The 287,753-nt window shown below is 41.7% G+C and overlaps 9 protein-coding genes and 3 non-coding genes across 15 annotated transcripts; 2 read left to right on the forward strand and 10 right to left on the reverse strand.

Annotated features, from left to right (window-relative positions):
• Positions 1–4,716: 4,716 nt before the first annotated feature.
• Positions 4,717–20,528, reverse strand: LAMP3 (lysosomal associated membrane protein 3). Its single transcript, XM_066325796.1, has 6 exons — positions 20,416–20,528; positions 15,042–15,760; positions 13,823–13,945; positions 10,980–11,037; positions 10,278–10,445; positions 4,717–7,017 (listed from the first exon to the last, which is right to left on the reverse strand). Exons 1-6 carry the CDS (start codon positions 20,459–20,461, stop codon positions 6,878–6,880), a joined length of 1,254 nt encoding a protein of 417 aa, XP_066181893.1. The 5' UTR covers positions 20,462–20,528; the 3' UTR covers positions 4,717–6,877.
• A 2,728-nt stretch (positions 20,529–23,256) lies between these two features.
• On the reverse strand, positions 23,257–177,542 carry MCF2L2 (MCF.2 cell line derived transforming sequence-like 2). 2 transcript variants are annotated; one of them, XM_066325798.1, is made up of 34 exons: positions 177,436–177,542; positions 142,471–142,554; positions 132,932–133,046; positions 128,851–128,941; positions 127,518–127,637; positions 122,288–122,404; positions 118,951–119,100; positions 117,833–117,957; positions 116,185–116,299; positions 115,408–115,527; positions 114,705–114,896; positions 114,167–114,358; positions 113,581–113,758; positions 105,088–105,191; positions 103,628–103,716; positions 64,459–64,525; positions 63,203–63,318; positions 61,833–61,902; positions 56,913–57,005; positions 56,318–56,410; positions 53,916–54,041; positions 49,650–49,871; positions 48,291–48,383; positions 47,819–47,897; positions 44,689–44,761; positions 41,539–41,648; positions 37,594–37,689; positions 34,940–35,029; positions 32,760–32,831; positions 30,996–31,082; positions 28,831–28,949; positions 28,177–28,289; positions 27,431–27,534; positions 23,257–26,300 (listed from the first exon to the last, which is right to left on the reverse strand). In XM_066325798.1, the coding sequence occupies exons 1-34, from the start codon at positions 177,536–177,538 to the stop codon at positions 26,200–26,202; spliced, it is 3,819 nt and encodes a 1,272-aa protein (XP_066181895.1). In that variant the 5' UTR covers positions 177,539–177,542; the 3' UTR covers positions 23,257–26,199. The 2 variants fall into 2 exon arrangements, with proteins under 2 accessions (XP_066181895.1, XP_066181894.1); XM_066325797.1 differs by lacking the exons at positions 30,996–31,082; positions 32,760–32,831; positions 34,940–35,029; positions 37,594–37,689.
• B3GNT5 (UDP-GlcNAc:betaGal beta-1,3-N-acetylglucosaminyltransferase 5) lies at positions 81,759–102,851 on the forward strand. Its single transcript, XM_066325799.1, has 2 exons — positions 81,759–81,847; positions 98,311–102,851. The coding sequence occupies exon 2, from the start codon at positions 98,651–98,653 to the stop codon at positions 99,785–99,787; it is 1,137 nt and encodes a 378-aa protein (XP_066181896.1). The 5' UTR covers positions 81,759–81,847; positions 98,311–98,650; the 3' UTR covers positions 99,788–102,851.
• Positions 177,543–185,100: 7,558 nt separating the features above from the next.
• RFC4 (replication factor C subunit 4) lies at positions 185,101–197,178 on the forward strand. Its single transcript, XM_066325800.1, has 10 exons — positions 185,101–185,259; positions 185,835–185,913; positions 190,313–190,392; positions 191,528–191,647; positions 192,498–192,641; positions 192,926–193,046; positions 193,490–193,615; positions 195,160–195,240; positions 196,146–196,262; positions 196,967–197,178. Exons 1-10 carry the CDS (start codon positions 185,135–185,137, stop codon positions 197,060–197,062), a joined length of 1,089 nt encoding a protein of 362 aa, XP_066181897.1. The 5' UTR covers positions 185,101–185,134; the 3' UTR covers positions 197,063–197,178.
• Positions 197,179–198,022: 844 nt separating this feature from the next.
• Positions 198,023–205,014, reverse strand: EIF4A2 (eukaryotic translation initiation factor 4A2). Its single transcript, XM_066325801.1, has 11 exons — positions 204,859–205,014; positions 203,981–204,026; positions 203,756–203,888; positions 203,360–203,499; positions 202,087–202,255; positions 201,790–201,899; positions 201,529–201,672; positions 201,000–201,137; positions 200,615–200,704; positions 200,299–200,378; positions 198,023–198,835 (listed from the first exon to the last, which is right to left on the reverse strand). Exons 1-11 carry the CDS (start codon positions 204,885–204,887, stop codon positions 198,691–198,693), a joined length of 1,224 nt encoding a protein of 407 aa, XP_066181898.1. The 5' UTR covers positions 204,888–205,014; the 3' UTR covers positions 198,023–198,690.
• LOC136365822 (small nucleolar RNA SNORA63) lies at positions 200,792–200,919 on the reverse strand. The gene has a single exon (XR_010744422.1). It is a non-coding gene; the product is annotated as a small nucleolar RNA SNORA63 (small nucleolar RNA).
• On the reverse strand, positions 201,300–201,480 carry LOC136365825 (small nucleolar RNA SNORA81). Its single transcript, XR_010744425.1, has one exon. It is a non-coding gene; the product is annotated as a small nucleolar RNA SNORA81 (small nucleolar RNA).
• LOC136365827 (small nucleolar RNA SNORD2) lies at positions 203,576–203,646 on the reverse strand. The gene has a single exon (XR_010744427.1). It is a non-coding gene; the product is annotated as a small nucleolar RNA SNORD2 (small nucleolar RNA).
• Positions 205,015–220,025: 15,011 nt separating the features above from the next.
• On the reverse strand, positions 220,026–236,510 carry KNG1 (kininogen 1). Of its 3 annotated transcripts, none has more exons than XM_066325811.1 (11): positions 236,203–236,508; positions 233,200–233,310; positions 232,194–232,278; positions 229,803–229,975; positions 228,030–228,137; positions 225,842–225,923; positions 225,166–225,332; positions 223,650–223,757; positions 222,586–222,675; positions 221,420–221,573; positions 220,026–221,065 (listed from the first exon to the last, which is right to left on the reverse strand). In XM_066325811.1, exons 1-11 carry the CDS (start codon positions 236,395–236,397, stop codon positions 220,878–220,880), a joined length of 1,461 nt encoding a protein of 486 aa, XP_066181908.1. In that variant the 5' UTR covers positions 236,398–236,508; the 3' UTR covers positions 220,026–220,877. The 3 variants fall into 3 exon arrangements, with proteins under 3 accessions (XP_066181908.1, XP_066181907.1, XP_066181906.1); XM_066325810.1 differs by having other exon boundaries at positions 221,414–221,573; XM_066325809.1 differs by having other exon boundaries at positions 220,026–221,573; positions 236,203–236,510.
• A 2,489-nt stretch (positions 236,511–238,999) lies between these two features.
• Positions 239,000–248,989, reverse strand: HRG (histidine rich glycoprotein). The gene is made up of 7 exons (XM_066325812.1): positions 248,731–248,989; positions 246,133–246,240; positions 245,079–245,166; positions 244,414–244,580; positions 242,641–242,757; positions 241,056–241,142; positions 239,000–240,437 (listed from the first exon to the last, which is right to left on the reverse strand). The coding sequence occupies exons 1-7, from the start codon at positions 248,914–248,916 to the stop codon at positions 239,466–239,468; spliced, it is 1,725 nt and encodes a 574-aa protein (XP_066181909.1). The 5' UTR covers positions 248,917–248,989; the 3' UTR covers positions 239,000–239,465.
• Positions 248,990–256,685: 7,696 nt separating this feature from the next.
• On the reverse strand, positions 256,686–266,500 carry FETUB (fetuin B). Its single transcript, XM_066325824.1, has 7 exons — positions 266,186–266,500; positions 261,767–261,877; positions 260,312–260,399; positions 259,615–259,781; positions 258,675–258,788; positions 257,696–257,779; positions 256,686–257,214 (listed from the first exon to the last, which is right to left on the reverse strand). Exons 1-7 carry the CDS (start codon positions 266,405–266,407, stop codon positions 256,759–256,761), a joined length of 1,242 nt encoding a protein of 413 aa, XP_066181921.1. The 5' UTR covers positions 266,408–266,500; the 3' UTR covers positions 256,686–256,758.
• Positions 266,501–270,130: 3,630 nt separating this feature from the next.
• On the reverse strand, positions 270,131–276,813 carry AHSG (alpha 2-HS glycoprotein). Its single transcript, XM_066325825.1, has 7 exons — positions 276,523–276,813; positions 275,096–275,206; positions 273,849–273,933; positions 272,845–273,008; positions 272,447–272,560; positions 271,585–271,665; positions 270,131–270,744 (listed from the first exon to the last, which is right to left on the reverse strand). Exons 1-7 carry the CDS (start codon positions 276,724–276,726, stop codon positions 270,469–270,471), a joined length of 1,035 nt encoding a protein of 344 aa, XP_066181922.1. The 5' UTR covers positions 276,727–276,813; the 3' UTR covers positions 270,131–270,468.
• Between the last annotated feature and the right edge of the window lie 10,940 nt (positions 276,814–287,753).

The raw sequence follows: 287,753 nt of genomic DNA on the forward strand, positions 1-287,753 counted from the left end.
AGGGTTGTTGGGAAGGGATTGGGCATCCTCTGTTAGCACAGCGTCCCCAGATAATACAGCGTCTCCAGATAACACAGGATCGCCAGATATCACAGCGTCCCGGGATCCTGCATCAAAACGGCCTCGAGAGGCGGGCAGGCCGCAGGGCGGTGGGATCAGAAAGCCGTCAGGATCCATTCCGCTCCCTCGGGCCTTGGAGCTTTGTAAATCACAGAGCCACAGACGATTTGGGTTGGAAGAGAGCTTCAAGCTCACGGCATCACGTCACTCTCCCTTGATCGGGGACGCCTTCCAGTAGCCCAGGCTGCTGCCAGCCCATCCAGCCTATCCTTGGCTATTTCCAGGGATGGGCCATGCTCTGGGCAGCCTGTGCCAGGGCCTCGCCACCCTCACAGGGAAGAATTTCTTCCCGGTATCTATCAGTTTAAGGCCCAGCCCACCTCAGCGCAGGGTCTTGCTAAACCTGTCCAGCCCCAGCAGTGAAAGTTAAGTATTTCCAGTTGTTGTTTACAAATAGCAAAGCAGCCGTGCTATTTCACAACGGGAATACACAAGCTGTCAATTGCGATAGTGGCAGTGTTTATTGTCGTACGTGTTCTCCATACTCTGAAGCATTACCGGTTTCCTAGATGAAGAGCATCTTTGGTATGTGGACAATCTGTGCTCGCTCCAGCGCTGCTCTTTTGCCGTGGTGACCCCTCACACCAGTGACTGGACGGTTCAAGGAGCTTAAACAGACACCGGATCAGCTCAGGGAACTCGTCCCTTGGACCTCACTGCAAGAGGGATCAGCATTTGCTCTAAGGATGGGATTTTAAAAACTAAATTATTAAGTGATGCTTCCGCTTTTCCATAATCCATTCATTCCAATCTTCTTCAACATAAGATGCTGACAGTGTAGAGCCTACTTTCACCTTTCATAGTCCAGATTTTTAAAATGTCGTATTTAATTTGCTTCTAAACACAAGATGGCAGCATTTTATGTAGTTTTAACTGTTGGACAATGGGGAGAGCTACAGAGTAGTATTTTTAAGTACAGAAATCAGAGGTGTCAGAGGAACTGATGCTTTTAGCAACAGAACTAATGGAAGTGGCAAACTCATTTATATAGCTGATCTGCTCTTGGTGGAGGCATCCTGCCAGCAGGGCTTTTAGGGCTTGCAAAGTCAAGCAGGATCACCAGACTGTACACACAGATGTTTGAAAGTGCAGAATAATAAACCTTCAATGCAGAAATAATAACTTCGTCAGTGACACCAGTAATATGTTCGATGTGCACATCCATAGTCAGAAGCACTCAGGTGAAATTACTGATATAGTGTATTGGTTGGGTCAGCAACATTTTTTTTTTAATTTTATTGTGGAAGCTGAGCATATTTTGAAAGCTGCTTTGATTAATAGTTTGAGTAGTTTGCTTATAATTTTTTTTTCCATGACCAGGTTGTGAAAAATGTGATTTGAAATATGGATTCCTCTTCCTTGACCTAATGACAAAAAAGTCATTCCGTGGTAAAATGACAAAAAGAAATATTGGCTGGGCTCGTGACTCATAGTCTTCAAACATTTTTTCTGATATAGGAAAGCCTCAGTAAAACTGAGGTTCAAAACCAAGATCTGTGTCCCTAACACACATATCCTGACTTAGATTGTACACCTTCCTTTTTCCCAACAGCCATTTATTTTGTTTCTGCATGTTGGAAATGCAACCCGCTCCTATCTAGAATTGTGAAGAAGGAGCTAAGCAAGAAACTGAGTCTGTTTATAATTTAATAAAATACTCGGGACCTCCCAATTCCATAGGCAATATGACTCACAGAAAAAGAGAAATGCATGTTTTGTGACATTTTGTGGCCAGCTGGGGAAGCCCAGATGCTGATGAAAGCCCCGCAGTGTTATGTTGCTGTGGCAGATAAACTTCAGACCCACATTGCCCTGCTTTGTTGGCACGCAATGGCCACAGCCCTGGGCGCGAGGAAAAAAGTGTAGTGTCCAAGTCTTGTCACCTCAGTCACAAAGGGTTAGATCCATAGAAATCTTTCTCTTCTCACACTAGTTATTTTGCTCAAACTGATGCTTAAAAATACACCTCCTCTTATCTTCTAAATATTCTGATGCAAAGGCTTCTTTGATGAATTCCAAACCTTTGTGCCTCTGGGACAGTCCAGGGTGTGACTCATAGATGGGGACTTTTTGCATTTAAGTAAAATAATGAACTGTTCCTCCATCTGGTATTAAACCTTGTCAAGAAAGAGAATTTTGCAACACCAGCAGCCTTTGAGGGCCTACTTCATATAAACAGGTGTGTATTTACCAGCCCAGCTTCTAAAACACGAACAAGTAAGGAACCTTGCCCATTAAATGGGTGCAAAACTAGCACCAAGTTGAACACTGTACCATGCCAAGCAAGTGCCAAAGGGCAGAGCAAACTGCCCCTGCTCTCCAGGCAGCCCAGCTTTTCTTCTGAAGGACAAATCAAGGGGCTTGCAAAGTTTTCACCTTGTGACATTAAATTATCCATCATGTAGGGATGTGCACTAACACCAGAAATGAAATGAAGCATAATTCTGGTATTCTGTCCCTGAAGGAGGTTGTGGTCTCTTTGCTGCCCTGACTGGCACTTCTCCATCAGCCAAGTTCCTCAATCAGCTGCTGGCAGCAGAGGCATTGTTTTTTCTCCCTCATCTTTACCACATCTCCTGCTTTTCTGCTTCATGAAAAGCACATATGAGACTCACTCTGCCATTTCAAAGATAAAATCATTGCACAGTAATGCACACTATAATGATTAAATACAACCTTTATTATGGAAACACCAAAAATAGAAAAATAAAGAGCATATCTTACTTTTCATAGCAAGTTATTTTTAGCAACCATACATTATAGCAAGCTAGAAGTGCTAAGCCAAGCCTTGTCTAGATACTTGAGATGCCAGTCTAATCTCCCTTCCTCTTTCAACTGAATTAACAGCTCTTTCTTAATTTGCAGTTCTCCATCAGAGAACAAAAAGGACTGAAAGAAATTAGACCTTGCTTTTTAAACTCCTCAGTGACTTGTCTGAGTGTGACATCATTGTTTCTGGGATGCCCTCATTCTGTCTTGGATGTGTGAGAGACCACAGAGGATGGGCATGGGAGGTGCAGCAGAGCACCAGGGAGCCATAGGGATGTGGGGACACGGGGATGTAGGGATGTGCTGACCTCCCAGACCCTGTGATGGCCCCACAGCCTCCTGACCAGCACATGCTTGCACAGGAGTTAAACTTTGCCTCTCTGGTGGATGCATCACATCAGTGCACCACATCACCCTGATGAGCACCTTCTGGTCCAGGGCTTGGTTGGTCGGAGTGGGCAGCTGGAGGAAGAAGTGGGCTGGGGCTGCTGAGTCACTGTAGGACCCAGCTGCAGCCTTGTCTGCTCCCACAGCAGACAAAACCGCCCTGTTGCCCATGGTATAGCCATTATGACCCACCTAGTGTGCCAGCAGTTTACCAAATATCCTGCTTTTGTATGGTGTTCTTTTAGGCACTTTTTGCTCAAGTTGTTTCCTCAGACAAGATGTTTAAAAGAGCAAGTCTGGCAACACCAAGGCTAATTACCCCTATAGAGTTTTCAAAGTGGGAGGGAAACCCCAAAGTCACTCCATTAGATAAAAACGTACCAGCTAAATATATTCCTAAATTCTGGTAGAAAATAAACACAGGCATTCAGCTTTTAGAGCTGTATATGGCAGCTCAGGGAGCAGCTGCCCCATCTGATTCTAATTCAGCATTAAATTTGGAGAGGCAACACTCCCTGCTATGCTGACACACATCCCTGCTGCAGACTGGTTGGGTTTTGGAATCAGGGATGGAGGTGATGGGATACAGGATGGGCCACAGCTGAGAGAAAGGTTGCATTTCAAGGCTGGGATGTCCTAATGCAGTAAGGATTTCTCCAATGGATACTCTACTGCTGTAAAGCCCTATCTCCATTGGATTAATTTTGCTGCATGTTGGCAGCATTTCCTGGGAGCATCCAGTTGTTTCATTGGTTTGCACCACGTGCACTTCATCTGTGCCAGTTAGAGCAAGCCCAGAGAATCATTTGTGTACAAATGGCAGAATGCAGCTTCATAAAATTAGCAAACAAATAATAGCAAGAAAAAGCAAAAGAACAAATCAGGTAAATCTGAATCCAAACACTGATCAATGTCAACAGATTGATTCACTGTAGAAAGAAAAAACCTATGGAGAAAAACATTATTCATGCATCACTAGTAAAAATGCCAGGAGTCACAATATTAACCACAGAATTAGCAGTCATTAGTAACTCTTTTCTGTCCTCATACTGATATCAGACTTCTTTAAAAGACTGAATATTAACATAAAGCAATTTTTTTTCAGAACAGAACAAGCAAATGTAATATCCATGTCAGTAGAAGTAATACAGATCACACAATCCAACAATCCAAAGAACATGTGAAATGGGACTCAGCTTTGACAAAGGAAAGGTATCTATTGTTCCCTCGGCAAAACAGCTTAGGGCCAGACCATGTGCTGATCTTTTTAGGCAGCTTTTGTTGTTAAAATGTCCACATGTAGCAGACTGGGACAGCAACATCCCTACTGCAGGTACAGGATCATTTTCAAATGGAATTTCTTCATCCATTTACTTTTCCTGCCAGACATCTCACTTTTATTTAAAAAAAAAAAAAAAAAAAAAAAAAAAAAGAGCTTTAACTGAGTATAAAAATCTGCTTTCTAAGCAACAGATTCATACTATTAAGTAACCCTGAGAATTAGAAGCCCAAGGTCTGAGTCCCATGGCTGCTTGTCTGCTAAGAGGGGAAGGAGGAAGGGAAAATGAGCTCAATAAAGCTCAATAAGCATTATGAACCGTGCTGGAGCCCTTTTCAAAAGAATAATTGAAATACTTATATTTCAATTTGAGTATTCAGCTGAATACAGTCCAAATCACTGTGTCTGTATTCAAGGCTTGAAAGTTTGGTATCCTATTTCTTGTGCTATTTTACCTTATAAATGTATTCAGCTGTTCCTGTGCTCACAGCTGGTTCTGATGTTTCTCCTCATGTAAAAGTGCTTCAAAATTGTCTTCATCTTTCTTATTTACTGCTTCATTCAGACTCAAAGGGAACATTTCTAGAGAATGTTAATTACTTCCACAGCTACATATTATACTGATTATAGAGCAGTTATGGCCATGTTTCCTCCTTCACACGGACCAACATCTCTAATTAATTCATAGAATGGAAGAATTTCTTTTCTTTCTTCATTTAAATAATTAAACTTGCAATGGTGAAATACTAGAAAAATATCAAAACTATTTTTAAAAGACTTAAGGGAACATCTGACAAGACATAACCATCAATTTTATCCAGTGAAAATCCAGTGAGGTTCCATTGCCATTAATAACTGGGCAGGATTTGGGCCATTATTCATAGAAATTAAATTGGCTCCTAGTATTTCCATTTCGTTTCAATACAGATTAAGCCGTCAAGACATTTTTGCATATGACTTCAATCTTTCTTTTGTTTAATGAGTGCCATTCCACAGTCCTTTTCCAGGCCAAACTTATTATTAAATTTTCAGCCATTAGCCTAACTCCTTGGAGGAAGTGTGCTCTTATTGATTATAATTTTCTCTTTTGCAAATGTTTTTGTACATAATTTCTTATCATCTTGATGTAATTTGCTTCAGAGAGTAGACTGTGTGTATGTGCACATATGTATGTGTGTATGTGCACATTTCTGCACATGTAAATCTTTTGTGACAAGGAGCTTTTACTTGTTACAACAAGGAACATGAGCTGAACTTAAATCTCAAAAGCAATTACCATTCTCATGCCTTCATCATGGGTTTAGCAGGAAATAGACTACAGAGTGTATTAGTGTGCTTCAAAGAAACTCCAAATTATTTCCATATGAAAATCCAGCTGCTCACCTGTGAGCACACTGGAGAACACTGACTATTGGGCAGAGTTTGTCCAAAACCTGTGCAAGCTTTTATTTTCCACAGAAGCCTTGGGCATATATCATCAGTGGATTTCCATTTCTCGTGGACCTCGTGCAAGTGCCCCAGTGGTGGTCACTTAATCCCAAGAGTTTCCAGTGAGTGTGGCATCGTTCTGGATTAAGAGACCACCCTGTTGCCCCAGCAGAGGACATTTCCTGGGCTCAGTGTGGTTACTGTGACAGGTCCATGTCTGAACAGCACGTGGGGGATTCCTGAGCTCTCACAAGACCAGGAGCATATTAAACTCCAGGGTAAGAGTCACAATTACCACTGTGTCTTTGCAAAGGGCTTAGTGGGAGAACCCCAGGCACTTAGGAAGTGTAACTGTGTAGTAAGACTGGTGAGAACTTGCCAGTGGAGTCACACTGGACACTTCCCCTGAGATTTTGGCACACACCGTGTTCCAAAAAAGCTTTCAGTGAGCTCTCACTTAGGAGAGTTTTCTGTAGCTGTGAGCCTCTGCTTTATTCACCTGAAGGCCCAGCTTACATCTTTTGATAGATCTAAACACCATCATTAACAAATCTGATGGATTTTCTGGGAGATAGTGATACTGCTTGCTTTAAGCTATTTTTAGGAATCTGGCTTAGGTGATCTGAATGACCTCCTTTGTTGATAACAGAGAGAATTTAGGCTCCTCACTTTGGACTATATCTAAATTAGATGCTAAGAATTGCCTAAAGTAGAAGGTGAGAATTCTCTCCTCCCCACCTTAAAGGAACTCCTTCCAGAAACATTCATTAGCTGTAAACACATGGTGTCATCTCATGTAAAAATGTGGCTTCAGGGCAAGGAAATTGCCAGGCAGAAGAAAAAACTCCTGTGACTTCTCTGCTTGCTGCACACATTTGGAAGCACAAGGGCACCTCAGATGCGCTCATATCCTCTATGTGGCTTCCTCCTGGAGATCAGGAAGGTGGCAAACACAATGACAAACAATCCCAGGATAGTCAGGCACACTGCAATGGGAGCTACTTTGCTGTTTCTATCAGCAGAGCATTCTTCTTCTGAAAGGAAAAGATCAGAGAATGTTATAGCAGAACACCATACTCCTAAACTGTACATCTGTATTCCAGAAAAGGCAGCAAATACAAGCCAGTAGTTCTCAAAACCTTGCTTTCTTTTGTTTTTCCTTTCTTTTTCCTGAACTATACTTACTGCACTTTTTATCTGTGGTGAGCCTTATCTCAAGAAAACCATCCTTGCCCCTTCTGCAGTAGCTCTGTGCCGCCCTAGAGAGTGGCTCTTCTCCCTCATAATTGCAGGAATTGTTTCACCACTCAGCACACACACAGCAAGAGCTTTCTTCCCAAAAGCAGATGGAGAGCATAACACCACAAAGTGCCAGTCTGAAAATAAAGAGCAAGATACATTCTGCATGGTCAAAAGCTGCTCCTGTGTGACATCTGATTACTTCTTCCCAGTGAAGAGGATCAGGCCAGAGACAAAAGCCCATAGTCCGGCACATCATTAGTGCAGTAGGGATCTTTTAAGTCAACGTTTTCTAAGAAAAATCAAATTCTAATTGTTCTCTCTGTTTAATTCAGAATATTTGTGGATAATGGTGGCTAACTCAGAGCACTGAGAGATTAGGAAGGCAGAAGCCTTGGACATAGTCCATGGAGTTGCTTTAGCAGTACCTTTGCAATTCTGTTGTACATGTGATGGTATCAGACACATATCTTTGAAGGACCATCCAAAGATATCACTCTAAACATACATCTTAGCTACAGAAAGTGCAAATTCTGCCTTCCTTAGCCAGTTCCTACCCAAATGAATATTCAAATCATCCTCTGATTAAACAGAAACTTATTACATTGAAGTGAACTTCTAGGATGAGGTAAATTGATGGCTTTCCTATGGAGAGAGTGCAGCACTGAGAGAAATGGAAAATTAACCCAGTAACAATGGCAGGATCAGCCTCAAATTCAAAATACAAGTGTAGTCCTGGGAGTGAAGGCAAAGTCTGGGAATGACCACTAGTGCGTTACCCCAGAACTGGATCAGACCGACATCTTCCATCAGATCTACAGGAATGGTCTTTCCTCAGGCTCCGGGGAAAGACTGACCTGTGTCCTGCTGCTGTGAGTGGCACCTGCAGAGCAAACTGTTCTCTGAGCAGGGCAGTGTGGTCAGCTAAACCCCACAGTAAATCCCAGCTCAGCAGAAAACCCAGTTTATGGCCAGGATAGGAGGGAGATCCGACACCCTGTGCCCCTCTCACTCCCTGTGACTGTTCCGAGGCAGGTCTCGACAGCGCTCTGAGATAAAACCTCAGTTGTTATTCCATGACTGTGCTGGCACAGGTGTAGCTTGGCTTGGGCTTTTCCCCCATGGGAATTTTACACTGTCAGTGGGCAATGAGCCCAGGGAACATGTCAAGTCCATGACATCATGTCACAGCTCCAGAGCCTCCACATGGTTCTTCCCAAGTCTGATCCTCTTCTGCTCTAATCCAGATGGTGATGCAATGCCATAAAGACAAAGGCATAAGAATTCTATTAGAGGCTGCCTTTTAAAAGCTCTGTCTGGTTAATGTAACCTGCTGTTAAATGAGCTGAAAAGTATTTGCATCTAAGTTTTGTAAAAGCCAGAGATGTTTGAATTGGCCATTTTGCTTTGATGAAACATTGGGAATGAAGAATGAACTCTATGAACTCTAGGAATTGTTCCTGATACACTGAAGTATAGAAGGCCCTTTTACAGATTTTCAGACTCAAACAGATCAAGCCATTGACATAACACTGTAATCTATACAAAATTATAAGGAACTTGAAACCAGTGACCATTAATGTTTTCTTTTTCTTCCCCATTTAAAGATAAGCAAATCAGGAGCAAGAGAAGTGAAACCATTAGTCTGGAGACACACAAGGGGAGGAGGCTGGTGATGTGTTTAGTCATTCCTTCACTGGGGATTTTCTCTTTCAGAATCTGCATATGCAGCCAAGACACAACAGTTTCATGACTCTTTTATAGCCACAGGGAAATTATTTCAGAGGTGGGAGCTGCTGCTTTCTCAGCTCTCTGATTAAGAGCAAAATTAACTTAAATTTGGATATGGTATTGACTAGCAGAGATTAGTCTGACTTGGAGGGAGATAGGGAGAAACAGAGACCATCTTTCTCAGATGAGTCTCTTCTAGAGGTGAGGCTATATCTAATCCCATAATTAAGGTCATTCATTGTACACATTTGAATGGGAATGTGGGGACCAGATGGGATCCCATGAGTTATTCCAGCTCAGTGTTATCCCATGAAAATACTTCATGAGAATGAGAGCATAGATAGGATTCTCAGTGTGGAGAAGGACCATGTCTTTAAAAAGCCCCAAATGTTTTTTCCTATTATATTCCTTTTGCAATGGAAAAGGTAACCAAAATGGTGACCTAACAGAAGAAGAATTGGTCAAACAGAGCCAAACTGAGTCAAAAGATAGATCTAAAGTAAAAAGAAGAATACAGGGGCATTATTTTGTAAGCATGCAGAAAGACAAGTGGCAAAAGAGAGAATGTTTTATTGCTGCCATCTAAAGGGCTGGAGAGCTGGTCAGCCCCTCTGTGCATCTGAGTTCTTGTATAGAAATGCTCTAAGAGGAAGCCACAGAAATGAGAAGATGGACAACTTGAAAGAGACCACAAGGTTCCACTGAGTCCCCCTCTCTGGTCTTTGCCTTTTACTGATATACTAAATTGCCTCTTTGTGGCACTTCTCCAAGGAAAGACAAACTGAAGAGATGAGCATCCTGTTTAACTCTGAAACTGGGAGTGGGTCAGTTGTGCTCCTCCTCAGGAGCAAATTTCATCATGTCTAGACACAGCTGCTCTGAAAGTATGATCCAGCATTCACAAATATCACTTATTAGCTGGCAGTTTTGCTACTACTGCCGTGGGACAACATGAATATCAGAAGCCTTTAAAAATAGCTAAAATCTGACTATATTGGGACAGTGAGTTTTGTACATTGGGGTTTGGGCAGTGCACTGGTGGTGAACACACCTCTGCTTGTTCCAGGAGAAAATGGACGAAGAAGAAAATTGTGTCTGTAGAGTTGAACATTTTTAATGAGAAGGTGAAACAGAAGGTACTGAATGCAGGGGGGAAATATTTTTCCATCCTCTACATGTATAAGCACTGTGTTGGAAATGACTCAGGAAAGGCTGAGAAAACAGCAGTGGGATGTGTATGGGTACAGTTTAGAAGATTACATCCATCAGGCCACCACAGTGCTGACATGTAGATCTGGGAAGGGTGGAAAAGTATCCTACTCACCTTTTCCAAACTGGTTACCCACAATGTCAAATGCCTGCAGCTGCATGTTGACAAAGAGGATCTGGAAGTCTGTCTCCAAGAGGAAGGTTTGCCTGCTGGCACACTTAAAGGAATTCCCCAGCTTTGTTGTGAACAGCTTCTCATTTAAGGCTGCATAAAAAAGCATACCTGGAGGCCAGAGAGAGACAGATGAGAATCCACACTCACTCCACTGGAACCAACATATTTCTGAGATAAAATGGTCCCAGAGGTGACTAAAGCATGGACATTTTCTCCACTAACTATCACTTATTCTTCTTACATGTTTAAATGAGAGCTTTAACTATCAATGGGCAACTCAGCTGAGCTTAGGTCTGAAAAAGTGGCTAAAACTTCAGATGCTTCTTCAAATCACATTTTAACAAATTGCATCTGCAAGAGGGGGTTAGAATTCCACAGGAGTAGGCAAGGTTTGAAGTAATCTCTATTCTGAAAGAGTGGGGCAGGGAAAGCTGCTGAGATCAAAAAGAAAATGTAATAATAGTGACATAGCTGCAGCCAGGTACACTCTCTTCCATTTTTATACCATAAGATTTAGGTGAATGACACATTGAAAGCTTGATAAAACACATATTTGCAAAATCCAGTGTTTTAAACATCTGAAAATATATCCCACACCCAGAACAGATTGATATGAAATTAAGACAGAGTAAAATCACTGACCTTCAGAAGATAACAGTATTCTGCTCTCAATTCTAGTGACAGAGTAACTTGGAGCTTGCTGCAAAAGAAGATGTATCTTTATTCATAATACAGACTCATATTTGCAGGGGAAAGAAACTCAGCTTACCTCAGCAAAATGGTCATAAAGAATTTCCCAAAGAAATACTTTGTAAAGCATCACCTTTGAGACCCAAGAATCAACTCTCTTGGATGTATTTTTCTTTTCCAAATCTCAGCTGCATCATCAATTCTGCTCAGTTCAGTGAAACCATGCAGGTGTCATTTTACACAAACTGCTCAGGCTGGGCACTCATGAGATACTTGTGATAACCAAAAGTAGAAAGACTGCTGACATGGAAAGCACCTGGTACTACAGGACAGAACAAGATTTCCAGCCAGGTTGCTTGTGCCCTGAAACCCTGGTGCAAGCTGGACACTGTCCTCCCCTGGAGTGTCAAAGGTTGAGAGCCAGCCCTGCGAACTTCTCCCTGGTATCAGTGTTGGAGAAAAGGTGATGCCTCATGCAGCAGCCCTGACACCCAGTTTAATTCCTGCTGTGAGCACACAGGGACTGCTGAGTGCAGCTGGTGGATAAATGGCAGTAAACATGAATGTGTCCTGAGTTCCCAGTTAAACACTGGGAGGATGGAGAGGGAAAATTTAAGAAAGAAATACACCAGAGATGAGGTTCTCAGCATTATTCCAACTGAAAGACATAATTAGGTGAAACATTACCATTTTTGGGTGGCAGTGCTTTTTACTGTTTGGCCACAGTTGAAAACTTTGCCTGGGGAAAACACCTGCTCCCACTTCACATCTTGTGGGTTGGTTACACAACTTCCTTTTTTCAAGCCCTTTGCACAGGCTGCCAGGGTGGTGAGCACTGAACCAGCCCCTCTGCTCTGCAACCCCAGCCCTGGGGCAGGAGCCAGCTCCTCTCCCACCAGGGACAGCCACGAGTGCCACTGCTGGAGCACTCCAGCTTCAAAGCACCAAGAGAGGCTGTGGGGACCAAACACAAAAAGGCAGCAGGGAAATGTTTTCTTATTAACTTGAATTTCAAAGCAGTCCAAGCTGAGCCCTGCTATGCTCTTGAGGCTTATCCTTAAGTGGAGGATAGATTGTCTAATGCTGTGCCAAAACCAACCTTTTTCAGGGCAAGACAGATCAAGCACCTCCTAAAGGTTCACATCACTCTCCTTAGCACTGCTGCAACCTGGGGCTTTCATGGGTACTTGAATCCCCAGCCTTTTTCTAAGGATTCTTGTAACACAAAAAATGCTCCTCTTGTTGCAGGAAGCACACATTTACAGCAAACACTCAGAGTCTGAACTGATCCTTTGTTTTGAAAGAGCTCCTTCATTTTTCACCTTACAAAATTTTCCTCTGTAGCTCTTAAAAAACTTTTTGCCATCAGCTAAAATAAAGATGACTACTAATGGAAGTATTTTCTCTGTTCAAAAATTAATTACACATGTGGGGTATAATTTGCTGTTCTGTCTTGGACTTTCTATGCAAATGACTGATTAGCCATTTGTACTTTTCTTAATTGTCTCTAATTTGAGCTTGGAACCAGGCTGCAAGACTGACACTTTAGCTTGATTAATTGAAGGACACAGATCAGCAGATGGCCAGATGCAGCTCTCAGCTGCTGTGGAGCTCCAGGACATGGCCTTGATGTTCATCACACCTGCCAGAGTTTGATGGGATCCAACCCGTGCTGTGTTCCTGCCCAATCCTCCCTGCCCATTAACGACTTTATACACAGTGTTGGTTCTGTTTTACCTCTGCTGGCATCATCACCCAGCCCTTACAGCTTTTAGGTAAATAGTGTTGCCTCCCAAAATGTGCAAGTGTCTGAGTTAGCAAGATGATGGCTGCATTCAGGGATTTTCTCCTGTGCTTATAAAAGCTGCAGCACTCTTGGTAGCTTGTGTTAAAGCTACACCAACCTGCATTGATGTGGCCCCAGTGAGGAACATGGAATTAATAGATACAATGTCAAAAACAAAGCTCAGTTTCCCACTGTGTTAGCAGGAGCTCTCATCTTGCCCAAGTTTCTGTGTGTGTTTATAGATCTCCCTGGTGTGGTGCATTTTAAGGCCACTTATCTACAATTTTGTTGTTGCGGTACCCTTGTTTGGAATTTTCCACTCCGAAATTAGATGAAATTAGACTCCCTCAGCTGTGGATGTGTCATGGCTCCTGGGCACTTAAAACTGCACAGGCTGTCCTTTGAATTTGACAACCCCAGCTGGATTTTAGGGAAAGCAAATGGCTGGGAGCAACTTGACAGTGTGAGTCAGAGCTCCCAGCACACCTTGTTCCTGCACAGGGATTCCAATCCCAAATCCTTTCGCTCTGCACCACTCCAATGCAAACAGCAGGTCTGACCTTCCCTCCCATGAGACTTCAACCTATGTAAAAAAGAGACTCAGATGTTGCTTGGCTATTCCTAGACTTTGTGTTGCTTGATGGGCAGCTTTAACACTGCTCTCTGGCCCTTTCTGTCAGAGGATGGCAGAGCACTGTGCTTACCCTTCACTTCCAAACTGGAAGTCCAAACAGACCTCACTTAACACTGGAGTCAGTTGTAGGGCGAGCACGACATTGCACCAGGCAGCCTCCAGAGGTATTTTCCAACCTGAATTAATTAAACCATGGTTCTATGGTTCTAGCCCGTTGGGAAGAACAGGAGTAACCATGCAGTTATTATATACAGATGGAAAACAAGCACAGACATAGATAAAATGCCTTTTCCCACAGCTCAAGCTGGATCAAAGGCAGCCAAAGTTCTTGCTTCCCAATCCTCAACACTCCTTCTCTCTAAAAGCAACAATTACCTTTGCAAAGATGATGTTTACAAATCCTCCACTAAAAGTTAAGTTCAGCTGAGACTGCACCATCCCACAGCTCCCAGATATCTTTGTCGCATTAGGGTTGACAGTCACATATTCCATCTTCCCCTGTAGAGAGAAGAGACATTGCAGGGCTGCTGATGAAAAGGAGGTGGGAACTTAAAAGCACATATGCAGAGATTTGGTAACTTTACGCAGAGATTTGCCCTTTTTTTGTCCCCAGGCTCTGTGTGACTGAATGAACCACAGCCAGTGGTGGTGGCAGCCGAGGTGCCTGCCAGGGTCATTCCCCATTCATAAACCAGCACTGGTGGTTGTCTGACACATCACTGAGCTGTTCCAGTGCATTAAGCTGGCAGAAAATATTTGGTTTCTGTTCATTCAGTGAACTGATATGATTCAGGCAGGGTCAGATGAGTACGGGTGGTAATTTATAAAGAGGGAGCACCTTATGTTATTATAAACATCCCACTATGGTCTGGTGAGGGTGGGAATCCTACTCCCTGCCTGGCTGCTGCCAGGATAAGGGATGAAAATTCCCTTTACCAACATTAGACACTCATCCAGTGTTAGAAATATTCAGACATCAAACACAAATATTTACATTCATAACAGGGATGGCTCAAGCATAACAACTCCAGAGCCTAAGGATATAGCTCCATATGTTCTATTAATGGAGGCTACAAAACCTTAAGCCTGAGGGACACAATTGCCATTTCAGGTTGTATGACATCTTTTTCTGAATCATTCTCAGTGGGTCACTTCTAGGAGAGGACCAGCTCTTCAGGACCTGGCAGTTCCCATGATCCTAAAATGTCCATACATCAGCACCAGGACAACCCACCTCTACATCGAAGTTTGTGAACTGGCAGTTTCTTCCTTTCATTGCAACTCACAAGGTCAAATTCTTACCTGAGGTCAGTTCAGATTATAACTGATCTCCTATCCTAGGAAGCACAAATAACCCTGGAGGCAGATCTCCTGCCCCAGCATTGCTCCCACAAAAATATCACTGAAGTAAGAAAGCACCTTTACATCCCCTTGGCATCATCATCACACGGGCCAAAGTACAGCAGCCGGGATGGTGTGGCACATGGGGGCTGCAGACTGATCACAGAAGCTCATTCTGAAAATGGCTTGGAAAGAGGAAGAATAAACTCCAGCTAATGAATAAAGTCACTACAAAGCTGAGCTTCCACCTCACCTGTTCTATATTTTGAGCCATCAGCTGCAGGCCCACGACAGCCTTGACACAGGTCTTATTCCCATCGGAAAGGGTGTAGGTGCCTGTGGGGATGCCAGTGGGCCGTGGGGTGGGACGGGGTCTCACAGTGCTGGCAGGGGATGTGGGGGACGTTTGTGTCCCTGCATGGCTGGTGGTTGTGCTGTTCACAGCCGTGGCTGTTGGGGTGCCCGTGGCTGTTGTTTGTCTCCGTGACCGTGTGCTGCGCCCGGCCCTGTGTGAGCCGGTGATGGCAGCTGTCCCCTGGGTATTTGCTGTCTCGTGCTTCAGGGAGGAGTTGGTGGCCGCTGCCATAGTTCCTGTGGTCACGTGTGGTCCCCTCCCATGGCTGGTGGAGGGCACAGAGGGAGTGGTTGTGTTCTTCACTGCAGTTGTAACCGAGGCCGTGCCGGGGCTGTCTGTGGGTGCTGTGGATGTGGTGTCTCCTCCTGCCTGGGCTGCCCTGTGCTGGCCTGGGGCTGATGTTGCCTGGAGCTGCTCCCTTGTCTGCTCCGTTGTTCTGTGGCTCACGGGTGTTGTTTGAAGAAGGCCTGTGCTGTTAAAATGAACTGTGGTGCTTTGATGGGGTGAAGAACGATAAAAGAAAAGTGGCTGAGCAGAAGTAGCCACTTGGTGGAAGGATGTGGTTTCTGGAGACAGTTCGACCCCCAGGGCCACTTCAGCAAAGCAGGAGGAAAATGCTGCAAAGAAACTAAAGTCAGTGGTCTAGAAACCTTCACTTTTATGTTGATAACCACAATATACCTGCACTGGTTTTGTTATCAAATGGGTGATACTGATGCCTTAAGTTTTAGCTTTCATGTTTTTCAGATTCTGTCCTGCCTAGGGGTGTAGTTCTGAGCCTCAAAATAAGTGTTAATAAGCTCTCTTCACAGAGCAGGTAGACAAAATAAATCCTTTCCTGCTGAGAACCAAGGATAATGGTTAAAGTTTTCAGAGCCAAAAGCTTAAACTCCAATACACAAATGAACCAAAACTCATAAAAGTGTAAGACCTCGTGACTGGTCATCCATTTTGTGACCATTTTAAGTCCACCCTAGGTGTAGCCCTGGCCAGGCTCTTGTTCTGCCCAAGGCGTACCCTCAAAGGCCTTTTAATAAATATCTACTTTATTGTCTAGCTCTATCCAATCTCTGTTCCAGGTCAGCCTTCCCAAGGCATCAGTACAATTTCACTCTTCCTTTGGGTCCAGTCATGATAGGAGAGTGTAATGAAAGCAGACACCCTGGAAGACTATCCACAGCTAGGCAGCACTCCCTCGAGTTTCGCACCTCTGAGTATTCCCACTCCCAGCTCTCCAGACACTGAGGAACCAGACCTTGCACAATCCCCAGGGAGCACAAGAATTCCCTGCAGGCAGGAGTTCAGTAGGATTTGCTGGAAGCAAATTGTCGAGTTCTAAGGAAGATGAAGTGGGTGCAGCAGCCAAAGGGATTATTGGTTTCTTACCAGCAAAGTGTAGGGAAAGGGGATGTGTCTGTGGGTGTGAGGTGGGTGTGAAAGGAAGTGAGGCAGTGCAGTGGTCTTACAGTGATTCACAACACTTGGGGAAACCAGTCTGGGAACAGGAAAATTCCAGGTATTTATTTATGGTTTTCTTGCAGCCATGTCAGCTTGAACCCTGGAGTTCTTCTTCCTGGAAGAACCCAAAGAAAAGCCATCCCTCTTAGTGATGGGCTTTCAGAAATGAGAAAAAAAAAATCAGGGTGCAGCATCCAGGAGCATTTTTGAGCACATCAGAAAATAGTTTCAGCACCAAAATTATGCTTCCACCTAATGACATTTACAGAAAAGTGTCCCTTGTAGAAGTGAAAAAAAAAAAAATCTGGCTCCTAAATGTAAATACAGAAATAAATAAAAAATGGGAAGGTACAGCATAGAATATTTGAATGTCAACTCTTCTGCCTGAGTCTTTGTGAGTATGCAACAGGACTCTGGAAAGACAAGGTTGATTTAAAGAAATAAATCACTGATGTTTGTGAATTCTTTGATGTACATGAAGATATAAATGTAGTTAAATGCTTTACAGCCTAAATTAGTGGGAGGACAGTGAAAAATTATCCAGTTTGGAAACAGAAGGGACCCAAAAATCCAAGATAGCTCATATTCCCAGCAGTACAGTTCCACAGAGAATGCCTCAACATGTCAGAGTTCACTGTACACTGGTTCTTTCAAAGAAATTTCTCATGAATCAGTGTCAAAGTTGATGGCAGGCAGGCTGCTGAGATTAGGATTTTAGGATAGATTAATGCCAGAGGCACATTTAGAGTGAAAATGGCTGAAATCTCACAAGTTCTTCCATTTATTCATTTATTTATTGTCACCCATCACAAACAGAGATCTTCTGTTCATGATAATAGCTGAATTTACAAAATCTAACCATTTTCTAATACATATAAACTAAGTAAGAATAATAAAACTTCCTGGGTTTTGAATCAAATTCAATATAAAAATCAAAGAAACAAGAGCAGATGCACAGATCTTAACCCTTACCACAATTTTCCCTTAAAAATGGCTATGCTGGAGAAGAGCAGAAATGTAGATGTAAATACTCCATACTCCTACAATTGCCTGGGTTTCACTCTGAGCTGTACAGAGCACACCTGACTGCCACTTTAGGTGTTACCATCAAAGTGCAACTTGAGACAGTTGAAAAACCTCAAAAAATATTACGATTTTTCTCAAAATTAACCAAAAATGCATAATTAATATACTACTTTAGTTGGTTTTCTCTCTTTCCCCTATGCTTTACACAGCTGCTGCAGAGCTGTAATCAGATGACTGATCTCCTCCTGGGGCCAGGGGAAAGCCAGAGCAGTTGCCATGCACCAGTTATGGGTAGCTGCATCTGAGTGTATCAGCGTGATAGGAGCAAGAAAAAAGAAGTTTCAATTTCCACTGTTTCTTCCCCTCTAAGACTGAAACAATCCATATTTAAATTTATACAAGTCCTAAATTGTCTGTAGGTCTTAGTTTTCAGTTCACAGATTGGTTTTGATTACTGATCAGGTAAGACAGATGTAGAAGGAAATATTATTGAAGTGGTATTAGAATGCCACCCATAGCTTTTAAATAAAACTCCTCAAAAGGTCATTTCAACCCAATTATTTTCATCATTCAGCCAGACAGGGTCACCTGAGGGGTAAAGCCAGAAATGTCTTTGGAATGACCCATGGCTCTTGCTCACTGGCTGACTACCAGACTGTTCCTCCAAGCATTTTGGGGCTTCTGCCAGTGCATGGCCACACTGCTAAATCCACTGGCTTGGACTGTCTTCCCAAAAGGCATTTGGCCACATCAGCTCCCAGGGATAGGTAGGGATCACTGTCCAGCTGCACCCACTGGCACTGGCTGTGTTTGGGTGGCTGCTGGAGGTGGTTTGGTGACTCTGCTGTGCCCATGGGGTCCCTGACCTACTCTCCAGCTGAGGCTGGGAAGGTTTCTGTGGCTCCATAGCGTGGCCACATTCCTCTCTGGGAGCCTGGCACCTCTCAGAAAGCAGCTGTGAGCACGACTCCCTCAGCACAGCCTTTCTGTGGCTCTGCCAGCAGGACAGGCCACAGAAACATGAGGAATGGCAGCTCTGCACCCCCCCCCCCCCAGTAGTTTCCTTTTGTTTTCTTCCCATAAATTCAGTTCCAATTCAGAACTTCACACAAGCAACATTTTGCTTGAGGGGCTTGAGCAATGCCCTTGGGGTGTATCCTCTTGTAGCCAGCAGCTGCAATCCCCTTGTCTCACTTTATTGTGTGTAACAGATGCTGAGGGCTGTGTGAGGGCCCTGACAGCCTCCTTGCAATGCTCTAGAACAAAACTCTCAGAGATAGACCAGCACAATTCTCAGAAATTCCCTGTTCTGGCCCTGGAAATCTCTTTTTCATGCTTTGGCGACAAGTTTTGGTCACAAGGAATATCACTGCTCTGCTCTGGGGTGGGAAGCTGAGTGCTCAGTGCCATAATCTGGCTGTGCCATTTCTCAGCCTGTACTGGGGTGTGTGACAGAAACTCTTACTGAGGAGTTTTTCCCCTTTTCATCTAACCACACTCATCTGTTCAGCTGCCCAGCAGCTTTGTTCTCCTTTCTGCTGCCAGGAGAAGTGCTCCTGTTTAGTTGACTGATTCTGAGTAGACGCAAAACCTGACCCAGCTCCTGTAATCAGTGAAAATGATTCCACCAGTCTTGGCTACTTTGGTTTGCTGGAGGAATTGGAAAAGCACCAACATTTTCTGAGAAGTTTCAGTTCTGTCATAGCTTCCCTCCAACCCATATGACCTTTATCCCTTCACCACTAATTCTGTTTCATTCCCTGTCTGCATAGGAAAGACTTGACTTTGTGACTTTAGTAAAACATCACAACAAATTATTAAAGGAAATATCAAAAACACGTAATGAACCGAGGAAACAAGTTCTTTCTGGTGAAAAGTGATTGTTGACCACTAAATTATTAGTGTGGCTTCTCAGTCTCATCTTGCTCTCCCTTTCATTTGTATGTCTTGGGGGTACTTTGTCTATAAAGCAGGCCTGGGAAAGCAGAGAGAGACAGCAGGAACTGCTCGTGGTCGCGCCCCTGGGCACTTTCCCTGCTCATGGACAGGGATGGGGACAGGGGTTGTTCTTTTTGTGATCTCCATGTGCCAGTGGCAGAACTCACCCAACAGTGAGCTCAAATCCTTGGCCATTCCACAGATTAAATCGCATTTTGTCCCTCTTCACCAGGAAGATTTGGTGCTGCCGCAGGTGTTGAGCAGTGACTTCAAAGCACTGGGAGATTTCCTTCATGTGTATGGCTCCCCAGATTTTCACGGAGCAGCATTAATGATCAAAGGGTGACTCTGATGGACTTTGTCATTGAAAGAAGCCCCAGCCTGTCTTCTTCAAGCCCCTGCCTCACTCCTGCTTTCCTGATCCTGCTCTGCATCTTTCAGTGCAGATAAATTAATGACTCAATCAACGCTTCATTACTTTTTTCTTTCCTGCTTGTCTCACTCGGGATTTCCAGTTAGTTCTGCCGGACTGCAAATTATTTTTAATTAAGAAAAGCAAAGCCAAGAAAGTCTCTTCTAACATGGCTTTGAACCGACTCCTTCACACAGAGTTTATGCCACCACAGCGTTCAAGGGAAAAGACAGAGCAAAACATCAAACTAAGTCTATACCAGCCGCAATTAACAGCAGTTATGGTTATTTCTTAGCAGTGGGACTTCACTGAAAGCACCCTCAGTGTTAGCAACAAAACTGTTCAAAGTTTTGAGTCTGCTGGGCGCTGTCCTGACTGCAAGGAAACAAAACTGGCACAGCGTCGCGTATTTCAGGTAGAAATGGTGCTGTTACTCACCGCAGGCGAGGGTCAGCGAGATGAGCTGCCGTGCGCTCCTCCCCATGGCCAGCGGGCTGCGGGAGCGAAGGCGCTGCCTCTCCCCGGGGAGCGGGCGCGCACGAAACCCGGCTGCCCTGGAAAGTTTCACTTGGTGCCGGAGTGCTCAGTCACATGGCTGGGAAGGAGGTGGAGAGAGAGAGAGGGGGAGACCGGTCTGCAAACTCACGCAGAAGGAAATAAATGATGGTTAGGAAAGAAAGTGAAAAGAGAAATGACTGCTAGGGTGACGGGGACTTGAGACCCTGCGAGACCAGGGAAAGCTTCGTGCATGTCCCTCCCTCTGTGAGAACCTGGTGAGAAGTGCCCCAGCAGAGGGTTGCGTCTCTGTAACCCTAGAGGGTTACCCTAGAGGGTTACCAGTGTCTCCCCTGTGTTCTTTCGAAAATACTTTATTTGAGGCCAAATTCCATCTTTTACTTTAAAGCACAGAAGGGGAGAGGTATGACCATCTCCACAGAGCACCTGCTACAAGCAAGACAGGGCTGAGCGGAGCCCCAGACGGGCTCTTGCCCCAGGTGAGGACCACCCTCCGCTTCCAGGCCTGCTCCTGTCCTGGGTGAATGGGGTGGTCTCTGTTAGTGCTGCATCCAAACACCGCTGTCACACAAAGGGCTCCTCACGGCTCCTGCACAGCTCCTGCACGGTTCCTGCACGGTTCCTGCACGGCTCTGCACAGCTCCTGCACGGCCCCTCACGGCTCCTCACATCCCCTCACGGCTCCTCACAGCCCCTCACGGCCGCAGGAGCTCCGCGGGCAGCGCCAGGATGTGCAGCGGGAGCGCATCGCTCCCTCCTGCCCTGGGCATTCCCTGCCCTGGGCATTCCCCAGGGCCTGCTTGGGGCAGCGAACAAAGCCACCCCTACCCTGGCATCTGGCGTGCTCCTGATTCTTCTTTTCCTCGTACAACACTCGCTGCAGGAACGTGCTGACACCAAGGACTTGAAAAGCCAGGTGAGGTTAAGTTTGCCCCCAGACATCTGGATACTGCATGAAATCAGTTCCAGTTTATCTTGTTCCATTTGCACTGTGTTTCTACATTCTCATTTTTACCTGCTTGTCTTTCTACGTGATCCACAGCTTGTGTATCAATTAGCACTCCCTAATGGACACTGGTAGTTGAAGGCATGCAGATATCTCAGGAGTAACTATATTATAAAGTCATCTACAACTTCCTCTGAGCTGTGTGAACCTTTGCACACTCCTAAGAGTCCCAGCAATTCAGACCATCACTAAGGGAGATGGGTAAAGGAACAAAAACCCTACTTTGCCTTTTGACATGTGTGTTGGACAAATTACACTTATATTGGGCAAATGTGTGGATTTTTTCAGCTCTGGTAATGTGCCTTTACTGATAATTCATTTATTTCATAAAGAAAGAAAAATTCTCATTTTACTTATTGCTTCATATAGAGACATCAGCCACAGGGTTTTTTGTACTAGTTATAATTTTTATAAATTTCAAACAAAGTGTGATTCTACACAGGTCAGAATGGCCTAATTACAGGAAGTTCATTTGCACACTTTTTTTCTTGTAATAAATTCATACATTCTGTCTTGACTGGAAAAAAGGACAGGTAATTCTGTGCTCTTTCCCTGTCTGATTATCTCTCATCAGTCACAATATACAAATACATCGTTATCAACACCATGGAAATCATGTAAGAAAAACAAACTGTACCAATTCTCAGCTGGGGAGAGGAAATCTTAGCAGCTATTTCAGTCCAGCTGCAAGAAGAAATACACATTTTGGATCTTTTTTCTTATTATTCTTATATATTTCTAATCATATATATATATATATGAAGTCTTTGAGTATTTTTGGAAAGGAAGCACATGGCCTTTCTCATACCAAATCCTGTTTGAAATATCAATACTCTAAGAAAATCATTGATAATAAAATGGCTTCTCATCACACACACGACCAGAACATAAGACACACACAGAGCTTTGCTGTCACTGGCGAGAGAAGCCAGAGCTCAGATGTGGTTTGGCTGCAGCTGTTTGTGTTCAAGACAGACCACTGGTCTGGTTCTCCACCTGGGGGGTTTGAGGTGAGAGGATCAGGCCTGATTCTATTTTAGCCTGGTTTACTAAAAGCAAGACTTGTGTGTCGTGCAACTGCCCATCTCTGTTTGCCATTGGTGCCAGTAAGGAAGGACTCTGCAGCCCACCCCCACCTGAGTGAGCAGTTTTGAGGGCACTTCTGAGGATGTGAAGATTCTGAAGTTTTGCGGAAGAGCAGCAGAGCATAGGGAGGAGAGCAAACCCTCAGCCTGGAGGGCAGGTGTGACCTGTGAGCCCAGGCCCAGGGAGCACAGGGGCCAGCAGCAAGGGCTGCTGCAGCACGGATTTACCTGGGATCTGGTATCTCCTACAGCCAAAACTTAGTCACAACCATGACTTTTAAATGACTTCTAAATGGTCACTATATCATCTCCAAACAACACTGAAATGAAATCCTGATTTGAGAACTATGATTTTTAGGTCCATCTATCTGAAAAGGATGGTGTCAAAGACCTACAGACAGAATAAGCATACCCTAACACACACATTAGCCTTGCTGGACTTTACCAAGTCATCTTCTAGACTGTACATGGCGAGTCATTCCCTTAATTATCACCTTGCTTGACAGAAATATGCTAATTAAAAGACTATCCTGCATACTATTTAGAAAACTCAAAAAGTCATCAAACCCCATTTTGTCTCATCAGCAAAGCCAGAAGGTTACTCATTGTGGGCTGCTCCAGGACTTGTCAGCAGCCTGGTGTGTCACTGAACTCATTCTTTCCCAAAGCTGGCCCTGCAGTGGCCCTGTCTCTCTGACTCTAGAGCCAAAGGGCCCTGTCACTGCCCAGGAGACCCTGCCAGGGCTGCCCTGTGCCCTGGGTTGGGAATGTGGAAGCAGAAACAGGCACCTGGCACTGCAGGAAGGTTAAAGACACAGTTAATGGTTGTGAGCTCCCTGCTCAGGCTCAGAGTCACCTCCCAAAGACCAGAGTGCTCTGCCACTGCTGCACAGCCATGGGACAGAGGGACCTGTCATCCCCAGGGCATCCATGGAGCAGGACACACTCAACCTTTGGTCCAGCAGGATAAAACATGAGATTTTGGGGGGAAAAAATAAAAAAGAAAAAGTTTTCAAAAGCGAAGTAGGGAGGAGAATGCAATAATCCAGTCCCTACCTTTGCAGTTGCCAGGACAGATGGTCTGGAGCTGGAAGAGGACCCTTTTCCTCAGTAACAACATTCCCTGCTCCAGCTCTACACTGCTCCACAGGATGCCACCAGTGGCACTCTTGGAGGGCACATTGGGACATATGGGGTTGAATGCTTTGCTTCTCCCTGGAGGGTCCCTAGTTTTTGTATACATGGTAAAATTTAGCATTTAGAGGGAAATTCAATAGCTCCCATTTTACAGGAAGATTTTTGGGCACCAGGGGATGTAGGACCAGCACACTGCCACTCTGCTCATGCAGAGGTAGGAAATGGACTAACAGTACCTGACTTCTCATCTTCAGTTCAGAAACTTCCCGCTGCCATTTCACAATCAGAATGAGATTCCTCAAAAATAAAACTCCAAAGTGCAGGTTTTTGTCTTTCCATCCATCAGCAATGTCACAAATCTTCATTTTGGCAGTTTCATACACTCGGGGTAACCCTTCCCCATCTCTCTCTCCCTCACACAAAAGGTTACTATACTCACTAATGTGCAATCAAAGTTCCCTGACCCTTCCCTCTCCTATGCTTAGGGCAGGGATAGACAGCAGCACTGTTCCTGTGCAAAAATTACTGAAAGTAATAGAGAAACCAGAGTGAACTCATTTTAGAGAGAGGATAAAGTAATTGCACTATAAGAAAATGTATTTCCTTAGGGGACTGAGAGGAATCAATTCTTCTTGAAAGATGCTGATAGATCACAGTAGACCAAGAGGATTCATGTTCCTGAGAGCCTACATGTCATTTTTTGAGGTAAATGACCAACAAAAACAGGCAAGCTCCTACCTCTGTAGGACAAAAATAGCTTCCAGAAAGGTACAGAACTCTCAGGTCCTTTAGTCATGAACAGAACATGTCAAAAATCACAGAGTTTAGATATGGAAGGTTAGAAGAGCCATGGGAATCAATCAACACAGTGCAACTTATAATCAAGCAATAAATTTTCACAGGAAAAAAAAAATCTGGCTAAGCCTTTACCTGCTCCAAGGCTTTTTCTCAAACAGGACTATCTGCCTGCTCCACAGCTATCCTGACTCACACACTAAGGTACTTGCAACGCCAGCCTCCACTGAGACACAAAGGAAAACATTCGAGTCCCTGCGAAGGGGAGAGCAGAAATGATACACACACCTACTGCTTTGCTCAGAGGCTCAATTAGTAAAGAGTGGGTTTTGGTTTTGCTTCAGCTCCATTTCTAGTGCTTTTAGTGCCCTTTGTTATTTACATAAAGCACCACTACTCTGAGAGTTAAACAAAACATCACCAAGAGTGAAAGCCACTCGCTCACTCTTGAGCTTCTTCTGGGCTCGTTTTTACCAGACTGATCTTTGCCTGTTTGCAACCCTCAGTCAATATTTATCTTTACTAAAATACTAGCAGCTTTTGTGGGACCTAAGACCCAATTACCATCAAAATGCCTTCATGACTTAACAGCTGCTCTAAATGAGCTAATGGCTTGTGTAGGAATCATACCATCTGTAATCACTTTATATTATACATTACATCCTTATGTGGCAGAGATTTGGTACAGTCCTTTCATCAAACATCCTGGAAAGAAGTATTTAACAACAACACTTTATCCACTCATTGGAGCATCTAATGCTCACTGCCTATTTGCAATGCTTAAGTATATTCCAAATGGGGGGTGAAATGTGATCTACTCATAGCCCAGCACACAAGGAAAGCATGCAGTCTACTCAAACGTGTGACAGTAAATGGCATTCAACTGAATTCTCGGCACCAAATGCAAAGGGTTGTGATCCAGCAACCAGAGACTGTAGAGGGGGCAGAGGAATGACTTGGACTGTAAAAAGAGTTCAAAGTGTTTGTCACAGTAGCTGTTACACGTCTTGACTTCCCTGCTGAGCCCTGCACCTCCCAGCCAGGAGCTGCCACCGGCGCGGCTCCAGGTGTGGAATGCTGTGTGCAGCAGGGCCTGGGAGTCACCTCACTGCTGCACGGAGCCTCCCTGATGCTCCCAGCCAGGAGTCTCCTTTCCACAGCCACCCTCAACGGGGGTTTTTGGTGTTGACCGACAGCAAAAAGGGCACGTTTGTGATGATGCATCAGCTGGAATTAAGTAGGACAGGGAAGGCACAGCCAGAGGCAAGCAAATGGAAAAACCTCCAGGTGACCCCAGGGTGGAGCAAGGACTCCACCACGTGCCCCTCTGCAGTGATGTGGTGCTCAAGCAAAGTTGCCAAAAGGTGCGTGCATAGAAACTCTTCAGCTCTGCTCTCGACCTAATTTAGGCCACATCTTCTGAAACAGTTTGATAATTAATGCAAGAAGCATTTTTCTCCTCTAATACTGAAGGTAGGTTTGATGTTTTCTGGAAGTTTAATGCTCCTTTCAAGTTCGTTTTTCCCAGCTTGCCAGGTGGACAGCACAGTTCTCATCTGTTCACATTGGTAAAAATTTTAGTGAATTATGAACCTCAGAGCTTGTGAGAAAGGCAGCTTTGATCCGGTGCCCACCCAAGATAAAGACAGGTGGACGGGTCCTGAGGAAGGCTGGTCCTGCTGTTCAGCTGCCAGCCCTCTGTTCTGCTGGGAAGCTTTTGGCCACCTCACTTTCCTTCGTGTCTGACTCTACTGAGGCTGTGCTGCAGGAGTCGTTGTACGTGTCTGAAAAGGAGGACATGGGCATTGTCATTACAATATGTCTACAGATTTTCCATCTACAGTCTTGGGGTTCTTTGTTAAAAGCCTGGAATAAAATAAAACATAAAAGTACAATTCTACTGCTCTCCTAATTCCCTCGCAAAAGGCAAGGGAGGCTCTTTTGGTGTGTAACTGTAATGTGTGCCTGGCTTTGTTTTTCTTTTGAAGCGCTGGACATGCCAGTGAAATGAGAGCCACCATTTGGGCTGGTGAGGAGAGAACTGACTTGCTGTGGAGGTGAAGGAGCAGCAATTATCAAACTCCCTTTACACCACAGCAAAGAATCCTAAGGTTCTAAAATGATTCCTCCACTTGAACAAACTGACCAAAAACATCAAAAGAGATCAGTAACTCAGAATAAAGTGCTGGTAACTCTCCATTGCAGATCCCCACACTGTGCCAATTTTTGCTTTCTTTTGCTACCAGAATTAAAGCAGGACACATTTTGGTAAATTATATTTAAGGATGGACAAATATTAGTCTAGAATTGTAAACCTTTGATCTGCAGAGTTGCTCAGATTCAGCTTTTCCAGTGCAACCTGTTTGGGTCTTAGGTCAGAACCAAAGCTGAGAATGGATGACTTTTAGTGCTGATTTGGCTGAAATCTTGCCAGAGCAGCCCTTCCTTTTGGAGCCAGCTGTGAAATATGATGAAGGCAGTAATGGTTCATGAAATTTTAATGTGTTCAAACCTAGGCCAGAAGCACAGCCCTGATGCTGGTCTACATCCAAAGTCTATCCATGCCAGGATCAAAGCTGCTCTGCAGGCACACCCTGTGTAAGAGACACTGGGGCTCACTGTAAAGAGGCCAGTACTGATAGCCATAAAAGTTAGATGGGAGATTCAAGTTCTGCTCAGACAGGGGAAAACAATTAATCCAGGCCAAGGAAAGCTGCTGTGCCTGAATATGTTTGACACACAGGCACCAAATTTCAGGTTAGTTTAGCCATGTTACCAGGGACTGCAGCACAGACATGCACTCAGGTAAGTACTTTAATGCAGAAAGTATTAATTTTATTTTTTTTTTTACTATTGCATCCTTTTTCAGTATAGAGAAAAACCCACCAAACCAGTAACACATTTTCTCTATTACCTGCATTGCTGCTCTTAATTATGTTGTTACTGTCCCCCTCTGCTGGCTGCAATATACTGGAGGGAACCCAGTCGCTTTTCTCAGAGACCAGTTTCTTCACTAACCTGAAACTCAGAAAACAGTCAGTGAATTTTCCTGGGTTGTGCTTCTTAGAGGTGCATGTTGGGCTATTATCTCCTAAACTAAGGAAGAAGGGAGAGGACCCAGGGCAGTCCTACAGGTATCCATACAGAATCACAGAATCAGTAGGTTGGAAGAGACCTTCAAGATCATCAATATACAATCACTGTGGATGAAAGAACACTGTGCAAGAGATTTTAGTGAAATACTGAACTAGGCATTTCAAGCTGGCAGAGATTTCTTCTGTAGGCAATTGTGTTTTATCATGTCCAGATTAAATATTAATCAAAATTTGGATAGACTTGTTCTCTGAATTTAGACTTTAGGCTTAACCCACCAGCCATTATTCTGATTTTAAAAAATAGTGTTTGTGACACCAGGTGAAGTTATCTGGAAAAGTCTGAAATTACCTTTTTAAAGACTCAGAGTTTTCCCTCGGCACACAGGGACAGTGTGTTCCTGTGCCCTTAAGATCTCTGTTTGGAAGCACCCCCACCATTCCTAGACTCTTTTGTTTTTAAGGGCTGCTTTTGAAGAGACTTTGACATTATTCTGAATATTTTCCATCTTTTCCAGGAGGTTATGGCTGTCCTACCTGTCCAGTTCTGTTTCTCTGCCATACTCACCATTGACCATTCTCTCCTTCCTGCACAAACTGCACTAAATCTCCATCCTCAAGAGTAAGAGAATCTGGGAAACAGCTGTCAAAACTGCCTTCGACCCGGAAGAGATTGTTCCCCTAAAATGAATGAAACAAGGCACAATACAATCACCGTGGATGAAAGAACACTGTGCTAGAGATTTTAGTTAAATACTGAATTAGGCATTTCAAGCTGGCAGAGATTTCTTCTGTAGGCTATTGTGGTTTATCATGTCCAGGTTAAATATTAATCAAAATTTGGATAGATCTGTTCTCTGAATTTAAACTTTAGGCTTAACCCACCAGCCATTATTCTGATTAAAAAATTGTGTTTCTGACACTAGGTGAAGTTATCTGGAAAAGTCTGAAATTACTTTTTAAAGACTCAGAGTTTTCTCTCACTTTTGTAGCAGGCAAAGTGACAGCCTACAAGTATAGGTGACTTTTTATGATCCTCATCCTGATCAACAAAATTTTGTAATAATCTTCCAACACCTCGGATCAAATTTCCATTTTCTGTATTTCCACACATCCATGGATTTAAGGCTGGTATGAACCCAAATTTGCAGGTTACATTGTGATCCTTAGAGAGGAGAAAGTTGTGCTGGGAAAGGGCAGTGTAATTTTAAAAAGCAATTACATTGTTTGGGTTGGTCTCTTCCTCCAAATCAGAAGAGTTGGAGAGTTCATCCATGCTGGAAGGGATAGCTTCGAAATCTTCAAATGTGTCTAGAGAAGGCATTTGTCTGCTGGGCCAACCTTTTGGAAAGAGATAAACCAGAAAGAGTTAGCTACCAGACATTAGCCTCTTTGAGAATCAGTCTTAGTAAAATAAATATCGCAGGTTCACTTCCCACTCTTCCACTTACCAAATTGCTGGTACTTCTTTATAGCTTATTCCATGGTTTTGCCATAAAAATTATGCCACAGCCATTATTCTTTCTCTAAAAGCCTGTACCACTCCCTGTCCCTGGTGTGAGAGCAGCGTGTGTGGCTGCAGTGTTCATACCCATGGATACTTCCAGTGCTCAGCATTGCTCAATCCCTTCAGCTCAGGAGGTACCAAAAACAAGGACCAGGAATCTTCCTGCAGAGCAAATGATAACTTGTGCTGACATGACTTTTGGAAGGCCATGATCATTCAGTTTCCAGTTTACCTCCACATGTAAGGAAAAAGCCATGGAATTTTGGTTGACTTCTTATCTCCATCTCACCACAAGGTGATATTACCACCTGAGCAATTTACAAGACTATACCATGGAGCAGGCTGCAGTGCAGGGAAGGGAGAGAGTAAACAGCAAGGCACAAAGACAGTCAGGGGAGTGAGGAGAGATCTCAGTCATCTTTGTGCTGTTACCTGTCTTAGTGCATGATTTTGACCAGAACCACCCCAACCCACTGGAATGGACTCAGTGGGAGATTTCCAGCCCAAGCTCAACAGCCAGTCTCTCTTTACCTAAAAGACATATACACAGGATGTTTCCTGAGGGACGCTGAGGCTGAGCCTTGTAAGACCTGTCCGCCTGAGGCTCCCATGGTGCAAAGGTAGCTCAGGCTTTTTTGTGCAGATGGAAACCATCATCTGCACTTTCCTGCACTTGATGCCTGCCCCTTTTCTGATGGGGATGGGGGTGACTACAGTCCAGCTCAGAGGAAACAGACTTTGCATCTGCAAAATGGTTCTGCAGCCCTGACAGATACAAGCTGAATGGAGTCAGTCAACTTACCATGTGCCTTCCTAATTAATGTACCTGCTGGGCATTAGCTGATTCACAGGGTCTTGGGCTGAGCAGATGCTGAACCAAGTTCTTTACATCCTTTGGGCTATTGCTCCCAACAAGGCAAAGTTCTGACCACAAGGCATGGAAACAGATGCTCACACAGTGGGAATGTGAACATCCCAGCACTCTCAACCCACACCAAAACCTGGCCTGAGACAATACAAAACCCAAGCCAGGCAGTTCAGGCAGTAAACAGAAAAGTGACCTGACCTGGGAGAAACAGGTTTATTAATTGGTTTATTTAATCCTGCCCCATGCACATCCTCCCTGCTACAAGCACTGGTTGGTGTAACACATGGCCATGCACCCTTCTGCCACCCAGGGACTGTCTGCTTCAGCAACTGCAACCCAGTTACATGGACACAGGGACCTTCTTCCAGCAGAACTGCAGCCCCAGCTGTCACCCCACAGGTATGGTCTGGTCATCTGTACTTTTGAAGGTGTAAAGCAGCCACTGAAGGGATACTGTCCTGTACCAGTTTATTCACACCAGCAATACTAACAAAGGTCTAAACATATAAGAATATGCTGGTTCTAATTAACTTCCAATTGCTACTGATATTTTAGTTCAAATTCACACTCTGGACTACAAACACCAAGAGAAAAAGATATCCCTCTACCCCATTCAACAGAGCTTCCACAGTCTTTTGCCACTGTCATTTAGAAACCTCACCAGCAAGAATTCCTTACAAATACATGCATGAGCCTCCCTCTTCCATACAATTCACTATTCTAATTTCAGAGACTAAGAAACAGCTTGTTTCTCATGTTTAATTCTTATAAAATAAGACAGATCAAATTCTGAGCTCTCTGCTTTCAATTAAAAGAATTATTTTATCCTGACCTCAGAAAACCAGAATCTGGGGCATTGTTTCTAAGCTAGTGATCCAGGCTTGTTCTTTCATTGTTTTGATGGGAAATTATATTCACCAAAAGAGAAAACTCTCCTTATAATAAAGAGAGTAAATATTACCATAAATTTAGTTTGCACTCTCAAATTGAGTTTACAGATAATTTTGTTTACCTGTCTGTGAAGCAGATCTAGGTACGGATCTCGTGGTGGAATCAGCATTACATTTAGTCTGGGCCAAAATGGTGTTCTCAAAAGCATCTGTGACAGGAAGTACAATTTGTGTCTTCAAGGTGAAATAGTGACCAGACAACCAGTACAAAGTGAATTCCTGCATCACCTCTGCAACTGACAGTCTCTTTAACAAACAGGTGGACTGGGGTCCAATAGTTATAAAAGAGGAGACACATGACCAGCACAAATGAGTGAAAGGACAGCAGCATTCCACAGAAAAACTGTAGGTCTGAGAAGGACAGAGAACAGTGAAATGAATCAAACAGAAGTATTGATGTTAATTAAGGAAGATAATTGCTGAGTGAACAGTGCAGTGTTCTATTTCATTACAGCATCCTTACCCATTTTTAACATATTTTCCTTGCAGCATTTCAAATAATTTTGTAGGTGATAATTTATGGTTTTGATCCTAATCCATACAGCAGCTAAATAGGGACCAGGGAGACCAGATATTAATGATTTCACTCTTGACGAATGCAATAGAATTTGGGAGGGATCACTTGTGTTATGACCCCAATCAGAGCCCTGGCAATAGCTGCAATATCTTCTGGTAAAGGGGTGATAATGTTCATTGTTTCCTACTTAAAGATATTCAGTCTGCTGAGGGATGCTGTGCAGCAGTACCTTGCTTTTAACCTGTGAGCAGCAAGTCAGTTCTGTGCTGCAGATAATTCTTGCACCTTGAAATCTCCCCTGCCTCTGCAACACAGGGGATGCTGACATTGGGCATCTGTCAGGGAGGACAGCAAGGCATAAACCCCACACTTTGGGAAACTCTGGTGCTGGGTGCCAGGATGGTTCTAAACATAGTGCCAGGGGTCACTGGCAAAAGAAAATAATTCTGCAAACAGCAAAACTACTTCTGGTGCCTCTGAATTGTTTCTTTCAGCCTCTCTGTTCAAGTCTCTTCTTCTGCTGGTAGTGCCATGGGAGATAGCTCTGATATTTCACCAATTCCATCACTGACCTGTTCATCAGCTCTTCCCAGCAAGTTTTTGTGCAGAGCAACACAATGCTATGAAGGGATTCCTCAGCCCACATCTCTCCTGCCTGTCCTGCAGCAGAGGTACCTGGCTCCTTGTGTCACCCTAAGGCAAATTGGTCAGGTAAAGAGGAAAGCTGACAGTGGAAGCTGGTGAACTTCCAGTGGCTGAGGAACAGCATCCCAATTTAACACTTTGATATTGTTTGTTAAACAGTAATTTATGAATCTGCTGCAACAAACTGGTGGAAATTCTGCTTGTCTGAAATGAAACACTGCACCTGAAATGGCTATTAATGCACAGTCTAGCCTCCCCTGTAGTCTTCATGCACATGGCTCCTACTTCTCTCATTAGGAGCAGAAACTAACAAGGGAAGAGGGATGCAAGTGGCCAGACTGCAGGTGATGGTGAAAAGTAGCCCCTTGGCTCCCTGCTGGCTGCTCCCTATCGAGGGAGGCAGAGCCAGGCAAAAAATCCAGATCCAGCTGACAGTCTAGAGCTTTACTTCCAAAACAGGCAGAGAACTGGGGGTTTAATTTATGCCCATGCCTAGGTAAGTATGAGTGCAGGGGACAGGACAAAGCTGTCTTTATGCCAATTATGCAGATAAACTGACCCCAACCCCCTAATGGACTCCAGTGTCATCCACCAGCTGTGATGAGATGTGAATTCAGTGAATAATATCAAACGAGGTTTTCATGCAGGATGGAAATACTCCTACCTTCAAACCCCAGGGGAGTTGGGTCACTCTTTATTTCGTGTCTCTTGACTTTAACTGCAGGAACAAGGGGACCTGTGTGAAGTTTACAGAGTCACAAGGCTGTAAATATTGTTAAAGGAGAAACTTGCTTTCCTGTCATCTGAAAACACTAACAACTACACAACACTTCTAATTTCACCCAGAAGAATGAGCAATTCCTAGGTTCTGGGTGGTGAAGATACACACTTCTGCAAAGTGCATAGGAAACAGACCCCTTTTGTCAAAAGACATTGAGAGATCACAGCAAAAGAATCTGCTTCCCTTCAGGTCTCACAGATGTTCCTCTCACTCTTGCCCAGGAGATGGCACTAAGGCAGCCAGACCCGCAGCCTCAGCCTTCACCCTGGCAGCCCACAGAGCCAACCCTTCTGACCCACAGACGTGGGGGACACCGGCCACAGGCCCATGTGCAGCGCCTCTCCTGTGCCCTGACTGCACATGTGGGGGGAGCCGAACTGTCAGGAGTGAGGATCAGACACAGCAGCTGCTGCAGCCTCAGAAGTGATGACCACAACACCCTGGCTGGATCTGCATCTGGGCTGAGGCTGGGACAACACTCAGGCTTCAGTTCTTTTGTCCTATCAGATATTTTCTTAAAGCAGATGCTGTAAATAAAACATTTAATTGAAAAGCACTGATTCTGTTTTCTGAAAAGCATTGAAGAAGTAGCCTTCTCAGTATCTCAAGAGATTGCCAACAGTCTTTTGGCAGACAGGATTCTAGGACAGGACTTTCTGGTATGAAACTGTAACAAATTCTAACTTTCATTGCAATTCATACATGCTCTTTTTGATAAACCACACTAAAGAGCAACCCTTGGTTGCCCATTTCCTTTGTACATATGCGCAACTTCTTTCTGTTCCCCAGCTTTGAAAATAATTATTAGGAAATAAGTCAGTCTTCCCATAATTTAGCAAGTGATCATGTATTTCTGAGTTGTTGCTGAGGGCAAAAAGCTGTAATAACCTTTTCTCCTGTGCTATGCTCATGACTTCCATGTGAGGATGTTCCAATGCTGTGGTCTAAAGGTGCTGTCAAAGAAACATTTAAAGGTAGTGAGACTATCACATCCTTCCTCTGCCCATCAAACCCACTGTGCCCTCATTCCCTGACAACCTCATTGCAGCCAAGGATGTGGCTCATATCCTTCACAGCTGTTGAGACGGCAACAGATAGTGAGCAACTTTCTTCCTGACAAGTATAGAATAAAGATTTTTATACAAATTAATTCTGCCATTTTTCCTTTTATTTTGATTTGTGAATTGCCCTGAAAATCTTAACCTTGCACATCAGTTCCTCCAGTCTGTTCCAGGAACTGCCAAAAGGCAGTATATTCACAATTCCATGTAAGACCACGTGTTCTGTTGTCAAAATTGTCCCTGACACATAGGCATATGTGCCCACAATCCTACTGATTTTCAACACAATCAACTTGCCTAAATGCATGGGTTGCTTTTGAGTTTAAATCTAGGCACTAATACAGTAACTTATATTTTGTAAAAGTGCCTTTTCTAAAGCTAAATAAAGCACATAAATAAAGCTTCCTTAAGCTCCCACACAAACTGGATGGAGTTCATTGCATTCTGCACCCAGGTCCCTTACACATACAAAAATCTGTCTGCAAACTTAGTTTCTAATCATAACAGTGATATTGCTAAACATGATTAAAACTGGCATCTATTGCTCCTGTGGTTGTGGGTTGATTTCAGGCTTTCTTGATATCTGACATCTGCTATGCAAGGAGATTCTCTACTTCTTGAAAGCAAAAATCCTAAAGAGCTTTAAGGAAACAGAGAAATAATTTCAACTGAACATCAGTTAATCCAAACCAGGGAGAAGTAAGAAACCTAACCCCACATCAGCCAAAAATTAATCCAGTTTCCATTGGACACCAGCAGTACTTTTTGAAGCCTACAACAGAGAAACTGGGAAGAGTCATTCTGTGTGTTGGCAGCGTGGCTCAGCACATGTTCAAAATGTCCTGGGCTGCCTCCCTGCAGGTGTTACACTGGTTCTGACTCTTCTTCTACTGGAAGAGTACAAACTGAGCCTGAGGTACTCACCCTGTGAGCAGCATTTGGCAGTGAATGTGTTGGGCAGCAGGCAGGGAGAGGGGGGCTAAGCAAGCAGCATGACAGTACCTTTGGTCACAGCAGAAGCATTAACTGTGGTGCTGATGGAGGAGGCTAGGGAAAAGCGACGGGTAACTTCTCTGTCCTTAGACTCTGGATCTGGGAGAACAGACAGATGCAATGCAGGGCAGGGTTAGAGGTTAATAAGCACTGAGGGTAAAAGGTGTTCAAAGCAAAGCAGCAGCTGGAAAAGGGTAAAGAAAAGAAAGGTTGCTCCTCTAAAACAGACAGGAAAAATACCTTCAACAAGGTGAGAAGCACAGAAAGTGTTATTATGAACATATTTTCAAAGCAATTGCAATTGCACCAATTTTAATACTTCAGAAAAGAGACTTATGCAAATTATTATTTTAGCAGCCAACTAGTGTCCAAGTACAGCTACAAAACACAGAGAAATGAGCATGGAATGGGGTGTGTGTCTACAGATGAGGTTTGGATCATTTTAGACACTGAACTTCTTGTTCTATGATGACTGACCAAAATACACTGAAAAACAAGCATGAATGGTTTGGAGTTCACATTTGTCATTTCTAAAATTTAACTGTGTGAATGCCTGAAAACATTCTCCTTGCTTTCATCTTTAACAGTGCAAACCAGCTTGGAGAAAATGAAGGCTACACAGTGTTCTTTTGTTTCCTTATTTAGCATCCTGCCTTTTCTCTAAGTCTGCTCAGGAGTAAAGACACAGCGTCCCCACATTGCACTGTGAGATGTGCTGAAGTCGTGCCCACCCCAAGGAATATGAACTTGGCTCTGCAAGCCAGGATGGCTAATGCTGACCCAAGAGTGGGGAGATGAAGGATGCTTTGAGTGTGGACTTGGATGCACTTTGGTGCCAGCTCTGGGAGGCTGCCCCAGGGATGTCTGCACTGATGGAGTGCAGGATGCTGAAGTTTCTTCTCCAGACATCAGAGCCTTTTTTTGACTAAAACACCAAAAGTATTATATACAACATTTTCCAGCCTGTCGTATCCAGCCTAGGCAGTTCAGCATTTCTCTGAGCATCCACGCTCCACTGCCAGTTGATACCCAATCTTGTTTGCACCCTAGTTAGCTGGGGTATTACGTTGTTTAGACCTTCCTTTTTATGTGCTCTGGAAAGGAACAGACACTGATTTGGTTCAGCAGGTCTGATCCAAAGTACACTTAGATCAGTACCATCCTTCCCCATGGCCAGTAACGAAAACCTTTAGACAAAGTGTTCAGGAGCAGGACAAGCTGATTGCAGACACTTCCCTGTTTGCTTCTCCCAGCTTCCAATCTGCCTCAGCAGCCAGCCCGTGCAGTGCTGACAGCTTTGCCTGGGGAATGACCACACTCTGCTGGCCACCCAGCTGTCTGCCAGCAGCTCCCTCTGGCCAGGAGCAGGTCAGCAGCAGATCAGCACCAGAGTGAAATGGGACATTATGTGAGAGCTGTTCCACAGGAATTTCAAGCACCCAGACCCAGCAAGGCTTTGAACTCAGAGCACCTACAGCTGAGGGGGTATGAGTTCTCCTGAGTTGTGCTTTGCTGCCTGGAACACTGAACACAAGGCAAGACATTTCATATGACAAGAAAAACTCAGATAAAGAAAAGGCCCCATACAAAATTGTAGATCTAAACTTGCAAAAATTGCAGCATTATTTCTGAAATCTGTGTTTTCTCACTGATTTTCCTGAGTCACAAGATCTAAACCCACTTATTTTTATATTCAGACATTGAACTTTGTTTGTCCACCTTGGATCTCACTACCACATGCAACCTTAATCTTGTAGCTGGAATCTTACAGCAGTGCTGATTCTTGGTGCATTCTGGTTTACTTTATCGCATTATAATTTAATGTTTCTGTATTTCTGCTTTTCTGCTTTCATCTTGGTTCTTCCTCCTTTGATGCTCACCCTCTCCATCACTGCATACTAACCCTTTGTCTCACAGAGGAAATACTATTTATCAGAACAGGAGAAAAGCCACACAAAAACAACAAAGGGAGTAACTAGAGTATCTTTTCATAAAGTGATTGTAAGTAGTCATTCAATTTAATTTCTAGTCACATTTTTTTCTTTCCTCTAAAGTCTCTTCCTTGTACAGCCATCACAGGAACTCACAATGTTCTCTCTTCATGGATATCTACTAAACATTTATGCACAAATACTCAAAACACAGCATTTTACGGTGTCATATAAAATAATTAAGTGGAATAAAACCCCAGATCTCCAGAACTCTGGTTCCCAACTAGGCCACAGCTGAACAATATTTGAAAAAACAAAGATGTCCAACCAATGAATAATTTCACACATGAAAATCTCATGTAGCACAACAGATATGATACTCTTTTTCTTCAAGCCTGTAAGCTGCTGAAAGAAGTTCAGTTGATCATTTAAAACCAGTTCACACTTTGATCCTTGAGAGAAACTGGAAACAAATGTTATTGGCACTGTGCACCAGTAAAAGACCCAACCAGCCAACGCAGAGGTTGCCTTGGCAGCGCTGCTGCAGGAGCAATTTTTGGTGACGGTGTCTTTGAGCAGAGGAGCCACTTGTGTGCACCACAAAGGAGCATTTGGGTGAGATGTGGCAGCACTTTAGGAAACGGTGATGGATGGCACCATGGGATGGAGAGAACACTGTGGGAGTGCAGGAGACAGATGGCCTGAGACCAAATGCTGCATGGGTGATTTTACCTTTGGGTGGAGCTCTGCGGTTGGAAAGACCTTGCAATGTGAATCGCTTTCTAGCAAGCGCTGTGCGCTCAAGGTTAAGGCTGCTGGAAGCATCAACTAGGAGAGAGAGGGAGAGGGAAGAGAAATAAGGAAGGAAGGATCAGCTGTTCAGCTCATGGGAAAGGAAAGGTTAGCACTGGGTGACAACTAAAAAGAAATAAATAAAGTTTGATTCAGTTCAAGCCTGAGCAAGAGCTAATCAATAAGAAAGGTGACATGAGGTCAGGGTGAGTAAACCAGCTGAACCAAACAGAGCCTGTGGGTTGAGTTTGGCTCACTGAGTTTTAATGGAGAACAACAACAGAAACAAAACCAAAGAATAACAGGTGAAGGGAGGTAGCTTTCATCAAAGGAAAATACAATTTAGCAGCAAGCTAGTGTCTTCTATTATGGAAACATATCATTGGTTGGAACAGCGACTTGTAGGGAGAAATAAGAGAAGAAGCCTTGTAGTGCAGGACATGCAGGTGTTGAGAGCAGTTCCACCCCTGCAATCCAGCACTGGCACTGAAGGGTCTGCCCTTACCAGCCCTGTGGCTGGTGTACCTTCAGCCTTACCTGCTGAAGCCTTTCTAAAGCCTCTGAAGCCAGCAGAGAGTCATGCAATTAATCTCCTGATTTGCTGGGATGTAAGGATGCCATGCCAGCAAAGCTCACATGCCAGACTCCTGCATGAATAATGAGCCATGCTGTCTGACAGCTGCCTCTGCCGAGATCACTCACAGATGGATCGAGGTCCTGAGGCTCTGGGCTTGAAAGATACTCAGTTACTCACATTGCAGGACACAGGTGGACCTAGATCAAACCCCCAGATCCAGGCATTCCTGCCATATCCTCCATCTGCTCTTTTCATGGTGTGGGCAGATAACAGCCAGAAGGTTTATGGCAAAGGAGCAGGAAAAAACCCATGGGTTGGGTACCTGGTTCTGAGCCTTGGGATTTAACCAACAGATTTTCCTCCTCTTTATTTCATACACTGTCACATGAAAATCTTTAGAGGGACAAATGAAGACCAAAAGTACAAAGGGAACACAAAGAGGCAGTGAATCCACACTGACAGACAAGTAAGAGACAGACAAGCCGTGCTTCCAAAGGAAAGTGCATCCCATCACTTCCTGATTTGCAGCCAAGATAATCCAGGATTTGAGGTGCCTTCATGCATAGGTGGGTGGGAGATGAACAGATTTGAACAACACAGAAGAATTATGTCACTGTGGTTCAGCTCCTTGTACCCAGTGCCCAGTGCCAGCTCTGGGCCAGGCAGGTGCATCTGGTGAGGAGCTGCTCCCAAGCAGTGGCTTTGGCTGTGGGGCTGCCTTTGGCTTTCAGACAGTCAGTGTTGGCCATTCCCTGCCATGGCTGCTCCCACTGCCAGCAAATCTTTGTACAGATACTGTTGCTTATGAAGAATTAAAAAACTGGTGTATAAAATATATTTACTTTCTGTTTTCTTAGGGCAAGAATATCCATAGCATTTAATTATCAGAGTCCCACAGGGAGTAGAGCAGTGCATGTGCAGAGGGGTGGGTTCTTGTGTTAGTTCTTCAGCTCTGCAATTGAATCATTTCACTGAGGGACCTCTTTGCATTTCACAAGTCCCCACAGCCTCTCAGCACCAGCAAAGCATTAGACACTGGTCTCTAAAGTCATGTTGTCTCCACCTGAGTTATTTCAAACCTTTTCCTTCATTCTGCAGATACACCAAAAAACCCTGGAAACGATTTCCAAACATAATGAGAACCAGGTCCTGATGGGTAACAGGTTGAACGCGAGCCTGCAATGCATACTTGTGGCAAAGAAAGCCAACAGCACCCTGGGCTGCATCAGGCAGAGCTGTCCCAGCAGCTCCAGGGAGGTGATGATTCCCCTCATCTCAGCACAAGAGTGACACTCCTGCAGTGCTGCCCTGGGCTCCTCAGGACATGGGCGTACTCGAGTAAATCCACTGAAAGGCCACGAAGATCATTAAAGGTCTGTGATAACTGACATGAGGAGAGAGTGAAAGAGCTGTGATTGCACAGCCAGTAGAAGAAAAGGCTCAGGAGGATCTTATAAAACAAAGAAGATGGAGCCAGATATTTCTCAGTGGAGCCAGTGAAAGTATGAGAGGGGCAATGGGCACAAATTGAAATATGGGAAATTCCATTTAAAAATGAGAAAAACCCTTTTTACTGTGAAAGGGGTTAAACCTAGGACAGTGTCCTCGTGAAAATTATGGAGTCACAGTCCTTGGAGCTGTTCAGAACCCAAGTGGACATGGCTGTGAGCAACTTGCTGCAGCTGACCCTGCTTTGAGCAGGGCAGTCAGACAGGATTTGCTCCCATTTTATTTCAAGGCAGTGACTCCACCAGTCAGGTCAACAGAAAACACTGGTTTCCATGTAGAAAATTCTGCCACAGGCACTTATCAGTAAGAATACTGAAACTGAAATAACTTGTCAATAGTACCCTCCCCTTCTGTACTGCAGAAACTCCCCAATATTTGAAAATAATCTGTGCTCACATTAACAACACCGATACTGGAAGCATTTACACGCAGTAGGTGGCACAAAAGAGACAGTTTTGGCAGAGCCCCAGGCTCTGTGCTGGGTGTTGGGACGTTTTTGAGTTCAGCCGCCCGCAGAGCCCCAGCCTTAGGTGCCTCACAGGGACACAAACTCGAGTTTTGGTGGGATATCTAGAGCTGGAGAGCATTTTGCTGGCTCTGCAGAGCGAGGTTTGCCACTCAGGATGCACAGGACACTCGAATCTCCAAACAAGAATGGACTCACTGCCCAGCCCTGCAGGAAGCGCCACCCACCAGAGGAGGAGGATGAGGATGCTCTGGGCTGAGCCAGTGGGATCTCAGCCAGAGCCCTGAGGAGCTGCTCATGGGAAAGCAGAAGACACAAGAATGACAATTAGCACGGAATGTGATCCCAGTTCCCACACTCTTGAGTTAGCTGGACAGTTAGAAAACATCAGTCATCTTCCTGGATTTTTCTAAAGGGTTTATAAATTGAAAAGGAAAAGCTAGTTTTCCACTTTTTTTAATTTAAAAAACCCCAAAATTTTACTGAAATAAAGTTTTAAGATTGGGGTTTTTAATGAAGACTCCACAACTATTTTTCCCAGCATGAAAACCTAATGCAATGAAAAATCTTTTGGAGAATAGCCAATTTTTCCAAGAGAGATATTCCATTTTCTTCTTTACTATCTTTATTTATAAAGGGACTGTTACGTTATGCCTCATTTGGGCATTAATCTCTTAAGACATCACAATTTTCTTTTTTCATATTACTAGAAAATTCTTTGTCCAAAATTAAGAAACACTGCCTGAAAAAGAAACTTCTGTCAAAAGATTTTTTTGTTCCTGCTAGTGTCAGATGAGATTCAGTTTCTTTATAGTGTTTATTTTAACCTCTCTTGTATAGAAGATCTATTGTACTTCTGGCCTCAAATAATGGAGGGACTTTCTGTGACTGCCTGTGGGTTTATTTACTGTACACCTGAGGAGAACTGATATACACACAAGAGGCAAAAACCTCTCCTTGACTTAAAGCAAAGAAATCAGTTAATAAAGTGTGAAGGAAAAAAAAATAAATTAAATATGCCTAGAAATCAATTTCACCAGGATGCAGAAGGTTAAAAGACATATGCTACTGTCCCCTAAGTTCTATTTTTAAACAACAAAAGTTGTATAAAGAGCACTATAAAGCATCAAAACTCAGACTTAACACCCCTGAATGGGTAATGCCTTTTGGTGCTCACAAATTTTCATGGTACAGTCATCCAGCTTTGTAGCATTGGTTTTTTGATGTTGGGTTAAAACAACGTAGATTTAAAGTATCTTCATCAAACTCCAGAAATACATGCAAATATAAAACTATTACCCTTAGGAAGCAAAGTCTCTGTCAGAACCCCTACCTCTCTTTTGTCTGGCGCTGGGACTGGAATTCCTGTTTTTATTGTTAGATGCATCCACATTTGATGTCTCAGATTTGTTTTCATATATACTTGATGACTTCCTGCTATACCTTGGGACAAAAGAAATACAAAAATAGTAACATCCCTGGTTAGCATCTAATAAAGCACTGAGCACTAAGCATTCTTTTTTACCCTCAGACATGGAAGCCTAACGAACAAAGGGTTGGTTTTAAAATGCTGTGTGCTAAAACAGTCTGCATCTGTGCAGGCATGTATGGTGGAAAAAACCCATCCTGCCTCCTCTCCACACCACAGTGAGGGATGTGACTCATCAGAGTAGAGAAGGGGAAAATGTAGAAACAAGCTGGTTGTCTGCACAAGTTCTTTTTTGCAAGTACAACAGATTTGAAAGGTTGGAGCAAGAAGCCAGCTAAGGAAAGATAATCCAGATTTTCCATCTTTTGCAGCATAAATATACCTGTCTCCAGGAGAGAAATGGATACTGGATGGCCATGTAGAGGTCATGACATGCATAGAGCAACATATAAATTTATTGGCTTTCCCAAGTTCTGTTTCTTCTGCTTTTTGGAACATGAATCCCAGTGGAACATCAATCTGCAGCTGAATCACAAAGGGGAGGATCCACTTGACAAACCTGCCCAGGTACTGGCCTTGGGTCTGTAATGGGACCAATGCCCCTGTCCCAGGTTTGTAGAACATTCATGCTGCAAGGTTTTATTGTGGTTCTTACCCTCCTTGTTTTGCAAATGTCTGGTGGTTTAATTTGAGTGTTTGACTGTTATCTTTGGCAGACTGCACCACACAAATCATTGTATCTACACATTTGAAATACACTTTGCTAAAGTGCTTGTTATTGACATATGTCAGCAATTAAACTGCTGCTAACAATTAACACGTGAACTGCTACACTTAACATTCACAGGGCTTGTTCTGATGTAAGGGAAGGTCCAAAATTATCATTAAAAACTAAAAAATATTTTAAACACTAGAGATCTGTTAATACCTTTTCTATATATAAGGCAGTCCAGGACTCATTGTTTTGCATTTGAACTTCTGACCTGTTTCTGATGGAAACTTAGCAAGGTCTCTGTTACCTCCTGTACTAAATCAAAATGTGATTTTGCAGCCTAATGTCAGGTACAAAATGGGGCTCAGAATAAACATAGGAACAAATCCAAAGCACACTCACATTTCCTTATTCTTTTTCCTCTCTTTCTTCCTAGCTAGGCTGGGATAACTGTGAAACATGCAGCTGACAGAGTTAAAGATTTACAGCTGTGAGAAAGACACCAAGAAAACACACCAGCTTTTCTGAAACAGCATCTGCAGCCAAATTCCAAGAGTTTGTGTTTATCCATGTTCACAGGATATTTTTACATGGATGTATGACTGCAGCAGTCACTTCCAACAAAGCAGATAGTTGAGCAGTTAGAACAATAGACTATTTAAGTTTCATATATTTAAATAGATTAGAAAACAATACAAAGGGGTCATTTCGTTATCCATGAAATGCAGCAGCCATCCCTTGAGAGAGATACAGCAGCAATAGATATCACAGGGCATCTCATTTTAGGATTAAACAGTGAACTTTGTGGAAGAATTTGGAGAGAGAAAATTGAAATAGATTGAACAGAATTTAGGGACTCTCAGTAATTGCCTGTATTAAGCACTCTGTCTCTAAGTGTCCCTTTTCCCAACACCTCAGCTCCAATCCCAAGTCAGGCCTTATCTCATGGAATGGCAGTCCCAAGTGATGTTGGTGGCATGTAAACAGCGAAGGGGACAGTCTTTGTTATGGAACAGATACACCCTGGGGAGGGGAAAGCATCCTGCAGATTTCCCCACAGTCCCAGCAGAGGTTTGACATTCCCAACAAACAGTGAGTCACTGTCACACACGGGCAACCCAGGAGTAGGTGTCTCTTGGGTAGATAACATGTCAGTGATTAATTAGCCTCTGTCTGCTGGCAGAGCACTGATCTTCAGCAAATGCTGTCTCCAGTGGCCTCCAGCACCTCTCACAACTGGGGCTGCTGGTCATGTCAGCCATGGGCACAGACTGTGCCACAGGGTGGCTATGGCAGCCCAGCCTCTTCTTCCCCTCCTTGTCTCCAGCCCAGAACAGGCTGCAGAAAGGGCTCCCCAGCCTGAGGAACTCGGGATCCACCATTTCACATCAACCACTGCAAAGCCAGCTTGGTGCTCCAATTCCACTGCCCCTGCTCCTCTGGGGGACACATTACACATAATGGGACACCCTGACCTTTGGGCCATTCATCACAGCCCAGAGCACTGTTCTTTCATGAAGACTCACTGTATTCTTCCTGTTCCTATAAAAACTCAGCATTTGGAGCAGGAGCAGCTGACCTCTCCTTTTCTGGCACAATAGGCAGAGTGAGGACAACAAACACTTCATTTTTCCTTTGGTTAATCTACTGTAGGACAAATAGCTGATCACATGGCCTTTCTTCTGGAGTTAATTTTCTGTTGACATATTTTGTCTGTAATTCTGGTCTGGAAAATCTCACTTTAAGAGCCGTATAAGAAGGACACACATCTGGATTCTTCTGAAACATTTTTGTGATTGCACTTCATATCTTACTGGAACATTTTTCTCCTACCCCCAAGGTGGTTCTGCTGAAAGATTTCCACTCTTGAACCCTAAACAAAGCAATTTAACCAAGCTTGGATAAAATATGGTGCAGGATTAATAGCACTACATCTGTTCAATATTTCTTGCATTGAGTTGTACAACTCTCAAAGGCTGGCTGTTACCTGGGATCTCCTGGTGCCAAAATTTTATGGTGATATCCCAGGCCAAGTTACATTAAACTTGCCCAGCAACTGGGTCATTACAAAACTTTGCTGACAGGTCCATTTAAGATCCTGGAAATGTTCCAATACTTTTTGTCTAAACTTGAGGTAATCTTTGAAATTAATTCTGCATTGTGATACTACTTCTCTCTTCAGCAAATCTTTATCTGTATTTATATATCTTTAAAGACTTCAAAGGCAAATGAGTAAATTCATACCCAGGAAGCTAAACACAAAAATCTAAGAATTTATGTACTGCAAAAGCACAAATGCAAGACAAAACATGGCCCTGATATGTCAAGGCAGCTGTGGTTACCTGCTTGCATTGGAGGAGTCCATTGGTGCATGATACACGCTCTCAGTAATTCTTTGGTGCAGTTGACTGGCTTCTGTTAAAGAGAAAGTAAAAAGAAGTTGTCCCAAAATGTGTAAGTTGTTTCTGTGTTTATGTAGAAGGTGAGAGAGAGAAACAGGAGAGATTTTGACTGCCACTGCAATCAAAATGGAATGCTTGTACTTGAAGAGAAAGGCATATGAAGGTCTTAATGAAACCTTTTGGCTCACCAAACAACTCTTCTACTCACATTTTTTCACTGCACAAGAGATTTCTTTCTCTACTCCCTTCGCTTTCCTCAGTACCTCTTCCCAGCTAACTGCATGATATGGATCTAGAGAATGGACATAATGGCCTTTTTCGCAGAATACAAGTTTTGTGGCTCACAGCTTTTTCTGGATTTAGCAACACATGTCCATCAGTCCTTTTGCATACTCAGCTGCATAGCAGAAACCCCATCTCTCTGCAGAATGCTTTTGCTCGCACCCTGGACAAACAGTAATCAGAAAATGTTATTCATATCCCACTTGTTCACTCTTTTTGCAGGGCTGCAAGGTAGCAACAGACTTGTACTTTGTCCAGTAAATGCTGAGTGAAGAAAAATTATAAGACAGTTGCTCAGGGCCTGGATTTCAGGGCCAGGAGAGTCAGACACTGACAAGTGAGGAAGCAGTGGAAGGAGCTGCTTTCAAACTCTCACACTGCTGAGATCCCTGGCCTGTTTCACTCTGAAAAAAGATGAACCTCCTATCAGTGAAAGAGAAGTGACAAGGGGATGGGGCAGCACTGAAAGAGTAAAGTCAAGTGCTTTGTTGATAGGGTAGAAGTGCCCATGCTGGGTGGGGAGTTGGAATTAGCTCCATTCCTGGGTTTGGCAACTGCTTCATGGCCTTACATAAACCCCTTAAGTTGTATCAGTAATTCCTCTGCCTGCAAGAGACAGTTCTGTCCTTTGGAGTTGATGGCTCAAGGTGTTGCCCAAAGCCTTCCACACTCACTGCAATATCTGCCAGGACTGGGCACACACAGAGCATTTGGACATGAGTGACCCATATTTTAAACTATTTATCACATCCTGTGGCCACCTTCTGTGCCCCTCACTCATTCACCTCAGCTGGTTCCTTCCAACATTCCAACCCCCCGTGCGAGTCCTAACAACTGTCATTAAAAACAGCCAAACAAAAAATATATCCTATCCCTCTTCCTTCTCCCATTGCAATGCTCAGTTGTAAAAATATCCAGTCTTGGATTAAGGCCTCTTGTGAGTCATTAGAAATAGAAACTTTAAAAGCACAGGACAAAGCATGTGCTTCCTGACACCACTGACACCAGTTATTGTAGTAAGGGGTTTGATTCACCTGATCATTTGGGAAAAGGCAAAGGGAAGAGTTGCAATAGCATATGAGATACAATTTATACCCTCTGACTGCTGTTCTGCTGGATTCACAATAAAGGAAAGCTTGACTATACTCATAGAGTAGGATGAAAGTCACCCTTGGGTGGCCTCGAGACCAGACTGAATAAAGCCTTGAGTAACCTTGTTTGACCAATAACTGACTGCTCTGAGCAGGACCTTGGACTGTGATGTCCTGAGGTCCCTTGAAACCTGAAATATTCTAGAATTGTATGATCTTAGGGCAAAACAAAACAAACTTCAAATTAAAAAATGCTTCAGTTGGCCTTGATTCCTGTATATTTTTCTCTGGAAAATGCAAAGTAACTCTGGCTGATAGGTCTTGTACGCTATAGAGATTTCACAAGTGCTCATCTGGATAACATACAAGCGTAATTTCCTTTGCCTAGAAACACAAATGGAGGACTAGCACTCTATACTATTAAATATGTACATTTTCTCCATTAGCAACTCTTCCGTGGTAGCCTAAGTAACACCAGCTTTTATAGTTCAGAAGTAAATATTACAAACCATATCAGAAAGCCTCTAGACCCAGTCCTGAAACTGCACTAACAAAAATCTTAAGGTCTTTCCTCAGCAGTTCCTTATGAACTAATCACAGTAAAATTCAGAATAAAAAGGAGAAAGGATGAAGACAAGATCAGAAACAGAAGACCAGAGTAGTAAACATTGTAAATAAGTGTATTGTTATGGGTTGGATTCAAGTGCTGAGGCTAATGTGCATAACTGTTTCCTTCTACCTAAGGAGGTTGTAAGAACTCATTGTCTTTGTGAAACAGACAATTCAAACAGAGGTGACCTCTAAAGTTAAAGCACAGGTTTCCACCTTGGACAAAGCCTGACTGGAATTTGAAGGATGTGGGTGGAGAGGCTTTGCTGACCTTACTTTAAAGAGAGATGAGTGTGTGACAGAAGCAGAAAATGACAGACCAAGGTGAGAAGCAATGCCAAGATCCAGGAAAAGTCTCAGGGGTTTTCTGTCGTAAGACAATAAATAGAATAGCATCCATGATAGCTATCATCACTATGTTCTTTACTATCTGAAATAACCTGATGGAATTTTGTCTGTCTGGGATTCAGTATCTTAAAGAGAGAAGGGTGCCATTATCTTAGGTACTTCAATCATTCACAGTGTTGAACACATCTCAAACCACCTTCATAGTGACACCTCTTGTGAGAGAGGGAAATGTCATCAACCATGTTTTACAGGGAGGTCACTAAGATGGAAAGGTGGGACAACTGACATAGAGGTGGGTGACTAAATTTAAAACAAAAACCCTCAAAGCCCAAACAAAACAAAGCAAACACTAGGACAGAGGAGCAGTTGCTGTGTCCAGTCATGGATATGGAAGGAGACCTTTTGATCCAGGTGTTGTGAGCAGACACAGAGTGCAGACCTCATCATCTCACATGCTGAGGTAAAAGGATGCTTCTGGAGTTGGCTTGAGAGGGACAACAGAGGAAAACCACATTCCTTGGACTAACTGTGAATCAAATAGTTATCCATGTCATTTATAAAAGTCCAAGAAATTTTCTTTGATTAGGGCATTGCTTCAAATCCCAGCAATGCTGTAACTGCCCAGCTGGTCTTCGCTGGCTTCACTGATGGCGGGCACTGTAACCTGTCCCAGCCCCATACTGTCACACACAGCCACAGAGGGAAGGACACAGTCCCAGCTGCTGCTCTGTGAGCCTTACCTCTGCATGCTTCCAGCTGTCCTGTCAGGACTTTGCGGATCTCTGAAATCCAGGTGTTCTTCAGCTCAACAGAAGATGCCTGAGAATGAAAGAGGACAAAGCAAAGCAGATCCAGTTAAAAACATGCTGCCAATCACTGGGCTGCCCTGACCTGCACTGGCTCTCAGTTTTGCTGAGGATTGGAACACTGTGGCCAGCTTTGAGCAAAGCAGATGCCCCTCAAGATGGAAAAGTTACCATGAATCTAAGGTCCTGTCCTTGCTTTTCTGCCCAGCATTCTAAGAAATTCCCCATTACTTTATTTCTTCTTTTAGCCAAAATCATGACTGTTTTCACAATAAATTGGCCATTTCAGTGTCTACACAACAATGAAGCTTTCAATGGCTATTGTTTCTGGAGTGTACCAGACAGTGAACATTCTTAAAAACAAAAAGGAAGTTTAGCTCTTGGAAACAAAAAGGATTGTCATTACCTGAATGATATAGACTTCTTCTCTGCCATTATACCAGATCTCAAACTTCTTGTTATCCCCTTTTACATTTTCTGTAATGCCCACAGTGCTCATCTATTTCAAAATAGAAAAGAAGAAGATGGAATGTGGAAAATATCAATAGTCTTTAAACTTGATCCTCTGAGAAGCATTTTTAAAAGGCTGCGTTTGCTTCTGGCACCTTAGGGAGTCATTAAAAGTAAAATTCAGAGCATGTTATTTCTCAATATCTAATTTGTCATCCATCTTTTTGATTGCTAGAGGGGAAAAGAATGTTCAAAATTAACCCAAGCTAATGTATGATTATGAATTTATCCTCTTTTTTTTTTTTTATTGCTTGATCAGTGGATCAGTTTTCAACCCCATCCTGGCTCTTGTTCACCTTGAAAAATTTTCAGTTTTAGGAAAAATTTTTTCACTTGCCATAATTGACCTTTTGAGGTGGGAGAGGAAGAGGGATGGAATAGGGCTTTGTGAGATTTAATGACCAATCTACAAATCCAGATGACCCAACAAACCTGAAGAGAATAATTCTAGATTTCCTAAATGAAAAATTCTTAATCATAATTTTGAAGTTCAGCTGCTCCTAACCAGCTTCTCATTTTCTTCCTGTATTTGTTCTTGCCTCTTGTTTGCATTCACATCAGCATTAATTTAAAGATTTAGACGGTGTTATGCCACCATTCCGTCTATCTCTACAGGAAGAAACTTGAAATGTTTGTATGGATTGGCTGAAGCCTTGAATCGGGTTCTGTTACAATTCCTGTCTGAGAACTCTGTAATAAGTTTGGAACATCACACTTGATGATCTGTGTTAGCTGGTAAAGTCACAAGTGTCACACCAATGTGCTTAGAGGGAAAATGTGGCCTGCTTGTGATTCCCACCTTAAAATGTCCTGACTCCTATCTGGAAATTTCCCCCTTGCAAATAAAAGGGCATTTCTACTGCACCGATTCACCTGTAGCTGTTACTGTCACAGAATATATCAGTATGTATATAACAGTATCTATCTGCTCAACTGTGTCAATGGTAAAACTTGCAATAGAGCTGCACTTGGAGGATGCCCACAGGCAGAACAGTGACAGATGCAGGTCCACTCAGTCTGGCTTCTCTTTATGGGATGTTGGGCAAGAACATACCAGGTGCAAAGAACAAGGTTCACATTTGCAGTCGCAGGACAGACAGCTCCGTCTGTCTCCAGCCCAAAACTAAATGGGAGCTGTCATTTACTCAGGGCTGCAAGACAGCTCCAGGTATGTGCACCTTCTTCCAATACCCTCATGGAAACATCTTTGTCTTGTGGGCTTATTTCCCTTTCCCACCATTACTGCATTTCTTACCTTTAATGAATTTTTAAAGCTGTATGAAGCTGTCTTCTCATGGCCATCGGTGTTCTCCTCCCGTTTCTTGCAGAAAAGCAGCATCTTTGTATAGAGGAAGAGGTGTCTCTGCATTGGTTTGAATCTGGCCAAGTCCTTCACCTTGTTGTGCCCCTTCTTGTGGTCAGTCCATACATTGAAGGAACCCTGCATCAACAGCTTGCCAAGCTCACCAACATCTCCCTAGCAAGCAAGGAAAAGAGAATCACATTCAAACCAGGGCAGTCCCAGGCCAAATTCTTTCCTCTGGTGGTGTTTGAGGTTCCAGGTAGAGGCATCCCTTGTGTTGGAGAGTGCGCATGTCCCCTTGCTAAGCCTGTGTGGTTTCTTCCTATAACCATAAACTCACTCGTTTCCATGTCCATAATTCCCAGTCTGTCTCCCCACTCATAGTTAGCATTTAAACTCCATCTCAGGATCTCTTTGGATGTGATGCACAGGCTGGCCCCTCTGGTGACCTCAGAGGAAGCTTCTCCTGACAAAAACTGGGGTTTAGTCCCAATACAAGGCTCCTGGCTCCAAGGCAGTAGGAAGGCCCAGTGCAGTCCAGTATCCAAACAAAGGCTTTGACTCTGGAAGATCTAGTTTCAGTTTCCACTCTTGTACAAGTTTCCTCCATCCCTGGGCAGAACCTTGAAAGAGCTTAGATGCCTGAAGTCATGGATCAATGCCTAGAGCTATGTAGGTATGCAATTCCCTCCTGTTTCAAAATAGTCTTTACAAGCTTTGTCAATAGCTCCTTGGTTCACCATCTGCAAATCATGCAAGGCTGCACAGCCCAGGGCAAAGAGGGAGTCAATGCACCAAGGAGCCATAAAAGCACCTGAGGGAGAGTGAAACTAGGCAGGAACTAGACCTTTCTAAATTAAAGGTCTTGTCTGAAGACCACTGATGGATAAATACTTCAATCAATACAAATATTTAGCTCAGATGCCACCAGAACAGTTCCATGTTAAAAGTTGCTTAACATGTGCTAAGACGTGGCAACATCTATATGGTAATGGGATTCAACAAATAATGATAATCATAATTATCTTAACAGCAAGTTTTCCTAGGAGTGCTTTGTATAATAAGTAGAGGGAATAAGCCCAGTGCATTATTAAAGTACTTCTTTTCAAGATTTGCATGTTCTGTTGATTATAAGGTGAAGACGTTGGCTCCAAGTGGGAATGTCTAATTTCTTATACTAAGAATTGCAACCTGTTCTCCTTTTCATTCCCCCTCCACTACCCTACATTAAACAGCAAAACCAGAGCTTTATTAGGTACTTTTACACTCTATATCAGGGTATTATTAGACTCTCCAAATCACTTAGAAAACCTCAGCAATTTAGATAAATCTGTCATCTCTAATATAGAGTTGGATCTTTGCACATACAGGACTGTGGGTGTATTTATATGTGCATGTAGCTATAAACTGCAAGTCTGTGAAAAGCACATTGATATGCAAAGCTAAATTAAAAAAAAAAGAAAACAAAAAAAACATGTTTTCTACATGTCTCTAACAATGGTGAGAGGCTCCTATCACTCCAGGCACTGTTCAATACAGCACTGAGATCCAGAAGCTCAGTTCAACCCTTTGCGACTGGCCTGTCTCTCCAACCCTGAATCTGAGATTGGATTAACCATGAGTGAAGTGGGAGGCTGCCACTGCAGAGAGAGAGAAGGAGACAGAGAGGGATGGCAATCTGCAGCAATCCTACAGGAGACTTTGAATATTAGCCCACAAGCAGTGCACTCTCTTCAGTGTAGGCAGCAAATAGGACACTGTTTCTGGTACTTTTTGCTAGTGGACACCTATATTTTATCATAAAGGAAGTTTATTTAAAGTGGAGGATTTGATCACTATCTCAAATATTATTCTCTTAGAGCAAAGCATGGTATCCCATGTTTATGGAAGATGAGTTACATATATGATAATTTACAAGAATCTCTCATCATAATTCATGGACAAACTACCCAGGCCAGACTGTGGACAAATATTAGGACGATAGTAGGAATCACATCTAAAACTTCTGCTCGCCAAACTTTATTCTACTTTTTTTTGTAGTTTTGTCTAAAAAATAAAAGACATACACCAAACCTACCCCAGACTTACATGTTATCAATTTCTTGTGTAAGAGTTCAGCTCCTCAAATCTGCATGTGCCCAAGTCCAAGAAACAGAATTTCCTGTGTAAGTGGGAGCATTCATCAAGTGCCACAAAACCTGCTTTCCTGTTGGCATAATACCCCCCTCTGAAAGGTTTTCCAGACAAGTATTTCTATCAGGCTGTGTGGGAAAGACTTCACAAGATGGGGTGTGGTTTCATTGTCTGTAGGAGGTGTTTATTTGGCACCACAGCTGAGCATCTGGGACAGGTGGAACAGGGAGAAAAAATTATTGGGTGCATCCTCTTTCACACTTTCACCCCATTTAATAATCATGTAACAAACCATCTCAGGAATGCTGTCAGCATTGGGCTAAATAGTGGCCATGTCCCACCGTGCCATGTTTTGTTGTTGAGCTAAAAGCAGAAGCTAAAATCTAGTCCTTGGATTAGAGACTCTAGTCTAGTTCCTCATTATCTGGCATTTCACGAAAGGCTGTAAAATTCAAAAGGAAAAGTTGAAAAGGAACAGGAATGTTCTGTTGAATTCCTGAGTACAAAACTACACACTTTAAAGCAAGGAATAGACAAAAGGATGATCTCAACATTTATATGCACAGGAATCTGAATAAATCCTCCCTGTTCAGGATAATATGTTACCTTTCTTGGAGAAGCTCTTCTTCCTTTCCATTTACAGAACTGTTTCAAAACAAATTTTTTGCTAAATTTCTGTAAGTGCATACATATAAACTAAGAAACACAGGAGGAAAGCTACACAACAGGAAATTCTCTTTGGGATTTAATAAGAAAGAGTGGAAACTGGGGAGGTAAAAGGTGCGCTGTATCCAAGAGCTTCCCATGCCCATGTTGACTGGTTCAAGTCTGCAATAATAATATACAGGCTCTAAAGAGTTCTTCTAAAATGAATCTCTGAGACATTCAGACTCAGCCACGACCAGAATGGATTAAATATGTGCTGGTTTATTTAAGCTGGTGGGGTTTGGGAGATCTAAGAACCTATTTATGACCTGTGGTGTTCCTCTGATCCACAATCACCACACGTATTCAGTGTTTGCCAGTACAGTGACATGGCCACTGCTTCACCTTCAGCCCAGTACAGCTGCTACAGACAGAACTCACATTCTCATCCCAAATGTAATGCACTCTCCACAGGAGCATCTCCAGCTGTGTGCAGCAATGGATCTCTGACACACAGTTAAACTAGCAAGCAGTTGGATTTATTTATAAAATCTTGTTGGCAGCAGGCATGGGTCCCTCAGCTACCAGATGCTGATGCACTTGCACAAAACAAAACTATAGAAATCAAAACTCCTGAGGCCAATCCCATCCTGAAAATCAGAATAACTCCTCCCACCCAGACACTGTCTGTATAGACCCCAGCACCTTCTCAGGAAGTCAGATTTCGCAGAAAACAGTTTTTCTGGATTAAAGCCTGTTACTGTGATGTAACAATTCTTTGAACAATACTCAGTATATCGTTACTTTGTTGACATTTTCACCCTGCAGCTATTTCAAAATGGGCAACCACATGATTCTCAAGGCCTCATTTTGCTGGGGTGTTTCTCCTTTATATGTCAATCACTTCCACTTCTCACTTAAGGGCTCATTTTATGTAGTCAGCTAGTTCTTGAAAGTCATATGACTTCAATGGAGCTTCTGCAGAGATGTGTATTTGTGCCCTTTGATTTGTACCATGGTTGTTATTTCACATTTCAGATAACATGCTTGCCAATCATTGGCATGGATTCCATTACCCACTTTAAATGAAAGCCAAATTTTTCTCCCTAAGTGCAAAATATTTGAAAACACTTGAGTTGCACAGGACTCACAGAGTTTCAGCAAATTTCTGAAGTTAATTCTGCCACACTTGTACCTCTCACCTACAAATGAGTTTTGGGTGCAATCAGTCAAATGTCCTGCATTTGGTCCACTATGTCCCCACACCTCAGCTCCATATGACAGATGTGCTGAGATGTATTTTTGGTCATCACAGTGACCACTGAGTGACATCCTTCAGGAATGTGGCACAGGCTCCATAAAGCACAGTACCAGCTATGGGCACAGCATGATCACTGAAGACAGGAGCATGGGATGGCTCAGAGTAGGAGCAGAAGTTACCTCATATCCTGTGATTGCTATCTGGTGCATGGAATCATTTACTGATTTGATGATATCAAGCACTGTGGCCAGGGCTTCTTCCAATTCAGCAGTACCTTCGGAATTCTTGCTACACTTCAGCATTTCCTGATTGAAAAAAATATATGGGCAATACTTGAGAACTTCTGATACCACAAGACAGTGTAAAACAATCCTCCCTGGAACCTGTGTTGCATAAACAAAGTAGCAGAACTAAAGGAAAACAAAAGAGGAACAGAAACCTCCAGAAAACCCCAAATACGACATTCACTATGGTGGTCATTGAGGACACACATTTTCATCTTTTGAACATTTTCAAGTTTAAAGGGTTCATTCAAGATGAGACAGGACCATTTGGGCGTATTTACAATCAACTCATTGCATGTCATAGAATTACATTCAGAGTTTGTTTTTTTTTTTCTTCACATGTTCTAGAAAACAAACTCAATATAATTATTTCAGGTATTAGGCAATTCTCCATTTTCTTTTGCAATTTGTTCCACAAGGTATATACAACTGCTGTTAAAAATCAGAATTAATTTCTACTCTGAATTTGGCAGGTTAGACATTCTACATTTTCAGTTTGGAAATATTTTTATCCAAGAGGTGAGGCACTTGTGTTCCTGTAAAATAAGAATGCCAAAAGATAGTTCCTGCAAACCTCAAACAGCAGCAGTCTCTCCTCAAGTGCTTGGGTAACCAGGGATTAGAAGGTAAAAGCAGGATGCATTCCTACAGTACCTGCTGCACACTTTCTAGGATGAAGATGGATCTCTGTACAGTGAGTATGCTGCTTTTATCAGCATGAGCATATTAGCTAAACTGATTGAAATCAGAGGGTTGCAATAATTGACCCAAAATTCTGACCCAAAATTCAAATTCAGTCTGCCCACCACTCAAGGCACACAGCTTCTTAAGCATTTGTTTGTTACCAGGTTTTCACTAGCTTCCATTTTTTTACACTACACTTTTAAATGCTCCTCCAGCCAGGGAAGGAGTACACCATCTTCCCAGATCTCATAAACCCTGGCAAAGTAAATGCCAGTGCCAATGTGTTGTTGCAAAGTATGAAACTGGTCTGACCAGCTTCAAACCCCAATGGCTGAGAACTGTTTTGCTTGAGAATATTACTCCTCGATCTAATCTTGGGTTTATTTACAGTCATATTTCAAATTAAAAGTAACATCTGGTTTACTCTTGCTTTCCTGGAGACCTTGACATTTTTTCCCTTCTCACAGAATAGTTTCAAGAAATAGAGTTCAAATTTATTTCTGGACTATGTTGATGTAACATCACTGGAATCAGTGAAGTTGCATCCTTGTCAATATCCATGTTCAATATGTGGATTCTATAGTTTTACATGAAGTCAGTAAGTAGTTCACAGAAATACTGTACAGGAAAGGCCAACCAGGTCCTCCCATGGTTTATACTGGCACATTTTGAGCAGTGCCATAGTAGCTATTAGCAAGTCAAATGGCAACCTAAAATCTTCATTGCAAATTTTAATGCTAAATTTCATGACAGAACATAACACTGCTTTAAGCCCAGGGGCTTGAGAACAGTATGTAATTCACCTTCATGACCTTCCCATAGGGAAAGTCAGTAAATATTATTTTTAAGAACTGAGTAGATGGAGACAGAAATTTAAGCCAGATCCTTGAAAAGAAAAAAAAAATCCTTATTTTGAGTGTATATATTTTCTATTGCCCAGTTCAGAGCAGAATTTCAAGCATGGACCACTCATGGTTCCAGCCAAATCAAGAGGGAAGTTCACATATTCACTCTGTGGAAAAACTACAGATAATTTGTTCCTAGCTGTGTCTTTTTAAAAGAAGTAGCAAAAGGGAGTGGCTCCCTCTGAAAAGTTTGAGTCACAACCATGGGAAAATATCAGTTCAGAGAGCTGAAAGAGTTTTGTTAAACAGGGACAGATGTTAAAAACAGGATTTAAAGCTTCGGTTCCTGTTTCCAAATTGTAAGACCATATACTGATCCAATAAGGCCAAGCTCAATTTCTGTTTAAAGATAAATAAAACAATAAATAAGACAATAAAATACTTACTATCTTACAAAGTAAGTAAAATATCTTACTTTATGTAGAGAGAGCTATACATATTACTTATTACTTATTAATTGCATATTACTAATTATACTAAATAATACTGCTATTACTTAGTATAAGTACTGCTAATTAATAGCAGCTCCCAATCTAAAATACAAGTCCAATACAAGAGTGTTTTCTACCATTTTACAACTAATAAATGCTTAATGTTTTTTGAAGAACTGAGTGAGGATTTATTTCCCAGTAGTCCTGACTGATATGGAATTCTGGAAGTAAAACCAGCCATACATTGGAATGCTTTGCACTGTCATGGAGAACTTACCTTTAGCAGCAGCTGGTATTTGGTGATTCTCTGAACTGGCTTTAAGAGATAAGCATCAAGTGAGAGCTTATGATCCAACTTACGCTGACATTCCTGTGGGAGACAACATGGAAGACAAATAAAATTGTTTCTTGAAACACAGGCAAGTCACCAAGATCATTATCATTTGACAATCTGAAGATTATATGCCTGTGAATTAATTGAGATAGAAATTTGTTCCATCTGCATAGGAATTTCCGGGTTACTTATGCCACAGTGAAAATATATCTGAACAAGAGCTAATGTTTAGGTTCAACTTGGTGTCGAAATCTGGAATTCCCTGCTGATGAGATTGCAATCAGCTGGGATTTGCAAAGAAGCCAGCACTTGTTTGGTGTGGGTATAGCCTGCAGAGTCAGGCTCCTGTGCAGGAAATCTACCTACTGCTCTACCAGTCTCCTGCAGAGAACACCTTGACACACACTGGGCACCTGCCATCAGTATAAGAAGCATGCAGAAAAGTCTGTGTATTACTCTAGGTTTTCTAAAGAATGGAGATACGCAAGGAAAACAAGATTTGAGGGTCTTGCACTGCTAGTCTGCAATGAAATTCCACCTGAAAAAAGATGCTGTCTCCACACTGTCTCCAGAGAGCTTCAGACCTTGGTTTGTTCTGACAGTACTTTTCATATATTTGGAGGTCCTCCTTCTGCAAGAAAAGAAGAGTTTAGGTAAGGGAAGGAGAAAGAAGCCAGAGTGTCTTTCTTGAATCACACTTTGTCTTACCTTCCATCCTAGGACATGAAGTAATTATTACATGGGAATAACTCAGCATGTAAAAACATACTGAAACCACCAAACCTGCTTATTACTTCTGATTAAGTTGAATACACCTGAAAGTGAGATTTTTTTTTTCCTCAATTTTCACACAAAACAAGGAGACTGCGGACTGGAAGATACATAATCTAACAGGTATCCTTTTCAGGGAGGTAAATGGATGGTTTTGGAAAAAAAAAAAAAAAAAAACCAAACAAAAAACCAGAACAAACAAACAACAAAAAACAGGAAAATAAAAAAGAAACATTAGAAATTTAAACTTTATTAACAATACTGGTACAGACTGTAATTGTTAAAGATGACTAAGGTTTACCAGTTCTACACACTTTGAAAATAGTGTTGGCTCTCAATAGTACAAGAACAAATTAAAAAGGAGGAAGTTTGCCTTGTTGATGTCCCAGGCCAGGCAGGGAGATGCACTTAAACCCTGTCCTCTCCAAATTAGAAGTGGGTGGATTCACTTTATTTAGCTTTGACTACACTCCAAGTGCTCTCACTGAGGTCCATGGCAAATATCTCAGTGACTTCACAGAAGCAATCTGTACCAAAGCCCAGAGAGGGGCGTTTGAGCTCCCGGGGCTGTGTGAGTGGATGCAGAGATGGGTGTTCCTCTGCCAGGTGCTGGGCTGGCTGACTGTGCACCCGGGGCAGTGCCGTGGGGCACTGAGCAGGGCTGGCTGTGCCCCACCAGCCAGGACCTTCCCACCTTCATCTGCACCTACCCTGCTGGATGTGAACTCAGGGAAAATCCAAAAAATCAAAGAAAACCCAAAAAATCAAAGAAAACACACACAAAAAAATCAAAGAAAACACCAAAAAAATAAATCAAAGAAAACACAAAAAAATAAATCTCAGCAATTCCTGGATCTTCCCTCTGTGCTTTCAGCCCACCAGGCAGTTCCCACACTCTCCTGCTGCGGGAAATCATTTCACTTCTGTACAGTTACTGGAAGAAATCAGTGTTGCTGCTGTCTTCCTCTACAGACCCATCCTGACATCACCCTGAGGAACCAGCTGAGCCATCAGAGCTGTGCCACGTAACACCACACTGTGTCAAGGATCATGCAATACAAAAACCTCTTCTGTTGCAACTCAATAGAGTATTAATGGTGCTGTTTCAAAATAGGTGCAGCGTTTTCCTCACAAAAATAGAATTGTTTGTACATGTTGCCGTAAGGGGAGGTTAGCAGGGGGCAAACCCCACAGAACTAAAAATAGCAACAAAGCATAATCAACCATTACAATCTCATCCTGGCCCACAGAAACCTAACTGGACTGGGTAAGAAGAAGAGAGAGAGCAACAGACAAGACAATTGTTAGGAATAAGAGAAAAGAACCGATTTAAACTTAAAGAAAAGGTAAAATAACCAGCAGTTTACCAGTTATTTGCTATAGTGGAACCACCCTATGCCAGTGCAATCTACTGCTGCCTAAATTAGTGACACATGCTCAGGCAGATACTTACATATTTAACTACAGCATTAAGTTTTGCAATAGTGTTAGGAATAGAATTAGGCTCAGACTTTAAAATGACAAGAAATAATTGATTGTTTAATTATTCAAATCCCAGTCTTAAATGTTCCACACATCTCTATCTGCACATGCAAAGGTTCTGACTTCTTGCTGGTACTTTTATACCATGCTCCTCTCTCCTAAAAAGGTTTTCCTTTCCACACTGATTTGGACCCTGAGAGCTCTGTAAGCTCCAATGCACATGGCACAGATACACAGTTCCAATTAGCTTTTTGCTGATTTATGAATAATTTTTGCATTAGTCTAGACTTTAGACCTTTGAATCCAGCTCACAGGTTTCTGGTCAGCTGCTACTGTCCTTTCATAGGTAGATTCCTTTTCTAAATGCTTCTTTCTCTCTGAATGACCAAACGCCCCAACTGCTGGCTCTTACTAAACTATTCCCTTTTATAAGGTTAGCAGTATGAATAAATGAACAGCAGTAATCCACAGTGAATCACTCCTGCCAGACACATCACCTGGCACATTTTGGTAAGCAGTCTGACACACCTTTGGTTCCATCCTGGGCATTCCTGCCTCTGTTTGGTAAGCTTTCCTTCTTCACAGCCCTTTGTACAGCACAGATCAGCCCAGTGTGTCCCTCCTGTGGCTGATAAAGCACCAGAAGACCCATTCTACAAGGTATTCAGTGCACATCCCTCCTGTCTTTGAAAGCTGGGTAGTCCTTGACCACACCGAGCTGCAAGTAAGGTCAAGCATCTTGGTGATGGCAAAATAGCTGCCTTGTGGGTGAAGTTGAGCTGGCTCACCTGTAATTTAGCTCATATGAAGATCATGCCCTGAACGAGGTCAGGCAAAGTGGGAGGGAGAACAAGAAAGGCATTTCTGGCTCATCTTTTACCAAATTCTGCTACCATGTTCCAGGAGACCAAGCCAGAGAGAAGCCAGAGAGAGACTCCACAGCCTGTTTCTCCCATCAGCTGAGATGAAGTGTTCTCATTCATGGTGACAGCTGACCAGATGGCGTTGGTGGAGGTGGAAGAGTGTGTGGGGACATGGCAGAGGATGGAGTGACTCTGGCACCAGAGTGTCTCACTGCAGCTCTCAGGATACTTTCAAGCAGCTCTGGAATCAGGGCTGAAAAGGCCCAGTGTGATCAGAAAGAGTAAAACTCTTCAAAGTATGAATCTAAAAAACCCTGTCTATTTTTAATTATAGGCCCAGCCTGTTGCTGTGGCAGGATGGTGACACACATACAAAGAAGGAGAACCTGCAACAATGTGAGTTTCCTCCTGGAAATCGGCATCACTTTGGAACAGCAGCTGCTTCTGTTTCCCCCTGTCACAGCAAGCACGGCCATAACTCACGGGGCAGCCAGAAGCCATTGCTCAGCAGGAAGGCATAAAAAGCTGCCAAATCATGGGGAACACAAACACACAACCAGACTTTTGTTTGTGCCTCCTAAAGGCAGTCCAACAGAAACAACACATTTCTGGACTTTATGTGGCTTCTTCTAAAAACAGAACATAAGGGCAAGTTCTCAAATCAAAGGTGCTACTGTGTGAGCAGAGACATCTCAAGAGAGAAGCTTGTGCTTTCTTAGTGTGAAATTTGAAATAGGGAGAAAGCAAATGCATGATTTAACCTCTTATTTGATAGATTTAGTGTGGTTTGACCAGACCATAGAAACTGATGAGCTAAGGCGATGGAGGGACTGGTTTTCTTTCACTTCATACCTGAACCCCAGCTTTGGTGCTGTTTTCATATTGGTAGAATAGTGAGGGGAATTGGACTTAACAACTGCTTTTACAGAGAGACATAAGCTACAACATTTAAATATGGAATTTGTACCTTCTGCAGAATCATAGGAACAATTCTATAGCAAGAATTTTTATTTAGCTGCATTCTTTAGGGATATATGCAATACATGGACTATTTTACATTTCTTGGGTTTCAAAGGTCTGCATTCTTCAAAGACTGCTTATCCTCTTTTGCATAATGATTTCACCACAGAATTTTCCTGCCCAGCATCTGAATCCTAGGATAGCAACATATGCCTTAGTAGTGTCATTTACTCAAGCTCTAAATGCTTCGTTGTTAAGCAGAAAATAATCCAATGGACATATAATCACATTTGCACTTGTATGGTTGTCTCCAGCCTGACTTGTTTGTAAATTGGAAGCATACCCTTTGCAAGTATCACATGCTCACTATTCCCATTAAATGTCAGTAATGTGGCAGTGCTCAGCACCCCTGACTGGTTCATCTAAATGTGTCTGCATTTAATGTGTGCTCTGGAAAAGCAGCAAATGCTACCTGCAGTATACAGTAGAAGCAGGAGGTACCTTTGACTACAGTGGACAGACTTTCCCATTTCTCATGCCACTTCCATTTCCTGTGCAAAACAGAGCCTTATTCACACAGTTTTGTCAAACTCTGAAAGCAGCAGCAAACCACCAAAACAGATATTTTTTTCATTAGCAGGGCCCCTGAAGGAGTGCTGTATAAACAAGCACCTTTGGTTGTGTTGCAGGAAAGAACTAATGGTCAGGCTGAGTGGGGGTGGAGGAGGGACATCTCTGGGAGCTCTCGGAGAGAGCTGCAGCACTTGGGCACTGAGAGTCACCTCACAGCACAGGGGAGAACCCCACTGCTTGAGTTGCGTGAAGAAATAAAGGGAATCGACCTCACAGAGCCTTATGGAGCTGGTGGGGTCCAGCAAGGACAGCAGCAGATTCTATTGGGACAGTTCTAGGGGACCAAACGTCCTGAATGGAGCAGAGAAGAGATAAGATAAAGCAGGAACAGGATGTGTTGTCTGCACTCAGAGCAACCTGCTGTGACACCAATATCGTTCTCTGCTTCTTTACTGCAGGGTGGTGTCTGGGTTACATCAGACTCCTGCTGTAGATGTGTCTGATATGAAAGCACGTCAAACATTTGGATCACTGATATTTGTTCGGTTTTTTTTTTTTTCATTTAAATGGGACTTAAAATACCTGTAAAACACTGGTAATGGATCTCTTCCTGTCAGTCGACCAGGTAAAGGGTCAGATATCAGAATACATGCTTGGTAACTGTGGTTTAATTTGGGAATATCTGCTTAGAGGAGTTCCCCTCGTTCACAAAAGCAAATACAGTGAAAAGATGGGAGTGCATCTGTAAGTGCTGTAGGATAAGACTATAGAGATTCATAGAGATCAAACCTGAAAAAGGATATACTTACTCTTTTCAAAAAGCATCGGGCAAGAAGCTCAGGGTTTTCAATGCAATGTTCTATCTCCTTAAGGAAAATCCTGAGAGGGAGAAAAAAAGAGCAAAGACTAATGTAAAATCCCACTCACACTGTGTGTTAGCTTCTGTGTAATTCCAGCTTAAAGCCTTTATTTTTGTAATATGAGGATTCAGTGGGGAAGGTAACAGTGCTGACACACCAAGAAATATATATTTTAGAAAAATGGGGTGTGGCTGTCACCTGTTTCCCTAAATCACAAATATAACCATATTTTCTCTGCTCACAAGCATCTGCTACATCTGATTCCTCTGGCTGTCAAAATTTGTTTCCAACCTGTAGCCCAAATACCTGCTTTCCATTTGGGTATGAGGATTTTTCAGAACAGCTAGAAAAGACAGGAATGCTCTGTCGGACACAGTTGCTCAATCAGCAAGCAGTGAAAATATGGGATGTAGTCCAAAGGCTTCTGCAGTGACAGTCAGTGCACTAAACCTTTAGGGAAAGAAAGTTTGCGCTGGTAAAGGGAGAGAAACATCTTTCTCCAAATGGAAGACACCGTCTTTGAAAATAATATATAAACTGGAAAATAATCTTTCTTCTATGTATTAATTACTCTGGCATAATATTAAGACTTGCAAAAGAGATTTTTTTAGATTTTATTTTGTTCAACTGTTTGTTACATCTTACAGGAAATTAATATTCAAAAGAATTCCTAAATTCCCACTTTGGTTACAGATAGTTTTGCTTAAGCAAGGCTTTGGAAAAGCAGGAAATTTATAGAAGTTGCCCTAAGCTTTAAGTTTTGAAAGCCGATTGCAGAAGGGTAAATCTTGTTCGTAACTTGTATTCTGTAGTTATGGGCCCTGAATTTCCTTGTCCACAGCACGGACATGGCTTCTGGAAAGGTTTGTCATCTTATATGAGGGATAAAAAGAAAAGTGGTAACATATAATGTCTTCTGATCTGATAACAGAAATACAGAACAAATAAGCTGAACACGAAATAAACTTCCTCACAGAGATGTTTTGCCAGACAGAAAATATCAGGATTCAGTCCTGTGACATCTCTCAGTGTACCAAGAGAGGTGGTAAAATACTGACCACAGGGGACATTCAGAATGGATCCTGCCAGGGGAAGTCAGTAGTAAATACACAACGGGTACAATCTGCACCAAAAAAAGATGAAACAGATGATCTCGGAGGTGTTCTCTACACATGGGTTTTGTAGGACACACAGAGGGATCAAGTGAGGATGACTGTTCCTGCCAGTGTACATGTGAGCATGAAAAAACACCCCACAGAAAAGGACTGGACATGACGGTGGCAACAGAGGATGCAGAACAACCACCAGTTCCCATGTACCTGTTGTGGAAATAGTAGATTTCTGGGAGGTTTCCAAAAAGAATTTCCTTCTTGTTCTGAAGTGCAGATGGAATCAGATGTACTAAATTGGGATTGTCCATTTCTGAAGCGTACCCCTGCAGAGAAAAGTGGAAAATAAATCCAGTCTGTTTTCAGCAGGGAAGAAGTACTGTTTTCAAGGCACTGGAAAGCCCCAAAGTCCATGTGCTTTTGTTCTCTACAGGGCAAACAAAGATTCTCCCATGCCTGCTGCTTTGTTGCTCCCATGGATTTCTGATGGTTCTGATTTTCCCCAGAGATTTTCCCCTGTAACTACGCAAACATTTTAACTGCAAATGAACAGGTCACAAGGTTATTAAAAGTAGATGAAATTATGTTTCTAGAATTCAAAAGCCATTTGGGTCATGTAGGGACAGAGACTGCTAAGACTGACAGACAAATATCTTTCTGCTACCCTGCTTCACTGCACAAGAGTTAATCTGGATTTATTTGTTGAACTGTGGTATTTGGATTGACTTTTTTTTGTTGTTGTTTCTTGTAAAAACTGGATTGTTTCTTCAATAATAACTTTGAGAGAAGAACATTCTGATTTTTAACTCAGGATATAATATATCAATTACCAGAGTTGCTAGCTCCCATGGAACAAATGCAATAAAAGAATCGACCACATGTCCCTAAAGTCCCACCCAAATATAAGCATGATTTATCCCTACTCAGTTCTGTCCTCCCAAAGATTAAGGACCTCAGACTCCACACACACTGAGTATGCTGGTATCCTATCAATTTCAAAAGCTCAAGAGTTATATTTGCAGCATGAGCTGTTTTTTTTCTGTATTCAAGCACAACATGGACAACAAAGAGCAGGAGGGGTGCCTTCCTTTTTCTCAATCATTTTCCAAACGTATATTCACAGGATTTAGTGTCTGGCTCCATGGACATCAAAGGTGCTGCTTCTAAGACCTATTGGTAATATTTTGAAAAGATATTGTTTACTCTTTCTTTGTCTGTAACTTTCAGAACCGTGCAAATTGTCATTCTATGGGCTTGGGCCAGAGAAGGTGCCTTTTCCTTTAAGCCCTGAGGAAGGATGTTCAAAACATCCCTCCCATTCTCCATCTTCAAGGCTGAGCTATCTTGTCAACACAGCCTGTGTGTTATAAACAGGAGGTGGGAGTGTCCAGCCCATGAAGGATGTGCACCTGCAGTGATGACTTAGAGGTTAAGCACCAAAAAGTAATTTCAGAAGAGTTTCTTACCTCTATTATACTTTGAAGTTCTTCTACATAAACCCGTTCTGTTTCTATCAGCTCATTGATTATGTGGCTGAAAGACAAGAAAGTAGAGAGTCATAGTGTTAACCAAGCACGTTAACACTGTGAAAGAAAAAAACAATGCTATTCCTTACATACTCCTGCTTACGTCTTCAACTAGACACAAAAACCCTCTGAAGGTCATTTCTCAGTTGTTCAATATTGTGCATTGTTGATAAGATTAAAAGACCTAAACACATCTTTGACTGCAATTTTTTTTTCAGCTCATTTTAAACTTCATCTTGTATTCTTTTGTCATTTTTATACCTGCAAACTGAAAAAAAAAATAAATTCCCAAGAAAGGAAAAAAAAAAGAATTCTCTTATAAGAATAACTAATACTCAATAAAATGAAGCTATACTTCAGAGCTATGCTAATGTTTCTGTTTCATTCCTTTTATAAAATAAACAAAATCAATGACTAGACTTCCATCCTTTAATACAATGCAGAAAGAGGCAACAGGATGATGTCAGAAGTCTGAAAACATGAAAGGAGATTAGAGTAAAATACTTTTACTATGTTTTGGACTTTGCTAATATTAGTTAAATGCTCCTAGGTTACTTGAAGACGTATATCTTGAAGATGCCTGACTTACTTCAAAGAAACATGAATGTAACCAATTCACTTTTGGACAAACAACTAATTAAAATTTAAAACAAAATTGCATTAGATCTCTCATGTTTTTATGCATCAAATATCCCGTATTATCAAGAAAGTATTGTCTTTACTACTGTTATGAACAAAGCTGTCAGGGCAGCTCCTCCAGAGGTTTGAGCAGTAGGAAAGGACAAGTACTTGGTGTTCTTTTCCTGGCCTGTGCATCTCTAGAGTCTTTAAGGACGGCTACCTCAAGCCAAAACACATCCCCAGAAGGACACTAGGGAATAATGTCTAGAGAAACTGGAGTGTGGCCAGCCATGAGCAGCACACAGTCTGAGGCTGGTAAAGTGTAGGCAACTCTTGGGATCAATACTAGCACCTGCATTCATCCAGCACCTCCCTGCACACAGTGCCTGTCCAATTTACCTGGCTTTGTGTGTCACATCATCAGCCAGACCCTGTCAGCCCTTCATGAGTCACATCTGTACTCTCGCATCCACTATAAGGGGATTTCCTCATTCTCCACAAATTTTTACTATGTCCTTTTTTGAGGTTAAAAAAAAAAAAATCCCACTTCTGATAAAGCCTTGTTTGAATGGTTTGGCCAAGCACTTGAAAATAAAATAGCCACATTTCAGCTTGTAGCTTGAAAGGCAAAAGCATTGACTAAAACAATACTAGGCTACTACAAAATTACTAGGCTACTGGTTTCCTTTGGATTTTCCCAGTCCTTTTTCAAGGAAATGTGGTTTTGTAGGCTAGCTGGGGACTACTTATTCAGGCCTCAAAGGCTATTACTTTTTTATGGACCACTGCTTGAGAAACATTATAAATACTGAGAAAACTAGACCTTACCTTTAACTGAAATTAAATTCAAATTCTGTTTAAATTCTATTTAACAGAATTTCTGTGTAAATTCCATTCTGTTTCAAATTTTGTTATAAAATATCTGGGATTTCATAACTGTCTTGACATAATGCCTTAAATTGCAGTGTCTAGCACAAAGTAGGGCAGTGGGTGAGGGTTGTACCAGTCCTCCCCTGGCCACACTCAGGTCCCATTGGCCACTCTTGCACTGCCTGGGAGGTCCTGGTGACTCTCGCTGCTCCCCCTCAGGGATCCCCAATTTGGGAGACCCCCAAAATGTTCCACTGCTGATGGTGCTAGGAGCGGAGCTGCTCTGTGACTGGCATGGGCAATGAGGGAAACTCAGCACACACCTGCTAACAGTATGACATTTAACAAAAATATGAGGCAGCAATTGACAGGATTATTGTCACAGGCAGCTCCTCCCACTCCCTTTCCCCCTTTGACATGCATGACTGGGTTAGAAGTTATATCTAGGGTAACTGGGATGTGTGAGCTAAAGGGGCAGGGGAGAACTTCCACACTGTATTGTTCATTCATTTCAGAGAAATTCTACAAGAATTTGAGGTTTGCATGGCAGCAGTCCAAACACAACAAAACTCTGAGCTGGCTGAAGTTTATGGGCAGTTCTCACAAGGATAACTCCCCACCAGGATCACCCCCAAGCAAACAGGCCACCTCGGCAGGGATGGTAAAGGATTAGGCATCTCACCTAAAGGTCAGAATCTGAGAAATCCCTAAGCTCCTATCTGTAGGCATCCTTGTTGCTAGTAAAACTTCATTCCCCTCAAGTATACTTGCTCCTTCCCCAATGAAACCGGGATTCCCTAAACCAGCAGCATTAGCCAAAGGTAGAACATTCTGGTCCCAGGAATACCTGACTCAGTAGCTTCCCAACATGGAAATAGTGATGTGAAACACTGCTCAGGTCACGGCCAGCTTTCCCTCTGTGCAGGGAGTTAAACATGTCCTAGCAGAGGGAGCTCAGCCACCACCGACCTGGCAAAGCCCTGTGTATGGCAGGGCCCTGCTGCCACCACGGCTTGGCAGAATTAGAGCGTGTTTGTGGCAGGGATCACACACAGACTCACTGATACCATGTTGTCAGATGTTCCTCCAGCAAAGGAAACTTCTTGCTATGGAAACTAATTAGGATGCATCGACTTGCTCACATTTGGTTGGATGATTGACCTGGGTTTCTAAGGAAACATTGTGGCCTTGGCTACACCAAGACCACATTTCCCACAAGGGGGATTTTACAGAGGCGTCATTTGGGCAGGTTTTTCTCACTTCAGGCAGCAGTGATATCCTGTGCCCCTGCAGCACTAGTGAATTCATATTGAGCCACTTTCCACCACTCCCAGCTCTGAGAAGCCCTGAAGTGCCGGCACAATATGCATGGTAAGAAAGGAGAAAGTAGTAAGAAAACTACTTCTGCTTTGTCAATAGTGTTGTCTCTATGGCAAGTTAGTCATGCCATGGTGCAGTGAAGAAAAAAAAAAAAAATATTTCACAGAGGTAGATCCTCAGCAAGGGTGAGAATGTAGGACTTGCAATGGACAACAAAGCATTGGGAAAAGACTTGTTTTTAGCCAAGGTTGTAAGTGAAACCTTGAAACTGAGGTAAACTCTGGTATTAATTATCACCCTTGACTTTTAGAGATGCATTTCTCTATCAGCCCCTGCCTGTGCTGGTATTTAGATCAAAGGCAGCTATTTATATCACTTTGGACTGTGAAAATAGCAATTAGCAGTGTTGTTGCTATAAGTATAAACTCACCCTGCACTGTATTGTTTTGCTGCAACAAAACTCTGTCAGTAGGTATTTATCTGAGCTGGCTCCTTTGGGTAACTGAGAGCACACTTCTTGGAAGGTCCTCAGCACAGGGACCATGAAGCATATCAGACCACCTCACCTCAGTAACTCTTTCTCCTTCCTTCTTCTTTAATAAGAGAAGGAAAAAGAAACATAACTGAATGGTTGGCCAAGCTCCCCAAGGGTGTCAGGTCATTCTCCAAGTCTCTGTCACAATAATTTGGTAGGATGATTTCTCTGCTGTGATCTGTGCTGCCTTAAAAAACCCCATCAAATATAATGAAACACTAAGCAGAAATATTATCTAGAGATTACCACAACCTATTAATATCTCCTATGGCTAAACCTCAATTGCTTTGTCCTCATACAGTTACTATTTGTGCATCCTGCTCAGATGACAATATAAACTAATTCAGGATTTTTTTTTTCCATGTGGCTGTGTTTCCCTAACAAAGTCACTGGCTCACCTCCACTCACAGATCCTGTTTCTATGCCAGGATTTGCTATCACACGTGCCTGTCCTGATAAGGAGTCTTATCCCAGAAGAGAAATTGAAGCCATCGATTAGAATTAAACCAGTGAGCTTGTGCTGCAGAAAACCTGACTGCATGACAGGTGTGGAACCAGCAGAAATGGCGCTTGTGCATGAGCTCTCCATACCTGTCTTACAAAAACACATGGTTCTTGTAGATGCAAAACTTCTAGTAGTAGTAAGGACTGAAAGAACCTGTGCAGTGTAATGGAAACATAAACACAGAAAAATATCAACACTGGATGGACTTGGACTTAAGGGAAGTCAGAGTGAATAATTTACTGCCTTGCAAAAATGAGCACAGTCGTAAAAATCTCCCTGGTCCAGCACTCTGATTGCTTCTAAGTACTGTGAAATTTCTGTTTCTGAATGTAAATAAAATTTAACAAAACCGTATTTTTTTGCAATGCTATCTTCTTTGTAGGTAGTATATTATGAAAGTCTCATTGTTGCAGTTGAAACAGAATCAGCAATAAATAGCACATCCAGTTTTGAATTAGAAATCACTACAAGAAATTCTAAGACTGGTCTAATCATAAAATCTCTAAATTATCTCGATCTATGGAATGAAAAGAAACGACAGCATGTCAGTAGCTGAGTAGAAGAAACTTCCATCCCATCTACAAAAGTGCATGTAAGAGGAATTTTTTTTTCTTTGTTTCTCAGGGTGCTAAAAAGGCCTTTTTCAGTTGAAAAGTATTCTCAACTGAGGTTGTGCAACAAATGAAATTTGAGTAATGAGCCAGTCGGTGTAGTTTACCCCCTAAAGTGGAATAAAAGATCATTCTGGACATAAGTACACTTGTTTCAACAGATCTCGTTGTTAATCGATACAGTATATATTAGTTGATACAGAAAGCAGTTCTGATTTCTCTGCCATGTACTCCTTTTTTTTTTTTTTTTTTTTTTTTTTTTTTCCCCCAATGAGAAAAAAGTCTCGAAAGAACAATAATTTTCTTATAGTACATTTCATGGCCGCAAACAAAACCTGACTACGCAACTTTGAGAAGCACAAGGAGCTTAAGTAGTACACTCCACCCCATCTCAAAATTAGTGCCCTTTACTGAAGTTATTGTAATTGCCTGCTGCAATGTCAAATGGATTTGCTCCAGCTGTCATGGAAGTTCTTCTGAGCAGAAGGACTGCATCTTTGTTAGAAATATATTTCACCACCGAAGTCACCATTTATAATATTTTGCTTCTTCTGAAATTATCTGAACTCTTCACATAAAAGGAATTGTCCCACATTCATTGTTCCCAAAACAAATGACCTTGGGGAAATATTTTTATATATCTTAATTAGTTGACCTACATTATAGGAATCAGAGCATAGTTGTTAATGGAGAGTTAAATTAATTAAATCACCTACAGAAAGGAATAAGATGAATAGAGGACTAAAAGTCACACAGGAGTTGTTTCTCATCTCAACTGTACATCTACACTGAAAAGATGCATCTCTGAACTCAAATTTGAGCTACCTTTAGACAATGTGGATGTTACAGACTGGTCCAAAATAACAGACCACATAGCTGTGTACATATTTAGTCAACTACCCATATTTGTGAACTACCCATCAGGTCCCTCTCATGATTTTGGTTTGAATCTCGCAACTGCACTGTTTCTGTTTGGTGATAAAAATATATTTAGCTCTGTAATACCTCAGCATTCAGTAATCAATTGGCTAGGAGCAGCTGAATAATTGATATACAAAAACAGTGTAACTGCTAAGAGCCACTAGTATTAGGTCATATCCTAGCAGATTGTAGTAGGTTGGTAGTAAACTGAGATCCATAGAAACTACTACACACACGTGCTTGTGAAATATCTGATGTAACTGGGACACTGGGGGTTAACAGGTTGCTCCCACACTGTGCAGACTTCCATGTCATTTCTTTGTTTGCATGAGATCATGAATATTAATATTCAGGCCACAGAATTAACGTAATTACTCAGATTTCAGTATTCTTCTTTAGAAATATTACCCAGTCAAAAGAAAATGTGGTGATTTCCTTGGGTCAGGTAGATCTAGTACAGCAACAAACCATATTGCATAAAGGATTTAAAGTGAGGACAGAGGAGGATGACATAATTCTTCACTACACTTGCTTAAGGATGGATTTGATCTGCTGAACTGAAGCCAGTATGGCTACCTAAGTTTACCAGCCAACACAGGAAGCTCACTGCTTTTTAAAATGTAGAAATATAAATATATGCTCATAGGCACAAAAGTAAAGGTAATTAATATACTAACACTGACATTTACTCTCATACTTGTTTCTAGCTAGTAATGATTAGAACATACCTTATGAATATATATCAGTCATATACATATATATATCAGTGAGATACATATATATATGTGTGTGTGTGTATCAGTCACAGCTGATATTCAAAAGATAAGGCCTCTAAAATGAAGCAAGTCAGATTTTGCACATCCTACTCATGTGGGAAATTCATGGGGGTTTTGTGTCCTGGCAGTAATTTCTTCCTGGCTGCTTTTTTCTTAAAAGTTGAAAATAGAGCAGGTAAAATTCTAGATATGTAATAGTTTCTGACTTCTGAAAGAAATATTTAACAGCTTTTTTCTATGCCCGACCTGACTTTTACGACAGCAACTACTTTCAGATTACATGCTGTATGCTTTTTCTGTTCCTTTGTAGACACAATACAAAAATATCCAAATACCAGTTGACCTCATTGAGCAAGAAATCTGATAAGGACTGACAATGCTGTGGATTTTCCCACACAGGGTGGTAAAGTACTTTTTTAATAACAGCAAAACTTACAGTGGTAAAACCCCAGAACTTTCAGACAGACAAGACCAGTGATATAAAACCCAGAAGTAGGTTAAAGGAAACTTAATGGACACTGTTCATACTGAGAATTTATGTTGACTGTTGAAGCTCAGGCTCTAAATAAACCTAAACCTAAACCATGCCCACAGCCTCTCTCCCCTGTTCTCTGTAGTCTCAGATGGGTATCCCTGCTGGTGGGTGCCCTGGTGGGACAAGGGAGGATTTAGGGACAGGTGGCTCTGCTCCCTACAGATTCCTAGATCACCCTAATCTCTTAGAGCATCTCTGAAGAGCATCTCTCATAGTGCTGTGACTTACATGTCTCATGCCTGTTGTACTCAGTTGCCACCTTCCTGTCCCTGCAAGGACATTTTGTGCCATACAGAGCCATTTTTGATTGGGATGCAAAAGCTTAACACAGAACTATTGTTTATTTCATGCAAATGGCAAACAAATTCTATCCTGAAGGGCCAACTTCCTCAGGAGGAGAAGAGCATCAGTGGTTTTGATTTTCATGGCAGATCTGCCTTTGATAGCTTTGTTCTGCAAGACTTTGTAAGGCCATTTGGGTAGAATTGAGAATTAGTTTCATTAGTAAAATTAATAATAATTGATCCTACAGACAGGCCTGAATTTATGTTGGAGAAGGTTGACCAGGGAAGGTCATGTTGTGCTTGGAATTGAGAGGATAGGTTTGGTGATGATGCCTCATCCTTTGAAGGTCTGTATTTCAAGCACTGGAACACGGTCCCCAGGAAAGTGGTGGAGTTACCATCCCTGGAGGTAATTTGAAGTCGTGTAGATGTGACACCTGGGGACATGGTTTAGTGGTGGCTATAGCAGTGCTGGGGTAACAGCTGGACTTGATGATATTAAAGGTCCTTTCCAACTGAAATGATTCTATGGTTCTGTGGGTTCAGTCTGAGACGTGACCCTAAGGAAACTCCATCCTACAAAATCTGCTTCTTCCTGTAACAGGACACAGGATTGTGCCAGACTTAAAATACATGGTCCTCCAGCCCAAACTCTAGTGTATCTGGGGCCCTGATTTTAAATATTATCAAGAATCAGTATTCTTTGGGGCCTAGGAGAAATAGATTCAGGTGTTAGTTATGTGACAATGGCAATGGAACAGGGAGAGAAAATTCTGACAAGCTCAAATGGAGTTTATGAGAGTAACAGGAACACATATTATGCTTTAGTTAATCTCTTCTTGGCACATTTACATCAGTCAGTAAGTTGTGAACTGCCACGGCTGAGGACAAACTTTTGTGTGTCACACTTCCTCAGCCACAGTAATCTGGGCCAGAGGGGCAGGCAAGGATCCTGCCATGTGCAGCTGCCATACTCCACCCAGCAGGGACTGGGAATCACAGCTCTCTCCAACCTCCACATCCATTTACTAAGCTATACTTTGGGCAACCCTGTCTGCCACACCCTGAAACACTGCTTGCAGAATTTAATTATAAACTTAGAGAAAGAGGAAGATACACTCTTGGAAGATATTCCAAATTTAGAAAGGAACTTTAGAGAACTGTCAGAGACTTCAGCTAGAGAATGTGTTCAGAGGGCCACTTTACTCAGTAGGAAACTCAGAGAGAAAGTCTCATAATCGCAGATTGCATGAAAATAGAAGGATATCACCCAGCATTTGGGTTTCTTACTTTTTTCTCTAAGCAGCTGCTAATGGATTATTATCCCAATAATCCCAAGATAATACAATGGGACAGAGATATGTCTAGGCTCATCCATGACAGCCATTCCTCTTCTTTTTGCCCCAGAAGAATAGGGAGCTTGGTTTATCAACCTCAGTGGATGCTGCAGGTCTTACACAAACCTTGCCTATGTAAGAAATGCCTTGTTTGCCACTCCAGTGTTTGTAGTTAGATCTGGGGCTGGGCACAGCTGCCTGGCAGAGGTAAGAGCACTGCACCAGACATGGCTCTTACAGAGTGTGAAAAACGAGATTCGCTTTTTTTGTGAATTTTAAGAAATAGGTTTCATAAAAGATAAGACAATTAGGAGATAAAAAAGCAAAGTACAGATGGCCAGTGACTTGGCATTCAGCCAAGTCCACACCTTGCTATTTCAGAGACTTTTTTAAAATACCCTTTCTATTGTATTAATTTGTTGAATATTCATATTTTTTCATAAATTAGTTTCTATATTCTAGGGACTGTTTTGCATGGCCCCTCCTTGGGTCCGCCTTTTTAGAGCTGCGTGTTTTTTGGTTGTGTCTTCATCATCACCTCCAGACTGGGCCTTGGTCCATGCTTTCTTCAGATGGTAGATGTTGATAGTTGGTGTATCAATAGCAGAGCCTTCTTAAAATGTTCACTGGATGTTATCCCAGCCAAACAGTCAGTTTAAGCATACTATGTCACTACTACCACTATGTCTAATTTTCTTTACTAACAGCAGAAATCAAAACTTATATCCTTACCACAAAGTTATTAATCATATAGCACACATCTTGTGAAAAGCCAACTTTATAATAGGCATTTATAACACAGAGGTTGGAGCTCTTGGTGTCCTCTGCCCACACAGCCAGTCTGGCCTGACAGACTACTGGGGGAGCCAGCACGGACTAATAGAACTTAGGCACTTTAACCAAGAACAGCACATTCAGGGCCACATTGTTTAGCTCTAATGCAGGTCAGGTGCCATAAAGGCAAGACTCTCCATGCTAGTTTGTCCAACACAGCTATTAACCAGGGAACAGTGTTTGAAGACAGGTTTGTAATAACTAGAAATGCAAATAAAGCATCAGTGTCTTCCAAACAGAAGCTACAGAGAAAGATCAGCAACATTATATTGAATAATCTGCATATGCACAGGAACTTTGCAGAGTCTACAGAGGAGCTGCTGGACAGACAAGTCATACTATGTAAAACAGAATTCCTTTCTAGACTCATACAAAGACAAAATGTTCCTGCTGGATGAAAAAATCCACATGAATTTTCAGAGGTGAATACAGAAATCTAAACATGATTACGTCACAAATCTTCCAAACCTACTGGTTATGTTCCCAGTTAATGAGCAACTTGTTAAATGCAGGAAGTAAAGTCAGCACAGTGCAATTGATAAATCACTGCTCCATTGAATCACTCGCTACGTGCCACTGAGTGATCTCTCTGCTCTGTCCTGTCTGCTGCTGTCCTGCAAACCGTGCAATTATTTAGATCAGTTCAGTGTGGGTGCAAGTCAATGACATCTGATTAGGCAACATGACATGCTCTTTGTGCTGTTGTAAATAACAATGTGAAGTGCTCAGCATTCCTTCATGAGCTAATTGACATACAGGAGCTGCATGTTTTTAACTACAGTTTTAAAACAGATTTCATTGAAACTGGTGTGAATGTGCAAAGGGAAGGCTTTGGCAGCTGTCTGGAGAATTTTACACTCTGAGACGTGTGATTGCTCCTGGTAGGTTTCAGTGAGAGAGTGGAGAATGTCACTATTCTGCCCTTTGCAGAGAAAGGAGCACCACCTGAACTGAGGTGGTATAAAATCACACCAGTGCCTCTCCTTCTCATTCCCCATCCATCAGTTTGCCCTGAAAACAGGGTTAATTTCCTCTGGTCCTTGGCTTGTGCCTGTGTTACCTGGGATTTCGAGGGGTCCTTCATGCAAATACATAAAGGCTAAGGACTGCCAACCTGCTATATCAGAGCAAAGTCAGGTTTTTATGGAGAGGTGAACAAGCTAGAGGTAGGGGAGAAACACACACACACAACTTCAAATTCACATGTGCTTCTTCAGAGGAGATGCATCCAGTCCTAAGCCAGCACAGAGCTGCGTTTCTTTGCATGTGCTCTGTAAACCCTGAGCTGGATCTGGGCTTCGAGAGAGGAGATTCTTTAGTCCTGTCCTGGATGGGCAGAGGAACAGGAGCGACATTGCTGCCCATTGACTATGTGCTTGCAGAAGTCTTCAGTTCTTTTGTAGTGGAGCACACCCATTTCTGTGACAGGGGACAAGACAGAAGATACCTCTGATCTTAATCACCCCATGGGCTTAAACCAAACCAATCACCCAGGATGTGCATGTGGCCAGCTGCATTCCAGGAGCCTGCCCCGAGCCAACAGGCAGCAGAACAACTGCATGGAAAACAAGTTGAGGAATTCCTGGAATTTCTGAAGAGCATTAAAATAACCCTAGTATCCAATAGTAAGCAGGTATGAGAGATAATAGCAGAAGTGACTGCTAAATGCTCTTTGATATTCGATTAAGTGCAAATTTTGTAAGAAAACACACTGAGAGTACTTTTTTCAGCTTTTCTCTACCTCCCAGACTCACTAGGAGCAAAGACACAAGGACTTCAAGGACTCCAGGACGCCTCCAGAACACCCAGTCAACTACTGCATTGTAACAATAAGAATTTCTTTTCTCCTGTTCATAATAATTTTCCCAATTCCCAGAAATATTTGGAACTCTAGTAGGAATACATCTCCCCTTGCTATTTTACACAGATTTCTATCAGCAGCCAGATCTCCCCACATGGCAGCATACACTTCACTTCAAAGATCTTCCCAACCCTTTAGGCTGTAATTAGACTTGTAAGTGCTGGAGCCAATCTGCCCAACAGGGAAACTTGTCTGAAAACAAAGATTTTGTAAAAGTTGAAAGAGATGATGGCAAACAAGAAATGACTTGTGGCTTCTTGAAATTTCTCCTGCTGACTGAACTTTCATTAAATCTGGTGAAAGAAAACAGTTCCCTGTGCCTATTGATAAAGGCAAGAACATGGTTTGTCTTTTGAAATGTAGACTCCAAGGTCTTCCCCTCTACTAGCTGGAAGTTTTAATGGGCCTGGAAATCAGACTGGAAAGACATGCTGTTGGGTGCTACTGTAACACTCAACAAAATCACCTTTCAATTGTAACAGAAGTCTTATATTACACTATTCTATGAAATTTGTTATATATACTGTTTACACACTGAATGGAAACCTTTGCAATGGTTCTTACTTATGCCATGTAAAGAGGGAAAATCTTTGTCCAGTCTGAAAAAGAAAAGGCTTTGGGAAGACCTTTATATGGCCTTTCAAAATATAAAGGGGGCTTATAAGTGAGAGACATTTACCAAAGCCTGTAGTCACAGCACAGGGGACTGGTTTTAAACTGGCTGAAGGCAGATTTAGATTAGATATCATGGAGAAATTCTTTACTGTGAGGGTGGTGAGACACTGGAACCTGTTGCCCAGAGAAGCTGAGGATTACTCATCCCTGAGAGTGTTCAAGACCAGGCTGGATGGGGCTCTAAACAGCCTGTTCTAGTGAAAGATTCCTTGGCCATGGTAGGAGAGTTGCACTACAAGATTTTTGGGACCATTCCAACCCACACTATCCTATGATTCTAATATTTATCTCTGCCTCCTGTAGAAGCTATGCGTCTTTGGCCAATAGTTAATGAAATCAGGAAACTTAGTTCTCTCCTGCCATACACAGCTCTGATGATTACAATAAGCACTTGGACACCAAAGCTTTCAGCAGCACTCCCTGAGCTACCAGTATTTTTGACACCAGTCCACACCTAAATTTAGCAATTCCCAGACCTAATGTCAGCACAACTTTGCTATGCTGATTTAGAATAGGGCTCTGGCACAATATTCTCATTCTGAAAATAGCTCCTAATTCTTTACCCAGGGCAGAAGTGCTGTCCTGCTCTACCCACACAACTTGATGATTCAGTGATACATTTATGCTCAGAGTGATGCACAGACTCAATTATGGAGGTCCCCAGCCCTTGTTAGATCAATAACACCGACCCAGATAATAAGATACACTGAATCTAAAGTATTCTTAAATTTAAATAATATCCAAATGTACAATTGGAACCTGTGATTTAAGGGCACCAACACCTTCACTCACACAGGCTGCACACTCCAGGATGTGAATACGCAAAGTGAGAACTGGCTCCTGGCGTGCAGAAGTGATCCTAGATGCTCCACAGGTTTCCTCAGTATGTAAAGCAAATTTTATGTGCATGTTGAGAGGACAAGCAGTGAGTCTGGACTGTGTACATGCTTGGAGACTATTTTGCATGTGTACAGAAGTGCTCTACACATATGTGATAACTGAGGCTACCTCTTATTCTTAAACTTGACTCTCTTTCATTAAAGTCACAAAAATGATACCTCAGACTCCACACCCTGGAACTGGTCATTCATGAAATTAATTCTATCTGAATATAAATGTAGGAGAGGTTACTGTCTCATGAGAATTTAATTCAGAAAGCAGGGATTATACTGCTTATGTGACATGCCTCATCTGAGTACAAAACCACCAATGCCTTGCAATTTTCAACTTATTATTCAGCAGTAATAGACCTGAATGAAGATGGAACATGAATAACACTGTAACTCCTGCCACTACACATCAATCACTTCAAGATACACATTGCTGTGCTTGTAAGTGATCTCTGTCAAGGCCATATTGACCACTCACTGAGAACACCAAAACCATATGCAAGATTTTGGGGTCACCTCATGAAAACAGTGAAATTATGATCAGAAAGCCCTGGAACAGATGTCATATTCTGTGTTTTCAAAATGAAGCACTAACTCTGCCCAGTGGTCTCCCAGCCCTTGTTGCAAGGCGGACTAGAAAAATGCTGAGTTTACCAGATCCAAAGCAACCAAACAGAAAAATATTCCAAACTTACAGGAATTTCAGTTTCCTATCTAATGGGGATTGCCAATATCAGCTTTTTGAATGGAGTTTCTTGATCAGTTTATCCACTCCATAACTATAAAGGAATAACCATTCATCCATGCATGCTCCTAGTCACTCCATCCTGCCCCCTTCCTCACATTTGACAGTGAGTGTACACCAGCATGCACACTCAGGTAAACTGGTGAGCAAGAGGAGTTGACCCAACTCAAAACCAATCTCACAAAAAAGAAAAAAAAGAGGTCATACTAGCTGCTCAATTGCCAGCCCTGTAAAAGGGGGACTACATGAGGTGAGTGTGGGGAGAGAGAGCAAAAGGTGCAGCAGCAGCCCTAAATGAGCTTAGATTGGTTGTGAAACCATTTTGAGAATAGATCTATGAATCAGATTTCTAGTCATAAAATCACACCACAGAACACCCGACCAAGTCATTTCCCCACAACAACATTAGAACATCAATTGGATAATATCCCAGCAAAGTAGTCAATGCATTTAAGATACTAAGGAATGCAGTAGTTAGGATTCCATGGATTTGGCCAGTTTGCTACAGGAACAGGCTGCCTACAGCCACTTGTGCAAATGAACTAGAAAGGGTTGCCTTGCTTAAAATTTTGTCAAAAATGCCTAGCTCTGTTATACTTACAGTCTAAGCACAAAGTCATGTGGCTGTGAAAGACTTTCAGGGAAGTGCCTCAAGGTGCTTTCAGAATTTTTAGATTGTCTCTCCATTGACTGAATATATCTCCTCTTATGAATCTTGGGCCTGGACTATACTGGGCTGCACTGGACAATACAACAGGTGCTGTTGGATCATGCCAATCCACCCTGTTGGGATGAGCCTGCAGGATGAAGATAGCAGCAGTTGGGCCAGAAGCAGCTGGCACAACCCCTCTGAGTGCACTGTGTGGCTTCCTCAGGGCTCCTCATTGATTCAAAGGCTCAGAAGAGTTAAATGACAGATCTCTGATCCCAACCTCCTTGTACAAATACTTCACTGGTAAGTAGGCTCCTGTGTTACAAAGTATTTTATGGAGATCTCTCCTCTTCCACTGGGCAAGAACAGCTAAAACATGTTGCTCATACAGTAGGAGTCAATAAGAGCACAGCAGCTGAACACAAATCTGCAGGAATTACAAACCATTCTACAAAACTGTAACATCTAGGTGTTTCTTCGTGTTCTGTTGAACCTGATTAACACATTATTTACTCTGAAATAGGGCCTGATGTCTCCAGCTGGTGTGAGGCCAATGAGTGATCCACACAGGAATCAAACCCACAGCCTGGGCTGATATTGCCCCATGGTCTGAGTGAGTGAGCGAAAAGGAAAGGCTGTTTGTGTCACAGGGATCCACCTGCCTAAACCCCCATCCCTACTGCACTGACTGCACTGTCCCACATCCACTCCCCTCGCACTGATAAACCACTTGGCTCTCTCTACACGCCCAGGGACCTGAGCCTGTCCGTGCAGGACAGTGTGATGGCAGCCAGGGGAGCTTTCCTGGGGAAAACCGCGTGTGAGGGGCCTCTCAGAACAGCCAGCCAGAGATGCTGCCTCCTGCTCTGTTGGCTTAGAGACACAACCGGCTCAGCACTTCTGCCAGGGCTGAGTGGGCCAGATGTGGCCCAGTAAGGATGTTTAAGATGTAATTTATAAACGAATAAGGGTGGTGCTCTGAAAAACTCTTCCTACCAACATCACTGGGGGAAAAAAAAAAAAAAAAACAAAAAAAAAAAAAAAAAAAAAAAAAGGTGGAGCTTAATTTCTAAATAAGTTTTATCTAAGCAGAGGACCTAACATGATTTGGTTTAATACAAAGGAAACAGAAAGGGGAAGGGAAAGTGGAAAGGAAAAAAGGGAAGGGAAATAAGGGAAGGGAAATAAGGGAAGGGAAGGGAAGGGAAGGGAAGGGAAGGGAAGGGAAGGGAAGGGAAGGGAAGGGAAGGGAAGGGAAGGGAAGGGAAGGGAAGGGAAGGGAAGGGAAGGGAAGGGAAGGGAAGGGAAGGGAAGGGAAGGGAAGGGAAGGGAAGGGAAGGGAAGGGAAGGGAAGGGAAGGGAAGGGAAGGGAAGGGAAGGGAAGGGAAGGGAAGGGAAGGGAAGGGAAGAGAACATTTTACATTCTGTTTACTGAAAAACAAAACCTATGAAGAGATACAGCTAGAAATTTCCTACAGTAATTTTGGGTCAGAAGCAGGATGAAGTGTGATTACTTCAGTGAAATCAACTGGAGAAAATCCAGGTCAGTCAAGATGGACATTCATGAGGGCAAAGGAAAAAATTGTTCAGCCTTTGAGCAGATATCACTTTTCAGGAAAAAAGTGGACACAACTGTAAGACAATCTCAGTTTCTGTGCAGTGCTGATTAGAAATAGTTATTTTTCTTCAATAATTGAAATATCTCTGACTTTGTTTTCTATGGACCCGGTTCTTCAAATCTTGTAATTATGTCTGAATGATGTTCCCACATAAACACATCTTAAATTTTAAAGTTATCTCCTGATTTTGAGAATGTGACTCATTGAAGCTGTATTTTCTGGGGGCTGCATTATCCAGACGCAGATAATGCAGAAATTACACTTAAAAGTAAGAAATAAGAATAATGTATGGAAAAAAAACCCCACCATATGTGTGAACTAGGGAAGAAATCAACATTTATCATTTTGGTAAGAAAAAAGAATGATGCTTTGTTTACAAGGTTATTTCTATTGTTATTTAAACACTGCTTAGATAAGACATCGAATTTCCACAATGACCTACAAACGTTTCCTTCTAAAGTGAACTGAAGATTGCACAGAATTATATTTCATCTTACTGTAGAATCAAACAGACAATGAGAAGTCTCAGAAGATTGCTATAAAGTATGTAGGCATACTAAAGACACACAACAGGAGAAAGGAGAGATCAAGTGAAAAACTCCTTAGTGCCTTGAAGCTTCCCAAACAAAACCTGTATTGCAAAACGACACATCCTTCCATAGGGTGATCAGCTGCTCAGGTTTTACCCTTGCTCTACTTTTGCTGGGTGACCTTGACAACAGTATTCTTATCTCTATTTTCTCTCTTATGTGTGAAAAGAAAACAATTCCTCGCCTCACAATGATGTTGTCAGATTTATGGTTGCAAAGTGACAAACAGACCCTAATTGTCATGATATGCAATAGTTAAATTTCTATGAAGTCAATGATGAAGTCAGGCATGATTCAGATCAATCAGAGTCATGTGAAAGAATTGGAGATACACAATGAGTTTTTGTTTGATATTTATAGTCAGTGAGAAATCTATGATTCTGTGATTCTATAAAATCACACAACGCACAGGACTGTAGTGGCTTTTCCACTGAATTTGAATGCCATTTTTTAGCCTAGTTTTTCTTTTCACAAAAGTTTGGGAAAAGTGTATTTGAAGAAGGCGCGTTCATAGCACTTTCTTTGGTTTGTTTTTTAAATGCTTCTGTCTCAGTCCTACTGCCCATGGAGACTGACTTCCTACTAATGTTCTTCAATGAATCAGACCTTCCCCTCAGGCTGTGAGGAAGTCACCAAGATTTGTGGGGAAGGTAGAAGAGAAAAAGAAACCCTAAATCATGGTCTTTTCCCTCCTCTGAAGATTCCCAACAGCAAAGTGAGACAAGTTTCACTGCGACCTACAAACTAACTACCCAGCAACAAGATGTTATTTGGCACCTCAGAGACGCAATTACCTAAACTTTTCAGGCATCTCCTAATTTTTTTATTTTTTTTTTAAGATATAAGTATTTTTGAACTTCCAGCACATCACTTTTCGCACTGTGAGCGTCAGCGCAAGACGGAGAGTTTTCGCAGGCGGCACGGGGCAGTGTCACCGTGGGGAGCAGCGGCGCGGGCGGGCAGGGCGCTATCGGGCAGCGGAGCCGAGGAGGGAGCCCGGGCCGGGCGCGGGGAGCGCGGCGCAGGGGGCGGAGCCGGTGGCTCCCGGGCCGCCGGAGCCCATCTGCTGCCGGGGAGCGCGGTGCCCCGGCCCGTCCCTGCCGCCCGAGGAAGCCAGCGCAGGAGAAAGCAGCTCTCCGGCCGGTTTGGTAGGTGAGGCGCGGGAATCTCTGCTGGGTGTCGTCTCGCTGCCCTTCGCGCTTTCTGAACTAAGAACAGCCGGGTGGGTCGTTCCTCTGATGGATAGACAGAGTCGCCGGGTAATTAAAATTAGCGAAAATATTCTGGTTTACTATATGCTGTTTTTTCTCTTCTCTGTCTGGCTTCAGAGCTGGTCTGTTCAGGGGAGGAGGGCGTCTCCTCCGCGTTTCAGGAATTGCGGTCCCCTGCTTTGGACAAACGAGTTTTCCAACTGCTTTGTTTCCAAGGTTTCGGTGCAGACCGCATCCATTAACGCCGTACGCGTTTGCCCCCATCCCGTCCTAAAGAAGGGTCTTGTCGGGGTTTGGGATTTCAAATTCCTGTGATAAACGTGACCCAAAGTTCAGTGTAGCTTTGATGTATGTTCTGCGTAATCTTTTAGCAGATTCCTCCCAAACCTCTGATTATCTGGCAGTCGACTATGTTTAAGGGAAAAAAAAAAAAAGGCCAGAAAATGATCAGGCTTTCTGTGGCCCTTTCAGGCTCTTTCTCATGCCCTGAGCCTTGGAGGGAAAACTCGCGGCCACTCGAGCATTGCGGTGAAACAACTCATTCAAAGGCGCGCCGTTTCCTCCCGCCCCTTGTTCCAGCAGCCCCTCCTGGCTTCCTATTCCTCCAAACTATTTTTTTTCCTACGGGAAAAGTGTGGGATTTTTTTTTTCTTCCTCCACTCTTCCCACACAAGAAACTCGCAGATCCGGCTGGGAGTTTCTCCGCGCAGCCCTGCGTTGCAACACGGGGACGCGCCCCGGAGAGCGCCGGGGCTGCTCCCGCCTGCCGAGCGCGGCCGGGAGCGGCACGGCCGGGGGACGTGGGCACGGAGCTGCCGCCGCCCCGAGCGCTTCTTGGGCGCCTCGTAGGGAAAAATCGGCAGGAGAAATCGCGTTAGGCAAAAGGAGGGGAGCTAACGCTTTCAAAAAGGGCATTTGCGCTAAGCAAAGCTTTTTAAAAAGTATCTTTTTTTTTTTTTTTTTTTTTTTTTTTTTTTTTTTTTTTTTTTTTTTTTTTTTTTGTCTGCGCTCTTGGCCAGGCTGCGGAGCTCCCACGGAGGGCGGCTGGCGGCGGGGGGTGCGCGGGGACGGGCCGGCTGGCTCCCGCCTTTGTTCCCCCGAAGGGGCGCCCGCAGCCGCATGGCTGGAAGCTGTTCCCTGCCTGCCGCCCCTCCCCGGCCGCTCCGGAGGATGGGGATGGGGGAAGGCGCGGTGGCGGGGAGGGTCACCCTCGGTTTGCGCTGACCTGGGGGGTCGCGGGGCTGCCAGGAGGCGGCAAGACCCATCGGGGGAAACCCCTTGGGGACGGCGGGGCGTCCTCCAGCCCGCGGCTTTCCCGGTGTGTTCCGTTCTCCTGCGGTTCAAAGGTTTCGGGGAGCTGGGGATGCCCTCGCTGCCGCGAGTTGGGCCGGGCTGGGGGCGGCAGGGCCCAGGAAAGCGAGAACGGCAGCGCCTCATCCGCGCTGCGGGGAGCACAGAGAACACCTGAGCTGTTTTGGGGACAGTAGCTTAACTACTTCTGCGCAAGATCTTGGGAGTATCCAGAGATGGCAGACTGGCATTACGCCGGTGTAAGCTACTACAAGGAGTGCGAGACAGTGATAAGAATCCCTGTAACTATCTTGGCTCGGAAAGGCAGTGGAAATCTCGGTACGTGCTTCAGCATCTTCATCTCGGGACTACCCAGGCGCATGCCTGAAGATCTCTTAGCAGCAGTGTTGAAACTACCAGTGCAGCTGTTGAAATCTGGTTTGTATGATGCTGTCTTGTTCTCACTTCTCCCTGGTTCTTGCACTTCTTCTAGCAGTTGGAAAGGGAAAAGAATGGGGATAGAAAAGGAACCGAGGTTTTTTTTTAAAGGCAAAAAAATAGCTGCAAACTAAGGGGTTTTGTTTCTTTTTGTGTTGAATAGGGCAGGAGACAGTAGTCACTGTTGATAACAGCCATGGAATATTCTAGCAGTATTCCAGAAGCCTGGACTGTCACATAGAGCTGGGTGCTGCTCTGGTATTATGGAAGTTACTGGTTGTTTTGCCCGGAACTAGTTTCATAGAAGTCCATAATCTATTAAATACAGAAATGTAGTATGGCAGTAAAAATGTGGGCCTTTTTTGCAGAGAAGGGGTTTGGAGTTTGTTTGTTTTTCTGCTTACAAATGTAACAGTATCTGCTTACTGGTTGTCTTCCACTGCGTGAAACAAAACTGTATCACTTTCTCTGAGATCCCAAATTACTGAGAAACAAACTGGTTGCTCCTGCTGACCAAAGCAGTAGTTGGGACAGTCTCTCTGACATCTGGCCAAACTGGAGTAGTGAGTACTGGTGCTAGGAATGGCAATTCACCTACAGATTAAGGAGAAGCATGTGGAAAACCCTGCAAGTCATGGCTTATCGTTGGAAATGCCAGTGGCTGATGTGTTTGGTGTCACTCTGCACCTCCAGCCTTATGGCACCCAGGATGTACTGAGCATTGCCTCTGCCATGGTTATCCCTCTGTGCCTGAGGGAGGATTACCAAGATAGATAAACTGAAGATGCTGGTTACTGGAAGCGCAGAAGTACTGAGAGGGTTTTGTTGGTGGGAAACCTCCCTGTGGCATTGCTGTCACTGCAGTGCATCTGGCTGGGCCTTGGGACTCTCAGGAAGAGATGGTGGGAAGCAAAACATGATGGATTAGCATTGCCCTACTGGCTCTTCCTTCCACATGGCACTTGCAGAGTTCAGTCAGATACCTTCTTTAGCTTCCTCAAGTGAGGCTATCTCATTATTCCACAGACCTCAGCAATAACTAATATTTTAATTCCCGTGGAAAGCACCATGGCCCACCTCTGTCAGGTTGGCCAGAAGTGAAAACAGGATTTTTCTTCACTCATAAAGGAGATATATATTTGGATTCTCTGCAACATATAGAAGATTGTGGTCCAGATTCTGAACTGAGATCTGTGTATTCCTGAGTCTGCAAAAACTGAAATAATACTAGAGGTTCCCCTTTTTCATAAGCTGTCCATGGCAGCAATGGGGAGAAGGCTGTAGAGAGATCTTTGAAAAATGACACTTGACTTAAATTTTATAGTCAATAGGGAAACCATCATAATGTATGGAAGTAGGATGATGACACACCTTCATTTGGGAACATTTTAGAATGAACCTGTACCAGTCCTGAAACTCGTTGCTTGGCTGGCTGAGTAGTCTGATCTTCAACACAGAATTGTGGCTTGGAGATGCTGTGGCTGCTACATGCCCAAATAACTCAGAAAATCTAACAGATCCTAAGGCTGCTTAAACAACCTGCAAACAGATGACCTCAGAAGAAGGGAATAATGTTGTAAGCGGAAGCAACTAAGTTGGCAGAACTGTTGAGGTGGCACATACATGTGCACACAGCAAAGACCACAGGCTGTAGGATTTCCTGCCTTGGCTTTCTGCAAAGTAGTTTCATGAGGTCAAGGTTGACTGTCTGATACCAACTCCGGATTTCTCAATGTAGTTTAAAACTTGAATAAAAAACGGTCACTCAGAACTCCCAGGAATGCTGCCGTGCTCTGAAGGTACGTGATCACCTTCAGGTGCAACAGCTCAACTTCACTAGCTGAAGTGAGGCAAGAACCTGGGAATAAAGAACTTCTTTTGTCAACACAGAGCATATTGTTGGAGGTGCTTTGGGACATGGCAGCAAAGGAAGGGATTTTAATGGTCCTTTGCATTTAGAGCCAAGGAAAGTTTCTTCAAATAGAACTTGCTGTTGGCCCGCTAAGAATGCTCACATTTCTTCATTTCTTCTCCTGTTGTATCCTGCATCATTTGTTTCTTCCAGTCTCACTTCCACTAAGACCTGAGGAGGCTTGTCAGACAAAACAGACCTTTTGTCTTAGGGCAGAAAACTTAGTTGTTCTTTAAATTGCTACTCAGCAGCAGCAGCTTACAAACAGCTCTGCAGCCCTGCGCCTCAGCCCTCGATCACTTGTGGTTTTGTAAGGAATATGAAACAGACAGAGGAAGGATGAACTTTCTGCTACTTGACTTGTTTAACTAAAGGATTCTTAGTCTTTAGCTTTGCACTGTGCACCAGACTGTGCAATCCACGTGTTTTATTATTAAAACTACACAAAGCACTTTCACAACTCTTCCTTGTAACTTTCCTGACTTTCTAATAACATATTTATTCATTACATTTTTGGTAGGAAGCCTTCTAGTGGGTAATAAGGGTCGCAAAAGTACCATACCTATGACTAATTGTTGTATGAGGTTCCAGCTGCTTTGTCAGCAAGACCTGAATAAAGTCTTGTGGTAATTAATTACAAATACTGGCTTTCTAGTGCATTGTTCTCTAAGTTCAACTTTCTAGAATGATCAGACTTCTTTAGTAACATCTTTGTTTTTCTTTCTTAAGTCATGCCTTAAGTCATCCCTGCCTCGCAAACCTCTGCTCCCGTCTCTGTAGCTTCCTGCTACAGTCCACAGTCTGGTGTTTTGTGGTTCTGTCTCTCTTTGAATTGCATTTGTAGTTTCTACTTTGTTTCACTAAATTGTCCTCACAGCGGTCCCAATCTGGTGCTGTGTGTATGCAAGTGCTGTAGGTAGTTTGTTACATTCTTGGCTTTATATTAATCTTGCAAAGAAGTGTGTATGTGTATATACACACTTATATACAACAGGCACGTGTTTTTATATACGTAAATATATTATTTTACTGGCTCTTGATGTTATTGACTAGAGTGACCTATTATCCCTTTCTCCTAAACTGAGACAAGCACTTCTGGTTAAATGCAAATGCACAAGTTCCTTCATTTAATTTACAAAGACTGTCGTCTTGGAGAAATCTCACTGCTTATTAAACACTTTGGGAGGGTTTTGCAGCTCCTTTGTTTGACTTTTCTTATCTGATTTGCATCTTGAAGCGAGGCCCGAGGAACTCTTTGCTTAGCCTTCTGTTTTGTGGCTTGTGGCTGCTTGTTAGCAGTTACCAGTGAGGGCACTTGAGGCACGGTGAGCTGGAACTGCAGGAGGATGCTCCTCAGTGGCTGCAGCTCGGAGCTCCTTGTAAGTGCATGGGGTGGGGGAGGAGAGGTGCTTTTACTTTGCTTTTCTGCCCTGAGCCTGTGCTCGTCCTGCTCCCCGTATTTAATAACAACTAAAAGCAGGCAAGTATCTCCTGCTCAATCCCTCCCCTCATTGCATTGCAGAAGAGGCTGTATAAAAGCCAAAATTCTCCTCAGTTCCCACAGAAGTAAGAGAGGATTAATGGAATTTATCCCACCCCATTTGCAGACAGGTTTAAACAAAGCCTTGCACCGCTATTATCCCAGCCAGTCTGCAGCTCCTTTGTATATGCTGAGGTAGTTCTCGATCCACATTATCCTAAAATCTGAAATGCTTACGTCTTTCTGGCTGGCTTGAGGCAATCATGGAGACCCCCAATATGCATGCAGAAGCCTTCAGTACTGAATCTGTTTTTAAATTTTCAAAGAACTATCAGCTTGTGATGCAAGATATTGACTGTCTTGAAAACTTTAAAATGACCAAACTACATGAGAACCTTGAAACTTATGTAATCATATGAAATAATTGAAATTAAATATTTTACTACTGAACTAGTGGAAAAGGATAGCTGGAGACGTGAATCCAGATCTCACAGAACTGCTAAATCAGCGGTGAAACATTACCTTCTCTGGTCCTTTTTGGTGGCTGGCTCGTCGAGTACACTTATAACTGCAAAACTTTGCTGTCTTCTATAACCCTCTCCCCTAACTGACAGCCTCTTCCCAAGAAGTGGGATCTTTTATAGAAATAGAGATCAGAGAACATGAACCTTACAGGTTTGGATAGTGCTTGTTTGTTTAGGAGTTTGGTTACTCAAACTATCTCCCACGCCTCTTAGCATAATGTTTCTTCAGTTTCAATACTATAACTATTTTGGGCTTTTCTTAGGCCTCTAAAGACTGTGAATGTTTTCAGAATTGAAGGCTAGAAGTTAGGAGAAAGGGAGAAAGTTAGGGTGACTTTAGTTGAATTTAAGGTACTGCTTGTGTAACTTTAGGTGTAAGTTCCTTAACTTCCACAAGTATATCTTGAATGACTGGTACTTCATGCTTTTATAGAAAATGTGTGTGTGTGTGTAGTGTATACAAACTTAACATTTACACAGCATCTGCACAGTTTTATGAAATTAACTGCTGAGCTACCCCAAATGGTAATTAATGTCTTAAGAAAATAACTGCAGTACAGATGCTAAACAAGAAGTGAATGTATGATTGGACAGGCTGCTTGCTAGACTCAAATAGATGCATTTCTTATGAACAAAAGAAGACAATCCACTAGATGGGATTATGCAAAAAGCAGACAGGGTCATTAATAACTCTCCTCTTCCCTCAGCCTCGAGCAGAATACAGCATTTCTCTCTTTCTGCTTAAGAGCTGTTGGTAGCTGTGCATAGCAGTGAATGGGAGGGGATGAGGATGAACAAGGGCAGACTCTGTACAGGGCCAAGGAACAGAGGGCAGTGACTGTCTCTTCTTAAGTGCATGTAGGTCTGTGGGCGTACAGAAAGATGGAGTGTCTTGGGCAATATTTGCTCTTGTTGATCTCAAGAGGAGGCCTCTGAAGTGTTGTGGTAGTGGCAGCTCCACTGCATTCGTGTGGGGAGGGGATGAGCCATTAGGGCTCATCTTAAAGAGGTTCTCTTCCTCAGTATCATTAATCAGAAAGCTCATTTTTTATAATTAATTATATATCCATGTGCTTCCTTAGATGTTGATAGAAGGATTGTTTTTCTCCACAGAGAGCCTCTTTTCTAGGCTGATCCTATAGTTTAAGTTACTAGACCTTTATGTGTAAGCATGTGCTTTGCTTGAGGTACAGTTTTGTGTGTGGTGGATTCAGTGTAGCATTGGATCTTGTGCTTGCTGGGTGTGTGTGTATGTGGTGGGGAAAGCATGGCCTTGAAACCGCAGACCTGGATACCTCCCTGACAACAGAATGGAAAACCAAGCTATGTTCCTGATTGATGGAAGAGCTTTTAGTAAAAGTGGTATCAGTTCTGACTGATGGGATCTTAGGATGGGAATGAGCACCAGTGTTCTGCAACCCAGCTTCCTCAAACTCCTGTGTATGTGGTTTGCAGGTTACAAGCAAACCTGCAGATTTGTCTCCCTGGGCTCTGCTTGTAGGGTTCTTAAAAGGAACTATCAGAGGAAAGGATTTGATGCAGAAAAGGGTGATGCAGGGTCATGCTCAGCTGTCTATAGAGCATAAATGGTGTCTGGATAGTAAGTCAGCATGAGACTTGACTGATTTATGCAGCTCACACGATTTGGGAAGTCTTGAAGGGATGATACCCTGCTATGTGGACTCAAGAGCTCACCTCTGGTCTGTGCTAACTTCCATGCAGAACAGGGAACACTAATCTAATAGAGCACTAAGAAAACCCACCAGCTCCCATATTCTGTAAGTTGACAAGTAAATGTGACATTTTTCATTCCAACATGTTTTATCATCACTGGTCTAATTGAAAGAGAAAACCACAATCATTTGGCACAAAAACACCCTGCATCCTAATCTAAAACTGAACTTGCAAATTCTTATTTGTCTGTCTTCCTGCCTCAGTGCCTACATGGTAGTGGCCCACGCAACATCCAAGCTCTTGCTGCAGTATGGGACATCCATCTGGAGTTTGATGCTGAATTGGGGTCATAGGCTACAGTATTGTCTGAGGAAAAGGTGTAGACTGGAAAGCAGATGAGAGAATATTTACTCTGAAATGAAAATCTTAAAACCTAGAAATGGCCATGGTGCAGTGGTGTTAGCCTTCTCTTTAAACAAGCCCTTCACACACTTTCTAACTCACTGTATTTTTTAAGAGTATACTTACTGGGCAAAAGAAAAGTTTCTGAGAGGCCCCATAGGAAGGCAGTGTGAACTAGTCTTAGAGTTAGTTGTGTCAGTCTGAAACTTGACTTCCTCTTTTAGTTTGGCAGCTAACATGAAAAAAGTCTGCTTCAGATAATTGTTCAGCTTGGGCTTGAGGTATGGCCTGCTGACTGGAACAGAAATCACTTTGGGTTTGTGGGGAAAATAGGCAGCAAATAACATTTCTAGATCTAGCTGCAAATAAATATTTGAATGGGCTTACTTAAAACAGGTACCTGAAAAAATTATTGATTAGGTGGTGCCCTGATGTTGTAGCTCTTCAACTGGAACATGCTATGAACATGCTGGAACAGGGACATTCAGTATTAATGCCTAACTGAGGAATTTTCAATTTCTTCTCTTCCAGTGTTGAGTTTTATACTGGAGCCTTAACTGCTTGATATTTCACTATTGCTTTCTCTAGTATGGGGAAAATAGTTATCTTCAATGTTCAGCTCAAAGCTTGCCATGTTTAATGGGATGTCCTTCTTGCAAGATTGTCTACAATCCACTTTTGTAAAGAGGAGAATACACTAATGTGGGATAGAAAGTAGCAGTGAGCCCTTTGTAATGCCTCTTGTGGTCCTTGCCCAGTTTTGCAGGCAAGCTGTGTTTATAATATCCCAGGATTAAGTGATATTACAATCACTAGAAAATTTGTTACACTACTTGCACAGAAGCTTCCAGGTAAGACTCCAAATACAAGCAGAAATTATCTACTGTAAAATGGAAAAGGAGGTGACTTTTCAGAGGCTGTCGTAATGGAGTAACATTAACAGCTGCAGTTAATGTGCTCTGCCCCTTTGCTACCTCTTTTTGCCTTGGTACATGGGAGCAGAAAGGAATGTGTGCCAGCCTTGTATGTCTTTAAATGCGGGCACTGCAAAAGTCAACTTACCTAAATACAGACTGCTGCTCAGTGCATCATTAGAGCTCATTGCTGCCAAAACCGATGTGGTGGTTGTACAATAGGTGCCATTACAGCCTTTGTAGCTGTGTCTCAGAGTTCTGACTTGTCTGTGTGGAAGTTAAGTGCTCAACTTAGTCCCTTCTCCCAGAACATGAGGACGTGTGGCCTCAATCATGTCACTGACAGAAACCTCAGAATATTACCCCTACTATCAGTGAAAAGAAGAGGCTTCTTTTAACCCAATCTGCTGCCTACAAACAAAAAAAATTCATGTCGGTGCTTGTGCATTTTATGCAAAATCTCTTGAACTAGGTGACTCATATTTTGGAGACTCATTCTGGAAAATGCCCTCCTTCCTTCTAGCTTGTATGGGGAACAGTCTGCAGTGGATATGGGAGGTTAAAACAACTGAGAACTGCAGTCTAATGTAGACTGATGCGTGAAAGATGTGGTCCTGCTCCTCTCCTGTCATCTCCTTAGTGGCTGTTTTGGGCAACTGATCTTGATGAAAGCAATTAAAGAAGGCAAATCTGCCCCTTCTCGCAGATGTCTCCATTTACATTGGGTTGTAGCAGCTGGGAAGCTTTCAGCTCATTTTAGGGGAAACTGAGGAAATAATTCTCTTTCTTTCCACCCAATAGTTACAGTAAGTGCAAAACCTCTATAGAAACTAAATCTCTTTTGGCAATTAGCTGCTTCCTGGCAATGCTAAGCATTTACAACCTGTTTCTGCTTCCAGCCCTGAAGGAATTGAACAGCTTTACTCAATTGCCATCTAAATCTTTGCCATCCTTTTAAATTCTTTGCCAACATTGCTCAGCACTTGCAAGTTTTAGCCATCAGTGAGAACCAGCAATTTGGCACAGCTTCAAATGGCTCATTTTTCTAGGTGTAGCTATTCTGATGCTGAACTTCTCTGGACAAAGTGATGTGCTTCCATGCCCATTGTTTTTAATAAGGGGATTCCTTTTGACTGAGCAATTTCAGAGTAATTTAAGGAGTTTGGTTTTGGAAAGTGTTGGATGTTTACCTTCATGGAAAGTCAGGTGCCCAACCTGAAAAGTCCTCAATACGTACACAAAGAGCATCTAAGAATGCTGGTGTAGCATCCCAGGAAGCTATACCCTGAGCAGAAGCTGCAGGCAAACTCAAGAACTTGTAGGTGAAGCCTGCACTGGAGGCTGCAGAAGATGGCTTGTATGTTCTTGAAACAAAATTTGCAAAGCTACTATCAGTCATTGCTGCATTATGTCTCTTATTGATGCAACATCTGTGACCTGATTCTAAACTTTTCATAGATCTTTGGAGCACTGGACTGTTTCTTTTTGTTAATTCCATTGCCATTGTGACCGTGTTTCCCTACAGAATACTTGTCTCAATTGGCTTCTGTTTCTCAGCAGTTTGGACAGATGAAGGTGTAACAGGGGAAGCTCTGACATTTTTGAAATTATTTTCTTTGCAAGCTGTTTGTGACTTCTTTTCATCTTGGTGCTTGCAAACTATGTAGGAAGGCAGCCTTAGGTAAGCAACTTACTGCATCTTTTTTCCTGAAGTGACCTTCTGTCACTATGGCAGGAAGTCCTAGAAGTGCCAGGAACTGTTCTCCTTTTTGTGACACTGCTCACATAAAAGAAGAACCTGAAGATTAGTTTCAAAGCAAGCACTTAATATATAAGAAGTTTTGCAAATATTGGGACATGCAGAAGGAGGACATAGGCCAGGGAGGAGATGACAGATAAACATGACTTGTGAAGACATGTCAGCAATAGAAAAATCATCAGAGGAACCTGGGTTACATAGTCTGGTAGCTAAAGCTGTAAGCAGCAAACTCCGTTCAGGCTTTGCTCCCATTAACCTAGACATATACTTTCTAATCATCAATTAACCAATATTAATGAAAAATCTTGATAAACTTGTGTATTTGATATGTGAACTTGACTAGATTTCCTTTGGACTGTGGGTATAAACAGTATATAAATCAATACTAGAGATGGAAGAGTTCAATTTCACAGGAACTATAACTGTTTAAATTGCTTCAAACACAGCAAAAAAAGTTTGAATTCTACTTAAACAAAACTCTCAAAACATTTCAAGATGTGTTCTTTGACCCCATAGCCCCTTTCTAAACAGATTTTGAAAGCTTCAAGAAAATCCAACTCATTCCTTTCAGGATTGTCCCATCCTTACACTAGGCTTGACACATCTCTCTGAATTTAAAGCCAGGCAGTGATAATGTTTGCCCATGCAGCTTTAACTGCAGCATATCTGCCTCTGTCACCTCTGTGGCTGGGCACATTCCTCTAGTGCTGCAGAAATGGTGTTGCAGCTTAGATGACATCTCATGTCACCCTGTGACATGTGATGTCAGGGTGGAGCAAGCAGGATGGAGTGCAGCTGAAGCACGAGGGAGCATCTCTACAAGGTGCCCTTCCAACCTGGGCATCCACTCCAGTGTCAACAAGCTGATGTAAACGTTGTCTCTTCGTGGTTCTTCCTGTGAGGGTCTGTGCCTCTGTGTCTCATGTCTAGGGTGTCTTTATTTTTCTTTAGGATGTGTGTTATCTGTCTCTCTCCTTATTTGACTTTACAAAACTGTTCTACTTCTATCCTGAAATAAACTTCATACTGACTTTTTTTCAAAAGTTAATGTAGGTCCCTAAGGATTTCTTTTCCATAGTGGTCACTCTACAAACTATCAAGTTTGCAAGTGACACTATGCCAGCTCCTCTTTCACCCTAGGATATATTCCAAATGCAAAACACAGAACAGTTGCTAGCTACAATGACTCATGCTTGTGGAAGTATTGAAAGGTTAAATAACAAACTCCTTTAGCAAAGACAGGATTGCTACAGGATGGCAAAAGTTTGCTGGACTTGAAACGGGAGGAATAATACCACAGGCACTTCTAAACTTAAATCTGCCAGAAAGAAAGGCAGTTACAGAAACTCTGTGTGGACGCTTGGTTCTTACAATCTTTCTCCAGTCTTAGAGTTGATCTAACAGCTTTCAAGCCACAAGTAAGAAAATGCACAACAAGAGGAAAAACACCTTAATTATGGTCAGAAAAATGACTGTCAAGCACTGTTTTATCTCTGTCCCATGGTGTTTCCTCTTGCTAGGGAGAACACGTTGGTGAGTTGGATTGTTTTCTTTTCCTGGAATGATGAAATTTAAATAGCAGCAAATAGCTCCTGTGGTGTCTCAACCTGTTTTCCTGTTCAGGGAAGGAGAACATGACTAAGCCCAAAGGCTGGGTCTTGTAAATGGCCTATAAAAAGTTCTGACAATCAAAGAGACTCTACTTGTGTGTGCATCTGTACCTTCAGAGCACACCTCTATGCTTTTTTGGAGAGAGATGGGTGAGTGGGTATAGACCACCTTCAATTTCATCAGTATTTCTCATCTATAGTCATATTTTAAAGTTTTACCTGAGAGGTATTTTTCTGAGGAGGATTCTCAACAATTTTATCTACTAATGGTTCATCTAATTCCACTGAAGTAGAACAAAGAAATGACAGACCTGACTCTTCCAGCCCTTAGCCAGTTAATTTTATGGCTTTTTTTTTCCTCATAGGAAAAGCTGAAGTTCTCTTTCCAGCATCCCTGACTTCAGGAAAGGGTGCTAGGGAGCAAAAAACCAAGTCTGTGCATGCCTCTTGTCCCCTTCTAGCTGCTCTGTATTTAAAGCTGTTTCCATGATGTGTTTTTGTGGTGGATTTTTTTGGTTGGGTGTGTGGGTTTGGTTTGAGTATTGTTGGTTTGAGTATTGTTTTGGTTTTTTTTTGGAGACTGCTATTTTTCCCTAGTGAGGAGTAACTGTCATGCAGGTTAGTTTCACTGCTAGCTCACAGTGACCGTGTCCTTTTTATCTGTGGTGTTGACTGCTGTCTCCTTTTACCAGATGGCACTGGCAATTGTAGACTGCTTCCCAAACTTCTTGTCCAAGTGTAATCTAAAAAAGTTGTATTTGGTGATGAGTATCCCTGTGTTTAACAAGGTAGCCTTTGCTTCATGTGGTTAAATAGATTGCCTTGTGCTCCCTTTGCTTTCAGTCCTCTGCTTTAAGTTTATCATGATGGCAGTGAACAACCTGACTGCCTGGTATCTTTAGACCCACTCCTTCAAAAGAACTACCAAATGTTGGGATTTCTATAACACTCCAGCTCGTCTGCATCCCTCTGCTTCGTCTGAAACCAGAGTAAGCTTTGCAGTAGTGTTCTATTGTAAAGTTGCTGAGTTTATAACTCTGAGGTGCATTGTTTAACTTCATGTTTCCAAAATAAAAAGGGTTTAAACTGATACTATAAAAAGCGCTGACTGACTTTTATTCACCAAACTGCCCATACAGCTTTTCTGTTATGCATTACAATTCTGCAATCCTCAGATGCACCAATCATGGTTTCTATTTTGAGCAGCTGGTCCCCTTCCTGGAGCACCACAAAATTGCCCCAGGTTTCCTTATCACCATAGACTCTGTTGTGTTCCCATTATGCTATTCTAGCTGCAAGACTTCAGCTGGCTAAAACAGTCTCAAAATATTTGTGTTGCACATAACTTCTGACTTGAAAGTGATAGCTTGTGTTTTCTTGCTTCAGGGATTGTTTCCGTGCAACAAGTGCTTAGTTTGTGGGATATCCTGTACGGTGCTAGTCCTACATTTCCTGCTTGATGGTTATTTTTGGCTTTTTATGGGACTTACATGTAGTTGCTACTACAGGTTGTTCTTGCTTACTATACAGCAGAGACAACTCCAGCTACAAGAACCAAATATTAAAGTACAGGGCAAGAAGGCTGCACTTGGGTGGCTTTTTGTGTTTTGGATTCTTCACTTAAACCCTGGCTGGTAGCAGACAGTAGCGCTCTAAGTGTGAGCAGTGTGGTGTCCAGAGGGGTACCTGTGGCAGGGCGAGCTGGTCAGTCCGTGTGTTGATGTGTCAGTGTGTCAATCTGTGTGTCAGTGTGTCGGTGTGTCAGTCCATGTGTCAGTGTGTCGGTGTGCCGGTCGGAGTGTCGGTGTGTCAGTCGGTGTGTCAGTGTGTCGGTGTGCCTGTCCGTGTGTCGGTCCGTGTGTCAGTCAGTGTGTCGGTGTGCCGGTCGGTGTGTCGGTGTGTCAGTCAGTGTGTCAGTGTGTCAGTGTGTCAGTCGGTGTGTCAGTGTGTCGGTGTTCTGGTCGGTGTGTCAGTGTGTCGGTGTGTCAGTCGGTGTGTCGGTGTGTCGGTGTGCCGGTCGGTGTGTCAGTGTGTCAGTCGGTGTGTCAGTGTGCCGGTCGGTGTGTCAGTCGGTGTGTCGGTGGGTCGGTCAGTGTGTCGGTCCATGTGCCGGTCGGTGTCGATGTGCCGGTCGGTGTGTCAGTGTGTCGATGTGTCAGTGTGTCGGTGTGTCGGTGTGTCGGTGTGCCGGTCGGTGTCGGTGTGCCGGTCGGTGTGTCAGTGTGTCAGTCGGTGGGTCGGTGTCGGTGTGCCGGTCGGTGTGTCAGTGTGTCAGTCGGTGTGTCGGTGTGTCGGTGTATCAGTCGGTGTGTCGGTGTGCCGGTCGGTGTGTCGGTGTATCAGTCGGTGTGTCGATGTGCCGGTCGGTGTGTCAGTGTGTCGATGTGTCAGTGTGTCAGTGTGTCGGTGTGTCGGTGTGTCGGTGTGCCGGTCGGAGTGTCAGTGTGTCAGTCGGTGTGCCGGTCGGTGTCGGTGTGCCGGTCGGTGTGTCAGTGTGTCAGTCGGTGTGTCGGTGTATCAGTCGGTGTGTCGGTGTATCAGTCGGTGTGTCGGTGTGTCAGTCGGTGTGTCGGTGTGTCGGTGTGCCGGTCGGAGTGTCGGTGTGTCAGTCGGTGTGTCAGTGTGTCGGTGTGCCAGTCGGAGTGTCAGTGTGCCGGTGGGTCGGTCAGTGTGCCGGTCAGTGTGCCGGTCGGTGTCGGTGTGCCGGTCGGTGTGCCGGTCGGTGTGTCAGTGTGTCGGTGTATCAGTCGGTGTGTCGGTGTGTCGGTGTGCCGGTCGGAGTGTCGGTGTGTCAGTCGGTGTGTCAGTGTGTCGGTGTGCCAGTCGGAGTGTCAGTGTGCCGGTGGGTCGGTCAGTGTGCCGGTCAGTGTGCCGGTCGGTGTCGGTGTGCCGGTCGGTGTGCCGGTCGGTGTGTCAGTGTGTCGGTGTATCAGTCGGTGTGTCGGTGTGTCGGTGTGCCGGTCGGAGTGTCGGTGTGTCAGTCGGTGTGTCAGTGTGTCGGTGTGCCAGTCGGAGTGTCGGTGTGTCAGTCGGTGTGTCAGTGTGTCGGTGTGCCAGTCGGAGTGTCAGTGTGCCGGTGGGTCGGTCAGTGTGCCGGTCAGTGTGCCGGTCGGTGTGCCGGTCGGTGTGTCAGTGTGTCGGTGTATCAGTCGGTGTGTCGGTGTGTCGGTGTGCCGGTCGGTGTGTCAGTGTGTCAGTCGGTGTGTCGGTGTGTCGGTGTATCAGTCGGTGTGTCAGTGTGTCAGTCGGTGTGTCGGTGTGTCGGTGTGCCGGTCGGAGTGTCAGTGTGTCAGTCGGTGTGCCGGTCGGTGTCGGTGTGCCGGTCGGAGTGTCGGTGTGTCAGTCGGTGTGTCGGTGTGTCAGTGTGCCGGTGTGTCGGTGTGTCAGTCGGTGTGCCGGTCGGTGTGTCGGTGTGCCGGTCGGAGTGTCAGTGTGTCAGTCGGTGTGCCGGTCGGTGTCGGTGTGCCGGTCGGTGTCGGTGTGCCGGTCGGAGTGTCAGTGTGCCGGTGTGTCGGTGTGTCGGTGTGCCGGTCGGAGTGTCAGTGTGCCGGTGTGTCGGTGTGTCGGTGTGCCGGTCGGAGTGTCGGTGTGCCGGTCGGAGTGTCAGTGTGTCAGTCGGTGTGCCGGTCGGTGTCGGTGTGCCGGTCGGAGTGTCCCGTGTCGCTGGCTCACAGCCGCTCACAGCCCCCGCGGTAACGGCCGGGGCTCGCGGCGCCTCGCGCCCGCAGCCGTTGGTCCCAACGGCCGCTCCCCTCAGGCGGCGGGGCCGGGGGACGGCGGGGCCGGGGGACGGCGGGGCCGGGGGACGGCGGGGCCGGGGGACGGCGGGGCCGGGGGACGGCGGGGCCGGGGGACGGCGGGGCCGGCCCGGGGCTGAGCGGCCAGCGAGGTGAGGGACGAGGCCGGGGACGAGCCCATCGCGGCATCCCAGGGCTGCGGGGAAGGAGCACCGCGGGCAAGGCGGCGGCGGGGCGGGGACCCGGAGCGCTGGCCCGGCACCCGCTGGCCCGGGGCGGTCGTAGGGCTCCGCCTGGCCCCGGGTTTAGACTGCAGGCCCTAAAGCAGTCTGTAAACCCGGCCGCTTGTAGGATGCGGCGTTCTCCGGGCTTAGAGCAGTTTTAAAAGATTGTCATCTGCCGGCTAAAGGCAGTGGGGGTTTCTAAGAAAGAGGTTTCTGTGTCAGTCTCCTCTCTCACTGGCCCCCACAAGCTTGCTCCGGGCCACTGACCGCCTCTGACTTGCTGCCAGTCGGTTCCTTTTCTTTTGTTTTGGGGAGTGATGTGTGTCTGTGGGTGGTGATGGGCAGTGATTGAGAAGTTAGCTCATTTCCATGACCAAACCTAAAACCAAATGTGTTAATAACAGCTCACTTAAACTTTTCTCCTCTCCCCCTTTAGAATTGGCAGGTGTTCATCTTCATGAAGGAAAGAAAGACTAGAAGTTCCAACTAGAACTGTAGCGTTTGCTTCAAGATGCCCCAAAGGGAAAATACTCATCTGCAAGTATCATCTTTCAAAACTGCCTGTGTTCTTTCAATTAAAGAAAAACGTTTTTTGAGAAAGATGACTTGTGAAGTCTGTGAACAAAGCTGTCTTCACAAGGATACTGAATGAAAGACATCATGCCTTACAAGGGACATTTATCTTGAAGGGTGACACTGTGCTCTTAAACTAAAACACAGGCACTGTAAAAACACTGATCCTGAACAAGAATAAGGATTATAAAAACTGCATCAGAATGTTTGTTAGTCCCAGAAGAGTCAGAAAATGCCATTTTTTGCAGATATGTGCCACTTGCTTCATACTGTGTCTCATGATTTTTTGGGTACCATTTGATAATCACATTGTGAGCCATATGAAGTCCTATTCCTACAGATACCTCATAAATAGCTACCATTTTGTGAATGACAGCCTGTCTATCAGCAGGGATAACCCAAACAGAGTATCAAGCTACCAGTACTTGATCAACCACAGAGAGAAATGTCAGCAGCAGGATGTCCTTCTCCTATTGTTTGTGAAGACTTCTCCTGAGAACCGCCATCGAAGGGATGCAATTAGACAGACTTGGGGTAATGAGAAGTACGTTCGTTCCCAACTTAATGCCAACATTAAAACCCTTTTTGCTTTAGGACGACCCACAGACCGTCTGCAGAAAACACAGCGGCAAAGAGAACTTGAACTCGAAGACCAGAAATACCAGGATTTGATTCAGCAAGACTTCTTGGATACCTTTCATAACCTTACTCTTAAATTGCTTTTGCAGTTTAGCTGGGTGAATGCCTACTGTCCTCATGCCAGGTTCATTATGTCTGCAGATGATGACATATTTATCCATATGCCAAATCTCGTTGCTTATCTCCAAAGCCTCACACAAATGGGTGCTCAGGATCTCTGGATTGGTCGTGTCCATCGCGGATCCCCTCCCGTAAGAGACAAGAGTAGCAAATACTATGTTCCATATGAAATGTACCAGTGGCCCTCTTACCCTGACTACACAGCAGGAGCTGCATATGTAATATCAAATGATGTAGCAGCTAAAGTTTATGAGGCTTCATTGACTCTGAATACAAGTCTTTATATAGATGATGTTTTCATGGGTCTCTGTGCCAATAAAATGGGAATTGTACCACAATATCATGTATTTTTTTCTGGGGAAGGAAAGGCTCCGTATCATCCCTGCATTTATAACAAGATGATGACATCTCATGGACACGTAGATGATCTTCGCCAGCTCTGGAAGCAGGCTACAGATCCCAAAGTTAAAAAGATTTCTTCAGGGATTTGGGGTAGAATGTACTGCAGACTAGTCAATATTGTGCTTCTTTGTAAACTGTACTATGTGGACACGTATCCTTGTTCAGCTGCCTTTTCTTAATACTTGAATATCTGCATTGAAGATCCACTGAGCCAAGACAGAGCAGCAACATTTTAGGTGTTTATCCAAAATATATGTAAACATGGAGAGAGGTAAAATTTACACGTGAGTACTTGGGGTGGGCAGAGGGAGAGGAAGAAGATGGTCCCAGGGTCCCAGATTTTGTTCAGAGACTTATTGGAATAGCTCTCCTGTTGTACTTCAACTTTTTACATTGTAGCCTGTTTTTTACATTCTTCAAGGTATGCAATTCCGGATTATAAGTGAACTATAATGGACTTGACTTCTAGACTTTGAAATGCTTGTTGAAAATACCTGTTTCTTTGAACTTGTCAGTAAGTCTTAACGGTTTTTTTTAAAGCTATGTGAACTAAGGCATGTGGCAAAAAAAAATAATCTGTTATATCAGAACGGAGTAGACCTTTCAAAGCACGAGGAAAGTGGAACTTCTGACTTGATAAATGAGACTATCACACTAATTTAAGGTAGTGTAAACTCTACAAATATTCACCATTTCTCAATGCTTCATACAAAGTCAGTCTGGACCTGCACAGCTGACAAATAGTGAGTGCTAGAAGTGAAGACCTGCTACACTTGTTTCCTCAAAGCTCCCTAAATCTTTGAAATAGGGAAACAGTGTTTGGATGCCCTTTGAGTTGGTGGTTTTAAGTAACAAAGGAATCCCCTTTAGAACCTGAAGCTATAAAAAACCCAAATACTACTCATGTGACTGGTTGGGCTAATATTTCTCTGTCTTCCAAGAACTGAATCAGCATATTTAAAAAGTCCAATCTTTAATAAGCAAATAAGTTGAGTTAGTTTTCTTCTAATAATTCTTCTATTTTCCAAAATTTTAGAGGTGAAAAGGAAGCAAAAGTCCCTGGGAATGTTACTTAGAGCTAGTTGAAGACTTAAAAAAGCAAAATCTCATGCTTGTACTAACAGAGAGGGGAAATATTTTCTGTACAAAGTTTGCCTTTGCTTTGAAGGGATGGGGAGATGGTGATTCACACAAACTCAGTACACAAATCATAATAACTAAAATATTTCTCCTGAAGTCAAAATTGTCTTTAAAATTTCAGGGCTGCTTGTGTCCACAAACCCCTGTACCTTGAATATATCTCAACATTAATATCACTTGCAAAAGAACAAAATGCCTGTGCTTTGTAAACCAAAACAGAGCCAAGTGATGTGCAAACTGCAGCCCTTAGGAGTTGTCCTGTGGTGCCATAAAGGTACTGCAGAGAGCCAGAGTTGTGGGCTGCCTGCAGTCCTTGCACAGCTCAGTCATGGTGCTTCCACAGACTCTCAGGACAGATATCTTAGTTGCTGATTGCCAAACCTGTGACAGCTCTGCAGGACTTGCTAGTTTGAAGCTATGAGTAGTAAACTTGGTTTAGTTAACTGCTGTGCTACTGCTCTTGGAGCTGTGCTGCAGGTTTCTGGTTTGAATGGATAATGGCATCTGTCAGTGCAGACAGAGTCCAGGAGTGAGCTTGCTGACTGTTCTGTAAGCTGTTCAGATGGAGGGTGGGTAGCTACTGGAACTAAGTCAAACATGTAACTTTCTGTAACTGGTTCTGCAGAAGGAAGATAATAAGATTCCTAACTGGTCCTAAATGTTGGGTGTATAAACAGCCCACAATGAAATAATTTATCAGTGTAAGAATTACTGATTAGTGTAACAGCTATACTTTAGAAAGAACAAATCCAGTTCCTTTTCTTGCATAAACAAATGGATAATAGTACTGGGGATGTAGATCTATATAACCTGTTTCATACAGAGAAAATAAATGCACATATACAGAAAGTATTATTCTATATTGAAGGAAAAGTAGTTAATCAGATTTCTGACTTGTGAGCCATTTAAATCAACAAAGCTGCACAGCAAAACTGCACTGCTAGAAAAGCCACCCTATTCACTGAAGGGAAAGAGGGTCTTCATGCAGTATGCAACCAAAATGTACTAGTAAGATTATATTCTTCCAGCATATCTACATGTTGGGATTTGTTTTCACTCATACATGCAAAAGTAAAGTAATCTTTAAGTAGCTTTAACCAGCTGACATCTAAAAGGCTGCTTAAATGTAGTTGCCATTATCTGGAAGTCAATTTTGACCATTGAAATGCTTTGTTTTACAGTTGGTTTGAGCTTTGTTTGGATTGTTTCTTAATCTTAAAAGGGCCTTGATGTTTGTAGTAGGCATTTTCTTCTGCTGCAGTGAAAAGAAGTTGCTTGTTGAATAAAAAGAAAAGCATGAAGGCACTCCTTTCAAAAAATAGAAGAGACATAGAAAACTTCATATTTTCTGGTTCTAAACACAAATTAAGATTTGTACACTTCCATCAGGAATCTTTTTTTAATAATAGTCTCAGTGCTCCAATGCAGGGCTGATAGGTTTTACTTCTACAAATAAAACTGAATCAGCCTGAATGGTCACTCCTCATTAAGAGTTTGACATTGTTGCACAGCATATTTAATGCTAATTTTTTTTACCTGTTTGTTTGGTTTGCATCAGTTTCCCTTTGATATTACTAATTTTTATACAAAATATTCAATATTTATTCTTAAAAATTTGCTCTGTACCACAGAAAAACAGTTGTTTTGTAAAAATTGTTTTGAATAAACAGACTTATTTCTTTTAAAAAACCTAAAGAATACATAAAAGGTAAATATGTCTTGTTGTTTTCTTTGTAACTGACAGGATCAGTTCTGATAATTTTAAGTGTTGTTCTGAGTTCTTTTTTACAAGAGGACTTCAAACTGCCCCTCATTCCCCCCCTCTGCCCCTGGTGTGTGCAAAGGGCAAAATTGATGTTCCCAAGAAAAGAGAGAGCTCACAAATTTGTTTACCAAGCTTGTAGGTCTAAAGCTGGATAAAATTGCCAGGTATCAGAATCTGAGCCTGTTGTTGATGCTGTAATCTGCATGTTCTCTTCAGGCAGCCTTTCCCCTGGGGATGTGTATCTGTCTACACAAGATTTCAGATTTCATTTTGCACCTTTGGAAAAGTAGCTGGTGGTCTGGGGACCAGACATGGTATTTTTATAGGGTATAATTAAATTCAGATAATTACAATTTGTATGTCTCTCCAATTTGTCTGCCATAATGTATCAAGTTAGGGTTTTTACAAATGGAGTCATTTGCATCAGGTAATTCCAGTGTATGAGACAGGGGCATAACTAAAGCATGAATTATCTAAATGATAGTGAAGAACAGAACAAAGGAAATGAAGTCAGGATTGTGGCATTTGGCTTCTTGCAGGGTGGGTTTTGTTGTGGGTTTTTTTACTTAATTGTTCCCTTTGGCCTAGAAACTGCAGTTCAGCTAAAACTGGGTTTGCTTGATACTTTTTGTTGAAGTAAGTGATTTAAGTATCTGATGCTTTAGAATGCATCGTTAATAATCTTTTTCTCATGATTTTGCAGAAACTTGAGCTTGCAGTTAAAAAACCCAGAAGCCCCTCAGAGGTATATAGTCAAATGTAAATATTCTGAACACTATGAAAGGATCTTTTATCACTGGGGTTTTTTTGTAAATACATGTGAGGCTTATTCTAATGACTTCTTCTCTCACATCATGTAATTAATGCTTCTAAGATAAAAAAAAAAACCTGTAAAAAAGCCCCAACCCAAACAAAAGATAACTCTTACTTGCTTTTCCATCTGATAGACTCAGTATAAATGCATGGCTGTAAACATTTCAGTGACTTCATTATTGCTAATGATTTATTAATCTTGGTGAAATTTAAAGAGGTTGTAGAGAAGGTACTACATAAATGCAGTAATTTGCATTCTAAGAACAAGAAAATATATAGTGGCTGATATGTGCAGCCTTACCTCCTCCTTGTTGACAAGTTCTCATCACTTTCACTGGTCACCAGGACTCTGCTAGATCCTCCTTGACTGGCTTCATGCATCACTTCAATCTGAATGAGAAGGACATGTTAAAACTGAAAATACTTAATTGCTGATGCTTTCATTTAGAGACCTTTAACTCTTTGAAAGAATAAACACCAGAGCCTACCTAACCTAGAAAGTCACTAGACAGGTTCAAATAATTGAATTCTAGATGTGCAGAAATATCTCCTATTTGTATTCTCCATCCTTGCTCAGTGTTGGCATGGAGGCATTCCTTACTCCAGGCAAAGTCATTATATTCTTGCACTGCAGAAGGTGAATTATCTCCTTGTGTAGATAATTACTCTGGAATACTGTATTTTCACTTCCTGTCTGAAGGCAACGCAAAGACTTCACATTTTCAGAGTTCTTTGTAGAATGTCTTGTGGAGAACTCTGGGAATCCTCCATGTGCCTCTGAGAAGTGTCTGTGTCCCAGCAGCAGTGTTGGGTGAGGCAGTGCTGAGCACAGGTACCTGTGCCCAGGCTGAAACAGCTTTTGCACAGCTCCAGTGTTTGTTTTGATGAACACTCACTCCTTTGTCCAGTCTTGCAGAGTTGGATCATTTCAAGTTCTCTCCAGGCAATTTTTAAGCAGGATTTTCCTCCTTTTGCTTGCAGCTTTGAGAGCACCAAGCACTACTTGCACTTACTCAAAAGCCAATCTCTTCAAATTCAGTTAAACAACCCATCTGCTGAGTTTGCTGTTAATCCAAGCCAATATCTAAATTCCAGCAGAATCCAAGTTCCAAGTTCCTGAGTGCTTTCATTTTAGAGGGCTGATTCTTACATTCTATATTGCTAAATTATTTAGCTAGTTGATGATAATGATGGAATCTAGTAATGAACTGTCCTCATCTGAACTATTATCAGAACAATGGGAGGAAAGGGAGGGGGGGCATAATTTGCAGTGTAGTCTTGGGAAATGGATTTAAAAATTAATGAATGGATGTTTCATAAAGCCTATACCACGTTGCTGCATATGCCTAACGACATGGGAGGAATGCAACTCATTATCTGCATTACTGATGAGAGTAAAACTAATTCTAAAGTCACTTTCTGTGAATTTAGGCAAAGGGGAGACCATCTGTATGTTCCTTCTGATAACTGTGTTTTATTCTGTGCTTATTGCTGAAGTTGTGGGCTGTGCTGGGCATTTCAGAAAATGGACTACACTTAATTTTTGCTTTCAGCTTTAGAGGAATAAAGATGAAATGTATAAGCAAGTCAGGGATGTAGATAACAGACAAGTTGGGTTAAAATAGTTTTTCCTTATCAGAGAGTTAACTTAAAAATGCTCTAATATTTTTTAATTCCAGGTATAGGTATGTAAATCTATATTTTATGTGGTTTTGAGTTCTCTCACAATGTGGGATGTCCCCAAATTACAGGTAATCCTACCTTAATTCCACCTTTTGTCTTCTTAATGCTTTTCTTTTTTGATAATTCTACTTCAGAAACAGTCTTTGGAGGGCAGGAAAGTTCTGTAGACCTCCTGTTGGTAGCTGAAAGAGTAAAAATGAAAATAACATTAGAAAATATGAGCTAAAGCCATCTTTAGGACAGGACAGGTAAATGTTAGCGAGCTGTACCAACGTCAGTAATTGTCACTTGGTGTTGCATGTGTGGGTTCCCAGGAAAATTTGTATGTGGTAATGGTTTGCTGATTGATGTCGGATTAAAGGATTGTTCACTGTAAGGTTTCATTGCATGAGCAACTCTCAAAAGAGTAATCACAGGAGTTCAGCAAGGCACAATGACAGGTGTGTATGGACAGAATCTGAGGTTATTATTTCAGAATATGCCCCTGTTCTGTCAGGTGGCCCTCGCAGGCTGTGAAAGCCCCAGCTGACACTGAGGTGTCTGAGGCTACTGGACAGTCATCCTTAACAACAAAACCACCTGTGCTGAGCCTGCTGTCCAAGTGAAGGGTTAGAGTGAACTATGAGAAGGGGAATCATACATTTGGCTTGAGTAGAAAATAATATCTGTTGTAGCTTTATCTTTGTTTTAGATGAGTTCACAGCACATGCAAGTACAAGGCCAGTAGCACTCTCGCTTTTCTTCATTGCTGAATTGACATAGGCAGTCATTCATGTCATGGGTGAAAACATATGAAAGCCAGATGAAATGCTGAAAGAATCTGGGTCAGGCAACAAAGAACAAAATTGAGGTTAAGTCCTTTTCCTTTTTATTCTGGCAAAACTTTCTAATTGAACAAGCACTTTTTTAAAGAGTAAAAGCTGGTGTTTTCAAATGCATCTGGCAACATTTTGTTTAAGAGGTTTCATCAAGTTTAATGTTTTGAAGTGTTGAGAGTCTTGATAGTAATTAACTTTTTCTTTGGAAGAAGCTGAAGGATACAGTAAAAAGGATGCAGACATCTTTGAATGAGGAGGAAGTAGTATCAAAGGTTTGAGGTAAGAGAGATCGGAATACTTTTTAAAAAGAAATACCTTAACAAAGTTTTCTATGCCCTTGGCATTATGTTCTTCTTTTAAAGTAGTTTTTAAAAAGGCAAAAAGAAGGACATAGAAGCACCCCAAATTATATTGAGTTAAAAAGACAACATATCAGTTTCACAGATGATAATAATGGAAGCTGACATTTCTTCTACCCTGCGTCTTTTCAACAGTCCTATCACACAGCTGGGAAGAGAATTAATTAAAGCAGCCTCTCTCCAACTATTCCTAAATCTTCTTGGTTTTATCAAATGCTGAATGACATAAGGACCTGGCAATGCCCATTTCATGCCTGTTACCTCCTCACAATGACTCCATACAAGAAAGTTTCCTCAATGGAACAGTGAAATCTGGCAGTCACCAGAAGCTATAACCAACTGGTAGAGAATTCCTGTGGTTCCCAAGACTGAGATGAAATGCAAATGTCTCTTTCTGGCTCTTCCGTCACACTCTTTCAGAATATACAGCAGGGGACTTGATTTGATTTTGAGCACTGCTAAGCTTTCCCTGAAGTATTATTTGTTCTTTCAAAGGTATTTGTATTTCACCCAAAAAGTGGTGTACTGACATTTTGGAACCAAGGGAATAAAAGGATGCAAGATACAGTATATGGAAGCTATTGATCCTTATTGTCAAACTTCTTCATACCTTTCTAATCTGCAGAGAGGGTGACTGCAACTGTTGGCAAAACCAGAATATTTGTAAGTTTTCAAATGGGTCCTTTTATGTGTTTTCCCATCAACATCTGAGTAAAGTGTCTATAAGCATCAGCAAATTGACCCTTTTCTGTATTGATGCACCCTGGAGATTCTATTTAGCTATAAAGTATCACCTACCATGATCATGACAAAACAGGCTGTGATCAAACTTATTACACTAAGAACTATTATTTCCTGGAACTTCTCCCAACTATATCCTATTTATACTTTGAAAAATCCTCTTAAAGAAAATAGATCTAAGACTTGACCACTGAGACATTGTCTCATAAACTTACCCCCATCTGAATACCCTAGATATGCTGCCAGTGTCTAGTTGCCCTCTCTAAATCTGAGTTCAAGCCATTGGGTTTCTCTACAATCTAATTCACTATTTTTATGGATATGTCATGGAATTAAAGGGAAGCAACAGAAATAACTTCAGAAAACAGGAAATGAGGACTTTTGCTTAGAAGAGCATAGTCAGCAATACCAAGTTGTTCAGCTTATTCATTAGTAGGAAGTTTTGCAGCTCTAAGGGATGGTATGAAAACCCTTGCAGAAACAATCAGCAGAAAAGTGGAAATCAGGTACAACTTTGATGTATGGATCACAGCTTACAGGCTCAGACAGCTCCAGGTGATCCAGGAAAGAGCACAGGGCAGTTTAAATGAAAGATGACACATTCAAAAGAAGCCAAAGTGCAGGTGCTCCTTGATCCAGCAGCAAATCACTCAGATCAGTTCACAATCTGAGTCTTGGCTTCTTCGTGTGACATATTTCAGAAAAGGAGACAGGTACAAGATAAGAAAGCAGTCAAATTCAACTGAATTGATTCATATTGACACAGTGAACTTCCCTTTCCGATTTGACCCAGAAACAAACTGAAAACAGGAAGCAAACTGCTTTGGTTATGCTTTGGAGAATTTTTTAGTTATTGACTGACCCACAGTCAGAGACTGCTATATGTCACTGCATTTAAGTAGTTTCTGGAGCAGTACAGAAAGAAACAGCCCAAATACCTGTCAATTATTATTGCACCAATTACTGTGGAACTGGAAATATAAGGGAAACTCCCTTATAAAATTAAGTACAATTGGCTGTTTCAAGGTCAGTACAGTATTGTTTTGCTGAAGAAGTTGAAAATTATAGTGTTGAGCTGCCTACTGAAAGAATAAAGGCACAGGAACAAAGGAAAACTAGAAATGATCTAATGTTTCAAGGTTGTTTTCATCCTTCTGTTTCACAGTACTCCCCTGGATGATACATAAGGACGATTTCATTTTGAATTCATTAATATTTTAAATTGCTTGATGCCGCTTTTGAAACAAATATTGTCAAACGGCATTGTAAAGCAGAGTTTGGGTTTGTCACTTTCATTCATCTGGAGTACCACTACATTTTTCCAGTGGAGCTTTAGTACTTGGTTCTTCACAAACAAGTTGCAGGACAACATGGAATCACTGTTGTATTACTTAGCTTACAGCAAATATAAAGTGGGCTGTACTGCTCCTAAAGCTGCTAGCAAATGATGGAGACTCGTGTGCTCTGTTTTGCTTTGCAGTCTCTCCACCCCTCTAAGACTGGAATAAATTCGGTGAGGAAAACTTGCTGTGGTGCTTGTAAGAAAAGGCTGTGGTTTCACCCATTTCCATTCACTCTTACTGAGGGACAGACAGAACTGTGGGCAGCTCCCAGGTGCCCAGAGACAGCAGGGTTAGCTCACCTGGGTAAGTGGCCCTAAATTAGCTCCTGCTAGAATAAGTGTAACTCATTAGCTAGCAAGAGACACAGGCCATAGTCAAGGGTTACCATAGATACTCAGCACCTGTAAGATATTCCAAGCCCCCCTCAAGTAAATACCACACTTTACGTGCAGGTTTGGGGGGAATTCTGCCATCACGTTTCCCATCTGTCTTCTGTATGGGTTTGTGCGTTCTCACTAAATCACCTACAGCAGAATCAAATTCCTTTGCCAAGGACAAGCATGGAAACAACTAGTCTGCTAAACTTTATTGGGGCTTGCTGTTCATGCTGTCCAACAGGAACATGAGTTTAAAGATAATTAGTGGCTTAATTGCTGTTTTCAATGCAGATGATGACAAAACAGAATGTTTAGGCAACTAAAGAAACACTAGAGCAGCTATGGTTTGTCACTTAATGGCTTAAGGCAGAAAGACTTTGCCATTCTTAGGCAATATAATTTAGACTTCTTCACTCTAGCAAAATTTCTGTCAAGCCCCCTGAAAATCTGCTGATATAAGAAGCACACAGCAAGGTTCCTGGATGTGGAATATTCTTCTACAAGGAGACACTACTTGGTTTCCTCAGGCTGCACCAAGTGTAATAGCAGTCCCCCAGCCACAAAACTTAAAGTATCTTTTCCTGTTTTCAATTTCATTTATAGAAATATACTGAAACACAGAAACTAGTGGTTTCTCAAACTATTCATGAAAGTCACATGCACCATTTCTTCTGAGTCAGCTAATCCCTCTGCAGCCTCACTTTCCCTGCACACATCCCCAGACTCTTGCAAGGAATTCTTCCTTTATCCTCTGTCCAGATGTTCTTAGTTAGTGAGTGTTATGCACTAGTGACTGTGAGGAATGCTGGACTGGATCCAATGAGCAGTTGTATACATTTAACTGAGATAGAACCAGCTTAAATTTTATTATTTAAAGAACTGAAAAGGCTCCAGCTGTGTTTCCCCCTTATGAATCTTGTGTTCCAAGTTGGCCTTCTAAGATGCTTATATGGTGAGTCATGAATTTTGTATGTGTAATGTGCTGTTAAACACGTTATTTGTTTAACAACCTCACAGAAATTTTGACATCTCTGTCCCTGTATTTCACATTTATATTGCACACAAAGAACTCTCTAGGTGACTATTTCATAGCACTTTGTGCTGCCATGTTCCAATCTTGCCAGAAAGGTAAATAAAACAAGACATTTTTCCTAACCATGGTCACCGAGATGGTCAAGTCATCTTTTACTGAAATTTTCCAAGAACGTGTGAGGCTGAGGGAAATAGCCTTTGGGAAAAGTTTCATTTCAAAGAGTAAGAGTTTGGGAGAATTGCAAGCAAATTAAAATAGATAAATGCTAAGTGCAGTAATTTCTAATAGCTTGTGTTATCCTTTAACAGTTCTGTAGTTCATTCCATTGTGCCCGACAGACTTTGTGGTTTGATTCTGTGGACCTATTCCAATTCACTCCATGCTAGAAAGTTTTGCACAGAAATGCAGAGAAGAAATATGTAGTCAAATAATCAAAAATTATGCCCTCAGAAGTGAATCAGAGCAAAAATATTTCACTATCAAGTGCCGCTTCTTTCCTCCCAGCAGACACAGGGAACAAATTTCGCCATTAGCAGTATTCAAGGAGCTTCCACTGGGAGATAACAGAGTTCTCCTTAAAATAAGGTGTCATATATGCTACTTAAATATTTTCAAGGCTCCTATTATAAAAAGATCAACTGAGTTTTCTGCCTTTTCAAGATTGATCGTTGATCTGCGAATAATGTTTAATGAAGTTCTCACAGCTAAGACAAGCATCAAATACAGCTGGCACAGACTTTTCAGCACCACAGCAACTCTAGAACTAGGAACTTAGAGTAATTTCAGTTTTGAACAGGCCTGTTGCTGGAAAATACAGAAGTTCACAACCAAAAGCACCAAGCAAAACTGGGATTAATCTAAAATTTTCCTCAGAGTTTCCAGACCCACATAAAAGTGTTGACTGAAGGAGAGTCAACTCTGAGCTGCCTTTCTGGATCTTACTAAGCTAGAAGATTTCTGAGAGTCACCAGAAACCATAAGGACATGGACATGAAACTGTGACAGTAATTTCCCCAACAGAAACCTGTCCTTTCCCTCAGACATGGTATCAGCTGTGCCTATGTGCAGAAAATCTATCTCTGCCTACGTATTTGTCCGTGTAAAATGGAGAGTCTGACAGTTACAATAATGGAGTATTTAATGTCTGAGCCTTCATATCTGTGAAGATTTTTTCATTAGCACCCTGAACTGGACTGAATTTTCCCTACTGCTCCCTGTTAGGAAAATGGATAGTCAGCAAGGAAGAACAAAACAAAATCTATTCTGGAACAAATGTAACTTCTTTTCCTTTCACAGACAACCACCCCAGTGCTGCCATGGTATTGTTACTCTGCTGCCTGGGGACAAAAGCCTTTCTTTCTGGTCTTCTATTTCTGTTTACCACATTTTATTGCCTTTTCTTGCCTTTTTATTTACACAGTCTAGGAACATGGTATTTTCCTGTTGTCATATTCTATTTTGCAAGCTTTTAGAAATATTTAGGTATGTCCTGGATAACAAATAACAAATGAGTTACAAAACCCATTTCGAGAAGGTGCTCTAAGCCTCTCACAGGTTTCCAAGATGCTGCTCAATAAATTGTCCCCAGTGATCCCATGAATGTGAAGAAAGGACACAGAGGTAAGTCCAAAAGAGGGTAGCTTCAAGAAGAGCAGAATTTCACAGCCTCATTTTCAGCCTTGGAATAGGACTCAGTGTCCCTGTTTCTATTCTCAGACATGTTTTGGAGTCTGACTGTGAAACACCTTGGTGAATTTCTCAGTTTATCTGTGCTTCAGTCTTCTTTCTGAAAAAAAAAGAGGTTAAAATACTGACCAGTATTTGCCAAGTTCTTTGGCATTCTGAGGGAAATTCTGAGGGCATTCTGAGGAATTTCAAAGTATGATTCTTTGTAGCAGACAACAGGATAACACCAAAATGATTGTAAAAATATGGGAATATACAGGTACTATTCATGGCTGGTAAAGTCACTGACTGTGAGTCCCTGGATGAGTTGTAGATACTCAGGCACTTCTGTTTCTTTGTACAGAGATACTCTCAGTCAGTCACCCTCAAGATCTGAATGAAATGGCAGTCTGCTTATCAATGTCTGACCAGGACTGGGTTGCACTTTACACCTCCTCACAACCAGAGTAGTATTTCAAAATAAATTTCACCTACCTATTATTTTGCAACAGGACACTAAAAGCTAAGCCTTGTCACACAGTTATCCTGTACTGGATTGCATAACCATGAAGTGCAATTCAAGAGACAGAGCAAAAGGGAGCATCTCATGACTTTTTTGTGAAAGAGCTGATAGTATTTGGGATAGGCTGTATGAATAAGAATCAACACTTAGAGCACTGTTATAAACTAGTGACTGTTCTGTAAAGTTCTATCTGTATCAACAATTTAATTAAAAAATCCACAGATGTGCTAAAATGACAAGAAAGAAGTTCAAGAAACAGTTCAAGAGACTAAATGCATAAACAGAATGGCAAGATTAGCTTTTAGTGCAGTTTCACAGTAGCTGAAAGCCATCCTAAAACTGTGCTGGCACTGACAGGAACCAACTGGTTCTGACCTACTGACCCTATACCATAACCCCATTTTCTGCAACTTCCTTTGCTTCAGCACTAGTGCCTATGCAGTGAGCAATCTGATGAACTCTGGCACTAGTGCTGCTTGGAGCAGATGACTGGGCTGATCTCCAGAGCTCCCTGAATTTTTCTGATTCATGCAGTGAGAAAATAACTATTAGGATTTTGCAGTCTGTTTATTCTGTTTTCCAGGCAGATCACAACTCCAGCAAACTGACTGTCCACCCCAGTGCAAGAGGGGGAGAACATTGCTGGAGGACGTGTGTGTGGCAGAGCAGGACCTCTTCACAGCCATTGTGTTCTCAGCTTGCCTGAAACCAAAAGAGAACCTGAAACTTGAGGTAGGGACTGTCCATAAAAGACAAAGGTAGCATAGTTTGAGGTAAAAAATGCACAGGTGTCAAACCAGGATGGGAATGGGAAGAAGATAATTTTCCTTTGGAAGAAAGGATGAATGTTGGGGAGCAGAAAAGAACAGGGACATTGGGGTGACTTTCTGCTGGTATGCCTAGAAAGCAAAATTGTCAGGCTACTGGCCATCGTCCTGTTGAGAAAGCAGTTTATTGAATGCTCTTCATGCAAACTAGAGGGTTTTTAAAGGCTTTTTGCTAAAGGTTTCTCTTTTGAACAGCCCTAACGGTTCCAAAGGGACAACCCCTTCTGGCCACCAAGCACAGGGTGGCTGGTCTCCAGGATACACTCTTTCCAATTAGCTTCACCCATGTTCCTTTTGCAGAAAACAGCTATCTTGCTTAAACACATGCTAACCTCAAATCAAGAACTTTCAGTAATTTCCAAACAGAAGCAATGCTCAGCTTCTATGGTTAGCAGAAGACAAGTGAAGTAACATCTAGGTAGAGACGGAAAGCAAAAACTCCACAAATGAGTCAGTGCCTCTCACTAATGGACACTTAATTTTTCAAGTATCTGATTGAAATTTGAGGAATTATGACACTTGAAAGCCAAATATTCACATTACACTATCTCCAATGTAAAAGAGGTTCTCATGCTTACATTGCAGGCTTGCATTGAGTACCCTGGCTTGGGTGTTTCAAAATTAGCAATAGTAGACACAATGAGACACAGTACAGACATGTACTCTGTAGATTAAACATAGGAATAGAAACCTGGTGGATTTTTTTGATTTGCCCTTGTTTGTATGTTTGCAGTGAGAGATATTTCATATTCAGTTTTATGAGCTGGACCTACAAGGCTGGCACTGCACATGGAATTCAAGTGTTCATTCTGATAATAAAAATCAAACATGACCATGTGGGACAAAACATTGGTGTGAGTCTGAAAGCAGCTGCTCATGGCCTACCTACTGCTGCTGGTCTGGTAATCTTTGGTGATGCTCGCTTTGGGGAAGATTCAGGATGTGGAGCAACAGGTTGTACTGGCCGGGTCTGTTTGGCTGCCAGCTTCTTCAGACTTACTTGCCTCTTGTCAAACATTTCTTGTACATCTTCGAGTTTTTGTACAATTCTTTGGGCATTGGCCTTGACAAAGAAAAGGCAAACAACAAATGGTTGTCAGCGCTGGACCAAGTGAAGAAAGGACTTGTATTACCAGACTCAGGCTAGAGCTGGAGATCACACAGTGACAGTTCTGGACATGGACATTGCAGCTCAGTCCATGCATTCTGCCCACATTGCAGTTTCACTGACCAAGACATGGTGACTCAAGCGGTGCTTCTAGCACTGCTGTAAGAAAATGACGTATGTGTTGCATGACTACTCTTATGAGTAAAACTTACTGCCACAAATACTGACCTCTGTGCCCTTTTGGAGTGGGGAAAGAGGCATATTTTAGCAGACTCAAATATATAGCCCAGTACACTCTCATGGACAAAGCAATAGAACTTTTTTTACTTGTAAGTGAGGACATGCACATCTGAGGGGTTTTACCTTTATTTCAGGGGTGAGGATCATGTCAAACTGATTGTAGAACTCCTTCGGGTTGGAGAGCTGGTGTTCCTTAGCGGTTACCAAGAACTTCTCAATTTCTACGAGTGCAGTTTCAGCTCCCTCTTGTGACTGGCACTTGTCCACAGCTTGGGAAGCTAAGAGGTAGATTCCAGCTTCACACCATTGGCTTGCCTTTAAAGAAAAGTGGCCGAAGAAGGACTTATCATCACTGACAGTCCAAGTTGTCAGGTGTTGCTTTTACTAAATTTAAAATAGATTTGGCCTAACACGTCATTAAAGGGAATCAATGTTATTCATAGCATGCAGCAGTTCCTGCCCACAAGTCACCCCATCAGCATAGGCAGAAGTGAACTTGCTAAACTAATGCAAAGTTCCAATATTTATACTAACATTTACTGAATGAAATGGAGAAAAACCAAACACAATTTTTTATCTTCCCCATAATTACCTGAGCTTATAAAATCCTTCATTTTTAGTAGAACTTTGCCAGAGCTGTTATCTGAGAAGGTTCACTTACCTTATCTAACTGCTTATGCAGCTCAAGAGACTTTCCCAAAATATCATACTTTTTCTTGGTCTCATTGGTAAAGTCATCACAAATCCGCCTGAGTTCAACACACTTTGGTCTAATGGAGTCAACTGCATAATGGTTGTTTTGGATGAGCTGCTCCCCATGGAGAGCTAGAGACTGGGCCTTCTCCAAAGGTTCCTTGAAATTAATGAGAAAAAGCCAAAGTTAGAATGACATGCATAATAAGGACAATCCATCTCTGTAACCCCTGCTGTAGCCTGGGGGTAAAGGTTTGGAATATTAATATAGCTGATATGTCTTACTTTGTATTTACACTGAAGGTCAACTACAATGTCAATGAGTACATTGAAACTCATGAGGTTCCATCTGAACATCAGAAAGCACTTTTTTTGTTGTGAGGGTGACTAAACACTGGAACAGGTTGCCTGCTGAGGTTATGGAATCCACTTCTTTCTCACACACTAGAGACATTAACTATACAAGGTTTTTCCTTACTTTCCCTCCTAGCTTTCCAAGTAATGAAATGGAACTAGTGGGTCTGAAAAACCCTGGCTTCTGGAAATTAGGATCGGTGTTTTGCAATTTAAAGTAATGACTTATGAGAGGAGACCAAAAAAAACTCTACAGTGACAAAGAAGTGTCTAGAATACCATGCCTATAGCAGCTAGAATACTAAATTGATGCAAACCTGTCCCTTCTCTTCCAGATGTTTCTGTTCCTTTAGGAGGTTCTCAACTCGAGTCACACTGTCTCCAATGTCAGCAAAACCTGCTTGTGTTTCCATGAGGTTATCTAATGTCAGTTTTACCTAAAAAACAGCAACAACAAAACCTTAAAACCAACACAAAATAAACACACACAGAACCCCATCACAAGATACTGATAAAAATTACAACAAACATTCATCTACGTCTCTGAGAAGAGTCTACATCTCAAGTTTAGTCCTCAGTTTGTTCCAAAATGGAAAACCCAAGGAATAAATCAAGAATCAACTATTCTTCAAAGAGTTTCCCTGCTTCTCACTAATTAGGCCCACAAAGTTTTGACAACCTGTAACTCCAGAGTTTATATTACTCCAGAATTTGTATTACTCCAGTCTCTGGGCTGACAGTTGGGCTTTCTGAAATGTTTTCCCTTGACTCTGGTAGGATTGGCAACTTACCATCACAGAAGAACCTATGTTTGATAACTTCACACCTAAATGCAAAATTACTTATCAAGATAAATTTACTTATTGGTGCTCCATATTTTGGCCTTACAATCTGGCACTTTCCTCACTGTGCCTTATTCAAGTGCTGTAAGACATCTGAAAGCTGTCAAGACTTTAATTTTTGAATATTCATTTCCTATTTCACAATTAAGGTCTTTTCTCACAACCTCTTTTTGGACTGCCAATATACTCTAAGTATGGGTAGAACTTGTCCTTATTTACCAGAGAAGCTAGACAGCATGAACAAAGAAATACCTCTCTAAAATCGTGTTCAAAGTGTCGAAGCTGCAGGCACTGTTCTAGTTTTAGATGATGCTTGGTCCAAAACTGATCAAAAGCCTTTTCTGTTTCATCCAACTGAGCCAACAACCTGATAAGAAATTATAATGAACAGAATGTACTTATTTCCTATAGTTCACTTCTTTTAAGTTACAGTAATTGATGGCAGAAAGCAGAGCAGGGAGGTGGTGGGGAGCCCTACACTTAGGTAAGAGGGCTCTGTGTCAACTCTCCCTTAAGCAAAAAAGAATGAAATTTGCAGTAGGACATGCAGGAATGTGACAGATGAGTGACAACTACATGGATCTACTGTGGCAGCAGATCCTGCCTCCTGATGTGCAAGAGGGACTTGGAGCTGTTTCATGTGCTGGCAGCCAAGGGCAGCAGTCACTCCCCAGTTTCCACCCAATGCTTCAAAGATAATTCATCCCCAACTCATGCAGATTGAATATGATGCAATTATTATTTTATGGAATGATTAAAGCAGAACTGTGCAACTTGTTAATTTTCTTCAGCCATCAGAAATAGGCAAGGGCTGAATAATTTTTCCCAGTCCATTAAAAACACCAGATTAGAAGCTCATAATGACTCCCATGGACATTGTTTTACTTTGTGTAAATGATGAAACATTTATTTGCAATATATTAATCTCAAGGTGTAATATCTGCAGTAAAATATCTGACACCAGACTAGTGAGTCATCCTCACAATTTCTCATTGATCCATTAACTACAAAGTAGAACAATTTTAAACAAGTAGAAAAAACAAAAAGGAAGTGTTCTCTGAATATCTTGTATTTCAGTAGACAGGTATTCTTTGGGCAGATAAAGGATCAGTGACTGCTGAAATCATCAAGTTATTTGAGCAAATGCCAACAAGTCCCTTCTATTCTTCTCAAAAACAAATTTCTGTTTTCAATCTCCCCCTGGAAAACTTTTTTGTAATCAAAGCTAGTCATTGAATTCAAGATGAATCACAAATACCTTTGGGATGAGTGTTCAAAGGATTTTAAAGTGTTCAGTGAAAAATATCAGCTCAGCTTAACTTTTAGCACCTTTGTTCCCAGTGAATGCAGACATGCCAAAACCCTAGCATGGCATTTCTCTTTGCACTGCATCACATGGCACAGCAGAAACTTCCACATGGTGACTAAAAGCTTTATGGTAATAACTAGCATTGTAGGAAGGAAAAGGGGGTTCTCTGTCTGTCTGTCTGCAGCTGTGACACACAGGATGTTTCAGGTATCATCTTCATCTGTTCCTCCCCCGGTATTTCCACAGACACCCACAAGCATACCACCCTCTCATCTCACAGAGATTCAGGTGCCACTTTCTAACCAGGGCACAGAAGTTTGGAAGCCACAGACAAAATAAGTTCCACATTAAACTTCAGCCAGGTAATTAGTGGTCTGACCAAAAATTACCAAGAAATGCAGGACTTGCTTGAGCTTGCCTTGACAGTTTAATTAAGCAACCTCCTCTAAGCCATTCCATTCTCTGACTTACCTGTCCAATAAATCCTGACTAGGTGAACCAGTGGCAATTTATAACCTGCGTATTTAAATTACATTTGCATCTCCTAGGAATAAATTAGGAAGTTGCACAAGGTAATCTTGCTCCACTGACCTTTCCACTGTGGCCACATTTTCCAGTTCATCTGGACTGAGTTTGCTGTTGGCACTTCGGGTGACTGGCTCCCGGATACATGTCAGTAAGGTGGCCCCCTGCTTCACTGCTAGCTTCAGCTCATCCTGAGGGGGAAAAAACAAGCCAAGAACCAAACTGTATGTTCCTCCAACAATACTCACATCTCCTAGATGACAATAGAGTAATGATAAAGGAGGATTCTTTCAAAGGTACAAAATACTTGAAACAAAATATAAATGCTTACCAAAGGTGATATGTTTTACTAGCAAATGCAGAGATCTAAGTCTTTTAACTTTGAATAGTAGATCTGTTTCTGAGAAAAGGAGTAGAGTAATTTCTGAGCAAATTGCATATCTGACCAGGCCACTTGCAGAATAAATTATTCTACCACAAATTGAATATATGCTCTAGATTGTGAGCTGAAAGACATTGCACTTCTTAATGGAATTTCCTCAAACAACATTGTGCCATGCTGAGCCATAGTACATCAGCTATAAGAAGTCATTTACAGAAGTGTCTTCCCAGCATGAAAGATGAGCAATAAAAAAGATAATGAGGCTCAAACATTAACTTGTCAGATGACAAATCTCCACATCACTGCACGCTTCTTCCATAAAAATCGTTCTTGTGCTAATATAGCTTAAGCAGTATTTTTAATCTTGTGTTTAACCTAAGGCATTTGTTGACAGCATTAATATTTACTTCTGATCCTTACTCTGCAAAGCTAAACTAGCCCCAACTTTTTTTAAACAAAACAAGCCATCATCTAAGTAGATCATTCTGTCCATTCCTGACTATGCTCATAGATGTTCTCTGTTTCTGCTCCAGTCCTTTCTGATGAACTCATCAGGAGCCCATGCTATTCCAGATGTGATCCCATCAGTCCCTCTCACACAGTGGAAGTGACACTGCCCCATTTTATCCTTCTTGAAGCTGTAAAATGTGTTTTTCACAGGTGAATCAAATTGACCTCCTGAACCCAGGTTCTCTCCTCCTCAGTGGTTTTCAGACAATGGACTGCCAAGTGATGGCAGAAAATTTTGTTAGATCAGAACTCTTCTATTACACTGCTGGAGACACCACGGGGCAACAATCACCTTCAGCTTGCTGTGGTGGTCAGTGTGTGAGGAGAGGAGCTCTTCTGTGCACTGCACATCATTGGGGAGTTCAGTCTCTGCTAAGTCTGTTCCAAATGTCTGTAGCATCTGTGCTGTTGTTTTTACTGTCATTGCAAAGTTTTCAATAGCCTAGAAAAGCAAAAGCATAAAGTCACAGATTGTTTATTTACCCTTAGCCCTTTAACAGCTCTTTGTGCTTCTGGCACACTGTGCTGCAAGTATTACATGCCTGTAAAGCTGTCACATTGCCTTTTTTTGGGTGGATGTGCTAAAAGTTACAAATTAAATTATGTGTCACAAATGACCTTTTCACAGGTCCTCACATATTGTCACTTCTACGAACCAACTGGGAACTCCCAGAGCTCAGCAGACATAATGAAACCACAGAGGACATCAGCTTCAAAGCCAGGTCTGGAACTTCAGATCCTCTGCCCATGCTTGCTGGGAAATTCTGCTGCATTTAAAATTTTAATTAAGGCTTTATTTAAGTTGAGAACACTACTAAAATATATAGGGCAAAGCCTTTATATTTATAGAGCCATTGTTCACTCAGCAGTAATCTGTCTTCCCCTGACTTCTGAATATGTGCATCTCCATCTTGCCTATTTGTATGAGATGCATCCTAGTCATTTCCTCCCATCTGTCCACACTAGTACACAAATACAAGAACAAGTAACTACTAATACAGTTGAAATGCATAAATTCATCAGAACATTGCTGTTTCTTTATCACTTGGGTACACCAACACAAAACTTGTCAGGAATCTGTTGTTTTAATGAAGAATGGGGAAGTGAGGAAGGCTAAAAAAAACCAATGCCACCTTCTCAGAGCAGAATATAATGTTCAGACCTATGACATGTGATTAAAAACTTTATATCTAGTAGCAAGTAATTGCATGAGGTGTTTTTTTCATGATCATGCCCAAATTTAGGGGTGACTGTGTTGTTCTGTATAGCTCTTTTCTCTTTGTACGTTTTGATCTAAGCCCCCACAGGTGTGAGTCAGTCAACAAGCACTAGGGCTGCTCTTACACCAAATCAAACACATCTGTAGTTGTTGCACAGCACATTCCTTTCTCCAGCAATAATGGGAATTCATTGTTTGCAACCCTGACAGATGAAATTATGCTGTGTGCTCAGTGAAAAACGAACTAGAGGTAGATCATCATTCAAAAGGTGTAGAGAGAAATTAGCCCACATTTGTGATCTCAAACATGCCTCCCATGAAGCAATGCTAGCAGAGTTCACAGCCTTCTTCCCTTTTCCCCCATAAATTCACGTCTGCTTTCAGCACAAGCAGTACAGACCCACATGTGCTCTATCTTAGTGCTCAGCAGCTGTATCCTGCTGTTCTCAGCACTGAAACTACTGGATTAGAGTTGGCTGAAATGTCACACTTCTGACTGCAACACAGATATGGCCATCCATGACCAAAGGCCATTTACTGAAAGCCAAAGATGCACTCTGTGGGCAAAAAAGTCCATAGACTCCTGGCAGCCAAGAGAGGAGAGCAGAAACAGTGAATGATGCAAGGAGGTTGCTGTATCACTGCCATTTAGCCAGAGTTTAAAGCTTTTTCAGAAGAAAAGCACTGGCAGGACAAGATATGGGGACACTGAGAGAAGCAGCAAAGGGCATGAAGACCACAGCTCAGCAAGACTGGATGCCAGATTGTTTCAAGGTGCCATGGAAGCTGACACTTCCCTGATGACAACCTCTTATCCAGCAGATATTCCTTGGCTGACTGCACCATGAACTTGTCAGTGTTCCATTGATAGAATGCTTGCCTCCACTCTCTCCTGTATATATGAGCAATGCATTGTTTCATGTACCTAAATTATATCTATGGGTTGGTTTTTTTTCAAGTCTCTGTGCTTGGTAAAAATTTTCCAACGAATTTAACCAAAATCTCAGGGGATTACATAGCCCTACTCCCCTAAATTCTTGGCTCATTTTTGTTTGCATATTTTACCAAACTATGTATTATTGCTTTATGTAAACCCCCATCATTAATAAATAATACAACCTTTCTTGTAACTCTTTTTATCCCCCTTCATATTTTCAAACCTTTTGCTGTTTGAAAGCTTTTACAGATGATTCATTTCTTCACACTCCCCCTTCCTTCAAGGACAGTTTCATATTTTTGATACTTTTGACATAAGCCTGTTCACTCATCTCAACCCTAACCTCATTATAGTCAGCACAGTTATAAAAGTAGAAAATCAATGTTAGATGAAATTCAAATTCTATGTTTGTATATTTAGAAGCCTGAAATATTTGGTGGTTCTTAAGGAGACTAAAACTTAATTTCATAAGGACAGCAAAGCACAAATAAAACCAAAAAAACTATAGACAAAAGTGATTTGACTTAAATTACCTCAAAAAAGCTCTTCTTATAAATTAGGTGTAACCTGCCCATGAGCAACAATGGGCTCAAACCCAGGACTGCTCAGAACTTTGCAAACCATTGAGGCTCACATTAGATGTGGGCTCTAATATGCCAATCTTTCAAGTAGACACACAAAGAGAGATGCAATCATTGTATAAACTCTCTGTGAAATTACTTTTCCATGATCATGACCCAGCTTAGAAAGCCCATTTTTGCTTAGAAAGAATGAGAAAATATTTTTTCTGCTAATGTGCCAGAGTTTGGATTCTGTTTTTCGTGAACTGTCATCTAAACTGGGCACCATAATGAATTGTTTACATTGTTTTGAGGCAGACACTGGAATATATTAACCAGGCCAAAAGGGAACAATCTAACCTGTATAAGTTCCCTCAATAGAATAAAAGTCTTTCTGCCTTCCTAGTAACAACTGTTCTTCAGTTACCAAAAATAAGACCCAGCTGGAATGCATGCTTGTATAGTATAGAAATGAAAAATAAAATATAGTGTCCTGAGTATTTTAATGCTCTTAAAAGCATGGACATAATTACCCAATAAAGTCAGACTTTCGACCTTACTTTTGACCTTTGTAAAGTCATCAAAATGCTACAGCCTATCTTCAACTTCAGCTGAAGGCCTATGAATCCCATCAATTATTTAAAAGACAAGAGCATGTGCCCACAGGCCTTGCTGAGTAAGAATACCAGGACACTGCTGGCCCTGGGCCAGGTATGCAGTGAGATACAATTACTGCTTCTGTGACAAACTTCTGCGGAATTTGCCTTTCTCTGTGTGAGTCATGGATTTCCTGTTTCCCTGAGTCCTGAGCAGAACCCCCAGGCTGTAATGGAACTGAGAAGTCACTGCTTTATGGTCGCTTTGCACTTGTCCCATGGACAGCTCTCAGAAGAGTCAGAGCAGCAGCACTCACAGTGCGGTGATGGATCCACTGGCTGTGCCCGTACTCCAGGGTTCCTCCCAGCTCCCGGGTCAGCTGACTCTTGTCGATGTAGCCATGCAGATCAGAGACAGAATTTAGCATGATGATCTGAAACGAATCCAAAAACACTGGACTGAGAGAAATAACAAGCCTTTCAACTGTTGTTCCTAGGATCTGGGTTTGCCTGATCATATATGACCACTGCAGTTCCACTAGAGGCTATCAGTTCTCATTTTCCATTTTCTCATGCCATGGCCACAGGTTTATTTTCCCTAGATTTTGCCTTCTTAATATCTACATGGACATTCTTAAACTAAGCTTGGTTTGACATCATCTTCCTCCTTGCTGGGCTGCCTCATTTTGCATGTGCATCAAGAGCAAAAGTATGTTCACGCAAACTTCCATAAAATAATTTATTCTCTAGACAACTTTTATTTACAGAAAAATAGAGGCACAGGCAAGTTAAACAGCTTCCTCAACACCAACCACTTGATCCAGGGAAGTGCTGGAATGAAGTCATTGGGAGTAAGATTTTTCTTTCAGTTTTCTGATTTTTTTGATGCTGTACATTCACCGAATTTACTGGCATTTTTCCATTTAAAATCATAATGGAAGGGAAAGGAGAGATAAACCCAGATCCATTTTTTTAACTTTAGAATCTCCTTACCACTAGACTTGCTTGAAGAAAGCCAAACAAGATTTGAATTCAGCTTCAGATAAGCAGCATTACCTTTTGGCAACCACTGTAAATTTGTCAACACAAGTGGTTACACAAATAGCACACATTTATTGCTGTTCCAACAGCTAAAGAAGAGTAAGAAGTTGAGCACAAATGACTAAGGATTTTAAATAAATAAATGTCACTAATATGTCAAATGTGTTCCTTGTCCTTATTTAAAGAAAAGCTTAAGTGGCTCTGCATGTCAGGCTCCAATGGAGTATGGTGAGTACACTGGCAAACACTGTGGACAATGAGATGAGTGCAAATTTATGGAGACAAGAGGATGCATATTCTAGGCTAGGACTTTTCTAAGAAAAGCCTTGAGAACAAACCTGAACAAGTTTTTAGCTGATCTTTTTTATGCCTAGTCAGAGCTGCCCTTGTTTCACCTTATGTCAGTAATTTCTTGTCTTACCCTCATGCAGAAGCTGGCTGCAGTGCCCAGTAACCTGCTTGGAGGGACTGGAAAGTTGCTGCTGTGTCGTTTTAACCCTCTTTAGCCTTCCCTTCTCCATGGCAGATGAGCACAGTTCCCTCAGCATCTTCTTACAGAACACATGCTCCAACTCCTGACCTTCTTGACTCTCCAAGATTACTCCAGATTAATATTTTTCTTGTACTGGAGGAACCAAAACTCAACAGGGTTCTTAATGTGATTTAATTAGAGCCAAGTAAAGGCAGATGAGTGTTTGTCTCAACCTGTTGGCTATGCTCCTGTTAATACAGGATGCTGATGCCTTCCTTTGCTACCAGGGCACTCTGGCTCATGTACAGCTTGCTGTCTACCAAGTTCCCAGGTCCTCTTCTGCAGAGATGCTCTCCAGATAGTCAGGCTAGTGTGAACTGTTGCCAACAGCACAACTGTTGTGTTGTTGGAAGGAAAGAACTTGAAGAGAAGAACGAGTTCTTTCTTGAGGAAGAAAATCTTTCTGGAAGGAACCTCTTTCCCAGTTGCAGGACTTTGCTTTGCCCCTTTTGTATACATAAAATAATATGCTGCTCAGCCCATTCCTTGTGTTCCTGTTCCAGTGCCCCTGTCTGGGAGTATACCATCTGCTCCTCCTGGTTTACAGTTATCTGCACACTTGGTGACAGTGTAGCCTGTTTCCTCTTCCATATCACTGATGAAGACATCAAACAGGGCAGGTCCCAGCAGGTATCACTACAACACTCCACTTGTTGCCCACTCCCAGGCAGAGTATGGCCCATTACCATTACCCTCCTAAACCCATCATGAAACTAGTTTTTAAAACCACATGTAGTTTTCCATCCATCCAAACTTTAACCTAATTTGGATACAGGAATATAGTGGAGGATGCATCTGGCTCCAGAGACCCATACAGGCTGAAAATTCTCAAGTAGGCCCTCACTCTATTCTTTTTCACTTCCAGCAGTTCATCTTTTCCTTGACCCCTGTCTTCAAACACAGAAACAAGGAGATCTTGTTGGTGAAGAGACTGTGGCAAAGAAAGGTGAATACCTCAGCCAAAGTTAAAGGAAAAACTTCCCTGAAGGTGTTATGAAACACTGTTCTCTTATGATCAAAGCCAGAAAGCTCAAAAAGCTGCATCATCTTGAAAAGGCCTTACACTGGAACATAAAGTCTAAGCACTAATTCTGAATTGGAAATCACATTTGAAAAAGTAAGTCTTAACTGCTTTGTAGCTCTTCCCCATCACAGATGTTGCTGACAAGTTGAAAATCTTCTGATACTTCAATCCTCACCGAAACCACAGAGGAACGTCATGCAGTTTTCTTTTAGGAAGAATTTTATTTTTGCTTTAACCTAGTATGCTCAGCATGAGCCACAAAACAAACCTATTAATATTGCCAGCTACGGTGCTACCCAGCAGGGCTTGGGTCTTCACCATGCAGGCATTCCTGCAGGAGAAAGCCTATGAGCAATCCAGCATCTATCTAAAAAACCAATCTAAGAGAGCATTAGCATCTCCCATGCTGCTTCCCAGACAGAAGACAGCCACAGCCAGTCAGCTGGAGAGTGCAAGGGAGCAGCAGTTTAGAAGGGAAGCCTCAGTGTGGAACCTGGAGCTGCTTCTGGATGGGTTATGCTGTCAAAGAGAAGTCACAGCTTACAAAATGCAAGGAAGTGCTTGCTATGGACAGCCTTTTATGTATGTTCTGAAGGTGCTTTAATTAATTTCCTATGATGGGAGGTTACTTGGGTACATCTCTGGGTGTTCCTTTTGAATTCACAGATTTTAATCTCAGATGAACCCCGCTGTGTCTCCTATATTTCTACATCTTGATCCTGATTAATGATATGTAATCAAATCACTATCCCAATAGAAATTTACCTGATGAGATTTTATTACCCACATTTGTATGTCAATGTGATACAAATCTTGCATTTCCTTTTTGAATCTGGTTGGTTATTTCAGCCTTTATTTCCGACTCCTGTCTGATCTTCTTGTTTCTACTCATTCCAGTGTTGATTTAACCCAGCAAATATATTTTACTGAAGATATTTGCAGTCTGATAGCTCAAATAAACTATTGAACAAATGTTTTATTAACAAATACACAATATTCTTGGAGCTCCTTTTGAATGCTTATGTCTTGGTCCTGTCACTTACAGTTGTGGTAGGAAATCCCACCCATCTACAGCCCAATTATGAAATGAATGTTGTCACAGAGCCAAACACACAACACAAACAAAAATCCTGCAAACAATTTAAAAGATTGTTGTGATACTGAAGATAGGTACTGATCCCCAATTCCTTGAGTAAGGACATCTCCAATGGAACAAGAACTCTCTGGTCCTGTTTTCCTCTTGGCATCTTGGATGCTGTTTTCAAAGGGGACAAGACATCATTCTCAGTAACTTCCTTGCTCTAAAGCTGGGTATATAAGGCCATGCCCAGATGGTACTTTTAGGATGGGCTGCAACACAGGAGAAAAGCCCCTCCAGAGAGCATGACAGATCCCAGGAACTTAGAACACCTGTAGCACAACCCTAAACAACTTAGAATAACATCAGACATATGTGGGCAGCCTGTATATAAATCTGACAGGCTGTCTGCAGATATCTGGGCAGGAGGCAGGCCGATCCAGCAAGTGTGTCATGCTCTTAGTTTTTGTAAGGTTTTTCTCTAAGCTCTGTGGACATACCCAGGATGGCTCAAAATATCCAACATGACCCCAAACTAAACTGGTATCTTGATTTTCCTGCCTGTAAGAAAGGTAAGATACTATTTCATACTTAATGCAGTGCTTGACCCTTGCCTAGAATTAACCTCTCATCCAACTTTGATCCCTTCCAAGTTTTGAATGCAACTCTGACATTAAATAAACTGCTAAAAGTATAGGAAATGCTGAACTGATGGAAAATGCCACTTCTTGATGAAGCTGTCCCTTTCCAGGCTGCAGTCACTGGTACAACTGTTGCTATAGTAACAGATTGGGGCATATTAAATATAGGTACATCCTTTTTTTAAAGTATAGAAATAGTATAAAATATATATAAAGTATAAAATATAGAATATTTTGGTTTGTATTCAAACATTTTTTTAATCAATTTTGCATTTTATCAATAAGCCATGCTTATCCAATGACAGTAAATGTTACAATTTAACTACAGTAACGAAATGCATGGTCATGATTCCTTTTCTGTATGCACTGTAATAAACAGCTGCTGTCTCTCACTTCAGGAGAAGCAGAAAGTGTTTTAAACACCTGAACTTCAAACTCAAGTGATTACAGAGCTAGAATTTGTTGGAGAACTATAAGTATTTTGCAAAACAACATAAACCCAAAAGCAAAATCCAAAACAGTCATCTGAAATCCCTCCAGTAAAGTCACTGTGGAGCATAGTATGACTCTGATCCAGGATGAAATATCTTCAATAATCATAATTTAAGTTTATATATAAAACTTAAAATTTTTTTGACACATGCAGCTAAAAACAACTCATTAAAAACAGCTCCTAAAAGACCCCTCATAAAATAATCTCAAACTTTTTCAAGATTGATAACCTTCTTCATATCACAATCTCATCAACCTACAGCATATGCCAAGTGCATGTAAAAATAAGTAAAACACAAACTCTGAATCCTGAGGGCATGGGAGTCATAAAGGGCATTCAGAATAACCAATGTTACGGGGACAGTCAGCACTCCCATGGATAACTCATCAAATAGTGCAGAATTCAGCCCTAGGCTTTCACTGCTCTGTAGTCCTGAATATTTATGTTTGTCACTGGAGCAGGATCTACCTCTGCCTACATGAAGGGAACATCTCCACTGAATTAAAATGCCAGTACTTAGAAACTGAGTCACATTTTAAAGCTAGACTGGACATGGGAACATGCCCATTAAAATACTATGAACCATCTACTGCTAATTAACTATTTGCATCACCACCCAGACCTGGATGAAAGGCCCCAGGTGCCACTTGCAAGCCTGGGTTATGAGAATTTGCTGCCAGCCCAGAAATGCAGAAATGGAGATAAAGAAAATGCATGGACAAAAAACTGCATGCTTACCGGTACCTTCATTTTAAAGTCATCTCGGTAGAGTTTAATGCCAATGTCAGCGATTGCCCTTTGGATAAAGCGGGAGGGTCTCAGGACAAACACCAGCTGCAGGTTTCCTGGAAATGCTCCCTGCAAGAAATATTGAATTCTTAGAAGGCACATTTCTACCTTACAAGGGAGTTTTCAGCCAAGTGTTTCCTCACCAGGGCAAAGCAGGTAGGACTTACTGGATCTTGCTCAGTCCAGCTGCTCATTGCATCAGCTGGTCCGTTCAGCACGTGCTCATTGTCGCTATTTCCAAACCCGACAGGAGGACTGACCCATGGATTTTACTGCCCAGCCACATGTTGTTTCACGATACAGATTTATCACAGAATTCCAAAGTTCCTGACAAGTACCTTTCTCCCCCAGATCCGAACCCCACCAAGCCCCATTTGCACCACCACGCCAGAGGTTTTCCTATTTTTGGGGCTGCAGCCACTAGAGGGCAAAGCTGGCTGCCCACCTTGGACTGGTGAGGGAAGCTGGTAGCACAGATGGATTCCCCAGGCTGACCTACCTATTCACTCTGCTAAGGGTTTTGAATCTTTTTAACCTCACATATTTTTACACACAGGCAGGCACTCAATATGTTCATCAGATATGGCCCTGCCTGCAACACCCAGCCTACATCTCTCACAGTACTCTGAGCTCATCAAGCATAAAAAAAGAACAATTTCTTGAAGAGAGCAGCAAAAAAGCCTGACAATGAAAAATATTTCTGTCTAAATACACTGAAAAAACTTAAAGGTGCCTTTGTCATCCTGCTATACTACACCTCTGTAAGTCCTTGGTCCTCACACAGTAAATGCTCCTAGTAAGAGATGTATAAAACCAGCTGGTTTTCTTAGCACTGAAAATCAGTGCCCAGCTCTGACTTTTGCAAGTGAGATATAATAAGCTATTAAGAGTTTCTGACAGAGATCATATACTGCTGTGCAAACACAAATCCCTTGGGGTCTATTTCTTTCATAAGCAGGCCACGTCATCCCTCCTCAGGGCACAGAAGGGGTACCTCTTATACTTCTCTAGGAACCAGCTTCAAATTACCAGAATTTATATTGCAATCAACCCAGAAAATAAGGAATTTGTCCTAATTCAGCAGCAAACAAGACTATGTAATTTGTCTCTGCAGCTTCCTCCCTCTCTTATTTAACACTTACAAGCTGCAGGGCCAGGGAGAATCTGCATCCACAGCCAGAAAATGGGAGCCTAAAATGAGCACAGGAGGCTGTATCGTGTGCTGAAGGTTCAGCAGACAATGTTAATTTCTAGAAGATAAATAACAAAAGCAAGCACTTACTGCTATTCGTGTCAGGGATGCCTTGACTGCACTCCATTTGTCCCGTCGCCTGTCGATGATGATGATGAATCCGATGCTGGCAGCCTCCAGACTGCAAAACAGATGAAATAGGTGTGCTGGGTTACAGGGAGACACTCCTGTTCCAAGGCAGAGAACTGCAGCAAAACACAGCCTCCGTCACGCCACGCTCGGAGCCCATTATGAAAACACAACGTACAGTGGAAAGAATGAATATTTGGCAGAAATGCACATGAAAAGGAAAGCCAGCAAAATTTCTCTTTCCAGCATAAGGCTAGCAGCTTATACAAGACATGAATATTTTATCTGCTGAATCTCTCAGCTGCTGTGCTACTCTGCTGCCAGTCTAGGTGGCATGAATACTTCAGGATCATAAATTACACTGTGCTCTTTTGAAGACAAAACCTCCAGATTTTTTTTTCCCTGCAAAATAATTTAAGCTACTAGACAGCCCCTACAGTCTTCTTTCTCCAAGTATGCTGAGACCTGACAGGGGCACTGAGCTCCAGGGCATCAGTATCCCCTGACTTGTGTACACAAAGCCCCAGAAAGTCTGGTAGGCAAAGCAGAAATTGAAGAGTTCTATTTTACCAATCAAAAACTTGTTTTGGGGTTGCAAGTCATTCAAAACTATCCTTTTCAATGTACTGGCTAGAATAACAGTTCCTGTTCCTTCTCAGTGCTTTTGAAGGAGGATCTAAGAGGCAGTGATTTGGTGCTCCATTCCATCTATGTAGATATCATAAATAACCCATCCTCTCTTTCCCCCTCAAAAATCCCACTCTGGAGTACAAGGTTTCAGTGGGACTGCTCTTGTCACTGCCTTCTAAGAGCACTCAGCATTGGAGAAGCCAGGAAGTACACACTGAGTGTCCAGAAACTTTGCAAAAGCACGATGGCTCAGTCATCTCAGGACAAACCAGAGGCAGGCAGGAAGAGTATAAATGTCATAATCAGAGGACATACTGCAATCAAACATCTAATCACAGATTAAGAAAAAAAAAATTGTTTAAAGTATCTCCTTGATCCCTATTCTGCTGTCATGTCCATGGGTCATTTAATCCAAACTCATGTCAATAATATACTGAAGACCATCAACACAGGAACAGCTCTGAGCTCTTGCTGCAAATCTGCAGGATCATAAACTGAAAGCCAAAGTACTGTGCAAAACTGGGATGCCATGTGAATACTCTAGTAGTTCCTACTGCTAACAAGAAAACTCACTGAATTTTCCAATTCAGTATTTTTACAGCATTCCTCTGAGAATTCCAAAATTCAATGACAATACATGACCTTTCCTCTTTAGTAGTGCAACCTGCAGCTCTCTGCAGAGGACAGAAAATGTGTTTGCAGCAGTGCCTCTCAAGCACAGGGAAGAAAATTAATCTGTATTACCTTTTATAAATACACAAATGTATAGATACCCTTCAGCAGTCTTGGATATACACAAACACACACATATCCATCAGTAGCTCAACCAATATTCCACAGAATAAAATTCCATGATAATGTTCAAATAAAGGCAACAAAGATATTGTGTGTGTTGCAGATTGTTACAGAGAGGATGAGAAACTAAACACAAAAGTTTCAGCCTGGGACCTTCACATTCAAATGATGTTCAGCAAAGCATCAGTTGTTGTCACTGAGATAAGCCAATGGTACTTGTATGTTTGCTTTTTGATGTGGAGATTTTTTCTTTATTGCTTTGCTTGTTTGTGGGATTGTTTAGGTGTTGTTGTTGTTGGGGGAGGGGGTGGTGAATTTTTTTTTCTTTTTAGCTAGACAGGACTGACTGAAGTCCTAAATTTAACCAGGGAAACAGAGAGTGTCAGCAAGTGATCCTGTTTCAACCAGCATGCTGAAAGGCCATGCCAAGGTCTGAATGTCATTTGGACCAAGGGATGGATGCAGACAAACAGCCACGGGAAGAGGCCTGGCTGAGGTGGCAGCATCAGCACAAGTGGATGCACAGCTGAGAACCCTCACTCGAGTGTGCATCCTGAGAAAGTTTGCTTAAAAATAAACACACACACACATTCCATCAATGTTTTCTCAGTGTCAGTACTATAATATCTCTACCCTCATTATAAAAATGCATTGAGGTTTCTCCAGTTCTCTGAAAAGAAGGATTTGAAGACAATCCTGAAAAGCAGATAAACATCAGGCTCACCTCCAAAATAAATTCTGGCACATCTGCCTAGATCTACAGATGTCTAGTAGCAGAAAGGTTCCCTTTCCCTGAATGAAATATCTGCAATCAGCAGAACTAGTCCATCCTCAGGTCTACATTCAGGTTAGCCCTTGAACACTGACTTGAGATGTTGAATTACATGACTTCTTTTGTAAGGAGAGAAGGACACCTGTTTATCAAAGTCCTTAATCCATGTCAAATTAAAGAGAAAGGAATTCTGGCCAATGTGCTGGTATGCAGAAAATGTACCTTCAAGCCCCAGTTTGTCACTGACCTTGAACAGGTCATTTAGAGCATACTGAACAGACACTGAACACAAGTTTTGGTGAGCCTGTAGAGGAGATATTACTCACACGTATCTCAGCATGTGTAAAATAGGTATATCACAGCTCTCCTGACTTACAAAGGTTTGAAACTCAATTTTTCATTATTTGCACATGGTTCTGGGATTCCTCAGGGGAAGAGAAAACACAGAACTGAAACTGAATCAATGCACAGGTCCATCTAGCTCAACACCCTGACTCCAGTGTTGTAGACAGCGGCTACTGAGACAAAGGCAGCAGGAAAATAAGAAGGACAATACTTCTCTTGGTATGTTCTCCCAAGTTCCAGCATTAAGGAGTAAATTAATTTCTTCAGCCTGAGTTTGCATTTGAGCCATTGTGTCCATTGGCTGCATTGATGGAGAAATCCTTCATGAATTTGGCTAATTTCTTTTGGACACATCTATGCTTTTGGCCTTCACACAGGCTGAAGAAGCTCAAAGCATTTCTGTCTACCATGTTGACAATGCAACATGCTGGTTCCCCAACAACAGTGACAAAATCACTGAGAATCATCTCCCTCTATACGAAATACAAAGAACTGAAAAACTAGTTTTGTGGTTTTCTCAGCCACTGCTGCTGTTGTATATATACCCTGAAGCTGGTCACCCTCCCAGTCCTGAAGGGAGTAAAAAAATACTCAAAGTTTCCCCTGGTAGAACAAAAGTTCCACAGAGCAGAATGAAACAATGAAACTGTTAAGTTCATAGTATGTGGTTTCTCTCAGCTTGCTTTGGCAGCTCTTTGGCAACAGCTTTGGCAAATACGGGGAATACACGTAGGTGTAAAACTTCTTACTCAAACTTGAAGGAGGCATGTTTTCTGCTATGATCCCCCCTAGCACCTTTTTACAGAAGACCACAGGAAATAATAAATTGTTGCTGTGCTTCTCACTAGCACAGAGAACCATGGTCTAGAGACAGGATCAGGGGACTGAAAAAATATTAAACTCTCTTAGATAAACAAAAAGTAATTCAGCAGGCATGCCTTAGTACATTTCCTCAGAGCAGGGGAAGTCAGTTTGTTTCACTATCCTTATAAAGCTGCAGGCAAAAAGCAAGGAAATTATCCTGGTTGTGGAGCAACCTCCAAAGAAATGAAGTATCAGAAACCACATGGCATTTGCCAGAATCCTGTCAGTGGGGCACCTAACTTGCTTTTTCAGCAAAGGGAAAGCTGGATAGAAAGATGCACTTGGAGAATAAGCAGTCATGGGACCTATGTAAGTATGGCTCCTTCCTAAGCAGCCCTTCCCTTAATACATCCAGTGCCCCTGAGACATTCCACAAACAATCCCTCTTAGATCCCTTTGATCTGCCATCTTTGCTGCTCCTCTTCAGATCTATTCCTGTTCCAATTCAGTTCAATCTGCCCTGTGTGAAGCTTTCTTTTCCATGCAAATGACACAATTCCAGTAGATAGGGAAGTTTCATAACAGCTGGAGAGATGCAGAGGCACTGGTATGTCCTGGTAGCACCACTGAATTCAGCAAGCCACCGGGGAAGCAAAACTCTCTGGGAAATCAACAAAAATTTGTGCTTAGCCTCACCTGGGAATGCTGGTTAGATAAGTGACCACATTCAGAAAATCGTCATCAGGTATCTCACTGAATCCTGCAAATTCTGGAAAGGTTATAATGGGTGCCCCATCCTTCCCTCTTCCTCCTGCAAAAGACAAGTCATAAAGTTTAGAAGGTGATTTTATGCCTTTGGACAGACTGGTCAGCACTCAAGTGGGAAACACTAGCATATTTGTAAAGCACCCACATCCAGTAATTTTCATCAGCTCCCATCTGATATAAGTAGCTGTAGTTTCATTACCTCTGTTTACTCCAGATGAGATTCTAGCCTTTGAAATTCTCAGCTTTTTCATTAATCTTTGCACAGTTCTGATTAAGTGCTTTTTTCATTCCTTATTTCCCATTTCCAAATAATTTCTTGTGGTATTATTACAGTATTTCCCTATGTATAGGTACAGCAGTCTCCAATTCCTTCTAGACATCAAATGAAATGAAGTAACAGAGCACACAAGTTTTGAATACTCATATATAGCCCACAATACAGGCCTGGGGATCAATCCAGGCTTAGGTCTTTATTCCAGCTGGTGGATGGGGTCCGCCGCTTGGGACTCAGCAGGTCTTTCCTTAAGAATGCTCAAAGTGCATGGAGGAATTTTGCTTATCATGCTTATTTGCATCAAACCTCTGCTAAACAGGACAAGGAACTGCCATACTCATGAGCAATAAGGTTAAGAAGAGTCCCTTTCTGAGGGATTCCCTGATCCAGATTCAGGTAGAGCTATAGGAAGCATGGAGCCAAACCCCTTGGAACCAAGCAGCCTTTACATCTCTCCTGATACAGCTGCTCAGCTCCAAGAGCTGCTGTAGTCCACAGCACAAACTCTGTTTACTTGTAGCACCGATCCCAACTTAGTTCCACTGATAAATCTGGGCACCAGTCCAACCACACAGAAGTTAGGAGGGGGTTTCTCACCAGCCTGGGCCCAAAGCTGAGAGAAGACTGAGGAGGCAGCAGCACATAAAGGAACACGATGAAATAAAGCTTTTGTTACAGGTAGCTTATTGCTTAGTTCTCCTTAAACTGGGCATTAAGGATATTCTTTTCCCTGGGTCTTTCTCCTTTCTCTGCAATCTTTATGTAAACCTGTTTTTTGCACCAGGCTCAGGAATTCTTTAATAATCCAATAGTGAGTGTAATTCTGCTGTAGACACAGTTTTCTGAATCATTTATGACACACAGAGGACTCTCACCCAAGGGACAGCCCAATTCTGGGCTTCTCTTTAGTAAAGAGGAAGCTATGAGGCAGTAAATTACCTTCCTCAGGAAAATATCTAATAAATTATCCCATTAGGAGCATGAGAGTGGGGAAAAAAATAAAAAAATAATAAAAAAAAGCATTCACATTCCTTGAAAGCACTTTCTAAATCCCCATAAATAATCCCTGTTTTCAAGCTGCTCCCATCCACCATTGCCTCTCCCTGTTGATAGCTGCAGCTGATGCCACAAACCAGTTTCTCCTGCTCCTGTGCTGGTGGCCACTGCAAGGAGGTGCTCCAGCAATTCCTGGCTGTTTCTCTGTAGAGTGGCAGTCCCTTGCTAGTCCTGATCCTGCCTCTGCCCTATCCTCACAGCCTCGGTTGGATTATTTAAAATCCCTTCTGCCCTGTCTAGCCACGGAGAGCTGGAATGCTGCAGAATACAATGTTTCCACAAGGGAAAATTCAGAAATCTAGAAAATAGGAATTTTGAACAAGGAAACTATTTTTCTTCTTGACATCTGGTGACATGGTATCAGCACACTACCTTTAGTCCCTCTTTTCCTTCCTGAAGGTTGATTATTGCTGTGATTACATCTGAAAATGACTCCGTTGTGTTAGATCATTCACTAAATTCACCTTGCTAGGGAGAAAACAGGCCTATAGAGACTCAAAATCCTCTCAGCCAAGAGAGAAAGCACAAACCCCATCATTCACACTGCACTGAATTGGATTTCAAATGCTGAGCAGAGCCACAGCCTCCACATTGACCTCCCCACTGGCCTTGGGGTGATGCCAAATGCTGATGCATGGCAGCTGGATCTCCAGCTGCACTGTCTGCAGTCAGCAGTGATGTAGAATATGCTATCATGCAAATTCAGCCAGGCTTTCCCCAGGCTGCTGCACTCCAGAGCAGGAACTCCAGCAGGTCTCCAGTTATAGCAGCTGGTTTGTTATAGATTCTCAGTGACATCTCCTGGACACAAATAGCAACAGCCAGGAAAATTTAATGCCAAATTAGTCTGCTGTTTCTTTGTGTAGAGCTCAGTGCACACCAAGGTATTTCATACCTGATATCTTGAAATCACAGGATTTCTGGGCACCAAACTTCCCCATTCATGTAATTCAAACATATGAATATACTTTAAATGAGGGAGATGTAGTAACTTGGAATACTTTGTTTTAAAGCAGCAATATTTGCCACTGGAGGACAAGATAGAGATTCCCCTGGATCCCCTCCTTCAACACCTGATAGTTTATCTGCAGTTATACTCAAGATTTGTTTAAACTACAAGTTTCAAATGGTCCTTCTAATGCTCCTGATGACCAGGATCTCTTTGTGTCCTTTTTATTTCATCTCTTGCCTCTCCCTTCACACATGTACTCTTCTTCCCCTGGCCTCTTCCCTGAGCTGGATGAGGCAGGCTGATGATGCACTCTTTGTGTGTGGGTGGTTTTTTATCATGGGATCTTCTCCTATAAAAAGCCATCCAAAGAATGAATGTAAACAGACCAAACACTGACTTCTTCCTTTCACCACTGGCAACAAATCTAGGACACTTAGGAGCAGCGTCAGACTGAACATTCAACTAAGAGTCAGCAGCTCCTGCCTCTGACTAAGCCACAGGCCCTTAACTGGCTCCTGAGCTCTATCTCATTCTCCAATGTGAAGGCAACACTTCCTGCTGCAACCACACCAGAACCCTCAGATGGTTCAGCAGAGCTGTATTTCGGGCAGGGAAATAAACAAGGAAACCTTCAGTTCCTGCCACACCATTAAATTAGGGGCAAGTTTGAGGGAGTTTGGTATTCAGAAATTAGGGACTATGATGAGAAGACAGCAGACATGTCTGAAGTGTTGAGTGACAAGCAATACCACAAATATGTTACAAATGGCTTTTTCCTGCCCATATCTGAACTTTGAGCAGTAGTAGAGTTACAAAGGAAAATGATTAATATACATTTGGGTAAGAGAATAAGAGAAGCTCCTTAAATACCAAAGGTGTCTGGAAAACTCTCTTCTCTGTATGAGAGAGCAATTCCATGCATCCAAATGTTAATGCCATTTTTTTCCCTGACACTAATCCAAGAATTGCTGCAGTATGTAAATTTCTGCAGAATGTGAATTGACAAGCTGCAGCCTTTTTACTCCTTGGCCATCAACCTTTCTTTCTAGGGAAGATTTCTTCCAGTCCTTGAAATACTTTAGCTAGATACTGCTCAGTGTCTTGGAAGGGCAAAGAGCACAAACTAAAAGGGACAGTCTTCAGCAGTTCCATTGCTATGAGGACTGAGTACATGGAATTTGGCCCCAAGAACTCTCTGTATACTATCCTTGTGCCTGCTGGGACTGTGCATAATCCCTACACTCCTGGGCATCACTTGTGAGAAGAGTTCAATTGCCAAGTAGAAGAGTTTACAGCCCATCATAAGTAAGGCAGACAGGGACAGAGGAAGCTCCAGCAACTCCACAGAACACCAGAAGAAAAAGTTAGTCCTCAAGAGAAAAAAAAAAGGAAGAAAACAAAAAGACACTAGAAAGTGAGGGCACAAAGTGCTGAAGAGAGCGAGCCAGTGAGCACAGCAGAGAGGTGAGAGGGGTCACCTTACAGCTGCCAGAAGCACTCTGTGCCATTCAGCAGTGCATGTGCAGCTGGGCAAGAGACCCGAGGACTGCCAGGAGCTCTTCCAGGCAGTGTTAGATGCCACCCTGCAGCACTCTCCCAGCAACACAGCCATTCCCAGCACCTCCTGGCAGCTCCAAATGCTGGTGCCCAGCCAGGGAATCAGCTGCTGGTGGCAGTGGCCATTGCAAGCAGCAGCCACGATAGCTGGAGGTTCAGCTGGCAGCAGGGAAGGTTCAGGCTGTCCCACAGCTGAACTAACAAGAGGCTCACTCCTGACTCTGCCTTAGAGCAGCCAGGGTATTCCTCAGGCAGCCTCCTGAGGCTGGGTCACTGTTCCTCACTCACATCCCAAGCTGCTCCATCATGAGTAGCCACAGAATTTTGCCTGCAGAGAAAACCAATCAGATTTTTGTCTGCTATGCAGACCTGAGCTCAACAAGCTGGTGCACAACTGATGCAAACAACAATGGGATTTAGAAGAGCAGGGGGCTGAACTGCCTGGTGAAAGGCAAGCCTTCCAAGGAAAATACTACTTGATCTTCTGCCTGGTTTACAGAATGACAGCACCTCTTTCTTCCTCTTCCTGAGCACATTTCTTAATTTGCCCAGTGTTTTCTCTTCACTTGTGGTCGAAGGGCAAAGGCAAAGGAAGAGCCTGGGTGACAGAAGTCAGAGTGAATGTGGAAGGTTAAGAAATTTAGAAGAGATAGCACACAAGCTGTATCAGACATGTACAAGGTACCCATGGTAATGGGACCTTCAGTCACTCTTGTGTGCCAATCCCCAAAGTCCCAGGACAGAGAGCAGCATTCATAGCTGCTCCTGTTAGACAGACTTTCCAGCAGCCAGTGCAGCCTGGATAGCTGCTGCAGTGAAGATGGGGCCAGAACTCAGCTATGGAAGCAAAATAGCTGAAGTATTTGGGGAAGGGATATATGTGGGGGAGAGAAGGTTATGGCAGCTGATAAAACTTAGTTTTGCTTTGCTGTATGAAGGGTGTGATTGACAAATGAGGTGTGAGTGCTGAATTCTGAGAACTCTCAGAGCTGAAGCTGAATGTTGGTCTGACTAATGTAAAAGCAGAAAGCAATCGCAACTGCAGGCCAAGGCCCTGAACACAGTGACGAACTTAGAAAATCTCCCAGTCCTTAGTTTTAGCCCACCTATGTCTCTCACCTAGGCACAAAAAATATCTATGGTTGAGACAATCGGGGGCTGTACTGAAGTCTATTCTATAGCCAGCAGTTCTTCTAACTAGAGATTACCCAACATGCTGACTCCCTCGAGAAATAAAACTAAAACAAACAAAAAGCTCCAGCACAACAAAGGGGCTATAGTCAGGAGAAGTCCCAAAAGTTAGTCTGCAAGTTTCCAGAGCTCACCTCCCCAGTCTGCCACAGACATTAACTCATCAGTTAGTATTGGAAAGTGTTCTCTCAAACTGCTGCTCACACCTCCAGGCTTAACTGCTTGGGCCTGCCCACATGCAGAGAGCTCCCTGAGTCATCACAGCCCAGCCCTGACTACAGTTCATCTCCTGGGTCAGACAGCCAAAAACTCTAATGGTATCTTGGCTGAAGTTTCACTGCTTTGGTCAGGTCTTGCTTTTTCCAACCTCTGTTGTTTTGGTTTTCCGTGTTGATTAAGGGCTGCGAGTGATGAATTTCTCATTAAATCATGCTTCCTGGGTCTCCATTTTTATAAACGATCCAAACTGTCCTTTTGGCAAGGTCAGGCCAGGTTTTCCAAAAGGCTCCATTTAAACAGGAAGCAGATGGCCAAACACCCTCCAGGCTTTGCAAATTAAATAAACTGGCTTCTGAGTCAGTTACCATTTTCAGTTATACTCTCCCAGCCACTGAAGTCTGTTAACAGGAGCAGAACACAAAGAAAATGATTCTCTCTGCTAATACACTTCATGACAGTTTGTCTAATAAAGTCGTGATTTAGCAATATGATCCATTATCGCTGCAAATGGCAGATTGGGCTCTTTGACAGAGTAATTACAGATAAGAACAGGTTGTGAAGCTGCAGATAAAAAGTGTGTGGGGAGGAAGGAATGGTAGCAGTTCCAAGAGCAGATTGGTACAGCAGTTTATTAGGCTGTCAGCAGGACAGGAAAAGTATTTTACTAGTGGTTTTTTATTCCTGAGTAAAAACTGGTGTGTTAGAACAACCAGGTTTTCAGTACTACTCAGTGATCTAGTTCCCTTAACAGCTACAGGAAACACACAAACCTAGCTGAGCACTCCTGTGTTGTCACAGCTGTAGTCTCATAATTGAGAGTTTGGTTTTCAGGGAAGGGAAAGAGGCAGTAGTGGTATCAAAACTAGAATTTGACCACAAGAACCAGTACTCCTAGCAAATCTCACAAGCTAAGCAGGGCTAAATCTGCACATGGGAAAAGAGATGACCAAAGTAAAATTATGTGATTAGGACATTGCCACATTACACTGCAGCCTTTTCCATGACCTCAGTGGACCAGGGAAGGCTTTGGAGAGTTTCCTTGTTCTTGGCATGGAGTAAGGCCTTGATTAGTCTGGTAGATGGAGGACCAGGACAAACAGGAGGCTGTTAATAGGTAATACATTCATTATAACTAGACCCTGACACAATCAAACACCAAATTCATTGGACTTGCTATGTAATCTCTACCATCTGCTCGGAGACCACAAGACAGTCAGATCCTCTTAAGAAGTTTGCACACAGCAATAGTGGAGAGAAGTGTTTCTAATGAGTCATGTCCAGAGAAAACAAAGAGCCTTTGATTCAATCATTTTCCTCTTTCTTTTCTGCTTTACTGCAAGGGAACATTTTGAGTTCACTGCATCTGCCTCAGCTGCCAGCTGATACTGAAAAGGTGGTATTAACCAAAGAAATACCCAATTTATGACAAAGTTGGCAACAGTCAAACACTGACTTTCATTATCACTGGACAAATGCATTTGAGGTCCACAGGACTGAACAGGAAAGCTTGACAAAGTTAGAGGCTGTGGAGTAACACAAACCAGACTCAGTGCTACATCCTCTGGGCTCTGCACAGGCATGGAAGAGGTGACTGGCTGCACTCTGGGGCTGCAGCCTCCAGACTGAAAGAAACAACCCCATCTAGTGTAAATCAGTGTATACCACTGTTAGGAAGTTGTTCAGAGAAACATAATTTACATCCATAATGCTCAACAAGAACATTGGAATTGCCTTTTACTGCCCATGATGGTGGCACCAAAGAACAAAAGAGGTGGTGTTTTTTTTTTTTTTTTTTCCAGACAGTGGCTACTGAGCTGCAACATTTCAAAATGGAAAGCCATCAAATTTTCAGACACCATGTAGGCAAGCTCATGGTTGTGGTTGCTCATACCTAATGAAAAGCAGCAAGCAGCATGCTTTGAGGAAAAGCTACAGAGCTATCTGGAAAAAAAAAATAAATCAAAAGAGGTCATTTACATGTGACTTACTTTAATAAATGAAATGAGGCAGAAGAGTGCCCAGTTGTTTTCATTGCATGAAAAAAACCCCATTCTTTTGCTAAAGGATAAAGAAAGTTACATTATTTAGAGAAATGCATTTTTGAAAAATACTGTCACATCTGGCTTGCACCTAAAGTTTTCTTCACAGGAGGCAACAGAGCTCCTGTGAAGGAGTAAGGAAGATTCCTGATATGTTTACCTATAACTCACCAGTGGTCACTGACAGAATAAGACATTGGGCCAGAGGGACTTCTAAGCCTTCCTTATCTTCTTCATGTGCAGCCATGGGGATTTTGGAGTGGAGGCATCCAGATTTCCAAATTTAGATATAAACTGCAGACTGGAATAATCTTAGAAACTATGAACCACAGTGCCTTGTTTTATAGTAGGATACTGTTTCTGGACTGCACTGAGGAGTTTCTAGATAAGCCTGAAAATTCTTAAAATGTGATTTGTTATTTATGTAGATGTGGGCATGAAAGACACGTTCTCACTCTCCTTTGGTATTTGTTATCACTACTTCTGTGCTGATGAACCAGTTATTGGCTGGTTCCTAACAAAGCCCCTCAGCCTTGCCTTCTATGAAGAGTTATTTTTCAAGTCTTTAAGGAGCTCACATTATAAAAGGCTTATTTAAACACCTCTCTCATCACTTTCAAGAATAAAAGAACTAGATAAATGTGAAGTGTTGAATTTGCTAAAATAGCAGGTGAGAATACAGGCACTGCTGAAAATATGAGTCCATAAAGAAATATGAAAATTCTTTTTAAGTCTACCCTTGACATTTTTATTCCATGTTTAATGTTCTAGCTGCAACAGGACATGGGTTCTTTCTTCCTGTTTAGTAAACCACTAAACACCACCACTAGTAAACCATAAGTTGCTCATTACATGCTGTATTCAGCTTTTGCTATTGATCTCAAATGCTGCAAGGTAATGGGGTTCAAAAATAGTAATCCTCCACATTTTATTGGGTAGGCAATTGCATATGAGGCCCTCAATTCTCAACAACTCCTACTTACCCTGCACTGAGCACAACAGTGGGATGAAAAGGCTTTGAGCAATTTAATGCAGTTACAGACCCTGTCCTGCCCAGAGGGCTGTGTTTATTAGCAATCCTAGGAAGGTGGGATCCTGAGATGTTTTTCTGCAGATGAGAATGCAGTTAGTTCCACCTCTGCTCAGTCAATACCCTCTGTCTAATGCAAACCCTTTAGTTACTGAGCTTAGGAAACTGCCACAAGATCCTACCTAGAAGCCTCCAAAATCAAGTTTTAATACTCAGAGCCTCTTAAAGAATTCTGTGTAAATTAGATTTGGATTTCTTTCAACAACTTGCAATGTATTTTAAAATGCAAAGATGCAGCAAGGATTAGGCTTGCTGAGCTGACCATTTCCAAAGTTGGATTGGTGCACTCTCTCTGCACTCTATACTCAGTGTTCCTCTCCACGAAGAGAGTCAGGCTTTTCAAGACCTTCCTATAATCTCAGCATTTTCATGATACAATGGTGCAAATTCATGATATTTCACTCTTTCTATTGCAAATTCTGAATTTTCTTATTTGCAGAACAGGCAGAAATAGAGACAAAAGGAGTTGCCAGAGGCCGTGCAGTCAATAGCAGAGACTGTTTTAGGACCCAGATAAGATTTATCATCTACAGTATCTAAAATAATGTATTAAATAATTTGCCAAATATTTCAGTATCAGCTCCTTCTTTGGGGAAGGAACTGCGTCACTTTGTGTGATTGCAAACTTCAGGCAAACAAAGAAATATGTAATAATCATATCTTTTAAAGATTAGAACCTTAAACTTTAGCAATGAATCATTTCTAAAACAAAGGCAAATGAGGAAGAAGGGGGAGGTCATGAATAGATCCCTGATAGACCAAAATCTTTTCCCACAAACAAGATTCTTGGACATTGTGCAAAGATACGCAGCAAAAGTTTTGTTTAAATTCCTGCCCTCTAAATATGTTCCTCCCAGCCCATTGTGGAGAACATGGAAAATTAACTTCACTTAAAAAAAAACCACGTACAGCAGCTTGGCATTTATCCATTTCATACACTGGGAATACCTGATTGTAGCAGCACTTTCCAGGAGCAATATGAAAATACTATTGCAACTGCTGTACAGAGTTGAAGGGTGACAGTCAGCATGACACATTCCAATATGTTTCCAAGAGAATCACAGAGTGTCATTACCAGCAACCTCTTACCTGACAAGATTGCAAATTGCCTGTGGAGCTGCTCTATTATATCCACTGCTACCAGCGGCCGTATCTCCTGCTGCATGATTTCATCTGTGCAAGGGAAAACAGAAATCTTCAGTGAGTTCATACAGCCTCAATGACAATTTTATCCTCCTTTAACAACCCAGCAAAACAAAGATGACGCTCACAGAGCCTAGCTAGACTATTGCCTGAGCTATTATATGACTACCATGGTAAAGATTATGGTACTTACAGAGTTTCCTCTTCAGCCTTTTAACTGCATCTATTGCCTTGTGATTTCAGAGAGAGCTTCCCATAAACCAGCTCCAGTAGATTTGCCAGAGCTTGCCACAGGTTTGCTCAAGCTGACAGCCTGCTCCTTACCATTTCAGGTTCAATACTAAGTCACTGCATTTGGCCTTCCACTACAGCAGTTTTTCAGTCTTTGAAGCAGTGAAGTCTATTCCACATATATGGCCCTGTTCTCCCTGAACTCCCCGATCTCTGCTGGAGGACTTTGTGTAACCAGCCAATCCACAACAGTTTCCTTTCCCGATGCTTTTTCCGCTACAAGCAAAATACATAGCAAAAGGAGGAAATAAGGGGCTGTGAGACTTTCTTCTCATGAAAACAAAGCCTGTTATTTTGAAGTAAACACTAAAAAGTTAAATAGGAACTTGGCAAATAGCTGGGCAAAAATGACCTCCAGTTCTGTGTGTGATCTATGGAGTGAAAAGTAATTATAGTCTGACATGGAGCTAATTTGATCTCATTTTCTAACAGGTGCACCCAGTTATTTTCCCCACTCTTCACATCAGTCTAAAGTAGCAACATTTACTGAGAAATATCTGCCAACTCAACTGGCAGGATCAAGGTTTATGTTATAAAAATACCTATTGAAACTACTCCTTTAGCCACTGTACAGAACAACAACCAGTCCTGATGTTGTACAGATCACCTCTAAGTGCCCAGACAACAGGTGGAAGAAAGGAGGCTGGGTCCAGATAGATCACAGACCTCAGCCAGGGCAGGCAGTTGCCCCATTTAAGCACCAAAATCTTAACTGATGTGAATTCGACACAGTCACTAAAATACTTTCGTCCACCTGGTTTTAAACCAACAATCCAGAAACAGAGAGGGAGGTCAGAGAGGTTAGAGATCAGCTTCCTTCTTCTGCATCCTAGTCTACTGCCCAAAATACCTTCTCTGTCTTGCTTTCAGACATCCACTCTGATCCTTTCTAGAACTAAGGATTCTAGGTTTTAAATGACACAATGTCATCTGGAAAGTTTTATTTAATTTTCACTTTTTTTTTTTCACTAATGCCTTGAGACGAAGCAGCTGAAGAGCTTGTGTCATTATGGATGACAGACAATGTGAAAAGAAGTTGCACAGATTTTGGCTGATGCACAAAAGAGGCAATAATTCCAAAGAACTTGGGGGACAGGGGGTGGGGGGAGAGAGAGGAGGAGTCAAGGGGGATGATTCTGCAAATCCTCCTTTTTGAACTTAATAGGAGAAAATGCAAACTCGAATGAGTGAATGTTTTTGATGTGCACCTTCTTTTCCATCCTGTTTATGAGGCTCACTATCAGCTCTCTGATTCTTGACATTGTAGGTGGCAAAAGCAAGCAGGAATCATTAAGGAGCTTGGCACCAGGGAATGTTATACATTCCCAAAGCAAAGAAAAGAATAGTAACCCATTGAGTTTTCCTCTAACTCTGCAATTTCTTGCATGCATATACAGAATGGGACCTGGGGAGGAAACTGCAGAAGAAATAAAGGAAAGCAAACTAAAATATTTTTTAATATACAAGGTTATTTTTTAGAAAGTAGAGAATACTATAAGCCTGATTTCTCTCCAGCTGCTGAAGAAGAGCACGTCAATAGCACTGTCTGGAATCAGATAATTACTACACTCAAGGAACCAGCAGCAAAAGGTCCTGGAATCTATTGAACACAATCCTCAGCAGGTACTGAGAAGTGTCCCCAGATTATTGGTCCAAAGATTCTACTGTCCTTCAGAAAGTCCACTGGAAGGATTTCTGAATCACCATAACAGTAACAGATCTGCCCTTTTCAAAACAGGTGTCAGCAGCAATATGAAGGCACAAGAGAGAAAAACTGGTGACTGTAGCTGATGGTAACAAAAAACTATCAGCATGGAAGTACAGGAAAAGAAAATCAAATTAATAATTTAAATAAAGCTTGGATTCTCAGAACTGAGAAACCTTGGGGCATCGTCGATTGAAGGAAACACTGTTGATTTCAGCATCCGAAAGTTGCAAAGTTATTGTGACATCCATGCAATCCTACAGGTGGTCAGGTACACTCAGGTTTTACCAGGACTGAGATTATGCCAATGAGCTGCAAAAATAGAAAAAAAGGTTTCTACAACGGATGGCAGAATCACAAGGAGGCTCAACAGAAATGGAAAGCAAACTAGAAAAGGTGCCACCATCTCTCACCTCTCAGAGACTTGCCCAGCCCTCCAGGGTGACAAACCTGTCAGTACTTTAGTTTATGTTTGGTGTTTGCCAATGTGAAGACATCATTAATATCAAACTAGTCTCGAGCAAAACAGAAATTCCACCACCCACCTAACCCCTATTTAGCTTTATTAGCTTGCTCTAAACATAGCTTGGTTTCTGGTTTCTAAATATCCTTTTTATTTCAAAATATTTTTGTGATGTAAGAATAAGATCAAGCAAAAGAAACAAGAACTCCAGAGTGCCAGTTAGTTCTCATAAAATACCCTGCCTGGGCAGGACAAACCACATGGGATTTGCTATAAAACCCACACTCAGGAGGAGATGTTCAGATGATGAGAAAAGTGGTACAAAACACATTTGATGACTAGGAATCACACATTCAATAAGTCAGTACAGTTCACACACTGACATGCTGGGAAAAGAAATTGCAGCAGAAGAAACTAGCAGGAGACTGAGAAAATCTGAGAAAACAAGGGAAGGTGCCTCATGAGCCCAAACAGCAAATCAGATCATGTGGCTACGAAATGTCAGCAGCTGTAGCCACCAGCACTCAAGGTCCCATTTGCCCAGTTGTATCTTCTAGGACAGTGCTTAAAGATAGTTACTCCCCAACATGGAAGAGTCTGTAACACCATCACTGCACAGAAATTGCAGTAAAAGTCCTAGTCCTTGGAAACATGATTACCTAGGGCTACTGGAAGAAGTTTTTCATCTTTGACTAGAAGAAAAGCTTGAAAAAAATCCTATAAGCAAACCAAAAGACACAAGTCTGGGTTTGTTTCAAAGCTATGACATTTGCCTAGCATCAGTGAGCATTAATCATCTATATCTTCCGCTAGCTTTACCCCAGGAAGCTCTGAAGTCTCTAAGGTCTGTACTGCAAGCCAGAAGGCAGCAGGAAGTGCTGTTCACCCTCCTGGACAGAAGCAAGGGACCATTTTTCTGTGGGACTGATATTCCAGCTGAGAAACCCTTTCTTCAGGGGGGCATGAGCTGGTATTGAGCTGACAGCTACAGGTTCATAGACACTTCAGAAAAACTTACTGATGATAGGCACATTTTAACACTGCATGGGGTCAAGGAGAAGGATTCAGGGAGCTGAAAAGCTGCAGGAACTTGACAACTATCTTGTTTCATTGCACCTCTTGCTTATATCTACAGAGGAGATAGCACAACTCCTGGTCACTTCAGAGCAGTCCTGTCCTCTGATAAAATCTGTATAGGCCCTCTGATAAAATCTGTATAGGAATGCAACTCTAGATCCTATCAAAACATACACCAGCCAAGTGTCTGGAACATATCTATTTTGGGAAACTTGACTCAGACATTTCCCACCTTCTGTGTGATTGCTCTTGTGGTCTTCATCTTTTTTTTTTTTTTTTTTTTTTTTTTTTTAGGCAGTTATTCATAGCCTCTAAAATTTAAAAAGAAAAATTTAATTGTTTGGTGTTACATGAAATAATGCCAATCCCCTACACAGGTCATCAAAGATGAACATTTACATATACCATGCAGTTCTTCATTACTTGAATTAATTGAATTTGTCAGGACAATTTAAATATGAATAAGATGTGACAAAAGAGGAAAAAAAATAAATAAACAAGTCAGTTAATCTACTCTTCATTCTCCTCTTAAACTGCTATAAATTCAATTCCTAGCAGAGGCCAGTTTCAATGCAGAAGAATTAGGCCTTACAGTTTTGCTTCCCAAGGTTTTCTACCAAGGGGGAGAAAAAGAAAAGCAATTACTACAGCCATCTGTCTGACACAGCTTCTCCTCCTTCCCAGCTCTCTAGGGAGGCTCACTGCAACTGCGCTATCTGATCCTCAAGGGGAAAGCCATTCTGTTATGCTTCATAATTCCTCATTCAAAAATGAAACATGCTTGGGCTTGCACACACACACTTGATTATTCTGTGTCTCACCCAGCTGTATGTGCTCCCACAGCAGGTCTGGAGGAGCTACACCAACAGCAGATGATTAAAAACAACAAAGAATATCCCCTTGTCCTTTCCTCTCTTCTCTGAGCAGACACAAACTAGTTTACGTGCTAATTTCAAGTGATTGTTTCCACCAGGGCTGGAAAGGTGACCTGCTGGAGTGAGGGACTGGACTGCACCGAGCAGATTGGCACAGCAGTGCCTGTTGCTCCACCAAGGACAACTAAAGGCCACCAGCCACAACAGGACACTGGGGCTTCTTTGTTTTTTAGTGGCAGAAGCCTATGCCTGCCTGGCCTTCTGCTGACTGCAGGAGAGGATGGCTTCAATCCCCCATCTGAAGTCATTACTCTCAGAATAATGGGTTACAAATTTCCAGATGAAAGTTCATCTCTTCTTAATGACAGCCTAATATATAATTCACAGGGAAGAAAGACAGCTGGGAGTGAAAGAAAGTATTTTCTAAAATAATAGAGTACAACAGCCTTTTACATGTACTTCATGCACTCTCTGTCAAAAGTTATGCTGAGAGGTTTCATAATTGTTTGGAGAAAAATCAGAGTGCTGATGTGATGGAAAAGGGTCAGACAGAGTTAAGCACGAGGCCAGATATTTCTTGGCCAGATATTTCATTTAAATACCATAATGGGACACCTCACACTATGTGTTCTTATGCTCCTTAAAAAGTACCAAAAGGCAAATCCAGAGTTTGAAAGTTGCGGTTCAGAACTTCTACCAGGTCCTGAGTCTGCTTTGCCTGCCACCAACAACAGCAAAGTCCCGCAGAGATAAGTTAGATTTCAAGAATTAAACATACTAAGGAAACAAATTTGGACGTTTCACTGATAAGGTTTAAGCAGGCTAAAGGATTTGAAAATATTCTGTCCCACCAGAATTCCCATTTCAAGTCCTTAAGCAAAATATTTTGCTTTCTGAAGGTCAAAAAGAACTTCAAGGTTATTACATCAGAGAAAGAATATCTTAGTTTGGATTCCTTTTTTTTTAATTTCTATCTAATTTTTCTTTCTCACCATTTATGCCCCTTGTTTACTTTCTGAAAAGGTTTGTTTCTTCTCTCAGCCCAGGCAGGCAAATAGCGAGGTCAGTGACTGATACAAGCTGCTGTGCTACAGGTTGCTCTAAAGAGGAATTAAAAATCCAGCTCTAAACAGAAGGAAAATCCCATCCTTTCTCTTACTCTTCTGCACGTTCCTGACACTTCTTTTTTTTGCCAACCCATGTTGAGTCAACTGAAAACTAAGCCAGGAATAAAGTCATTGTAAATAAGGTGAAGCAATCATTTCCTTAGTGATTGTTTCTGCTCTGGGTTAGTTTTCTGCAAAGCTGCGTGAAGGATACAAGGGCTGGTAACGCACAGGAGGGGTGAGAGGTGGCAAAGCCAGGACTGCCCCTTCCAGGAGAGAATCAGACTTAGGTCAGCTCAGAGCAAAAGCCAAAATGAAGCATAGGTGACTGGTATCAACTTTTCTCTCAGATCAATTTTTCACCAAGCACGACTGTAAAACCTACAGAGGGTATTTCTTTAAATGCAATTTCTCTTCTTATTAAAGCCAAGTTTCATAGCAAAGTTTGGTAGCCATCTTCCAAAGACTGAAGATTCTTCTAAAATATTTAACTCTTGTTCATGTTTGGAAGTATCTGTTTAAGCTGGTGGATTTTTCGTTGCATCAGCAACCCAGTTTTGTGTACACTAAGGTAGTAGAAATCTGGACAAGCAAGATTAGGAGCAAGACTCTGTCTTGAGTGCTGCACAGCCAGCATGTTCCAATCCCTTGAGAAGGGAACAGATTGAGGACATGGTGTGGAAGAAATTGCTGTACAAACTTTCCCAAACAATCTCCATGAAAGGTTAGAAATGTACCTTTCTCTGAAGAGCTCAAAAACCTGTGAGTCCCAGTGTCTGCTTGGGCAGAAGCTGAACTGGTGCCTGATACGATTTAATATCACACAGCAGATCTGCTCTGAAGTTTTCTCCTGTTATTACATTCAGTCGTGATTGGCATTTCCAAGGCATTCTGTGCAACTTAATGATGGAGGTTCAGCTTTACCTGAGCCTGGCTCTGCAGGCACATATTTCTGCTGATTTTAAGACTTCAAGGGAACATCGTTTAAGTTCTTTGGATCACTGCATTTTTCAATTAATCTCATTTACTAAATTTGATGCTCATTTTAGCATAAAATTACAAGAGTAAAGAGGTCACAGATGGCAAAGATCTGTTTAGAGGCTGTATTTTCCTGTGCTCCAGGAGTGGTTATGGGCTTTAATAAGCTGTTTTTATAGGCAGGCACACTACACATTAGGAGTCTACTGTGGTTGACTTATAAGGGGAAGAAAGTAGAGCTGTTCATATAAAAAAACTGCAATCTTGCCCTCTCAAATGGAAATGCATCCTCTAGGCATTATGTCAGCTTTCTAAGCCCATGTCAAAATATTTTGGAATATACTTCCTTGGATGAAGAAACAGATTTTGCTGCTTTTTCCACCTAACAACTTCTTCAGAAACAGTCTTTTGATGTTCTTGTTTGATGGAGACTTTTTGTTTGTTTTTAAAGAAGTCTTAAAATTGATTGGTAAATCAACAAAAATTTTAAATCTTTCTTGTGCACAGGTAAACTGTCATTTTGAATTTCAGTTGGTACACACTGCAAAAATACATTGGTGTGTACAAATTTATACTTATACACTTCAAGGATTTCAATAACTACTTACTGTCAGAATGTGCCATACATTTATGCACACATATAGAAATTCTCCATTAATAATCCCCATTAAAACTAAATTTACAAACTAACATAAAATTCTCAAAGCACTCTCCACTGTTCAGTTCAGGTGACTTCATATCCCAGCCTATTATGAAGATACTTCTTATAATACTGCTGTAAATTGTGAGACAGATAAGAAATTATTAACAAATCTTCACTCTACATTATGAAGTATCCATAATGGTAAAGATCTAAAGAAACACACCATACCACATCATTTGCTCAGCAAGATATTGCTTGATTTCACAGACCACCCCCTGGTGAGGGGATGCTATATCCTACTATCCACAAAACTGAAACTTCTCTAATAAAAGGCATTAAAGGCAAAAGTCTAATCTCAGCATTCAAGAAATAAATCCAGATTTACAGAAGCATGGGACAGCCTCTTGCCTAGTGCCTCAGTAGTAAAAACTTTTTGATAGTTTCTGATTTTTGCCAGAGAAAAGTTAATTCATCTTCTTCCCAAAATCTGGCCTTCACAACAATGCTGGATTGCTAGAATGCAAATTCCTGCTCAGAGAATAGAACAAAAGAACATTTCCATAATGTCATGTTAAAAACCATCATAAATAACAAAATCCACATGTGGCAAACTGCAAAGCTAAAATGTGCTCGCTACAATGCCTGGACACTGAGCTAATCAAGAGATACAGCAGACTGTGCAGCAGCCTTCATTCCTTTCCCCCAGAGCTTGCCAGCAGACAGTTTCATAGCTGAAACTGTATCTTAGAAAAATTCTAGCCACTGGCTCTGCCCTGAACTATTGCATCCAGCAAAATAATTTTCAGAACCTATTCATATAATTTCTGAGCTCAAGAGCTGAAGGACTGGTTGCTTGCTTGCTGCTGAACAGTGGCCAGTTAGCTCAGAAATATTTCCCTGGTTACTGTCATCGGAGACAGTGAGCCACAGCAGCCACCGCTGCTGCCAGCAGCACTCTGAGTGTATCTCCGGGACAAATACTGCTCACAGCCGACCCCTCTGCCCACGAGAGCTCCCAGCCAGCCTCCTGCAGCCTTCTCTAAGCTGCCACCAGCAGCTCAGCTCAGATGCCCACTAGAAAAGCAACAGAAAGACCCTGCAAAGAGTGATGCCTCCCCTTGAGCCCCTTCAGACACTCACGAGCCCGTGCCCTTCCTGCTGAGGCAGCCTGGCTTCTCGGCAGTGCCGCTGTGGCAATGAGTTCACCCAGGCAGAGAGGAGGGATGGAGAGAGGCAGCACACTCTGGAAGCGATCCTGGATCCAACCAACAGTGCACCAAAGAGCTGACGCTCTCCTGGAGGAGTCTGCACAAATTGCTTAGTAACAGCTTCAAGGCAAACCACAGCGGAGACCTGTGACTCGCACCATGCCCAGGCTTTAACCCTGCCCGAGGAACAGCCGCCTCTTCCCGCCTGGCCAGCTCTCCCCTCCAAAGGGACACTGGAGGCATTCACACCTTGGCACAAACAATAAAGGTACAGCCCAACAAGCAACAAAACAGATTCACTTGCTCAGACCAAGGCATGGAAAGGGCTTTCATTAAAATAACTTTAAATAGTAGAGTATTCAGGGCCAAGGGAAACCAGCAGTGCTGCTGTGAATAGCTGTCTCGTAGTACTATCCCGAAGGCACACCCACACATCAGAACATAGTGCTGTTATTTAAAGAGGAAGAAGAAGACTGAACGAGACCTATGAATTTGGTAAGAAACATGACCTCAGGTTTTGAACAGGGGAGTAATCACTTATACCTATTTAGTTCAATGAATACTTCAGGACACAAGTTTTCAGTGCATGAAGAGAGTGCGCATGTAGCTTGATGAAGTTAACATCACATCCATAGCAGTCTGAAACAATACTGGGAAGCTACATTAACATTAGGTTAACTCATAAAATTTACTGTCCCTTTACTGCCACAACGCCCAGCAGCTTTAGATACAAGTCACTCTTTACCCAGGCTACCCTAGGTGCCCCCACCAGCATATGACCCATAGAATAGGGTAATACTGACATTTCAGGTTTTGTTACTGGGAAGCAACTATACTACATACTTTATTTTACTTAAAAAAAATAATATTCAAGAACACAATCCTCTCTAGCTACAATACACCGTAATTTCCTTGAAATAACTTGCACCATGTCAGCATCTGTCTCCACACGTCCATGTATTCATACCTGTAGGTGTGGGCGTCCAAAAGCATGACAAGGAATGGCTCATACCCAAGTACCTCTAACTCAGAAATTATCTTTCCAGACTCTTTCACTGCAGGACCAGAGAGGACCACTAGGTTCATTGTGTTTGACTTGTTGAACACACAAGATGTTAATGGAAATTGGATTAAACCAGCATTTTGGAAAGCTCTTTAATCTTATGTTAAAGACATTGGGCAACTGCAAATCCACTGTTTCCGCTAGAGATGGCCTAACACAAAGAAACTGGCTTGTGTTTCACTGCTCCCACTTTGACTTACAGCCCATTGATTTTTTTTTTTTTGTGGTTTTGACTTGAAAATTTAAGTTGCCCCCAAATCCATCCATTCTCTGACAGATGTCACTTCTTGAGTCTAGTGGTAAAGTCAAGGGAAAATGGAACTGAGTATCCCTTTACCCCTTCTCATTTCACCTCATCTTTTCCCAATTCTAGCAAATGATGACCTTACTAATTAACAGTATCCCAATTTAAAAATCAGGTCTTAACTCCAGTAGACCTCCTCAGAGGTGCCGCCAGAAACACATTGTCTCAAGGTAGTGACTCAGGAGTTTAGACAAGTAGCCTAAACTGAGCAATCCCCAGTTCAATGACTCACAGGCACAGGTTGTGAATATAAATAAGGCATTGACTCTGTGCTGGGATATTCCAGCTTAGAAAAAGGTAAAAAAAAAAAAAAAAAAAGCTTGGTCAATAATTCTTGTCTATTGTAAAAGTCTGGAGGATCTTTTCTCCCCTTGAAAAATGGAATTAACTAACAGGATCAGAAATTTGTGCAACAAGACACTTGGAATAATCCAAATACTCATATAGAGCTGGGCTGCTGCAATCAAGCAATTATTTATCATTGCTTTATACTTGATCCTGAGTATTTCTGTTAGATAATGTGCAGGTGGTGAAGAAGGAAAGTCCGTGTCTTAGAAAACTCACTGGTCAGGCTAATCCACAGCAAGATTCAGGTAATAAATCAGCAGTACAATTTGTATAAAAAATCAATATATTAGCACAGCAGAATCGTGTTTTTAAGTGAGGCTTGAAGCAGCAGAACTGGCTGAATTTGAAGAACAAGCTCTGTGGGCATAACCAGGGTGAGAGCTCTGCACAGGCGCTCTCCAACCTCCCAGCATACTCAGCAACATTCTCCCCTGAAATCTTCTCCCCAGACAGTTTACACTACAATTTAGGTAATTAAAAAAAGCAAACTGCACTATTATATTGTGGTAATAAGTCCCACAAGTTAACAAAACATTTCCAATTATAGCAATCTGTCTATCCATGTTTAATGCTTTTCCATTTCACTGAGTTGTTGCTTGTTCTGGTATCAAGAGAGAAAGGAAAAAACATAAATACCCACAAGGCCTCTGCTATAACTTGCCCTCTGAGAATTTGTTCTCTTGATCTTTGCAGTACTACATCTCTCTCAGAATTCTTTTAAATTAAAATCAAACTGTGCCTTCCCTATTTCTCTCATAATAGTCTGGACTTTTCTGATTAGCTAAACAGGGGTTTAGTATTTCTCAACCACAGCAGAGCATGCTGCATATGAATGGGAACAGGTGAAAAGAAACACAAGCATCTAAGATAATCATCTTTTCTCAGAAAAACCTCTGTGGAAAACAGAATATTTTATTTCAGCTATTTTATATGCAATGAGAGCCAGCTGAGAAAAGTTATCCCAGGTCCCCTAGGTAGCATTTTTTATTAAAGAGGAGAAGAATACTGAATGCAAATAGAACCAGAATAATTTTGAGCAATGCACAAGGAGGTACTGTGACTGAGTATCAAGGGATTTAGAAATACTTTCCACTTACACTTCAGATTTTGGTCTTCACACGAAATAGTCACTTTCTCCAATAACCTTTGTGGAAAGGTCCGTCATTTGAAAAAGAAAAGCATTCCTCATTTATTTTATTACTAAAGGTGGAGAAGCTCCAAAAAGTCCAACAAATTTCAGACTCAATTTATTTCAGATGGGATTTCCTTCCAGAGATAGCACCATAATTCCTTAACTGCTCCAGTACTTCTGTCCCTTTTACTCTCTGAACAGATGGATCTGAAGAATTGGTTTTCAACTCTAACAGTAAGAGAGACACAGCAGTAGGACTGAGAACAAGCTCCCATGATTGCTGGACAGACAAAACCGCAGCGTTCTTCTGTCCTACAGAGGACAAAAGCAGAAACACTGCTAGCACAACAGACAGGTCCTCATCCTACTGGCAAGGAGCCTCTTGCCTGGTTTTGCAGTGACAGCAAAATCCTGAAAACCCTCAGTAATAAACTGCATATACCTCAGTGTCTGCAGATTCACTACCCTGATTTAAGCAGCCACCAGCCTTGAGAACAGATGAAAAACACACATTTGTTCCCTTAAAGGTCCATAATCCCCTTGCAGCCCCAAGCTCCCCAGCATGCAGAGACATAGTCATAGCCAGCCCAGGATCATTCATCCATGTAAATCCCCCGTAGGTGTATGATCCCATTGGAGGACTTGAGCACCACAAGACAGGCTGATTAGGAGCATCTGGGGACAAAGGGGCTGGTTTGGCAAGAGGTGTCCTCAAGCACTAAAGATGTTCACCAGCAACTGGGTGACTTAAATAGTCAGGTCTGTGCTGAAAAGACACATGAGCCATTGTCCAAGAATGATGCCTTTCACGGCAAGAGGCTATGCTTTGCTTTCAGCCTCACTATGTGTTTTGTGAGGAACTGAGGGCACTCCAACAATCATCAGCCCTGGCCTGGAGTCCCTGCCACATGTCTGCCTGGCTTTCTGGGGGCTCCTGCCCTTTGGTTCTCACAGCTGTGCTATAACCAGCACCTTGGAGCTGCAGCTCCCGGGGTCCCAAGGTCACTTAGTGGTATTCAAAATAGCACCTTTTGTATCCCAGACCCCAGAGGGCCCATCAGCACCTGTAGGCAGCTCATATAGCCTGCTGCAGGGAGCCAGGGCTGTGGAGCTCTGAGCAGGCATCACATGGCCATAAGGAAACCGCCCTTCAGCTGGCCCCTTACAGCAGCACTTTCTTTTTGTGAGCATTCACTATTTTTATCCCTTTCCCTGAACAGAAGCCTACAACCACACCTCGAATCACTCATCAGAACAAATCACATTGATTCAAAGAAAGCCTTGAAATTTGCATGATCCAGAAACTGGAATGGCTTGGCACAACACTGCTTGCTGTGGGGTACTGCTGATAAAAGGCAGGTAACCTCAGGCCACTGCAACCATGTGGCCTCTATTTCTGCTGTAGTTACCTGCATGCTTTCAATATCTTCTCATTATGATATCTAATACACGAGATAAAATCGCCACAGAATATTCAAAGGGCTCCACAGGCATGGTCTGTATGTGTGTCTTGGGCATGGACAAGGGGGAAATTGCTCCATATTTTGGAGTACTTGAAGTACTGAGTAAACATCTGCCCATTGGACCTTAGCAACACTCCAGCTCGATCTTTAAACTGCAGAAAGGGTACGCCCCCAAAGTGATGGTAAGTCAGAACATGCCACAGGGATCCTGCATTGCCATTATATCCAGAGAAAGTCAGTCTGAGAAAAGGGCAGTCAATGAGTCTTCGCTTGTAAGACTAGGCGAGGCAGACAGAATCCAAGTTCTCTGAGAGAGATAGTCTTTCTGCCTCTGTGTTTATGCAGCACAGACAACTAAGGGAAACTGGTCTAGCCATCAAAGTAGTAATATGAAGTAGCCATAACTGCATCATCACAATCCACTTTTTACAGAGGCAGGTTAATGCCCACTCATACTTTACAGATAAGAAAATACAGGCCAAAAAAACCCCACAACGAACACAAGGTCAGAGTCAGTTCATGGCAGAAGAAAACAACCAGGGCAAGTGTTGTTTACAACTCCTGTGCCACTTTGGCAGCTCCTTAGCCTCCTTCTAACACTGTCACCCCACGCACAGCTGCCCCAGTGCATTCTCACAACTCACACAGCTCCAATAACTGCAGTTGAAGGCACCTTGTCCTCAGTAATAACCGAACTTCTGCCCCTCTGGCAGCTTCACTGGCAGAATTTAATACTGAAGTGGCAAACATGTTTTCTGCCTCACAAAATGACAAGAGGTTCAGGCTGATCTGACATGCTCTCTGTTCTCTAGCGAAAAAATGATTTTCCAAGGGATTTTCGCCCATAATACTCTGCCAGGTAGTCTCTCAACACGGGAGGCAGAGAGGGTGTTTCCCTGGGAACAGTAACCATGGCAAAGCCCTTACCAGTCTCTTCCCCTCTCTACTACAGGAAGAAAAAGAATAGCAGATGCCTGAGCTCTGCCTCCAGCAGGTCCACAGGCCCACAAAGCCATAAGCAACCTGATCAAACATTCAGGAAGGAACTTCAATGAATTCCACTGTCTTTTACTGGATACCAGACATTTCTGCCCTGCTGCACTGAACTCGGAATGCCTCAGTACAAAGAGTGCAACTGGAAACATCAGTGTGACTGAAAGGTCAGCCAAATACTACAATGCATAGGTAGGCACTGAGCCCAAAGATCAGCATGGATGGATCATCCACAGAAGCAGAGGTACAATGGACTGGCTTTGCTGTTTTCAAACCCTGACATTGTGCATTGGAGCGCTATTAAAGAAAGCATCTGCAAACCCCAGTTTGTGAGCAGTGGCTGCAGCTGATACCCTGCTGCTGGTCCACCTCTTTTTCTACAGAATATTCTCGATTTACCAGATCAAATGCAACTCTCTTTGTTGAAGAGTTAATTAAATCATAATAAACAATTAACTTCCAAGTACAATCATATTGCATGCTTTTGGGAATCTTCATCATGCACTAGTGAACATGTTACCGGTTTCTGGATTTGAGGTTTACTAAGTATTTATTCAAGTTAGCAGGGCAAAGGAAAGGGGGCTCTTTGAAAAATCTTCCTCTCAATGACAGAGAGAAAAAGTGTTCTATGATTCAGCATTCCTGATATGTGAATAGACAGTCAACAGCCTGGATTTCAACTACATCACTCCACTTCAGAGTTAACATGCAGTTAGCAAGTTAGACACCAGTACCTTATACTAGCAAGCCCCTGAGAGTGGAATACTGCCTTGTACCTGGGCTGACTCATACAGAGAACAAAAAGCTCCGTTGTGCAACTTTTTGAATACAGTGAAACCAGAATCTTTACAGAGAAGAAGATACTGACCTTCCACATAGTAATTTAGGAGCAGAGGGTGTCACCCTCAGCTGGGTCATGACATCTACTGCTCCAGCTCTTTATTTATTTTAAAAAAGTATTTTCCATGCACAACAGATACCTACTCCTGACATATACAGAAAACTCAGTGTCTAACACCCAAATAAAATAAATATTTATTCAGAATGAGCCTAACATTCATTTTAACCTCCTTTAGGGCAAATCACTGCAAATATACCAGAAATATACAGCCAAGTCAAATGCTGCAGTCACACCTGAGTTAATACCCAAATCCAGCCAGTTGCCTTTAATTATCACTGACTCCTCAGAGAAAGCATTAAGAATATAATCTCTTTTTGCAAACTGCCTGGGGATGCAATGCAATTACCATTACGAGAAGATGCTATTTTCTTTAAAGATGCTGCACATACCTTTCTTTGCCATGCGCTCCAGTCTAACGCATCCTCCTATAAAATCATGATAAGATTTCATTTCTCCTTCTGTTATCCGGACAGCAGTGAAAGGCAGATTCCTGGGTACCTGTTGTCCACATTTCCGACACCGAGAAGCCATTGCCACAGCTCAGGAGACTCTTGTCAGGAATCTGCTCTCTGTTTGCTGGAATCCAGCCTGATTCTTCAGCCGTCAGTCCAGCCTGGTGACTTTATCCCACTTAGTTCATTCAAGGTCACCCTCGCCAGCAGGATGTTCACCATTGCAATTGGCTAAGACTTTTACAGGCTTACTGCCTGTGTTTGTCTCTCCCTCCTTGCTTTCAATATCAGTTTACTTTAATCTCTCATTCAGAATGAAAGCTGTGAACCTCAGCACAGCCCATGCCCTGAATGGCTTCCTTATCATTAATTTAAAGCTGTCTTATAAGCAACAATGAAGAGAGAAGATCCCAGAAGCACATTTCAAGATCACAGAATTACTCTTAATGAGCATGCCAGATATGTTCACAAAGACTTTTTCTTTGAGAAAAGGTTTTTCTTCATGATTTTTTGTCCCTTTCAGGCTCATGATTTTATGATTCTTCATCTCTGAGAATGAATTTTTTCACTTCTGCATTTCAGCTTGGACGGTGCAAGGAGACTGCTCTGCAGAGCTGCTCAACCAATTACTCACACGTCTGGCAGTGGCACTGGGAGGCTGCAACTGTACAGAAAAGCCCTCTGCTGCTGTGCACAGTCCCTGCTCATAAGATCTGATAATCGAAATGAACAGAGTAGCAAATGGAGGACAAGGGAAATATTGCTGGCAGACATGTTCTTCTAGCTGTGCAACCCCCCAACTAATTTTTTTTTAAACAAAGAAATTTGATCCATTAGTTACACACCAAAATCCAATATTTGAAGCATACATTTAGAACTCCCCTTTGAAGGGGCTGGATATTTAGCTGACTTTTTTTCCCCCATATAACACAAATCACTGGTTTGAGAGCCTTGTGAAGAAACTAGTTATTGGGGAACTGAGTTCAGAGAACATTCAATCCTGATACAGTGAATTAAAAAGGAGCTTTCCCTAGGATCAGCAGGGGACTGCACAGGAGATGCACAACAGGCACAAGGCCAGCACTGATGACAGTGCAAAGAATACAATGAGAACCCAGGGAATCAGGGCTGAGCTGCCACCCAGAGCTAAACTGCAGTGACCTGAGCACTGAACAAGTTTCCTGCAAGGATCTTACACACAGACTGAGAACCTTTGCCTTCCTCTGCCCCAGTCACAAACACCTGTTGGCACTTGACCTAGTGCCAAAGCATCCAGTGCTGTTCAGCTCCTGGCCTGCTCAGATCACAGCTGATCCCTACACATGGACTCGGAAAGTAGAAGGCTGATTAATCCAAATTAGTGAATGATCTAGAGCGGACAAAGATGTTCAGGAGAAAAAAACCCTCCTGTGGTCCATTACTAAAATGCCCAATAACTGGCTGGAGTGCACTGAATGCCTGTAGGCTGAAATATACAGAAGTCAACCCACCCAGCCCTACTTCTTTCCCATTCCACAAACTTGCAGTTTCTCCCCTGCCAGCTCTGCTGCCTCAGCCACACAGGGAGAGATGTTTAAGCTTCCTAACCCAGCACACACAAACTGGCTGTGTAGTCAAACAGCTACCAGACTTGAGAACTGAGTCTCAGAACCTCTTCTTTTGATGAAATGAAGCTATAAAGGACATTTCCACTCTTAAAGGTGAAAGATTCTGCAAACCTCACCTCCAAAGCTGGGCTTGCTATGTGGCATGAAGTTGCTTAATCTCCTGCTCTTTGCCTTTGCTAAAACCCTGCCTGCAAAGTGAGAACATTGATGTATTGAGCAGTTGAATAACCTGATTCACTAGCATTTGTAAAATATTTATTAGAGCTTCCATAGTGAAATCCCTAGGGGACAGCAATATTTTACAGATAGGCAAAGCAGTGGTACAGAAGGCAAAAATACTTTGTAGAAAACTTTCATGATGGGATAAGAAAACTAGAAACACAGCCCTGAGGTTTTATCTTTAAGCATTTCCTCCCTCTTTTCTTTCATAACAGGGGCTGAAGGTATCCTTCCTTACACTGACAAACACAAAATGCCTTGGCAAATGAACTTTTCTGACAATATATTCATGTCTGACATACACAGAATGACTGCATTTCAACCCTGCACACAGAGATAAACAATGAGGGAGAATCCAGAATTTGTGGAAATACATTTCTGTCTGTCACTCTTTCTCATGTACCCTGTTGCCCATCAGTATCCACATGGCTTAGGAACAGGAGGATCTGTGACAGGGTGCATTCCAAGGGGAAGAGTTGATGCTGGAAGTGGATGCAAGAAGAAATCTGCCCCTAGGTGTGAGCTTTGGAAACACAGGTAGCAACACAGCACACAACACAGAAATGATCTAAAATAATTTCCCAGTCTTTGCCTAAGAAAGCCTGGTCCATTACAATGCTAAATACAAACCTCTGCTGCCTGGGGTACCACTGCCATTACCCAACTTCAGACACAAAAATAAGCTGCCTGCAGCTGCTACACATTTAACAACAAGGCACATAAGGGTCACCTCAGGGACTGAGTGCTGTGATGCGAGGGCTGGAATGGATGGGCAGAAGGATCTGTTTGCTCTGCTGTAAGTTTCATAGCAGCTCCCATTCACAAGCTGGGCTAGTTTCTCCTGACACATACAGAAAATCTGACATAGGAGCACTGAGACTTGCCCTGTTTCCTATCACACAAATGACCTCTTCTGTACTGGTCTGGCTGTATCTGCACATGAGCTGCAGTGAGGGCTGCCTTGCAGGAATTGTTTTATGTAACCTGTTACCAAACACACACACAGTGTGGATGATGGAGAATTCACAAATGTCCTCCATTAGCTGAAAGGTACCAGTCTGTTTGAAAGCAAGTTACTGCTCTTTCCATGCAGAAGGTTGTAGTGCAGGGAACAGGTACAGGAAATGGCAGGCATGCTTCCCTGGGTCTTCTCCATAATAACACAGAATTGAAGGGCATTACTTTCCTGCTGCTCCAAACAACCATAGCAAAATATTTGGAAAATCTAAGGAAGAGGACATTTTCTGGTCATAAATTGCCAGCATTGCCTAGCAACAAAATCTGGGTTGGTCTGTCAATGAATAAGCAAGTAAATAAATGTAAGGAAGTGTCATCAGAAACGAAAAAAAAAAAATTAAAACCCCACACAACAAAAAGAAACAAAGAAAAAACCCCACCCCACAACCCATGCTACCCTCAGATGCCATTACCCAAAACATCCTGCAGAACTGCACTAGTTCCCAATTTCATTAGAAATACCAGTTCGCCTTGGAATTGATGCTCGCTGGAAAGTGCTTCCTGCCATGGCTGTGTGGCCAGAGGATGGCAACAAATTTAAAGTCAGCTCATTTAAATCCATTTAAGCTCCATATCTTTTCTCATGAAACGAGATGCTTCTGCCTCAAAAAGCAGTGCTGTGATGGTTGGTATCACTGTTAAGCACGAAAAATGCAACAAACACACTGGATCTCAACGATGCTGAGCCCAAGGAACATAATTTCTTGTAGAGAATCAAGATTTGAGTTTTGGAACAGCATTTTTGTGTCAGAGGAAGGAGGAAGAGAAGTCTGCTTCTGCTGCACATGTAAATGAGGCATCCAGAAAACACTCTAAAATACTTGCTGCTTGCAACTTACCCCACACCTCATTAAAGCAATTGAGGGGAAACAGGCATCACCTTTCCATCAGAGCCTTGTAAGAACCATTAAGAAAGTTTAGTGTAGAAGAGACTGAAAAAATTACCTCTCTTATCCACAAACATTTTAGAAATGACAAAACATAAAAACCCAACAGCACAAGGTATATTTTTTATCCATGAACGCCAGCATCTCCACCCCAATATATGCATTTTTCCACAAATCTAAGAAATAAGTAATCTAAATCCAATGCCATTATAAAGACTGATACACACAGAAGCTAAGAAAATAATCTCTATTTCTTTCCTGAAACCCTGCTTCACTTTTTTTTATTTCATGGTGTTTTATCTGATGTTTGAACTAATTGAACTAATTTGATAGCTATGCTGAAACACGTTTTCATTTTACATATACCTCAATAACCTTCCTTCTGCCTTCCTATCTCCCAGATCATGAATTTGATAAGTCACAAGGCATTTCAGTAATTTCACACAAAGGCTTCTTTTCAGAGCACTCTTGGTGCAATGGTAACATCCATTCCAGTGTTCAGCTAGAAAACAGAAACTAGTCTTTTTTATTAACTTTCATTTATTTTCTTCCAACTAATAAAAAGCAGACCAGGACTTCCTCTCCCTCCTTTTTTAATAAAGAGCTACATCCCAGGCATTGTTTTAAACCCCAAGGAGTTAAAGGAACAAGCAGAGAGGAAAACATCTCTGTTCCTGAAATTCCTTGGAGCGTACAGCACTGTTGCAATTGCAACATGCAGTTCCTGCACTAGAAGGCACTAATTCCAGTGCCATATGGCTTCAGAATCTCATTACACTGATCTGCTTAAAGTGATTTCTTAACGGACAAGCAAAACATTTTTGGTCACCTTCAGCAGAGGGAAGTAACAATTCTGCCACTGTTGACGCACATGAACTCCCACGCAAACTGCCACAAGCAGGAGTGAGCAGTGAAGATCAAAGGACAAACTTAGCCAAAGAACTTTTGTTGTCATCTCAAAGCTGTGAAGACATCAAGGTTATTCAAGGACCATTACCATCATTAAAAAAAAAGGAAAAAAATGCAAAACAAATAAACAAAAATGCAGACAAAAAGAAAGCCCCAAGCCAATGACATCACTGCTGGATTAGATAAGATTCTCAGGAGATCAGGAGATGAGCAGAATCTTCACAGGCCAAGCAGTTGGCACAAATTGCTGCTGCACCTGCAGGGTTTATTCTACCTGGCTCTCTTGATCTCTGCAACTAAGAGTGGATCACCAAGAAGAGAAGGCTAGCCTCTGTTTGGCAAGATAAACAAACAGAGCCCAGAGTTACCAAAGTGTAGCTGGCACAAAGGTAAAGAGTAGCTAGATCCAGGATTTAGGCTTGGTTGCAAAGTTATTCTAGTCTTGATCATGAAAATGCTTACAGATAGACCTAAGTGAAACTAAGAGCCTTTCTGAACAATCTGCCCAAAATATAAATGGCTCTTGGCCTAAAGTCATGGGAATAAACTGAGTGACAAGTAAATGCCAAAGAAATACAAGAGAGAGACACTGGGTAACGCAGAGAAGGTTGTGATCTATAAAACCAGGCATGTCAGATCCTCATTCTCCAGCTCCTAAATGGGCACAGTTTTTGTGTCATGGCCCTCCAGCAGCTCCATGAGAACTGTGAAAGGACTGATTCTGGATATTAACAAGGAAACATATTTTCTCTTCTCTGTACTCTGCCACTGACACAGAGTCACCTCCAGGGCATGGTAACCCTGATCCTTGCTGTCATCCAGAGCACTGCACTGGATTCACTGCACATTCCTCTTTCTTTCCTCCTTCACCTTTTTCTCACTGCAAGGAACCTCTGGAGCACTTCCAGTGCAGAACAGCTGCTGGATCCACGCAACCAAGACCACCAGGACAGCTTCTTTCCCTGAGGAGCAGCTGTGCACATTCCCTGATGGAAACAGCTTTTTTTCTTTTTTTTTTTTTAGTTTTTTGTTTCTCCTTTTTTTTTTTTTTTTTCTTTTTTTTTTTCCTTGCAATTCATAACTTGAAACAGATAAAGGAGAACCAGAAAGACACAGGGATAAAAATAGCATCTGTGAGCATCACAAGGGCTGTTGATACTCCAGGCTTTTGGACACATGCCAAATGTTAGCTGAACAGGAAGAAAAAGCTTCTCACATTACAAAGTACAGTAAAGGCCTTTCCAATGTTCTCTTGCCTTCTCTCAAGCACTCAACATCAGTTACCACAAGGGGTAGGAGATTGGGCCTTAGGGACTATTGATTTTTCCCTGTTCGCCTGTCTGTGTACTGAGGTTCACTCAGTCATTCTGTGCAGTCCACAAGGAAAAAGATGCTCTTGTAGAGACTTTCCTAGACACTGCTTTGCCTGACTGGGCTCTCAGCTGGCAGATACACATCAAACACACTCCTTTAACATCCTCAGGGCAGGGCTTGTGTTCATCTAGGGAACTGAGGATAAAATCAGTCCAAGAGGAGTTATTCCCTCTGCTCTGGCAATTGTGAAGTACACTTCCTTTTTTGTCCCCCAGGCCAGGGCTGCTGTAAGAAACCAGAGGTTTATCCTGAAGGATCTGGCCACACAGGTGTTTGTGCTGAGCACCAGCAAATGAGAGGCTGGAACACTCTCTGTGTGCACCCACAAGTGCAATCACACAGGGCAGCAGGATGCTGGCATACACCTACACCCACATTAACAGGAATTTGTCCTGCTTAGTGCAGAGCTGTTCCTTCCTCATGTCCACCCACAGCCTGAACCCCTGCACCATTCCCAGCCCAGTTTACCCACCCCAGCTTTGTATCTAAGCCACCAGATGTAAGATTTAAGGTTCTAGAAAGACACAATCTACAGGGTGATTTCCCAAGTCACACCAAAGCCTGGTGTGAAGCAGGAAGATAAAGGTATGGATAACCTGCTAACACCAGTGTGCACCATGTGTGCACTTCCTTCACCTCTCCCCACCTGCAGCACTGCACCACGCACAGGCACAGCAAGGCAAGACATTACCACACACAACCACACCCCAACCCTCTCCCTCTCCTCCATAGCCAGCACAATTCTTAGGTTTTGTCACCACACCCAATCTCGAATATGTAAATAGGATAAATTTACAGGAAACCAAGAGTTTCAATCCTTTGTCAAAACCAGGCAAGAGCTGCTAAAATTACATGGAAAAGGGCCAGCTTGGGATAGAAAAAGCATAAGCATGAAAGCCTCATTTCCTTTCATACTAAGACTAAAATTATTCATGGATCTATATTAGCAGGCAAGTATGCCCACACAGTAAAAGAAGACATCTGTAAATCAGCTTCAGGTGCAGAAAGAGCATAGAGCTGCACCTGAGTGAACTTTTCCTACAGGAAGCAGCACCAAGGTTTCTCTGCAGCATTACACTGAGGCACAAAGACCTTCCCTGTCAACTCCAAGATTCCCACATGCAGCATTCACGTGCTGGGAGGGGCTGAGCACTTTCTGCACAAGGTGAGACCTCCAGCCCACATGAAATAAGGACAGTGCTTTGACTTCAACAGCACCACAGACTTAAATTGCCTAAAGCTAAGTGGTGCCATGTTCTGATGAGATAAAAAATTGCTCTTTTGTCTGTCAGGAAACCCCATTACAAATGTTTTCTGCTGACCAGCAAAGATTAACTCAATAAAATGTATCTAAATCCCACATCCGTTTATGGACCTTAGTCCCAGCAAGCGTAAGTTCACTTCATGGCACGGAGCATTAAATAATGCTTTGTGCTTCTCCAGTGGTTCCCATCTGAGCACTCTGGCATGACAGAGAAATCACTACTCCCATGAAATAGACTATTTCCTTTCTAATTGCCAATAAAAGGATACACTTTAAGAAGAATATTTTTGCTTAGATATATTTGAGTATGCATCTGAGAGCTCTTCGAAGAAAGCTTGTGGGGGAAGGAATAATTTCACCTAAAGTTTTGCCTAAAAATGGGGAGGAATATGCCAAAAGCATATATCCACACGTCTCCCACTGGCTTGAGAGCCGTTTGAATCAGCTTAACAATAGTTTTAACCACTTCTTTGCTGCTCCTTTGTAGCATAAATGCACATAATTCTACACAATATTTTCTTGTCTCCTGTTCAAATATACTTGCTTGAAGAATAGCAATCAATTGCAAAACAAACCAAAAAAACCTCCAATATTTTTAATTGTATCAGAAGCATTATAAGAACCCACCAGTGAACGTTAAAATTGCAATACAAATAATGAAGCATAAGGAAAAAATTCTTCATCTGGGAACTGAATCCCAAGGTATTCATACAGTTTGTCTAAGATCAATTGCAGTTACTGCACTAAAGCTAGGAAATAAAGAAATATCTACTAACATACTAAGATACATCCCTTTCTTGGTTGTAGCCTTAAGCATGCCACATAGAGTATTTCTCAATATTATTTATACCATTTGTAGATATCCCCATCTTTCCAACATTGAATTTAAAATAGGGTTTTCTCATTAAGATTTTGCAGCATTATTTGTATCAGTCTAATTACTACTATGCACACATTCAGGGTCAGCAGGTCTCATAGTGAAAACTGCTAACTGGAACTGCTAAGAATGAACTAATTGGGTAAAACAAAAACAAAACAAGGAGTTTTAAAGTCAGGCTCAGTGACTGATCCCAAATATGAGCACTGGCAGTGGACAGGCCAGGTATTTTAGAGCATGTGAGCTCTACTGAGAAAATATTTTGCATTTGGCAGCAGCATGGAGTCAGGGTCCTGAGTACACCAGTCAGCCTGAACAACTGCCAGAGCCTTCTCACCTGAGGCTTCCACAACACATCCTCTACCCAATGCTTCAGCTACTGCATTTAAGAGGGTCCCCACTCCCTTCCCCTTATGCTGTGCGTGATGCTGTTTTCAGCTGGTTTCTCTGCTGTTCCTGACCTGAAGTTTAGGATTTTTAGATTAATTTAGACTTGATATATCATTAGAATGTCTCCATCTTTGCTCAGGTATTGTAGGACAGCTCTCTGGGGGACAACTCTGTAAAATCCTGCCTTTCAGCTGACCTGAGAAGGGTCTGGCCCTATCCTTGAGGGTCTGGGGCAGTGCAAACTGCAGTGCTGCTGTGCCCTCTGCTGCCCTTTCCCCAGTGGAGAAGGAGGCTGCCCTGGCACAGCTTCTTCCTGAGATCAGCACACACACACCCCTTCCCCAGGCAGCAGCCCTGCTCCATTATCCTGCTGGAAAGAGGATTCAGGGGATGACTGCTTGTGTTTCATTTCTCCTTCCCACTGCTGGACAGGGAAAACCTCACGAAGTGGGTGACATCTCAGCTCTGAAGGGGAGAGCGGGGCAGGCAGTGTGTGGCCTATACAGAGATGCTGTTGCAGACGTTGGGGTAGAATGGGCACAAAATGAGACTGACAAGCTCTTCTTAGCTCTGTCCAACCAGTTCTGCTCCTCACAGGGCACTTGCTGCCAGCTCTCTGCTGCTATTCAAGATAAAATTATGCACAAGGCTCTTGATGCACAAGAGCCTAATTCAACATGATCCAAAATGACAATTGCACATTGCTGAAACTGCATTCTATCCTAGCTGAAAACAAAACCAAGACTTTTATGAGCTATCAACAAAAATTACTAAAAAGTTTACCTCAAACTGAATTGACTTCAAAGCCAGCTGTGAAGCCTCTCCTAGTTTTGTCAGTGTGGAAGGGGAAGAGATACTAGACATAGATAACGGTACAAATATCTGAGACAGATGAAATGATGAGAATAGTTTAGAATCTCTCATTTAAAAAACAGGAAGTCTGTTTTCACAGAATAAGCCGATCACCAAAACAAGGATTAATCAGATTTTCACAGGAACCTTCCTGCACCAACAACTGGCATGTAGTTACTGGGAGCTCTCTGATCAGTTATGCACCTGCTTACAGCTCAGGGTCATGCTAAGGCCACAGCTATTTCAGTTTGAAATAACCTTTTCTCTGGATATTGCAAGATCAATAGTATGGCTTCTATGTATGTCATCAGCTTTGGCTTTTATGCTGCAAACACCAATATCGATCCCATCAAAAATTAAGCCTTGGCTTCAGAGACCTCTAAACCTCAGTGTAATGGATAACAGTGAACTTCAGACTCATAGAGGGAAAATATTTTTAGTCATGCTTTGTTAGGTGAAGGGTTATTGATTGATAACAAGAAGCAAGCTCTCCTCATAGTAATTCTAGCCACAGCTATTTGGTGAGAATATGAAATCCATACCAGATAAAAATGCATTTGAAGTGTAAAAGTTGTAACATACATGAATAACAGGCGGCATATTCAAACTTCTCACATCCGAATAATCTAATTTTTACTTATCATTGCTACTAGAGGTGTGTGTGTTTGCTGCAGGTCTTTCCTCGATACCTGTCTGTCAGCATGTGCATATCCTTGGAAAGTTATTATTAAACTGGAGATATTGCAGTAATAATAACTGGAGATGCCAGTAACTGTGGGCTAATTGTCTGCCTCTTTATAACTAAGATTTTTATGGGTCTTGGAATTTAAAGGCAAAAGTCAGTCTACTGAAATACTGACAGACACCCTCTCTGGTTTTAGATTTTCTTCATCTCTTCACATTGAACTGGAAGTGGTTTTCCAGTTAAAATGTGAATGACTCCTACAAAATCTCTGGAGCTCAAGGCATGTGAGAGGAAAGTCAGATCCTGTCAGCAGCTGTTGCCAGGCAGCCCACAATGCTGTACATCAGCATTGTTTGTCTTGTATTTATGTCTCGGAACTGCAGATAACTGCTCTTGTATTTGGGGCCAGCTGTAGACAATTCATTGCCCAAGGGAAACTGGAAATCACACAGCTCCCGGTCATGCAGAGGAAGCAAGAGCTAAATGGTGTGCAGCCCCTCATATCTCGTTGCCCTGGGCAACAGCCTGCAGTGTGGAAGTGGCAGATCCAGCCTTCTCATATGAATTGTGTAACTCATGGTGTTAATATATGGATTGATACTATGACAGCCTCACTGTAGTACTATTGGGGTGCTCACACATTAGGTGATACGGGTGGATGCATAAACAGTCTCAGGATAAGAGCTGTTGATTTCCATCCAAGATCTTTGAGGCACAGATGGAGGTAACTGGAAGCACAGAGATTACAGGTTGCACTCACGTATGTGGGGAATCTGAATCCAGATCATCTCAGCTTGGCTTTCCTTGAGCTCTGACAAACTAACTCAGGATCCTCATGTGAACCCGGGACAATGCTGACAGTAGGTGCTAACTCTGTGCTGCCTCTTATACCTATTTGGAGCAGGGGCTACAGCTGGGTCAGCTACAGCTGAGTGCACTCAGACAAAAATATCTGGTCCCATAGAGTGCTGAGTACCAGCAGTTCCCCATATTCACACAGAAATAAAGAGCTCTTTGCAACTTCTGGATCAGAGCCACTTTGTTGTAATATTGATGACAGATCATTTCCCATCACCTCTTTGCAATGTTTCAAAGGATTTTGGCTTTTGCAGAAATTTAACCTTTGCTCCCATGCTTGAGTAATCCAGGTCAGGAATCAGTGACTTTTAAAATCAAAATAACATTGGACTAACATTCCAAAAAGGACCTTTGTGTCTCTGTTTAAACTTCCATAGAGTCAGCTTTGCATCAACTGTAACAGTCCTGCACTTACTGCAACCGAGTCTCCAGAGAACTTAATCTGTGTTGCATTCATGTACCTCTGGAATCAGGGAAGCTCTGCAGATACAGGAGAGGGCTGGGCTGGCTGCCTTGAAGGGCCAAACAAGCGCCTCTGTGCTCAAAGCAGGAAAGCTACTGTGGGATGATAGTACCTTATACTGGAGCCAAACCGTGGGCACAATCCCCTTTGAGACACGCAGAGTAATGACACAGAAATGAGTAGCAGTCTCCAGGAAGGCACGGACACGCTGTGCTTTGGCTGTGCCTGTTTAGCTCCTGACTGCCCAAAAGCTTCAGCACCCAAAGGCCATGACAACAGTGATTTTGGAACAATGCATTTTCAAGAACATGCCAAATACAATGCGCAGGAGGTGCAAAGCTGTTTTTGAGCTGGAGTGTGGGTGCATGTGTGTTGTTCTGGCAAACAAAATAGATAATCATTTCATGACAGCATGGATTATTGACCCTGGTAGTCTGTTTTTCCTCTGGCCATTTTTTTGGGATATTGTACTGTACTGTCAGGTCTCTGCAACAGCTAGAAAAGATGGAGACAGAACACAGCAGCTTTGTACACTAAATCCTAGGGTCCACAGAAATTTATGATTGTCTGTCTCAGTTCAGGACTTCATTCCGTACTACACTGCAGGGAATATTCTAATAGAAAACAGGGTGAATGCAGAATTATATTCAGAATAATTCATTAATGCAAAATTATTTGCAAGTGTCTGCTGAAAAGTCACCAGCCTTCTGCAATGCCACACTGCAAATAACAAGAGGTAGGTGCATATAAATGTAATGTATTTCACCCTTGAATGAATGCTGTTGCTTCAGACTTTACCAGCCTGAGTTCACATGTTGGACATGGCCCTCCTCCAGTACATGAGTTCAATCATTCCTCAGAGGCAGTTACACTTTTGGACTCACAGATGCTATCTGTGTTGTGCTAACATGACAGTGGAGCTTGAAGATACAGTGATCTCAACCCAATTGTCCCCTACACGTCTGTCCCCATGCCAAAGTGGAGCCTGCTGTCCTTGGCTCCACTAAACTCATGAGCTTTTTACAGTGTTCCTGCTCCCTAAGCAGTACCTCCTTCCAGGCCATGACTTACAGATCACTTAGGGTATTTATAAGTGATGTTTTTCCATCTCTGCATGTAAGAGTTGGCTGTTTCTTCACCCATTCTCCCTTCTGTTCCTTGGTTTCAGTTCTGGCAGTGTCTGCTGCACTGGTTAGTGTGAGTCACTGATTAACAGTGATCCATGTGCCACATTATCTCTTTCACATCATTCTCCAACATTTTCTCACGTGAGCAGGACCTGGCAGCTTTGCAGAGAACTTAGATTACTCCCAATTATTGACCCACTGATCACCTGGGGCAATCCAGATGTTACTGTGCTGAGCTCTAAAGTGAGGTACAAGCAGCCTGGCCAGCAGGCTAAAGCACAGCCTTAACACAAAAGATGTATGGTTTCTCTTCTCCCAAACACTTGAACACAAGCCCAGCTATGAAGAACAGGAGAAAATACACAGACAGGACTAGAGCCATGTACCTGACACCTTAATGTCAAAATTATTTTAGCAGTCATCTGGGCTCCATTCAGAAAAGTTCATCCTAGATCAAATGTTAAGTCCAGCCTTGGGAGTAAAAGAGGCCTCAAGTGTGGTACAGAAGAGGGAAAAGAGTGACAGCAATGGAATTTATTAACTTTCTTCCTACTAATTGAGATGACCTGGTGCTGCAAGTACCTTCCCAAATCCTGATCCTGTTTCCCTCAGGGAGATGTCCGCTCAGGGAAACTCTTGGATTCAGGCACCATATGGAAGGCGAGAAAAGGGGATTAAATAAAAGATGAGGCAAGAGGTGGAAAAAGGCCCTTGTATTTAACGAGCTGCCAGACAATGTGATAGATGTCAGCTTAGTTTAATTTCCAGTAAGGCCATCTGAGCTCCCCTCTGCCACAGTGATAGGAACAGACAGGGGCCCCTCTCTGCCTCCTTTTGGTCCTATTTGCTTTTTAAGCTTGGGCCTTAGCAATGCAGATGGTCACTACAGCCTGCCCTGTTAGCAAGCAATGACTTCTGCTGGCATCAGCATCTCATTGTGCCTGACTCAGAGACCTCACACAGGAGGAAACCTCCTGCACTTGCTTCACCCTGGAGATTCCTCCCACTTCCTCCTTCCAGGTAACCCAGGGCTTGCCCTGGAGTGCTTAAGAGGCAACTGGGAAGTGCCACAGTCTGACTGGCTCATTGAATGCTGCTGTCATTTTCCCCTTGCCTTTGACCTAAGCTACCTCGTTCTTTTTTTTATTAAAGATTGTTATTTGATAGCAAACCCTCTCCCCACCCTCAAAAAATAAAAAACCCACAAAAAACAAACCAAACAAAACAAAGAAAAAGCCAAGATCTAACAAAAGACTACTATATAGAGTTAGCAAGAGCCTGCTCTGGAAGTCAGAGGTTTCTGCTTTCTCCTCCACTCAAACTGCCAATAGAGGGCTAACTTTGTCTGAAATAGAGGCCTGAAACATAGGAGGCCTCAGGAAAACCATGAGAAGAGCTGACCCAAACAGCAAACAGACAGACTTCCTTTTGGCTGAAGCATGTATCCTGGAATAACTCATTTGAGTCCCAACTATTTTCCAGGCACTAAAAAGGAACAGCAGAAGCCAGTAGAGCTTCTAAGGATGTACAGGACCTGGAATCTGGTAAGTACAGCTCTGGGAGGGACCATAGGCACCACCACTACTAACAGATAAACCTGGATCCTGCCACCTGACTTTCCTTTACTAATTTCCTTGTGTATAAAACACTCCTCCATGCCAACAAACAAACACCTACAAGTCATTACTGAGGTAGATTAGAAAATAAAGGACAGAGGGAGGCTGTTGTAGCATTAGATTTAATAGCAGCAATGGAGAAGCTTTTGAAAGAGAGAGTGACTTAGAGATTGACAGATTGGATCACACCTCAGCACCATCCAGCCTAGTTCCCTTTCTCCAACAGTTGCCATCACAACATGCATAAGTAGAAAGTGTCAAAACCTTGCAGCAAGCAGATGGTGGATAGCTACTCCAAGTCCCTTTTCTCCCCAACATCCTGGTCTCTTACTGGCATGAGAATGAAAGCTTAGGGTGCAACAACCACTTCGGGGGAGGGTTTTAATAAATGAGAAAACAGGGCTGTAAGCAGGCTTTCATTTCTTTGAGGCTCTGCATGGCTCTCTTTAGAGCATGCTGCTCTGAAAGAAATTAGTAATAGTATCACACCTGTATATTGCAAGGTTTTTCTTAAATTATGGTCAAGGATGCCAGGATCACACCCCATATGAAAAAGTATTCACCTCAAGTAAAAGATGGAACGTGAGAGAGGAACATTTCTGAGCTGTTTTCTCCTGAAACTGAGGCAGCCTTAATGCATGCTACTGTTTCTGGGAAGCTCTTTAGTCACCTCTGTCTACCTGAACATGAGGCCAAACTATCATATAAGTATTTTGTCTTGAGACAAACTAGTGTTCTGGATACCAACTCAGCAGTTTCTTACAATCTTTATTTCTGATAATGTCTCTGCAAACCAGGTTAGAATGTGGGTTTTAAACAAGTCTGTGGGACTTGCAATATTCTACATCTTGGAAAGTGCACCAGGCACATCTGCACATTTTTCATGGATTTCTGTGAGAGCTTAGTTTCCACTTTTTATAGATATAAAATTTGCAGCATTAGCAAAACACTTTTAAACAGTTCCTTACTAAACAGTTTCCAATGAAACAGCTGCACAGAATAGGCCATATAGAATGTGGCAGAATTAATAACCACAATCTAGGAACAAAAAAGTAAACAAGTAGCTTTTTTAAGCTGTGAAACTAAAAAAGATAAATTGCTACTATCTCTCCTTTCCCACATCCTACCCTCCCACACAGAATCTCTGAGGTCCAATAGAATGAGCTTATTTCCCTTGTCTTCACTCTTTTCATCTTTTTCTTCAGATACTACTTTAATACTTGGCATGAATTCAATATTTTTGACCTTTATCACGTCACCAAGTTTGGTAAAAATTGGCCAACAGTTCAAAAACTTTACCGGGGTACAGAGATAAAGATGCAGATAATATGATTAAATCTCAGTTCTTCTATAGAATTAGGTTAATGGGGAAACTTCAACCTACAATTTCTCATAAGCATGAGATCCCAAGCAAATTTAGCTGACCCATTTCAGCAGTTCTTTATTGTCATATTTAACTGGGAATGTAGTGATAGATGCCCCTCCTGTGCCTGTATGTTATTTTGGGGTTTGGAAATCTGGTGTGTTGTGCTCAATGGAAAGACCAGTTTCCCCTTGCTGTGCACCAGAAATCCCTAAGTAGGACAGAGACACAGACATGGTTCAAAAAGAGTTCCTGAAATGCATGAATGCTCTAAAACAAAGGCAAGAATTTTACGTTGCAGAGGAATTTGATTTGATTTAAGCTGTTGCAAAGGAGTAGCAAAGGGCCTATTTAATATAAATAGTTAATTTCTTAAAATATCCCTTTTTTGTGTCCTTGATGTCCACAGACACATATCAGAAACATTGCAATTGTCTGTCCAGCTGTGACATATTAGATTATTTGTGGCTTTGTAGCATAAAGCAGATTCTGTGACTTGTGATGCTTAGCCACTGGCCTCGGGTGAGTGCCAACTTGGGTTATTCCATTCTGTTGACCTAATTTCCTCTCACACAGTCAGGTAGATGCAGTATCATCCTTTACTTACTGCCTCAAATTATAACACAGCTTCTCTTCACACACACAGGTATTTTACTCTGCTCCTCAACTCTGGAGGTTAAGTCAAGCGTGATAAGAATCGACATACTATGGTTAACAGATGAGAATTTTAAGTCCAGGGATGTCAATCCTAAACTAAGTTTGTTCACTGACTTTCCTTTTGATTTCCATCAAGTTGCTTAAATTCCTTTTTGTTTGTTTGTTTGTTTTCATAAAATGAGAGACGGGGGAAATACGAGTGTGTAAAATCAGATGAAAGCCGACAGGAATGTATGGGGTTATTTCTTGTATGTAACATTTGTGCAATGTAGTGTTTCTGCAAATTCACATCAGTGCCTCTCCTACCAGGGCCACTGTCAGTCAGCCCATCTGGGTCCAGCTAATACTTGAAGAGGAGGAGCTCTTACAATTTCATTGAGAACTAAGGGAAGCCTCTAACAAAACCCCATCTCCTGTGTGGTGTGGAATTCTTTACTGGCAAGAGAGGAGCCAAGCTGCTGGCTGGCCTTTTGAGACAGCTCACATTAGTTCTGGCAGTTCCATCCTATCATAAAACCATTTTAAGAAAAAAATCTGCAGAAAGCAGGGCACTGGGTGGAGGTGCTTGTGTGTGCAGCTGTGCCCAGAATGCTGCCCACACATAGCAAAGCTGGTATCAGACTTCTGGGGGCCAACTGCCAAGTGTGGGTGGGTAGTGAGAGCACAAAAGCGTATTCCTGTGGGCTTTGCAGGCTGGAAGAGCTGTACGTGTTCCCACAGGCAAACAACCAGCACCAGGCATGGCACCCTGCAAAGCTTTTCCCTCCCCACCACAGAAGAGCTGTCACGTGCCCACCTACCCAAGGGACACACTTTTTCCAAAATTGATGAGTGTTTCCCCAACACCTCCCAACAAACAAGTTCAGTGAAAGTAGGGTAAATTAAAAAAAGACTCTTGACGTGGTTTTGGTTAACAAGATTGGGTAGTGCTGCTGCTAAATCTCAGATAGTAAGCAGAAAGCCTGCTAGCATTCACAAACTGCTCCTGTCCTAGGCATCTGGGGTGGCCCCTTTACCTCACCCACACCAGGACAGCAGACAGTCAGGAATAATCCCATAGAGGCTGAGGGAGCACAGAGCTATTTAAGGGATCTAATTTGGTCCTCTGTTGTTTCACACTGTTTGAAGATGTGCTACCGTGCAGGTTGGCACTAGAAAAGTACCAAGTCAAGAGAGCTACTGTGGAGCAGGAAAATACCTTCAGAGCTTTGATTTTGACCCAGGTGAGGCAGGTACTGTATGCATGAAGCAGGATAAGAAGCTTTTTTTGCTAGCACATGAACAGTGTAACACAACATGAGTCAGCTAATGAGGGATGAAAGCTTTTGCCCAGGACAGATAAGTTGAGCCCCAGGCAGTTAACAATGTGACACTCTTATTGACACATTAAAAATAAAATGGTGTGTCATTACTTCACACTGACCAAAATGATCCCATAAAGGTTTTATTGAAAACGTAAAGGTCTTTCTTTTTAACGTTCCCATAAAGTTCTTGTTTGGCATTTTGCAAATTTTGTGAATAAATTTCTTCTCTGTTGCTCTTGCGTGAGCTGGGAGCTGTGCTCCCAACAAAGAGCTGGCTACATTCTAGAGAGTTTGAATCCCACCATCCAAGTGGCACTATGAGGGTGAGAGTTGTAAAAACAGTAAACATGATAAATGGCCAGGCCTCCCCTCAGTTTGCTAAGGCTGAGAGCCCTTTCACTTTTTTGAGCTGTAAAGATTCCCAATGACCACACAAGACAAGCTTCCCTGCAGCTTCCCAGGAATTACTCTTCTAATAAGCTACTGCTGATTCAGCTAAAGCACCCATGTTACAACATGTGATTCATAAACATGGTGCATCATCATCATGGGTTTGGAAGAAATGTTCTTCCTTCAGCCAATAACAAATGTTTTAATGTTATTTTCTTCCCTTTTTGCATGACCGTTTTTACCACTTACATGAGTCAACAGAAAATGAACTCGGCCTACAAAAAGGCAGGCAGACTCCACAAGCAGGGTCTGGTTGGTAGGTTTCAAATGGCTGGGAAAATGGTGGGATTATCCTTCCCTGATGGAAGCTGATCAGCAAGACTCTTGCCTCAGTGTGGAATGGAACAAACACCACAATCTGTGACCTTTGCTCCTCTCCTGAGGACTGGCCTGCTGGTTGACCTCCAGGAAAGCAGTAAGACTCCCTAGCATCAGCCTCATGACCCAGAAACCTCTCTTGAATTTAGCAGAGAACAGGGGAAAGGTTCATCACCATTTCTAGGGTCCAGAGTGACTTCCTATTAGACAATAGCATTTAACACAGTAGGTAACATAATGCTATGTTACCTCTATGAAATCCCTTCTGATATCAAAGAGAGTCCTCAATATGGATGATGGGGACCTGCATTGAGTTTAACATGAAAACCAGAAGACATGCAAATCTTTCTGGCTCTCCTGAAATACTTAAAAAAAAAAAAAAAAAAAAAAAAAAAAAAAAAAAAAAAAAAAGGAACATGATTCATATTGAATTCCAAGTCTTCATTAAAAAATGTGAATTCATGTGACTCATGTCAATCTGAATTTGCACAATTGCAAAGAATTCATGTTGGCATTACTGGGTCAAAGAGCCTGCTGCTGCAAGCTCTCCTGGCAATCATACTCTCCCCCATACCAAGCTCCTGCTGAGGTTATCCTGGAAAAATTTTGGAGAGATGAGGCCTGATCTTAAATACTTTATTGACTTTGAATCTGCTTTTGTGCTATTTCTTTAGGCAAGATACTGATTGCATGTGCTCTATTAAACTTAGTTCAGCTGCCATAGCTAATATCAAACCAAGGAATAATGTTGGTCTATAACCTTACTTATATATTCTCTAAAAGTCAAATTTTGGTCACATTCTATTTTATACACAGACTGAACAAAGCCAGAGACAAAAGCATTTCAGGAACCTGTACAACATCTTTGGCATTCACAGCACATAATCCATTGCAAACACTGACAGCTATAAAATTTGCTTCTATGCAATTCAACTAAAAATGGTCTTTTTATGTGATGCAACACAGCTGCAATCTGCTTTAACTCAACTGTAGGTAACAAAAAAGGGTCCCAAAAGCTTTTCTCATCTGATATTTTAATCACCAGCATCTCCTACATCTTGCTAGTTTCAGGTTCCTAGTTCCTGGTTGTTCAGTCCTCAATGCCAGCAGGTGGGTATGCAGCTCAGATGCATAAGGATGTCAGTGTAAAGCATAGGGCCTCACCTGCATTCAGTGGCATTTGAATGTTAGAAACAGTATAATCAAGCCTTACAGATAGAATAGGTTTTGAGATCCTGTCCCTGCCCTAGCACCTTCCCGAAATCCTGAAACAGCAAATGCCAGGAAAAGATTCTCTGATAGTGAGCTGCTATTCCAGTATCACAAGCAAATGCACAGCACATTAGCGCCGCTGTTGCTCCAGCATCCTCCCACACCCCCTTTTCTCCATCACCTCCCTGCAAGAACTGTGCTCGGGTATTTTACACAGATCACTTCACAGGTAGGACACGCTGCTCTTACTGTTCCTGCTTTTCAGAGAAAACATGCTTGAAAAGCAAACCATCAATAAAAAGCTGTGTAACTGCCAAAAGCCAGGGATTCGCAGTCTCCTGATGGCTCCTATTTCACACACAGGTGTGATACTGTCACACAAAGGCAGCAGCACCTCCTGGGGGAACAGGGCCCCTGAATCCACACAAATGTAGTAAGAAGAAAAATAAAGATGCCTTACCCACATGGGTGATAACCGTAGTCAGTCGCTGGGTGAGCTCCTGATGTGACATCTCTTCTTCTTTTAGCCAAAAAAGCATTTCACACAGGGAACTACAGAGCATCCAAAAAAAGATGCACCCGGAGTGGGAGGCTGCACACTCACTGCCTCACTTGCACACAAAGCAAGGACCACTCCCACGGCACGGCCCTTCCAGCTCTCACATCTTCTCTCGGCTGCTCACCTCTTCCAATTTGCTACCATCCATACGTGGACCTTGAAAAGCTCCTTCCAGACGGGGATTTTACCACCCTTGACAGAGGGAAGGGAGCAGGAGGGGGGAAATATAAAAAAGGGGAAAAGCAGATGAGTTGATTGCTTATGGCTTTTTTCCTCCCTTCTCCCGCGGATGAGGCAAAGGATAAAGAGACAAACCAGCAAGCAGATACCTTCCTCCAGGGAGACTTTTGGATGGTGATGCTGCGAGTCAGGGAAAAATCCTGGAGGTAGGAATGGCATCGGGAGGAGTGGAGCTGGCAGTAGAGCTCCAACAGCCGCAGCTGCTCTGCGACGCTCCCTCCACCAGCGTGCCTGCGAGTGTAGAACAACACGCTCTCAGCCTCCGATGCTCCCCCTCGGCCTCTGGGGCGCGAGTGCCTCGCAGGCTTTCGTTGAGTGGAACCCGCAATGTCCCCAGACACCCTCCTCCCACCCCCTCTTAGAAGCCCCTGCCTTCGGGGCCACTGCTTCCATGGAGGGGGAGGGGGCCACTGGACGTTTCACGTGTTGTGGCCAGAGGCTTTGTTGCTCCACCTGCACGGACAGGATCCCTGGGATCCTGCTGAGCCCACAGGATCCTCTCCAGCTGCACGTGTACAAGCAGGGTGAACTAATCAGCCGTGGGTGCTGGGCAGGGCTCACCTGCTGCCGTGGCCACGGAGCTCAGCCGTGCCCGCGGGCAGCCGGCACAGGCGGCCTTTAGTGGCCGGAGCAGGTCTGTGGGGAGCAGCTGTCCCTGGGTGCCTGCGACAGCTGAGCCTCGCCCGGACGCCTGGCTGCCACGGGGCAACGGGCTGCCGAGCAACGGGAAAGCTTCAGCAACCTGCCGGCTACAGATCCCAGCTGCGATCCGAGAACAGCGACAGTAAGGCAGGCCAGAAAGGGCAGGACAAGCCAGGGACTTGTAGATGTCCACTCCATCCCTCTTTGCACCTCATCCTTGGAAGCCTACCTGAAGCTCCACACAAGGTAATTCTGGAAACATGGAAAACTTATTGCACAGCTAAAACGGAAGAAATAAAACACAGAAGGGTGCAGCTGCCTACAAGATCTGCTCTATTCCCACAGAATTAATTCAGCTCTAAATGCAGATCCCTACCCATCCATAGAGTTTTGTGTAAGTCCACCTTTCCAAGCATGCCGAAGAACCTGAGAACATGTATGCCCAAAGCTGGAGCTGTAAAATACCCCCGTGGGCTCGATGGATCTTATAGCACAGTGAGTGTGGCTGTCCTGGTGTTGCAAAAAGGTTTATGTCTCTGAAAAGAAAATCCTATAATCAGCTGGCTGACATACAAGCCAGCCTGAGTGAGTACCTGTGCTGTTGTCCTCATTTTTGGATGACTGACCAACTGTGCCAAGAGGTTTCCTTGCATACTTCTGTTCAGTTAGTTTAACAGCAAATCTGTCTGAAAACATGAGAAGGATGACTTCAGAGCCACCCACCTGCAAACATATTGGGATTAAAGCAAAAGCCATTTTTTCCTGAGATCCAATTTTACTGCCTATCTGGACAGTAAAGATCAACTGCAGAGACCTTGACCTTGACTAATGTTAAAAGGATTCTCCCAACCAGGGAAGAGATGGCATCATTGAGGGAAAAAAAAAAGTAATGTAGGAAGCAGATTGTCATCTAGCTATAATTTTTTTAGGGATTTGAAAGGTCTAGAATGCTTTATTTTTTTCGTGAAGGGTCACAGATAGCAGGTAGGAACACAGCACTAGAAAAGTCATCATATTTCCAGACACTTAAAAGATTTTTTTTTTCTGCAGGCACAGACAGTGTATAAGCCCATTCATAAATGAAATACACTGAAAAGCAGAGTAGATGATTTGCTTCACTACTCCTACAGCAAGGCTGTTCAAGAACATCAAGGATAACTAAGAGCCTTTGTCTTATTTCTAGCTAGATTAATTCTCAGCTATTTTAAGACCATATGCTCTTATACCAACACTGTTATTCAGCATCAGTAACTGCAGACTTGTGGATGTTTGCTATTTTAAGATCCTTTTTCTCTTATTATTTGTTCCTGCTGTGTGAATCTGCTTTCCAGCTTTCCAGCACACCTTAAATAGCTTTTGAACCTGTTTGTCAATTGCAATCCAGTTCAGGAGAGAGGAATTCTCACAGGTTCACTGAAACTCAGCCAGGTGCACAAAGTTTGAAAGGGGGAAGGATGCAGCAGGGACTAATTAATCCTGGCTGGTCCCTTCCCAGCTTAAACTGTGGGGTAGGTTACATGGGATCAGTCCAAGGCTAAATGGGATTCAGTCCAAGGTGAGGGTGCTGTCCCTCCCTTATGATGTGAGTGATAGTAAACAAAAGGGGGGAATTTTGGTGGGAAGGTTTGTTCTGCAGGATTCAGTCATAGGATAACAAACTCCATTAGTTTTACCAGTTACAGCATGATTTCTTTACACAGCCAAGATTCAGTGGTGCCTACAACAGAAAAATGCCACTGTTTATTGTGTATATTGCCATTACAAATTCCCAAATAGAAGAGCCATAGGGGACTGATCCAAGTCAAAAATATTGCAAAAGCATGGGTGATCCAAACTGAGAAAGGGAAAAAATAGGAGGCTAGAATATAGAAATCTCTTAGAGACACAGAGAAATGAAAACCTTGTATCTGTCACTTGAGGAATGGTTGAAAGATGCTGAAGTAACTTAGTCCATCCATGGGATGGTAACAATTTCCAGTGCTGGGATGTTTTTTGTAAAAATGAGCCAGTACTTTTACAGCAAATATTGACTTCCCCTCTGAAGGATAAAAGCCCTTGCTGGTAAACATGTGTTAGAGGTACAGAGGATGATGATTTACATTCCAGGCAGGGATCTCACTGAAAGCAGAATCACAGGCTGTGCAAACGCCATGGTTCCACTGCTAAGATGATGGCCAACAGGCAAAAGAATTTGATTTTTCCATAGAGTGACAGCCTGACAAATCACCAGCTCTTTATTAGATCCTGAATCAAACATCTGAGGCCAAAACATTGTAAGCAATTTTAATAAGCAGTAAATTGCACACTGCTAACAAAACGTGTTTATAAGACTCTATGGCCTGACCAGTGTAAGGGGAAACTCTCAGAGAGGAAAAAAAACATATATTTTCTTCCTTTTCATCTCATATAGCTATACATCTTCCTTCTGTCACTAAAAAACACTTAGCTAACTGAGCCTGAAGAGCTGTTGAGAAATGAAATGAGATCCATCCCTGAAACTAGCCTATCTTCTTCACTGTCTTGATTATTTCCATCTTCCCAGTCCTACATAACTTTTACAAAAGAAGAACTAGGACACTTTTGACACAACTGGGAAAGGTAATTACACTGTCACCACTTCTGACTGGCTATGGCAGTACCTCAGATCTGCAGCACATCTCCATTAGTAGAAGAAACTGTTAAGTGAGTCAGATATCTCTTTGATTCACACACAAAGAAGGCTCAGAGCGTGCTGCTTCCTTTCTGAACATCAGTCACATAATAAAGGAAAATAGCACTCCATATTTTAAGTTTTCTTACTTTCATTCTATTTGGAACATTTCAGCCAACAGTGCTTTTGCTTGCCTTTTAAGAGAGTCACAGATCTAGGGCTTCTCTGCTGTTCTCAGCTTTCCGCTGGCCTCTCGGTCAGCTCCTGTGACATATCTGGGCTTCTCTGCCAAAACTGGCAGGAACAACTTTCCTCCACACACAGCTCCCCTGGCAGCGCCCGAGGATCTACCCTCACACTTAGACTCTCACCTAAGCTCTGCAAAGCCTGACCTGCTTTGCCTCAGATGCTGTTTCAGCTACTTGAAAAGGAGCACAGCTCCTTGTAAAATCCATTCTGAAGAAAAAGAGGCCACTAAAGACATGACACCAGTTTTAGCAAATTTCTCTGCTCCTCTCCCTGTCTTCCTTCCCAACCATAAAGCTTTTTGTCACCATCATTTATAGCAATCATTCACTTTCTGTGCTCCAGAACAACTGTCGTCACACCGGCTGGGGCAGTGACCATCTGTGAGCAGGACCATTAATATACCCTCAGGAAAAAACACATGAAACAGGCCACTTAAAGAGATTATCCCTCTCCAGTATTTCCCTGTCAGATTGCAGCGATCTCTGGTTCAGGGACTTTCTGAGCTTAAGTCTGCATATGACTGATAATATTTAATACTCTATTTCTTCAGGAATTTGTCTAGCTATTTTTTAATCTACTTATAATTTTGATGGCCATAAATTTTGATAGTAACAAGACTTGCAATTTAAATATGCATTGTGTGAAAAAAGCTACTTCTTTTGGTTTTAAATCTGAAGCTCGATAGTTCAGTTTCAGGCCTCTGATTCCTACATCTTAAGAAGGAATGGATACTTTCCTATTTGCAGTATCCACCTTAGCCATGACTTTTTATACAGTGATCATATCCCACAGTTACCTGAGCTGTCCTAGTTATTATATCTAAGGAAAAAAAATGCCAAAAAAATCAAAAAAACATTGATAGATTTAGCATTCTTGCCATGTTGCTTTGAACTTTTTCTTGTTTATGCAGCTTGGACAGTGAAAACTGCCAGTGCTAGTCTGCTCTGTGTTGCTTACATAAGACTGGCAGAAGTCTTCCAATGCTAAGAGTTACGGGATAAATGTTTGCTGTTAAATTTTTACAAAAATCTATATGCCTATTTTTATTGCATTCGTTTCTTTCAACTCTTTCCTCTTTTAAAACAAAGCCTAAATTTTAGACAAAGCTGTTGAACAGAAGTGATTCTGTAATTTTTAGGCCCAGCTTACTTTTATGAACTCTGTGTAGTTTATTTTAAGGAAGACACTTGTCCACTTTCAGCATCATAAAGATCCCTGAGCTGATCTCCTAAGAACTTTTATTTCAACTGACTGGACGTCTAGATTGATGGAGGCATGGGGAGGTCTCCAGGGCAGCAGGCAAAGTAACTTAGAAAGACAAATGTCCTCCCCTTAATCAATTCTGCCTGCTGTTGTCACTAGCCCCTGACACATTGGTTTTCTGTCAGATGAGTTCTTGAGCCCTCATTCTGTGGCTGTACATCTGCCAATGGCCCACATAACACTGGTGTCCTGGTTTCAGCTGGGATAGATTTGGTTTTCTTCTTAGGAGCTGGTACAGTGCTGTGTTTTGGATTCAGTGAGGGAATAATGCTGATATGAAACTGATGCTCTGGTTGTAGCCAAGTAGTGCTTACCCAAAGTCAATGACTTTACAGTGTCCCACGTTCTGCTAGTGGGGAGTGGCACAAAGACCAGAGATGGAGCATGGCTGGGACAGCCGACCTGAACTGGCCAAAAGGATATTCTGTGCCATAGAATGTCCTGTCCAGTGTATTCCCAGGAGGGGCTGATCACTGCTCAGGGATGGGCTAGGCACCCGTTTGTGTGAATCACTTGTCTGGGGTTTTATTTCTCACTCTCTCCTTTACATTACAATTATTATTGCTATTTTTCTTGTTATCTTTGGTATTATTATTATTTTACTTTGTTTCAATTATTAAACTGTTCTTATCTCAACACACAAGTTTTACTTTTTTTTTTCTGTTTCTCCTCCCCACGCCATCAGAAGGAGGGAGAAGTATTTGAGAACTGCATGGATTTAATTACTGGGGTCCCCACTTAGGTCAGCTCAAGGAGCACTGACTAGGCTGGTGTAAAACACAATCTTTCCCATGGAAAATGCCAGACAGAAGCAAATGAGAGGACATGGTAATTGAGTTTGATCTGTTGGACCTTAAGATGGTGAGTGAATGCAATTCAACAGAATAGAGGAAATATAATTTTCATTCCTTATATATATATATATGAGAGAAGCTTGGGCTTCATTATTCCTTTCTGGAATTTTAAATTTTTCTTAAGGTAATGAAATTAAAAGTTGTGTTATGAAGTTCAGTTAATGCAGCAGAAGGGAAATTCCACTGCTGAACTGAACCTCAGGCACATCCAGAGTTGACAAAAACACTGAAATGCAAGGTACATTTGAGGTGACCCATTAAGCAAAGTAGATTGAATAAAGACCAACAAATAGAACAAAGCTTCGAAAAGACAGCAAAGCTTTATACAGTTGCAGAAAGAAACTGATTTTAGAAATCATTTGTTCTCGTAACTTGGAAGTAGTGAATATAATCACAATGGTGAAAAAAATCATTGCATTTTCATCTAGAACAAAACAACTTCAGTAATTATATGTGTGGGTATTTCTTGCTAAGACTACAATCTGGATTTCATTTTTCAATAGAAGAATGCCAGATGAGAGGAAACAATTTATTTAAAATTGCCCAGACGAGAATTACAGGTTTGACTCACTGACAGAGTTATGCATTTTCAGCCTACATTTTTTCCTACATCTCCTCCTCCAAAGGCTGTTCTTCTGTTGCCATAGAGACCATTTCCAGTCTCTTTTCACTTCCACAGGGTCTATTCTGGGGCATCACTACTGCAGCTTCCCAGGCCACTCTGTCTGTGTCTCATGCCCAGGAGCAGCCAAGGGGAAACAGTAAAGCAGAACATCTGCAGCCACACAATTCCCAGCCGCTGGTAGCAGAAACATTTCCATTTTTTTTCACCCACAAAGCTGGTGTGTAATTGGAAGGATAAGCTACAGCCACCCAGCACATGGAAATGTGGGCGTTCATCACGACTGCCACATCTACCAAGATTTTTTTTGTCATTTAAAGGGATCTGTCACATCAATCACACTCTCGAATTTACTTTTCTCGTGGCTTAGCTGTGATGGATGTCATTAGAAATAATGGGAAAACACAAAGGATTCACTTTCGCTTCACTCCAGCACCAATAACCCCGAGCCTGCACACCTGGGGGAGCTGCTCGCACGGCAGCAGCGAGGGCCGGAGCAGCTTTGAGCACCGACGTCCCTAAAGGCGCAAATGTCAGTCCCCGGACAGGCCCTGGCCAGCCTCGGGCTCTCCTGGGCTTCATTTCACTTCACTCGGGGGCGCTTCCAGAGACACCTCAGCCGTCAGGGGGAGGCAGCAGGCCCTGCCTCAGGACCGCAGCAGGTCCCACCGCACAGTGAGGTGTCTCCTCTGCCCGCTCTCGTGCAGCGTTTGCTCTTTTGGGGGGATCTTTTTGTTTTTTATTTCACGTTGAGGAACGCGCATTTCTGAGGCTGCGCACGAGGCAGCACCCGCTCCGCGCCCTCTGCGCGCGCTGCGTGACGTCACGCCCACCGCCTCCCCGGCAACGCCGCACGCTGTGATTGGCTCTCGGCGGGCGGAAGCGGCCCCGCCCCCGTGCGCGGTCGGGTTGGCGGGAAGCGCCGGCGGGGCCTGAGGGGCGCCTGCGGCTGAGGGGCCGTGAGGGGCCTCGGCACCGCTCGGCACCGCTCGGCACCGCCCGGCACCGCTCGGCACCGCTCGGCACCGCTCGGCACCGCCCGGCACAGCCCGGCACAGCCCGACACAGCCCGGCACAGCCATGCAGGCCTTCCTCAAGGGCCCGGCTTCCATCAGCACCAAGCCCGTCGCTGCCAAGGAAAAGAGCGCGGCCGGGAGCAGCGGGGAGGGCAAGAGGACCAAACCCATCCCCTGGGTGGAGAAATAGTAAGGGATGCTCTGGGGCAGTGGGGGCGCTGGCCATGAGACTGGAAGCTGGCTGTGGGAGGCATAGAGATGGAGTTGGTGCATAGCAAAAGGAGGTCGCAGGTGTGGGCCTCCCCACCAGGGAGAACAGCTTAACTTTCCTTGTTATGGGGGAACTCCAGGATTGTGAGGTACTGTAAGTGCCCTTTGTGGCTGGTACTGAGCAGAAAATCTTGGTCATGTCAAACAGTGTTTCATGTCAAGCTGTGATTTGGTGCATGAATGCATTTAATGCTTTGGTTTTTTGAGAAGCCTGTATCGCGAAGTGGTAAAATATTGCAGTTCTGCTTTTAAAAACGTCTCAGACAGGTGTTTACAACAGAAGAGGACAAACAGCTTCCTGAGGAATTAGATCACTTCAGTAATACAGACCAGAGACATCAGACTTCCTGTTGTGATTTTGATTTCAACTGCAAATTCACTGTAATTCTTCAGTACCTGATGTAATCAGAAGGGGAAATGCTGTTTTTCTCAAATTCCGTTTTCATCTGAAACTTACTTAGCTAATACATTTTATGTCATTTCTTTTTATTTAGTCGCCCCAAGAATGTGGATGAAGTCGCTTTCCAGGATGAAGTTGTAGCTGTGCTGAAGAAGTCCCTGGAAGGTGCTGATGTGAGTGTAATGATAACATCTACCTAATCAGCATCTTTAAATGGACACTTGAGTCAGTGGTAACAAAAACTTCTCTTTTCCAACTCAGCAATGATCATTTTTACAGTGGTATCTCATGAACAGGCTAAGTGACTTCCATGTGATATATCCTGTTGTGTATAAAGCTTCTTATATTTCCAGTCCTCTAAACACTGTAGAATTGTCAGTTCCATAATGCAGTTTGGAAATTTTCTGGAAAAGCTCAAATGGTAAACTTCTTGTTGATAGTTTCAAACCTGGAAAAGCTTTTGTTGTCTCCACACTGCTACTCCACCAGTACTTGTGATGTTCATGTTTAAGACAAGAGTAGGAGGTTTTTCTTTCATAGAAAGAAAATCATCTGGATTGCCAGTCACTCCTGAACATTTCTAGTGATCTGTCAGTGCTGCTGTGAAACTACTGAACACTAAGAGTTTTGGTGAATGAGAGAAAGTTAATTTGTAAGTGCCAGGTGTACTGCTTGGATAGTGATTCCTAAACCTTTTGGGTAAAAGTTTCCAAGTAAGTCTCTTTGGCTTTAAAAAGCTGGGTATGGCAGCTGCAGTGTTGGCTCATGTGACTTAAGAGTGTAGATGAGCAGAGCGTTTGTAGTTGCATTTGTTTACTCTTGCCTTTGCTTTTGGATAAAGATTTAGTAAATGTTTGGTATTATATATGGTTATATCTTCCAAGGGAACTGATGTGGAGGTGAAGGGGCTGAAGGGAGAAATAAAGTACATAGCCAAGAGATGGCTCTGCTTTTTTCCAGATCTGTACAATTCCTTCTTTTGTACGTACTGAGACTTTTTTACATCCTCACCGAGGACAATCACACTTGTGCTTTAAAAGTTGTCTGTTTTCATGGGCTGCAGCTTTGGTTTGCCCTGCAGTGATACGAGTCTGTTTCCCTCTGAAAATTATAACTTAATCAAAGCTTGCAAAAGCAGACATACCTTACTTGATTGAGTGTATGAAGCCAAAATCAAACTGGTACAACTGCGAAAGATTTGCACTTCATTCTTTAGTTCCTTTCTGCACGTTCAGTTTGCTTTTGAGAATGCTTTTGTAATATGAACTTGTCAGGTGATGTTGTACCCCAGAAATCTCTGTTTCAACAGCAATGCTGCTAGATTACAGTATTTATAGAGTTGAGGTAATTAGGAAGGAACTAATAGCAAAGGAGAAATGAGCTGCTGCCACCTATTCTGTCTGGACATATCAGTTGTGTAACATTGCTTAGGTGATGGGTTGGGAAGTTCTATTTTGAGCAACAGTTATTTAAAACCCTACAGCTTGTGGATCAGCAGCGTTTCTTGGATTCTGAGCCTAGTGCACTTGTGTTGACTTTTGGCCTCCTGAGTTGAAAAGACAAATTATAATTCCTGCTTGTGGTTAGATGTTCTGTATTTTGCAATAGCTACCCAAAGTCAGCAAGGCATTTGAAAACAAAATCATGCAAGTACTTTAAAATATTTGTTGGTTTGTGGTGTTTTTTTTGTTTTTGTTTTTGTTTTTTTAATTTGGACATTTTTACTAGTTTCTTGAAGAGACTCATTCTGTCAAAAAGGCAAAAGTGTAATTGAAACTCTGAGGTGGCTAGTACTTACTTCACTAAGGACACATTGCTGCAGAGGTTCTTACTGAGTTTGGAGATCTGGTGAGATCAAAGAAACAGCTGTGACAGTGCTGTAGGTGTGAGTAATGTGCTTTATTTAAACAATAGTTTAAAATGGAGAGTCAGTCCTCTGTCCATTGGCCTGTACTTGTGGGCCTTGATTTGGGAGCTGCTAAATGGAGCAGGACTTGTAACACCCTATAACTAACAAAGGAATTGTAACTCCCTATAGCCAATGTACCTCCATCTGTAAGAGCACACATCATCCTGTTGCAAACTGGGGACAGCAGAGTCCAAGGGGCTTTCAACTGGAGAAATTGATTTCTCTCTGCCAGGAGTGTTGATTTGTTGGTTTTTTTGGGCAAAGAAACTGAAAATTGATCATGGTATTCTTTAGTTTTCGTTTGCTTCATGATACCTTAATAACTGAAAAGAAAGTGTAGGATTATCATTGCAATTTGCATCTTCACTTGCACTGAAACTTATGGAAAGGCATCTGAGATTTGCACTGTATGGGGTGGTTTTCCCATGTGCAGAGTGATGCCTGCAGGTATCCTGCTTGCTCCTGGCAAGCATGGAAAAATGGATAACCAGATCAGGTTGCAGTTCATTTAAAAATACTGCCACGGGTACATAAAGGATTAGGTTGTGCCTGCTGAAAAGTGGTGTAAATGCTTCAGTGAGAAACCAGCATAAATGAGGTTGAAACAGAAACAGTGATGAAGTTGGGGTGTAATGGAATTAGGAAACAGATTCTAATTAAAACTTTTTTACTTGCTTATGCCTTTTTTGAGGACAGTAGTGTGTGAATTAGCACAGAGGCATGAAATTGTGAATCTCCTCACAAACGTCTACCCTTGCAATGTGCCAGCACAGAGATTGGTGAATTTTCAGCTGTCATTCAGTACACTTCTCATCTCTCTGGAGGTGTCATAAGAGAGGGGGGTAATACTATTGTGGTATCTAAACTTGCAAAAGTGTTTGTTAGTAGGGGATGCTGTTTGCTTATTAGTAATTAGGGAAATAAGCAACAATTGATTGGCGGAAAGAGCAGGCAAAACTTGAAATTAATTTATTTACGAGAAATTGAATGAAGATTGAAATTCTTCTATCTCTCTTTTTTGGGTACATACATGATTTAATCTGTGCTCTGTGTCTTGTCTTAGTTGTTAAAATGGGATATTTGTTACCAAACTGATTGTTTCATTTTCTGATTATGGGTTGTGTACTCCTGCTTTTTCCTCTGCTCTTTGGATGGTTTTGGTTTTACTGTTCCCATTCTGTCTGCATTACATGCTATATTCAGCATAGAATTCTCTAATCTAATTTTAGTCGACTCTTTAAAAATAGAGTGCTTATTCAGGGCTAGAAATCAAGTCAGACTGAGGGATTTGTCTTTTTGCTGTTGGTTGGAGAGAACTTTTGGGTTCTTGTTTTAAGAATGTAGAAGTGGAACATCCTCTATTATCAAAGACAGCAGTTTTAAGGTGATAATTTATAAAAGTGATTGCTTGAAATAGTAATATAGAAAACTGTCACTCCTATATCAGCTGGAAAGCTTCTTGATTTCAGCCAGAATTCAGTCATGGCTTATACAGATTTTATTTATACCCTCTGTTTCTTGTGTTGCTCAGATGTATTTATGGAAGTCAGTCATATTCCCTCTCAGCTTTTGTTTTGCTGAGCTAACTAAATCAAACTCTTGAAAAAGTCACTTCTCACAAGATGGGCTTCTCACTCCTTTAATCACTTTTCCCAGTTTGGCTCTGTCATCCTTGTCTAAGGATGACCTGAACTGTGTGCAGCTCATGACCTGTTAGTATTAATAATTTACATCTGTATTAAAAGTGCAGTTAGGAGCACCATGTTACACAGGCTTGTACTGCTCCTCTGGCAGACAAAACAAAACCAGCTTATGTTTCATTCCATCTAATGAATTTCAGATATCCAGCAGATACTTAGTTATGCTTTCAAATTGAGATATGTTTTGGCTTTGTGCTGCTAAATGTCATCCTAAAATTATTGCTGCAGTCTTCGCTGCGCTGCTTTGTTCTTCCTGTGTCAGCATATCTCCTTAATGCAGCTGTATTTTTCATGCTGAAGTCATTAATTAAATTATTTTAAAGATCAGTTACCCTAATTTGTTTAAGGAATGCCAGTGGTGTCCTCTGAGAGCTCCTTGGCTGTGTGCAGGAGTCTGTGCAGTGTGGTGGGTTGTGGGCACCGTCCCCGCGGTCGCTGCTGGGCTGTGTCCGCGCTGCCCCCGCTGCAGTCCAGCCTTCCCGAGCTGCCCTGTGCTCCCTGCAGTGCAGCTGCTGCAGCACAGAGTCCTCAGCACGGCTGGGCACGGCAGCCTGGGCAGCTGAGACAGCAAAGGATGGTTTCATCTGCGCTGCTGGTATTACCCAGCCTGTTGAAGGCCATTCTTGGGTAAATTTGGGTGTCACTGCAATCAGAACAGTAAGCTCTGTGGGCTTTAGTGATCTCAGACATGCCCTGGAGTGTAGATATAAAAATAAATATAGATTGGAATATCAGTTTGGATAGAACATGGGATGGTGCCACCAAATAGCACTTTTTCATGCCATGCTATAAAAAGCAGCTGTTTGTTCTCCTTTAAAGACTTAGAAGTGAAAGACTTGCCATTATCCACTGTGAGGAATAGATAGTTTCTGTTCTGTTAGGTGCTCAGATTGTCAGTAGGCTTTCCTGTTAGTGGATATTTTAAAATTTGTTTTTCTTACAAATGATTCCTTGTTGTTTCAGCTTCCCAATCTGTTGTTCTATGGCCCACCTGGAACTGGAAAGACTTCCACTATTTTAGCAGCTGCTAGAGAACTGTTTGGGTAAGCTGGAATCAAGTTGCTTCAGTGTAATCAACTGTCACATGTCTCCTAATCATGTGATGAAGTGCCTCTGGTCACTGCCTGCTCTTAGGTAGTTCCCAGCACTTTTTCAGGAATATCTTCATATTCTAAATCAGCTCTAACATAAGATTCCTTTCTCATTTGTCCTGTCACAAGTCACTGATTCCTGTTACCAGTATAGACTTCAGATTGGGCAGCCATGTAACCCCCTAACAAAGAATATGGTTTGCATATGCCTTACTGAACTTTGTAAAGGAATTCCAATTTTTATGGTTTATTTAGTAAGTTGTTAGCTACACATAGATCTCAAAGTGCTTCATAAAATGTCTGACTTGTAATCTCTCTGTTGTGCACCATTGAATTGTGTATGGAAAGTAGTATTGGGACTCAGACTAAAATTCAGTATGCATACATTAACTCACTTGTAACACTTGGGAGTTTTTGAGTAGTGAACTCAGTGATCTATGAGCAAAAAATGGATGAGAAGGTGGTTTGTTATGATCAAATGTAATGCTGAATGTAATACCTCCCCCCATCCCATTTGTCATTTTTAATCTTTGACTCACTGTTTTTTGGAGAGAACCACTTCTACTTTAGTACGAGGAAGACAACTCCACATTGTGAGTCCATTTTAATTCCCAGGATTTAAAATCTGGTATATTAATGGTTGGTTTGTTTTTTGGAGTTATTTTTAATAGAGTATAGTACTACAGGTAAATACTGCATGTCTTATACTTTCTGGATATCTCATTCTGATTGTACTGCTAATGACTGTATTGTGACTTTTTACTTATTTCACATTGCTCAGGGGATATAAGTAAAAAGGCTCTGAACATATGAAGCCAACTTCCTACTTTTTTCTTTTCCTGGTTAACTGATGTAATTTTATACTTCATTGTTTTCTGTAGCCCGGGAGGAGATTCTAAAAATAGCCAATGGAAATTCATACTTAACACTTCATGATCTCAACTTCACTGTCTTTTAACAATGTTATTTAGTAATGCTGATAAAAATATTCCCTGCCATTCCAAACAACCAGAAGGGTTATTGTTCTATTTTATAACATATCATTACAAGGGTTAGCAGCTAACTTGTTGCAATAAACATTTTGCAGGCCTGATTTATTCCGACAAAGAGTCCTTGAGTTAAATGCTTCTGATGAGCGTGGGATACAAGTGATTCGGGAGAAAGTGAAGGCTTTTGCTCAGCTAACAGCCTCTGGAAGCCGTTCAGAGTAAGTGCTGGATCAAACCCCTCCTGCTTAGGACAAAGCATGTGGTTGTTTTTGTTTCTAATATAAATGATGGGTCAGCACTGCCCAGAAGTTGGCAACACGCAGTGCTTTGGCTGAGCTTTTACTTCATGGAATTTCACATTGGGGGTTTGAATACCCGGGAGGATTTTTACTGTTGCTGTTAGCACTGGAGGCAGACAGTGAAAACTCCACAAGGTCAAGACTTCTGGGTTTGGGTACATGTTGCCTTTGAAGGTGTTGTCTGACTACCATAGAAAAAATTCTTCGGGTAAATTGTGCTTAAAATTACTTCCTAGTCCTTCTAATCTACAGGAATTTCTACAACATGGGTGTTGGTTTCTAAAAGGATTCTGGTGTTAGGTGATGGGAAGCCAAGTGCAGGTCAAGCTATGTGTGTGGAAAGTAGCAGGAAGAAACTGCATGCCAAGAAAACCTGGCAAAAATGGTATTGTGTACTGAAATCAGTCTGTTAAGTATTCTTGGGAGTTTAGGGTATCAGGAAGCTTGTAAAAAGAACTCACATGAGGTGTTAAACGAAGCAGCTTACAGTGAGAGTGTGTATTTTAAAGGATTTTGCAGTATTCAGGTGTTGGTCTTTCTATGGGAACTCAGTCCCCGCCTTTATTACAAATATTAGTCTTTAATCTAAAAATAATTCTTTAAAAATTGAACCTCTGAATCCATTTTATTTTTCAAGGATACATGCTTAAGTAAAATATTACTTGATATTTGCAGTAATTTTTCTGTTTATGTTTTTCATTGGGTTTTTTTTCTTTCCCTTGGTCTGTCCATTTCATGTCTCCTGAATAACAGATTTCTAATTTTTCAGTGGTAAAATGTGTCCTCCTTTTAAAATTGTGATCTTGGATGAAGCAGACTCCATGACTTCAGCAGCCCAGGCAGCCTTAAGACGCACAATGGAAAAAGAATCTAAAACAACACGTTTCTGTCTTATTTGTAACTACATCAGCAGGTACACCTGGAATTTGGTGCTTATTTGGATTGCTGTCTCTTCTGTAGTCTCCTTTTTATTTTTTTCCTGATTAAAAGTTGGTATCTAATTTTCATAGTTTTCAGTTAATAACGATGTCACTATGTGCTCGCAAGCCTGAAACAATACTTAGATTTCACTTTTAATTTTTACAGTGTTGCAGTTTTAGGGTTATTTAAACCTCAAGGTATTTTCTGTGTTTGTTAGCTTTGTCCGTGAGAACTTGACCCACCCATTCATGTTCCACTCTCCTTCCTTTCTTTCAGAATAATCGAACCTTTAACATCTCGATGCTCCAAATTCCGCTTCAAGCCTTTGTCCGACAGTATCCAACAGCAGAGGCTGTTGGATGTTTCTGAGAAGGAACATGTGAAAATCAGTGATGAGGTAACTTTGTGGCTGCCATGTAATTTTACTGTTTAATCCAGGGCATAATTGCATGGCAGCAAAAGAGGCCAAGTCAGCATACTTTGAAAGAGGCTGCTCAATTGTATGAAAAAAAATACATAAACTCATTTATTCTCCTTCCATAGATGAGAAGAATTTTAAGTCGTCCTAAAACCAGAGAAATGTCCACCAGAGAAAAGTGAAGCCAAACTGCAGGGCTTTTTGTTCTCTGCTGAGTGTACTGGCATTAAACTGTGCTTCTTTCTCAAACTGCCAGCACACATTTGTGTTAGTAGAGAGGTTGTTTTGTAACTTGTGTGCTGTACTTGGCTCTGACAATCTGCTTTATGCACTACTTGGTGTTTTAGAGGAACTGCTGAGAAAGTATATTAGATTTTAATTAACAGTGAACATTTAAATTAGCATTTTCTGACATTTTTCAGGCAGTATCATACCTGGTGAATGTGTCAGAAGGGGACTTAAGAAAAGCAATTACTTTTCTTCAAAGTGCCACTCGGCTAATGGGTGGGAAGGAGATCACAGAGAAGATAATCACTGAAATTGCTGGGGTAAGCTATGCCTTTCAGTTTCTCCTGGAATTACTCTGAAAAGCATTTTTCCCACCTCTATCTGCCATTGCTCAATGTTTGGTTAAGAAAAAAAGTTTTATACTCACTGGTATTGCAGTGTGGTAATGATATGCTATCTACCAGAATTTTAAAGACTCCCTTATTCTGTACACTTATAACATAGCAGATTTCTAGCAACTTCTGTAAATCATGGCAAACTGTAAAACAGTCTTGTAATTCAAACTGAAATGGAAATAATCTGCCCACAAATACAAACTGTGGGGGTTTTTTGTGGGAAAGTAGATTAGAACATTTTTTGGTGCTTTTCTGTATGTATGTGTGTATGAGTATAGATCATTGCAATATTGGTTTGGAAGCACCACAGGGAAATGATTTTTGTTAGCAGCTCATTTTTAGCTTAATGTTCACAGTGACAGTGACAAGGATCTGTGGATCCTGCTTTTTAATGAAACAGCAGTGGTTTGTTCTAGAATGACATGGGTAATTCTGAGAGACACAGGAGAAACTTGAGAGAAAATGCATTTAATGACACTTATGTGAAGGTGTTCCTATAGCAACAAAACACCCCTGAAGAGGGAAATGTGAGATTAGGAATTGAGGAGCTAAGAAATAAATGGGCTTCAGTGATGGACACACTTTTCATGAAGGTGCTGCCATTGTAGCTAATTGTAGGGGTTGGGAGGTTCTCACTTTGATGAAACTGGAGGTAATTGCTGCTGTGCAGAGTTTTACAGAACAATTTTGAACAATTATCACAGTGAAGTTACTGTTCAGTTTTGTGGATCTGTAACCAGCTGTTATCTGAACATCTGAAGCCTGGCAGAAATTGACTGTAATGATAGGAAGGAGAAGCATGACATTCCATTATTGAATGAATAATGCTTGTTTAAAGCAAAGGAACCCAACTTCACATCTTCATAAAAACTTGAAGTTCTTCGTCATTCACAACTTCTGTAACCCTGCAGTGACCTTAGCACAAAAGCTTCCTAAAGAAGCTTTGAAACCAAACTGTCCAGGCACTCAACTGACAGGAATGACAATGGCTGAGGGGAAAGGGGCAACCCTTCCCTGCACAGAGTGACATAATGGCATCTGTCAACTTTTTTCCTTCTGATTTATTGTCTGATCTTGTTGCATTGGGCTTTTAATGGATGCTGTTGGTGTGTCACTGGAAATAAAACCTATTTGCTGTGTTTAGGTGTAGAATGGTACAGAAAGCATTGGCTGATCTAACTGTTGAAGAATGTCCTCCTCTTAGTCAGTGTCCTGAATAAGCAGTTGGATTTAGGAAGGTGACTTCGACAGTCTATTGTCATTATATGATTTTTGTTTTAATATCACCAGTATAGGACAAATATCACAGCCTAGTTCTCACTTCTAAGATTTATTTAGTCTGTCTCATATACTTGCTAGAAGTGGATGGATGTGTAGAGGAATGAAATCCTGAAATGGCCTCTGCCATTAACAGTTTGTTAGTGTAAGTTTACAAAATTGAAATTAAGAAATAGCACTTCTTGTTACAGGTCATCCCAAAAGAAACAATTGATGAACTGCTATTGGGCTGCCAGAGTGGTTCCTTTGAGAAACTGGAAACCCTAGCAAAGGTAGAGTTCTCTTAGTGCTTACCCTGGGTCATTTCTCTCAGTCAAGGCCCTGTGAATCCTTTGTTCCCAGGCTACAGCTGAAGAACATTTGGCCTCAGTCAGTTTGGATGCACATTTGGGAAGTGTATTTTACCAGTCAGGACTCCCAGTCTTTCTCTTCTGAGGAAGAGCTGTCAAAGTTACAAATAAATTTCCCTACCAGTGTGACTCTGGCTTTCTCCTGGATTAAGCTGATGGCATGTGGATCTGTTCAGCTGGACAGAAAAATAAGGTTGCACCAACGCTGTTTCTGTTTCCATAATTTTTTCTCCCTAAATGACTTCACTGACCATTGTTCTCAACACTTGACATTTTTGTAACTGGGCACTACTGATTTTTTAAAAAGCTGTCTTTTAGTTACCATGGGTTTTATTTTATTAAAAAAGCTTTGCTCTTACAGATCTCTCAATTCCTGAGACTAGCAATGACCAGATGAAAAAAATAAATCCTAAGTAGGTGGCCCTTTAAAGTGTGAAGGCTGTGAAACTGCCATCTGATGCTGTGAATGCCAAGCCCTCCTAATTTTAGAAGAGGATTGGACAGGTTCAGTGGAGGTTGTTAAATGTTTTAAATGTCTCATAAAATGTCTGAGATGTAAATTGTCAGAGCTGGAGCGGGGCTTGGTCAGGAGCACTGCTCTGTGCCTTGCTGGTGCAGCCTGTCCGAGGTGCTCCCGCTGGGTCTCTGTCAGGCAGGATGCAGGACAGGGCTGTGTGCAGGCTACTGAATTGTCCCCTACAATGCACAGCTTCCATACCACACTGCAGTGCAGTCTCTCAGCTCAGACAGAATTTTTCAAGATTGTGTTTCCAGTTTCTGGTTTTTCTGCTGCTGAATTACTTCCCTTTTCCTCTGTCCCTGTGCAGAATCTCATCAATGAGGGGTTTGCTGTTGCTCAGCTTGTAAACCAGCTGCATGACACCATTGTGGAGAGTGAAGATTACAGTGACAAGCAGAAATCTGCCATAGTTGAGAAACTTGCAGTAAGTCTATTTTGAGTTAAAAAAATCAAAACATGTTAATCTCTGTAGATTGATTTTTGTTTGCACACTTTCTCCCAGTAAGTACATGGTGATGTTTTTCTTCTGAATGTTTCTTGGTAGAATGCAAACTTTTGTCCTGAGAAATTTCATGGGAAGGAGTTGAAGTCTAGTTAAGTGAATTTTATATCCATATAAGTGGATATATAATTATAATTGAATTATAATTAAGTGTATCCATATTATGTTGTTCTGGTAGATTCAGTCAAGAGGTTTGTGAGTTTGGTTGTTTTGAGTTTTTTAAATATAATGTGGGAGGGAAAATTAAGTCAGCACTTAAAAAAAATTAGGAGCTGCAAAATGCAAGGTTTTGTTCTGGTGCATAAAATATGCCTTTCCAAAAAAGAGGAGGTTTTGCTAAAGTCACTGCAGCCAGGCAGGAGCTGTGGATGCCCTGCAGTGATGCTCCTGGCAGGGGGATTTCAACGCCAGTCCCTTTGTGTGTGGAACTTCACTGTGGTGGCCTCCTGTAGGAAATGGAGGCTGGAGGCCTCATGGTTCCCAGTCCAGCTGCAGGGGGGGTGGAGAAATCTGTGCTTATTAAGAAAACAGCTGGCAAACTTCTTGTTCTGCACTGTACCCCAAGACACAGCTGCCTTAAGCATCACCATCTTTAGAGGGTTTTCCCTTCTCTGTTCCCTCTGCAGGAAGTGGACAAATGCCTGGCAGACGGTGCTGATGAGTTCTTGCAGCTGATGAGTCTCTGTGCCCTTGTGATGCAGCAGCTCACACAGAACACCTGAGTCCTCCAGCAGCCCTTTGTTCCATGCATGGCTGGGGCTCTCAGAGCAGGGACCTGTGTACTTTTATACTGGCTTTTTTTGCAATAAAAGGGCTGCACTGCAGTTGGAAAACCTGAGGCTGGAGTATTTTCAATTTTTACACTGGGTAAAGAGCAGAGTGGTACATAATGCTCCTACTGTGGTTCATTGTTGTGCACTTACACATGAAAACAAATGTGTCAGAAGTGAGCATGTCCATACTGAAGTCTCCATGAGCTGCAAGCAGACAAAAGGGACCTTACTCCTTGTAGCCTGCATTTGCTTGGAATAGACTGGGCAAAATGATCACACCCCTACAGAACACAGCCTCAAGCTGAATCCTGCAGCACAGCCCACACCTCCACCATCTTGTGTATCTGATCCTTTAGGGTTAAACATGGCAAAAATTCCTTTACTAGTAAACACATGGCAACTTTTAGTCCATTCAAGCTCTCCAAGAAAAAATGTTCCAAGTGTAGGAGATGCTCTTAAGATGTCCTGTAAGATTTCCTGTCATCTCACTCCATCCTTGCTCACAATCCATTTTAAGGCTGTGACCTGGATGAGCATCTTTAGGATGTACCTTTCAGACACATGGTTTTTAACCACCTGCCCCTCCCTCCTGAATGGTTTGGGAAAATGATGCAGTACAGAGCTCTTTCATCAAGCCAGCACAAATTATGAAGTGAACCCTTTTGATGAAAGGCTGCTTTAATGTTAAGGACACAGGGGCAGCACCTCAGAGCCTTGTCACCCAGGGCTGCACTGGCACTTGAAGCTGACCCTGTTCTGGAATCCAGAAGCATCCCTGCAGTTAATGACAAAGAACAGGAGCTGTGGGCACAAGCACAAGACTGCAGCAGTTGCCACCTTCAGCTCCAAGCCTGAGACAGGGCAAGTTGCTGTCACCTTCCCCTCAACCCAAAAAGCAACTATTTACAATTTAAGTGAATATAGAAGTATTTTATTGAACATTCAAACTTCATTAAGACATGTGCAATATGGCAAATTTTACTGGGTTTAACCCTAACTAAGACAATAGTATGATTGCTTGCTTGCTGGGGCTTAGCAACAGGGTCCAGATCACACTTACCACTAATTAAATACTTTATTGAATAAATACATATGAAACAAAAATGCATTTTAATGCTCTTATAAAAGTTTAGAGATTTTGAAAGGCCTTTCCAATTTAATCTTAGGTGTAAGTACATACAATAAAGGAAGGTAGGCTAGTTTAACATAATTGGCTGACTTTATACAGCACTTATATCTTTTAGTCCATAAGTAAATTATTAAACGATAAAGAACATCTAATACAACCACTTCTATTGAACTAGGAAATAAATTTCTAATAAAGAAAAAATTTACAGACCCCATGACTTTCCACCCAACCCCAACAGTCTAACCCTAAAGTGGACAAAGCCAATGGCTTTCCCCACAAGAGCTCACGACAAAAAGTCGCTTCTCTTATCAAAAATCTGTATTTCTGATCCGTAATGAGCATTGAGACAAGATTCAATGTATCCCCAAGGAAAGAAGCACAATGCGCGTTGTGAATCGCCTATTCAGCAACAGCGAGCACTGGATTCACAACCACCTCATCCCGGGGATTAAATGAGATCAGCCACATTCATCGGCATCTCCTCCACTGTAGTATTGTAGAAAGTCTCAATGTCTCGCAGGATCCTCTTGTCCTCTTCAGTGACAAAATTGATAGCCACGCCTTTTCTGCCAAAGCGACCACCCCGGCCAATTCTGCACAAAAAGCAAGCACATTTACAGAGGTTAACCTCGCCCATCTGCTTTACATGTCTGCAAGATCCATTCTTGGCTGCTGCTCTTATCTGCCACTGGCCAGTCTATGCTGCCTTATGAGGGCTAGCTGCCACTCAAGTCACAGCTGGTCAGGAAAAACCAGCAGCTGGTGCCAGCAGCACAGCAGGTCCATTCCGTGGCAGGCAGCAGTGCACACAGGGTTACTCTTTGGCTGCAAAATAAGATCTTCATTTAATGCTTGGTGCTGTGTTCTGAAGTCCTGGGTCAGCAGCCTCTCTTCCCCTCTGTTCAACTACATACCCACCCCTCATGCATCCATTCCCAAGCACAGAGCACACGCTGTTGTTTAACAGTCAGACTGTTACTAAGTTATATCCAATTTCATCCAGTAACATGGAACAGCACACTTAATTTCAGAATTTTAATTCAGCCTAACTGTTTCCAGTGGGAAAACTTAGGGTTTGGTTTGTTGGTTTTCTTTAGAGAGTAATATTCAAGTTCAACACTTTTGTTTAAGCCCACATCAGTCACTGACACATCAGTGCATGCGGTTTAGTTACACCCACTGTGAGCTCAATCTTCCTACTGACTGCACAATAGAGCACCTTGCCAGCAAGAGCTAAATACACAGAAAGGGCTCACAAAACTTAGGGGATAATCATGACAAAATAAATAAATAAATACCAACTCGCTCTTTATTCAAACTGTGCCGCTTACGAATCCGCGTCCTAAATTACGTCAACGTCGTTTCTGAGCACCATCTTGTGTCATCAACTGCTGCTATCGACTCCTGTATTTTTTTACATCAAGTAACAAAGCACAGTTTACTTAATTTAGGGACAATCACTAGAAGCACTTAACTAAACCTAGGGAAACAAAACTCAAATTGCTACCGGAAGACACACACCACAGAGAAGAATCCCACTAAGGAGCCACCAAGAGCAAACATGGCAAACGCAACATGGACACAGCTGAACCTCCACAATCAAAGGCAGCCCTGCAAGCTAGCGCTTGTCACTGAGCAGCAGTAACTCCAGATCAGCCAAAATCCAGCTCCAGCTGACCCTGCTGTCAAGATGCTGCACCAGTAAAGGTGTCATACATCACAGCCTATGTGACACAAGGCAGTTGCTGGTATTTTCCCCACAACTCCAAGGTCCCTCAGTTACCACTGAGCCTGTTAATGTATCTAAGTTTTCCCACTGCTTTAAGTGTTCAAAATGTTCTGATCCTCCCTTGTTTCAGAACCACTGCTGTGCAAGGCAGGGTTTTTTAAAAGCCAATCCAGAAGTGGGGTTTTATTCCCACTAGCTCTGAGAAGTTTATGCATGGATGCTAACACCTCTGGTTAGGTAAGGACTACAGGATCAGGTGAGGAGGGTGTGTGCCAATGCCCACATCCAGCACAGCACAGGGACTGACTGGGGGCAGAGCCAACTGACCTGTGAATGTAATTCTCACGATTGGTGGGCAGGTCGTAATTGATAACCAGGGACACTTGCTGCACATCAATGCCACGAGCCTGCAAAGCAAAACCAAGTCTTTAATGCAAGTCAGGGGCTATTTCCAAACTTATCTATCTTGGGCATTTGTCAACCATATCATTAGTTATGTACTACAACTGTGTAGTCCATAGTGGAGCATGGTCTTTTCTGTTCCAAAAAGCTCCCAGCAGTTCAGGTTACAAAAACCATCACTGAATTATGAAGCTTTTGGGACACGGCTGTAACAGGAACATGTTCAACAGAAAATGCTCACCAGCAAGTCAGTAGTGATCAGGACACGGCTGGACCCTGATCTGAACTCTCTCATGATAACATCCCGTTCCTTCTGGTCCATGTCACCATGCTGCAGAGGTAAAACAGAACTGCAGTTAGTACCAATGCTCATTAACTCTAATGCTCCATACCAGAATATCCTTTAAAGAACAAAGGCATGTATGAAACCCAGCGTCCCTACCTGCTGTGGGAACGAAGCAGGTAGGGATAGAAAGGAAACATTTTACTTTAAGCAGGGGGAACGATAATACAGCACTGCACAGCTATATTATAACTTTCCTGCTTTTCACTGATATCCCCTCATCACCATTTCTTTTCCAGTAAATACACAGCATTTCAAAGTGATTTGAAGTAGCAATTCTTACCAGAGCTGAGACTGTGAAGTCCCTGGCATGCATTTTCTCAGTAAGCCAGTCTACTTTTCTCCTTGTATTCAGGAAAATAACAGCCTGTGTAATGGTCAGTGTCTCATACAGATCACAGAGAGTATCCAGCTTCCATTCCTGAACAAAACAAAGATAATCAGAAAATGCATTGTGACCAACAGCTCAGTACATAACACAAACTTTAAATGAAGAAAAGAACTCAAATACAAGTGATTAAAACGTGCTCTGGCACACAATTACATTTACTATAACCTAGAAACTAATTCAAGTTTTTGCATCAATTGTGGCACCAGATCTTCAGACACAGGACACTGGACATTAAGAAAGAGGTCCACCCTAGTCCTTTTCGATCTAGTGCATAGTTTTTCTCCTTCCTGCATTTACTCTACTAGCATTATTGCAGAAACTAAAGCTGAGCCTTGGTTTCTGCAATTTTAGCACAGTGCTTTAACAAGAAGGTGAAAAAACCCTAACTCCTCCTGCCAGAGCAAGTATAACCAATACCTACCTCTCTCTCAACATTAATGTAGAACTGCTTGATACCCTCCAAAGTCAGTTCTTCCTTCTTCACCAAAATACGGATGGGATCTCTCATGAACTTTTTGGTCACTTCCAACACATCCATCGGCATTGTAGCTGACAGCAACACAACCTAAAATATATTACTCCATGTTAACACAGTACAACGATTTTCATTTGTACAACTCAGTTTTCAGCCACACTATAACAAAATCTGCATGCATTCTACCATGTAAAAAGCTTTTTTTACCTGGATGTTTGTGCTTAGTTTTTGAAAGATCTCATAAATTTGATCCTTAAATCCACGGCTCAACATTTCATCAGCTTCATCCAGAACAAACATTTTGATCCATTTTGGTGCTGTTGGAAAAAAAGCATCTCATGAAGTTTCAGAAATACACAATCCTTTAGAAATATCATGCTTCTGCACTATAAGCTTTCCAGCACAATTCTCTACAGTGACAACAATTACACTATAAAACTCTTAGTGAGTATGAGGCTTTCATTGATAATTTGTAAGCAAATGCACAGTGAGATTCATACTTACAAAGATAGCGCCTGTTCAACATGTCAAACACACGCCCTGGAGTTCCCACCACGATGTGTGGAGCCTCAGCCTGGAGCTTCTGCATCTCATTGCGCACATTTGTACCACCAATACAAGCGTGGCATGTTGCTCCCATGTAGTCTCCAAGGGCCAGGATTACCTTCTGAATCTAAAGCAGAACCTTCCATTAGTAGTTCGTAGGACAGTAAAGCTTTAGCCTCATTATCACTGGCTTTTATGGACTTTGGAAGCCAAGACATCAAACGGACTATGGAGCTTTCGGTATGAGAGCTGCTAAAGACTTTGCTGAACTTCCCATAAATGGTATCTAGAAACCACAAGGCAGAGGGACACCTGAGTTACAGTTACTGGTGGAATTTGCTGTTCTGAGTGACTGCCATGAGACAATTACTAAGCTGAGAGCAGGGCCACCAGAAGTGAGCTCAAGCTCTAAGCTGCTCAGGCCTGCATGATAAGTACCCGGGACACTCCTCTGAATACTCTCCAAGGGCACCACTATAGGCCAGGTTTTAAATCAAGTCTCACCTTAAAACCTCTAAAGTAGAACTAAGGCATAACATTGTCATCAAAGGGCCTTATTCCAATGATTTGTCTTCTGTCAGATTTAGTAGGTTCAGTTTTACCCTGAAGAATTGTCACCTAGCACTGGCATTTCAGTATCGTCTAGTTGAAAATTACTTTAGTTTTCTACTTTAGAGTTCGTTCAAGACTCAATTAAGAAAGACCTTACATTACTGATACACTTATCCTAAAAATACAAGTATTCTTGAAGTTATTACCACACACCCACTTAGTGTAACAAAATACCAAGCCTTGAAAGCGAGAGACATGCAATTATGTTGTGAGGAAAACATACAAAGATAAAAAACCATTTAAGTAACCAAACGTGCACTGCAGTTTTCATGTTGCACAACTGCATTAAAGTTTGAACAGCTTCCAAACACGTAAATTTTTAGTTTCCACTCAGAACACTGTGCTTTAGTAATTGTGTTTTTCCACTGAAGATGCTCCCTCCTGCACCCCTGCCCCAGCACATCCTCCATGTGCACCAACTCAGCTATTTAAGGAGGCAGAGAACATGTGGGACAGAAGCCAGTTTGCATTACTGCAAACAAAAAGGGTTCTGAATGGATATTAATTACAGCCCCGTAAGAAGTCTGGTAATGTCTCACAGTTGTGAAACCTGAAATCTATGCAACACACAGTTTTTCGTTTTTTTTTTTTTTTTTTTTTTAAACTACACTATCAATACCTGTTGAGCCAGTTCTCTGGTAGGGGCCAATACTAGTGCCTGGGACTCCTTGAGATCAATCTCCAACTGCTGCAGGATGGAAATAGCAAATGTGGCTGTCTTGCCAGTACCTGACTGAGCTTGAGCAATCACATCATACCCTAAAAAAAGTAGGATACACATTTACTGCTCCCACACGGGTCAATCATGTTAGTTTTACTCAATTCCCCTTGAAGTAAGTGATCAGTACTAAAGAGTTCTCTCCATTTCAGGTCAGTCCCGAAAGATGGTGTACCATCATATCACTTGTTCAATGAAGATTAAAAATAGTTATTACTGCCACTAATGAAACAATATACGCATTTAACAATGCTTTCCTAATTATCCAATGTTGATATTAATGAATTTACTGCATACCTTTGATGCATGGAATAATAGCCCGCTGCTGAATAGCTGAAGGCTTCTCAAAACCATAAGCGTAAATGCCCCTTAGAAGGGATTCTTTTAAATTCATATCATCGAAATTGTCAACAATCTCATTCCAATTGCTCTGTAATAAAGAAAGAATAATGATGATAAAAACAATTCCAATACCCCCGTCCATCAGTGAATAAATTCTGAGGCCAGTTTTTAAGTGCTCACCTCGATGACACCATCGGGCTCCATTCCCTCTGGGCCGCCATGGTCTCTGCCATAAAAGAAACACGCCGTTAGCACAGGAGCCACCACGCAAAACCGAACTGCCCCCTCGGCTGGGAAAGCGGCAGAACCCGTGACAGATCATTCCAGCAGCCGCTCGGACCTTCTGCCAATGGACAAACCCCTACCCTTCTTCCTCAGTGGCCTGGGCGCCACAGCGGGAGCCCGACGCCGCGGGAATGGGCGCACCGAGGCGCGTTCCCGCGGCGGCGCGCGGAGGGCGGGCGCGCTCCCGGCGCTGCAGCGGATCCCCCCGCCCCGCCCCGCCAGGGAACTCTCGCGAGAGCTCCACCCCTGGGATTGCGCAAACCGGGCGCTGCGGGCGGACGGCGCCGGGCGATCGCCGGGGTGGGGGAGGGGGCTCATCCTCCCCCCGCAAAAAATGTCATGGTCGCGCCCTCAGCGCGGCCCGAAAAGCCGGGCCGAACCCATGGCGCGAGGGAGAAAAGATTGTAAAAAAAAAAAAAATGCACGGAAAGGCATTTAAAAATTTCAATTATAACAGAGCTGTACATGATTTAATTTTGAAAAAGTCCTTCTCAGGGCTGACTAGATCGCTAAGAAAGCCAGTAACGAAAATCGAGCCCCGGGGACTAGCGCTAAACCGTTGCTGAACCGCGAGCAAGGGGAGCGCAGAGACCGAAACGTCTAGAACGGGAGGGGCCAGAGCAAAGGGCTGACTGACCACAGCACCCTGCCTCCCCCAGGGCTCCCCGGCTCCCACCCCTCCACCTCTTTCGACATTTCCTCTGTCCCCAGCTGCCCCCGCATAACCCACGAAGCCCGTAAATAAGGAAAAAAAGCCCAGGCCCTCGCCATACCTGCTATAATCAGCGGAGCCCCCTGACATGTTCCGATCACCAGCTCTGTCCTCAACTGAAAAGGCAAGCCGTCCGCGGCGCCCGCCTTATATACCCGCCCTGCGGCCGGACTCGTTGCGCTCTGCTCTGCGCATGGATATATGCCTTATGCCACACGCAAAAAAGCACGAATCCCTTCGGATTAAGCCCTCTGTCCCAAGAGATTCCCTTTACGCGACTTTTTTCGTTAATCCGAAGGTTGTGTATGAACCTCTGGGGTCTGCGAGGTTACGTGGAACATGGAACTACTTTTTTTGTCAGATGGCGGAAGGATATTGCACCATTGAGTGCGTCACAGCGCCCCACTCCTTCCTCCCTCTGCCTCCCCTTCCCCCCGCGCGCACGGGGTTTCCCGGCCGGTCCCTGCTGCAGCGCGGGGCGGGAGGGGCAATGGCGGCGCCGCTGTGGCTGGGCCGAGGGGACAGCGAGTGGCCCTGGGGCGGCATAGCGGCCCCTTGCCTTGGCCGCCTTTCCCCCACAGCATTCGTTGTTTTTAAAGCCCTGGAGTCGGGGGGGGGGGGGGGGGGGGGGTGACAGGAGAGAGAAAGAAGCTTCCTCGGGCTGGTGGCCGCGCATCCGCCCCATCCCCACACAGAAATGGCTCCCGCCTCCTCCTCCTCCTCCTCCTCCTCCTCCTCCTCCTCGTCCCAGACAGGCGAAACACACCCCGAGCTCTCCCCCTGTACTCCCGGAGCCGGGGCAGCCGTGGTGATGAGGGGGCAGCGCTGGGAGCTCAGGGAGAGGCCCTGAGGCGAGGGGGGCAGATGGAGGCCCCGGGCTCACACCCGGTGCAGGCCCGTGCCTCAATCCCGCAAACGTGCTCAAAGCGCTAAGGGTGGATCATTCCTGAAGGGGATGCAGGAGTATTTGTAGGGGATAGGTTAGGTGGTCCTCGGAGTGCTGCCATAAGCGCGGTGCTGTGATGTGCTGCAGATCGCAGTACAGCGGTGTCCACGAAAAAACCTGCCAAGAATGATATAAAGGTTAGTGCAGTCCAAAATAAGGCACTACGAAAACTGTTACTGTGCAAACCGATTTCATGGTTATGCCCAACGCTTTCATACTGTGCAGGAAAAAATATCAATCATTTTAGTACTCTTTTCAGGTTTCACAATAATCTATTAATCAGTATTATGGAGGCAAGTAGTAGCAATTATAAGCAATAATTTTGTGCCAACTTTGTGTGGTTTATGTGTATCACTGTGCAATCTGTTTCCATAGTGATTATATATGAAGAAATGGAGGCAGTGCTTGAAAAACTCAACCCTTTATTTGTCTAGAATATTGTAAATTGTCTAGAACCATCTAGAATATCCATAAAGGGAACCTCTCAAAGACTGCATATACCTTGACTCTTCCTGTAGTAGCATTTGTTGGGGCAATATTATCTGTAGAAATAGTACAACTTACCACTATCCCGGCAACATTACATAAATGCAGCTCCACTGTGAGCCCATCCTAATGCTCACAAGTTTTTTCTTTCCATCCCTGCTGGGTAGAAAATATTGAGGAGATTCCTTGTGTTTGCAGTTCGGATAGACACACAACAATAGCCAGAGGCCTTTTAAATGAATGATGCCAGTTTGTGTGGACTGTTAACCTCTGGTTGAAAAACAAACAGGATGGGCTGAAGAAAGAATGTGAAGACAGATTTGGGCTGGCATGGTTTGATTTCCCTCTGCAGTGAAAGTGATTTGAGTCTAAATGGAGGAATAACACTACTGAATATTTGTTAAGGACCTTGAATGTTTATTAAGAAAGCTGTTGAATTTGATTTGATGAATATTTTTAGTCAAGTACTGCATTTAAGTCTTAGTACATTTGCAAATCTGAGAGGAAAAGATACTGAGAGGTGAGAATTTCAGGAAGGGGAGCCATCATTCTTCACAGACCTGAAATGGCATCTCAGAAACAAGTATGTATCTTTTCCAATAAAGAAATCAGTGTCATTTCAGATTACCCATGTGTTCAGATCAGATTTGAAACAGTTTTCCAGTAACAAGGCTTTTCTGGCTTTCTTTAAGGAGAAATTGTTCTCATCACTCTCACTTGCCGCAAATCTTGTTTTACTCTGCTTGGCCAAACTTCATTCTGTTAAAAAAACAAAAAAAAACATAGAAAAAATTTTAATTATTCAATCAAGGGGGACAGTTTTTAAAATCTGTCTTGTTATTTATTGGCTAAAATAATGGGGAGTCCCTTGATTAGATGTCAATCCTTCTTGGCCTTAGGCAACTACAGAGCCAAACGGGTCCCCCCCCACACTCCTGAGCACTGGCCTTTATTGAAGAGCTTGAAATTTCTCTGTCTCTGAAGGTTTTGTTAATTTCTGATATATAAAGAAAAGCCTGTGAGCAGACTGGTATCTGCTGTCATGTGTTCATGGCAGAGTTTTGTCAGTCTGACTGAATTATTTGGTCACATTTGCTTGGGTTTGTGGTTGTTTCAATGCAGTGACACTCCTTGGTCCAGTGGCCCCCTGTCAGATGCCCTGTTTGCCTTCAGTGTTGTACAACTGGAACAATGAAATTATGATTTAAGAAACAAATCATCAGCTCCCACATATTCATATGGATGTTGCACGTTAAGGTATATGAGGAAAGGAGCCCAGTGTTTCCTCCAGTGCAAATCGTTGACTTCTTTCACCAAACGAAAAGATGAAAAAAAATTTTGTTTCATAAACTTCAAGCAAATGGTTGGAAACACAGAATCAGTCTTCTCTTTTTGTGAAACAAGATAGCCAGGCTTCTTGAACTAGCAATGACCCCTGACTGTACTAGAAGAAAAAATCCTACATTTTATACCCTTTAAAACCCATGTACAATGTTTGAGAAATCTCTCTGGTTACTGTAGTGCAACCAGCCTTTTCATGTGATTTCATATCTACTTTGTGTATTTTTGGCTCAATGCTAGCCACACTCTGCCTGGAATTATTCGTGTTCTGAACAGGAAGCATCAAACTCAGAGGTGCCAAAAAGTCAAAATCTGTCACTGACAAAAATCATGTACTGACACTGGGATTTCTTGGGGTCCCCTGGCTTTAAATCTGATTAAGTTTTTTAGAGCAGCCTCAACTGAAAACTTGCTCCCCAAGGACCAGGTCATGTTATCATCAGGCAGAAGAGATTCCAAGAAGACACTAAATTTTATGTCTGTGCTGCTAAAGATAGGATCCACAGCCACATATATATATACACCTAAAATACTTCTGTAGATGTTTCCCAAAAAGACAATCCCAGTGAATCATGAGCTCTTTAGTGAGAGTGAACATAATAATACATTTATTAACAGGGGTAACAGATGGACTAGCTGGTTTAGCAGCTGGGTTTCCAGTGATTATTCATGCCAATTGAAGTAAGGAATGACGTATCTAAAGAAAGCAGGAGGAGCTGACACCTCCTGAAACTGAGCACCAGTTGAGCAATCCCTGCTCACCAATATTCTGCCAAAGGTGATGGCACAGTTTGCAGTAGGAAATCTCAGAAATCTCCTTTTTAATAATCTCATGCCATAGTTTGAATTTGCCATGAAACTGCCAGGTACTTCACAGGAAGCCTGCAAGATCCCAGAGTTCTTTTCCTGCATTTGCTAGTCTGGTGCCACAGTTCAGACTGTGTATTATTTGATTGCTGTGGCTGGCAGGGCAAGGAAGATGATGGTAAACAGACAGAGTTTGCTCACCGTGGGTCATGGTAAGGGTCAAGATGATCTGTGAGGGTGTTGTTATCAAGAAGTAATGTTTTCAGTTCTTCAGTCCCAAAGGATCCTTAAAGTGTGCTTCCTCAGATGTAGGAGTGGGTAGAAAAGGTTGTGGAAAAGGTCCAGGGGAGAAAGTCAGTCCAAATTCCTGGAGTCCCATGTTTGTTATTTAAATGCAGTCAGGGTGTAATTAATGCTAGCAAGCATTTTTGGTCACTCCATTGGAATTGCAATCTAAAAAAGCTGAACAATAAGAATTTATAAGATACAGTGTTTTTAATGAGTTGAGAATGCTGGCTTTGTATTCTGTAGTACGTCAGTGTAATCTGAAATGCACATTATGATGACTTTAGTACATTGGGTTGTTAAGCTTGCTTTGTCATCTTTTTTTAAAGGTATTTTACAACTTTGTTATGTTTTGACAGATATTTCTAGTCTTTGTAGTCAGATTTGTGTTGTGAAATCTCAATGATGTCCCTGTTTGAGTGAATTGAAATTACATCCAGAATTTCCTCTCCCTGTCCAAGTTCTGTCTCACTGAATAGTTGTGCACGAGGCCTAAAAGGAACATGCTCAAAGATGCTTAAATTATTTAGGTGCCAAGCACTAGGGAAAGCCAGTGGGATTTAAATGCTTTGGTTGATTTAATTGTCCCACATGCTCAGTCTGATCAAGATACTCAGGCTTGTGCAGAGGATGTGGGGTGGACGGGCCTTTTGCTGCCCAGCTGACTCACTTGTCTGAAATGTCTGCGGGGTGGTTCTGGCTTGTGCTACCTAATTGCTTGGAGCAGGTCTCCAAAGAGTCTTCCTGCTTCAGTTGGGAATGGTTTTGTTTCTTTGCTTAACTTCTCTCATTCACAGTTAGATTTTTTTCTTGCTTATGATAATTCATTAACCTGTTTAAGACTAATTTACTTGGTTTTGGGTTTGTTTTTTTTTTTTAAGAAACATCAAAGTGTGTGAATTTAATCTTTCAGGTTATTCATCTGTTAATTCATCTCCTCTTAGAGTTTGAAATTCAGACTCATAGTGACCCTCCTGCCTTCAGAGGTTTGGAGTTATTTGTTTCTTATTTCTTACTCTGGAATAATGAAGTTCTCGCTGAATTTTTAAGAAATATGGTATTTCTTTTTATACAGTGGGACAATTCTTGTAAACTGCTGCTGAAAAGGAAGCAGCAGAAGTGCTCTGAGCCCTCAGAGGAACCTTGGTTTCTCAGCCCTCTCCCAGGGGGGTCAAAAAATCTAAAGATCTAAGGGAAGTTAATCACTACTTATTTTAATAATGGGTGTAGTTTCGGTCAAAACTTTATATTTGTGAAATTTTTCCTTTTACTTTGGTTTCCATTTGGTTGGTCTACTAATAAAAAACCGGTTAATTCTAGCAAGTCAGCATTTAATTTCTTAGTGGAAGTATGTAAATTACTGTTAATTCTTTAAATGAGCGTAACATAAGAAAACTGTCATATGGAATCACTTATGGTGGTCTTGTAATTTTAGTAACAATTCTGGTAATAAGAAGAATGTTGGCACAATAAAATCTTAAACCAAATACTTGAAACAGAAATATGCTTTTCTATCTATGATTTTTGTAGTCATCCAGTCCTCTTTGCACACTATAAAACCCAATAATTACAGTTTTATGTCTTGAATGTTCTTCTTGATTGAGCATTTAGATTCTGTTTCCAAGTTTTCAAGGTTTGTAGTCAAGCCCAGGACATGAAATCAGCTTAGCTCTGTTCCTCCGTTGTGTCGAGGACTCCTGGTGTGACCACAGACTGAATTTTTAGCACTAAAATTGAGCAGATGATATCTATTAGACTTGCTATTGACTTTTATTGGAATGAGAGTTCTTTCTGCTCTTCAGTTTTCTTCTCTGTAATGTGGGAGTGATGTTACTTGCCTCAGAGCTTATGTGTGGACAAATCCTTGAAGAATGTGGGGATCAGTAATCGAAGGAGGCCTAGAAATCTTTGATAGAAGTTGCAGGCTACTTTCAGGGTAGAGTTCGTTCTTTATATTACAAAAGTAAATAAAGCTGAGAGATGAATCAGGTAGCAGATGATAACATCCTGACACAGTTGTGGGTAACATTTATGAAGTCATGAAATACTGTATGTCGTATATTTCTGTGAGACAATCTGCAAAGAACATTTTTTCCAGTTCTGAAAGAAAGGTAAATGTAACCCTGTGCATTATTATAAAGAAAACCATTTTCCTTCTGCTATTGGTTAGCCTTCTCTACACATCATTCATTCTCATTATTATACAAATTTGCAAAATCCACTGACACTGCTTGAGTTTTTTAATTGCTGATTTCAGTTGGTTAAGTTTTGGAATAGCCATGACAGGCAGACTTATGTCTGTATTTAATTTGAGTACCTTTCCTTATTGGTAAAAACCTTGAGTGTTATCTGCTTTATATGAGGAAGTAGTGCATGGAAGCCAAATCCAAGGTGAAAACACCAAAAAGGCCAAGCAGGTCTTTGACTTTTACAGGGGTAAAGTCACGGGACCATTTGTGGTTAAAAAAATCCTAATCTCTAATGTATAGTGTAGACATGTGTACCTTGACAGAGCCCTGTGTCCTGCCTGGTGACAGCAGTGAGCCGTGTGACTCTGTCCCCATCCCAGTCACACTCTGGGACTGCAGAGCAAACACTCCGCGCCTTCCAGAGACTGTGTGCACCACTCTGACCTAGGAGGGCCTGTCTCAAACTAGTGACAACAAAATATCTGGTGTTATCAGCTGATACAGCATTGCACAGAGAGCTTTGCTGTGAGTGTATTTATTGTCACAATATTTCAGATGTGTATGCCCCCAAGCAGTAAGACATCACAGAAATTATTTCATTTTTCCATAACAGAAGCTCTTTCAGTCCATATCCAGTGCTGCATATTAACTGCATTCTCTTGTTTCTTCTCTGTCAGAGCGTTTTAACCTTCACAATAGTATTTTGCATTTTATAGAGCTTGTTATAACATGTAAAAGTTAACAATAAAGCTTATTTTTTATTGTCATTATAAAATGAGAAGTGTGATCAGAGGTCTTGGCCTCAAGGTAAATCTTAATTTCTACAAACTGAAAGTTTCCTACTGAGCTTTACTTTTCATAAGAAAATTGAAACTGTTCATTTCTTCAGGTAACTATAGCTCAGATTCTCCAAGTTTTGTTTCTGTCACTGATACTGGCACACTGTGAAACAATAAATGTGTGGTTTCAGCTTTGTGCCCTTCTTTCATCTCTTTATAAAATGGAAATGATTCTCTCTCTTTGAAGAATCTCTTCAATCATAAACTGACTAAAGCTGAGACTGATTGCTTTGTGAGCTGTGCTTTAGCCTGCGAAGCAGCCAGCACAGTGTGGGGAAAAGTTTAAAAGATGTTTAAAAAATTAATCAAGATTAACATTGTGACTTGTTTAATCATTTTATTTGTTTTCTTAATCCTTCTGAGATTTTTTTGAATGAAAAATATAACTCTTCCAAGGCTTTTCTCTTTTAACAGTGTTAGAGATGCATGTTCTTCTTGTGGTCAAGTCTGAATTGTGTGCCCATGGAGCTGAAGTGCCAAATGAGCTGCTAAATGTAACTGCTCTGGTTTTGGGGGTTTTGTTTAGTGCTGGGAAGCCCCTGTGGGCCAGTCCTTAGCCCCAGCTGTGCTCCACCCCATCCCAGAACACTATTCTGTATTATTTTGTGTGCCAACTGAATAAATGCCAGATGAGACAAAAATGAGCATGTGAGGTGCTGGATTAGTAAGGAATTCAGTGTTTTCCTCTCAGGCTGTGCCCAGGAACACCTGCCCCTGTTCTCCATGTTTTCCGGCAAGCGTGGACACAGAGTGCTGCAGGCACAGACAGGATGCAGGTGATCCCTTTACTTCTGCCAGGAGTAACTGTGGTGTTGCTCATGCCTGTCGAGGACATGCACTTTAACACATCATGTCACAGCAATTGGCAGTGGCCAGAAACCTTTGTTCTTTACACAGCCGGAGAGAGAAATGCGAGTTCGTGCTGAATTGCAGGAATATATCGATTCATTTATTTTGTGCATGTGATAAATTGATTAGATTATAAATTACTGGCAGTTTTCTGCAGTGTATAGAGAGAATGTATGTGCCTCTATTCAAAGTATTTTTATCTTGTGCTTTAATTTAAGAGCTCCTGATAATAATTGTTTCTGAGTCTTAAGTAGTTGGGTTTTTTGCTATCATATTCAGCATTTATTTGTAGCTCATTACTCTGATTAATTTAAAAGTAACAAAGTAAGAAATCAGGAAAATCCTAATTTCAAAGCAGGCAGGTACTTTGGTGCTCAGGAACTACCCAATTACTGGTAGTTCTTCTTTCATTGCCTTTTTTTTTTTTTTTTTTTTTTTCCTCTCAGGTCTGTGTTACCATTTCTAAATGTATTCTGATATATACTTTTCCATAAATTACAAGACTGCAGGATTTTGTATGCCATTATTTCCTTTATTTCAGTGGGATTTAAAACAATTAAAGCACTGATTTAATTTATGTACTAGTAACAAATAAAGACTCAGTAAATGACAAATTCTGAGAGGACTTTATTTGGATATAATACTGTGTATATCTTAAGCTCAGAATTCTCTTTTTTCACCTTTCTGTCCAATAAAGCTGAGTTATCACAAAGATGATTTTACAGTTAATTACCCAAAAGGAGTTCTCTGATTTCCTTTAATATTATTCATTTGCATTGCTAATAATTATCTCTTCTGGAAATACAACTTTGTACCCCCAGGACAAATTTTTCTGAAATAATTGTGGACTTGTGTTTACTAATTTGCATCACATCAGAATTGTCTTTGCTGATTTCCTGGGCTAACAGACTGTGTATCTCCATGCAGAAGGAAGGAGAGTGAAGTGAGAACTGTAAAGGACTGCTGCTTCAGAACTGCTGTTGCCATAGAGCTGCTAACGAGGAAAAAAACTGCAGCATGGATTTCTTGTGCTGTTGAAGGTAAGATGAGGGCACAGCAAAGACTGTAGGAGGGGGAGGGGAGGCGAGGCAGAGGGAGGGAGAGGAAGAAGAAAGTCTGCGTCCTTGCTGTCTAAAAAAGGAAATTCAGTGTCAGTGTTCATGAGCAGAACTGCTGGTGCAGAAGAACAAAGCTATCTCAGTTGTTTAGGGTAGCAGGAGTGATGAGCAAGCAAGCACACTCCCTTGCTTTCAGGAGGAAATGCTGCAAAGAAAGGAGGGAGAAGAGTGACTTTTTCCTTTAGAAAATACTCACTGCTGCTTCAAGGTAGCTGCTTTTTGATACTACTTTGGCATTAACGTTATTACCCTGGGTAAAGACAGCCATGAAAAATCTCAGTAGGGAGATAAACAAGAAGAAAAAGTGATGGTAAAAATTCAGATAACCTTGAGCTGATGAATGCAATTTGTATGTATTAAAATGTCTCAGTTGTTACATTCAGCTGTGCAGTGTCAAAATGCAAGTGAAATTATGTTTTTTATGGTAAGATTTTTGTGATATGTTGATGTGGTATCAACCTTTTATCAATGGTCTTTTGTCTCCTGTTATCTAAGTAGATGCCTTTTGAGTGGAAATGTATAAGAAATAAATAAAAATTAATATTAGAATACTCAAGCATACTGACTATAGAACCAACATCACACATGCTTTCTCTGGGATCTCTTTAATGGGGTGAGCTTTTAGGACTTCAATATCCTTGCAGATTTATCTGCAACACATTCATGCAAAAGCTGCTGCTGCTGTTTCTACATCTGTCTATCATGTTACATATTTTTGCTATCCTTGACCAGCTCCTTCTCCCAGTCCTTAGGCTGTTTCTGAGGCAGCTGAACCCGTGTGCCCTGCACAGCAAAACCAGCACACCTGCCATGTTTGCACGGTGGGGCCTTGAGGAGAATAAAACAAACTGTGGAGGCAGCGATAACACTGTCTTCGCTCTGTTGATACTCCTGTGTTGATATTGCTTAACCATCTGTTTGCTGTGTTATTGAGTGTGCTTGGAGAGATCAGCCCTTTCTCACAATTCCTTGTTTTGCACTTTACCACCATATATCAAATAGTGCTTGACTGTTCTTCTGGAGTCTGTTTGCAGTTCGGGTCAGAGTGAATTTTTTTCTGTAGCAGCTGGGTAGTAAATGAGGCTGAAAATGTTAGGGATTCAGATTTTTATTTTTAGTATTACCATTTCTCACTGTGAAATTGTTATATTTGAGTGTATAGAGGGTTTAGTCTCCTCCTCTGGACAATTGATAGTGCCTTGCTGAGTGAATAATTGTGTTAAGACTGATTTCCACAGAGCATTAGGTGCTGCATTTCAGAAGAGATCACTGAACTTCTGAGTCAAACCAGTTTGGGTTCTTCAGAGACATGAGGTGATTATTCACACAAGTATGACTGTATAATAAACACCTCTTTGTAGAATAAGTGCTAAACAAGGAATAGATGGGCCCTTTGCAGACAAAAATGTAGTTGCCTTATATAAATATTTAGTGGATGGTTAGTGCTGCAGTCTAAGATCAATGTAGTAGTAGTTCTTCATTGGCAAAGGGGTGGGCAGAAGCACAGTGTCGCTAAATGACAAGCTATTCTAATAAATTTCCGAACAGTGTGAATATTTATTTATTGGTTCCAGTTGATGGATTGATGGTGACTAGTATGTGGTTACAGTGAAAAAGAACAGAGCTACAGTAGTGCTGATACAGAAATGTCTTGAGTGCACTCACTTTATAACCTTCATATTGCTGCTGTTCCTGTGCCAAACTGTCAGCTCCAACCCACAGATCTATCAGCTTGAGTCAAAGTTTCAGAGGCATCTTGGTTGTCTTTATGATAGAAAAGCAGTTTTATGAAGCTGAACAAGACAGAGGAGTTGTTTGTAAATCTACTAATCTGTCCACATGTTTGTACTGAATTCTGAAAAAAGAGGTGGTCTTGTAGTTTATGTTTGGTTTGTTTGCTTCTTCCACCTGGTTTATGTTGTGGGAGTGATCAAGAGAAAGAGGAAATATGGCAAATATTGCCCAGAACACTCTAATTTCTGTAGTTGGGCCAGGAAAAAAAGCTGTTAAGCCACTACTGCTGCTGTGGTTAATGCCAGGACTTGCACCAATTCCCAAAACACTGTAAAATATAAAAGCTACTTTGATGGCTAATGCTGCCCATAATTACCTTTTTGAGGTGTTGCACTGCTCAATTTCTATCTCAACCACTCCAAGTAATACCAGCTTTCCACACGGTAGCCTGTGGCTGAGTGGTCCAAGGCCTGATTTTTGAAATGCTGAGTACCCATAATGCTGTTTAAGGTTAATGGGAGCACAGACTTCTCAGCAAAATGTAAAATCAGGCTTCTGCACTCAAACAGGAGATTTTAGTTTAGCAGTTACAAGACTGCTTAAATGATCAGTCTGAATTCTGGATTCCTTCTGGAACTGATTTTCTTTTGCAGAGCCGGAGTTATGTTCCATTATACCCCTTTGTTTTTAGTTATTCTATGAACATTACTACTCTTCAGTCAAAATACAGCTTGTAGAACAACTGGCACATGAAAAGAAGAGAACTCAGTTATGGTAGATTTACTTCTTCATAACGCTGTATGGCATTAGCCTTTTTTTTCCTGTTGGATTAAATGGCAAGAAATTAACTTCTGCTGACGTGCTTAAGGGTTAGAATAAGAAATAAAACAATGTTCCTTTACATTTGTCTGGTGGATTTTTCAAGGCACTGCACTTGAGTGTTTTGGGCATGTAGGTCAAGTCTTTCTTGAAACATGCAATTGCTCCTTTTGATATTCTGTTGATAAGCATTATGGTTCCCTAGCTTGAAATCAATAATCCTCAATTTTTTGTCTAGCCCAACTGTTGGAGTTTGCTTATAGTAATCTAAGTTTCAGTTAAAAATACATCCTTGTTCATTCTCTGCCTTAGTCAGATTTGTTTTGTTCACTTGTTTTTTACTCAAACTGTAGTATTTCTTCTGTTTCAAGCCAAGTGGTCTGTTGGATCCTGTGATAAGTACATCCAGTGGAAGGTGGAGAGGCATCCACCAAATTCATACAGGCCCTCTTATGAATATATTTTGTCTTTGCATTATTAAAACAAATATACTCCTTTGGCATGACTGGATTCTGCAAGGCATTCTGATTTTCAGTTTGAGTAAGGTAAGTGTTTTAATGCCTGATCTTCAACCTACAGATCAGCACTATCAGTAGTCATGACAGAAAAGAAAAGAATCACTATGAGGTTTCTAATCTCTGTTACTCCATAGTGATAGGAGTTACTCATTTGAAGGCCATGTTTGGGTTTTCAGTGGGCAGCAGATTAAAATCATTGCAGGAGGTGAAGTCTTACAGTACTCATTGTAGCAAGATGCCTTACCTAACTAGAAAAACCTTCACTCTTTACTCCTTAACATACCCTTTCTCTTTTTTTAGAATGCAGTAGAAACATTGTGTTATTAATTACATTTTCTCAAATGAACTTGCACATAAAATTTAATTAAAACCATGGGAGCTGCATTACACTAATGTGGTCTTGTAAATACAGCAGAATTAGGAGTTGTGGGTGAGTAGCTGGTTCCAGAATTCTATCCCCATTGTTATTTTCAAAGAATATTCGAGGAATTTGTACACTGGATTTGGTGCAGCTCTGTCTACATGACAATGGCCATGTAGTATTGTCATTTTTAATTCTGTAGCTGCTTATACTAATTTATCCTCAGAGCTGTTATTCCTAAATTGGGAGCAATTAGCTTGCTGGCTGAGAGACCTGAGAAAACAAAGAAAGAAATGTAAGGATGTAAGGGTTCTTACATCCTATCAGATTGCAGTGTTCATCATTAATGCTTCACATGTTCTGATGTCAGGTGTTTGCACAGCTCTCTCCTGTGACTTACGCTGTGTGAACATAGCACTAGAGGATGATTGGAACTGCTGATTGTGATGAAAAGGTCGTGTCTGAATTGTGGCAAAAATCCAAAAATCCACCCATAGTAAAGCTGAGGAATTTTTCATATGGTCAGTTAAAATATATGTTTTGTCCCATTGTCACAGATGGAATGAACAAGGGAGGGAGCACATTAGATTCAGACAGCTGCAGAATGGCCATCATGTGGCTGTGGATGTCAGCAGTATGAGTAAACAGAGGTTTAAATCAGACATATTTTCATACCCCAGACTCCTAGTTCCGATTATCTGTATCAGTAAAAATGCAATATTTCTGCTGTGGGAGTAGCCCTTATATTTCATATTCATGAAATTACATTTAGAGTGTTATTTATACACTTTGCTTAAAGTAAGTAACTGGCAAGCGTAGAAGCTCTATTGCTAGAGCTTAATATTTAAAACAGATTACACAGATGGGGTGTTTTTAGCTACGGTGTTACTCACCCAGAAGAAACGCTGAGTGTTAAGCTTGCTAAACCATTCCTGGCAATGACAAACCTGACAAAATTTGGCGAGCATAAGCCCTGTGACAAAAGATCTGCCATCTGCTGGCCAAGGAGGAAAGTGCTCGTGAGGCGCTGCGGGCCCTGGATAAAGCGCCCCAGCGTGATGCCAGCAGGAGGAGAAGCTGCGAGTTTTGCAGAGCTGTTCAGCGGCTGAGCTGGAACAGGCCTGGTCAGGAGTTTTCTCACAGCAGATTCTTCCACCCGGAAGTGCTGGTTTGTGATAATTGAAACTTTCTGTGGGAACGCGTCAATAAGAAATTGAAATGTTCCATTCTAAAAATATCCAAATGATCTGTTCAGAATTTTTAGACATTAAACACTGATTTTTGTTCCAGAATGATTTTTTAAAGTAATTACTTTTGTAAATTATATGAACAAATTGAAATTTTTATCTTTCTGTAAAACAATAATGAAATCTCAGGTCATCATTATAGCACGTGGTAAACGACCACGTGGTCCTGTGTCTCACTACTCATGGTTGTGTATGTGTGCTCTGTGGGAAGAATACATCAAGGGTGTCTTTTCATTCAGATCAGAGAAACTGGAAATGGGAAGAAAACTTCGTTTCTCTTATATTTGCATCTTTATGTCTTTTTTGTAATTTTGCATTAATTACTTAAATTGCTACTGCAATTTAAAGAAAAACTGTTTTGAGCTTATACTCTTGTTAATAATTAAGTATACAGAAAGAGTTTTCAGTTACAGCCAAAATAATACCAATCAAATATTCAGAAGAAAAGAAGTAGAGAACTAAAGATAACTCTCAGGGATTTCATTTGCGTAGCTTGGGAAGTTTAGCTTTTGTCAAAACAAGATGATAGCCTTTGCGTATTATGCTGCAAGGAAAGGAATTAATTAAAAAGTCTGGATTTGATTAGATGGATCCAGGAGTTATTATTGTTGTATCTTTCTTTAAAATTTGACTCCAGCTAATTTGTATGACTTCTCAATGATTATTTTTGGGAAGAAAGGAAGTATAATGGTCCTGATACCATCAGTCAGGACAGGTATCTGTCTGTCTGTCTCCATTCATCCCTATATGGCAGCCACTAGGGATGTGTAAAAAAAGTTCAGATGCACACAACCATGCTGAATTTATACTCATAGGCACTGTTTCTAATTTTAGATTTCCTTACTTTTTCAATACATTCTAATGAATATCCTAATGCAATTAGAAAAAAAGCAACCAGGCATTGAAAACAAGAGGTGTGTGAAAACAAGAGGTGTGCCTACACTGTCAGGGAATGCTTAGATTCAGGCAGCATGAGTTCTGTTCTGTGATGTGTTGGGGACTCTCCTGCCACAATCAGAGAGATCCCTCTCTTGCTGTTATTTTTGTTCTTGCCCCCTTTCTTGACTTCCTGTCTTTTATAGCTCCTTGACAATTCACCTTCATCCACTTTTCCATCCCATTCACTCTGTTTCAATTTTTGCCACTAATGTGCTGTTTTCTTTTGTTCTTCTCACCCCAACAGGATCATGGCACCCTGTCTCTCTTCGTCCCACTTCTGTGTCTTCTGACCTTTCTTGGTAACTATCTCCTCTTTGCAGGTCATCCTTTGCCTCTTATGCCAAGACCTCCTGATCCTATTCCCATCTGTTTTGCATTCTCTGAGTTGACTTTCCCAGTCTAGTTCCTCCTCACCAGGAAGGTGAATGCTGTAGAACCACAGCATACCAAAGGATACATTCCCAGTTGTTGAATAGAAAGTCTTAAGGCCACAGCAATCTTAGCAGCTGGGATGAGCAAAATTACAGCTGTGGTGCAGGGTACTTCCACTGTGGTTTCAAGTAATATGATCTTTTACAACAAAATCAGTGAAGTCTTACCATTTGCAGGACCTCACCCTGTCAGTTACCCTTTACTGGGTTTGATGGAGTAGCATTTCAAACTGGTGAGCTGATCTGGCATTAAAATATTTATCATTTATTGCTGTGTGGTTTTTTGGGCTTTTTTCAGCTGAATAAGTTATCGCATCCATACAGAGAGAAAACATATTTTATTTTGCAAGAAATATTTGGTGCTTTTTAGCTAATGCATTGCACCAAAACCTCAACCTTTAGAAGATACCCAGAATAGAATAATCAGTCCAGTCTCAAAATTATGCACAACCTAATAATCTGTGTGGAAAAAGGCACACGAATTTTAGGTGTCTCAAGAGTTCATAATTTTGTCATCCGATCTGTAGTATTTGTGCATCTCTGCTGAGTGAAAATCTACCAATCAATGTGCATCTCTAGGTAGTTAATATGTATAGGGAATAATAAATCTGGATTTATTTAAATCCTAAAATTTATTTAGGAATATCTCAGCTGTCCCTGTTATCCAACAGAACAACCTCTAGTGATAGACTGGTGGCAATATTGATTTCTTTAAAGAAATTAATAGGTAAAAGGGTTACTTTATTTTGTTCTTTAAATGATCCACTCCAGTAAAATAGAGAAAAATTATTTCACATATCTAAGAGAGGCTCCCTTGTTCTATATTGTCTTCTTTTTTATCTATATTTGGTTGAGATTCTTCATGTAATCTGCAAAATTCTTTCTGCCATTGTTTTTAATATAATACAGTAAGATTTGACGCAGTGATTCAGTTTGTGCTTACAGAAAATTGAGGCAGATGAGTTACACTGATTTACATATTTGCAAATATATGCAAATACACAGTATTGCCATATGTTCTTAGGTCCCCAGAAGTGCTGGTGACCTACTTGAGTATTTCAGTTAACAGAGTATATGAGCTTTTGCCTCTTTGTGTATTAACCATTTCAAAAGGCAGTATTCTTCTTCTTTTCTATGTAGCATTTCTGAAAAGGATCCTACGCTGTTTGAATTATGCTAAAGCATCTGTGAGATCAAAGCCTTCCTTGTTGTTTTCTGTAGCTGGATCGACGCTTGCTGCTGCAGAAGGCAAGAGATCCTCATTTGTGAATTCTCTGGGAAAACTAGGAGGGGCTGGAAAGCCCACAAGTTGTTTCCATGGTTTTCCAGGACATCTGGGGTGAGGAGCTTCTGGGCGATCTGGCAACCCATTAAATAAAGAAGTAGCAGGAAGAATTAGTGGCTCTGCAGGTCTAGTGGTTTCCTCCCTTGCACCCCCTGTACCTACCAGCTCCAGTGCGGTTTCAGGACTGGATGATGGGAAGGTTTCATATTGATTAAAACCCCTTTCATTTGACTCCTCAGAAGATTTGGGGTTTGGATGTTTATGTTTATTCTTTTTACTGTGTTTTTTATGCTCACACCCATGGCCATTTCTGTGCCCACAACCAATGTCATGCCTATGCCTTTTGTCATTGTCATGACCCTTTTTACCTCCGTGCCTATGCTTATGCCTGTGTTTGTGCCTGTGATTATGCTCAGGTTCACCTTCACCTTCTGGTTCCTGTCCATCTTCTTTCCTCGTTTCTGTGCTAGGGCTTTGACTTTCTCCTTCATTTTTATCAGCGTATGAAACTGCATGTGGCTGGCTTAGCATAGCTGTGCTCCGGAAAGGTGTGAATCCAGGGGGCCTTCTTGCATAGAACACCTAAAAAACATTGCAACAGTAGCCACATTTGTTACATGAAACAGAACAATTGCTTTAGATGTGGGAAATCCACAAGCTGGCCCATTGCGGTACACGAATCATTTAGCAGATTTTTAAACTAAAATCTAAACTAAATAATTCTCTCCTCTGTGATAAGCACACAAATGTAAACATCCTCTCAAATAATTGTGGAGTATCTTACCAGCTATATGAGTAAAAGAAAAATTTTTGTATCACTGAAATTTTGTCAGTGTAAGAGGAATTATATTACAGACAGCAAAACTCATGTACCGGTTTTAATTTATGAACAATACAGTTCAATTCTAGGACTAAATGTCCCAGCACTTGTTAGAGTGTTACACTCCCATGTATAGAACCAATTTATGATGAAGGTTAACATTTCTCTGAGTAGCATAAATGGTAGAATATCCAGAAGATCTGTGTCATTTTGTTATGTAAAATATAACTATTCAAATTTTTACTTCTAGATTTGACATATGCATTTCAGAATACTGCCTGGAAATAACACACAGAGATTAATGCTGATAATATCAAACATTCTGTTCTTATTGAGTCATCTCTACTCTCTCATCAGTGTTCAACTGGAAGACAAAGGCTGAATACATGGTGTACACTCACTGTCCGACACGAGTTTCATTTCTCTCCACCAAAGTCTCTGATCATTGTCTAACTGCAAACCAGAGTTATTTGGGTTGAAGCTAAATTTAAAAGTTGGTATGGATAAAATATTGTAGTGAAAATATAGAGGAGAGACATTAGCTGATACATAGCCAATGAATGTGTAGTTATGAAGGTGCTGAGCACAGTGAAGTTATTAGTTATGAGGGCAGGATAATCTGTTTTTATTCAGTGTCACACTGGAGTCTCTACAGTCCTCAGAAATATCTGATAATAAAAAATATTTATGTTCCATTGTGAGATTTTCAAAGTGACTCACGTTCAGGACTAGTTCATAGTGGGGCTGAGTAGGAAGAAATTGATAGAATCTTACCGATTGCTGCTTTTCAGTGCAGTTCACCTGGGGATACCTTTTATCCTGCCACGGGATCACGTGAATTCGTGCCTCACATGACAGTGATACCTGTTAACAAAACAAAAACCAACACATTAAGGCACCAAAACTTCAGACACAAAAGTGGAGACTTGTGCCTGCAAAAGAAACTTTTTTTAAAATAATACTTTAAAATCCTTGGAACTTTAATCAAATATTTATGAAATCTATCTTAGTGATGAATACTTCTATATTGGGACACATCATGGCTTAACTTTTTAAGGTTATAGTATACCTGTGTGAACACTTTAATTCAACTTTGGATTTTTCATCTCCATTACATTTGAAGCACTAATTGCTTCATATCATGTGATCTTCATGATATTCCTAAGAACTATTTTTTGTTTGTGGTGTTTCTCCTACTAAAAATTGGCAAATTGAAATAAGGGCTTTTTTTTTTTTTTTTTTTTTTTTTTTTTTTTTTTTTTTTTTTTTCCTTTTTATTGCCTGCTGCACTAACAATTGTTTAAATCTCACAGGTAAGCAGTGTTCATATGGTGGGAAAAGAGATGGGAGAGAAAAGTCCTCTCCCCAAACAACTCCCTTGCCAATGGTTTCTGGCCCTATCAGCATTCCTTTCCAGTGTCCAGAATACATTTTCCCACTATCAACAGCATGACACACACTCCAGAAATGTCATTTCTTTGCACACAAGTAACAGTCTCATGTTTTCTTTTGCTGCAAATCCACAGAGTCCAGGAGTATTGCAGCAATTTCATTTGGCAGTAGCCTTCTCCTTTCCTTTCTTACACTGATTATTATCGAAAGGAAATTCCTTTGGTTTTGCAGTGAGCACTGATCCTGCAGCTGCAGTTTAAGTTTCAGGGTTTCTCAACTTGGGTTACAGTTACAAACAGTGAAAGCTGCCCTTCTTCTTGGAACAAAAGTTTACTGTGAGAGGTAAGAGGGCCCAGGACGTGATTTTACTTAAAGGTTTACAGTTTCTGATGCAAATGAATTTGTCCATTACAAACATTACAGTTGGTGAGATGATCATTACTTACACTGTTTGATGTGGCTGTACAGTCTTCATTAAGATTTTCAAACTCACTTTTAGAGCAGTTTGTCTTCCAGACTGTAAATTTTACACGGTACAATTTTCCTGCAACCACCTGAAAAATTAGCAAGAAGGCTTTCTGTGCTAAAGGCATTTTATTGAAAAGATTTCACAAGAAAGATGATTTTCCAGAAGTTTATACTATTTGCATTCTACAAGTCCTGACCACTGGGCCAACATATGTGAAGAACAATATTAAAATATTTGGCAGTAAACCTATCTGCTTCTAATCAAGTAACTTATTTACTCCAGTTCTTATTCTCAAAAATTCTAGCATTGAAGCTGAAGGAAACAGAAAAAGTCAGAATAATATGAGGCCCACAATTATTAAATGTCTGTAGTAATTTCATTAGTAATAGATGAAACAATTAGTGATAGCACTGTAGAGAGCCAAATATGATGTCAGAAAAGTGGAATGTGAGTAAAACAAAGTGTGCGATGAACAGACTCACTTGAAAACGGACCTATTTGCCAAACACATTAAAGAGAGAAACTGCTTGGGTTCAAGAATGTGCCTGCAATGAGATCTCTTAGTATTTTTCACAGAGCTTGAAATAATATATCTTCCTTCAGGGACATCAGGCAAGACATGAAATTCTATTTCCCTGAAATCTTTTAAAGGTGTATGCATGCTAATATCAGTCATGATAGGGAAAGTCAGAAGGAAGAAAAAAGTTGGAAAGAAGAAAAGGCACAGATGTTATCAGTAAGACAATATGAGCTATTTGGAAAAATTCTGGTGTGCTTTTAGTGCCTTCTCCAGTGACACCTCATGCTCAGGAGTAGTTACGACCGAGTGTTTTCTGAACTACCCAACTGTCAAATTTTCAGTTCTATCGTAAACTTTTGTTTTGATGTGTTGGGACAGTAAACAAGGCTTATGCAAATGCTGACCAGTATTATCCTCCTGATTCCTTGTCCTTTATCAAGCTCTATTTATCTGTACATATGAAGTTATGCACAGATGTCCTTTTCTGAATCTAGCTAGAGTGTTATTAGTAGCACAACCAGTATATAAAATAACAGATTTCTAAGGGAAATCAAGATGCCTCATTTCTTGGACCATACAACAACTGTAGGGAGGACACTGCCTAAAATAACAAGGAGAATATTGGTGTGGTGGATCAAGAGAGTAGTCCTGTCTAATAAACTTTTATACTTTAAAAGTCAAAGGTATGTTACAAAGGTAAAAAGTAGGGTAGATACACAGAAATCAAATGCCCTGAGCCAGTCTTCTTCACATCCTTTAAAAATCATTTTGTTTCAAGAAATGAGAAACTTTTGAATGCAAGCCAACATGGATTAGATTTACAGGAAAAATTGCATGGATATTTCAGTTACCACGTGTATCAGCACTTAGACAAAGACGTTATTTCAAATCTAAATACAAATCTAAGGTAACATTCAGCTCAGGCCAATAATTATTGTCATGTCTCTTCCTCATCTCTGTGATATATCCCAACCTGAACTGTCGCTGATTCTATTTCTCCACCTTTATAGTAGAAATCATCATTGCTCTCTGAATTATACTTCTCCATAGAAACTTTCAGTAGTTCCTTCAGTTCTGGACTGTTGTTTGGGATAGTCCTTGGACAACCTGGGCAAATGGCAGCAACTACACTTTCTTCAACTGAAAGAGAACAACAGGTTTCAGATCTAAGAAACAAAAGAGTCAATGTAAGTAAAGGCTGGGAGAAACAGTTATAAAGCCCTGCTTTCTGGAACTCTTCATACTTGGGTCTATGAAATGAAAACAAAATATATTTGAGTTTTAGATGATCAGCCCTGTCATATCTTGGTTATCTAAAAGAACATCAGCACCTACTGTCACATGGGACACTTAACAACAGTTTTCTTGTAGAAACAAGAATCGCATGTGCCAGTTGTAGGCAGCCAGAAAATACGGAGAGGGAACAGGTACATGTATGGGAAGACCTGACTGGGGTGAAACAAGACGTCCATGTAACTGGCAGTGAATTTGTGTGTTGAAGAAAACCTAGTCTGAATGGGTGAGAATGCAGCTCTTACTACTTGGAACAGTATCTATGTCCAGATAGGCTGGGGGAAAATGTAGCAATGCATAACAATAAGACACTGGAAACTGTGGAACTTTCAAAATTGATGGTTCCTGAGACATACCTGGAAACGTGCAGTTGCTGGCAGTATCCACAATCTCTGCCTGAAGATTCTGAAATGCTCTGGCTTCACATTTAGCCACACGCTGGAGTAAAAAAGGCAAACCAGCTCCTTGTTATTTAGAAATAATGAACAAGCTCACATCGTAATAACCTCCCTGCTAACAGAATAGGTCAAGCATGCTTCTAATAATTCCTTCCTTCTTCCTTCCTTCCTCCCTCCCTCCCTCCCTCCCTGAGAGACAGTCTGCAGAGGCAATAAATAATCAGAGTTCAAACGGACCACTCAGAGAAAATAACACCCTAAAAGAGAAACCAAATGAACTATTTGTATGTGTTCATTACAGAAAAGATAAGGATGTCTACAAGCCAGAATCATTTTTTATGGAGAACTCCATGAAGTTCTGTCTCAAACTTTAAAGGCCAAAAAGAAAATCACACAGTTATCAAATCAAACATTTGTGAGTTTCTTGTATTTTCTCAGGTCTTCTCAAGGAACTGTGGTAGATAACTTGCTTTAAACTGCCTTGATATCTTAAAGCTGGAAGAAAGCAGATATTGATCCTGGGGTTTTTTTAAAGATTAGAGAGTCTAAAACAAATTAACTGTTCCAGTGATTAAAAATGGTAATAAGGAAAAAACTAGGAACATTGAATACATCCAGGGGGGACTGAGGGTTTGTGGTATTATTAGAAGTCATATTTTGCAGATTTGTCAAAGTTCTACAAAGCATCAGCAAAGGTGGGTAAAAAGACCTCTTGATATACAGAGATTTTAAGAAAGGTTTTGGTGAAATCCTTTATTAAAGACTAAAGAAACCAAATTAACTGTAGAATAAGAAGGAAGGCTTAAAATTCAGGGTCAAGATCTTAGGGCTATGACAATTACTTGAAAATGTAATCATAAAAAAATCAACTTAGTAGTATTTTAGAAAAACTAATTTAAAATAATGTCAAGGCTTTTTATCCAGGTTAAAGGGACTGACATAATGTCCCAGTATAGCTCAGTGGTTCATATGTGTGTTGAACAGAGGGTGCAATTCTGGCCTTCCCATTTAAAAATGAATAATACAGAGCTAAATAAAGGTATGAGAAAGCTTCCTTAGAATTTGATCATTCCATGGTATGGAATATTCTTGGGATATGGTATCCTAATAATCTCTGTCAACGATCTAGTAGTAAGTTCAGGGGATAAGTGCTTATAATCTAATTCCAGAAGCCCTGTGTGACGAAAGCAGTGGATGAGTGAGGCAATGCTGCTGCAGTAGGTGAGGTGACAGAAGTCATCGCCTCTAGGTGACAGCTGGGGAAACTCAGACTCAAGTAGGTTAAGTAACTTGCTTAAGGTTTAAGGGCACATGGGTAATGGAGGGATTTGCTTCAGCTAGTCTGACTCATGCTTCTGTTATTTACCAGTGTTGCCATTCTTTCCTTTTTTGATCAATACTTGAAGCATTCTTGAGATGTACAAGGAGTAATTTTTGAACAGGAGAGGCTCTTGAATGTAACACTCCATGGTGCATTTCCTCAGCTGCTAAAACGGATGCCAGTCTGTCCCCTCCCATTTACCACCACTGTTCACAGTGACTCTGCATTCCTGCCCTCTGCCTTGTGTTTGCAAAATTGTTTTTCTGATCCCCTCATGACCTGGTTCAGGGAGGTCAATTGGGAGAGGAAGCCTCTATTTTTGGTGCAGCTTCTTCAGTTTCAGGTTAGTGAAGCCAAGGAAGTACCTGGGTTTGCAGCACAGTTTAGCTGGATTATGTATATTTGTTAATATATTTCTTTTGAAGCTATTATTTGGACTGTGGTAAAGGTTAAGTAATAATTCAGCTACTGATTTTTCTGAGAAAATATGTCTTGGGCTGAAAATCGTGCTAATTTTAGTTATCACTGTTTGGGGTGTGCATGAGTAAGTCCTTGAATATCTGGAAAGAAACTTATTAAGGGACTTATTATTTGGGTAAGACTGGTTAGATTCTGTACTATAATCTGTAAACTTTTCAGTAGTCCTCCTAGTCACTGAGAAGATATGGATGTCCTCATTGCACAAACACATAGTTATGTATAAGACTGGATTTAAACTTTGTTCATGAAATGAAGCAAGACTATAAATATTTTCTGGAGTCATATCTCAATGATTATTTGTTAATGTGATATTTTCTTGATAAAGAGATTTTGAAGATTACTTACACCTCTGGAAGTGATTTTACATTCTGGAGTTAAGTCTTGAAATTGGTGTTTGGAGCAATTAGTCTCCTCAATTTTATATTTAATTATGTAATTCCATCCAGCTACCACCTGGAAGAGATATTTAGGTTATACATTATGTAAAACAATACAAACTTGAAAGTTAAACTATTAAATGAGATTAGCAAAGAAAGCAAAACTACTCATCTAGTGCCTTCTGTCTATCAAATCACTATGCACTCATTAAGCCACAGAGTGTTCATGGACAGCAAAAAAAATCTTGTCCTTGCTGTACAAAATGTAAACTAAGTCCTGCTTTTGTTAGAAGTGCACTTTGTATTTGGTGTCCACTTCTGCCAAGCCTGCAGCCTCACACTGCTGGGGTTCTTGTGCTTTCCTCCAAAGATCCATTACTTATTACTCCCCTTGACAGGAAGCTGGTCTAGATAGATGATTCCAGTAACACAGCCTGGCAAGTCACGCATTCCTGAGCATGGGGCACAGTAAAACAATATCTGAATCATGTAACTTTATACTGCTGGCATCATTTTTGTTGAGTGTTCTGCATTTATCATCTACTCATAATTGTGTCTATCCTGGGCTTTACCTTCCCACACAGACTGTTTTGTCCAGGTTCGTAACCCTTATTTAAAACTTTCTCTCCAGGAAGCTCTTCCATTTTCCTAACAGTGGCTACATCTTCTCACTCATGAAACCTCTCCAAATCATAGTCTTGGGCCAGGTAACATTAGATTAAAAAGGAGAAACAATCAAATACAAGAACTTTTTATCCCAGATCAATTGAAGTGGAGAGCTCTGACTTTTCTCTGTTTGCCAGAGGTGACATGATGGTTCTCTTTCCAGCTGCTGGATTGCAGTCTGTCTGCATCATTTTGTCATGTGACTTCAATGTTGTGCAAGTTTGTCTTTCAGCAAAGAGGATTGCTGCCATCAGTAAATATAAAGAGGACAGTGTGGTTTAAATCATGAGTCAAACTGACATGAGATCAGAAGTTGCTTTTTGGCTAAGTAAATATATACAGGTTCAAAGAAAAGGGTCTGTGTTTGCTGTTGGGTTGTACACTAGCTAAAAGACAAATAACAAACTTTACTTTCTAACAATGTCACACCGATCCATAGGAGAGCCTTTCACAGGAAAGGAATTCTTGCATGGAATACCAAATGACATAGATTTTCTGCAACCTGAGTAGTCATTTCTTTTGAAACAGATATTCCCATGAGCAGAAATCTTGCAGCCAGTGGCATGTTGGGGTTTTGGGTTCTCTTATCCATTTTTCCTATGTAGGGTTTAGTACATAGCAGCTGCTGACAAATGGGCCCTATTGCCTGCAAAACCAGAGATGCACGCTGCTGTTTGAGAGGCTGGGGACTGTGTGAGACATCTGTGCAGGCTGCCAGCTTTGGCTCAGCCCCTAGGAGGGATCTGCTCCTGCTGGAGCCTCAGGCCAAGGCCAAAGGAAGTACCCAGGAGGATCTGAGATGGTACAGGATGCATGTGCCAGCACAGAATGCAGATAAACTGATGTTAAACACTGCTTAGAAGCAACTGCAGATAAAGAAAAAAATGTGTATATTATCAGGTGAGAGCTCTGAAAATCCAGTAGGCAACTGTTAATGATTCCTTATAAATGAAGATAATTATTTATGGACTCTACCCTCTTTATACATTTTGTATGCTTTATTATTAAACACCAGAAACATAAATAAAGTATCTGCTTTGGGTTGGTAAAACTTAGAGAAAAATAATGCACAAACCTGTCTCTTAGCTTCTGTTATTTCCACAAGCTTAAAAAGGGCAACTTCATCACTATGCTTGTTAAAATTTTGAATGGTTTTTTTTAGAATTTCTGACACTTCTGAACCATCACTTGATATTTGATGAAAGCATCCAAGACATGGAGCCTCAGTAAGTTTTATCTTTGACACATCTGAAAAAGAAACAAAACAAAAAAACATAGGGCTTCATGCAAGACAGCCTTAGGTTTTCGTTTTTCCTATCTGATAGCAAGAATCTTTCCTGCTTTTAACTGGCGTGATAAGCAAACCCTATATTCCAGTTTCAAGGCCTACAAAGACATTTTTATATTTAGGAACATGCTCTGATTGTGGTGGCAGTGGAGTCCTTGGAGTCCAGGCATGGTTTTGCCAGTGAACCCCATTCCAGGAGTTATTGAATTTCAGAAAAGCTTTGAATTTAGTTTTGACACCATTAAGGAAGGTACATTACTCATTCAGCCAGGGAAGAACCAGTGGGGGCTACAACTAAGGGGATGATTTTCAGATTCTTCAAAGCTCACCCACAGTGTGCAGCTGCTTGCTGTCCTCACCACGTTTCAGGATGGAGACTTCAGCAGAAGTGTTTGGGCTCACCAGTGTGAGCTGCTGTGACTCTGAGTGCCCCAGGGACTATTCTGCTGTCCCTTCCAGTTACCACTTGGTGCTACCTTCAGGCTTAACCAGCTGATTTGCTATGGATAGACAAGCTTGACAGGGATGCTCAAACTCCTGTTTCCTACTACTAATCCTATTAACTCTCTTTCCTTTCTAGTAATCATGGATTGAATTTTCATAAATTAATTTTATAGTTCAGTACATAAATTAATTTCACGAGTCAGTGAGCTTGAGAATGGAAGTGGGACAATATGTGGTCTCTGTGGAATTGAAGTAAAATTTGTGTGCCTGATCTTCAGCTGGCTTTAACTGGCTTAAATGGAGTTATGCCAGTTTGCGCCAGCCAGGAAACCAGTCCAGGGTCAGTTAGATCAAACTATTCCACCAAAGAGGCTGAACAGTGTGGTACCAATATGGCAGAGAAATCCCTTACCTGTCAGGTGTGACCAAAGCCTGACCTTCATATTTCTAGTATGTTCTGTTTTGACTCAGTAATGCCAAATAGATACCTTACAGAAGAGTGTGACCACATTTTCAGTAAGTAGTCACAAAGGAGATAGTGAACCAACAGCACACTCACTTCTGCACCAGCTGTGGTCTCAGCACTTTCATAAGGTCTGTGCTGAACAAACATGTATTCTTTTTCAGAGTTGCTACACCTTGGTAAGAAGAGATGAGTTCGTTAGGCTGAAAACCTGATTAATTTAATTTATATATGGGGATTTTTTACTTTCTAAGCAAAGATTCAAATGCATATTTCCCATGTGTTCTCTGTGGGATTCACACAACTTTTGCTGGCAACTAGGTGTCACCATTGCCCTACAAATGCAGCATTTGTTCAGTGCGGAACATGGAGTGTGTGTACTGCAGTTCCTAGAAGGACACCAGCTGTAGGTAAAGCCATTTCAGCTTTAAACAAGAAAGCTAGGAACTAAAAAACAAATACCAAGAAACAAATATATCTCAGAAATTGAGGTGAATATTTCTGTAGTTAATAGTTAGATGGATATATTAAAGCGAGCTTGGGTATATCTTTCAGAACACCAGGCACAGACATCTCAGTTGGAAAGCTTTAAAACAATGTGATCACTTTTCAATAAGGGAAATTCCTATGTGAATGTAATAATCATATATGTATATATTATAGGGGAAAAATCTTGAACTGTTTATTGTTAAGGTCTAGAAGATCATTCTCTTACATGATTACATCACGATCAGATTTTTATTTTGTAAATTAATTTTTTCTTGTTTGGGGTAAGTATTTGTTTTGGTAAACTTTGACAGAAATAATTCAGTCATTTTTAGATTGGAGAAAATTAAGGTGCAATTTTGTCATGCAAAGTTTTTTCTAATAATTCTTGGGACAATTTTATACTTAAATAAGTGAGGATAAGGTTGAATTGTGACAAGTTGTATCTAGTCTCTTAAGTTATTGGTATGCTTTTGGTCTTAAGCAAACTAAATTTTAACTTGGCATAATTCTAGTGCTTGAAGAAACTTACTGCACATGCATGCTGGTTTTTATTACCCTGGGCAGAAGCTGCCTGTGCTTCACTGACTTAGTCTATATGTGTATAACAATGAAGTGAAATTTTATCTTTAACATGTAGTTGCTTAAAAAAGTTATTTATAAATGTCTGACTAGAATGATAAGGAACTTCTGCATTTAAAATTACCTGAAAGTCTCAGTATTATATTCATTACATTTTTATTTGTCAATGTATTTGTTGAATGCTGTCCTAAATAGTTACGTACCTGAGAAAATTTTGCACTCTTGTGAAACATTAGTTGTTTTTTCAGCATCATTCATATGAACTCGAGCTGTGCATTCTCCTGTTTTCTGCAAAAACATATGACAACAGTTGTCTGAAATTTGCTAAAGAAAAACACAGTGCTTTAGCTATTGAACACAGCTGACAGTTGCAGACTGATTCTAGGGAAGAGGTTCATGTGTATATTTGTAGTAATGTCTAACTTGCTGTTTTGTTACTGAAAAAGGATCAGTTTTGTTGATGGTGAGGAAAGTAGGGGACAAATTGAGCAGGTTGAACGATTGCTTTGTATTTGTATGATCTGTACCGATTAACTAAAGACTTTACAGTCAGAACAATGGAAATGAGCACATGCCCATGAATAATGACTATATAAACTATGTATTTATCCATTTCCCTCTCTGCTAGTACAAGATATGCAACAATGGCCATGGCATTTCACATAGATTCAAATTATGTTGTCACCATCATCCTCTCCTGTGCACTGTGTGAAAGAGCAGTGCCGTCCCCTGGGAATGTGCAGTGTCCTTGCACTGTGTGCCCCTGATGTAACTCCCCTGGGTGCTCTGGGCTACCATGAGCCAGACATGTTTGGTACTGCTGAAAGCCCTTTGCCAAAATTTCTGCAATAGTGGCTTCCATGTCAGTATTTGGTTGTGCAAGTTTCCATTATACATAAGTAATACCTAGATTTACAGTCCTTACACTCTCAGAGTGCACAAATCTTATGTTGGGTTTATTGTGAGCCTTCATATTGAAGCACTGAAACGTTCCTTTCTGCATATATTCAGGATTGTAACGGAAAATTCAGGATTATAATGGTTAATTTTGGGGTTGTAAACATTTTTGTACTGTAGTCATGTAAGCTCTCAAAAGCAATGCAGCTAAAAAAGTTAATTCTTCTACTGGTTTTTTCTCCAGGCGATTGCAGTCCTGGTCGTTATGTTGATGTTTTGCTCAGCGAACTTGTAAAGAGAACAGATACTTACAGCCTCTGCAGATACTTTGTAATGACAATGTTGCCAGTGTTTGTTTTCCTCAGGGGTACAAGTGCTTTCAAGTATTCTGTATTTCACATAGAACTGTGGGTCAGGACCTGCCTGGATTAAAACAATATACATGTAATCATTTGCATGGTAATAAATCAAGCAAAAAGATAAGACCTTCAAAAAAGTAAATACTTTTCTTTGGTTACCTTAGATTTTATAGTATGGTTTCCCTTCAGCTGCTGGTCTCTTGGATCTTGATGGTTCAAATATTAAAGTACCTAATTATATTACTTAGCCTTTACCTACAATGACAGTATGTTGGTATAATAGATACAATATGCTCAACTACCTTCATTTTAGCTTGTAGTACCAATGGGTTTAGAACACAAAGAAGTGGTTAGGTTTTATACTCTCATTCAACTGTACTCCAAAAAAGCCATTTTGAGTGTCTGTTTGGATAGTTTGCATCATTACCAGCTAGGACTGTGCACCTGTCTGACTCCCTCGCTGTCACTGTTAGCCTCCTCCCAGATCTGTCCACTTTCCTTCTGTCCAGCTCCCCGGGCAGCCCAGAACCAGCAGGCAGCAGCCCCCGGGCAGCCTGGCAGCGCCCAAACAGCCTCTGCTCCTTGGTACAGGGGAGCTGCAGCTGCCCAGCCTGTGCGGGAAGGGCTGAGCAGGAATGTGCTCTGGAGACAGCCTTGGGCACTGCCTGCGGTTTTCCACGGCATTGAAGGCTGGGCTGCAGGGCAGGACAGCCTCAGGAATCCCATAAGATGAAATAAAAAGCATTAAGCAAAGTTTTGCCCGGCCAGTGCAAGTAATTCAGAAGTTGGTAAATCAATAGTGGCCATTTTCTCCTTGCCATAAATCAAGTAGTGGGCCTGTGCCTACAGGTGACAGTGACAACACTGAAAGGTTTGTGGTTCATCCTTTAGAGAAGACATAATATCAGAAGTTACTAACCTTTTACAGCCTCTAAAAATGCTCTGCCAATGTGACTTTTCAAAGACAAACGGGCAGCTGCTGTAGTTTAGCAGCACTGATATTCTAAACTGATTATACTGAAACAACCAGTTATTGGTCTCTGTCTCTGCTGGGAGGATTAAAAGATAATTCTTGCCTTAGTGCTACCAAAAAAGTAAGGCTGAGCTGATATGGTTAGCATATACTGAATTTACACTGATGTAGACCCAGAATTATATTCTGCCTTCCCTCAATTCTGTTGTGTATTGCTACAGGTACAAAGAAGTGTAGAGGTACCTCATAAAATGGTTGTAAAAAAGGAAAAAAAGGGGCTCTAAAAGTATAATAGACTTAATCCTCACCAGGTAGAAATTGACTTTTATGGAACTACATCAGATTATACTATTTGGGACTTAAAAAGAGCCAAATTCTGTTCTCTGTTACAGTGTTCTAAATCTGCAATAAATCAGCTCAGTAAGTAAACAAAGTAAGAAAAGACATTGTTTCTGTATTATTTGCTATTAGTTTATTTCATTGTTATTATGAACATCTATGCCTTTAACTGGGGCAGGTTTATTCTTTCACTAGTCAGCTTTTATGTTTTATTACTCTATCAATAATGAATGTACATGAATATGTAATAACCAGCTATTTAATTAATACATTCAACATTGTGAGACTAGCGAGGAGTAAAATCTATACTCTTTTTAGAAAAAGAATCTCAAATATGAGAAAATTTCAATTGCAGATTCCTTTTTTCTGTTTTTACTTAGCATCATAATCAGATCAATGATTCAAAGTTATAATTGATTTCCACTTCATATATTTTAAGAAAAGGAAAGATGGATATCTAGAGAAGGAAAGATGAATAATAATTGCAATAAATATGTATTCTTAAAAATAGAACATTGTTTAAGATAAAATTCTGAAACTCCTATCTCTGCTTTGGGAACACCAGAAAAAGGAAGGTAGGTGTACTACAGCTCTGATATAGAGATATTTGCATTTGGCTGCTGTTAAGGATGTATACAGTTCAGTGAGAAAAGTGAGACTATTCATTTACTTAATATTAATTATATAAAGGGTTCTCTGATTTTAATCTTTGTCTCCACATGCTAAAATCTCCCCAGTGTGTAAACAGAAACACAAGAGTGCAGGTGCCAGGAGATATGGGTAGTTTGCTGTAAGTGTTAAGCAATGCATGGCTCCTTTCCGAGGTCAGTTTCTATCTGGGTAAAAGTGTCTTGTGATTTTGGAGTGCAAAATAGTCTCTCTAATGCTGGATTTCTTGTGGTTTATATCTGAAAATCCAATCCAGTAGAAAAAAATGCTAATGTTATTTTCAACTGAAATAATGCTTGTCATTATTATGGTAATACCATCTTTGTATGCCTCTCCGAGGTAAATACTCTTTTGTTACATTGAGGCTATACAGAAGGATTCCAGGCAAAGGATCATGTTGCATTCTTCTTTCTTCTGTAATTTTAGTTGTCACCCTATTTGACTAAAATACCACCTAGTGCTTCTAGATAGATCTGTGACTTAGGACTGGTGTCAATCAAATAATATTCATAAACAATTCAGAATATTGCCAGACTTTATCAGGTGATTCTTTTTTATGTGCAGCACCAGCTCTTTCCAAGTCAAGATTATATTTATATTTTTTAATAAGTGTGGTTTTGCCATTGGTCTGAAAACCTTACAGGTGATGGAAAGGGAGAATTCCCAATAAAGAAAAAAGTATAGTAAGGAATAGTAAGACAAGTTGTGCTGGTTGTAGAAATTTTCTATTCTTTAGTCATTGCATTAGTAAGCAATTCACCAGCACACAGAGTTCGGCTGATAAAAACACAATATACATCCCTGCTTGTCGCGAGAACAAGTATCTTACTGTGCAAGTCACTTTAATTTTTTTGAAACAGTTTGGGAAAATGCTGTGCTGTCAGGCTTGCCCCCTTATAAATGGGATAGAGATAAGCTGATTCAGAGTGCATAAACAATTCCAACTTTTTTGGTTTTTTTGCAAAGTCTACTTACAGTTCTCTTGGCTTCCATCACCACGTATAGAGCAAATTGGTTACCAGTTGCTCTGTCTTCATTGTATTTCTTCAGTGCTGCGTCAACAGCTTTGAAGACATCAGGGTCATCACAGTCTGAAAACTCCAATGCAAGAGGAATGGCATTGCTAGAGAAAAAACTACAGCAGAGTGCTAGTACAATGAAGGCCTTCATAATTGGATGAAAAAGTCCCCCTGAATTAGAATGCTCTTTAAAACCAAATGGAAAAGGAATGCCTGACAGGATTTTAGTCACCTCTTCTGTTTTTCAGGAGCAATAGTTAAGTAAACAGAATGAGTGGGTTGCTGGGGTTGGTTGGTTCTCATCATACCTGTTTATACTGCAAATAAACTCCTGAGTTTATCTAAATAAACTTTGTTTGTTCACCAGAGTGACACTAAGGTTATCCACCTGCCATCAAGATAACAGGATAAATGGCTGCAGCTGGGGAGCAGTTTAGGCAAAGCAAAACAAAAGAGAAAGAATTGTCTGTAGCTTTCTGACTTCTTAACACCTAAACTGCTACTGAGAATGAATTTTACGAGGCTTAAAAAAAAACACCCAAGAAGGTCACAGTGGCAATGAAGTTTTGGACAGCAACCTTGTAAATTTTATAGATCCGTTTAGTGTTCAGGCTCCAACAGTTCTGAGAACTATAGTACTCAGAACATGTTTGAAAAGTCTTTGGACAGATGCATATGGTTGAATGTCACGTAACCCTTTAATAGCACTTGATAAGCCTTGTCCTTCATGGTCCTATTGGAAAGTCCATCTCTGCTGCTACATGGAGACTGCCTGGACTATGGATTAATCAGTGACCACAGTGCTTTGTTATCATTACAGAAATGTGACACCCAAGAACAAAGGATTAAACACTTGTCTGAGTCTGGCCAGGCCAGGATTAGAGCTGACAGAACAACTGCTGCTTGTCTCCTGTGTTTGGCATCAAATAGCTTTGCTTTGGATCTGTGAACACCTTGGGGTTGCCTTGGCTCCTGTGTTCCTGCTGTGTCTTGCTGTATTGGGTTTGTGTGGCAAGGTTTTGATAGCAGAGGAGGGTTCCACAGGGATGGCTTCTGCGAGAAGCTGCTGGAAGCTTCTCCTATGTCTGACAGAGTCAATGCCAGTCAGCTCCAAAATGGATCCAGTCCTGGCCAAGACTGAGTCCATCAGTGCTGCTGGTGGTGCCTCTAGGATAATCCAGAGAATGGGAAAAAAAATGGAACTGGGAAAGAACAGGAGAGAGAAGAGTGAGAATATGTGAGAAAGATGGCTATGCAAACGCTGTGGCCCATGAGGAAGGTGTGGGAGGGGCTGCTGTGGGTGCAGAGCAGAGATTTTCCTGCAGCCTATGGAGCCATGGTGAGGCAGCTGTGCCCCTACAGCCCCTGGAGGTCAGTGGTGGAGCAGGGAGAACCCACATAGCAGGTGGATGCCCAGTGGAGGCTGTGACCCTGTGGAAGCTTGTGCTGGAGCAGGTTTGCTGGCAGGACTTGTGAGGGCGCCCATGCTGGAGCAGTTTGTTCCTAAAGGACTGCACATCATGGAAAGTACCGACACTGAAAGAGTTCATGAAGGACTGCCTCCAATGGGAGAGATCCCTGGCTGGAGCAAGGGAAGAGTGTAAGGAGTCCTTATCCTGAGGAAAAAGGAGGGGCAGAAGCAACATGTGATGAGCTGTTGCTCATTCCCATTCCCATCCCCCTGCACCAGCTGGGGGAGAAGGTAGAGAAAATCAGCAGTAAATTTAAGCCTGGGAAGAAGGGAGGTGTGGGAAGAATGTGTTTTAAAAATGTGACTTTATTTCTCGTTCTCCTACTCTGGTTTGATTAGTAATAAACCAATTTTCCCAAGTCCAGTTGGTTTCACCTGTAACAATATTTGGTGAGTGATCTCTCTGTCCTTACCTTGACCCGTGAGCCTTCTTGTATATTTTCTCACCCCTGTCTAGCTGAGGAGGGCAGTGACAGAGCAGCTTTAGTGGGTACCTGGCACCCAGCCAGACCCAACTCACCAGACTTGCTACAAGTTTTGATTAAAGAAAATGCACTTTAGAGACTGTGGATAAACTACATCAGAAATAAGTTTGTTCGTACATGATAACAGACATTTAAAAATTAGTCAATCTTCACTCAGTCACACTGAGTCCTCATTTTGTTTCTTTTTCTTCAATGTGGCCCTTACACTGTTTCACTTTATGCCATTAAAAAGCTATTTGGACGATCAAATTACTAACATTTTTGAGCTTAATCTCGTATTTTTGCTTATGACATAGCTGTTCTGAACCAGTTTGCTGGTCCTCAGACAGTCTGAATGGACTTGACCTTGATGGGGGCTGGAGTATAAAGAGGCACCACTATTCTTTATTCCTGCTTCTCCCTACTCGGTTTCCAGTGAGGAAGATTCAGCAATAAAGAAAATATTTACATGAAAGAGTTATTACATGCATCTGCTTTTCTGTTCCCCTGAGAGCAATTATGAACTATTTGAGAAGGGCTGTCCTTGACTGCAATATATCTATGTATCACCACCAGCAGCTGTAGCGATGGAAGCACCTGTGCAGGCCACCCTGCAGAGAGACAGCAAGTCATTAACTGTTCTCAGACCTCTTCTAGATAACAGTGCTAACCCAAACACCATTACTCAATTTATGCTAGAGTTTGCTTTGTGGATGTTTAATGCTTAATAGTTTAGTATAATTTCTAGTTCAATATCTAATAGCTAATTATGTGTAGTAAAAAAAAAACAAACCAAAAAACTAAAACAGGCAACTGTGTCAAGAAAAAAATGCTTGCATGTTTTTATTCTCTTTAAATCTGTATAAAACATGGAGGAAGTGTCATAGATTGCTCTTTATGGAAAGCAGTTAAATTTCTTCTAGGTCAGATTCTTTGGAGAAGTACATTATAATTATGAATGATGAAAAAATGAAAGATTTTAGATGGTAATTTGCACTATTTAGGGAATCTTCCTTTTTGTTAGAACTGAAGGAGCATTGTTTTCTGGGGAGATTTTTACGCACTCAAATTATCTGAGGCACTCAGAATTTTGAGCCTTTCAGTTACAGTGGAGCTTGAGATAGTCAGAATGAAGAAGCAGGTTGAAATACTTAATGATTATTTTCAGTGATTCTCCTTCCTAGAAACTGAATGCTTTTCCCACTTTGCCGTGTGCTGTTTTCATTGACTGTAGGACTGTGATTGCCCCTGAAGTTATCAAGCCAGGAACGTCTTTCTCTGAGGTCAAATAGGAGATTTTTCTGTTACAAAGCTATGAGGAAATAAAGGCAAAATTTTTGGAAGGTCAAGTTTGGGTTTTCCAGGGCATGATTTTGATTGTGTGGGGTGATCTGGAAAGCCTGAAGCTTCTCCCATCTCCTTTAGTTTTGAGGCAGTGCTGGCAAAGTGAAGGTTGCATTTGGATAGTTCAGCAAAGTTTGCAGTGGGAGGTGTGAGAGAATCCTGCTGATTTAGAACTGGGATGCGATAGAGAGCTCCTGGTACGTGGCATGGAGAATACTTTCCTGATATGCTTGTCTTGTTGTGATGATGTCTGTGATAGTGATGAGGAGGGTGTCCTGGAGGAGGGGGACAGGGTGGTCCATGGTGGTGAGGAGGGTGGTCGTGATCTGGTCCATGATGGTGGGGAGGAGGACAGGGTGGTCCATGGTGGTGATGAGGGTGGTCATGATCTGGTCCATGATGGTGGGGAGGAGGACAGGGTGGTCCGTGGTGGTGATGAGGGTGGTCATGATCTGGTCCATGATGGTGGGGAGGAGGACAGGGTGGTCCATGGTGGTGATGAGGGTGGTCATGGTCTGGTCCATGATGGTGGGGAGGAGGACAGGGTGGTCCATGGTGGTGATGAGGGTGGTCATGATCTGGTCCATGATGGTGGGGAGGAGGACAGGGTGGTCCATGGTGGTGATGAGGGTGGTCGTGATCTGGTCCATGAGGAGGGGGAATAGGATGGTGGTGATCTGGTTCATCATGGGGAGGAGGAGGAGAAGAAAGTCCTTCCTTGCTGTCTTGATCTTCCTTGCTGGATTTGGGGTTATGCTCAGAGTCTTCAGGTCTGGACTGAGAAGAGGAGGGATGTTCATGTCTGTGGTGATGTTTATGGCGATGTCTGTGACCAAAATGATGATGGCAGTGGGGATGTCTGTGTGGATGTCCCAGAGGTGAATATTTCCCTCTTCGCCCACAGCCATGGTGCTGTTTATAAAAACACCAGGGAGGAAATATTAATCAGGGGTTGATAGGGCAGAAGAAATTGATGAGAAATAGAGAGGTGGGAGTTAGGTTTGCATTCATAGCTTTGATGATCTTTAAGGATAAAAATCTGCATTTTTTCATGATGGAGGAGAAGGAGTAGATAATAAAATGCCAAGTTACTGAAAGTCTGCTGGAAACATTACACCATATCAAAATTATGTAACCAGCTGAGAAATAGTTGTGATAGATCAAAACAAAATAAATCCACACTGGAGTAGCTGTTGTGATATAAACTGGAATACCAAATATTATCATCTCCCTTCTTCTTGCTTTCTAAAATTTCTTTGAACTTGTTTGCCAATCTATACTCACTTACACTTTGTCAAGTGGTTGTTCTGAGAGAAGACACACTTGGAAGGAGTAGTAGGGGCAGCTCAATTCTGATTCATCCTTTGATTGACCTAGGACTTGCATGTCAGTGTGTCCTGAGATGCTGCATCACACCCAGGCAACAGAAAATTGTCATAAATGTTACAATCATCTGGCAGTCTGGACTAAGCAAGGTTGCTGTAACCTGCATGAGGATACAGCCAGAGATGTGTCCATAACAGTACATACCCAGGGATAGTAGATTTCACAGCTTATATCTGTTCCATCAGCTTCATCTGCATCACTGATAATTCTTGCCTTGCAGAATCCCGTGCGCTAAGTAAAGGACAAAAAAACACCAAAAACAAAAACAAACCACAATGCACATCTGTGTTCTTGTGATGGAATTAATACAAACTACTAAATGTGCAATATTTTATAGGTTAGGCTATTCCTTTGACACCTAAGTGTGTTCATGTAACTTAGCCAGATCCTGAGCCTTCTGACCAATGCTTGCTAGTTATTTATAATGATTAAAATATGTGCCATTTTTGAGAGTTCTTGACTGTGATGCACTCTAGATGCACTTTACCATGTGATTCTAAGAGGACTACTACTCTTCATCTTGCTTCCCTTCTCATGTCTAGAGATTGACCAGCTACTAATGCCTCCAAAATGAGTACCCTTTGGTGCCTGATTTTACTTCCTTTTTTTCCTGTCTTTGCTTGTCAAACATGTTCAGATTGGACTATTCTGTAATTCTGCTTGAAGCTCTCACAGCCTGGCACTGTGTAGCTGTGCTGCTTGAGAAAAGCTCAAGGCAGAGCTTTCTCCCATTTATTTTTTAAAAAGCAATTTGTTGTAAATTTTTTGCATTACTTCACTTAGCATTCTGTTAGCTGACTTTCTCCTGCTGTCCAATCATTGTGTGTGGAATTGCTCATGTGAAAGAGCACAGAACTCAGGTGATGGGTTTCTATGTATACTCTCTGTACTGGGTGCTTTATCTTGATAGTTGTTTGGGCCATTAGTATCCCACTACGATCAGTGACTGCAAATGGTAATGACATTTTACACACAAACAGCAGAGATGGCAGCACTGAGAACAGAATTCAGACAGTCTATAGCCATCTGACTTGTGCTTTGTTCTAGTGAACTTGTGGCCCCCTTGCCAGTTAATTCACAACCTTTTCCATTCTTCTGGAGTATGAAAAGCCAGAGAAGGTGATAGATGTATATAAAGCAAAAGTTTTGCATATTTTATTTTTTCCATGTTTTATTTCATTATTTCAATTTAGTTTCTGGGGAATACTTTATTCTGAAATTATGAGGTCTTGCCTAGCTGTTTCTTTGGTGTAGAGTATTATAGTAATGGAAAAATGGGGTGAAGAGAGTACTTTAATAGTTTTCTGCAGATGAGCTTGAGTTATTCCACTCTCCATTCCTCTGCAGCAGAGAAAAAAGTGACCCTGAGCTCACTGGGATAAGACATAAATTTTTTTCAGGATCTATAACTTGTATTGGTGTAAAAGTTTTTATGGACATAGCATGAATGATTAAGGATTGGCCACAATTGAATACAAAAGCCAGATATGACCTGAAAAACTCTAGGCCTCTAACATGCCAGATTCCAGCTACATTAAGATTTGAGAGTTCAGACTGTTTCCCTATAAAAGATAAAGGAACAGATGTAAATTTAGGATCTGGGTTTGGACATACTGGACTTTCAGTTTTGAGTTTGAGTGCATGCTTATAATGAACATTTGAAAATATATTGGTAGAATGTTCCTGGTACCACCCATTATATCAGTTCTCATTCTAAGGCTTTACTTACAGCGTGCCAGTCATGCAGAAAATCACATTCCAATGCCTGATCTGTTTCTTCTGTAGATTTGGAACAGTTGGTCTCTTTTATAGAGAATCCTAGAATGTGACCTTCACGGGAGGCAGTCTGAAACCAAGAGGTCAAAGAAGTGGTTACTAGGTGTATTTAAAGTCTTGTGATTTTCAGAGCAACCATACATCATCTTATTGTCAAAATCCCATCTACCTCATGCTGTCCATACCTGTCTTGTTCAAATGTTCATGCACATACACATATTCAGTGAGGAAAACGGATTAGATAATTTATATCTCACACCCTTACAGCTTCCAGGAACACTTGCTTTAATTCTTTGTTTAATATGTGTGTGTTATAAAATCTGTTACTTTTACAGCCTGTGTTTTTAGGAAGTAGTGTCTTTAGAGTCTTCTCCCTAAATTGAACTGCTGCTCCTGTGAAAGCAGAGAGATCTATTGGATGGCAACCACTCCTTTCCAGTGATGGGAGTGCATAGAATAACAGTGCTGATGTTAATTTGAGGTGAAATTCTGCCAGTTACTGTGAGAATGTTGCTTACACTGTTGTCAAGGGCATTAGTTATGGAGAAGGCCTTACTCCATATGAACATGGGAGAAAGCCTTTGTGATCCTATTAAAATCCATAAAGAGGTGTTTCATTTTAATTTCCAACTATAGCAGTACTTTTATTCAAGTCTGTGTTGAAGGTGTCCTTAGCATGTGTGCGCACACGAGTTTCACTAAATTTAGTTTAACTAAATTGGTTAAAAGTGCAAGCACATACTTTATGGTAAGTTTTTGATTGTAATTCATAGTTTCTGAGCGTTAAAATCCAGTGGTACAGTGTAAAGTGTTGCTGTAGCTGAAGATAGTGAAGTGTGAAAACAAAGTGTTTGGGGAGAAACACACGAACCCAGGCAATGTGAAAACAATCCCTTTCTAAATGGCAGTAGGGATACATCATGCACAGGGCTACAGTGTGGGACACTGTCAGGTTTCTGAGCAATATTAAAAGCTGCACGGAGGTGGGCTTGGCATGTTATCATTTAGGCAGTTTCCAAGATCAATATGTATTATGGTGGGAGCCATGGGACCTCATTACAGAGGTGTCCTAAGCTGACACATGTGTTGGCAGAATGATCCCGTGCTGTTTAAGTGAAAGTCCAGTATCTACCGACAAGAAATTTTGTTATTAATATACTTCAAATCACCCAAGGGATACATCTTCATGTTGACATCATGTAGATAGGGACATATTTACCAGACCCAGAAGTTCTTCAAGAGTTATAGCACAAATTCACCTCCCGTCCTCAGAGTGCTGCTTTGCTCTGCAGCAAGAGTCAAAATGATGCTGAGCATGTTCCACTGTTTGTTGTACCCATGTGCTAAATATTCTAAGAGTAAAAATTTGTCTGTCTGCAACTGACAAAATGTGGAACTGTGATAATAGGACTGTCCATCTCAAAGTCTGCTCAGTAGTAAATAAACTCATATATGTCATAATAGGTAAATAGACATTCAAAATTAAAATATGTACACAAAGAAGGCTTTGAATTCTGAATGTCGTCACACTGCCGTAGTTCTTTAGCAAATGTGAAATCCTTTTGCTTTCACACACCTAAATTGAAGTTGATAGCAAGTCTTTGTTAAAGCAGGACCTTCAACTTAGATCTGATCCTAGAAGGGTTTGAGTTCTGGTTCCATGGTCTTGGAGTTGCTCACAAAATCATGTCATTTCTAAGTAATTCTAGGAGAAAATGCCACTTACCATCTTTAAAACTCTTTCAACTTTATCCACAGCAAAGTTGTTTGTGTGGTTACCTTCACTATTGAATTTCTTCAGGGCCTTTTCAGCAATATCTTTATGTTCCTCAGTGACTTCTAAGGCTTCAAGTTTCACAGGACAGTCTTTGCACTCTACTAAGTCAGGTGGAACTGTGAAAACAGATAATTTACTAATATTAATACTCTTAGGAGTGTGCCCATGCCTTTAATGTGAACTCATAATGAGAAACTTAAATGCAGCATTTCCTTGGAAGTGAAATAAACTGTCCCTCACTCCACAAATATAGGTTTGTCCTGTAGTGTGAAAAAACTCCAAAACCATGTAAATGAGTATTCTTATAAACCTCCTTAGGATCTTACCACCCCAAATATGCAGTCTTCCCAAGTTTACATTTGTTCTGATATTCATTATCATATTTTGGTGGACTAGAATGGTGATATCATCTGATATCAATAAAGTCTGGCTTTAGAGAAGTAGGGTAACCTTAATTGTATTACTCATTCTTAACATTCCATTTGAATTATCTAAAATATGAATTACAAGCAGATGAATGAATCTGTTACGGTTTCCATACACTGGTAGTGTACAGACTTTGGTAAGAGGGCTGGTTTGAGGTATGCGTTGGCTTACAGCAGTGGTTATTTTACCTGGACTTAATGTACAATTAAATCCATATAGTTGAGGTTTCTTCAGCAGATGGTTTGTATATGTGATAATCTTACATTGCCCAAAGTCCTGAGAGGAAAAAAGAATACATGATTATGATGTTATTTTCCCTGGATTTAATTGGATGTAGGTGATCATAGAAATTATACCTCCTTTTAATGTGCAGTACCTCTAAGAATAACAGATGTGGCCATTAATGGAATGTTTGATCAAGTACCACTCAAAATTTGTCTTCAGATAAAATGGGATCCCTCTCTACAAGAGCCTTTATTTTAATTCTCAGTTTGGACAATTTAATAGACAATGGAAAACTGAACCAGCTTTCTTAGTCACCCTGATACTTATTTAGAGTAGGATAAGACAAGATGGCAAGGGAAGTTAGAATGCCAAGTTACACAAATCTTTGTCGAAAGTGGATGGACCTTTTCATCCATTTTTTTTCTCCATGAAAAAAAAAAAAAAAAAAAGAATAAATGCTTTCTTGTCTCTCCTCCTGGGTTTTCTGCTTTATCCTTTGTCATAGTATCACAACTCTCCTATTTAAATAAAGTTTTGGACTGGGAATTCTCATCATTGGAGTGCAAAAGAAAGGACAAGTATTGTTGTATATCATTCATGTACTGACACTACTAATATTTCACATTGTTATACCACAAATGCTATGACAGAAAACTGACAAAATATACCACTGGTATTTCTGGCTCATATACCAGGAATATGCTTAAAAAATAATTTCTAGTGCCCTTTAGTTGTCAGCAAATTACCCTTAAAACATAAGTTCTGCTACAAGCAGTGGAATGTGAAGTATAATTCCTTTGAGACAAGTTAAATAAAGCTATGCTTATTTGAAGAGTCAATCCTTTCCCAAGCCTTTAGCATATGTTTAAAAATTCTAAAATTAGATTTTGGTTTAGAATGAGCCATATTAAAGTCCAGTCTTCACTGAGAGATTTTGTGACACAGATTTCTGGGCAGTTCAGAAGATCAAGTTAGTGCATTATTGGTGTATGAATTGGTGCAGATGCCATTACTTGCCATTGGATAGGTGTCACTGTATTCACAGGACTCCCAGTGTCTTCTGGATAGGATAGGGCATTCAGTTTCCAGCACATCTAAAGTTAAGTAGAGGACCGTTGAATTTTCCTGGAAGAGAAATGCAAGTAAAAAGGAGTTTGTAGACAAGAAGTTTGGTCTGAAAAAAACTTTTTGAGGTCAATATGTTTAATCTTTAATGAAGGTTCTCCAGTTCTCTATTAAGGTTTTTCAGAGCTGACAAGCATAGGAAGGGTTCAGGCTGGAAGGGACTTTTAGAGGTCATCTTGCCCAACCACTTGCTCAAGGCAAAGCTGAAATTTCAAAGTTTCAACTCCATTCTTTGTGTCACCAAGACAGACATTCCACAACCTCTCTGAGCCATTCTATCTCCATGATTGTTTTAAGCCTTATATGTAGTCAGAATTTCCCTTCCCGCAACTTACAACTGTTGCCTCTTATTCTTTTGTTAGTAACCTGTGAGAAGTGTCTCTTGTTAATCTGACATTCATCAAGAAGGGAAAATGACACTGTTAAAAGGCTGCAATTCCATCTTTCTGATTTTCCCATAGGAGATACTGCTTTATTAGGACATCAGTTGTCTAGGCAGCCAATTATGTATCTACATTCATTTCAAATTACCTTAGTGACCAGGTACCCTTTCAGAACTTTGCTTCTTGCTCAGTTTATTCAGGCAGTGATGCAACAAAACTCTAATAATCCCAGTCAGAACCCTTAACTCTGAAAGTCTTCTAGTATGTTCTGTCTCCTGAGCAAATAGGATTAGGAGAATTAAATTTCCAGTTTGGGTGGCAGTGTAATGGGATGTGGTGCTAAGAATTTTCTGTGGCCCACAAAAACAGTTTTGAAGTGGATTATTAAAACTTTATGTAGCCCTTGTATGAACATTCAGAATAAACGCATATGTATTTTATTTTGTCATTTAGATAAAATCATGCAAAGCGCTTCACTGTGAATAAGTGTCCTTAGGTTTTCCAAAGTTCAATCCATTCAGGTTTTTTTGGTTTTGGGGTGGTTTTTTTTGGAGGGGGGTTGTTGTTTTTTGTTTTTTCTCTTAATATATACATATTCTTAATGTTATCTTGGCAGTGGAACTTAAAAAAAATTCTTGCACAATAGTGTACATGACTAGTGTGCAGGAGGTCACATCTGGTAGGTTTGGGTCTGAGAAGGTACAGAGACCTTACAGGGAGGATTCCTTAGCAGTCAGATAGATAAAAGTGTCTTTTCTGTTTTTGTAGACACTGTGTGACAGCTGAAGCTGTAGCCCTGGACTCCAAAATTCATTAAGGGTGCAAAGCAAGACATAAACATTGTGGTCTAGTGCTTATAGCATTCATCTGGAAGTGTAAACCCTTAGCACAAGTCCATATTCCAAGTTATGGTTTATACTTTATATAGTCAATAGTTACTTAAAACGTAGGAGCACTGAGATTTTTCTCTTTAGACACAACTTTGCTTTTTATCATTCATCCAATGCATTTTGCATGTCTTACTGCCTGCTGGTACCACTTCAGAGGGGTGGCACACACAAAGCTGCATGGCAGCAGAATTCTTCAAGGACAGGAGACTTCAGGGTTTAGATCTCTTAATGCAGAAGAGATACTTCCTAGATGAAGCTCTTTAACTGCCTGGCTATTGTGTAAAACCCAGTGGTATAACTTGCTGCATTCTTGTTTTTGAAAAGCAAAATAATCCATCAGGTTTTTTTGCAGGTGGACCTGAAGACCTGTGACAACCTGGGCTATGGGGCACTTTCTGAGTCTGTGCTTGTCCTTACAGGCAGTACTAAGCAGCTCCATCAAAACTAGCCTGTTTTTTCTGTTGCCATACTGAGACTTTTGGGATAGTGCACATGTGCCTGGATACCAATTTCACAGTTAAGCAGCTAAAAGCTACCAGGTGGATTAGTAAACCTGCCTGTCCTTGGTCTCTATGTAGTAGATAAAGACATTTTTATTCTATTGCTTTTTCTACTATTGATTTGTTTTGGCATTTCAGCAGTCGTTGAGTAAGGTTTATGTATCTTCTCTAGGAAACAGAAATAGAAATAGGAAGGAAATAGGAAATGACTGATAGGAATTCTCTATCCAGTCTCTCCCCTGTTTTGTAGAGTAGCAAATCCTTTGACTTCCTCTGCTTTTTTCCCTTTCCACCAGTTTATTCAGCTATCTCTGAAATTAAGAAAATAACAAAATACCAGTCTTGCAGGATACATTGGTCTAATTAATGTTAGGCATTCATGGATTAAAGAAACCTTCTGAATATAAATTTTAAGTATAACATCTGTAACCAGACAGAACAGATGAATTTCCAGAGCTGAATAAAGCTGTTCAGAGCATCTCTTATGCAAACATCCTGCTGACCAGGAGAAAAGAGGCCATTCAGCATTGTTTGAAATCAAACTTATGTGCAATAAATCATACACAAATTAATACTGAGATATCACAGCTTTTTTTTGATTCATTGGATTACATCAACATTGTTCTAGTAAAAGTAACAAACATAAGCTTTTAATGGCCTGGCTTATTATTTAAAAATCATAGTCCTGTGTAAATCAGCCTTTAAGTTCATACTTACTAATTGTAGCTCATGTGCATCAGCAACACGGAATAAACCAAAAACATAACCATCTCTGCGATGTCTGTTGACCAAATCCAGGGCCACTCCTGCATCTGTTTCAACGGTGTTACAGTCTGCAGGTGTAATTTGGGCATTAGAGCACTGCAGTAATGTTAGAAAAAAAGCTGAAGCTAGGAACAGCATTTTGTTTGCAGTGTTAGGTCACTTGTGCCCATGCCCTGATAAAGCCAGCCTGCTTTTAAATCAGAGCAGCCCACCAAAGTTTTAAATGAATGCTAAAAGGGCATGGTTTTTATATATTTAAGTGTCGTGTCAGACAGCCATTACCTTGACCCTGGCTTAATGTTTGCAAACAGCAAGTAAATGATTATATAGTGATTGAGCAGATTTTGTGTAAAGTAGGCTTTCTAAAACTCTCTGGACTACCCATCAAAGGGCCTGTTTGTGATTCTTTAAGCAGGCATTGTGCAATGGTGCTTTACCATGGAAAGTATTTCTAAGAGTGTAAGGCTGAATCTGGCAGTAGGAAGGTCCAGTTTATGTGTGCAGATATTATACAATCTTGGTCTTCTGTTTACTATTAAAACAGTTGAACTGAAAATATGCTGAAATATTTGTGGTTACATTATGGCTATATCCATATCCCTGTTTTTACAGATCTTTAACCGCCAGGCAACTAGTGAAAAGGAAATTAGGAATTCACTCAGATGTAGAAAAGGGGTATGTATAGCTCAAGGTGCACTGCAGGCTAGTGGTCTGTAGCTGCTATGTGAGTACCTGCTACTCCTTCGGCTCAAGAAAATTTAGAGCAGATTTTTATCAGCTTTATGTCATTTCAGACTGGTACTCAGAAAGGGACTGACTGGCCTAATATACCCATGTAATCGAGGTATGGCAAGAAGTTACATAAAGCTGCCTTCACATTCTCAGCCTGAGCAGTTTTGTTTGCTTTTTAGCTGTGGTAGCCTTCATAGACTTCTTTAGAGAATTGCTGGTAATTTTTGCTTTCTGTATTTAATAAAATAATGCAGTACCTAGTAAGATTTATACCTTTCAAGGATATGCCAATATCCTCTCCTAAGCAGAAAGGACGAGATATTGTCTCATTGTATTCAAAATCTTTTATTCAGGATAGTTTAAGACATTCTTAAAAGGCAGTAATTGCTTGTCAGGGTGTGGCTGAAAATGGAATACAAAGCTCAAACACTGAGTAAGAAAATAGAAAAATGCAAAGCAAGCCCAAAATGACAAGGTCAGACTCAGATGAGGAATTTCCCACATCTAGGTTGATGTGAAGATTAGATTAGCTTCTCACAGAAAAGACTGTTTAATTGACTTGGGAGCTGGGAGCTAGATGAACTTTAAGGTCCTTTCCAACCCAAAGCATTCTATGATTCTATGACTTGGATTTACATGTTTGACTGTGAAGGACTTTTTTTTTTTTTTTTTTTTTTTTTTTTTTTTTTTTTTTCCTGAGAAACCTTCAGAAACACAGTGATTAATCATTATCAACAACTATGCCATTTCATTAATCTCTATTGTAAAAAATTCCACCTCTTAACATGTCTGTTGTTTAAGAAATCATGTTTTAAAGTGAACTGAGCTGAAGCAGTAGATTTCATTCATAGCTAGTTCAGGACACACTTAACAGTTCTTTGCTAAGAGATAAGCTAAATGGAGCATCTTACAATATCAGAACCAGGGGCACCCCAAACCATCATGAGTAAGTTTTCAATGGTTAAAAATAGTCCCCCCACTTGTGGAACTTGTTGCCACAGAAAGATCTGGATGCAGATGCTGTCTTTGGGGGCAGAAATTGCTTAGAAAAGTCCATGGACAGCAGGTCCTTACCTGGATACTAGAAGGACTCAGCAGAAGAATACCCTTAAAGCCCCTGGTACAATGATCCTGGGACTGGAAAAGTACAAGGGGAATGGTTTGCAGACAGGGACAGGTCATAAGCTTCTTCTAACCACAGTTGTCTTTTGCCACTGGGAGAGATGGATAGTGGGCTGGATGTACAACTGTTCTGATGAAATAGAGCATTTCTTTTGGTTTGGTTTTATAATATTTCATTATAATGACTCAGAATCTCCTCCAGAAGATGGAAAAAAAGCAGAGAAATAAATGTTGTGCAAATAATCAAAGACGTTTTAAATATATCTCATCAGTTAAAAATAAAATTCCCATTATTGCCGTGTTACAAATTGCACTCCAATTCATTTATTACAATACTGGTTAATTTTTTCAATTGGGCAGTGATACTAAAGAAAGGCATTGGATTAGGTGATTTATAACATAATTCCCTCAGCCGTCTGTTGTTTACAGATTGTTCTTTTTTTTCTTCTTCTGTTCTGGGTTGTTCATTGTGACACTCATCATTTTTTTGACCACAGCTTATGTATATTTTATGTATGAAATTGAAACAGTATGAATAAACACTGGAAAATGTGCAATTCCTGCAAAATTGACTGTGGAAGTAAGGTAAGATTCTGTTCCCACTCTAGAGAGTTTTGTCCTTGATTTCTTTGAAAAAGAAAGATTGGACTCTGTTATTAAAGTACAGCATTGACGAGAACTCCAGGCACAGTAAGAGCAGTTAATTAAATATTGGTTATACTTAAGACAGGATAATGTATTTTTATCACTTCTCCTTCAGTTTGATATCTTTTTAAGAACTTATTTTATTTTTATATTTATTACTTTTCAGTTTTGTGTATTTCTTTAATGAAGCCATCTCCGTAAATAGATTGCTGGAAGGAATAGAAATATTTATCCAAACATGGCATTTCTCTTGTGTAGTGTATCAAAACCTCGTTTATGACTTTTACCAAGGCTTGACTTACAACAGTAAGAGGTGATCCACATACAAACTTTAAGGATATGGTAATAAACATCCATCCTAAACCTCTCCAGAGCACCGGGGGAACACATCAAAAAGAGGCTTATCTTGAAAAACAGTGTATGAAATGTGTAATAAATATAACTTTAAACTAGAGGCATAGGAAAAGGAGAGCTGGCACATAAAGGAGATGATATGCAATAACCAATTTCTCCTTTCCTAAAGTACAGCTGTAACTATTTACAGATATCACTGGTTTCTTGGGGGCACAGCTGCTGTGAGCAGACTGTTCTCTGCCTTCTGCAGGAGCACTTCATGCCCAGGCTGGTGTCACCACATGGCATAGCTCAGTCACCTCTGCAGGCAGCAAGGCCTTTCCCATCTCACACTCTGCTGCTCTGCAGCCCCTCCTGTTCCTGCTCCCAAGCCAAAGCCCAGCTAACACAGACATCTGTGGCTCCAGTTGCTTAGAGGTTAATTCTGGGTTGGCTTCTCTTTTTTTTCAGTCTGAAATTCCACAGAGCTTCAGACCTTTGTGGTCTTGATGCAAAAACCAAAGAAGATTTGTGGTTTCTTGGGGTGGTTCTGCACTTAACAGCAATGCCCCCAAGTAGGATAGAAAAATATGTAAATGTGACATGTCTTATTTTTATCCACTGGGTGGTTCTGCACTTAACAGGATGCCCCTGATGCAAATGCAATGTTAGACAAATTTGCTTTGGTTATGGTTTTCAGAGCAGCAGTTCCAGCTCCAGCTTCCCCTCTCTGCCTGCAGCTTGTTTTTCTTTACCAGTCACTAGCTTTTTATCAAACTTGCAGAAGTTTCATCACCTTGTCTATCAAATTTCATTCAAAGAGACCTTAAGTTCAAAAGCATTTGAAGGAGACAAACTGTCAAGTGAGTAGGTTGACAATGTAGTTACAGAAGTCTCATTGCTTAAGAGGCCTCAAGGACTAACACAGGGAATAAAAAGGGTGTCAGTATTTCTTATCTCATCCTCAGTGTCTTTGACTGCAAAATGCTTTTCAGGAAAAAACAGTTATTGTAAATTGATGACTGTAAGGATATTTTGAAAGACTGACCTTTTTGCAGAGGGGCTTGAGAGGCTGGGAGAAAAGGTGAGGTTAAGAATTTGATGTTAAGAATGGAGTCAGAGTGAGTTCTCATCTCAGATGCAGAAGAAAATGCTTAACTATGAAGTGTGTGCAATAGGTAGGTTCTGAAGGTTCTGAAAATACAAATAGAAATTTTATTTTGTTTATTTTGTAAAAACCATATTTTTAAAACCCATCTTAAGAACTTTGATGTCTGGGTCTTTCTTTTTAAAATCTTCTGTTTCCTTTGAATATTACTGTTCCTATTTTTGCATTCATGGTACCTCAGTTATATTCTGAGGTAAAATGTCAACAATCCTGGAGGTCATTGACCATCATTTATCTGTGCCTGAATAAAAAACGTTGTTCATGTGAAATTGCAATGTTTGCTCAAATAAACAGACCACATTTTAGCTGGACATTGCCCAGATAGCAAGTTGTTAATGGATGATATTATATCATAAGATCAATAAGTGTTGAAAAACCACAAAACAAAGTTGAAAATTGATTTGGGAATTGTCTGCCAAATTCCATCTGCTTCTCATCTCCAGTACTGGTTGAAGGGCTTCTTTCTGGCACTGGCCTGTTTTCTGTTGGACAAGGACAAGCAGCACATAACAGTTCAGAGTCCTGGCAGGAGGTGAGGAGCGCTTGGGGTGTGGCTGGAGGGACACAGGGTGTGTTCCCGCCCAGCTGCTTTGCTCACATTGGCTGGAAGCTGAGATCAGGCCAGAAGATGGGAGTTCAGCCCGACCTGGGCATGTTTTTAAGAGGATTTCCTGTAGTCCTGTCTTAGAGAGTCACTGTGTGGAGACAGGCTGCCCACGTGGGTGTGCTGGAGGGAGAATGCTGCAGTGCTGGCCCACTCACAGACTGGCAGAAAGGTGCTGAATCAGCAGCAGGATTTGAAGTTCTGATGACTAAATGCTACCAGCTGTTAATAATATCAATGCCATATGGGAGTGCTGCAGTATCCAGGTATGTCCTGAGGACAAAGGAAACACAGGAACTGTACAACCTCAGACTGCTTATTGCAATGCAAGAATTTAATCTTGGACATCAGTTCCGAGACTCTATTATGGTAAACGCTGGCGGTGGCCCAGATGACACTGGAACTGGGTATGGTCTCTGTGCTGGAGAGGCCACAGCAGGTGAAGGAAATGCTCATGACTCTGCACTGACCACTGGTGATCTGTTGATCTGTGCTGGAGGTACAGTTACTGCTCAGATAAACAGCCCTTCTGCTGTTTATTTTTAAATCAGAGAAGTCTTTGAACCCAAATCCCAGGTCCAAGTTAGGGAAATTATTGATTCAAATGTAATTTCTGAGCTGCATCTGCAGAACAGGCTACACAGTATCCAAATGGAATGCTCAAAACTGTGCATCCAGACTTTCCAGTTTCCCCTGCTTATGTTCACACCAACTCCACTCCATTTATCTTCACTCACTGCAGCTGTTCAATTTACTGTTCTAAGGAGCCTAGTCAAGAAAAAGAACTGAGTGAAATGGGGTATTCTTGGCTGTGACTAGCAGTTAATGAAGCTCATTCCTTCCCCAGTGCCCCTTTAGGGGAAGAATCTGGTTGTGTATGTTGGTAAAAGTCTCAGTAGTGTCATTAAACTGATGGAGCCCCAGTGAGAATAGAATCAAAATGCAAACAGTTAATAAAAAGGACTGTGCAGCAGAAGGGAGAAGTGTGGTGATTAACTGGAAAGAGGGGCAAACCCAGCGTTTAGAAAATCTCTCAAGTGTGACAGGCTGTTGCCCCAGTGCTCTGTTCCCTGACTCACTAAAGGCAGCCGTGGGTGAGGGCATGGAGCAGTGCCTGGGATCCCAGATGTTGGCATATGACAGATCAGTGGTTCCAGTCCAGGGAAGGAGAACACACTGGTTGTGCTGGAGCAACCTGAGCTGGCAAAGGTGAAACCTCCCGAGGGAAAAACAAGATACAGTAATTCAATGACTCGATAAAAAAAGGAATGCTGACACAATCTAGAGCTCCTACTGCAATAAGAATGTTAGAATTTAAATTTTAGGGTTTTTCATGAACTATCTGATTTTGAAAGTTTTTGCTCTGAAATGAATGAAACTGAAATATGTTGAAATTTCTCATAATGTAGGATTGAAATGGAAATATTTGTGGCTCAGTTGATGTGTTTCACAGATCAGTTTTTGGCTTATTTTAATCTTTGAAGCAATTAAATTACTTCTTTATATCAAATTTATGTTTGTAAGAGTTTTGCAGGCTGAAAATGCAAACACAGTTTCTGTGAATAAAATTCCACACAATATTTCAGTATTATTTTGGCTCCACTCAAAATAAAATAATACTTTATATTTTATTTATAATAATAAAGTAATACATTTTAATTAGCATGTGTAATGCCATGATACTTTAACAAAACCATATTTTTTTATTGGAAGGCTCTTTAAATGTAGAAATTATCCAGGATCTCTAGGGATGATACAGTGTCATAAAAACTTCAGAAACAATATGTTATTGATTTTGTTTCGAACAAATGGTTTTACAGAATTGGTGGCAACTGGAAAAAGGCTTTATGCTCTCATACAAACCCCTTATTATTGCAAATATCAGTGTACTCCTGGCCACAGATGACATTTCTTTCCTACATTCATTCTTTTTCTTCTTGTCTTTTCATTTATTTATATTTGTTTTTGTCAGTACAATTACCATGTCTGACTTTAGTGAAATCGATTTTTCTTGGCTGCAGGCTGCCGAGTGTCCCTGTGGCTTTTATTATAAAGCAGTTAATATGACCTATCTCAAGAAAGAATTAGGCTGATTTTTTTAAATCATTGTTTTTCCTGCACAGCAGCCTCACTAGAGCATAACAATCTCAATAGCCTGGATTTGATTCTTCACCAGGCAGAATTATGTGCAGAGGCTTCACATGTGTGTAGGGTTTTCCATGTGCTTTAAGTGAGGTATGAGGCATTAAGGAAAAAAAAATCTTTCTTGAGATTTTCTACGGGAAATTAAAAATTAGGCTAAGGTCTTCACATTTTAATTAAGAAGTTTACCCACAAAATAGCACAACCTCACTAGCTTTTAATGCTACCCAGTGCTGAAGTGCTGTTCCGTGTTCATGCCCTGTCACATGCTGTGACACTCGGGCCCGGAGAGTGTCCCTGCTCCAGCAGGGTTTGGTGCGGGGTGCCAGGCTCAGCACACGGGGCTGTTCCTTGGGGACCTTGGGGACCTTGGGGACCTTGGGGACAGGCTCCCGGGCACTGCTGGGGGAGGCCACGGTCAGGGCTGACCCACCCCGCTCCCCTCAGGAGCTGCTTTAAGCCGAGGTTGCTGGGGACCCCTCCCCGAGCTCCAGCCCCTGCTGCATCGCAGCTGTGCCTGTGCCCGGCCCCAGACCCTGCAGATGCAGACCCAGTCCAGACCTGGTTCAGACCCAGTCCAGACCCGGCTCAGACCCGGTCCAGACCCGGTCCAGACCTGCAGCCCTGTGTCTCTCACACCTGTCTGGTCAGTGCAGATGTGCTGGGAGACTGCTGGGCTGTGCCTGACTCTGGCTACCATAACCACACCAGCCCCTGACCATGCCTTGCTAACTCACATTCACGGCTTCACCTCAGACCTGCCTCCCTGCCCCTGAACCTACCTGACTGACCTGTCTCCTTCCTATAACCTGACTTCCATCCCCGGGTGTGCCCTGCTCGCCTGCCCCAGGCAGCACAGGACAGGCCCCTGCCCCACCAGCCTGGTTCTCACACTTGGCTCCATCTCCCCATCCCTTGGGGAGGAGCCATCCCACACTGGGCCCTGGCAGATTTTGCAACCGAGGATAATTTTTTCTGATGTTTTTGGGCTGTCCCAGCCCTGCAAGTTCTTTTCTCTTCCACAGTTACCTTTCCTTCATGCTCTGCCTGATGGGGAGAATTAGAGAATTGAAAGCCAAATACTTCCATTGGAAAAAACCGCAGTTAAATTTCTTTTCCCAAGCTGTTCTTGTGCTTTCATAAAACTGAGAATGCCAAGGATGAAGACTGTAAAAAACAATTTATTTGTTTGAAGGTGTTACACAAGTTGAAAACCATGTTGCCTTTTTGGCTGCTATTTTGTTGCAGATAGTTGAGGGGCTTGGGTGCTGGCTACACTGTGGGTAGGCTTTCTAGTTATCCAAGGATGGAGGATGCCTTCTGTCTGCTTTGCTTCTCCTGGACATGAATCTGATAGAGAAAGTTCTTCAGGAAAAGGGAGAATAACTGGTCCAGTGACTGGTTTGGTCAAGTCTGGTTTGTTTATTTGGGTCTTTTCTCCTTCACGACTGTGGGCAGATCCTACAGCCTTAGGAGGAACTGGCTTTTTGTCTTCATGTTCAGTTTGACTTTCACGTAGGCTGTGGAAAGTGATGTCCTCATTTGAAGGGGGTAGAATTTTAACCCAGCCCACTGTTTTTTCCAGGTGTGGAGAGAAAGGATCTGCATCTGAAGGGGAAGTCTGTTGATCCTGCTTGAATTTTCCAGGTGTCTGGTGAGCTCCCTGGTTTTCCTCTTCAGTGGCAGGATCCTAAATAACAAGCAATAAGCATTGTCTAAATTAAAGCAATTCCAAATTCCTTCAAATATGAAGACTACCCTTCACACTAAGGATCTGCTGCATCTCTAGTCCTCCAAGACCAGCTACAGAACAGAAGCTCAAAGGACAAAGAGATGTAACTACTTCTTGTGCTAGTGGAGATGGGTGCATGAAACTTGGGTAACTACAGTAATATCCCCTTGCATTTCCTTTGTGATTTACAATTTCATTGTAGAGCATTCTGAACACACTCTGCAGGATTGTCTCTATACTCACTCTATTGCATTTTTATCCACCCAACAACAGTCTGTTTTATCTCAAGAGAGATTTCTTCCTGATCTGGCCTTATCACTTTCTTGAAGCACATCTTTGTGAATAAGAAAACTTAAAAATGGCTAGGCTTTCAAAAGTTCAATGCTTGTTTTATAAAGGAGTATTACTCTTGCAATATTAAGATTAGATTAAGAAATACCTGCTGACTGTAGATTTCACAGGATATTGTGACAAACTGTTCCACACGACTGTTTACTACAGAGCCTTTGCAGAAACCGATTTTCTGTAAGAAGAAAATACAAGCATTTTTTCACATGGAGCTCTGATACTAAGCTCCTATCTTGTAAAATAAGTGATTATGAAAGGCTGAATAGTTATATCTTCTAAGTGTATTTGTAGGGATAAACAGCTTGGGCAAACTTTTATTTTGGGATTGGCAATCTCACAAAGGCAGGCAGTGTTTTGATAAAGACCTTGTGTTTGCAAAGGAGGGTTAGGAAACACAATAGCAAAAATAAGCTGGCTACTTAAGGCCAAACTACAACAGCTTCCTTAAGTTCCCCTGCAGCAGAATATCCCTATGCAGGCAAGTTGTGTGTGGAACAGAATATAATTTTCCACCTAGAATCAATTTCACGCCATACTAGTGAAAGAAACCATGAAAAAGATGCTGTTTCTAGTAGCTGTGTTTGTACTAGGCTGTAGGTATCATGACTTGGATCTCACTTAAGATGGGGCTTTAGATGTTCCCATTTTCCTTACAAGTTTTTCCTTGGTTCCTGGATGTTTTCCTTAAGTGACCTGATTGTAGTATGAATATACTCTTCATGCATTGTTTGTGATTTATTGTCTATGTCTATTTCTTTGGAAGAAATCCTTTATACTCATTCAGTTTTGTAAGGCAATGGCTACTCCACCTTTTTCTGGATGGTATTTTTTTGTTTTCTTTGCTTATGGACTTCGGGTATAAATTCAGAACTTTCACTAAAACGTTTTTCTATTCTAAAGCAGTCTGTAGAGTTGCAAGACACTATAAAGCTGTGATCCATAAAAAGATGAGGTTTTTGTTTTGTTTCTTGTCTGCAAAAAAGCCAAGGAGATAAATACTAAATTTCACTATTTCACTGAGAAATCATAGTATCTGGAAAACTGGTGTTTCTGCAAGGAAAAATACTTACAGCTACATCTGGTGGAAGTGGCTCACACACTGAGATGCCAGCAACTGTGTCATCTTTGAAGCAAGATGTCTCCTGAATTAAAAACTCCACAAAATATGCAGGACCAATGACCCACTGTAAATGAGAGGCCAGTGGCAATTAGAACTTGTGCATGTGTCAGGAAGAATAAAGAATTCTAATGACCTTGAAATACATGAAAAACTGCTAAGTCTGGAAGGAATGGGTGATACTTGGGGCATTACTGTTAGTTGTGTTACAGTGAATGTTTTTTTGCCAGTGCTGCTTTATTGCCTGGCCATTTTTTACTTCTTATATATGCACAATCTTAAAAATTCATGGATTGGCATTGTGGAAATGGGTTTAGGTTTTGTCATAAATTAACATCCACATAGAACTACATAGCCAAAGACCCTCTTCATCATCTTGTTGACAATTTCTAGTTTTTTTAATGAACAGGATCATTTTACTATTTATGAAATTTGAGTTAGGAAATGGAAGTGATTAAATAGTATATTGTAGTAACATCTGATGGTTTAGACAAAGAAGAAAAACCATTTTGCTATCTACATATACTGAATTTTAGAGAGACTAGATAATACTGTGGTAAACAAAGAGGACTTAGCCATGAGATCACGAAGTCTCTGTTAGTCTGAAATTAGTTCTAAGCCATGCTTACACTCATTCAGTGAATTACTGGTATGTATTGCAAGGTATGACTACTTTTTAAAATACTTTCTATTAGGGAGTTGAGAATTCATGGTGGTGGAAGGAGTTAACAGTGAAGCTTTTCTGAACTTTGGAAGCAAGTCTATATCTTGACTTTTGCATAAAGCCTTTCTTTTTGCAAGAAATGGAATCAGTCTTGGATCAAGAAGATCAGGAGTATTCTGAATAGAAGGATTCTTGAGGGCTAAAATAAGTCAGATGAGCCTTGGCTTACCTGCATTGAAGCTCTTGTGACATTGAGGACAGAGAAGTAATGAGTTTGTTCACTCTCTCTATTGAACTTGGCAAGACTTTGGACAGCAGCCTCCAAGTATTCTGTCTTATCTGGAGAATCATCAGCTGGGCAGTCGGGACATATTGACCAAATATATCTGCGTGGAACTTTTTATTCAAACACAACAGTGTCATTAGAGAAGGCATAACTATAAAAGCATGTTGACAGTGTAGGTCACTGTAAATTCATCTCTGCTCCCAACCCTGCCCACTTGACCTACACTCCCCTGGAGTAACAATATGTGGCTTGCACCTCCCAATAATTTTGAATCTTTATGTATTTGCAGACCCATAAAAATGTTGCTGTGGAGGCAGACACTGAAGGAAAAATTCAACCTATTGACAGTGGGCTTGCTGTTTTTCCTTGCCTTTCATAAAACCATGAAAATGATTTTTGGTTCAGAGGGTAAAAGCCCATATAGACGTTCTGCTGAGTGTCCCAGAGGTTAAAACAGTTATTACTGAACTCTTTTGAGCTGCAGCACCTCCCTGGCCTTATGGTCACTGACTTGAGAAAATCAGGGCAGCTGAAGTTAATGGAGATACTGTGGTGTCATAATTACATTTAAAATTTAAAATAATGCTATTTGGCAAAGAGCTTTTTCAGTTCTTTTATAAAGAGTATGTTAAAGACATACCTGGTTGTAAAGTGCACTCATAACTATTCAGGTGAGCGATATTTCTTGCCTGATTTATATAGATAATTGCTTTGCATTGACCGTAAACCTAAAACAATATAAACATTTAGAAACAATTAATATTGCACCCTTTACTGATCATCTAGTACCTAGACAGGAGTGGTTTGTTTTCTTCTTGCAATCGTGGAATTCTTTTCAAGACAAAAGTTCTATTAATACTCAAATGACAATTAAGCACATTTCTAAGCATCTCATTTAAAAATAAGAGGCCAGCTCATCCCCTGGTGTGGTTCTGGGCTATACAGATGCAGTGCTTGACTGCTGGGTGGCCTGCCCAGCAGTCTCTTCTGGCAGCTGAGAAGTGCCCAAGTGTCACAGAGTGCTCCTGGGCCTCTGGCTTGGCCTGGGTCTGTGTCTGGAACCAGAGAGTTTAAACCCAGAGATAATTCAATGTGTCTGGATCCAGTCCCGTGTTTTCCACCTTCCCCTTTCTCCCTATAACCATAGGGAGAGTGGTAGGAAGGACCATAAATCAGTTTTGTGGCATAGTAGGGTCATCCTTGCACACAAAATCTCTGACTTTATGGCCAAAGAATACTAGGCTGTTAATATCCATTATGCTTTTATATTTAAGAGTTGAAACTATATTCTCTGAGAGCTTCTTAGACATTTCTACAGGTTTGCTCAAGGCCTCTGGACATGAATTTCTTGGCCTCACTGAAGCCATATCAACCATATAGGCTTTGTGCCCTTTTTTTGCTGAAAACACTGTAATGAGAAGGGAGCAGAATTCTTTTTAATTTTTTCTATTTTTTCATTGAGAAGTTAAAATTGATTTTCCTTAAAAGCAGTCCAGAACAATTTAATAATAACTTATTTTATATATATATGAACCTTGTTTCTTGTCATTCTTCATTTTCGAAGTGTTTTTTTTCACTTGTTCAGAACAGTTTTGGTCACCTGTAGCAACAGTCTTGGACCACTTTCTATCTTTGCAGCTTGTATTGCTGAGCTTTCCTTTTTCTCCTATTTCAGTACAATTTTTCCAAAGTTGTCAGAATAAAAGTAGAATTAAACTAAACTAAAAATCACATATAAAAGTGTGCTTCTTTTATTCCCTCCTTGACAGGCTGTCTTTAAAATAAAATCTTATAGGGTTGCTATAAAAAGTAAACCATTATTCTAAATTGTGTCCTAGCATGGCTATTTAGTGTGGTCTCTTTATTAGCTTTGGTCAAAAACTGTCTCTTAATTTTCACTTTTTAAAACAAATCTTACTAGTCTGTAAACTGATTAGAAGGTACAGAGTAAAACTGTGGATATTATAAAATGGGCTTTGATTTTTCTCTAAGCTTTGTTGCCCACTTAAAATGCAAGTGTAGGGATTCTTCAGGCATCAGTAGCACCTGAGTAATTCATCATATGTGAAATTAAATAGAAACATAAAATCCTTACAGTTGAATGAGCAGGTCTGGTGTTACAGTTCTTCCACAACTTTTTGCTGAGTACATGGCATTCAGTATCTACTACATCCAAGACGAGATAGAAGACAGAACCACTGATCTCCTGAAAACAAGAAACAAAAGGATCACATCCCAGTTTTGTATCAAACAAAGTAGGGACTCATAAAAAGGAGAGATGGAGAAGTGGAAAACACACAGATAGAATGCATAGATATCCTGAAAACTGAAAACTCTCTGTGACAAAACTGGCAAATCAGGTGGAATTCAGGTCCTGTTAGAACAGGCTTGGTCATGCAGCCAGCCAGCTTTATATAACGAAAAGTCCTTTGGTCAGTTTTATTTTTCTGATTCTGGTACTAACCAGAGCCCAAGAATAAAGACTAAACATGTTGATGTTTTCACTGTCAACTGCATTTATTATCAGATTTGAAAGGTAGGTTATTTTGCCTGAAATAAGAATGAGATTATAAACACCACATCTAATAAAAAAACTGCTAACATGGAGCATTCCCAGTAGGCATTAGAAAGAGAAATATCTTATTTCTTAGGGCAGTGTCTTCAAGTGTGGATGCTTTGCACTTGCTGTAGGGAGGCGAAGGCTGCGTTGATAGAGAAGCTTAAATATTCTCTCAGCTGTCAGGGAGTGCAATGAGAGACTTTGCAGAGTCACATGGAAGTCTCAGACTCACTTAAAGCTTCAGTCCAGTGCTTGAGTTCTGACCTGTGCTTAAGTCCAGAAACATTTATTCAGTTCACTGCAGCACAAGGTACACAAAGCAATTCAGGCTCAACTTTTGGCCAAACATCTTTCCAGGCAAGAAGTACAAGGAAGGACTAAAAGTACAGCTCTGTGCATCTAGTGCTTACATCATGCAGTGCAGGAAGATGAGATGCTGTGTGGTGCAGCTCCTCATCCTGCTTCCACTGAGATATGGGTAAGCACCTTTCCAGCATATTTATCAAGGATACAGCTTAGTTGGATCATGTTTTATTTATATCCTTAGTGGAAAGCTGGAAAGAGGGCAGCTGTCATTTATACATCCTAAAGAACTTAGATGTGAGCGTTAGCGGCGTGTTTAGACTGAGATTATGTCTTAGCTGAAGGGGGAGAAAAACCAGAACTGAATGACAGCAGTGTTCATTCATCCCTGCTTGATTTCATTGGTTTGTGGAGAAAACACTAAATGGGGCAACAGTCTTGTGGAAGCCTGGGGCCAATATCAGTATCATTTTGGCTTTAGTTTTGGCTTCTGTTTAACAGTGACTTAATACCAGTCCATAGGGCCTATAAAGCTGGAGTACTGCTGACTTTTTTGTCTTCATACTGCTTAGAAAACCACTAGTGGTGTCTGCTCCAGACTTCTGAGCAGATAAAGAGATACAAAATACTCTGATCACACCTATAGAGATTTGTGGCATGGTGATTTTATGTGAAGCCTACCATATATATGAGTAATACTAAACCCTTTAAACATGAAAGGGCAAAACTAATAGAAAATAAATATAAAGAATGATTAAATTGTTTTGTTATCATTGTCTCTTAGTTCTATTCTTCCATATGCAACTTCTTATGCTTTCTACTATTTTTTGTATTTTCATATTTTTATCCTAAGTGTTCTATAAAGTCACCTGGTAATGCCTTGCACTGAGATCTCAGGGCTTGCTTACACTAATCCTGAGGTTTAATTATAAATTTTGTTTTGAAGGCTGTGAAAAGATCAGAAGTTATTTTGGCAAAGAGTCATGCTGAGGTGCAGCAGTGCTGTTTGTGCAGTGGCACAGCAGTATCCCCACACCTGGCTGCAGAGATTCTTCTGTGGAAGGGCCTTAGCATAATTTTCTGTTTACATACAAGATATCTAAATACCATGATGATAATTCTCTTTAATATTATAGCTAATACAGCTTAAATCAGTGAACACAAAATAAGACCAGTCAAAGAGTAATTGCTATTTGCTGAAAATGTGTTTTTGAGTAGTGCAGCATTTGGTACAATTTTGTAACTCTAAATATGACTTCTATTTAAAAAAGCCATCACTAAGACTATCCTCATGAAGAAGAAATAGCCAAGAAAAATGTACATCTTTAAGCAGTCTCATATTTGGAATTGGTGACCATATTTGGAATTGGTGACTTGAGCTTTCAAACCAGTTGTTAAGCTGTTCTGGAGGCAAAAGCACACAAATATCTCATTAAAGAAATGTTCTTATAATGAAATGTGTTTGGTGCTAGATAGGTTTCCTCAGCTGAATCATGAATATTGATTATAAAGCATGTTGATCTTAGAAACACTAAATGGAACCAGGGCAGACCAAACTATATTTCTTGTTGCCTATAGGTCTCTTGTATAATACCAGCTCTAATAAGCAGATAAGGTTATTACAAAATCTACACATCTTTTAGTCTACCTGCTCCTGTATGTATCATCCTCCACTGGGGAAAGGATAATTTGAGGCTTATTCAGAGCTCAGCAGATCACTGAAGGTTTAATCATCCTTATTTTAATTTTCATTAAAAGACCGTTATGCAAAGGCCTTTTGATATCTGCCTAGTATTGAATAAAAAGTTGTGTATCTTTCCAGTGCCAAAGAGATCCCTTCCCCAACACTGCTGGTGCCAGGCTGCAGCGTGTGCTGGGCAGCCTGGGAGCCAGAGGAGATGTGGCAGTAGGGTGACCTGGTGCACGGGAAAGAAATAAAATATTTTGGCATGTTTTGTAATTTTGGTTAAGTGCCTATCAGTGAAGCTAATCATGAGTATCTTGTATGAAAGCAAGCTCTGTCCTACTTGCATATAAGTTAATAGCAGATGGCTCATTAGTTTCAATTAGAGCAAAGCTGAACCACAGGTTGCTTAAGGGCAGATTTGAATTTGAAGTAACTTTGAAAATGTTTTTATCCTCAGTACTGCTTAAGAAAGTGAGAGGAAGGACCACTGACTGTTGTGGGGGGAAAAACTTGTTAATTTTTTTAAGAGGAATGGGAGGTGGCATAAGGCTGTTACTGTCTGTGAACCCCTTTGACTTTTCTGACTGCTCCTTAGGTACTAAGTTCCAGCATCAGAAACAAGGGGACAAAGGGCTTAGAATGTCTAGTATGTTATTGCAAACACCTTATTTACAGGATACAACAATGGATGAAAAAAAGAAAAGGAAATAATAAAAATAAATAAGTGAATTAAACCCTCAGATGAAAAAAGTATGGTTGCTCTAAAGCAAAAAGTTAAATCTTTAGGAAATTGAATGACAGAGAAATCACAATTCTCCTGTGCTTTGGCACAGGTGAAGGGAGAAGTAGGAAGATAACTGAGGTGGTTTGCAGCATGCCTGCACCCACCATGCTGCACTCTAGGGTGGTCATGGGGGGCTCTAATTATTGTCGATAGGAAATTGCCCCAGGAAGGGGTCTGAGCACCTAACTCCAGGCCTGGTTTCTGGGCCAGCTCACGTGCATCACATGGAAAAATTCTGATGAGACCCAATCCAGTTGCTTAGCGGGCACATTCTGTCACCTGAGCAAGGCAATATAGAGAACACAGTACAAAACACAGCAGAGCATCTTTAGCTGTGAGATCTCGGGTTGCTGGAGTCCACAGTGTGTCTGCAGGAACCATGTCCTTGTAAGAGCAGCAGGAAGAAGTGTCATATCCTTGCCAGCACAGATCTTTCAGCATCTGGCAACGAGCCTAATTTTCTTAAGAGTTCAGAGCTCAGCCTTTCAGGTAAGCCTATGGGAAGTGAGCAGACATTGCAGGGAATGCTAGCAGCAGGCATCCATAGTACCTAATCTGCTGCAGGCCCTGGTGAATTCATTTCAGGCTGTCCCTAGTTAGTGCCAGTAGATTCAGTTATTGTAGCACAAAATCATCATAAATTAAGCACACACAGAGAAATACAATACTTGAGGAAATGTGAGTGATATTCTATAGGTATTTCCAGTGTATTTTTTTGCCCTTGAACTGGGTTTCAGGTTTCTTCTGGAGAATGAGTCATCTTTTAGAGGTCTGTAAAGGAATTCCTTGGTCCCAAGCAGGATGTGTTTACACCTGTTAGTGCTCATATCTTTTGTGCAAAACACACGTTGACTTACTAGCCTTTGCACTCCAACTGCTCAAGGCAGTGGGAGGAAGGTGTAAAATGAAATTAAATCAGAGTAGTGGTGTTTCATATCATATTTGAACTGATGCCTGGAGCTATTCCAAGGGCCTGCAGCAGAGAGTCATGACTGAGATTTGCTCTCTAATTGCCCACAGTGTGATGAAATTGTTTCTAGTCTGTGCATAAAGTTGACATGTCCTCTGGAGTCCTGTGAACAGAGCTTTGCGTTTGCCTTTTGAAATATTTCTTCATTCAGATAGGAATTTCTAAGAAATAGACACAGGGAGAAACATGTTGAGCAAGAGGGTGACTTACCTGGGGCTGCTGTCGGGCGCTGACAATCCTGTAGAGGCTGAGGACGTAGCCCTCCTTTCGGTCAGCGTTGGTCTGGCGGAGAGCCAGGTCTGCAGCCTCCTCCACTGCAGCGTCATCGCAGCGGGGGGACAGCAGGGCAGGCCCTGCCCCTTGGGCTGCAGGGGCACCAATGCAGGAGCAAAGCACTTGGATGCCAAAGAGCATCCAAACAAGCCAAACCATTCTGCCTAGAGAGCTGTGCTGCAGATTGGGCTTGTCAGGATGGAGGGGCTGAGACCTGAGTGAGATCACAGACTCCTATAGTGGAGCCGTGTCTCTTTATAAACTTGTGCCCCTTTTTTATTGTATACTGACCATCACCTTTAAACCTACAGCTAGAATAGTAAACACTAAGTCAATGATTACAAGGTTTTACAGAAGTGTTGTTGCTTCCTCTGAGACCAGAGAGCACTTTTTCCTCCTGGCTTTCCATCTCTAATTTGGACTTCACTGGGCAGATCATGCAATTTTGACCTCATGGCAAGGGGTAAGCATACACACACAAAGCTACTTCCTTGAGAAACCAGATTTGCTTGAATAAATCTATGTGCAGAACAGGTCTGACTGCAGTTCTGTTCTGTCAGTGATCCAGTTCTTCTCCCAAATAAAACGATAACAAAAGTCTCAGTAATCAGAACAGAAAATGGATAAATGCCACAAGGTTGACTGATTTTGCAATTTATATTCGTTAAATGCCAGTTTTAAACACATATATTCACTCTATTATATGCAGTCAGTGTGGTTGTGATAGAAAGCTCAGTTTGGATTCATTCTGTGAGCATTTCTACTCATCTGGGTACCTACAGTTGAATGCTACCTCTTAGCCCTGGAGGCACTGAGAGCCCTCAAGGGTCATGGAAAATTCTTCCTGGAGAAACTTTAGTTTGAAATGACAGCAGTGTGCCTTGTGAATAACCTGTCAGGAACTCCATGCTGGAGACAAGGGGGAATAACTTTACAAGTAGCTTCTATCTTGAAGATCTGGAGAAATGACAGTGTCCATTACTTGGGGAGGATCCCAGTCAATGTCACTGGTTTTCTACTAAGGGGTAATTCTGCAGCATTTCAGCTTGAAGGATACTAGAAGCTGGGTCACCATGTCCCTGGCTCTTATTTTTTGTCATGGGGCTCTGTGATTGCAGCTTTCTGCTGGAGGACACAAAGTAACTTTAGATTTGAAAGTTCTGTTGAATGAGGAAGAAAAAGCCTAAGTGAAGGGCATAATTGTCTCTTCAATACTCCTGTGATGTTTGGAGTAGTTAAAAAATTCTATATTGCCACTTTTTTAACTGGCTGTGTGAATAATCTTAGCCCAGAAGTGATTAAAGCATCTGGGAGACAGCAGAATGTGTCCCAGGGAATGTCCATAGAAAGCTGGGATTATAGATAAAGCCAGGAGACCTTCAACAGCACTGGAGCTGAAACTCTTCTAAGAAGACTTTGGTGGCAGAGGTGCAAAACTCTGATAGCAGGACAGAAGGGGCACATGGCTGCTCGAGTGAGCCCCTCACGTGTCGGTGAGGGATAATGCACGGGCTGTATCCCAGAGGGGTGGGATACAAGGGCTGAATGTTGAGAAGCACTGCTGTAGCCATAGTACAGGAACCACAGAAGCAGCAATGCAGACTCACTCACATTGTTCCTTGTGCCTGGGGATGCTTCCCCTGCGGCTAAAGGATAATAACTCATTTTCTTTATCCTTACAGTGCGTGGCATTTCTATGGAGATGGGTGCCAGTTAGTACTGGCTGTGTCAGTGCTTCTTATAATAGGGGATTGTTATATCCCTGACTCTGTTCTTTGTACTCTTCCTCTGCCTGGAAAGGAAAAATTTCTCTGTTGAAGTAGCTGACCTCAAATCATGGACACAGCTGGGAAATCCGAGCATGTCCAGCCAAAGCAGCATATGAAGTACATGGGCTTTTGCAAAACAGGGTCTGAAAAAACTGAAAAACATTGTCAGCCAGCAATGCAGACCTGGCAAAACTCTTCATGCTGCATTTCAAGGCAGGAGGCATTTGTCTTTTATCTACCACCATTTCATATGTCTCATTGCCCAGAGAATTGGTTGTTAAATAATGAATCTGTTACTAAAGCCCAGGTGCATGAAAATGGGGCTATACTGGTGGGAGACAAAGTGATTGCTTCAAAGCAGTCATGGAAAACAGATCTGTAAGGGGGCACAATGTGTCCTTAAGAGGACAAATGTTAAGGAGAAAGAAGCTGAAGTGCAGCTACCAAAGTGGAATACACAGAGAAAAAATTTCTTCTTCCTGTTTTAGAAAACAAGGGAGTGGTTTCACCAGATACAGGAGAACATCTGTGAAGTATACAGCCTGCAGATGTTTCTGCAACATATCTTTGTTTTGTGTGGTTTGAAAAGGCAACAAGAAAATGCAGCATTTCTGGATTTCAGGGATACCCAGGGGCAGGGTTCCATTCTATAAGCATTGTTTCTGCCATCAGAAAATTTTCAAAGCCTGGAAAACACTTTCTCTTCTATAAATTAGTTTCTATTTCATTATACAGAAGACAATTTCTATCATTTAGTTATGGTGATTCCTAGTTTTGAAAAGGCTCATGTATCTGGTGTCACAGTGATGCAAAACAGAATAGTTGCCATTTCATTAGATCCTGTACTCTCTCATGCAGTGAGATGGGAAGACCACCTATCTTACTACATTAAGAGATTTCTACAGCTTAATACTAGCACTTTTTGAAGAAATGGCTGCATGGAAGATATACTGGAGTCACTGCTTTACAGAGAAACAAAAACTCCCTGAGCCACTGACTGGCTGTGGCTGGTGCAATTGCCCACAACACACTTCCTGCAAAACTCAACATTTGCTTGAAATGTGAGAGCAGCTACCTTGACAGGCAAGCTTGCCCTCAGTGTGCTGCCATCACATTAGACTGTGGTTTACAAAGTCTGAGCTGATTTGTCTTTTCTTTACACCCCCAGCTGAAGCACTGACTTTTCCCTTCCCCATTGACACAGCAGAGCAGAACCTTTCTGTATTGTGAGCTATTGCACTATCACCAAGAGCAAGTGTTGGTTGTGTTGCTTACTGAATACTGGATGGTTGTAACTAGAACAGGACAGGTTATTTGAAACAGTTCAGAAATGACATGTGTTCTGCAACTTTTTGCTGCCTGCATGATAATTATCTTGTAGCAAGTGCTGTTCCTGGTTAAACATTCATGACTGTCTTTGAGACTGCTCCCTAGGGCCTGCAGAATTCCAGTCTGGCTGGCAGTAAAGAACCTTCTGGCCCAAGCCCCTTATTAATTCTCTACCTAGAATAGATTCTGCCTCTATCATGTGCCAGAAATTCAGGCAAGATTTGACTGCCAGGACAATGGTAAATTGCCATCACTGTCTGGGTCCTGTTATATGAGATACATGCCAGTCATGTATTTTTTATTCCCTTGAATTGGCATTTCCTCATATGCACACAGACCATGAACCCCAGGATTGTAGTGCACCTGTGTGTCTGCTGGAAGACAGACAATACACATGTCTTTGGCTGCAGGGATTGATGCTTTCAGCCTGCCAGCAATGATTGTGTCCTGACTCCCTGTTCTTTTCCTAGACATGGATGCTCTTGTGCTATGTCCGAAAGTTTTGGGGTACTTCTGGTAGATGTCAAAAGTAGGGACGTGGTAAGAAATATTATAGGTGAAAGGGAAAAATACCTTTTTTCCTGACACTTCTTTAGTGTTATTGGTGTGTGATCAAAAGGGAGGACTGACCTGATTTTCTGCAGTGCTCAGCACCCACACATCCCAGTGAAGCTGATGAGAAGTGCAGGAGCTTAGTGTTTTTGAAATCAAGCCCAGAATATGACTCATAATGCTGTGAAGGAGATACTTGACAACTAAATGAAAATACAGATATATACAGATAGAAGGTAGCAAAGCACTGAACATTTTATTGTGAACTAACCTTTCGGGTGGTGTTTCTATCACAAAGCTGCAACTGTTGTATAGCTCTTACAACAGTTTCACTGAAATAATATTTTCTGTATTTTATCCAAAGAATCCCTGTAGGTAAAGTAAACTACTGCTATATGTTGCAAGACCCTGACCGTGACTCTGCTCTCTAGGAGGGTAAAACTCATTTGTGCTCAGAGTCAAGCTTTCTCACCTATTTGTACTCGATGTTGTGGTCTGTGTGTTGCTGCTGCTGCTGTTGCTGCTGCACTGATCACTCAGTTTGGCTGCATTGCATGTCTGAAACACAGCCTAGATATCGAAATGGAGAATCCTCCCAGGGCAGGCAGGAGGAGGAGGCACAAAGCCAACTGGGCGAGGTACTTTGTCATGCTGAGCAGCCTCTGCAACGGCTCTCTTTTTTACTGATTTTGCTGAGAGCATGGAACGCAGAATTTCTGAAGAGCTGGATTCAGATGCAACAGGGTTATTGTGGGCAAGCCCAAGATTATGGTTTGTGAAGCCTACAGCGCTGGGTGCCAGTCCTGCTGATGTGTCTTGACCTGGATGAATGTAGGTAACTCCAGGCTGGAAAAGAAAAACAGGTTGTGTTGGTTTTCAGTGATTTGGGGCTTGTGACCTACAGGTAATTGATACCTTAGTAGGTACCTGCTCCTAACTAGCTATAGGCCTGCAACCCAGGTTCAAATGTTCCTGACTATTGCAGAAGTCTGATTTGCATTGGAACACATGCACAGGAACCCAGGAACACATTTTTTATAGCCAGTGAATCATTAGGACCAAATTCTGTGCTATATGGTCTTTCAGGGCCACCTGCACAGCTGGCGAGACATTCAAGACCAGCTGTCTCATTTTCTCTTTCATATAGCTCAGACAGCTGATTACTGTTGAGTTACCGAGAGCTGTTGTCCATAGGAAGTATTCAGCCACCACAGAGTCCTCCTGAGTCCAAATGCAGGCTAAAATACCTGGAGAGCACTCAGGTCAAGTGCAGATGTTTCCCTCCCCTTCCTACAGCAGTGCAGGACAAGGTCCCTGAGTTCAGTCATGTCTAAGGACTAAAACCCTCCAGCCTCACAATGCTGATTTCTGTTTCACATTTATCTGCCCCATCCCTATGGCTGAGCAGAGTTTGGTTCCCTTTGCCCTGCTAGACATGTGAATCTCCCAGATGGTCAGGAGGGCAAATTGTGTCAAGCATAGATGGCAGACTTGACTTAATTCCCAGCACAGAAATCCACAGGATGATCAGAAGCTACCTTACCTTGGCTTTGAGGATACAAAGTTAAGTTATCACAGGTGGCTAATGCAGTCTACAGTGAAAGAAATAAACTCAAGGTGATGGCTTGACACAGTACCAGTGGGCTAGAATTGCCTGGAAAGCAAGGGAATATCTGAAGCTCCTACCTGATGGCCATACAGCTGGCAGTCCACCCGAAGGTCTTGTGAGGGATGTTTTACCATCACTGCTGTGCAGAAACCAAAATTCTGGCAAAGCAGAATATAGTGAAGAGAAAATAGTTAGAAAATAGAGGGAGGCTGCATTAGAATTTTGAATTTCAGCACATTTAGAAATGGCTACTTGTTCTCATGTTTTAGCTGACAGTAAAATGTTTGCTTTTTAGCCTGCTGGGCTCAAAAGCCAAGCTCTTTAAATGCATAAGCAACAAATAAGAGAAACTCCTGTATTCTTCTATAGTAAGATCATTTGTATGTGTGGATATAAGGGAGGGAAAGAATATATAAGAATCTAGGTAAAGAGCTCCCACCCCCTAAAACTGCTTAGGACTCAGTTTCATCAGAAACAAGAATTTTAACATGGTGAAGTATACAGCAAAATTCCCAACAGCATATATATTAGAACTGAGTGCACTGGAATTGTAGGAGGGGGAAACAGTCTGCTTTTTTTTTTTTTTAATGTGACTGTGTACTGTCCAGTACAAAGAGCCTGATTTTCTCAGGTGCTTATTTTAAGAATAAACAGTAATATATATTCTGTTGATTAAAAATATTCTGTCTCTGATCCTCAAGCCTTTTTCAAATGTATTCAAATCCGTTGGAATTCAGTCCAGATACCGCAGAGAAAAGAGAAAGGTGTGATATAGCTTTAAGAATGATATATTGAAAAACATATCACGATGGTACACATCTCTTGCACCTTGATCCCCACAGGGGTCTATTTCTGCTCCAGTGCAAGCACATCCCAGCGTGATGCTGCTTTTCTGCCTCAGAGCTGGGGAGATTGGGTCTGATGTGCTGCCATACTCACAGACTGATCCTTGGGCAGCAGCTGACAAGCCTCCACGTTGGCTTTAGCTTCTTCTGCAGAGCAGTTCGTGGCACCCACAGCAAACTCAGTAACAATAGTGTGCCCTGGGTGATACTGATAAAACAGGAAAATTGTTTAACTGACTTTGCACTTGGAAACTGCAGAGCTGCTGAGAAAAGATGAAAGGCAAATGTTGTGGCTTCATCTCCCACAGGAGTGAAAAGGAATCCTGTGGCTAAAATGTCACATAATAGTTGGGAAATTAAAAGCAAATCAGGAGGGCAGATGAGATCAAGGAAATTGTGTCTGTTTGCAAATATAACTAGGTAGCAGTGCACAATCACTGTAGATGAAATATTATGTTTACATGAAAGGCTAGACATAGTTCTAGAAATTACCTGGATTTTGGCTCTTCCAATCTCGAGCAGTCTGAGGTAGGATTCAGTGGTTTTGCTGTTGTAGTCATTGAGGGCAGCTGACACTGTTTGTAACACATCTGTGTCATTCATTTTTGCCAGCAGTGGACAGTCAGGGCAGACTTTGAGAAGGTCTTCACTGGAGTCTGTGAGAGGAATAGATCATGTTTTGATCAGATTGTAAATTGTTTAGAAAGGCATTATAGACCTATTCAGTAACACAAAACACTGTTTAAAAGTCTGTCCCAAATTAAAATGGCAGGAATTTTTCCAGCGCAGGCTATAGATGGCAGTGTGTCACACGACTTGGCCATTCAAGTCTTTCTACAAGAAAAAGTGCTGTGGACCTCAGCAGCACATTTTATATGTTCTTACTCAGTTTTTAGTAAATTTTCACCAGTGAAAAAGGTGAACCAGTGAAACACCAGTGAAAAGGTGCTTCAGCTCACACAAGGAATGGTAGAAAAATGAAGCTATTTTAACTTATTGGATTTATGTTTGTGTGTGTTATTTCAGTCATCAGTTTTGACAGTGGTACTGAAGACATCTTGTACAGAGCAAAGAGGTCTCACACTGAGCACACAGAATAGACATTCTGCTTTCCCATGGCAGTATTGAAAATGCTGGATTTAGTAAAGAAGCTGCATCTGCAAATGGGACTCTGATGACCAACAAGCACAAGTAAACTCAGACCAGCAAGGAATCAAATTCTTAAGGTTAAATCCTGATTGAAAAGGCTCAAATCTGGGACTTACTCCCCAGTTACTCTTACGGTATCTTAATTTTTACAGTAAAGAGGAGCAAAGAGAAACAGTTTGTAAGGGAATGAAACCAGAAAAGGGGGCTGGATTTAGAAAACCCATTAACTGCTGTCCTTTATGTCATATTTATACCCAGCAGTTTAGAATCAGAAAAGCCTGAACTGTAACCACTGCTATAAAAATACTCCAGCCTCTAGATTCAAACCTACAGAACAAAGTCTTTACCTGCATGTGAGTTGCATTTGCTAGCAAGTACAGATAATGTCCCATCCACCTTCTGCATTTTAACATCACAGTCACCCTCAACTGCCTAGAGAGAGACAAAAATCAAAGGGTTACATTGTTCAGATAAATAGGATTTTCTGATAAAGGACCACTAAATTCAAAAGAACAGATCCTGGCTGACCATTCCTGGCAACATCGTTCTGATGGCAAAGGCACTGCTAGGCATGTCCTGATGGCTGTGATTTTGTCAAAGGCAGATCAGAGCTACAGATTTTGGATCCAAATCTGGATCTCAAAAGTATCAAAAGTACCAGGGTAGCAAGATTGTGGACATTTAGTACAGGTTCGTCTCTCATATAGAGCAAAGAATATGAATACTTATGAATTAAGACCTTCCACAGAGCTGTTTGATAACATTCTCACTAATCTCAGCTGGTCAGTGGCCATGGTAACAGCAGAGTGTGCTGCCTTGTGTGAGCAACCTGATCCAGCAGGGAGGAGATGTCAAAGGCAAAGCTGGAGTCACTGGGAAGAGGGAACAGTTAGAGTTACCTCCCCCCCGATGGAAAATAGAATCTGAGCCCTGATGAATACAGGGGCAGATCATGATTCATATTTAGTGAGCTCTGTGAATTGGGCCCCATTCTAGAAACAGCAGGCTCAGACAACATTTCCACTGCTTTGGTCAGGGAAAGCGTCTCACAACTGAATCATACTTGCATAAGAACAAAATTTCTGAGGCCAGTAAATTCCAGCTGAGCATTACTTCAAAGGCAGAGCCCTGTTTGAAGGGAATAGCTCATCTGCAGTTGTAACTAGGAAGAGATGGCTTGGTGGAATTGCACCAGGTAACAACCCACACATAGCCAAGGTAAGGGTGTTTTTGTACACATGCACAACTTGCCCTGTCTGAGGTTTGCAATGAGGCAGTGACATCTGGGCTAAGCAAAGGGACTGAACCTGGAGCCCCTAAAGGCCTCATGGCATTCATGGACTGTACTGGATGTGGGACATTATGTTGGCAGAGATTGTCCTCTTCAGATAGCAGGACATTAAAGAAATCCAGAAGTAAAGTCCTTCATGACATGAAGGCAGTGAGGTCAGCAGGGATGTTACAAGTGATTGAGTGGTTACAGGCTGTTACAGGGGTATGACATTTGCTTGGGAATCTGGTGATAGCCTGGCCTCTGGAATCAACATATCAAACATCCACCTTTGGACCCAGCTGGTGATGTTCAGGTACTCACATGTTCTGCAAAGCTCCTCACTGTGCAATTTTCAAGAGGTGTAGGGCTGAGAATAGGGCATGTGGTCTCCAGTAAGTCAAGCTCAAGAAATATGATGTCTTTATTTGGCCCCTGAAAGAAAAAAAAAATGAACCATTGGAATTGATGTAATTTCTTCACAAAACCAGATTTCTGCCCTGGGGCTGCACTGGGGTGTCTGCTGCTATCATGGGTAGTTCCAGGTATACACCAGAGTAATTGAAAAGGTCCTTACTTTTAACTTCATGAAAAACCAGGACTCCAAATCTGGAGTAAGTCAAGATAATCACACTGATTTTATTCTAGCTAAAAAGAACAGGCTCATAAATTTTGGAAAGTCAAGCTTGTATTCAATCAGTTGGTTCTCTTAACTTAATTTTATGTTGTTGGGTAGTTTTAAAAAATCAACAGCTTTCTTTTTGATGAAAAAACTTCATGTTTCTATGACCAGATACCAAACAAACACCAGTAAGCATTGACCTGTCTTGTTTAGTCCTTTGGAATTACACTGAATTGCACCAGTTCCTTTGCATCTGTAGCATAAGACACAGATCCTTGGGCTGCCTAGGTCCAAGATTGATTCTGATGTTCGAGTCATGAGTGATTCCATTTAAACCAACTAAGTTGTTTTAGTGTAAAAGCATTAATATGAGCAAAGCAGTGTCACCAGTGTTTTCGTGTGGGTAACTCTGGACACACTTCTGATCTCACTTATATCTGTTGTAGTCTTTTCTAAACGTATCTTTTGGTATCTTCTCTTTCATAACAAGTAGAAAAGAGCCATGGAGTTTCACTCATGCCATTGTTTGAGACTATTTCCCATGTTTTAAGAGAATCAAAGGTTCTGAATTGACACATACATTGTGTTCATGACCATTCCTATGCCCTTTCTAGATTCCTACAATGATGGCAATAGATCTTAGGGAAAATAAGCCACTGTTATTTCCATTTAGAAACCTTGGCAGCTCAATGAGACATTACGTAAAACTAATGCCTACTACACAATCACTAATAGCATGGAGTTTTGATAGGTATGTATTTATCCAATAACTCATTATCTGCATCTCAAAGATTATCCTCAGTTTTTCTCCAGATTAGCTACTGGGCATGCGAATCAGCACCTGCAATGATCTGCTCTTGCAAACGTGCTGCATTTGTAAACCGATCCCTTTCCAGCATTGTACAAAGCTGTTTGAACATTTTTCTCTCTCCCCCTCTGTTCTGCTCTTTGAAAGATACATTCCAGTGACCTGGATTCTCCACTGCTACCAGGTGTCCTTGCCCCATTTAAATCAACAGAGCCATGCTGATTTCCCCATGTGAGGGTGAGCCCTTGCAGGCCCTCGCACTGGTGATTTCCAAGCATCCCCAGGTGAACAGAGTGTTCTGCCTGCGGGCTCCTCACTTACCTGGGGAACCACGCGGATATCCTCGATTCTGTTTAAGGTGAACTTGTATCCATGATGACTGTGGCCATTAATATAATTCACAGCAATGTCAGCTGCTGCTTGAGATTCTGGGTCATCACAGCCCAAGGGAGCAGGGGGAGCTGCTGGTACAGCTTTGTGAATTGGAAGCTGAACAAGCAGTATTAAAGCTACTAGTGCCTTCATGGCACCTGAGGAAAACGGATCCCTTTCAGAAATAAAGATCTAAGAATACAGCTCAGATGGTAGCTAGGTAGCGAGAACTGGGGCCTCATTTATATAGTACATACCTCAGATTTACATGAGCACACGCCTGATACTTGTCCCAGTTCCAAGAAGCATTGCAAACAACAAAAGAGAAAAGTAAATGTTAGGACATCAAGCTGACTGATTAATTTTGGCCAAAGTAAATTTTATCAGGTAGGATATTGCGAAGTCTGCTAAAGCAGCTTAAGAAGAAAGAGTCAGCAAAAATGTAACACAATTTTTAGACACTTCTACCAACCAAATACTGTCCATGTTAGAGGAATGTGATCCCTTCTATTAAATGTATAGAGATGCTAGTGCTAATTAAGCTTTCTTGTAAACAGGACACATTCTTTTGGGGCCCTAATCTCACCAGACACCAATCTAAATTGTGAGATCAGTAGCATGATAATTTAGAAAATGGAATTTTAAGTAGTTCTAAGGATCACATTCAACAGCAAATGTAATTGAATAGCAACTTTTGCTACTGAATTTATTTGGAATAGGAAATGAGGCATAGTTCCTAAATCCTTTGCATCAGCTCATTCTTTCTCTGAATAATCTGAATATGTCCAATAGTTCTTGGAGCTTTATTTTGCAAAGCAGGCATCTTGTAGGACTGTTTCTGGAATATGTTGTACAGATTTGAGGATTTGGCAGAAGATCGTAAAGAGCACAAAGTGTTTTAAGGAGAATATAGAGGAAAATTAGCTGCTTAAATGCTTAGGAATGCTGGATCCAATCTTATATTTACATTCACAGTGTACGTATTTACAAAAGAGTAACAGGATAAAAAAAATTCTCTGTAGCAGAATAAAGCATATCTATGATGTGTCCAGCATTTACAATCTCCAATTTAAGGTGAGATGACTTTGGCTAGATAGATTCTAGCTAGACAGTCTGGCTCAACCAGTAGAAATTGTTTTCCTGCAGGGGTTTCAGAGCAGATTTCTACCATCCATGTCAGGGCGGTGATCAGGCTGCAGAACAGTAAAGGTCCCTTTTGGCTTTAACATGTCTGAATGTCTGTTGTCATTTTCAGAGCTGAGGAACTAGCTGCAGATTTGAGATCAGTAGAAGGACTTTGGCATAGTTAGAAGTTGAAGGGTTTTTTTACTTTAGGTAATAAGTATTTCTCCTCTGCTTATATGATATTGTGAGAGAGGCTAAAAGTTTTGGGAAAAGAAGTGATCTTGAGTCATGCCTCTCTCTTCTAGAATCTGTGAGTGCAGAAAACACTGTAAATAAAAATGGTTCAGTTGGACAGATTATGTGATAAAGAAGGAGAATGGGAAGAGACTAAAAAGATTGGATGATTTGTTTCAGTTGTGTGGCATGAGGTGTGTTTTGGATGCTAGGATTTGCAAATTGAAGAGATTTGTGGGGAAAAGAAAGGCTTTTTCTCTCTCTTGCACTAAAAAAATTGATCTGAGCATGATTTGTTTCTTCTCCATGACTTGAAGCAGGTGCTATTTGCAATTTGTTCTGTTGTGTGGATGATCATTTGTTTTCCTGACTTTGGCCTGGAACAATTAAAGAATGAAGGTTTGGTGTCCCAAAAAGACATTTTAAGTGTTCCTTGTGGGCATCTTTTGAATCACAGCAAATTTTTTTAGAAAGATAGTATTTTACTCTTTACTCTTAATGCGCAGTTCAGTTCTCACCTGTAAATCTTTTAATTCTCCTTTTCTTTTTTTTTAGTATGAAACACTGAGGTGAACTTCCACCAGGTGCAGATTGAAATTGTTTTTCGCCTGAGTAACATATAATTATCCTAGTGAAGGATTTAGAATATTATTTATAAATTTCATGTGGTCTTTACTCAGTTTCTTAGGTTACATGTTTTCTACTTCATAATTGTAAATACTGTGGGATATACCACATTTCTGCAGTCAAGCTCTACGTATTCCTAAATATAATATATAACCCAGTTCAGTCAACTTCAGGTTCCAGTTTCAAAGAACAACTTAAAACCTCAAATAGCAAACAGGATTTATTATCTTCTTTCTTCCCTCTTCATTGTCACTCGCATTCCGTATTCCATTTACCAAGCAGGACAAAAAGGAAATACTTTGAAGCCTGCTGTACCTCTCCTTGGTTTCTCTGTAGCTTACTCAAGCCCTTCCCCTCTTCATGACTTTGTGAACTTTCTTTGTGGGCATACAGAGGATGAGAAACGTGCCCACATGATTATTAATGCTCTTGTGGAATGTTTGCAGTTAGCAGGTTTTGGGTGACTTGTGATATGTGTGAGGAAATTTGTGTTTGATTTTTATGTTTGGGAAAGGAGTTTTAAAATACAATCAGGTACTTTGGGTACAGGTAATGTGACAAAGGAGCCTTTCATCTTTTGGGTACAGACTGACACACATCTGCCTAATTATTCCCTCTGAAAATGTGATTGCTGGTGTCAGTTCCCTGCATGCCTGTGGCCCATCACTGGCCTTTTTACAGCAACCCTCACGCAAGAGGCAATAATTGCAGAAATAACTTCTCACTGAACTCAGGGCAGATCTATGCTCTCTCTTTCATGCCTGAGACATAGTAACACATTGTCCTGTATTTGCAGCAGTGGCTGTAAATAGTTCTTAGAGCACAAGAAAGTGAGCTGAATCCCATGGGCTCCTGCACAGAAGGTGACATCTCAACCCCACTGAAGTGAACAAGTCTTTCACAGAATCACAGTGTCACAGAATAGCTGACTTTAGAAAGGACATCTGGGGGTCACCTTGTCCAACCCCACTGCACAAGTAGGGAGGGCCACCTTGAAACAGAACATGTCCAAGTGGCTTTTGATTATTCCAAGAAAGGAGACTCCACAACCTCTCTGGGCAACCTGTGTCCATGCTTGGTCACCCTCACAGTAAGGTGTGTTTCCTGGTGTTCAGACAAGAACCTTCTATTTCAGTTTGTGCTCATTGCCCCTGGTCCTGTCACAGGATACCACTGAGAAGAGTCTTGCTCCACTCCTTTGCACCCTCCCTTCTGGTATTTATATCCATTAAGCCCTTCCAAGCCTCTTCTCTGTGCTAGGTAGTCCCAGCTCTCTCAGCCTTTCCTCACAGGAGATGCTCCATTACTTTAGTTACCTCTGTGGCCTTTTGCCACACTGTCTCTCCCGTATTGAGGAGCACAGAAACCAGGTGTGGCCTCACCAGTGCTGAAGCAGGGGAAGGATCACCTCCCTAAAGCTGCTGGCAGTGCTTTGCCCAGTGTAGCTCTGGGTATTGTTAACCCTCTGTGCAGCAAAGGAACATAACTGGCTCAGCTTGGTGCCTGCCAGGACCTCCAGGTCCTTTTCTGCCAAGCTGCTTTCCAGCTAGGTGGGGCCCAGCATATTTTCCTACATGTGCTCCCCCAGGGGCAGGATTTCACACTTCTCACTGAACTTCATTGTTGGGGAAGATGAATCAGGAAAACCTTATAAATATGATTGCTTAGCAAAAGATTCTGAAAATATGAAACCTATAATCGAAATAGAAATGAAAGCTCACTTTGAGTTGTAGGATACTGAGTCTTAGTTACTATATAACCTGAAAACAACAGTCTAGCTAGCTGAAGGAGAATCCCTTTTGATTGAACAATCCCTTTCTGCTGGCTAAGGGATCCAAAGGTCAATGTAGCAAAACAGAAGTCTAAAGAGTAGTTTCTAGAGTTTAAAATATAACACAGTGTGGTAATATAGTAGTTCTTATAGGCTGTATGTAGATTCTGTAGGATTTTGTGTCTTAAATTGGTTGGTTACTGTAAAGTAGAATATTCATCACAAAAGGAGATATAATGTATTGTAACAGAAACCTCACTCTCTTAACTCTTATCTCTTACCTCTGCTCTTAACTCTCACCCTTCCTCTTCCCCCTACTCTTGCTCTCTCCTGCTCTCTCCCCCTGCCACCTTGCTCTCTCGTTCCGTTCTCTCTCAGCTCTCACCCTGCTGTTCTCTCTCCCTCTCTCTTTGGGACTTCCCTTCAGCTGAGGCTGGTGGCTGAAGGCAGGGCCCTTTTACCCACGACCCTTGCAATAAAACCACGTTCTAGAATATTGTAGGTCAGCAGAATTCCTTGTCCCAGCCATCAGTGGATTTGCCTGCACTTCATGAGGTTCCTGTCAGCCCATTTCTGCAGCCTGTCATGGTCCTTCTCAAGGGCAGCATGACCCTGTGACGTATCAGTCACTTCTCCCAGTTTTGCTCATCATCCAGATCACTGATGAAGATGTTAAACAGGACTGGACCCCAGTATTGCCCCCTGTGGTGCACCATTGCTTACTGGCCTCCACCTCAACTTTGGGCCACAGTCAACACCTCCAGGCCCAGCTGCTGAGCCAGTTTTCAATCCACCTTTCACATCAGTGGTGTGAGACTTTGGCCCTGGTGAATTAGATTGCCTGAGAGACTTGACATGGCTTCACTGTGATGGAAGCAGAGCAAGCTGGGTTTACTGCCCTTGTTATATAAAATATAGTATTGATTCTATGCTCAAAAACTGAGTCTCCACTGAATCTCACTTCTTAATAATTCATATAAACCACAATGGAAAGGTGAGTTGATGGTTTTCTTTTTTGCTTTTTCTCTTTTTTTTGGTTGGATGCTTGGAACAACTAGTGATGATTGGAAAGTTGCTGCCCCTGCTCAACCTCTTTTGGAAAAAAAAGCAAAGAACCACTTCATTTGATGTCAAATTGACACCTTCCTGAGCTTAAAATTCAAGCAAATTAACCAAGCAAACAGATAAATATCATCTTTTTAAAGCTTCACATCAAAGTTAAACACTTGTGGGGATTTCTGAGGCTCTCTTTTCAGATTACTAAAACGTCATTTTTTGGTAAAGCAGACAGAACTGGTCCAATTCTCTGCACCACATCAAAAGATGCATTTCTGAGCAGTCAGGCATTGTACAGTACTGCAAAACTTAATCACCTTTTGCTTTACACTTGATTAAGTACATTACTTTTGGATCATCGAGTTCACAAGATATTGGAACATCAGGGCTGTCTTCTATATAGCCATCACCTACTCAGAAACCTGCACGCGAAGGCAAGAAAATGTCTGCAGGGAAAATGTCAGAAAGTTAAAGTCACCAGTCTTGTCAAGGCAGCATATTGCTCCCTTAAATGACAGTATAATCACCATTTAAAAATAAAGTGTGTGAAAGCCCATAGAGGTCTGAGAAAAACCTCAAGACAAATTAGACTAATTGATTTGCATAGTCTTATTGGCCCCTTTCCACTACACGGGCAAATCTTCAGCAGATGTAAATTGGCTCAGAATCACTGCAGTCCAAGGCCCCCATTGTCCCTATAACAGGAATTTCAGGCTGAAAAAAACCTGTGAAGCCTGAACAGTTTTACCAGATTGTAATAATAAAATATTATATGTAAATTAATTTATTTTTATTAAATATGAGAGTCTTAAGAGAAGGAAGGCTGACCATGTGCCTTAGTTTGCTGTGCTATTTGCAGTAGTGAAATTTCTTACTGTGAGATACAAAGTGTGCAGATATGGCATCTAATTTGGGAGCCTCTAGTCCTGGGTGCCCAGCTAGAGATTCCTTTTCAGTCAGCTTTGCTGATCTCAGTCTGTTAATCTTTATTTTCTTTTAACTGTAGGATGAAAATAACTATTTTCCTTCTTAATTCTGTGATCTGAAATAACTCACTGAATTTTGTAATAATGTTTGGTATCACTGGGTAAAGGATGTATTCAAAACATCAGAGGAATCCAAGAGTCAGGAAAACCAGATGCCAGTCAGAAAAACTTTGGCTAAGACTATTTCCTGGACTTACCAGAAATGTAGGAAGATTGAGAGGGTTGAAATTTGTTCTTCCAGATTTAATACTTATTATTTTGGAGACATTTTTCACTGGTTAGAGTTTCTTTTAAAAAACTGTATTGCTTTTATTTTTCTTTTCCTTTGAAAGAGCATAAAAAGTTGTCAAGAATTTTGAAATTTTTACTGAAATGGAAATTTTAATTTTTGACCAGCTCTCCCAGACAAAGCCAACCAAGTCTATTTCTGTTCTGTTCTCTCTTGTTCTATTTTGCTCTTCTATTGTCTATACTGAAATACTTGAGTGCCTTCCAGAAGTACATCAACTGACAAAACTAGCATTTGTTACATGAAAATCTATTCTCCTTCTCTTCCCAGTGGGAAGATTATATAAGATGTTTTGTCTTAGTGAAGTTTTTGATTGATTTAAATTTTCCTCCCCATTTCCGCATTTTCCCTGCTCTGCGTTTTGATGTAGCAATCAGTAACAAGAGCAGTTTTATGAGTTGAGGGTTTTCAAGCCCCTGATTGACTTACCCTGGTATGGGAGACCCACCCTTCCTAAATTTGTTATACTTTTTTACCCTTTTATCAGGGTCAAAGTTATTTATGTTGCCATGCAACTCTAAACAGTGGGATATTTTTACTTCAGCCCTGCAGGGATGTCATGGTTCTCTCAGTGTCATTCCTGTGCAATTTGATGGGTGTGGGAAAGTTGTGTTGGAGATGGATAGGTGGCAACTGTGAAATCAGAGATTAGCAGCTGCGGAAGGATTTGGGGGGGTTTGGCTATGGTTTGTTCTTCCAGTTTACATGGGTGTTCCCCTGATCATTGCTTCACACCAGAACCTAGAACAAACAGAGCAGGATACCTGGGAAGAGACTGCAGGGCTCAACCACAGGAGCAAACAGTGGATCAGAAGCAGAAGCGAGGTATTTCACACTGAGCAAACAAACGCCCTGCAGTCACACTGACCTCTCCTCATCTCCATGAACAGCAAGGGAATTTCAGCTGCACTCCCTGGGAGAGCTGGTGACTGTCCTGGCATTACCAGGGTATCCACAGACACATGGCTCCAGTTTAAAAATGCAAATTGAAACATGCCACATTAATTCCTTTTACTTACAGGAATCTTTAAAGATGTAAGTGCACGATTTGTCTGGGTGCTGTCATGTTCTATGACGCTGTTAGTCTCTGTGATGGAGAACTCCACATGATAACTCCACATGTTATCTTCCCTTGCTGAGTTAAATCCTGAAATTTAGTAGCAAGTGTTAGGGAAGCCTGCTGTGCTCTCTGGATTCCCACATGCTCAGCTGCAATGACATATTTTTGATGTGAGAAACAAAGTTCACTCTTGGCACTGTAGGTAAGTGCTTTTTTCCACTGAGTTTTGTAGAAAAAACTGCACATTCATTCTTGTGCTGTGGCAGTCTGAGAACACAAAATTGTTCCCTACTTATGCTGGCTACTGTTTTGAAAACAGTGCATGTGTTTCCATGTGGAGGCTCATTGGCGTGAGTGACAGGAGCGTCCCCACGATTCCAGGCAGGGCTAGGGAATGGCAGGTGGGAGGATGGCAAGCTGATATCCTTTCTCACCTTGGAGCACTCCTTCAGGGGTATGACAAACTCAATCAATATCCCAGTGAGATTTACATAATTCTGACAAGCAAGAGAGTCTTAAAAAAATTAAAGTTATTTATTTTTAGTGAGGCAGATGATTAAGTCCTATGGAGTTTTTTTTACTGCTACATGTCCCTAAATCACCCATTTAATTCAACTCTCTGCTGCCTTCCAGCCACATGGCTAAAAATCTGGAAGTAAGATCGGAAACATGAGGGGGACATTTTAATTTAATAGCGTGGAGGCGATATATTAATAACACATTTGCAACAGGGGAAGTGGGTCTTTCCAAGTTAGTGCAGTTTGAAAGAATTTATATAGACATTCCTGCTTAAGGAGTTGAAATTTTGCATGTTAGACATAAAATACGGATGACTTTTATGACAACAAAGTAACTACACTTACAGCTTTCCTTGCTTAATTTACACAGCCTGGGATTCACAGCAGACAGGGACCCCAGGCTGTCAAGAGCAATAAACATGAGGCTCTGTGAACAGACACATCAGTGCCCAGGTGACCTCCTCCTCAGTGTCTCAGAGAAAGGGAGATGTGAATGTGAGCATCATGGGCTGATTAAAAACAACATCCAGTGTCACATTTCTATAAAGAGGTGCATGTCAACACCTTTTCCTGATATGTTTGAGAATCTGTTAAGTTTTGTTATGCCAGGGGAGAAAGAGCTGTAGCTTTGTTTACATCCAGCCCAGAAATTCTGAACCAAACAGGGATGTTAAATGTTGCCAGTTAGAAACTGTACATGTAACTGGCTAGTGCAGAACACGACTATTGTACTCATGCATTTATGAATAAAACAGGCAAAGAGAATTCACAGAACTGCTTTGGTGAGGCTACAAGGTTCTGTATTGGGCATCTCAGCTTTTACCTGTGGCATGACCCCTCTGCTGTTCTGTTGAGCATCATTAGTCTCAGTAAATTTCTAATTTTTCCAATCGTTGTTTCCACTCTTCTGTCTCTTGAAGGGGATCTTGGGTCTTTTTGAGTCCTCTTGTCTAACACAACTACTCTGGGTCTACAACATAATTTTCTTCCTGTAAAATGTGTCTGAAAACTCCATTTTATCTGTCACTGTAGCTCAGTTATGATCACATTATGATGATCTCCATATGATGACTTCCTCTAACATTGGTCCAGCTCCTAAGCAAGGCTGTATTTCACCATTTCTGCAAGTGGTTGCCCATTCACAGGAACATCAAGCTCAATTTTTTTCCTTGCATCTGTAAGGCCCTGGTCAAGACCAGACCAGACCAGACCAGACCTTCTCACTCAACTTTCACCTGGATGTCACCTTGTCCCTTCTGCCATCACCATCTCTTTGAGCCATTCAGCCTTGTCACTGACAAATACATCTCTTGCACTCTCTTCAGAAAGAATCCCACTTCTGAGCTTGTCCTTGAGGCCATCACCTCTCTGAGTTCTCACAGGGCCTGAAGAGCTGCCCCTTGTCACATTATCTGCTGTAAAGTGTTACATGACTTTTAAACCCGTTTTTGTTATATGGGTAGCTGCACTTACACTGAAAAATTTTAGGACTTCACAAAGCAAAATGTTTGAAAACCACCTGAAATGATGAATTTATCTACCACATTTCTGTTTTGACAGGCATTTTCTTAATCTGCCTTTAAGAGCATACATGGCAATGCCACTCTAGGGGCAGTCTTATCTTCTTCCTTACCAATAGCGGTTTGGTATGAAACGTTTCTTTGAAAACAGTCTTATCTGGCCCCTTCCTAACTCTTGCCTTCATTTTGGGATATGTGAGGAGCAAAGAAACCATCCTGTAGTTCACACACAAGTCTCACAAATAAGGCTGTCCCTGGAGTAGCTGGATGAAAGCCTTTCACTGACAAAAGGGAACACATAATATTTACTTTTTATAGAAGAGGAAGTGAGGTCTAGTTCATACATTTGGAAACCTTTGAGTACCTAAGAGAAAGATTGGTAAAGCTGGTGTCAAACACTGGTATTTGTCTTGTTATGTAACTCACCTATAGCTCAACTGCGGTTTTAAGTGTGCGTGGACATGGGAGCACAAGGTGTGAGTAGGACTGTAGTGTTGCAACTCTCAGGTACTTTCTGAAAGGAAACAAAGTCTTTTGCGAGCTTTGGACCAATAAAAATAGTTGTCATTTGTATTAAGTTTCGTGACAATTTATTTGCTTCGTGTGAAACATCCATCTAATGACGCAAGTTAAAGATTCAGGTATTGGAACATCTGCTGGGTTTTGGTTAGAAACCTTAAGATCTAAAATCTCACTCAGAAGATATTTCCAGAAATAGTCATTTTCTGAGTACAGCTGAAGATTTTACAGATGATTGTGTAATGTTTTGTGTGTTATAGGAACACATAAAGAAAGGCACTAAAAGGGGATTTCTTCGCTTGAAATTCCCACCTATTGTCAGTGTTCATCTCTTTCATGGCTTTTGATACAGCCCTTCAAGTTTTTGAGAGTCAGATACTTGGGGCAGGCTCATGGAAATGCCAGGACAGATGGACAGATGCACTACATGTGCTTTGGAGAGCTAAAGCACTGTTGCGAAGAATTGCTGGAGACTATTTGTGCACAGAGAAACAAATAACTCATATTCCCAGCTCTGTAATCAAAAGCCATTTTTGGCTGGGGGAGATCCCTGCAACAACATTCTTGCCTCCCCTTGAGAGAAAGAAGCCAATGATTATTCTGTTACCCTTCATTATCATTCAGTGTGGTATAAACTGCCCAGGACTTGAACTCTCAAGTGCCCAGGAGGGCCAGTACATGAATATACCTTGTGTCAGCAGAGGCCATTTCAAATAATACAGATGATGACAGATTGATGTTGGTAGCTCATTAGGCAAAGCACTGACCGAGACATCAAATTCCTTTCAGCAGGAATATGGCTGGAGTGTTTGCTGTTGTGCATTAAAGGAGAGACACATTTTTCTTCTTTGATTTCTCTTGCTTCCTGCTTCCCATGTTTGCCTCAGACAGTGCCAGCTATCAGATCTGTCATCATGTTTGACTTTCCTAATGTGAACAGCTGTGCCAGAAGAATCAAGGTGTAAAGCTAAACCCAATCTCCAGATATTGTATATATAGTATATTTCAACAAAAGACCTGTGTTCACAAGCCTCCTGTGGCACACAGATTTTAATATAACACTTGCCTTCTAGCTCGTCCAGATCCAGCAGTACAATCTTCCCCCCGTGCCTGAACAGATAGAGAACAGATTTCTGAAACAGTGTAAGGTGTATTCATATTGCTGTCTCCTTGATATGCTAACTCCTGCTCTTGTGGATTATGCTTTCACACTTTTGGGGCATGCCTTAACCTGTGTGGTTAAGCTGGTAGCCTTCTGCCTCTTCCTGAAGAAGATGGGGAGAAGTTTTCCAAGCAGCAAACACTGCCACATTTCTCTACCTACATGTCACAGTCCAACAGAGGAAGTCAGGTGTCTTTTGCTGCCATCACATTCCCCCACAGTGACCTGTCTGTGGAGGAAGAGAAGTGCATGGCACTATGTGTTTTCAGAGAAGAGAGGTAGGTCCAGGATTCAGTGAGGGAAGGAATCTCCA

The sequence above is a fragment of the Sylvia atricapilla genome, chromosome 10, assembly GCF_009819655.1.
Source record: "Sylvia atricapilla isolate bSylAtr1 chromosome 10, bSylAtr1.pri, whole genome shotgun sequence".
Classification (NCBI taxonomy): domain Eukaryota; kingdom Metazoa; phylum Chordata; class Aves; order Passeriformes; family Sylviidae; genus Sylvia; species Sylvia atricapilla.

Coding starts and splice junctions, on each gene's coding strand:
- LAMP3 (XM_066325796.1), bottom strand. CDS start 20,461: ATGGGGAGGAGCGCACGGCAGCTCATCTCGCTGACCCTCGCCTGCG. Junction 13,946..15,041: donor TGGCTCAAAATATAGAACAG/GTGAGGTGGAAG, acceptor TTCTCTCTACAG/GGGAAGATGGAATATGTGAC. Junction 7,018..10,277: donor GGGTAACCAGTTTGGAAAAG/GTGAGTAGGATA, acceptor TTTTCCTTTCAG/AAGAAGAATGCTCTGCTGAT.
- B3GNT5 (XM_066325799.1), top strand. CDS start 98,651: ATGTTTGTTAGTCCCAGAAGAGTCAGAAAATGCCATTTTTTGCAGATA.
- MCF2L2 (XM_066325798.1), bottom strand. CDS start 177,538: ATGCTCTGTAGTTCCCTGTGTGAAATGCTTTTTTGGCTAAAAGAAGAA. Junction 54,042..56,317: donor AATACCAGCTGCTGCTAAAG/GTAAGTTCTCCA, acceptor TTTTTCAATCAG/GAAATGCTGAAGTGTAGCAA. Junction 48,384..49,649: donor GCTTTAAAAATTCATTAAAG/GTAAGAAATGCA, acceptor ATTTTGAAATAG/ATGAGCACTGTGGGCATTAC.
- RFC4 (XM_066325800.1), top strand. CDS start 185,135: ATGCAGGCCTTCCTCAAGGGCCCGGCTTCCATCAGCACCAAGCCCGTC. Junction 190,393..191,527: donor GCTGCTAGAGAACTGTTTGG/GTAAGCTGGAAT, acceptor AACATTTTGCAG/GCCTGATTTATTCCGACAAA. Junction 193,047..193,489: donor ATGTGAAAATCAGTGATGAG/GTAACTTTGTGG, acceptor GACATTTTTCAG/GCAGTATCATACCTGGTGAA.
- EIF4A2 (XM_066325801.1), bottom strand. CDS start 204,887: ATGTCAGGGGGCTCCGCTGATTATAGCAG. Junction 204,027..204,858: donor GGCTCCGCTGATTATAGCAG/GTATGGCGAGGG, acceptor CTTTTATGGCAG/AGACCATGGCGGCCCAGAGG. Junction 200,705..200,999: donor ACTTCACAGTCTCAGCTCTG/GTAAGAATTGCT, acceptor TTACCTCTGCAG/CATGGTGACATGGACCAGAA.
- KNG1 (XM_066325809.1), bottom strand. CDS start 236,397: ATGAAGGCCTTCATTGTACTAGCACTCTGCTGTAGTTTTTTCTCTAGC. Junction 228,138..229,802: donor TAACAGAAGCTAAGAGACAG/GTTTGTGCATTA, acceptor TATCTCTTCCAG/GTGGTAGCTGGATGGAATTA. Junction 223,758..225,165: donor TAGAATCAGCGACAGTTCAG/GTTGGGATATAT, acceptor CTAATTTTTCAG/GTGGTTGCAGGAAAATTGTA.
- HRG (XM_066325812.1), bottom strand. CDS start 248,916: ATGCTGTTCCTAGCTTCAGCTTTTTTTCTAACATTACTGCAGTGCTCT. Junction 244,581..245,078: donor TAATTGTACATTAAGTCCAG/GTAAAATAACCA, acceptor CTGTTTTCACAG/TTCCACCTGACTTAGTAGAG. Junction 240,438..241,055: donor GTGAAATCTACTATCCCTGG/GTATGTACTGTT, acceptor TTTTATAAACAG/CACCATGGCTGTGGGCGAAG.
- FETUB (XM_066325824.1), bottom strand. CDS start 266,407: ATGGTTTGGCTTGTTTGGATGCTCTTTGGCATCCAAGTGCTTTGCTCC. Junction 261,878..266,185: donor GCGCCCGACAGCAGCCCCAG/GTAAGTCACCCT, acceptor TCTTGTTTTCAG/GAGATCAGTGGTTCTGTCTT. Junction 258,789..259,614: donor TCACAAGAGCTTCAATGCAG/GTAAGCCAAGGC, acceptor TCTCATTTACAG/TGGGTCATTGGTCCTGCATA.
- AHSG (XM_066325825.1), bottom strand. CDS start 276,726: ATGAAGGCACTAGTAGCTTTAATACTGCTTGTTCAGCTTCCAATTCAC. Junction 273,934..275,095: donor TGAGGAGCTTTGCAGAACAT/GTGAGTACCTGA, acceptor GTCTCTCTCTAG/GCAGTTGAGGGTGACTGTGA. Junction 271,666..272,446: donor TGCTGCCCAAGGATCAGTCT/GTGAGTATGGCA, acceptor CTGCTTTGCCAG/AATTTTGGTTTCTGCACAGC.